General features: G+C 30.2%; 7 protein-coding genes and 1 long non-coding RNA gene across 27 annotated transcripts; 3 read left to right on the forward strand and 5 right to left on the reverse strand.

Annotated features, from left to right (window-relative positions):
• Positions 1-4,194: 4,194 nt before the first annotated feature.
• Positions 4,195-46,425, reverse strand: LOC107440147 (protein singed). 4 transcript variants are annotated; one of them, XM_016052983.4, is made up of 6 exons: positions 46,263-46,425; positions 25,143-25,585; positions 23,150-23,546; positions 9,338-9,494; positions 6,704-7,002; positions 4,195-5,639 (listed from the first exon to the last, which is right to left on the reverse strand). In XM_016052983.4, exons 2-6 carry the CDS (start codon positions 25,575-25,577, stop codon positions 5,434-5,436), a joined length of 1,494 nt encoding a protein of 497 aa, XP_015908469.1. In that variant the 5' UTR covers positions 25,578-25,585; positions 46,263-46,425; the 3' UTR covers positions 4,195-5,433. The 4 variants fall into 4 exon arrangements, with proteins under 4 accessions (XP_015908469.1, XP_015908468.1, XP_042899299.1 ...); XM_016052982.5 differs by lacking the exon at positions 46,263-46,425 and adding an exon at positions 35,918-36,059; XM_043043365.3 differs by lacking the exon at positions 46,263-46,425 and adding an exon at positions 32,714-32,866.
• A 17,105-nt stretch (positions 46,426-63,530) lies between these two features.
• On the reverse strand, positions 63,531-65,533 carry LOC107440146 (speckle-type POZ protein). The gene has a single exon (XM_016052981.4). The coding sequence runs from the start codon at positions 65,299-65,301 to the stop codon at positions 63,808-63,810; it is 1,494 nt and encodes a 497-aa protein (XP_015908467.1). The 5' UTR covers positions 65,302-65,533; the 3' UTR covers positions 63,531-63,807.
• Positions 65,534-72,356: 6,823 nt separating this feature from the next.
• On the reverse strand, positions 72,357-156,029 carry LOC107440144 (dynamin-1). 14 transcript variants are annotated; one of them, XM_087151974.1, is made up of 19 exons: positions 155,882-155,967; positions 151,150-151,279; positions 114,759-114,791; positions 107,820-107,870; positions 106,436-106,598; positions 104,726-104,802; positions 102,321-102,467; positions 99,853-100,056; positions 98,021-98,119; positions 96,989-97,097; positions 95,860-96,069; positions 94,399-94,534; positions 84,303-84,361; positions 82,413-82,551; positions 79,299-79,453; positions 77,398-77,536; positions 75,097-75,234; positions 74,500-74,556; positions 72,357-72,645 (listed from the first exon to the last, which is right to left on the reverse strand). In XM_087151974.1, exons 2-19 carry the CDS (start codon positions 151,265-151,267, stop codon positions 72,541-72,543), a joined length of 2,139 nt encoding a protein of 712 aa, XP_087008100.1. In that variant the 5' UTR covers positions 151,268-151,279; positions 155,882-155,967; the 3' UTR covers positions 72,357-72,540. The 14 variants fall into 14 exon arrangements, with proteins under 14 accessions (XP_087008100.1, XP_087008098.1, XP_087008103.1 ...); XM_087151972.1 differs by having other exon boundaries at positions 114,747-114,791; XM_087151977.1 differs by lacking the exon at positions 151,150-151,279 and adding an exon at positions 138,387-138,491 and having other exon boundaries at positions 114,747-114,791; positions 155,882-155,953.
• Positions 156,030-163,689: 7,660 nt separating this feature from the next.
• Positions 163,690-193,207, reverse strand: LOC107440142 (armadillo repeat-containing protein 8). Of its 4 annotated transcripts, none has more exons than XM_016052978.4 (17): positions 192,706-193,207; positions 188,749-188,822; positions 187,689-187,760; positions 183,577-183,719; positions 182,623-182,819; positions 181,273-181,353; positions 180,443-180,518; positions 179,070-179,160; positions 178,396-178,456; positions 176,571-176,813; positions 175,898-175,993; positions 173,044-173,295; positions 169,567-169,818; positions 166,975-167,166; positions 165,498-165,570; positions 164,376-164,469; positions 163,690-163,817 (listed from the first exon to the last, which is right to left on the reverse strand). In XM_016052978.4, exons 1-17 carry the CDS (start codon positions 192,733-192,735, stop codon positions 163,772-163,774), a joined length of 2,073 nt encoding a protein of 690 aa, XP_015908464.1. In that variant the 5' UTR covers positions 192,736-193,207; the 3' UTR covers positions 163,690-163,771. The 4 variants fall into 4 exon arrangements, with proteins under 4 accessions (XP_015908464.1, XP_015908465.1, XP_015908463.1 ...); XM_016052979.4 differs by having other exon boundaries at positions 169,576-169,818; positions 192,706-192,961; XM_016052977.4 differs by having other exon boundaries at positions 169,576-169,833; positions 192,706-192,957.
• Positions 193,208-201,832: 8,625 nt separating this feature from the next.
• LOC107440152 (uncharacterized) lies at positions 201,833-216,153 on the forward strand. Its single transcript, XM_087151983.1, has 4 exons — positions 201,833-202,205; positions 208,414-208,642; positions 211,196-211,306; positions 214,243-216,153. The coding sequence occupies exons 1-4, from the start codon at positions 201,981-201,983 to the stop codon at positions 214,482-214,484; spliced, it is 807 nt and encodes a 268-aa protein (XP_087008109.1). The 5' UTR covers positions 201,833-201,980; the 3' UTR covers positions 214,485-216,153.
• Positions 216,154-217,788: 1,635 nt separating this feature from the next.
• Positions 217,789-251,996, reverse strand: LOC122269575 (uncharacterized). Its single transcript, XM_087151984.1, has 3 exons — positions 251,785-251,996; positions 235,578-235,884; positions 217,789-218,353 (listed from the first exon to the last, which is right to left on the reverse strand). The coding sequence occupies exons 1-3, from the start codon at positions 251,840-251,842 to the stop codon at positions 218,185-218,187; spliced, it is 534 nt and encodes a 177-aa protein (XP_087008110.1). The 5' UTR covers positions 251,843-251,996; the 3' UTR covers positions 217,789-218,184.
• A 436-nt stretch (positions 251,997-252,432) lies between these two features.
• On the forward strand, positions 252,433-263,941 carry LOC147804104 (uncharacterized). Its single transcript, XR_015429256.1, has 3 exons — positions 252,433-252,730; positions 260,661-260,847; positions 263,355-263,941. It is a non-coding gene; the product is annotated as an uncharacterized LOC147804104 (long non-coding RNA).
• Positions 263,942-269,754: 5,813 nt separating this feature from the next.
• LOC110283241 (TD and POZ domain-containing protein 1-like) lies at positions 269,755-276,310 on the forward strand. The gene is made up of 2 exons (XM_021148082.4): positions 269,755-271,554; positions 276,085-276,310. The coding sequence occupies exon 1, from the start codon at positions 270,093-270,095 to the stop codon at positions 271,551-271,553; it is 1,461 nt and encodes a 486-aa protein (XP_021003741.3). The 5' UTR covers positions 269,755-270,092; the 3' UTR covers position 271,554; positions 276,085-276,310.
• Positions 276,311-288,358: the final 12,048 nt, after the last annotated feature.

A 288,358-nucleotide genomic window follows, 5' to 3' on the forward strand; every position in this document is an offset into this window, starting at 1 on the left:
ATTTTATTATTAGTAATATTTTTATGCTTAGATTATTTTAAATTTTAGTTGCTTATTTTGTAAAAATAATTTTTATCATATTCCATGTCTTTAAAAATTATTGATTCAAATTAAAAAATTATTAAATTTAAAACTAGTAATAATTATTTTATTATGCTCTTGATAACTCATTAAAAAGATATTTTTATTTGAAAATATTATGTATATTATTATTTACTTGATTTTTTTATTTGTTTGGAATCTCTTCTCAAAATAAATAAAATTTATAGAAATTTTAATATTCACTTAAACTTAGGAGAATGAAAATAAATAAAAAATACTTTTTATAATTTCTTGTATAATTTGAAATTAAAAATATGAACCATTTATACTAATTATAAAAATTCTATTTAATTTTTGTCTCTATTACCCTATAGATTATTAGCAACAAATAATGTTGTAAATTGCAGCTAAACTTTTAAAATTAACTATTTTAACCTATATTTCATTTTAAATTTACTTATAAATATCATTTAATTACTTGTACTAAGTTTTTTCTTTTTTAAATATAACATGCAAGTTCTATTAGAACATAAAGAATTATGTTTAACCAATTGCTCAGTTTCATTTACAAATCCAAACTGATAATAATATGCAACAAAAACTAGTTTAAATTTTTTACAATAGATTTTATTTTATAAAATTTTTTTTCCTTCTGAATCTTAGAAAATCTTGTTCTGCAGAGAAACGTGTCAGTGCTCAAAACATGTTAATTGCTTTTTAGGGAATTAACACGTTTCCTTACTATAGTTCTTTATACATAGTGTTCTGTTTATCTTGCATACGATTTTTCAAGTTTAAACAGAGCTGGTCTCTGTCTTATATTTGAAATTAAATGTACTCTTGAATATGATATTTTGCTTTGTCATTTATACATGGGTCATTTATCATAAGGTGTGGAAATAATTATGTTCGTATATTTATATTTGAAGCTTCAGTTAAAATATTTTTGATTATAATTGTAATCTATTTGTTTATTTTGTTGTTGCTTACAACACATTTGTTGTTTGTTCTTGTGAATGGAAAAACTTAATTTGCTTGAAGAATACTTAATCTGGTAAAAATCAACAAATTTCGATTGCTTTTTTTATTTTTAAGATCTACTATTCGTCATCGATGTTTGCTATTGACTTTTTCTTTACTTTTGAATCAAATTAAGTTTTTCTATTAACAAATATATTTTACTGCTTCAATTTCTTAGGATAGATTTATTGTTTGTTATAATATTTGGTGTTTAGTATGTGGCAATATTTCTTTTATTACTATTTCTTGCTAAACTCTCTACTCTTGTTTTAAGTCTAAATATGCAATTTGCTTTTGTCTTTTATTAGATAGTAACAGAACTTTTGATATGCACAGATCCCAACTTTTACGATTTTTGTTTAAGATTTCTCTTAGTAAAAGCATTGAAGTTGTTAGTAATTTTCTAATTTTTTTTCCAGGCTTTTTACACATGTGAGGGAAAATTTCCAAAGTCCTTATAAAAAAATTTTTTTTAAATTTTTTGTGTTGAAGTGGTAAAGGTTAAAGGTTTTGTGTTGAAGGGTTAAAGCAAGTTTTTTAATCCCAGAGTAACATATCAAAGCATAAAATTGGTTGCTACAAAAAAATATGGTTTGTGAAAATAGTAAAAGTTGGCGAGCATGGATAGGTTTACTTAGTCTCACATAAAACAATAAATTTATTTTAGAGCTGGACGATATATTATTAAATATCGATATTTTTTTATCATCAATATAAAAAAATCGTGAAAAAATTCTCACTATGTATTGCAAATACCATTTTTAACGATAAATATGAAATGCATGATTATTATAGGAAATGAAATTACCCTGAGATCATGATTAACAATGATAAATTCTAATACAAAAATAATATAGCAACTACTGACTGCAACAATTAATGATAATCACTGACTATGACAAATATGGAATGTGATATCGTAAAAATATCGCGATATATCGATTTTTCTAATGGTATATCGCTCAGAACTAGTTTTTTATCTTGCCAACATTAAATACCTTGAATTGCCAAATATATTTTAACTCTGCTGGTTTAAGCAATACGATTTTTTTAAAACCATGTTTCAATACAATTTGGGAGAAGAGTATGTAGCTTTATTTTTCCAATTAAAAACTCTGACCTCGATGGTGATATTTCAACTGCAATTCTGTATAGTGTACTATTTTATAGATTAATTTTAATTGAACAAATGTGCACAAATATGAGTGTTTGTAATAAATGTGAATATTGCTGTTGTGATATTGATATTTAAAAAATATAAACTAATAAAATTTTCTGTTCTTAATATAGGTGTTCTATATTCTAGAAACTTTTAACTATCTAAAAAGAAAGTTAAGAATCAGTTTAGACCTTTGAATTGACTCAAATGAGCAGCATAACACTGTTTTCCAAAAATATTAAAATATATATTATTGAAAATTTTTTTTATTTATTTATTATTATTTTTTTTTTGAAGAAAATTATGTGAAAACTGCAAAATAACTTAAGTTCAATAGCATGCTTTAAATAAAAGTTTCATTATTAAATTTAACTCAAGCTAACTAAGCAATTTTCAAATAAGTCAGTTTGGCATTATTGGGTTGTTACCCTACTACAGTAGGGAACCGATTATCCGGAACGATCGGGACCATCGCTATTCCGGATAACTGATTTTTCCGGTTTTCTGAATCGCTACAAAAAGCCGTTTTTTTATTGTTAAACCCAACTAAAAAAATTTTTTTTTGGGGGGGGGGGATAATCTTAAAAAGAAGAAAAAACGATGAAGTAATATACTAATGATTATTTCCAAAACGATGGTAAGGTGAATGTCTTTCAAAAAAGAAAGAAAAATCCTAAAATCTTATAAGGAAAAATTTTGTAAAAAAAAAAAATGGCGGGAAAATTTATCGAATTTCGTTACGGTTTTTTGGTTTTCCGGATAACGGGTTCTGACTGTACTTAACCACCTACAAAGATTGCAAATATTAAATTTTATCACTTTTTATTTTTATAAAAAAATATATGAATATTTCTAATAAACTATGCTAATTTGTTTGACATAATTAAAGGGAATATATAAAAAAAAGCAAGTTTTTAGTTAGTAGTCACCAAGTTGAATGTATTTGCCGAGTACCATTGATTTAAGTTATGTAGTATTACTACATGCAGGAAAAAATAAACTTTTAAAAGCTATTTTTCAAAACAATGTTTCGCATACTTATTAAAGGCATAGGATTGTCTAATATTATATATGAATTTTTTTTAATATTTAAATCAGATTTTATTGATTTTTTACATTTATTATTTAATGTTCTGATAAAATAAATAAAATACTCAAAATTATTTTAAAACACAACTAGAAAATATTTAATTTTAATTAAAATAGTTAATGCAATTATTAAAAATTAATTGCTGAGTAAATAAAATCATAGTTACTTTTATTCAAGCTATAATCCTTTGTAATTTGTAAAGACGGACTCAATTCGTCAGTTAGACAGCAAATGAAGAATAAATTATTTTGATTCAGAAAACATTAAAAAAAAATATATTCTTAATTACTCTTGGCATATAAATCTTTCTACAATAATTGATTTAAAATATTTATTTAATAAGTTTTAAAAGTACTTCAATCTTAATAAACGTAAAACTAAAGGGGTATAATTGAAATATGTTATGAAACAGAAAATTATTTTGTTTACAGCTAATGGAAAATTATTATAATTTAAAAGTTTCACAAAATTTTTATCCATGTTTAGTTTTTTTTAAAAAATTTATTATTAATTTTGAACATCAAAAAATAAATTATATATATTCTACCCTCATTATTTCTCTAGATAAAACCTGCAATATTAATGAAATCAGACTTTAAAAAAATATTTTCAGAATAAATCCATTTAAAAAAAAAAAAAAAAATTTAATTATATAAATCCCAATTTAAATCATGTTAATGAGACAATTTCTTTAGTTTTCAGCTGATTTATGTGTTTACCGAGTAACGTTAAGTTATCTGGATCTACAGCTTTATAGAAGAGTTACATTTTAGAATGTTATTTAACTTATTTATTAAAGAATAATAACAAAAAAAAAATCCATCTACAATTTTTTTTTCTACCTGAAAGCTCAAAGTTGCTGATATCAGAAAATGTCAACATAAGCCTATTAAAATTGATTTTATTGTTTTTTACATAATTGTAAGACAGAAATTATATTCCAAATGTGACAGGAGATTTGAATGTTACAACTAGTCTTCTGTCACATACCTACTAGATTATTATTTTTAAAATGGTATAAAATCTCACTTCATTACAAATCATGTACAAATTGACAAACTTGTAGCTGGATAGGTAGAAAATAACAAACACTGAAACACTTCTTAAAAAAAAATCATATTGTAAAAAACATATAAAAATTGGAAATACAAACAGCGAGATCAGATATTATGTATAAAACAGAATATTCAAAATTGAATTGTATTTAAAATGGAATGAGAAAAATCCTATTGTTACTTTATATATGTATATATATAATTAGAAAAAGTTATTGTTATGAATAACAAAAAAGCAATATAAAAAAATAAATAAAGGAATACTAAATTAGGCATTTTGACACTTCACTGTCAAGCGAATAACTTCCCCTAGTAGCACAAAATCCATTCATTATTGAACCATGACAGTTAAAATTTAGAGGTGCCAACTTTCCAAATTACCTATTATTGCCATAATCAGAAGTACAATAATGCATACAACATTAACAAACTTCAAATTAGCGCTATTTCAAGGTGCTACAACACAAATTAAATGCATGCATAATTCCAATTTTTTTTTTTGCTACTCAATTCTTGGTAGGTTATATTGTGCAATGAATTTAACTACAAATATAATAATAATTACAATTAATAAACGAATTACTCAAATTAATAATACAAAATTAATAACAATAAAAATAAAAAAAATTAATAATTACAAATATTATGCATGCATTTAATATTAAATAAAAAAAAGTAAGTTACTTTTCAAATATTCGCAGTAAACAACGAAAAATTCTCAAAAACCGTAATTTTTATTACTCGAACTCGAGGCCGTAATCTCGACGACGAAATCGTAATTATGGATGAATCTTAATAGTTGGCACTTCTGTTCAAATTCAACACCATAAGCAATATTCTATACAATGTTCTGTGCTACTTGGGTTAGACGCACGGTGCAAGGAACTAAATTTGATAAAACACCACCATGCTTTGCAATTGAAATAAAATTGCATAAGTATTTGATTGGCATTTGGATACAAAATGTTGGTGTATGCATCTTTGGGAAAGGAAGAAAATTGCCACTACACACACACACAGACACTGAATGAGCAAGACATTATTTTGTCCTCTCTCTGGGAGAAAAACTAATATTCCCATGTAGTTGCAGAACTGGGATCAGGGCCACCCACTTTAAATAAACCGTTCTTTTCGGCAACTAAGTAGTCTCCATCTTCCGTCTTGATGCACAGCTTAGACGGTTCCCTCAATTCGATGTAGAATCCTTGGGTATGTTCAGAGTCAACTGATATGGTGTTGTCGCTGTTTGCGTGCCAGTATTTGCCATTGTTTCCTGGAAAAATAACAAGTTAGTGTTTTTATCACTATATAGTACATAAAAAGTAGTTAAAAGGTAAATATGCAGGAACATTTGAGTCGTTAAAATACAAAACGCTTTTTAGAGAAAAATGTGTGAAATGGGGTAAATGTAATAACAACAAAGTATATTAAACAAGATTTTCTTTTAGAAAATGGCAATAATATAACCAGAATAGTTTCATATTGAGCACTGAAAAAATTTGATAGAGAGAGCGTTAGGGATAGAGGCAATTTGCTTGTTAAATCAGGATGCTTATTAAACTAAAGTTGGCCAAATTTATCAAAAATATAAGATACTTTACTTCATGTTATTAAGGCCAATCGCATTCGATGGCTGGGACACTTTTATAGATCTGAAGACCAAAACCCCGCAAAAAAGTAGCTTTAAAAAAAACAGAAGGTACAAGAAAAAGGGGTTGTCCACCGACGAGGTGGCTGGACGCAGTTGAAAAAGACCTAAAGATAATAGGAATAACTAACTGGAAGGCCATGGCATAGAATAGATCAAGATGGCAAAAACTTATTGGGACGGACTTGGCCTGTCATAGGCTGTAGTGCCGAAGAAGAAAAGACACTTTACAAATAATGGTTCCCTTTTCATGCTTTTTTAATTGATATTAAACGAATTTTCATATTAGTATTTACTTCAGTGTGAATATTTTTTTTTGGACATAGTCTACAAAACATTGGATTGCTTTGCTCCCAGTGTGCACGTCCATATTTTACCAGCATTAAGTTGAAATTTTGTCACTAGCCACAACCACGAAATCCGGGCAATCATTTTTAATACTATTTTTAAGTGTGTACCTTTACAAAAAACTTTATTCCATTCTCTCAAACAATATGTTAGGGCTCATTCATATCTTGTCAAAGTTATAATAATCCTGCATTTAGTTTCATATGTAATTATTTCAATCAAAGCTAAATTTTTTAAAAAAATATCGATTTTATAAGAGAGTGTTCTTTTACACTCTGAAATATCTAAATAACTATGACAATTATCTTGTTACTACATATAAGCAGAGAAAAAATAATTACCTTTGAAATAACATATTCCTTTTTCACCTCTTTCTATAAATATACTTTCGTATGTAGCTTTATTACATTCTAATTTGGGAGAGGCAGCACTTTTATATCCCACAAAGCCTTGTTCACACTTCAGAACTAGAGTTTGGCGATTAATCAAATAGAAATAAAACTTTTCCATATCTTCCACTTTGTCACTGTTGGCATACAAGTGGCCACTTTTCTTAGCAGCTACATATTTTCCATTGTTTGCTTTAAAGGCAAAATTTCCCTCTGGCAACCACTCCAATGTAAAATGTGCACTAGATGGCCTGTCAAGCAAAGAAAAAGTTGAAAAATAGTGGATTTTTTTCTTCATATTTTATAATTTTTTAACAATCAAAAACTTTATTAAATGAAAAATGATGTTTAAATGTGTATTCAAGAGCCAGTTTGATAGCTAATTAATTTTAAAATTATTAATTTTAGCATTGCCCACTTTTTCAGAAATTAGTGACTATAAGGTATATTTGGAATACCTATGCAGAATGCAGTAAATTATACATTTTTATCTCTTTCAGTTTTTTCAAAATCTTTAATGAATTTAAATTTTTGCTATGCTCTGCACTTTTTTTTCTTCTTTCGATAAATTCTTTCATATGAGCTTCAGAATGAAGAATAACTTATTAGTTGGTATTTATATCAAGAAAATAAATTCAAAGAATAGATGATTTACTTTCATGAAACCATTAAAAACTTTTTTTAATGAAAAATGATGTTCAAAAACACATTCAAGAGCCAGTTTCATAGCTAATTAATTTACAATTTTAACACTGAGTACTACTTTTGTACTATGTGTATACATAAAGTATTTCATTTTCTATGCATAAACTAAATGTATTACATCTTTCTAAGTAAAGTAGCACATATAATTCGTTAAGGGTATTAGTAAACTGTAACCTTAGGTAAAGTTTATTATACATTACATAATTAGTGTCTTGTCATGTTTTTTAAAGTCAAAATTTTTTTTCACATCCTGTTTCCACTGACATTTCAAGGGTTTAATCTCAGAGGTTAAAAAAACAGAAACAGAAAAATATTTGAAATAAAAAATGAGAAAAATGAACCAACACAGCAGTAAAGAAAACTATATGAAGGTAAAAATTGCTTAACCAAATATCTTGTTCATCATCTTGTAGGAACTGACTTATAACTAACAAGAGCTAACCTTAGCTACTGTTAGTAATAAGCCTGTCCTCAACTTACTTTCTTGGGGGGAGGATTGACTATTTTAAAAAGGCTGGACACAGGTTTTACGGCGCCGAGAATGAAATCTCTTGTGGGCCCTTCCTCATCTTACATTTATATTTTGAAGAGGCGTTAATCAAAATGGTAGTTTTTTGTCTTACATATGTGGAGTTTCTAAGCAATTTTTTATAACAATTACTTAAAATACACTAAATCTTTGAAAGGAATTTTAATCTGCCTTGTCTTCCTTACTTTAGTATGGCCATGATTTTTAAAGTTAAATATTGTTGTACCAAAGTTAAACTTAAAATATTACTTTACTCAAACACTTAATTGAATGAGTTTCAAATACACATTCATACTGTTGACAAATGTTAATAGTATCAATGTAATGATAACAGTACTGATGACAAATGTATGTGTATGTCCAAAATCCCATATAATATCCAATATCATGAATAGGCCACATTTTAGATAATTAAAATATCGTAAGAGCTATCACACCATTGACCAATAAAAATATAATAATGATTATAAAGATTTTGTCATTTGTAAAAAAGTTATTTTGATATAAGTTGAGAATGGTTAGTAAAATTTGATACCCATTACCAGAAATTTATTTGAAAGAAATTGACATTAAATACATTGAGGAACAAAATTTTGTAAATTACAATAACTTATTTAAATAAATTAAAAAAAATTATAATTGGAAAAATCAACAATGCTTCATACTAAGATTGCTTTTAAAATATATTAACAGTAAGCAAAGAAAAAAATTCATAAAAATGTTCTTTAATTTCTCCAAAAATGTCCATAAGTTTAAAAATAGATTTTATTAAAACAAAAGGCAGAAAAATTATAATTGGAAAAATCAACAATGCTTCATACTAAGATTGCTTTTAAAATATATTAACAGTAAGCAAAGAAAAAAATTCATAAAAATGTTCTTTAATTTCTCCAAAAATGTCCATAAGTTTAAAAATAGATTTTATTAAAACAAAAGTCAGAATCGGCTACATAACACCAATTGTAAATTGTATTAACAAAATATGAATTAGTAGATAAAATGATGGTGCTATAAAATCAAGACTTAAAAAATAATAATAATAATAATGGCCCTGTGGGGATTTATCATTAACCCTTTATGCACAAAGTGCAAAAACCACTAAAATGTTTTCTACACTCTGAGGACGATTGTTGTGTGGAATATCAATTTTGTACCAATTTCCACATTTAATAGATCAAGGCTTAAGCCATTAACTTATTATATTGTAAAAATACGTGGAGTCGATCTTTTCTAAGCGCACTTGATATTGGTTTTTAAAAAGGTTTGAATCCCACCATTAAAATAAATATAAAATAATTGGAAAATACTTTGGAATTATTTTGCATAACATTAATTGTAATAAATAATATTACCCTTTAGAGGCATTGGCTTGTATACCACCACTGCTATCCAGAGACCAATATTTGTCTTGCATTGTTCGAATATGCCAAGTTTTTGTCTTTTCATTGTACTCCAGTTGGAATGTTTCGTGGTCTGAGATTTCATCTTGATTGGCTGTCACGTCCACTCCTACAAAAAAGAATTATTTCTGAAATCTTGCTATATACATTTTAAGTACGCTTTAAATTAATAAATTTACAACCTTAAATAAATTTTCAATTGTTGTGAATAGTCGTCATCTGACAACATTCAAGTCTGCTACTTTAGGAAAAAATAAATGTGGAATACAGATCCAATCCGATCCACGAAGCAACCATCTCTATCACGTGACATCAAGGACACTTACTTCTACATTTACTCTTCCTTTACAGTTACACCATGTAGTTGGAATGACTGGCTCGAGAAGGACGCCAGCAGAAATTGTAGCTTACTTGCCTATTATTGTTAATATATATTTTTATTAAGTTTAACACGTCTTCTTTATTTTTGAGAAACCCTCACTTCACCCCCTTTATCCTACAAATGGGGGCTCGTCCACGGGAATGTGAATTGCGATTTGTGCAATAACTTTTCATTTTTCAACGATTATAGCCAACGAGTCAAGGTTGAGCTATTATAAACTATTTGAGCCGAGCAGGGCCAAAATTAATCCATTCTACAACGTCGATTACGTCGCGTAGGACGATAATCACTAAAAATTACTTCCTTACAAAAAAAAAAAATCTGAGCATTGCGTAACTAAACTTCGAAAATAAAAACTGTGGACTAAAAACTGTGACAACGAATCCATTTTCAAGTGCCGCGCAGGGTTGACTTGAATAAGAAACTACAACTGCTAGAAACGCTGTGAAGTTCCTGGAAACAACTAGATTTGCTGTGGAAATTGCCGGAAACAACTAGAATCGTCATCGAAGTTGCTGGAAAGTACTAGAATCACCATCGAAGCTGCTTGAAACTACTGAAACTACCGCCTATCGTCAACTGATACAGAGTTCATGCCTGAATTGTGAGTTACGCCAGTGTTACCGGATACCAAAAATTTTATCTGCAAAGAAACCTTTGAAGTAGGTGACTCTTTATTTTTTTTTCTTCTTTTTGTGAACTTCAAAATGTACAAATCAACAAAAACAGATCTAATAACATTAACCCAAGAACTAAATATTCCCACTCCTTCTAACGCTACAGTAACCGAACTAAAAACTATAATTGAAAATTCAGACGAATATAAAAAAGACCCGAACACAGTAAAGGAACTATTAGACGAAATTATAAACGCAAGGAAATTAATAGCTGACGAAGAATTAAAAATGCAACAACTTAATTTAGAACTAGAAAAAGTAAAATTAGCTAGAATAGAAAAAGAAATTCAACTTCAATCACTTAGTCAAAATGAGCAAAATATGAGTGTAAACAGCAGTTCTGATTTAAATAATCCGCATCAAGATTTAGAATCACTTATTAAAAGTATACGAACCTTAACAGTAACTGTTCCGAGAAATCCTGAAAATCTTAGCTTATTCTTTAATTCTTTGGAGCGAGCATTCAAAACCAAAAACGTAAAAGATGAACTTAAATCCGAAATCCTTATAGCAATTTTGCAAGAAAAAGCAAACAAAGCGCTTTTATACGTGGAAGAAGAGGAATTAAAAAATTACGAAAAACTTAAATCATTAATCTTAAGGGAAAACCAAATAACCCCTCAACAGTGTCTATTTAATTTTCGCCACCAAAGAAAAAATTTTGATGAATCACACATTCAATTTGCAACACGAATTCGTTCAACTTTTGAGTATTATTTACGCCTGAGAGAAGTAAATGACTTTAAAACATTATGTGACTTAATCATTTCGGATAAAATATATGAAACACTAGACAGAGACACATCCGCCCATATTGGCGTAAGACAGGCTAATGGTTGGTTCAAGCCTCTCGAATTAGCACAAGAATGCGATATTTACTATACGGCAAAAAGAAAATCGCAAAATGAACAACAGTCAACATTCAACCACACAGAAAATCAACATCGATATAGGAGCACTTTTTATTCTCCTAAAAACACTCATCAAGAAAAATATAGGGCAAACACTTTTAAACGAACAGATAAATTGCCAGACACTAGAAACTGCTACATTTGCGGTGCGAATTCACATTTCGCAAAAAATTGCAATATGAAGTTTAAAGAAACTCAAAACCAAACTAATCCTTCACAAATTAATGCAAATCAGATTAATCAAATCGAAAGTAAAAACTCTATCAACGAACAATGTGTAAATAATTTGGAATTTATTGAATTAAACGTTAATGAACGAAAAATTAATTGTTTAGTAGATTCGGGTTCACGCATTTGTGTTATAAATAGCAAATATGTAAATTTAAAAGATCGTATCCCAGAAAGTTCAATTGAATTAAAAAGTTGCTTCGGAGAGATAATTAAAGCGAAAACTTATTCTCTTACAATTTCACTCCCAAGTCAAAACATCATTAAACGTGAATTATGCATCCCGTTCGCAGTAACCGATAAACTTTGTATGAATTGCGTCATTATCCCTCAAGTAAAGGCTCTTCTTTTCGAGTGTCAAATTTCAGATTCGCCAGATGTTAAATTCAAAACAACTTCGAACACTTCGAATAAAAAAATAAATGATCAAAATGCTTATGCAGGAGATTTATTGCAAAAGGAAAATTCTCAATCTCAATGTTTACTTTTGAACAAGAAAAACGATCTGTGTTTAAATGATTCCTTGTCTTTTGATAATTCTTTATTATGTGACACTTTGCATGATGATAACAACTTTTTATTTGAATTTCATGATGATATTTTTAATTGTTTTCAATTGAATATAAATGATATAAATACTTCGCATTTAAATCATATCAAAAATGAGCATGTTAAACAGGGTGTATTTAATCTTATTCAAAACTATAAGCCTCAGAAAGTGAAAACAAGTAATTTAGAAATGAAAATAATCTTAACAGACGACACTCCTATTTATTGTAAACCTCGTCGATTACCATATGTTGAAAAACAAATAGTTGATTCCCAAATAAAGGAATGGTTATCAAAAGGTATTATTAAACCTAGTAATTCAGATTTTGCTTCCCCTATTGTTTTGTGTAAGAAGAAAAATGGTACTATGCGACTTTGCGTGGATTATCGTAAGTTAAACAAAAAGACAATTAAGGATAGATTCCCCCTTCCTGTCTTAGATGATATTTTAGATAGTATAAGCGAGGCAAAAATTCATTCTCTACTAGATCTTAAAAACGCATTTTTTCACTTACAAATAAATGAAGATAGTCAAAAATACACATCATTTGTCACCACCAATGGTCAGTATGAATTTACCAAAGTGCCTTTCGGTTTAGCTAATAGCCCAGCCGAATTTCAACGATTCATTAATCACATATTCAGAGATCTTATTAATGAAGGCATTATGGTAATATACATGGACGATATAGACGTAATAGCGAAGGATGAAATTGAAGGTCTAGAGCGTTTAACAAAAATCTTTAAGATAGCGTCAGAATATGGCTTGGAGATAAATTTCGAAAAATGTCAATTTCTAAAAACTAAAGTTAATTTTTTGGGACACATAATCGAAAACGGAACTATTACACCTTCAATGGAAAAAACGAAAGCAGTTACAAATTTCCCTGAACCTAAGAATATCAAGCAAATTCAGAGTTTCTTAGGCCTTACAAGTTATTTCCGTAAATTTATTCAAGGATATGCACATATTGCAAAACCATTAAGCGACTTATTGCGTAAAGACACTAATTTTATTTTTGGACCAGAACAAAAAATCGCTTTTCAAAAATTGAAAGAAAAATTATCAACAAACCCAGTTCTCAAATTGTTTAGACAGGGTGCTAGAACTGAATTGCATACAGATGCATCTAAACTTGGTTACGGAGCAATCCTATTGCAAGAGGGCGATGATGGAAAACTCCACCCAGTTCATTACATGAGTCGGAAAACCTCAGTACAGGAAGAAAAATATTCCAGTTACGAGTTAGAGGTCTTAGCTATCATAACAGCTTTACAGAAATTTCGCATTTATTTATTAGGACAAAAATTCAAAATTGTTACCGATTGTTCGGCATTCCAAAAAACAATGGAGAAAAAGGAAATTACTCCTAAAATTGCTCGTTGGGCATTATTTCTAGAAGAATTTGAATACGAAATAATTCATCGCTCAGGGACACACATGCGTCACGTTGATGCCTTAAGCCGTTATCCAATAATGATTATTGAAACCCCTGAAATAACACCTAAAATTTCAACAGCCCAAAAAGATGACGAATTTATATCAACAATTAAGGAATTAATTAACTGTGGTAAAAATGATAATTACTTTGTGAAAAATGATATTCTTTACAAAATTGTTAACGATAGAGATTTATTAGTGGTCCCTAAGACCATGCAAATAGAAATTGTAAAAAATGCTCATGAATTAGGTCATTATGGGGTAAACAAAACAGAAAATCTTGTTAGAGATAAATATTTTTTCCCAAACATCAGACAGTGCGTAGAAAATGTAATTAAAAGTTGTGTTAAGTGTATTTTAGTAAACAGGAAAAAGGGAAAAGCTGAGGGTTTATTAAATCCAATTCCAAAAGGTGAAACTCCATTAGACACATATCACATTGACTTTATCGGTCCAATGCCATCCACCAATAAAAACTACAACCATATTTTTTCTGTGGTAGATGCATTCACAAAATACGTATGGCTCTATCCTGTAAAATCTACATCATCATTCGATGCCATTCAGAAATTAAACCAACAACAAACAAATTTTGGAAATCCTAAAAGACTGATTAGCGATAAAGGTGCCGCGTTTACTTCTAAAGAATTTAGCGACTATTGTGCAAATGAAGACATTACTCATCTTACCATCACAACTGGAATCCCACGAGGAAACGGAATGATTGAAAGGATTCACGAGACACTCATTCCCATTTTAGCAAAACTATCCATAAACGATCCACAGAAATGGTATAAATACGTACCATTAGTACAAAGAACATTAAACTCTACTACATCTAGAAGTACCAAATACTCGCCATTCGAACTGCTCACTGGCATTAAAATGAAACAAAAACAAGATGACAAGCTTTTGGAAATATTGAAGGAAGAACATGAAAACACCATTATGTGTAACAGACAAGAAATTCGTGACAACGCTAAAGTCAACATTTACAAGATTCAAGAGGAAAACAAGCGAACATATGACAAAAAGCGGAAGAAAGCTCACAAGTATGAGAAAGGTGACGTCGTTGCCATTCAACGAACGCAGTTCGGTACAGGACTCAAGTTGAGACCAAAATTCTACGGACCTTATGAAGTTACTAAGGTGAACAACAACGATAGATACAATGTCAGAAAACTTGGAACTCACGATGGTCCTAATATGACTTCTACTGCTGCAGACCATATGAAGATCTGGGGAAATTGAGGAACCATATGGACTGAAAAAAAAAAAACTAATATTTTTTTTTTGTTTCTTATAGCCAATTGTTTTGAAATATTTGCTTTTGTACTGTTCTTTTTTTTCTTGTGTAATTTCAGAAAATGTCCTTGGAACAAACATGTCTATTGGTGAGAAAGTGGTCACCGCGGTCGGTGAAGAGCAGGACGGCCGTGTGGAATACAGATCCAATCCGATCCACGAAGCAACCATCTCTATCACGTGACATCAAGGACACTTACTTCTACATTTACTCTTCCTTTACAGTTACACCATGTAGTTGGAATGACTGGCTCGAGAAGGACGCCAGCAGAAATTGTAGCTTACTTGCCTATTATTGTTAATATATATTTTTATTAAGTTTAACACGTCTTCTTTATTTTTGAGAAACCCTCACTTCACCCCCTTTATCCTACATAAATAATTTGTGACTACCACTTTATTTTTTAATTATTACGTATATATATCTACTTTTGACGCTTTTATAAAAATATGATGTTTTAAACTGCTGTGCAATTGAAAAAACAACATAAGTGACAAAAAAATTGAGATTTTTATGCTAAGCTACAAATTTAAGAATAAAATTTAAAAAGAAAAAAAAAAACGTTTTATCAGACTTTTTTAAATTCTATTTTAGTGTTAGCATAAGAAGAGTTATTTAGCGAAATTTTATCGTTCGCATTAGAAAAAAAAGGAGAAAAGTTGTCAAGTCACTTTTCTCGGAATGAAGCATTTTTTGCAGACAGTATTGTCCTGACGACAAAATACTTTATATATAATAAGTTTGTTATAATTAAGTTATAAAGTTTAAGTATTTTAAATAAACCCCTAAATTTTTAAAAAGAAAAAAAAAAACTACAAGGTAAATTTTTTTTTATGTGAAAGATTTTCTCTTAAACAATTTACATTCCAAAAGTTTAGTTTTGGTACCTTAATTAATTAAATCCCTAAATTATTATTAAAAAACAATTTTTAATTAAATAGATATTCCTTAGAAAAAATTTTTTAAACATTAAAATGTCATATTCATATTAAAATAAGAAACATATAAAAAGTAAAAAAAAACTAATATCCTTAGGATAAAGATTTTATACGCTAAATTTAACTCTATGTTGCTTTTTTTTAAATATAAAATTTCTACTTTTAAATTATTTTTGGATTCCTAGAAAAAATTGGGAAATGAAATAAAGTAGAATTATTTTACAAATCTTAGTGAATAAGTTTGTAAACATTCACTTTTTAAACTAAAAATAAGTTCTTTGTTAATTTTAAATTATTCCTTTCATCCCAAATCGCATTACTCCGAGAAACTCAATTGTTGAAAGAGAAAACCGCAAAAGCAGTTTTCAAAGAACTGGGGTAGATGGCGAAAATGATTTCCTGAATAAAATGGCAAGAAAATGTTGCTGAAATGAAAGGAAATGCCTGTATACAGGATACAGGGAAATCGAGCAGAACGTCCTATGTTTCCTTCACAGATAGTTCCACTACTTTTATTTATTTCTGGAAACCTACAATAAACTTTTTCAGCATTTTTTTTTTTCTCAAAAGAAGATTCTTTTCAGCTCAAATATTAAATAAGAACTATTTTGATATTATTAACATTTCCTAAAATATAAAAAAAAGAAATTCTGAATAACCAGATAAGATTTATGGGGCCTTGGTGTGAACTGAAAACAGTAATTCAATTTTTTATACGATTTATTCAAAACTGCAACAGCTTGTATATTTTTGAGGAAAAATAAACAAAAATTAATAAATAAAATAAATAGGACGAGAGTTAAAATCGGTTATACTACGTCACACGTAAACTATATGTAAGTTGTTGCTAAAATAAAGTTTCTTAGGCTGAGTTCCACGATATAGGCATCAATATAAAGCTAGTTGTATGTTTTTCAATACATACGAAATTTAACATACAGGGTGTTCCGTAAACACAGCCCTTAGTATATATTTCTTAGAATTCTTGCCAAAAATTAAGTAAAAACAGTACACTCATTAGAGGTACCAAATTAATAATGAAGATAAGAAAAAACAGAAACACAATCGAACTCTGACGAATCAACACTAATTGAGGCAGGATGAAAACATCAAAACTTGTTTGATTGCCGTACGAAAGAGAAATGACTTAAAAGACGATTGTTAGAAACACTTCCCAGTTTTATAAGGCAATCACACTGGTTTTGATATTTTTCATTCTGCCTTTCTCAATAGTGATTCGAAAGACTTTAATACCAGTATTTTCTTTTTCAAGCTTACATATTAATCTGCGATTCCTAATTTGTCTACTTTTTACTTAATTTTTTGCAAGGAATCTAAAAATTATATTATTCGCTGTCATGTGTTTTCAGTTGTAGACAATACACTTCATGTTGTGGTACACTCTGTATTTTCTGTTATTAATTAAATTTTTTTATTGCATTTATAGTTTTTATTCGATTTAAAAAAGTATGTTTTTATTTAAGAACATTTATTTATTGAATCAAGAATGAATATCTGTCATGAAAAATTTTCTTTACTGTCACATATATTAAGAATTTTTTTTTTTTTAAATTTTTCTTTTTAAATTTTTTAGTGCCGTTTTCCTTTTAATACTATTATAAAATATGATACACGATTGATTTTCTTCAACTAATAGGGAAATTCCTGCCATAATTATCTCAACTTGCAAACCAATTTTTATGGTTACATAATTAAAGAACAAGTTTAAAGTTTAAATAAGGCACATAACACAATCGGTTAGGCAAGATTCCGTAACATTTTTTGTAAGCCATAGCTTATTAACCGAAAATATCGTCATCTTAAATTTCCTCTGAGAAAATGATTTTATGCGCGCCATTTTTTCATACATATTTTAAAAAAAAGAACATTAAAAATATTGTTAAAAAAATTAAAACGATCTTTATTTTTCCTAATTGGTTTCTGTTTCAAAATAAGCACAATAGGATAAATGATTTTTTGAATAACGAGGCCCTGGAATTCATAAAGTTACATTTGAAACATCAAGAAGCAAAATATCAATGTATCATAAAATTTGGATTACGATTTAGAAGTTCATTGCAGTTCAAATGTAGTCTGGTAAAACGCTTCTGGTTCCACCTTCAACCTCTTTAATGGTTGAGAAGCAGGGAGACAATATTCACTTCAACATGACAGGGTAACAGTTGTATAATGTTTATGAGCATATGCCAGATGGTGTATAAAACGCGAGGGATTTACTTAGTCGAGAGGCGTATGAAATGGGGTTAAATTCGAAAGAACAAGAAAAGTTTTATGTTAGTCACGGATTGTAGAATTCGAGCGTCTACTATAAGGTAGTTTACAAATGACATGTAATACTTTCTATTTCAATGGGAAAGACGTCTAAAAACGCACTGTTTAATAAAGAGAAAAATTATTAGTAATAAAAAGGTTTTAATTCTTGTTTTTAAAATAAATTGGAGAGAAAAAATTACTTAGTAAAGCTTAAGATAAAAATATTTTCATTCCCGAATTTCTATAAAAATGTAACATTTAAAGTGAAGGGATTTATTCTTTTTATAAATCTATTATAACTGTAAGAATCTATATTACATAAAACGCTAATACGTATGTATTAATAAAACCGATATTTCTTTTCCCGCGTTGGCAACTGTTTTCATTTTTTAATTGATAGGCTTCGGCGCGCAAGAGCACGTAGTGAGCATCATATGGCTAATCTATATTACATAAAATGCTAATACGTTTTAATTGATAGGCTTCGGCGCGCAAGAGCACGTAGTGAGCATCATATGTCTAATCGGGTGAATTCTCACCGAATTAACAAAAAAATTCTCACAAAATTATCTTCATCGAAGCCGATGCTTTACATCCGGCGTTCAGTACTATTTCATATTGTTTTACAACACATGGTTTTAGCCCTCTGGTGTGAAAGACTTTAAAACAAAACTTACAACAGTTACTTTTTTCAACAACTGAAATTTAGAATAGTGTGATTAAGAAAAATATGTGAACTGTTTGCAATTTCAAATTAATATTGAAATGCACAGGTTTAGAATTTTCTACAGTGAAAAGTTTTCGGAACTTCAGTGTTCAAAAAATTATACAAAAGCTAGACGTTAAGAACGTATCAATGAGCAATCCGAAATGAACTGCGAAAGCAGTTGCGGGGGTTGGCGAGCGCCAGCGAACAGGGGGCGAAGCCTCCTAGTTAGTTTATAAATCTGTAATTTTTTTTTTAAAACAAACGTGTAGAGTTTAGAATTGGTATTAGAAATTAGAAATATTATTAATAGTAAAATTTCTTAATAGGATAAAAGTTATAAATAATTTCATTTTCAAGTTTTTAAACATTCTAAAACTAATATAATTTATTTTTTAACTCTAAAAACTAACAGAGTAAACATAGAAACCCATTAAAAAAATTCTTCAGAAGCATATATACATATATATCTTCAGAATGAAATATCTGCAAGTGACGCAGTGTAGCTATCTCGATCCTGATTGGTTGTTGAAACGTGGCATTTGTTTACGTTAACAACTGGTTTTTCATTCTATTTCGAGTAAGCCAAGCTCGTCAAGTTTAAATTCTCTTCAGTGACAAATTCTATATTCTCTGACAACGATTTCAATTCTTTCACTATATATTTCTTACTTAACACAAAGACAAGCACGAGTACATGTAGAATTAATTAAGCATCGAAGTTGCCACGTATACCAAGGTTAACAATAAAATACATAAACAAATAATAAATCTAATCTAAGTAAAAGACGTATACACTAAAGAATTATATTTCAAAAAATTCGATGTGCGATACGGGGCTGTATTTAATTAACTTCTCGTTAATTAACATTCTAACTTAAGTGAAGAAACTTAGCTCAAAACGTGCCATTTTACTTATAAATGATCAGCTGGCGGTGACGTCATAGGTCACATGTGTGGGCATTCGCGATCTCCTAGAATTGCAAGTACTCTTGGAATTGGGTATAATATGAAAAAACACAACTACTTCGATTTAGTAGGAACAACATATGACGCAATGCTAAACGAATGGAATTTAGTTGTTGTTTATTTAGTTATTGTTATTAGTAGTTGTTGTTATTTGTTTTAGTTGTTGTTGTTTATTTATTTGTATTTAGTTTCAATAACTTTTCTTTATAATGCAATAAAATCTGGCGAGCAGCTATTTAAACGATCGAACACTTCGTTTGTTTATTTGTGGCTTGAAGTTAAGCTCGCAGAAAATGCCGTTCATGGGTTAAATTTAGTAGGAACAACACAACCTGTGACGTAGGCTATATTATACCCAATTAAAACTGATTCTGACTTATGAAAATTACATAAAAAGATTAAGATATATAAATAATTTCATTTTTAAATTTCTATATAAAACTTTTTTTTTCTAAGACTAATAACATAGATTTATGGTTTGTAAACTTATAAGAAATTTTTTTTCTTCAAACATACATATCTGTGTTGCGTTTAGAATTTGTTTTACATATAATTCCAATAAAATGCATAGATAATACTACATACATTTAAGGTTTAAGACTAGCGTTTTCATATCACATTTTTTTATTTTTCTTTTTACTCAATTCAAATGTAAACGAAAAAAAGGTGCGGAAAAAGGAAGAAAATTGTGGAACTTTAATTTCACCATTTTGAATAGAAAGGACATAAATTAAACGTGAGAAAAATTCTTTATATGCCAAAATAATATGCAAAAATTAGAATGTCAGTTTTGCGCATGGCTCATTCTGTTCTCGTTAAACTCCCGTTGCCAGGCTATGAAAGGATTAAAGAAAACGATCCATTTCGCGAACAGGATATTAAGATCTTCTCTGATAAGAGGTACAAATGAAAAAGAAAAAACGGAGATTATTGAGGATCATAAAAAGTGGCAGACGACATTTATTTACTTAAAGTATTTCAGAGCTGTTATAAATCCTTTCCTACCTGTCAAAAGACGTCACGGTTTTTTAATTTTAGCAATAATCTATCAATATCCTGATTCAAATATTGTAATGAGAGTAAAATCGTTTGCTTCACCTTGAAATTTACTTGCAGATCGTGTCAGATATGAACTGAAGTAATCTTTTCTCTGCTTCAACAAATTTGAAACGAAAACTTATTTTAAAACTGTAGTATTTTTGAACGTCATTAATAATCTTTATAATAATTATTGTAATTCAAGAATATTTAATCTTCGCGAAGAAATTAAAAACCAGGAATATGCAGCATATCGAATTAAACTTGCATTTTATAGTAAACTCGACATATGCGTTTTGTTTATGTATGCATTTTGTTTAAATCAAATATTTATTTTAAACACAATTAGGAGGGGGGTTATTACTAATGACCATTACTTATTATTTGTTACGTATTATTAATTTACTTACTTTTCGTATTAATGCCCTTATTACTGCTTTTAACATCTAAGAATATTCTGTGATATCAGAATATTCTGTGATAGCGGTGGGGCCAGGATATTAATTTTTGATATCAAGATGATATTTGAGCTTGCAGCAGCTGCAGCGTTCAGAAAGTTGTATAATGAATATGTACAGTGGGATTATTGATTGGTGCAAATTATCTTAGATTTTAATTTATCTATCTGAAAGTGTTTACGCAGAGCTCGCAATACGATTAAACACTTAATTTACTGTAAACCCACCCTTAGAGAGAAACTTGTGTTACACAAGACTACATGGAAATAGATCCTAAGTTTAAGTAACGAAACCGTGTTTCACTTACAAAAAAATTAAGCTTTATGTGTATCTTACAACTACAGAAAATGGCATGAAATATTTAATTTTACAACCGTTGTTGAACAGCCGGCCCAATTTTGAGACTTTTTTGGTGGAACTAACCCACATTTGCGTTACGTGGAGAGGAAAACCGCAAAACGGTTAGCCTGGAGGAAAGGGATTCCCTCGATTAGCCTGGAGTTAAGGGGACTCTAGCATGATCTTTCAATTTGTGCCAACCGTTTTGCCATGTAAAATTTTCCAAAAACATTTGCTACTAAAGGAAAGATTGTTTACATAGAGTTGGTATAGAAGGGTGCCCATATTTTTGCCCAAAACCTGCTCGTGGTAGCTTAAAAGATACATGATAAACCATTCATTTTGGTTAACTTGTTTCAGTTCCCGCCGTCGTTGAATAGCACCCAGATCTCCGACTTATTGCAAAAAAAAAAAAAAAAATCCCCTGACTTTTCCAGGTATTTCAGTAAAAATTCAATGTAAATCTAGGCCATATTTTAGCGATACCATACAAAACTTTATAGCAAAACTTTGATTTTTTTTTTTATTTGTAATGTCAAATATTCAGGGTACGTAGCCAAATCTCTCAACAAAAAATAAGCACTTTTTTAAGCACTCAAAAATTATTTTTAAGCGCTATATACATTAACAAAATGCAAAATAATTTTCAAAGAATTTACATGATCATGATAAAATAACTAGGTTCTGACAAAAAAAACTCTATTCTTGATTATATTAGCATTATAAAAATTATCAAGATTTTTTCGGTTCGATATCAGAGGGTGGAAAATGAAGCCTGAAATTGAGATTATCTTGCAAAACGCAGCAGAGCTGCACGTGAGAGTGCAAGAATCTCACCGAACCCAGCTCACTATATTCACATGCGGACTTGCAAGTATTTCAGTCATCATACATGTAAAATGATTGGAGCTTTCATACGCTATGGATCGTCGGTACGCCGAAATAGATAGTGATTGAATGAATTGTGAAAACTTTGAATAGAACAATGTGAAAAGTAAACTTTTCCATATGTGGCGAAAATCGACCTGGTAAAGAAGAAGAAAAAAATTTTTTTCGAGAAGGGAAAATTAAGCACTTTTTAAAAACACCCAATGAAAAAAGCACCTTTAAGGGCTTTTAAAAAACGAAAGAGGTAAGTAAGCACCTTTCAGCACTTTTTAAAAACGCAACGCACCATATTAAATTTTGTGAGCAAATGAGGAAGGAAAAATGGAAAAAATTTCCCTAAAATTTGGAATTTTTACAACAAATAATTGCAATTGATGTTAGAATTATTTAAATCGAATCTCAATAACTGGTTACAGTTATTGACAATTCTAAGGATAGTTATTTTCCAGGTTATGGTTGTAAGAATTTTCCAGCCTTATGATGGAAAAAAAATGCAACTTTCTCTGACTATCCCCTGACTTTTAAGAGTTAAAATAAAACCCCATGATCAATTCCAGGCTCTCCCTGACCAGCGGGTGGCCAGAAAGTATACACCCAGAAAATCAATCCCAATTTAATATTGAAGATGAAATTCAACTTCATCGAAAGAATAGTGCTTACCTTGTTTTACCGACACATGTTTGCCATTGAAACCAGCAAAGGCAGCTTGTGGAACGGAATCTTCTAGCGAAAACAACTCATCTTTGGTAACCGTCGACGATCGGGTCCTCAGCACAGCTTTACTTCCGATCGGGCTGACGTAACGACCCTGAGGATCTCTGAGTGCCAAATAACCACCGTGGAACTCTAATCCAAACAGACATTCACACTGCTCGGTAAGTTTCCCGTCAGCTTTTAGATAATGTCCGTTGCAGGCATGTATGGCATACCTTCCCTCTCGGAATTCCAGTGTGAAGAGGGCATCTTCACCCCATGGCGTGTTGGCATCAACCTGGATTTCGTCCTGTTCGGTCGAGAGTCTGGCATATCGACGACGTCCGATAGAACGGAGATTCACCTAAAAACAAAATTGAAGAAGGGAATAAGAAATGTAAGTCTTCAAAACTTATACAGTACAAAACCCGTTATCCGGAAATCAGAAAACCGGAAAACCAAAAAATCGGAACGAAATTCGATACATTTTCCCGCGATTTTTTTAAAAAGATGTTTTTTTCTTCATAAGATTTTAGGAATTTTCTTTCTTTTTTGAAAGATGCTTACCTTACCATCAGTTTAGAAATAATCATTAGTGTATTACTTCATCGTTTTTTCTTCTTTTTAAGATAATTTCCAAATATATATATTTTTTTTAGTTGGGTTTAACGATAAAAAAACGGCTTTTTGTAGCGATTCAGAAAACCGGAAAAATAAGTTATCCGGAATAGCGATGGTCCCTATCGTTCCGGATAATCGGTTCTCTACTGTACTTAATTTCATAATCGACACCGAAAAGCCGATCCATTTTTCTGTTTACCTTTATCTACATTCATCTCCATAGCCTTATAATTTTGAGCATAAAGCAGACGATAAGGCAACTGCTGGATCAAAAATTTAGCAAATTAGTCTTTGTGGAGGCTAGTTTCTTAGTAGAAGGCTACGTTTTTCGATGGATCTAATCTGCATTTACGTTACGTTCTGTTACATGGAGAGAAATACCACGAAAACCTCCCACGGTCAGCTATAGCATATAATCAAAGAATATTAACGCTTTAATGAAAAAAATATCGACTTTCTATTTAATTCTGTGAATATTAATCATGGGGTATAACTTAAAATCGCGTGAATACAGATCACGATGTGTAATTTTAAATCGTGTGAATACGAATCGCGATGTATGATTTTAAATGGTGTGATTACGAATCGTGATATGTAATTTTAAATTGCGTTCACCTCGGAAGGAAAAAAAAGCGTAAAGATGTTTTTTCGAAAAGTGGATTTTTTTTTATTAAATTGAAAAATGAAAGCAGAATTTTGACCTAAAAAAAATCATCTCATTTCAATTTAGTTATGACTCGCAGTCAGTTGTGTTATCTAGTTATTGGATTTTTGTTTCAAGTAAACTTTTGCATACATACTATTCTTACGTATTTGTCTTGTTTTTATTCTTCTGTATTTGTTTTATGTATTTTATATTGTATATTATGTATTATATTTTTTTTCTTGGACTTTGGAAAAACCTTATTTTGGACTTTTTGTCGTGCTCTCTCGATAGAAAAGGTTTTGCTTTTATGACTTCCGGAGCTGGTACCCCCTGAAGACGTCAGCTTCGGTTGTCCATTTTTATTTATCCATTTTTTCATATTTCAATATTTCTATCATCTCATCTTTGTAATAATTACATTATTTACGTAAGTGAAATCCTCGTGAAATTTTTACACGCAAAACAGTGTTCTAACAGAGAAAAAAATATGAGGGAACCTCATTAGAATAAGTAGGATATTTATTACGTAAAGAATGTAAACAAGTTAAGGAGCCTTTAAAGAAAAATAGGGGTCCGTGAAAAAAGTGAAATGATAACATTTGATATCATAATGGAGAAAGGGAAACTATAACGAAATATATGGACAGCCCCACACAACTAAAACTACTAATCAAATATATAAAATTGTCTTACCTGAGGTCTAGCCGCTAAATGGACAGTCCACAGTTCATTTTCTCCAGGAGCTTTTGCAGAACAAATAAGTTTATCGTCGCTGGCACCCAGAAAATATCCCCTCGTTATGTTGATCAGTGCCCATCGTCCATCCTCATTGACCACCACCCTGAACTTGGCATATTGCGTCAGTTCTTCAGAATCACACGTAACGTTACCGAACTGATCTACAGCTAGGTACTTTTTCAAATGGCTTTTCAGGCACACAGCCTCGTCTTCTGATTCGCCAGTGTAGGGTTCGAGACTCCAGAGCTGTTTCTTTTTTAAAGCAACCCCATTTGCGTTCACTTTACAGCCGAACGTTTCAGCTGTGAGGTACTTGTACCGGCTGTTCAGTAGACCGACAGTCCATTTCAGACCATTGCTATCCCCCGTGGTACCATTTGATATGGACATTGTAGTATCTGAAAAACAAAAACCTATACTGTAAAAAAAATTTAAGTGTTGAATTTTAAAATAGCACCAAAAATGGTGGCAATACAAAAGTAATGCCACGAATAACTCTTGGTTCTTGAAGTTTTATTATTATACCATGTACTGGTGATGTGTAAAACGCCAGGAATGTCTTTTTACACTATTTGGTGCAAAGAAGATGCCGCCATTTTAGTTACTTAGTTACATTAAAAATTATAATAGTAAGATATGACACACATAAGAATCAATAAAGTTATTTTTACGAACAACATTTAGTTCCAACGTTACATAGTTCCATACGCACACTAATTCTTAAGATGAAATCATCTTCTAAATGAAACAGACGCACTTCACTGAGAAAATACCAAGATGAGTTCAAACTAAGATTAACAGAACAGAAGCTAATTGAATTATACATTATAAAATCATTTAGTACATTTTACATTGATATAAAATGTAATTAACCTTAATGCACAACTAAAAATATGCAAACATATTTTGACGCTAACTTTTATATCTGCAGATGTACAGCAGCATAGAGGACAAACTGACGCCAACTCGTACTCAATTGTATGTAACTGACGATATCTAAAGTGCGCCAACATTGGTGATTTCGGAAATTAAAATAATTCACGTATGGTGTGAATGAATGATACTGGTGAGTCTAGTGTTAATTTGAGATAAAGATTTCCTTAACACAAAATTTTTAGGTTGTCCAACATTAAGTTCAGAGAGATATTATATCACAGTTTTTATAGTGTAGATGAGTCAACAAAAAGTCATTAGATGCCACAGAAACATGTTCAAAATCTGGTGAGAGAGGGGCGTGACTTAAAGCTGAAGTCATTTAGCGATTAATAACGTGTCGCTATGGCAACTGTTTGTTATGAAAACAATTCAGGATATAGTGAAGAAAGCAAGTTTTCTTTAAACCTGGAAAACAAAGTGGGGAGGAAAAGTTTGGAGATAAGGGAAATCACGTATTCTTGAGAAGTATATTCTATTTACTAAGAGAATATACGTCAAAGAATAAAAGAAACGAGGGAAGAAACCCTATAGACGAAACATTAGCTGTCAATGAATAGGAAAACCAGTGAACTGTAAATAAATTTTTAAAAAAAGTTTAAAACAAAAAAAAAATTGTGACACAACGTACTTGGAAAGAACAATCCTAATGTAGAATTTTTGTAGGAAGTCATAGAAAATTCTTGTAAGCGGAATCGGTTTCGTGTCAGCTGCTGTTATAAATTGTTCATTTAAGACTATAATTACTGTGTTTTTAATCATATTATAGTACATTTTAGATTGGAACTAGTAACTTATAAAAGAAAGATAATAATAACACAGGAATAAATTATTTTACGCGTCTTTAATTAAGATAAAAGAAAATGTTACTTTTTTAAATGGGGAAAAACTCATGCAAGAAGAGGCAAATAAATAAAAAAATTACCCTATGTCATATGACTATTTACACAGTATTAATAATTCACTAATTAAAATTTTAAAGTTAACGAATATTTGTTTATTTATTTTAGAAGCTCGGATTGAAGTCTCTCAGTTTTGAAGTCTGTGATTATAATCCTTATTCTAGCCTACACAAAGTTACGATTTTAAGTGATACATTTTGGGGGAATATTCTACGTTTAGCACTCCGGACACGTTTGACAACAACATAGTATTGCCTAGGATACATCACATTAAGACCTTAGAACTATTTATACATTATCTTTTTAGAAAGTATTATCACGTTCTACGAAATATCCTGCTTAACTCGAATGATGTGAAACTGGGATGCAATTAAAATGCTCCTTTTTTCTCGTTTCTTTAATACTCTAGTATAGATAAAGCTTCTATAAATATTCTTTTTGATTTGAATTAACGAAAAGATGGTTCAACTTAGCGGAAACACGGTTCCATTTAACACCTAATTAAATAATAGAAAAATTCAATTGTTCGATAATGTGTTTGAACTTGGTAGCAAATTTGCACGGTTTAAAGCTGTCCAAAATTCTTAATAGTGTGTTTTTACATTTCAAGAAAATCCTCAAATGGAAAGTAAAAGTAAGTTTCCCTAATTTATAAAAAAAAAAAAAAAAAAAGAACTCACACTTTTAGGAATATATTTATTGGCAACAAGTACAGCAATATTTCAGCTATTTTTTAACATAGCAACCACCAGAATTGAGACTTTGTCGTATCGTGGGATCAACTTTTGTATCCCTCTGTCATAGAACTCTGCCGCCTGTGAATGGAACCCGCGTGTGACAGACGTCTACCGTTACTGTGAAACACTGCGGAAACTGTGACGTGCCATTCAAAACAAGAGTCGTGGAATGCTTACTGCAGGCGTTGCGCTCCTCCATGACAATGCTTGTCCACATACGGCATGACGCACATCAGCTGTTTTGACGGAATTTGGCTGGCAGTTGTTTGATCATCCACTCTACAGCCCTGATATTGCTCCCAGCGATTTTCAAGTTTTCTTGCACCTCTAGAAATTCCTGTACTCCAGTAAACGTTTTGGCAACGACGAAGAGCTGAAGACGTCTGTCTGTCACACGCTGATTCCATTCACAGGCGGTAGAGTTCTATGACAGAGGGATACGATACGACAAAGTCTCAATTCTGGTGGTTGCTATGTTGAAACATAGCTGAAACATTGCTGTACTTGTTGCCAATAAATATATTCCTGAAAGTATGAGTTCCTTTTTTTTTATAAATTAGGGAAACTTACTTTCTGGATGCGCCTCGTATTTTAACGACTGCCACACAATCTAAGTTTCTCGAAGAAATATTGTTTAACCCAGCTTGAAAGGTGGGTAAACGCACCATTTTAATGAATTTTTTTTTATTAACACTCTCAAATATGTATAACATACGCGAGCACCGTTCAAGAATTTTTTTTTATCCTTCTCGCAGCCGCACTTTTCCCGCAATTGCATCATTGCATTTGACTTTCAAGCATGCTGGTATCAGGGATGTTTTCCGCTTTTTTTTCAAATTAATAATAATAGAAAAAAAATCAATTATTACGCTTTTTTCCAACCAAAGAAAACGCTATTACACTTCGCGATTCGTATTTTTCGCGATTTCAGATCGCACATAGTGTTATATATTTTCACGATTTTATATCAAATATCGCGTTACAAGACTAGTTACAAAAGTTAATCAATTGCTGGCGGAAAGTTTTTTATTTGAGATTTTGTGTTCGCAAAAACTTTTACATTTTTATCTCTGTGACATATATTTTCGCAAATTTTATTTTTCTGCTGTTGTGAAGGGTTCTGAAGACATCTATACAGTATACAGGGGTCTGTCCAGACATTTTGTGAAAGGTCCGTTTTTTGTAAAATTGTGAAAAAATTACTCGTAATTTGTGAATATAAAATAAACGTTAAGTCACATTCTTTCGACCAGGGTCCGCTTTTGTGAATTTGTGCAAATAGGGTCCGTTACAGCAAAAAAAAAAAAAAAAATACTTTTCAAGGAGTTTCTAAATTACAAAGATATACAAGATTATGCTCAATGCTGTAAAATTATAATTAAAAAAATTAAATTTTAAAAAATAAAAAGCAAATGCAGCTACTAAATAAGCGATGCAACATACAAATATTTGGTATTTAGCCTATACTGCTGAACGCAGAATATTAATTTCGGACGAATAAAGGAAGAAGCGTCTGCGGAAGACAAAATTTAGTTCGTTTACGTCTGTCTTTCTTCCCACCCCCTTCCTGAGAAGGGTTTATTCGATTAACAAAACAATAATGAAGATAAACAAATTTGTGAAGGGTCCGATTTAAAGATAAATTATTTTGTGAAGGGTCCGTTTTGTGAAGGGTCCGTTAACGGACCCAAATTTCTTCTAAACAGACCCCTGGTATATATATCGAATAAAAAAAATTCCTGCCAGACGATAGTGACAGATGCTCCACGATTTGAAAATCTTTTATTTAACTTTTCAACTCTAAAGGGCCCTCTATCATTTTAGGGTAAAGAATGAATGGTATAATTCAATATGTTGAGAGCACCAATGAGGAAGGAAGGAAAGAGACACGTGACTAAATTTACAATGAAGATTGAGACTTTCGATCTGCTAGGTGTTTGAAATATTTTTCTTAAGAGCACTTAACAACATTCAGCTGCCACAACCAATATAGTGTTCATAGAAAGCGACCACTTCAAAATTGACGGAGCACATAGTAAAAGAATTGCAATGAAAAATGGTGTTATTGACACTGAAAGTAAAATTCAGCAAACGAGTATTGAAAAGATTTCTATGCCACCCACAGCAAATTTCATTAAAAAAAAAATTTACTTCTCCTCAGTCTCAGTAGAGCCTCATGGGATATGTTTGGAAAGGTAGAAGATTTGCACACTTTAAAATTCAGTGCCTCCGTTAAACTTTTATTTATTCCCATATAATTCTTTTTACTTATCTGTATGATAAATTGAACTATAAACAGGAACGAGAAATATACATATTAATGATTCAACAAAAAAATTTAATAACTGTAAGCAACAGGATTTATCCGTATTTTTCTTCAGTTCGTTTAAATAAATGGTGCATTTCAAACATATAAATTTGCATAATATTTAACAATAGAGTAAATTTAAGGGGGAAAAAATAGAAATAAAAACATGAAAATGAAATCAAAATTTACTTAAGGTGATTAGAAAAATATACTCCTTGTTCTCTTTGACAATCGAAATCTTATAAAAAAAATTTAAAAAAAAATATTCATGTATTTTTATAGAATTAAAACAAGTAACCAAACTTCACAAATTGAAAATAATAAAAAAAAATAATAAATCATCACCCAATTGGGCTAAATAGACAATCACTTTGGAAAGGCATAAAAAATAAAAAAAAGAATCATATATTTAATAAGAGAGAAAACTGTATCAAATATTTTTTAACGTATTGGTCTAAAGTGATAATACAGAAATATAGTTTTCAAATCTCATCCCGCAAAAAAAAAAAAAGTTTTTTTTATGTAAATAGTCACCATTTTGATTCAATCTAAAAGTAAAGTTTACTTAGCTGAATTAGACAGAAAAGCTATGATTTAAAATCACTCTGGTTAAAGAAGCTAACTGTTGTTTGAATATATAAAAGCACAATTACATAAAAGAATAAAACATTAAAAAAAGGGGGGGGGGGTGATTCATTTTCATCAGTTAGTTGTCATTAAATTTCTTTCACAAATAATTTTATTAAACAAAAACGATTATTTGAAACCGTAAACATAAAACATACTGAAAATATAAATCACAAGATACTTTTTGAAACGATGAAAAATCGGATATGCAATTCCCTATTCGATAAGGACGTGCAGAAAATAAATTACTCCTTTAAGTCAGTAAAATCTACTATGCTTTTGGCGATCGCCAAACAGGATGCCATTTATATCTTAAACTAATCAATAAGCTAGGAATATCCATCACTACTAACAGTCCAATTAAAAGGCATTTGCAAAATGGCTTTCATTCTCTGTACAGGAGTTATAAGATATAAAAAAAAAAAAAAAATAAATACATAGCAACGTTAGTTCTTCTTAGTCGGAATGGCGTAGATGAAAAAATTTATTTCAGATTACAAGTTTGGCACCTAAAGGGCAAAGCGCCTACAGGTGAAATTTAGTACGTGCCGCTATGTAACTAGTGGCAAAATAATGAAAAATGTGTTATTTTGGAAGACCTTACGTCGAGCCGTCGCCAAACAAGCTATGATAATGTTCAAAGAATTTATATCTGTAGGGCTTCTATTTCTAACAAGCAATTATTTGGAAGTTACGGTAAAATGTCGGCTTATTATTTTTTTCTAATACATAGATAGATCATTCTCATCATGTAAAACTTTGACAAAACATTTTAACCAACATCCGGAACAGTAAAGGCATTGATTAAAAACCATGAAGCCTCTGCGAAGTAAATAATCGAATGAAAAGTAAAAAAAATCGTTTGCATTTATAATTGAAAAAGAATTATTTTTAAAAGTAACAGCTATGGTAAACCCTTTCGTATCAAATCTTCAATAGGTAAACCCTTTTGTATCAAATCTTTAATAATTATTTTAAAATTCTAGAAAAATTTAAATTTCTGGGAATTAAAAAAAAAATCTAGTTTTTGAAGTTAAAAACGTGATCTTCGCGCAGTCTTTATTAATAAATATTTTAATGCTTAGTTTTGTTACGTGCCCAAAAAATTAAATATTAATACAAAAATGGACTATAATTGAAGGCAGAATTACCTGGTGATCTTTGAATATAATGTCTGATTCTTGATTTTTTACTTAAAAATATGCAGTTATTAGACTTTTAAAAAAAATTCTCAGTTATTCTGTTTTTTCTTAAATAAACTCAGTTATCTAGTTCTGCCGCAGTTATCTAGCACATGCAGTAACCAAATTTCAATTTAAAAAAAAAAAAAAAACGTGTGGTTACCTTTGTATTAGCTCGTAAATGACTAAATTTTATATTAAAATAGCCCAATAACATTCTAGAACAATGATTATCCGTAGTAATTCACTTCGAAAATCTGAAATCTTTTATTCCTTTGAAGCGCCTGGAACACCGGTGTCCCTTTACATATATATTTTTTTTCTGATGCTTAATTACAATAAAATATATATTTTGGTAATTTTTAATTATAAAAAAGTCGAATAGTTACTAAAAAAATCTGTTACATTATCGAAAGTATATTTGAATTAAAATAATAAATAATAAGAAATTGTTTGATATATTTCTTTGAATCATGTTTAAAATATTTATCAATAATTCATTTCGTAAATTAAAGAAATTTCAATGATGAATAACTGTTCCATTTAGATTAGAATAACTGCAAATTAATTATTGACTGGAAGTTAGCCGTATTTGGAAGATTTTACCTTTAACGCAGAAAAAGACAACGATGTTTCATGCAAAATATTCATAACCATAAATTATTAAAGAGCTAACTAATATTTTTTACTTATTTTGACTTAAATTAATATAAAATAATAATAAAAAAGCATGAAAAATATGTTTAATAAAAATTCTACATCAAAGGTTAAAATTATTACTTACCTAATTCAATCATAGCTTAATGTGAATGAAAAAGAACGAGTAAAAATCATTTACCTTTACTTAAACCAACAAATGCTAACAACCACAAAATTAACCCAAAATAAGATGAAATATTCGAGTGAGCACACACAAATGATTTTCTCAAACAATTTTCTCACAATAAACCTAGGTTATATATATATAGGTTAACTATTAACCCAATCTATTCGAAAGTATCATCTTACGATTCCGGAATATGAGTTACAAGTCTACTGGAATGAATTAGTTCAAACAACCGGAAGTGAATAATCCGACATGAACAATCTCATAAATCCGGAAAGGTTAATCTCGAAAATCAGACATATAAATTCCTCAGAAACAAAGCTCTATAGTTGGTAGGTGAAATGTTCAACGCCAAAGTAGATTCTAAATCCGACTAATACTCAATTAAAATTTCATCTAATCCAAGGAAAGTATTAACATTATAATTAAACAATTGTCGATTTCTACTTTTTTCATACGTTTAAAGTAAAAGGCAATTTAAAATTACATAACAATCAAAGCAAAATTTTTAAAAAAAAAAATATATTTGTAGAAAATATTGAAACTGTGCAAAACATTTAAAATTAAAAATTAATTAATTACCTGAAGCTATAATTTAAATTATTCTTATAATATTCGTTCTAGTATTATTCTTGTTTGTTAAGAAAAACTATAAAATTATTACATAAGAAAAAAAGCAAAGTAGAAATACTTAAAATACGTTACTAGATGAACTTGAAAATATTTGAATATTTATTAATTATTCCAATTCAATATATAATGTTTCAAAACTATTGTAAAACAAATCAACATCAAAATTATTATAAAGATTTTTTTTTTCCAAATATATTTCAATACGTATTCTATTTTAAACAAAGCATTAAACTCGCATACACTTTATCGAGAATTCTACGGAATATGAATTTAAAACTTCGCAAACTATTAGCAAGCACAATTTTTAAAGTTGAATATAGAATATTGATGATTGATTATGATTATAAATATGACAAAAAATATTTTTCTACAATTTTACAAAAGCGAATTGAAAATATTTAGCGGGGATAATTGTGTTTTAGTACAGGAACAAAGTTTTATAAGCGATCTTGCAAATAAATAAAGAATACAAATTTAAATTAATATACACACATACTTCAATTAAAAAAACAATATTGGTAATACAAGGAGTGTGGATGATACAACAGTAATGGGGAATTTATTTTATATATTTTTGTTCCTATTTATATTTACAAAATTTATTTTTGATCTTATAATAAACTATAATAACATAATTTACGATAATCTGTTGGAAAAGATAAATTTCGCAAGTTTAAAACTATATTTACGAACGACATTTTGAACATTAATTTTTATTTTAAAGCTCGTACATTTAAAATGCATTTCTTTTATTACAATAACAACTATAAAACTTTATTTAAATATCAATCTCTATTAAAAGAAATAACAAAATTACACAAGAATAATAGAATGTATAAATCATGGGAATAATGCAGTTAAATAAATAATGCTAAGTAAAACTAAAATTAAAAACTCTAATAATATAAAACTCCCGATTCACATGCATCTAATAAATTAAATGGTATAACTGATATAATTTTTTAAGAGAAAAAAAATTTTCAATTTTCAAAAGGAATTTCTGGAAAAAACTAATAATCTATCTACGCGGTTTCACTACGAGTCAGGAAATAATCCTTGTAAAACTGCTTTCCTGCAAGCATAGAACTTAGGCAGTGAAGCAAATTCACACAGTAATTAAAGAACGTAAATTGATGCAGCTAATCAAAAGATTTCCTAAAAATTGATCGCGAATTGCTGAAATTTTTAAACGAATTCATCCAAAATAGGGTTAAACATTCATATAAATTGTTCGATTATAGAACTGAAATTTCAAAATCGGGATTTTAGTATAAAACTTTAGGACGATTCCTCAGTTTTGTCGGCCGCGTGACTCACAAAATTAATATATTTCAGACATAAATACAAAGTACGAATGCATAAAAATATTTTTTTTCACATTTCAAAAAAAATCTGAAATGAAATTTTAATTTCCAACTGTCCCTCCGCTGTGAAATCCCCTTTAATACGCATTAAGACAGCAAAATTTAAATAACACATCTATAATGCAATAAAAACTTAAAGGCAATTCCACGACACAAGGATAATAAAAATTATATTTTTATACAGGTGTTTTTAGGAACATGAATAAAATTATTTACATGAAAATACATAAAAATTATTTTATTTATATTCATTAAAAAAAAGTTCAAATTATTAAATCTAACTGCTCTCCAACCGTGGAATTAATCTTAAATAAGTTCGAAGATTGATAAAGTTAAAAATTTTATCCCTTATCGATATTTTAATAAAAACTTAAAATTCTGTGTCAGGGTCGCAATCAGGAATCGTAATTTTATACAAGTTTTTATTTATGAATATAACTATTTTTATGCATTCATTCTAAAATATTTACAAAAGCTTCTATTTATTTGACAATTGAGTATTTGGTACACTCGTAAAGTGAAGTGATTATCATGCGATTTAAATCAAATTTAATTGGATATGTGTAAGCGACGTCAAGCGTGATTGGCTTCTGGATCGACAAATACCACGATTTACCAACGATGACGTCACTTGCGGGTAGCCAATAATATTAATTCATTTCAGGCATCACGTGCGGGACAACACCGTTGAGCCTTACCTTAAACTATGCTAACTGTTCAACATCAGTGAGAGAAATATATAAAATTAAGCACGTCTTAAATTAGTAGTTTATGAGTTGATTACGTTAATTTGTAGTTACGGAGCAACAGAGGAACACTAATTTAAGTTTAACTAGGGATAAATCAAAATAACATAATTAAATGCAACTTCTGATTTATTAAGTTTTTGTAAGTTAAATAAAATAAAAATAATAAATGTTTAATACATAACGAATGCTTCAAGTTGTAAATAAAAAGTTTTATTTCTAATTGTTAAATCAAATAATTATACTCGCTTATTCATTCGCATATTTCAAAAGCAAAATTAACGAATGTGGATAGCGAATCTCGCTGGTTAGGTCAAAGCGACAAGAAATATCAAATACAAATATGAGCCAAGGTTTTGAAATAAAATTAATGAATAATCGTAGATAATGAGTGACAAAGTATCAGTTTAAATAAATCAACATTTAATTAATATTTCATTAACTATCCAACAAAAACAAGTAAATGTATCTACCTATTTTCATCAAAAGGCAATTACAGGATGGAGAATAAAACAAAATTATGAAAAATTTATTTAGAATGCCATGCGCACAGGTGTATCAGACAGGAAAAGCAATTAAGTTATGAAAAAGACAAACTCAACTCGAATGAATAAATGAGATGGGATCGTTCAACTCAACTCGCCTCGACGGAAGCATGGCCGACGTCCGTTCCGGAAACTGGCCTTTTTAGGAAATGCTACAAACACGAACACCGCGTCCCTTAAACTTCCAGAATATAATCCTTTTTAATCAAAGAAATTCGGCACAGTAACCTTAGATCAAAATAGAATTATCTTTGTAATCAATTATATACTTTATTTTTATGGAAATAAAATAGGTTGTCTACTGCTGATAAGCCATAAAAGGCAGAATCAAATGCGATTTTCTCCGCACCCAGTTTATGCTTATATGAACTGATTTGCTTTCTTCCCCTTTCAATTATAGTTTAAGAGCATAGTGAATGCTGTTTTTAAATGACATTTTAGAAAGAAAGAAAAAAGATTTCTTAGGAAAAGGTCTTATTTAAGTCTAAATATTTTGCAGACTTCATTGAAAAGCAACATCATTACTAACAACAATCGACGAGTAACTTAAGTCTTCTCTTGAAAGCAAATTAAAACATTTCAGTAAAAGCATATTCAATTATCTTTCAACAAAAAATACAAAATCAATATTAAAAGCTTTTTCTTTTTGTGCTCATTTTAGCATTTTCAAACTCTTAATTTAAAAAAAAAAAAAAAAAAAAAAAAACATGAAATATGCAATTTAAATTTAGAGGAACAAACGGAAAAGAACTTTAAGAACAAAAAAAAAAAAAAAAAAATTCGAATCAGCATTCTATTCAAATCGGCACGTTAATCATTTTAACATGTTTTGGGCAGAAAATCAGCCCCCTTCAAAAATCCACAGCACTATAAAAATGCAATGTCTTATTATTTTTATGTATTAATTTGAAAGAACAAAACTAGACTATAGCGTTAACAGCAGCAACTCTTCACCTATATTACGTTTTTCTTATATTTAAAAATTTAGACTACAACGGTTTACTTTTATAATGTATAATGAGAGATGATTTTGATTATACACAAATGTACTGCAATAAAAAAGATGAAGCTAAAAATTTTTTTTATTTTTGTAATTGAATGCAGACTTGGACATATAGTGTAAGATGAGTCACTCGTTAACATTAATACTTAAAAAGAAAATTAGAGCTCAATTCAAACATATAGCATCCTTATATACGTACACATGGGGTTAAATAATGACGAACAACTCAAAAGCAATTTATGACGCGACATTTTTTTTTATTTATATATCTCCAGCGACGATAGCCGTAACTAAACCGTTTCCTGGCATGTAAGTGAAAAATGAGAAAGATGACCCACTATGTGTTAGATGAGCACGCAAGTACTGAACTCACTTGCCAGCTCTAAATGAGACAGCAGGGGAAAAAAAATTCAGTGAAACAGCCGGCGTGTTAGGAAATATTTTTTTATTTCTGCTCGCATTTCACTTGCTTTCGTGAGGGGAGAACACGATTATATTTGACTTTCGTTGTTGTTCTTTAACACACAATAGAATTTCGAAGAAATCGTCTGCTGAGACTGTTTCAGAATGAATTTAGCGCATGTTCTAGGAAATAGGCTACACAATACTTCAGGGAGTGAGAATTTATGATGCATTAAGAATTATTTATCGATAGTGATTTACAGTTTAGAGTAGAGGTCATCAACCATTTGAACCGATTTTTTTTTTGGATCACAAGAATTTAAAAGAGCAGACGAGAATATATTTTTGGCAATTTGGGAAGGGCAGAAACAATTTCTATTTTAAATTTAAATATGCTTGATTTAAGAACCTCTAAAAAACTATTTAGTTTTATACAGTTAATTTCAAAATTATACATATTAAATTTATGATAACTGCTTACAAGTGATATTATTCCATTTCTCATTTATACACTCATGTGACCCAACTAGAACAATATTCACTGAGTAATGCATGACGATGCCAATTTGCCAATATATATTTTGAGAAAATAACCCTAAATATTTAGAATTTAAAAACTCTGAAAAATACAAGTCAGTATATCATTTATATGAAAATTAATATTTTTATTTAAGAACTTTGCTTTTCAATTTTTATGTAGTTAATTTTGATTAACTACGATTTGGTTAGATCATAGTTAATCAAAAAAGAAAGCATTTTGAAAAATATTAAATAAGCATTAAGATATTTCAATTATAGAATTGCATCGAAATTCAGCTGTTTCAAAATTCATATATTTGTTTTAAAAAAAATGTTTTTTAAATGTGTATTCAAACCTGTTAAAAACCATTAAAACAAAATGTAACTAATGTACATTTGAACAGTTTTAATCCCTTTTAAGAAGAATACCTCTGCAAAATTTTAATTTTTGATTGTCCTCTTCACAGCGTTGAAAGAAAAAGTTTGAGTAAATAATATTGAGCGTTCTATTTCTTTCTTCTTTTTTTTTTTTTAATAAGGAGAAAAAGTGCATTAAAAATATACTTTTAAAATTTTTGTCCCATAATAATTTAAAATTATATTATTTATCTCGATTATGATTAATAAAATATTCATTTTATTGTCTAGTCCAAGAGCACAAAAATTTTAATACAAAAAATTGTTAAAATGAAAAATAATTAGCAATTTATCCTTGATTTCAGAAAAAAAAAGACGCCTATCATCGATTAAAAAGCGTTTAGATTCCATACTTATGTTTTACAACTGTCGTTGAACAGCCGGGGCCCGATTCTGAGTTTACGACTATGTTAAATCCGTAGCCTTGTAATTTTGAACCCAACCCAGAAGACAAGGAAACTCCTGGATCAAGCATGTGGACAAAATAGCTTTCGTGGATGACTTTTAGATGGTACAACTAACTCGCATTTGCGTTACATGGAGAGGAAAACTTCCCACGGTTAACCAAACGGCAAGGGGATTCTAACCCATTGGAAGAGACCACCACTTAAGGATATTTTACGTTGGCACTGTGGTCGGTGCAAACCGGGAGATTAATTCGCATCAAACATCTACCGCTCGAATTCGAACGTGGATCCCCTCATTGGGGTGCGAATGCCCTACCTCCTGAGCTGAAGCGGCTTTAAATTCCATATTTAATAAAATTATATTAGAATCCTTGCTTAATTAAAGCCACAGAATATAGATGAGAGGTTTGAGGTTTCTGTAAATTTTTAATCCGATATTGTTTTATGATTATAAAAAAATTTGATCACGGATTGGGGTGATGCACATTTTATACTAAATTAAAAGAATTGCAGAAAAATTAAATTTCCGCAGGGGGCGTTAGATTTAGAATTGAAATAATACGGTAATTCGTTTAAAATTTTGATTATATAACTGTTTCTTAAATAAACAAGTCTACAGCTGAATTTTATTATTTTTTTTTAAAAATGAGTTTGAAAAACAAATATTTTTAAAATCAATCTGAAAATAAAAGAAGTTATATATCTTGCATAATATGAATTTTTTTTTTTTCTTTAAGCGTTTTCGTTATATTTTAGATGAATTGTGAGAAAATTTTAAAATGAATATTTGATTTATAGTAATTTGCAAGTTGGGAACTTTTCCTGAAGATAGAAGACAGAGAAAGAGAGGGAGCAAAAACATACAAGATAGGAAAAAAAAAAACTTTTTTCTCTAAGACTTTGATTTTCAGTTTTTTTTCTTCAATGCATTTGTTTTTTAAACTATTGACAGTAAGTTCGAAGAAAACGTCTGAGATTGTTTTCTCCCCCAACAAATTTGGCGCAAGTTCGCGAAAATAGACAACTTAAAATACAAAAGGGCTATATTTCTGGAATATTTATTGGAAAGAGTCACGGAAAATAAAATTTTATGCTTGTAAAGGTTGCTAACCTTGCTCATGCCTGTTCTTAGTCGTGTTTCAAATAGCGTAATTTATTTTTATACTACATACTGTTAAACAAAAGTAGAGTGATTAGTCTTAATAATTAATTTCAAACGTTTATTACCATCGAATAACAGCGAAATCCCGATATATATAGCAATATACTAAAAAAATGTATTATCGATAGGGATAAGTATGTAATTCAATAACATCGCGGTTAATATAGACAACAAAATATAGAGTGTGATAAAATCGCTGGTACTATCGATAACAATTGTTAAATACGATATGATATTATCGTGAATGTTGATGAATTTCCTTTTTTGACGAAAATATTGACCAATGATGTGAATTAGTTAAATTAAAGAAAATATTGTTAGTCATCGTTTCACTTTATATAGCAGTACGAAAATTTGACTTTGATAAGCACTTACTTTTTAGTTATAAAAATACAAAATTATTTGAATTTTTATAAGTAAAAAATATAAAATTAAATACAAAATTTGGCGATGAATTATTGAAATAAAGAGAAAAATATAAAAAAATGAGAATTTTTTAGAAATTTTCTTTATAAGATATATATTTCTTTTAAAGGAAATATTTTGCAAATTTACTTTCATTAAGATGTTTCTTTTAAGACTATCGTGCAATTAAGGAAGCAACGTAAGTGCAATTGTGTTTTTAGTGTAGCGCTTACGTTGTTTTTTTTTTTTTTTTCAATTGCTCGGCAGTGCAAGTGCCTGTTACTTTCGCCAAAAAGCTAGAAAAGGAATCTTTCATCACATCATTCCTAGACTTTTCCAAATATTAATTGAAGCTTTCCATATTAATCATATAAAACATAGAAATAATTTTTAAAAATCGGCGATTAGGGGTTTGTATGTTACTCGACCGAAGAGAGAAAAATCACGCATGCGCAAAGGTGAAAGTGATAGGGGGTGGACGACCTTGAGTATCGGGATGGTTCGTTGCTCCCTCTGTTCCCTCTTCGTCTCATCGATCCAACGGGGGTGATACATTCCTGGATGCTCGATGACCGCTTTTCTTTACCGGTCTCTCAAACGATTTTAAATAAAACTGAATAAATAATAATATAAAAAGATCTGGTAAAGGAGTAAGATAGACTAAAGGTTCCAAATTTTTTGCGGCTACGGAACCCTGAATAATCGAGCATCCTTTGGCGGGAACCCCAAGTATATAAATATGATTTATTGGTAGTCGTGGGCCAAAGAAACACTACTAATTATTTTGATGACATTTAACGCGAAGAATGGATACGTGGTGGTTCAGGGGATAGAACGTTCGACTCGAAATGAAGTGACCTGGGTTTGAATCCCAGCAATGGCTGGTCGATACAAATCTAGCATACGGCTAGCACGGACTACGGTGCTGACGTAAAATATCTTCAATAGTAAACGGATCATGGGTTAGAGCCTTCTTTGCCGTGAGGCTAAACGTGGAACGTTTTCCTCTCCATGTAACGCAAATGCGGGTTATTTCCATCAAAAAGTCCTCCACGGAGACAAATTTCTCCTATTACTTGATCCATGTGTTCTCTTGTCTTCTGGATTGGGTTTGAAATTACAAGGCTACAGAGTTGAACACTGGCAGTCGTAAACTCAAAATTCGGTCGGCTGTTCAACGACGGTTATAAAATATAAAAAACAATGGGAAGAAGGGTTTTTTTTTTCATTTCAATAAAACTTAGAAATAAAACCTATTATTGAGTATTGAGTACAGTTAAGTGCGGCGAGCTCTCTGCTTATCGCTTACAGCTCTGCGTTTAAAACCTATTATTTTAAAACAATTGAATTTGCAGGTTATTTGTTGCCTTTTGATGATTACTAAGTTTTGGCAAATCAAGAACTTGGAAAAATGATTTGTTCGGAGAATTATTAAACTCTTAAGATGGGATGTGCTGTAGAAATACGGTTTCTGTCCGCCTTGAAATTCGTTTTTTTCTCAGAATCAGCATTCGTGGACATAAATAGTTCTTTTCTTCCCTGTTGATCTTCGTTATTTAAAGATATTTACGATCTCCATTTTATAACGTTTTTTTCCTTCGAGGTTTTCTATAATTATGTTTACAGCAGAGTCAGAAAAATAACAAAGAAATAAAAACATGCTTGATTGTTAGGATAATTTTCTTCAAAGGAACTAAAACAAGAAAGCGATTTAAAAAGCAATTTCATAAAACTATAAAGAAATCCAAAATCGCTATGGCGCAGACGATACAAGCTAAAAGCTAATATCTGACGACATATATCTGTCTGATAAGTATGAAAATGGCAATCAACGATCTAAGATAACCATCAGTAGTTTCAGGTTTCTCAAAATCCAATTTCACATAGTTACTCAAATTACCTCATTAAGATTTATGGTGTAATTTGTATAGCCGCATTCTTTCAGCAAGCTCTTTCATAAGCCTTGGAATTACAAAAGAAAAAAAGAAAAGAATAAAAAGATTTTTCGAACGGAAGAATAAAGCTCTACTGTCCATAGAACGTCTCTTGAATTTTTCCGAAGCAATACAGGGCCGAACTAAGAAGGAGGGAAATCAACAAAGAAAATAATTTATAAAATAAATTTAATTGTTTTATATTTTTAGAATAAAAAAAATATGTCAAATTTCAGTCTTCTTTCCGGCAATATAAACGTTTTTTTTTTAACCGCTAAAACTAACTAAAATAACGCTTCAAACTCTATTTCTACATTTGCTCTTACATAAAACGCGTCAGGGTAGAGAGTAGAAAAATAGCAAATTCAATAAAAATCATAAATTTTTTATATATTATTTTCCTTTATTCGATTTACAAAATTTTATGAAATTTTTTTATTTTATTAATGATAGTTTTAATACATATTGTTTCTAAATTATTCATCAACGTATAAAAGTACATACAAACCTAACATTCAATAGTGGCATTTAAGAAATTTAGGAAAAGTATAACTTTTTTTTGACTTTTTGGTAAGTTTCCTTATTTATTTTTACTTTTGCAGTCATAAAGAAAGAAAAATTATAAAAATTAAGTCAAAATTTCGGAATTTACTAGTTCTGATGCTGTGTCCGATAAAGGGGGCTCAACCTTTTTTCGATTTTCAAATTTAACAAATATATAAAAATCTGTTTGATTTAGTTATTAGGTATGGAAAAAATGTAAAAATTAAGTAATCTCAAAAGTGCATTTTAATTGCCCTATTTTTTCGTAAATTTCAACTTAATATATCGGAATTTTCGCCTTCATCTGCAATACTAAATCGCGATTATATGAGATTTCGATATATACAAATATATATCGAATTTGGGCGGACACAAAAAAAGTCATCTCTCATCTCTAGTGTCCACTAAGAAATATATCAATCAGCATATTGCACTCTCTCTTTAAAAGAAAAAAAAAAACTTTTTTTATTCAAACAATCGGAGATGAGAGAGGTCGAAAACGACATATCAGGACGAGAAATATAAATTTTTTCCCCTTGAAAATATGTAAATAAATCTAATCAAAAGAGAAAAATAAATCATTGATAATTTAATTTGATTCTTAACTAGACTTCTCACATCTGTCAAATTTTATTTACTCCTGAAATGTTCTAGGAATTTTTTTCCGAACAATTTTATATTGACAGCCTAAAAGTCTACTCTCCAATTAGTACAGAATTTCAGTAGTTGCAGAAAATATTTCCCCGTAGTAGTTAATAATTAATATTAGAATTTTAATAAATGAGAATTAGGAATTTAGCATAGGTCATATAAAAAGGTCAAATTGGTAAATGGTCTTATTTTTAAGTTTTGACTACATGTCATGGTCGGTTGTATAAGTTGAACGATAATTTATTTTATCAAGGTGTCAGCTATTTAGAATTTAATGGAAAACTTTTTTTGACAACAGCTTCCTGTTAATGCATTATGCACAATAAAAGAAAATTATCTTTTAACGGTACATTTTCGAACATTAAAATAAATTGAAGTAAGTACATTTCTGTTTATGATTATAAATACATTCGGTGCAGTCATAATCATTACGCACGTAAATCCCAGTCACAATCCATTAAGAAAATATTGAAAGTAGAACAAGCTTCTTTGGCGTCCGGTAACCAAGGTCACGGCCAGCAGACGATTATCCGAATTTCACTTAAAAACCAGAAAGCGTAGAACAGCTGACGCATTTCCGCTACAGGAAATAAACGAAGTTTAATCTGCAGCCTTTAATATGTTGACCTGTCCGGTAAACTTGAAACTAACCTTTGCACCTTATCGCAGCCTGACAATTTTAGTCATATCAAGATGGAATCTATTGTTTGTCAAAGAGATAATGATGACATTCTCAGACGATCGTTTTCTTTTTCACAAGTTTTTAAAAGAATTGAATTAATTAAATACTCAAGGTTACTATTTAATAGAAGTTCAGGGAACTGTGGCATTCATATTTTACATAAAGAATATGCAAATTTGTCCCAAATAATTTTCTTTATCATTGCCTGAAAAAAGTGTTCCTTATTTTATTATATAACAAGAAAAATAAAAGCAAATTTTTTTAGTGGATCTTAGCGATTGTCGAATCTTTATATTTTAAACATTAATTTTTGAATAAATTATAATAATATAAAAGCAATGTCAACCACAACTGACAAATTATATATTCGACACATCAATATTTTGCAATGTGTGTAATATTTGAAAGCTTATTTTCATAAAATTTCTTAAAACAAATAATAATGCTGATTTCTTAAATTTAATATGATGACAACTATATTCTTGAGAAATTATAAGCACTCTTTCATACTGAAAAACCTAATTTGCGTCAATCACAAAATGAAATTCCTTTTAAGAAAATCAAGAGTTTTAAAGCATTTTATGAATGGAAATTAGGATAAGCATTAGATATCAATTGATTTTTTATCAATTGATTATTTACACACTTTTAATTATTTTATACTGATTTGAAACACTACTGAAGCTATTCTTGTACAAAGAAAAATCGTTAATAAAAATTAAAAATAACCAAAACACTTAAACAACAAAATTTAGATTTACAACTGTTAGAAAGCAATTAGAAACTGTTCCATTCAAATGTAATGTTAATTCACAGCAATGCTCTAAATACAAAATGATTTAACTATTTATAGTACAGTAATCTGAATTTTGAAGTTCTTTATATGAATATTTACGGAACGAATTGATTAGTGGAATATCTCGAAAAAAGCATACAATGAAATTGCCAAGATTTATAGATATATATATTAATTTTGGCACTTTTATATTTATATATTAAGCTAAAATTTTCAGGATGAATAAAAAATGGTCGAAGTTAAAATTTTAACTAAGATGATATCAGAAAACCATTGCCTTATTCTTAAATGATGAAGTATAAATATCTTTTCGGCAAAATAAATACATAAAATATCCACATTGATTGCAAATATTTGATGGCATATAAGAATTTAAACGCATAACTACTTACATAAAAATTCTGTAGATAAGCTGGATATTGCATCTAGCATTGTCAGAAATAAAACAAATAATTAAATAAAAAAATAGCAGAATGTAATAATGTATAACAGCACATCACTAAAATTCAGCGACCGGCAGTTGCTGTTGTGAGAATAAATAAAAAAAATCTACGTTCTAAAACTATTTGTAAGCAACAAAATATAAAAAATAACGATGAAAATACTACGATAGTAACGATAATGCATATAAAAAAAAACGTTAATTTATTTCCTGATAATGGTCACACTAAATATGATGTGAAAGGTAAATATTTCAAAATTAATCAACAAATATATATTGACTGATTTTAATTTATGAAATCGAATACATTTGAGTTTTTTCAAAGCTAATTCGATCACGTAAAATAATTAGAAAAACTAAATACTGCATCTAACTTCAAACTAAAATAAATACATACTTTAAAAATATAGGAAAAATGCCATCATAGTTAATTTTCTCTCCTTTGTTAAAAAAAAAAAAAGTGCTAAATATATTTTAAATTAATTAATATTTACAAATAAAGTAAAGATTTTGTGCATCGAAAAACTTTCTACAGATTGTTGGCAAATAAGTGGAAAATAATACACGTTTGACATAAAATATAAAGTTTGTCATTAAGCCTTAATTTTGAAGAAAAAAAAAACTTTAAAAATTTTAATAAACCAGATCACATAATTTTGTACACAAGGCACTTAAAGAATCTGTTGGGGGGTGGAGTTCCCGAACATTTTCATTCATTACGGGGGGAAAGTCCATACAATGGCGTCTGATTCACTATTTTCTGTTGGGGGTGAAGCCATTCCTCTATAAGGGGGATGTGTCGCCATAAGGGGTCTTCGAACTTGCACACTCCATGCTGATCAATTAGCAAACGAAATAAGTCTTCAAATTAGGAGAATTAGCAGACGAGAAAAATAGAAAAATTACTCACCGTTAACAGATGCGGGGTTATCCCAAGACTAATGTTTACAAGAGACCACAACAGACTAATAGTCTCCGATTGAATTCAACTCACAACAAACCTTGCTTGACGCTTTTCTCCTTCTGCCGGCTTGAAGGGTTGCCGATTCGAGCAAAGAACTAGACACAGACTCATTCGTTTTTCGCCAACAGGACGATCTTTTTTGGCTTGTGGCAATATAAACTGGTAATTTGGCTACAGATTGGCAGAATTTAGAGACGAGGCTTTTTTCATTTTTAAGCTAATAAATTTTTTATCTAGTTTCTCAATTTGGGTAACAAGCATATTTTTTATTCAAACAAATCAAAAATTTTAATTTGAAAACTATATAAATTTTTAAATTATTGAATAAATAAAAATAATTTGAAAATTATATTAATTTTTAAATTATTGTAAGATTCAATGTTAATTTAAGGATTAGAATATGTTATTAATTGTAATATTAAGTAGATTATTCTTAGATGTTATTAATGGTTATTCTTAGGTGTTTTTAAGAATAAATAACTGCCAAATGTAAATTAGTAAATAATTTTACTCTATTTTTAGGAAAGTTTACAATACAATAATTATGTCATGATATTAGAAACTGGATGAATTTTAAATGCTATGTAGGGCTTAGCATTTTTATCTCTTTCCCTTTATTTTATTTTTCAAAAATAATAATAATAATAATAATATATACATATGGAAACAGTCTGAGCAATTCTGTTATTAGGACTGCCATATTTATAGATTTTAAAAGCTCATTTTATAGATTTTAACTCAATTATAAAAAAATTAAGCTGTTCTAAAGTCTTAAAATCATTTTCACTTCCTCTAATTTTTAGTATCTTTCATTAATTAAAATTTTTTTTTTATTGACTAAAATCTGAGTGTTCTGGGCGTAACACTATGTGTTGCGTTTGTAACAGTCTGTTTCAAATTTCTTTTTTTTTTAAAAAATTAAATTTCTAAGAAATGGAATACGTGTAAATGACATCAAGACTTATTTTAATAAAAATTACTAGAATAGCTCAATTTTCTTTTTAACTGAGTTAGACATTTTTTTTAAAGTCTGAAAATAATAATTTAAATTTGTAAATGGTATGATTACCCATTTGTATATTTTGTCCGATAGGACACCAATTCAAAATTCATGGCCAAAATAATTTATTTTTTTGTTACCGACTGCTTTGAAATTCTTCTTCGGTGTTTATTGTATTTTTTTTTTTTTTTTTAACTTTTGAAAGTTTTTAAATTTATATGCTTTAAATTATGTATTTTCTAAATATCCTATACAATTATCATCTATGTATGATATATATACACAGTAAACACATTTTATAAATATTTTGGTTTAAATATTGTAATTTAAAATTAACTAGAAGATCCGTATCATATGTGAAATACGATAAACTCGGGGTCAATGGTTATTAATTCATTTATTCGTTAATCTCTATTTAGCTAATCCATATGATATAAGTGATTTGCATAAGTTATAACGAAACGCTTTAAAACATTAAGTATATTTAAGGGGTCAAGATAGGCTGGCTTATAGGGCGTTAAACACATGTCCAATAGATCTTAAATTCGATCCTCGCCGACCGAAGATTTCCCGTGTTGTAAATGGTGACTGTTGCATGTTTTATCTGTCGGGTCACAAAGTCCCCCATGTTCACATAACAAATCTTACCTCTGGAGGTACTGAATTAGAGATCGATCTTTCTCCGGTTCAGGCCAAAAGGACGATCTGTGGATAAATGAATGGATGTATGAATGGGTCCTCCCTATGAACGGGTAGTGACGTGTGTGTGGCTTAAATCGTATTCTTGGCCATAGGTGGCGTCATTGAAAAGCAAGAAACGCTTTCTCTGCCTTAAAAAAATTCGCTTGCTTTCACCCAGTAGGCTTGCTGGAATTGGCAATAGACATTAGAAACAACAAGTATATTTAATGACAATAAAGAATGATGTTAACGTTACAATGTCTGAATGGGATCTGAATATTAATTAATAATATATCATTGCACAGAGTGCCATCTGTGGGAACGAAAAATAAATATCATATGTCCTTACTGTTACAGGACAAATGGGTTAACCCTTTAATGCCCAACCACAAAAAGTGCTGTAAATACGAAAAACTGCTACAAGTACCTGAAAAAAGTACAAGTACATGATGATAAATGGATATTTCTTTCTGTTGCCTAGAGTTTAAACATATAACTTTGTCAATAGATCTTAAATACTTGTATTACTAATACAAATGGTACTCTTGTATGCTTCTACAAAATAAATCAAATTGAATACCATTTTTTTCTTCTTTGTAAATAAGAACCATCCTTTTAAAAAAGGAAGCTTTACACAAACGGGTTTAAACACAAAAGAAATAACTCTAACAAATTATCTTTAGTTATCGATATAAATCAATTTCTTCATAGATGTGTCATATCATTAGTTTCATTTTATTTTATTTTATAACCGTCGTTGAACAGCCGACCCAATTTTTATGTGTTTACGACTACTAATGTTCAACTCCGTAGCCTTGTAATTTTGACCCCAATCCAGAAGACAAGGGAACTCCTGTGTCGAGTATTGGAAGAAATTTGCCTTCGTGGAAGACGTTTTGATGGAGCTAACCCGCATTTGCGTTACATGATGAGGAAGACCACGAGAACCTCTCACGGTTAGCCTGACGGCAAGGGGTCTCTAGCCCATGATCCGTCTACCACTGAGGATATTTCACGTCAACACTGTGGTCGATGCAAGCCGGATTCGGAATTCGTTTCGACTAGGATTCGAACCCTTTTCGCCTCTTTGGAAGGCGAACGCTCTATCTCTTGAGCCATCACGGCTCAATCAGTTTCATTTGACAAAAAGACTTGAATTTTCATTTGGTATAACCTCAATTTACAACTCTGAGAAAGTTGTTGTAGGTCATTTACGTCGCACGAAAGTAGCACAATGGGCTATTGGCGACGGTTTGGGAAACATCCATGAGGATGATCCGAGGACATGCCATCACAATTTTGATCCTCTGCAGCGGGAATGGCACCCCCCGCCATCGGTAGTCCGACAACCTGCACGCGAAGTCGAGCTCTTTACGGTAGAACAGTTTAACGAGGACCAACACCGCACATCCTCGGTCCCCACTCAGAGTAATTCAAATGGTCACCCACCCGCACACTGACTACAGCCGGTGATGCTTGACTTCGGTGATCTGCTGGGAACCGTGTATCAGCCCACTGAGGGACTGAGATAGAGCGGGAAGATGAAGTGACCCAGATTCGAATCCTAGAGGTGGCTAGTAGATACGAATTCTGTTTCCGACTCGCTCCGACCAAAGTACAGACGTTAAATTTCCTCAGTAGTAGACAGTTCATAAATTAGAACCCCCATTAAGTTGAGCTCACCGTGGTAGGTCTTCGTAATTTTTTTCTCCATGCAACGCAAACGTGACTTCGTTCCATCATAAAAGTTCTCCGCGAAGGCTAGTTTGTCCCAATGCTGGATCCAGGATTTTCCTTATCTTCTGGGTTGGGTTCAAATTTACAAGGCTACGGGGTTGAACATTGGTAATCATAAACTCAGAATCAGGTCGGCTGTTCAATGCCGTTTATAAAATGAAATAAAAAAAAAAATAAAATTTTCAACTCAACACTGGTAAAATTTAGAAGAAAATTCTCTTTATTTAAGCAACCTTGCTACGCTTTATCAACTCCCCCGCTTTTCATCGAAGGGTCAACGATAATTGGGCAAATTACAAGAAATAAATAAATAAACTACGGAAATAAACTTCGGCCCAACACGGAGTTTGAACTTTAAATAGAACGCATGGTGAATGCAGACGAGCACGCTTTCCTCTTTGCACAATAAAACATTGGAAATGCGAAAAAATCCTCACAATTTTTTTTTAACACAGATTTCATCAAAGGGGGAAAATTGCAACGAATTTTTTTTTTTATCTCTGATCGTTTTTTTTAATAAATTTGTTTTATTCACAGCACACTGATTTGAAGATCACACTGTCTTAATTCAGCTTTCGTCCAAAGGGGGAAAATCCAACGAAAAAAATTTGATCTCAACTAATTTGTTTTTAATAAATTTGTTTTATTTACAGCACACTGATTTGAAGATCACACTGTTTCAACACAAAAATTCATCAAAGGGGGAAAATGTAACGAATTTTTTTTTTTATCTCGGCTCATTATTTTAAATAAATTTGTTTTTTTTTTCACATCACAGTGATTTGAAGATCACACTGTTTCAACACAAAAATTCATCAAAGGGGGGAAATTTAACGAAATTATTTTTTATCTCGGCTCATTTTTCTTAATAAATTTGTCTTTTTTCACATCACACTGATTTGAAGATCACACTGTTTCAACACAAAAATTCATCAAAGGGGGAAAATTGAACAAATTTTTTTTTTATCTCGGCTAATTTTTTTTAATAAATTTGTTTTTTTTTTCACATCACACTGATTTGAAGATCACACTGTTTCAACACAAAAATTCATCAAAGGGGTAAAAATGAAACGAAAAAAATTAATTTCAACTCATTTTCTTTAATAAATAAGTTTTATTCACCACTCACTATTTTGAACATCACACTGTCTTAATACAGCTTTCGTCCAAAGGGGGAAAATGCAACGAAAAAAATTTGATCTCAACTAATTTGTTTTTAATAAATTTGTTTTATTCACAGCACACTGATTTGAAGATCACACTGTTTCAACACAAAAATTCATCAAAGGGGGAAAATTTAACGAAATTTTTTTTTATCTCGGCTCATTATTTTAAATAATTTTTTTTTTTTTTTCACATCACAGTGATTTGAAGATCACACTGTTTCAACACAAAAATTCATCAAAGGGGGGAAATTTAACGAAATTATTTTTTATCTCGGCTCATTTTTCTTAATAAATTTGTCTTTTTTCACATCACACTGATTTGAAGATCACACTGTTTCAACACAAAAATTCATCAAAGGGGGAAAATTGAACAAATTTTTTTTTTATCTCGGCTCATTTTTTTTAATAAATTTGTTTTTTTTTTCGCATCACACTGTTTCAACACAAAAATTCATCAAAGGGGTAAAAATGAAACGAAGAAAATTGATTTCAACTCATTTTCTTTAATAAATAAGTTTTATTCACCACTCACTATTTTGAACATCACACTGTCTTAATACAGCTTTCGTCCAAAGGGGGAAAATGCAACGAAAAAAATTTGATCTCAACTAATTTGTTTTTAATAAATTTGTTTTATTCACATAACACTGATTTGAAGATCACACTGATTTGAAGATCACACTGTTTTAACACAAAATTCATAAAAGGGGAAAAAGTGAAACGAAAAAAATTTATCTCAACTCATTTTCTTTAATAAATAAGTTTTATTCACCACTCACTATTTTGAACATCACACTGTCTTAATACAGCTTTCGTCCAAAGGGGGAAAATGCAACGAAAAAAATTTGATCTCAACTAATTTGTTTTTAATAAATTTGTTTTATTCACATCACACTGATTTGAAGATCACACTGTTTCAACACAAAAATTCATCAAAGGGGGAAAATTTAACGAAATTTTTTTTTATCTCGGCTCATTATTTTAAATAAATTTGTTTTTTTTTCACATCACAGTGATTTAAAGCTCACACTGTTTCAACACAAAAATTCATCAAAGGGGGGAAATTTAACGAAATTATTTTTTATCTCGGCTCATTTTTCTTAATAAATTTGTCTTTTTTCACATCACACTGATTTGAAGATCACACTGTTTCAACACAAAAATTCATCAAAGGGGAAAAAGTGAAACGAAAAAAATTTATCTCAACTCATTTTCTTTAATAAATAAGTTTTATTCACCACTCACTATTTTGAACATCACACTGTCTTAATTCAGCTTTCGTCCAAAGGGGGGAAATGCAACGAAAAAAATTTGATCTCAACTAATTTGTTTTTAATAAATTTGTTTTATTCACAGCACACTGATTTGAAGATCACACTGTTTCAACACAAAAATTCATCAAAGGGGGAAAATGTAACGAAATTTTTTTTTATCTCGGCTCATTATTTTAAATAAATTTGTTTTTTTTTTTCACATCACAGTGATTTGAAGATCACACTGTTTCAACACAAAAATTCATCAAAGGGGGGAAATTTAACGAAATTATTTTTTATCTCGGCTCATTTTTCTTAATAAATTTGTCTTTTTTCACATCACACTGATTTGAAGATCACACTGTTTCAACACAAAAATTCATCAAAGGGGAAAAATTGAACAAATTTTTTTTTTATCTCGGCTCATTTTTTTTAATAAATTTGTTTTTTTTTCCACATCACACTGATTTGAAGATCACACTGTTTCAACACAAAAATTCATCAAAGGGGTAAAAATGAAACGAAAAAAATTGATTTCAACTCATTTTTTTAATAAATATGCTTTATTCACAACTCACTGTTTTGAACGTCACACTGTCTTAATACAGTTTTCGTCCAAAGGGGGAAAATGTAACGAAAAAAATTTGATCTCAACTCATTTTTTTAAATAAATTTATTTTATTCAAATCACGCTGATTTAAAGATCACACTGTTTTAACACAAAAATTCATCAAAGGTGAAACGAAAAAAATTAATCTCAACTCCTTTTCTTTAATAAATAAGTTTTATTCACCACTCACTATTTTGAACATCACACTGTCTTAATACAGCTTTCGTCCGAAGGGGGAAAATGCAACGAAAAAAATTTGATCTCAACTAATTTGTTTTTAATAAATTTGTTTTATTCACATCACACTGATTTGAAGATCACACTGTTTTAACACAAAATTCATAAAAGGGGAAAAAGTAAAACGAAAAAAAATTATCTCAACTCATTTTCTTTAATAAATAAGTTTTATTCACCACTCACTATTTTGAACATCACACTGTCTTAATACAGCTTTCGTCCAAAGGGGGAAAATGCAACGAAAAAAATTTGATCTCAACTAATTTGTTTTTAATAAATTTGTTTTATTCACATCACACTGATTTGAAGATCACACTGTTTTAACACAAAATTCATAAAAGGGGAAAAAGTGAAACGAAAAAAATTTATCTCAACTCATTTTCTTTAATAAATAAGTTTTATTCACCACTCACTATTTTGAACATCACACTGTCTTAATACAGCTTTCGTCCAAAGGGGGAAAATGCAACGAAAAAAATTTGATCTCAACTAATTTGTTTTTAATAAATTTGTTTTATTCACATCACACTGATTTGAAGATCACACTGTTTTAACACAAAATTCATAAAATGGGAAAAAGTGAAACGAAAAAAATTTATCTCAACTCATTTTCTTTAATAAATAAGTTTTATTCACCACTCACTATTTTGAACATCACACTGTCTTAATACAGCTTTCGTCCAAAGGGTAAAATGCAACGAAAGAAATTTGATTTCAACTAATTTGTTTTTAATAAGTTTGTTTTATTCACATCACACTGATTTGAAGATCACACTGTTTTAACACAAAATTCATAAAAGGGGAAAAAGTGAAACGAAAAAAATTAATCTCAACTCATTTTCTTTAATAAATATGTTTTATTCACCACTCACTGTTTTGAACATCACATTGGTTTAACACAGCTTTCGTCCTAAGGGGGGAAATGCAACGAAAAAAATTTGATTTCAACTAATTTGTTTTTAATAAGTTTGTTTTATTCACATCACACTGATTTGAAGATCACACTGTTTTAACACAAAATTCATAAAAGGGGAAAAAGTGAAACGAAAAAAATTAATCTCAACTCATTTTCTTTAATAAATATGTTTTATTCTCCACTCACTGTTTCGAACATCACATTGGTTTAACACAGCTTTCGTCCAAAGGGGGGAAATACAACGAAAAAAATTTGATATCAACTAATTTGTTTTTAGTAAATTTGTTTTATTCACAACACTCTGTTTCGAACATAACACTGTTTTAAAATAAATGTCATCAAAGGGGGGAAAATTCAATGAAAAAATATTGAATTTATCCTTCTTTGTTTTTTTAAATTAATTTGCTTTCAACAATTGGATTTTCCTTAACACTTTGTGGAGCAACACATTTTGATTGTAAATTTTAGACAGGTAATATAGTAACAAATCTGAAAATCGCGAATTTTAAGTATGTAACTTGAATTCTGTCTTTCTAAAGAAAGAAAAGAAGAAAGAAAAAAAAGAAGAAAAGGGGGATTGCTCAAAAATGGTGGACGTTTAGAATCAAATAGTTCTACATTTTCGGTAGTTTGTATTATATTCGGAATAAGTGTTGTCAGACTGGACACACTGTGCCGAAAAAGGTTAAAAAACATATTTTTTGCCTTTTTTTTTTAAACATTTTTTTTTCAGTTCCATCCAGGTCACGTTTTTCTACTTTTGACATCCGGAAGCGGCCGTACACGTGAATTGAATTAAAACTTTTGATCAATACCTATTTACGTTCTTTACTTTTATCAGGAATTTAAATGAATAATCAAAACAAGTTTTATAAAATACAAATTTCCTCAATTTTCTTTTCTGATGGTTCATGACGTGACCTCGAAAATTGCCCAGTTGGTATAGTGAATAAAACAACAGCGTGCTAATAAATTCAAATTGATTGATAAAAAAACAAGATAAAGAAAGGTGCTTTAATAGCACACTCAATATCTTATCTTAGATCCCTTTGAAGCTACAATTCCCAATTTTTTTTTCGGCTATGGAACACTAAATGATCAACCTTTTTTTGGGGGGAACACCGACTTTTTAAATTAGGTTCATTAGGAATCGTAAAGATAAAAACCAAAGAGGGATAATTAAATATTTTGAAGATAATGTGTATGTGGGGGAAGGATCTCTCAACAATGTCAACCTTCATCTATAAAATGGTACCTCAAGATTAAATCGAGAAACTGAAACTATATAAAACATCTAGGCACCTGAGGCCGCTTGCGGTCCTTTTCCCATTCATCTTGAGCTTGATCTTTGTGGTGTTTCGATGAGGCTGTAGAATGCAAATGAAGTAAAGGAGTATTCATGTGGATTATTGAGGTTCTGACTATGTAATTACATGCAGTAGGGTGATAAGACTATATTGTAAAAGTATGAACTTAATCTAAACTGATATGATGAAAATGAGGCTATGTGTATGCTATAGATGTCGGGAACATGATGCATCACTGTAATTGCATGCTGATATTGGTCTGATGTTCTTGTCTTTACTTAGATTTTCAAATAGGAATAATTCATTGAAATAAGCTGCAGAGCAATAAGGGGCTTTTTCGTAGAATTTGATATTTAATTTAGCTATATGTTTGTCTATTGTATCAATTTTGAGATCATGGTGCATTGTATCATTTCTTGCGAACCATCTGGCTTCTCTAACCCTTCTTAGTATTTTATTCTGGCAGACTATTAATTTAGAATGAATTGAGTTAGCATATCTTATGCACTAGTGATTCGATATTTAATAATCTTTGTGGTAGTTACGCCACAATACACCCTCATCAGATATTTATTTGGTATAGAATTCGATTAAAGTATACCATTAGTTTATTCAAAGCGGTTTTGTAAAAGACCGGGAGAGCTGCATTAAGCTCACCGGATTTAGAGCACTTGCGGGGAGAGCTGTATTAAGTTCACGGTTGTGTTTGTGGTCTCTCCTGTGTTGCTATTTGCAATCGAGTGTGTGCAGGTTTCTCATTATGTGTATATGAGACAGAGAAGCAACAGCGCGAGGAGGACAATAACAAATAGGAAGTCAACTGCTCTATGTGGACCATCCATTGATTTGGGTGTTACTTTTTTCAAAAAACATAGTTGATATCATGTCCGCTATAGTCATCAATCTGGGGAAATGAGTTTACGAACGATGCCATCCTTCGTCTGTTAAATAATACCTCTAATTTGATTAGAGTTAGCATGTATTATATACTACTCAATTGATGTTTAATAATTGTAGTGGTAGCTGCGCCGTAAATGTAAAGAAATAAAAAAAAAAAAATTCATCCTTTTATGAATAATAATCTCAAAATTATTTTTCTTTTTTTCAGGCAGGACAGTAATTCTAAAGAGGCGTCTAGCTCTGAATTTGATTTTTATATTTACATACAACGGAAATGAGTAAAATAAAATAAATTATTGTTTTCATTGGAACGAAAAAGAACTGTCATAAGCGTTGTGAAGGGCTATCACATTTATTTACTGTTCAATTCAGTTAGAGAAATTTTAATTGAAAAAAATCGGTTGGAAATTCTAAAGCAATTTTTAATAAATGTTATGTGCATTTTATAATTTATTCAATAAATTGCTATTAGGAAGGAAATATAGCACATTTTTTCTATTTTCTATTTCTTGTTTTTTTAAATAATGTCATCAAAATAAGGGAAATATTAAATAAATTACTGATTAGATAGAAATATAATAATATAATAACAGGTTTAAAAAATCAAATAAGTAGTTCTACATCATGGAACTCCCTACTAAGGAACTCTGGAGTTCCTCGGAACACTTCTTATGGGTTACCGCTTCAAAGATCATTTTATTTTATTTTACGAATTTATTTCTTGTTTTTGTTATATGAGAAAAATTGAATGAGGCGCCTTGCACGAGACCCGTCATGAATGATGTCAGGGATCACCCTTGGAGAGGAGTGATCCCTGACAGAGGAGAGGAGTGAAATTGTGCCAGTTTGTGACAAAGGGTAACGGGAAGTGGGAAACACTCATTTTTGGTTAAAATAAAAATATTTATTAGTATCATACTTAAAGTTATTAGTATTACTCTTCATCATAGCCCCCTCTCCTCCAAAAAATTTTTTATTGTATTAGGGGGACCGGAAAGTAATGTCGTTTCGGTGTATTTGATATCTGTTATCACGATTTCAATTTTTATCAATAATGTATTCACTAGCGTTGTTAGCAACAACCAGAGGCGGATCCAGAAATTTTTCCCCTGGGGGGGTCATAGACTCAGATTCCCCCCCCCCTACAATAAAATTTTTTTTATAAAAAATAAATTTTTTTTAAAATTTTTTTTTTGAAGAAAAAAAAACTGGGGTTTTTAATGCTATTCTTCTCATTTATTTTTTCCATAATGAACAATAGAACAATACATAAATAATTCAAGTATTCAAAATCTTTAAATAATAAATGTAATGCGTTTTTTAGAAACTTTGGCAAATCTGTCAATGATTTCTTCAACATCTAAATCAATTTCTCGATGAACATTTAATAATGCAAGTTCATTTAATCGTTCTTGATTTTGAGTTGCTCTAAGCCAAGTTTCGAAGAGTTGAAAAGGAACGTTTTGCTGTAGCTACACCAAAAAAAAAAAAAAAAAAAAACGACCTACCTAGAAAAATATGCCTCTTTAAATAATCTCTAAAATAATTTATTTCTTTTGTAAACTATTAAAAAAATTATTACTTTTATTTTTTTTTAAATATTTTTTTGGGGGGAGGGGGTCATGACCCCTGTGACCCCCCCCTCCCCGCTGGATCCACCACTCGCAGCAACCTTTCAATGCCGGATCGAAAATGAATCAAAATGGATAAAAAAAATGAATTGCTTTTTAAGACTAACAAATATTTAATGCGTCGAAACGACATTACTTTCCGGTCTCCCTAATAGTAAAGGCGGAAGCTGACTGAGACGGCCTTGGCCCGTTCTAGGATGTAGTACCGAAGAAGAAGATATATTTTTTTTCTTCTTAAGATCAATACACATGCCACTATTATTATAGTTATGTTCATATATGGCATTGGAACGCAACGTTAAAAGTTTTTAAAGAAATACGTAATAATAATTAAAATATGATGTCTTGTGTTGTGATTCTGAATTGCTAGTATATATCTTTATGTAATATAGCGTCAAATGAGGCAATGGGGGTTTGGAGTAAGATAAAGTGTAGCACTTTTATGACAAATTAGAAGAAGGGATCAAAAATATTGCGAAAAAATTGCAATATCGCTTACGACTTCGCATTCAACTGGGCCGTAACTAGAGAATATGGGGGTTCAAACATTACAGACACGAAAATATAGAACAATATGAAACATTTGTTTCTTTTCAAATGTTGTAAGAAACATAGCATACAAAGCAACGAAATAAAACAGAGTAAGACATTATGGCTGTTGCAATTATGATAGGAAGGAAAAGAATGGATTAAGAACCAAAAAACGGAAGGATCACCACCAAAACTTCCTTAGGTAATGGTGTCACCATATGAAAAATACAAATTGTCATTTAGAATAAGGATTCTAGAATTCATACTAATTGTTTTTTAATTTCAAAGAGTTAATATTTTTAAACCCATTATAATGTCTATTATAAGATGAGAGAAGAAATAACTTAAAGTTTATCAGCAAATATTTTTATACAGACATCAGTTATCGCAAATTTCTTTTAGAAGATATTAGGTTTCCTGCTTGATCAAATAGGTTCTTTGAAAGTCAAAGACAGTCCTTCTAACTAGATGCTGCTCCAGTTCTTGCAACTAAGGACATTACACATTCTCCCGTTTCTCTAACAGCATAAGAATGGCCACCTTCTTCACCAGACTTGAATGCTATGAATATTTTTATTTGATCCATCTTCGAAGTTATGCTAAGCCTAATAAGACTTTGGTTTCCTAAAAAAATAATTGCGCTGGAAATATAATCGGGAAATATATCTGGATAAAATATAAGTAAGCTGCTGTATATTACAGAAAATTTGGTTTCTCTGCATTAAGGTCAAAAGTAGTTTCTCTAAAGGTTAGTAAGTATGCTAAAAGTGATAATATTTTCTCGTTTATTTGAAATTTTGATTCGGAGATTGTTATAGTACACGGTACTTTCTAGTAGCTGGAATGAAAATTGGTGCAAAAATAAAGTGTAAGTAAGAACCGTTTTCTGAGGATTAAATATTGAATCAAATTTATATTAGATAGTAGTCAGAATTTTCAGAATTAGGGAGTGGGAGCAAAAAAAAAAAAATCTTGTAGTATTTGTTAAAGAAATTGACACATAAAAAAATATATTGGAAACGTAAGGAAAAAAAAAATAAAAAATTTTGCGATTTTATTTTTTGAATATGACAACATGTATGATTTAAAAATCCGAAATAGTGGTTCGAAAACGGAAAAATAACCCAAAATGCCAATTGGCATGTAATATAATGTAGAACTGTCTTTGTGGAAGTTATCGTAGAAAATGTTTTTCGATTCTGTAAATATTGGTATGGTACTCATAATTTTAAAACGGATATTATCTTTATTTGTGTTGTTCTGACTTCTTATTGGTCTTGAAAACTATTTAAAGTGGTAGCATATTTACGCTAATGCTATAGTGACACTTATAACTAACATTTGAGGCTCGAGGGAAATTTATTTACAAGTGGAAGTGAACTATAGCAAAACCAATATAGTTTCTATAAAACTTCTAGTCGGACTTAAAAGTAAGACAATTTCTCAAATTTACTTTTTACATATCTGTTTAAATTATTTATATGTGATGGTGAGCAAAATTCTTTTAACTCTGATTTATTAAAATATTGATTCTTCACTTTCGCTGCCAACTTGTACAGCCGATGAGAAATAATTTTCTTAGTGGTAGCAGCATTAGCGTTTTGGCGTATTAAATCCTGAAGTTTAAATTTTAAAAAGAAATAAAACAACCACGACGAATCAATAATTAAAAAAAAATATGTATATGAGATCTATAAGTTGGTTAGAGCCGCGATGGCTCAGGTGATACAGCTTTCGCCTTCCAATGAGGCAAACCGGGTCGAATCCCAGTCGATACGAATTCCGCACCCGGCGTGCATCGACCACAGTGCTGACGTAAAATATCCTCAGCGGTAGACGGATGATGGGTTAGAGTCCCCTTGCCGTTAGGCTAACTGTGAGAGATTTTCGTGGTTTTCCTAATCAAGCAAATGCGGGTTAGTTTAATCAAAAAGTCCTCCACGAAGGCAAATTTCTCCCAATACTCGATCCAGGAGTTCTCTTGTCTTCTGGATTGGGTTTAAAATTACAATGCTACGGAGTTAAACATTAGTAGCCGTAAACCCATAAAATTGGGTCGGCTGTTCAACGACGGTTATAAAATGAAATATAAAAGATATATTGGTTAGTTATGCTTATAGGTGTCCTAACAGTTTATTTTTAAAAAATTCTTCCAAACTAAAATGTTGTTTTAGTACCACTTTGTTAAATCTTTGTACAAGTCACACCAAGTACAATACTTTGTACATGATTGTACAAGTACTTTGCACAATCATGCACCAAGAACAATATTTCCTAAACTGAAATTTTGAAATCGTGGGAGGGTATGTAATGTAATAGGGAATTTTTTCTTCTAAATATCTGCTAGAGCGGTGGTGGTTCAGGGGATAGAGCACTCGCCTCCCAATGACGTGAACCGGGTCCGAATCACGGCAAGGTCTGGTTGATTCGAATTCTGCACCCAGCTTGCACCGACCACTGTACTGACGCAAAATATCCTCAGTGGTAGACGGATCATGGGTCAGAGTCCCCTTGCTATCAGACTAACCGTGGGAAGTTTTCCTCCTCACGTAACACAAGTGAGGGTTAGTTCCTTGAAAAAGTTCTCCACGAAGGCAAATTTCTCCCAATAGTTGATCCAGGAGTTTCCTTGTCTTTTGAATTGGGTTCAAAATTACAAGGAACAGTTGAACAAAATAAATATCTGCTTTTCACTCGCTAAGTTAAGCGGAACTTTTATAAGGATACATTTTCTTTAAAAAAAAATGTAATGGTGATCACAAAGATATTTAGATACTGACAGAAATCCTCTAAAATTCTTTTAGGCTCTTGGGAACCTTTTTAGACATTTCATTCCAAATACACTTATCAACATCCGACTTTTCATATCTCAATAATGAGAAAAGTACTGTTGTGAAAATAATAGTCATATACTAATATTTAAAACATTGATTATTTTCGTTTGTTAGCTGCCATTTAATTTTTTTAACAGAGTTCCTCTGATATTAGAAACTTTTTATAGTGGTAATAAAAATGAGATAAACCAAAATCATTTAATTGATTTTGACCAACGTTGCAAGTTATTTTGTTAAGAAAATACATTAATATGAAAGCTCAGTCCTACCATTAAACCTGCATGCTTTTCTTGCATTTGGTAGGGAATTTTTCTCAAATATTTAAAGTGATAAAAAATGTTTTACTTTAAAGTTTGAATTAAAATAATATTGATTACCACGAAAATTTAAATGTTTCTGTGGTGCATAAAAGGCCGAATAAGTGCGGTTTAATGCTTTAAAGTTCTGATGAAATTTTAAATGCATTTGCAGGCCTAGTTGTAATTTCACCATCACAAAAAATATCGTGAAGAGCAGAGCTCTCAAAGAACCTTAAAAAATATTCAGGTTTTAACCCACTCATCAAAACATTTTGAAGTTTTCTTAATTTCTCAACCACTTCAATTTAGATAATATTTTCCATGAATGTTTCAGACTTTTATACATCTAATAAGCTTCCAAATCCTGGTGGTAATCAAAAAGATTTAGCGACCCATTTTTAAAAAACAAGAAATATATATATTAGTACAAATTTTGCAACCACTTTAAATTTTTTGGTGCACCTTTGTGCGCCCTTGAAGTACTATAACTTCGGAATGGGCACCTTTGTACCAGGCATTTAAGCATTGAAATGGTGTCTAAAAATCGGAAATTCCTTCTAGCATTAATTTACCTTTATTACTACTGTTACATTTTTCTAAGACCCGTAGAAACCCTGAACAATAAAAAAAGAAAGAAAGAAAAACTCAATTTTAGTACCATTCTTGAAGTTTTGCACTACATCATCATTCATTCATGGGTAGGTTTCTAGCCCCATTTTCAGAGCTCTATCTCTAAACGACCATGGTAGAATTCCTACGTAATTTTGACCCTGGTGAAACGACATGGACATCACCTGAGCTGGTACCCACTTGTTCAACTTCCACACCACAACCAACAATCGACCACAATATTATATCATGTAAACAGCATAGGGGAAAATTAAATTAAGAAATTTTTCTACTCGTTTGTGGACAGTTGTAACATTTTTAACAATGGCCACTTTTTTTAAAAAATTTTAAACGATAGGACCATAGAGCTGAATTCATAAATAGAACCATAGAGCAGAATCAAAGTGATGTTTGATATGAACTTGATGTTTGATATGAATCATTTACATGTAATGTTGAGGAAAATAACTTTCTATTTACAAAACGAAGAATCGTACATTAAAACATAAACTTAGCTATCACTAGGATAAAATTTACTTAAAAGGGTAAAAAGTTGATATTAACAATGCAAAGCATTTCATTTGAAGTATTTTTCAAACTATGCTAAACATAACAAGATTAATTTCTAGAATTAAGAAAAAGTTTAAGAAATAAGTAAAAAAGGAAAGAAAGAGAAAGTAAATTCCAGAATATTATAAATTTTTCATAATAATTCCATATTTATTTTTTAAAAAAATAATAATTATAATGAAATTTGCATTTTAGACGAAAAAGTGGCCATCGGGTAGCAATAGGGAAATACACCCTTGTGCAAATTAATTGAAACAAACTTTTTTTTCGTGTTTTTTAAAGAAGATGATTTGGGGTTGTTTCGATTACAATGGGGTTGGACCTTTGCAGCCTATTGACGGTATGATGCGTTCTGAGCAGTACATTACTATTCTGGGTAAAAAAGTTGTTCCAGAGTTGAAGAAACGATACCCTGATGGAACAGGGATTTTTCAATAGGATTTAGCTCCTTGCCATACGTCCAAAATTGTCAAGAAATTCATGTCTGAGAATCAAATTGAGACATTGGAATAGCCAGGGAACTCTCCGGATATCAACCTAATTGAGAATCTCTGGGCCATATGCAAGAATCGCTGATTAAATATGTACTGTACAACTATAGAGAAGCTAATCACGGCGTTAAATCATATGTGGTACATGGACACAAATATTATAAATGACTATAAAAAATTAGTGGAATCCATGCCGAATCGTGTCCAAATGTTAATAAAGTGTCGTGGAGATCATATTATGTACTAAAAATTTTTGAGTTTGTGTAAATTTAAATAAAATAGCATTTTCTCTTAGTTTTCTGAATTTATTGAGTTTCTTCAATTAATTTGCACAAGGGTGTAGTTTTTAAATCGCCATTTTTGTGGGCGGTGGCTGTTATTAACTGTTTCCTTTTGTAAACAGGTATATATTGTTCTTTCAAGATAAAATCTAATAATAAAATAATAATTCAACCAATTTTTATTATTTTTGAATTTTTTTTTTACAACCACCGGAACTTTACAATCACTGAAAAAAGCTTAAAATTTAGCAGCTATGGCTTATGTACTCAAAAAAAAAAAAAAAAAAAAGAAATTTTCAAGTAAAAATGTACAAATATATACATAAATAATAAAATACAAAATTAGACTTATTCACGAATGTTGCACATGCATGCTGGGGAAAAATACAAATTACTAAGGAAGTTTTTACTAAAAACTTACTTCGATTAAAGAAAATTTTAATTAAAAATATTTCCTAGGATGCTACGAGTTTGAATTATTCGTTTTGAAAGATTATTTACAATTTTGCTAGCTAATGAAGGATTAACGTTAACGAATTCTTCCCATTCCTCAGTTGCTATTATTCGAGTAGCATTTTTAACGACGCATTCTTCAGCTTTTGATTTTAAATTTTCGGCATTGTGCAAGTCCGCAAATAAGAGAATTTCTAGAACTCTCTCTGACGACAATTTTCTGATCAAAAGCTTTTCGCACTCAACTTTTAATTTTTCCACGAAGTATTTCTCAGCAGCACTATACAGCTGAAAGGCAGATTCGCATTCCAAATCATCCAAAGTATCCGAATAAATAAACATTAACAGTCTATCCAATGTATTGGAGTCGATATCAGTTATGTGCACTACACCGTTTTTACTTTCGCACATGTCCTGTTCGAACATGGCTTGGAATACTGGTGATCGAGCTGATAAAACATTACGGTGTGCAGGGAATATTCCATCTCCAACACTTAGTTGAACATCAGTAAATTTTCTCTCCAAATACAAATGGCGCAAATCTTTTTTAAGATCTGCTGGAGTTGCATCCTGTTCTATTTCTTTGTCACGTGGCACTTGGTAAAGTTCCGTAATGCAAGACTCAGTCGTTCCATCAGAAATTGAAAGTTCTATTTGAAAAGTCAGCATACCATCGTTTTCATATAGCTTCCTGTCCTGAAGTAGCTTGCTTTTCGGCATCAGATTTAGAGTAACCTCGTTGGTAAACGTGTGTTCTACAGAAGTCTTGATAGCTTCTGTTGGTAATCCAACTCTATCTAACAGTGTCACCGAACATTTTAGAAAAAGGGGTTTCTTGTCACTTTTCCTCATCACCATAGTAACAAACCCATCTTCTTCTGTACGTCCGCTGAGATAGAACTCTATTTCGAACTTTAAACTTAAAGGAACATACACTCTTCTTCTATCATTTATATGACAGGAATCGAATTTTCGTATGTTCCATTGAAACAGGCACTTGTCAACAATGATCTCAGAAACTGCAATACACCTTGTGACGATGCTTTTTTTAGAGTTTTTAGCTTTTAATCGGCACTGAATGGTCAATGTATCGTTTGCTAAAAGCAATTCCCGTTCACTAAATAACCTTTCGAGGCTCATAAATTTGTTCGTTCCTTCGTTGTCTCCACGTTCCATGGGACGAGATCGAAAACGATCTTCAGCTACTCTAAACACTCCATTTGTGTCTACCAGTCCAATATCACCACTGACTTGAATGACTGTCGGGCCATCATCTTCTTCTGCTCTGAGCAAAAAACACGGAAATTCTCTTGATCGAAGTCCTTTCGGGTAGAATCTGAAGCGCCATTTTGTTCTATTCAGACTTTCTGCCAAAGTCCAAGGGCTGTACATAAATTCTCCACTTTTTAAGGAAATCGAGCTGAAGTTTTTTATATTCCATGTATAGACGAACTGATATGATTCAAGATCATCAACCATTGTGGCAATTTTAAATTAAAAAAGCAGATATTGAAAAAAAGAAGAATACTTTTAAATAATACGTGTACACAGATTAATTGAGACAAATATGTACATATTTCGCAACGTTTCAGAAGAAAATGTTTCATTTAGTCGTGTATCTTAAGTTTTCAAATGATATCAGATTTGTTGTGCATTTTCTAAGATGACGTTTTTTTGGTGATTAGATAAAAGCTTTTTCTATCAAGTTTCCTTTTTGAGATAAACCAATGTATACTGCACTTAGCTCTTTACACAGTTGTTTCATTTAAACCTTTAAACAAGGTTCAAGTGATTTATCTGCAATATTGATTTGATTTTAAAATTTTCAATACTATTAATTTTAATATCAAATTTACATTTATATTTTAATTTTATAATTAAATAAAAATTATTTTCTATACCGACTTGTCAATAAAATTTTGAGATAGAATATATTTAATTGAATTTTGATTGTTAATTAATATTTTCACTGTACTTCTCATGTTAGAGAAATACTAAATTTATATCAAATTTTTTCTTGAATAGAGCATAGTAAATTCTTTTTGAACGAAATGCATATGTTGCAGTTACAAAAATAAAAGAACCTTTTATCTTAACTACTTAATAAATAACGTAAATATAGCAAAGAAAAAATATTGCGAAGCAAAAAACAAATAAAATTTTATTTCTTAATTTAACGAAAAAGTCTCACTTTGTGAGAATAAACACAAGAAAGGACTTCAACTAAAAGGAAGGAAAAAAAATGTTCTACTAATTCTTCCAAAAAACAAAGAGAAATCGTGAATCACCAATACAATATGTCCTTTTTTAATTTTTTGCTTTTGCCAACCTGGTTAAAAATGACTCGTCAATCATCAACAGCAATTTAAATTATGTTCTTTGTTGAGAATAATCGTCTGCTACTATCTCAATCTTCAACAGCATAAAAGCTGATTCCCTCGAAGGAGTTTACTTGTAGGTATTAAGTGGTAGCTATCTTAGTGCTTTTTCTGTTTCATTCTTGGATTTACTAATTGATTTTTAAATACAAATAAATTAAATACAATATATATATATATATATATATATATATATATATATATATATATATATATATATATATATATATATATATATATATATATATATATATATATATATATATATATATATATATATATACAATATATATATATATATATATATGAAGGGCCAAGGCCATCCCAGTTTTCCTGACCTTGGGCTCTGAGGTGCAGACGCAAATGTACCGGTTGACTGGTCAGCCGAAAGCAGTCTCCAAGCATGGTATATTCATTTTAAATAAAATTTAAGAAGTTAAAAATATAGGGAAAAAAAGTAAGAAATATAGAGAAAGCGGAATTACTTGGAATTCTAATGTTCTAAAAACATGTATTTAAATACTATTTTCAATCAAATGAATAGAATAAAAGAATATGTAGTAATGTTCATTTATCCAAAAAACAAACTCGTTCAAAATTTGATAAAAAAAAACAACGGATACCCAACTAAGGTAATTATTTTCAATATAAAATCATTGAGTTAATTGTATGTTATTGTTGATAAATTTTTTAAAAACTTATTTATATTAAAACTAATTTATATTTTTACCATGTGTAAATATAATTCTGACATATCCACGGCTGAAAATCTGGGCAAAACGGGTTAATCATGTTTTTGTCTCTCTTCTTTCTTTTTTTTTTTTTTTTAATAAATGTTAATTCTAAAATTATTAAAATTTGATCATTAAATATCAACCCTATAAATTATAAACTTTAAATCATCCAGTATAATATTATTACCTTGCGCACATCATTTTCGGGCCAATCCTTGGTAACTAACAAATCAAACTTGCTTCACAGTACTGCAGTAAGAACGCAACGTAAAAAATCCTTCTACGCTTCTAACTCCGTTTGGGCTTCACTTTTCATATTTTGCAATCTGGAAATGTTGTTGTGGTTGTTGTTCATTTACGTCGCACTAAAGCTGCACAATGGACTATTGGCGACGGTTTGGGAAACATCCCTGAGGATGATTCGAAGACATGCCATCACAATTTTGATCCTCTGCAGAGGGGATGGCACCTCCGCTTCGGTAGTTCGACGACCTGTCGAGCACTTTGCCGTAAAATAGTTTAACGAGGACCAATACCGCACACTTTCGGTCCCTCCGCAGATTGATCCAAGTGGTCACCCACCCGCACACTGACCGCAGCCAGTGATGCTTGACTGCGGTGATCTGCTGGGAACGGTCGTTTAACGATCAGTCCACTGCGGGACGTCTGCAAATGTTATTACAAAAATATTTTAAATCATTCATGAAAGATTCCGGTACGAATAAGTTCATTTGAATTCGCAACTCGCTTTACAGATTTCGTTATGTTATGTATTTTCTTTACATTTTGTTTTCTGTTTTTTGCTTGATATATTTTTCCTTTAATGTGTTCTATTTTGGTTTCAATTTTTTTGAGTGTTCCTCACACCAGTTCCGGGCCCCCAATGATTAGAGGCCTCCTTAAAATGGATTTTTTGAAAATAAATTTTAAAAAATTTAGAAAAACAATGATTTTTTTTTTGATTTTTTGAAATCAATTTCAAATATATATTTAAATTTTTTCAAAATTTTATGATTATTTTTTGGTTCTAATTTAACAAAAGAAAGTAAAATTTAATTTATTATTATTTATTTTAATTTTAAATATGCTTTCCTAAATGAAAAGATGTATAAATACTTTTATATTTGAATAAATAAAAAATATACGAGAAAAACAGCTTAAACGAAGGGCCCCAAAAATTTGAATGGCCTAGGGCTCCGGGTATGCTCAATCTGGCCCTGCCTCACACTATTGTATTCATATATTTTGCTTTCACTATATCGATACAATATTAGAAAGCACTCCTTTTTGCTGATATAATCATATGAGCTGATGAGGAGATTATATCTTTTCATTATTTTGTTTCACGGTTTTTTAATATATATATTTTTTAATTTTTTAAAAAAAAATACTTTTTTAAATATTTTATTTTAATTATTTTTTTTCTCTTTTCATAAATCTTTATTATTTTACATGTTTTCTCAATATTTTTAACTCAATTTATGAGTTCTATATATTTGCAGCTTATGCGCGGCAAAAACACACCACACCCTCACACACATATATATGTGCAAGTGTATATATATATATATTGTAAAGCTAAATATGTAGGTAACAGAAATAAATATCTATTTGGTATGAACTAATATTAACTACCACTTTTTTCATTTCTTGAAAAATGGGAACCATCATTTTGAAAAAAAATTATTCTTCAACAAATAATGAAGCGAAGAATTTGTTACCGCTTTAAAAAATTAGAACTAATTAACCATGCAAAAAAAAAATTTTTTTTTGAATATAAAATATCTTAATCTAATCTTAGTACCAAATGCATAAAAAATCCGTGCAGAATAATGATTTCTAATTTTCTTCTTAGTTTCATGGGAGACTAAAAATTACAAAAAATTGTGGCTAATAAGAAAGCCAAAATCTATTAAACAAGATCAGCAATCTTTTTCCGTCATATTTCTTGCAATTTATTTGTGAAGATGATCTCTAAGAATGCTTTCGTTTGAAATGTGAATAATTTATACTGCATGTCATGGTGTTAGTAATGATTGAAGAATAATTCAAATGAATTGAGCTTCTATCACTTCTTACATTTTTAGTTGTCCGTGGAATCCCTTTTTTCAAGTGTACAATTGCCCACCAGCAGTTGCGAGTTTTGTAAAATATTGCTTTTTGTTACATTAAACCAAATCCATAATAACCAACTTCCACGGCCGTTGAGAAATAATTTTTTTAGTGGTAGCAACATCAGCGTAGATCTTGAAGTTTAAAGCTTTAAAATTTTTTTAAACTACCACGTCTAAGGTTCCTATATTATGATTTTTCGAAAAACTAAACTGTTAAGGCTCCTATACTCTAATTCAGGGGCTCCAACAACGTCCAATCAATAATTAAAAACAATAGGTAGATAAGATTTATTTGTTGAAGAATTATGCTTATAGCTGCCTTAACAGTTTAGTTTTTTCGAAAAATCTTCCAAACGTAATTATTGTTTTACTAAATATTCAATATCCTGATAATATCAGTTTTAAACAATAAAAATTAAAAACAAAATCTCGAAATGAACTCGGAACCTTTCATAATAGTAGGCGGTAAAAATTTTAAAATTATTTTCCTCTCAGTCGTGATCGTAAGATAAGAGAGAAAACTCATCCCAATGCTCCATTACGTGCTTTACTACTTCCTCACGCACCTCTCTAGCCATAACTTGAGTATCGTTTAATATACATATATGCTATTGCTCGAAAAAGGCAAGCTTTGTCACTAATAACTGGTATGAAATAATGGGGCAGCATGGTTATTTTCGAAAAGATCAAAAATAAATGTAAAAGATTACTTCGCAACTAAGTTTTTATTTCCGTAAAAACAAAAAACTATTTTAAATAAATGCTTAACGTATAATTAACTATTCAACACTACTTAAACTATCACTTGAGATTATTTAACAAAATGAATCTATAATTAATTGTTATATAATTGACGTATAATTAATTGTTTAAAACTACTTAAATTATTACTTAAGACAAACAAAAGATATTAAAATTTTAATTTTTTTTCATATTATAAATGTAATTGTTCTTTATTAAATTATTCATAATAATTACAATTTCTATCAATATAATTTGTATTTGTTTATTGTCTGCTCTTTTAACTAGCTTATAATTATGGCATTAATATAACAAGTTGAGGAATATTACACATAGTTCTTAGTCTAAATAATGTTTAAAGGAAAAGTTTGCCTCGAGTACAAGTATCGGAATAACTTCATAAAGTACTTAAAGAACATAAAAACAATGATAATTATTGCTGTTTTTACTTTTTATCTTTAGAAATACTAAAAATTATCGTCTGTATGGAGTATAATTATATGTCACTAGAAACTTTTTATAAGAACATGTAAGGATATTGAAAAGGTCATAAAGGAAAAATTATTCTCAAGCAGAATTTTAAAGTTGTTTTTAAATCTTTTACTGCTGATTACGGAAGTGCATTACATCGGGATGAGTTAACTTCGAAACATATTTAATTTGTGGGTAATTCACATAGTAAGATCAGAAGTTATTAAACCAGAATAACACATTTAATATATTTATAAACATGTTAATATATGTGTGTGTGCGTGAGAAACAGATAGATTCATTTTTATATATATATATATATATATATATATATATATATATATATATATATATATATATATATATATATACATATATATATATATATATATATATATATATATATATATATATATATATATATATATATATATATATATGGGTCATTCTCACAAAAACAGTAATTTTCAGTCAGCTTACGAAAAAAAAAAAATTCAGGGAAAGTGTCCCTCAGAAAAGCTAACAAAAGAATAAAAATAAAATTATCATTTTTTATTTATTTTAGGTAATTAAAATATACCAATATGTCATTCCCTTACTTGTCCCCACTGCTGATTTAAAAAAAGAAAAAAATTGTTTCTGAAATAAAAATTTTTTTTTTACAAATTCGTGTTTTTTATTTCAGAATACTGAAATATAGAATTCAGAAAATCAATTTTAAATTTAATTTCTGATAAAAATATTAACACAGCACTATTTTGAACTTTGTCCCCAGTGTTTCGCGTCATTCCCTCACAACAATGTTCTTATCACCTGCAATCTTCTTAGAATAAAAATATTTTAATAAAAACTTCAGAAGTTGACAGCTGGCATCATAGAACAAAATTGCAGTAGGTTTCCATCTTCAACTTAAAGAAGCCTTGCTGTGGAATAAATTTGAATGAATCAAACCAGGTAAAATGTTTTACATTTGTCATTCCCTCATGTCATTTTTTAGAGTAAAATAAAATACAACTTCATCGAGAAAGTGGATAATTATATGTTGCTTTCTTGTATGAATATAATTGTATGTGATTGACTTCAGAAATTAATTAGGCCTAACTGTTATTTTTAAATTTTATTGAATTCGTCATTCCCTCACTAGTGTATAAAGTGAGGGAATGACGCTGAAGTGAGGGAATGATTCAAGATGAGTATATTATTAAATTTTTTTTTGTTCAATCGTGCCAGCCAATTTTATTTCCCAAACCTGTAAAAACTATTAAATATATAAGAGTAAATTATAATAAATATCAGATATACTTAGTATGTTATCATTTTCAAAGTTTAGGTAGATGTAACTTAGATAAAAACATGTATTAAAATAAAATATCATTCCCTCACTATTAGTGTCATTCCCTCACATTTAAATAGCGAAAATAATTTATTTACTTATTAATTAATTTGAAAAATAAATGAAAAAATTAATAAATTAATTTATTAAATTAATTTATTTATTTATTAAATTAATTAATTAATTATTAAAAATTAATTAATTATAAATTAATTATTTAAAAAATTAATTAATTTAAATATTAAGTATATTTTATAGGATATATACTTTCTTTATAATGCCATTACATATTTCTATTAATATAAAAAGTTTCAGAGCTTTTTATTCACTTTACTTTTTCGGGATTTTATGAACTGAAAAATGACAGTTTTCGTGAGAATGACCCATATATATATATATATATATATATATATATATATATATATATATATATATATATATATATATATATATCCATTTTAAATTTTTAATTCACTTTTTCATTATTTCTTTGTATAAAACCTTCATTATCAATAAAACCAGTCTCTAATAAAAATCCCCCCCTAAAGAATATATTTATAAAACTATTTTCTACCTTATGGTTTATTTTTTAAAAAAATCAATTGCTTTAAATTAATGTTTTATCTTAAAAAAATCGCCGTTAATTTAAATAAATATTTACAAAAAAAAATCTAGTGATTAAAATCGCGAATATAATCATGATTTAAATCTTGCCAACCCTGTAAGTTGAACTTTGATTATTTTTGAGTAGCAGTCAAAGATAAACAGTTATGACACTTTATTGCTATTTTACAAAAGCACACAAACATTTAAGTACAAAAATACAAAATAGGCACACAGGGCGTATGAAAAAATTTATAAATGGTATCTTTGATTAGAATTAGAACTATAAACACACGCAGAAGAATGATTTAAGTGATGAAATATCCCCGGGAGGGGGAACTAGTTTAAAAGTCTTGTATAGCAACGAGTGCTTCTTGCAATATTCTGCAGGTAGTTTCAGTTTCTTCCTTCCAGCGGAAATCAGCTTCACAATCTTCAGTCAGATTACTCTGAAATTAAAAATTCAATTGTGATATCAAATAATACGACGCTAGACTAAATGTTAATACCACAGTAAAAATAGCTAAGAGTTTTCAATACTCAAACAATAAAAGAAAAGATCGATCAGGTGACTAATTTACAATCCAGTGACCTTTAACGACTGTTCTCTTTTTTTGGATATTTTTTCTCTTGGTTGTAGTTGGTTGTTGCCAAATATAAAGGTCGGTCGTTAAACGTTGTTGGATTGGAAAATCGCAACCTCCTGGGAAGCTGTTAAAAAGACGCTGCACCGCGGGAGGAACATTTCATTGCAAATTCAGTTTCCACAGCCATTTTTATTTTAAAATTTATAGAAATGTGAGTTCAGATAAACTTAAAAGTAAACCACAAAGTTTCGAACTCTGGAAAAATGTTTTTAAAATATCAAAAGAAAAGTTGTAGGTTTGCCAAATTTAATAGGATAACTTTACCACAGCATAATCCTATAATAATTTGCTTACATTATGGTGCTATTTTAAAAATTTTATTTCAGCATTTGAAAAATCATGGTTTAATGTAAGTTACAAGCATTAAGTCAATATTTTGAATTACTAATGTAGAGGAAAGAGAATTCACCATATAGGGTTTCTCTTGCTGTATAGCGTCCTCTTAAGTACACTTTTCGAAACAAATAGTAAACAGTTTCGCGATTTCGAGCGAAGCGTTGTAGTAGGTAGGGGGAAAGGAAACAAGAAATTTAAATATAGGACTCTTTTATGTTTGAAGGAACATTAAATATTACTGTCAGATTTTTATAAAAGTTTTTTTTATATTAAAAAGCAAAATAACAAGCATTACAAATAATGCTTGTTACGTATCTTTTTGAATCTTCTCTTAATCAAAAACGTAGTGACAAGATTTTTTTTTCTTTTAAATTTAATTCTGTGATAAATTAACATTTTTTTTTTGACTTATTAGGAATTATAGCAATAAAAAAAAAATTCTGGACCATCTGAAATTAAATTTTTTTCTTTTTCCGCTCATGCGATATTCAATTCAAGGAATTTAAATAAACCATGACATTCATTCCCTTTTTTATGCGTTTTAAAATTTACAAATGCAAATAATTTCGTCCAAGATGAGTGGTTTCAAAAAATTTAATGGTAGAATTTCTTCGAGAAAATTTCTGATACGCACATGCTAAATTATACTCTCAAAATACAAAAAAAAAAAAAAAAAAAAAAAACGAAATAAAAAAGAGCAACATATACGATTATTATGTATTTGAATAAATATTTTCTTGGGTGCAATTTGCACCGTTGGTATGTTAAACTTCACAGAAACGAAGAAATTAGGTTTTTTTTTTTGTTCTTAACGAAAGAAAAGTATTTTAAACCCATAAAGACCTGTTACGAAAATTGATCGCAAAAAACGACAACTAATATATTTAATTTAACTCCGAGGGTCACAAAAAAGGCTTAGTGGGCCGGAGCTGATAACCACTGATATATATATACAGGGTGTTCCAAAATTATCTTTACATCACCTGGCTTGAAATTGATTACAGACTGGAAGTGCTTAGGGCCACCAATGGTGCGCATGTTGAAGTGTACTAAACAAAACTTTATTAGTCGCAGTAATACATGCAAAAGACAGAATATAAATATCTTGTTTATTTTCGAAGTTATGAATTTTTGAAGTTGTAAAGAGAATTTTGGAACACCCTGTAGTATGTATATACTGTACGTTTTTGTTCAATTTGGACCAGGTTTCTGAAAATTTATATAAAGGTTGTAATTACAAAACTAAAATAGATATTAAGCGTGGAGATTAAATGCACCCTGCATGTTGTTTTAAAATACAGTTTAATTATGAATACTTACGAAATTAGAAGATTCTAAGAGTGTAGCCAATAGATCTTTTTTAATGAAATCCAATACCTAAAAAACAATGAAATAACCTAAATGCATTAAAATATAACACAGAATAATACGCCTCAAAACATTTATTTAAAAAAAATCGAGCTTAGAATGCCAAGAGTAGCAAGGTATTAAAAAAAAAAAAGCAATTTTGGGTAATTTCTTTTTAACTAATAATTTTTCAATACACAATGTACTACAGTAGGGAACCGAGTATCCGGAACGGTCGGGACCATCGCTATTCCGGATAACTAATTTTTCCGGTTTTCTGAATCGCTACAAAAAGCCTTTTTTTTTTTATTGTTAAACCCAACTAAAAAAAAAAAATTGGAAATAATCTTAAAAATAAGGAAAAACGATGAAGTAATACACTAATGATTATTTCCAAAATGATGGTAAGGTAAACATCTTTAAAAAAAAGAAAGAAAAATCGTAAAATCTTATGAGGAAAAAAAATTTTTTTTTAAAAAATGGCAAGAAAATTTATCGAATTTCGTTACGGTTTTTTGGTTTTCTGATTTCCGGATAACGGGTTCTGTACTATTTTATTACTACACTTACCTTTTTCACTAAAAAGAAGATTATGTATTTCATAGCAACGTCTCCCATTTGCTTCTGTACGGGTTCAAGATTTTTCATCAACAATGTAGAAGCATAGTGAACGTTCTTTTGATTACTTTCATTAGCTTTCAAGCCAGCCTATTTCAAAGGAAAAATAAAAACAAAATGTAGGTTTACTTCAGCGCTGGGCATCATTCACGAAAATTTTATTCATGACTAAATTTATTCAGAATAAATTTATTCTGAATGATTATTCATATGAAAATTTAGTCATTATTCATCATTCATTATGCAAATGTATAAAAATTTTTGAATAATGATTGATGAATAAACTCATTAGTCATGACTAATTTTTCTGAATAAAATTTTGAATAACCAGCAAAAAATGCAATCGATATGTCTTTGTCTATAACGAGATGCAAACCATCGTTTGCTCTTAAACGTCTTATTTTAGGACTTAAAACTATAAAACTAAGACAAGTAGGACTTTGCAAAATTAGGACTTTTGTTATTTTAACTTACACCAGCGTAACATACTTAGTTGTGCTAAAAACTAGGTTTATAACAGTTTAGTTACTTAAGTTCATTTTAAAATTTTGTTCTAAAATCTATAAAACGCAATTTTTTATAGTTTTTGAAAGCAAACGATAATATTATTTTAAATTTTTAAATAAAATTTTAACTTAAAAAATTAAACGCTTTTTTGTCATGTAACCATTTCTTAAAAGTATGCATTATGTTAGACAAAAGTAAATTTTCTCAAACATTATATAAATATACTTGAAAAGGATTAACGTTTTATTTGTAGTTGTCATAATCGTAGTCAATTAGAGTATTCCGTGCCCATTTTTGTTGACCAGTGAAATTATTCAGTTATTCTTGACTAATGAATAAAGGATACTGAATAATGAATGATTTATTCTTTATTCAAAATATTTCTGACTAATGAATAAATCTTTATTCATCATTCATTATTCGGATTTTGAATAATTATTCATCATTCTTTATTCATTATTCTGAATGACAAATGCCCATCTCTGGTTTACTTAGTATTTATATTTAATGGAAGTGTGAAACTTTCATCATTACAATAAGAAATATGCTTGAAACATTTAAGAATTTTTATTTGACAGAAATAATTTAATAATACTTCCTCTTTTTCACAGGAAAAAAAAGACCACTAAAAGTTCGCCAATTGGTAGTGGTCTTTTTCCGTAATCGGCAAGCGTATTTTCACAGAAACTGTTTTTTCTTAATTATCAGTACTGATACTCTAGAATTTATATTTTACCAAACGATAAAAAGAGATTTAGACATTTTATTACATTGCGAGCCGAAAGCTTCAATCGATTTTTGGTAAATAGTGTTTGAACAGTATCAAAAATATCAGAATGAGTAAAAACAATTGACATGAGTACATATTCTAAAAGACAGCTTTCAAAGATTTGTTCCAGACTAAAATACAGCAAGTGAACAAAAAAAATAAAAATAATCCAGAAACAGTGATATATAAAAGAGGAGTGTTTATTTGACAAAAGTTGTTAGAGCTCAATTAGGATATTTTACCCCATCCACCATTATCACCAAACCTCCAGTATTCAGATTTATATCTATTTCAAAAAATGCAAATTTCTCTTAGTAAAAAAAAAACGCTACTTTTTGTCGAGATACTCATGTAGAAAAGTGCTTCGTTGGAAACCCTAAGAGGTTCTGGTAAGACGAAATTTTCTATTCCTTTTCTAATCGTAGTAAACTAATGTAGAGATCAACGATGAGATTTAATAAATAAATCAAAAATATTGTTATATATATAAATATTGCAAAATAATATACGATTGCTGGTAAAAAATTTTCTATTTTGCTTGAAATTGGTACTTTTCTACTGTTTAAAAAAATACCACAAAAAGCGTAGAACTCCATATATTATTATACATGGATATATACATATATATCATACATGAGCAATATTCTTAACATAGTTGAAAGGAGAAAAAGAGAACTTAACTGTAAAATATTGCATCAGAAAACTATCGTTTGCTTATTTAAAATGTTATTATTATTTAGCATTATCATATCGTTTGCATTATTTTGAATCTTATATAGAATTCTAGTTAAAAGTAGATTTAATTTAGCCTTTGTTTTTTTTCTAATTTAGCTTCTGTTTTGTTTTTGAGGTGAGTTTACAAGGTAAGCTTTTCTTTAGAAACATAATAAATATTAAAATTTTTTTATAACAGATATCTCTTAACTGTTAAGCGAAAAGTTTTAACTTAGCTTTTAACAATACAAACTAATTAGTACCACTAAAGTTTCCGTGGAAGGCATAGTGGAGCCAGTTGCAACACCTTCTGTAATCTCAACTGTCACAGTTTCTTCTTCAGCTGCTCCTAAGTTCTCCCAAAGTTTGACTGGACCAGCAGGGGGAGCCACAGGATCACAACTAGATATAAACACAAGTTTATTTAGATATGAAAACATAGGGTATTCTGTAATTACCTCTCTTAATATTTATGTAAAGATGAGGATAAAAAATGTGCATATTAGGGCGTCGCAAACTAACATTTAAATAAGGGGAAAAAATGAAAACGCTATTTGAATTTAACGAATCACCATTGCAAAAAGCAGGATTAAAAACAACAAGACCTGTTAAATTATGCGAGGAAACGGAAGTTTACAGGCGATAATTAAAAACAGCTAGTTTGAACCGACATTTTAAAAGAACTTTATGTTTTTGTCTTCGTTCCTCGAAATGATTATGTCAGATAGCATTCATTTTTCTACGCTTTAGTATTGTTTTGCGACCCAAAATGCATTTGCTTTCATTTTTATTTTTACCAATTCTACAAATAGGACGAAAAAGAAAATCTAGGTACACTTTCTATACCAGATCAGCGGTTTTTCGATTGTGTTCCGTGGAATCCCAGGGTGCCATGGAAGATTTAAAGGGTTCCGAAAGTTAGAATTTTTTCTCTGTTGTTTTTAATACCACTTGCTAATATCAGCAAGCCAACTTGGTGAAATCAAGCAAAATTAAGGCAGAAGGTGTAGGTCTTGCAGAAGGTCTTGTATTTCAGTGGCGCCATCTATGAACAAGAATACGACTTCAGCCACATTCGCACGTCACAGCCCGTTTTTAAAGGGCGGATCTATTCATACATCCACAGATCGCAATTTTGACCTGAATCAGAGAATGATCAATCTCTAATTCGGTACCCCCTGAGTTACAGATTGGGAACTGGAGGACTTTATGACCCCATTGATTTAACGCGCACCAGTCAACATTTACCGCCAGGGGTCTGTTTAGAAGAAATTTGGGTCCGTAACGGACCCTTCACAAAATATCTTTTATAAAAACGGACCCTTCACAAAATATTTTAACTTAAAAACGGACATTTCACAAAATAATTTATCTTTTAATCGGACCCTTCACAAATTTGTTTATCTTCATTATTGTTTTGTTAATCGAATAAACCCTTCCCAGGAAGGGAGGGGGGAAGAAAGACAGATGTAAACCTAAATTTTGCCATCCGCGTACGCTTCCTCCTTTATTCGTCCGAAATGAATATTCTGTGTTCAACAGTACAGGCTAAATACCAAATATTTATATGTTGCATCGCTAATTTAGTAGCTGCAATTGCTGTTTATTTTTTAAAATTTAAATTTTTAAAATATAATTTTACAGTGTTGAGCATAATCTTGTATGTCTTTACAATTTAAAAACTCATTGAAAAAGTTTTTTTTGCAATAACGGACCCTATTTGCCCAAATTCACAAAAGCCGACCCTGGTTAAAAGAATGTGACTTAGCGTATATTTTATATTCACAAATTACGAGTCATTTTTTCACAATTTTACAAAAACCAATCCCTGACTGTACTGGGAGTCTTCAGCCGGCGGGGTCGAACTCTAGACCTTTTGGACATTGGCCCAACGCTCATGGGCTCAATTGGGAACCGTTGTTCTAAAAAATGACTATATAATTATAATTTTCTTTCATAAAATATTCTTTGTCCTTTTCGTTGTTTTTCGAGATCAATAAAAAACAGTAATGCTGGAAGTCGCTACGACTTTTGCACTTTGTTTAGATGTGGTATTTTTAATACTATTATTTTGTTTCTCATAAGTCACACACATGCCAGGTTTTTGTAATGAACTTATTTTTTTGTTGTTGATAAAGTTGGTATGAAATAAGAATGTACTTACACAGTGCTGTCAAAATCAGGATGGTTGTAGTTAATGAAGAACATGCTGGCATCTATGTGGGACAGAAGTCTTTCCTTACAGTTCTCCGCTTCCTTGTCAATGGAAGTTTTGATTTGGTACACCACTTCGTCTCGCAACGATGGGTATCGGTCCATCTGCGAATAAAAGTAATCCACGGCTTTTAAATATAGTTTTTATTGGTTTTGGATCAAAATTGCCAAGAAGTTTAAATCAGCAATTTAGGGCTGCCTAATTTATCCTACGCGAAGGAATTATTTATTAATGTTTCTAATTTTCGTAGCCCAAGTATCTGTTTTTGTAAATTTTTAAAATTGTATCGTCAAAATATTTAGTCTGTATGCATTGCAACCTTCGCATTCGAATTAAAAGAAAAATTTGAGTTTAAAATAAGATAGGTCGGTGCTTTATTTACGTCGCACTAGGAGTTGCACAATGAGCTATTGCCGACGGTCTGGGAAACAGCCCTGAGGATGAACTGAAGACATACCACCGCAATTTTGATCCTCTGCAGGGGGGGGGGGTGGCTCCCCTACTTTGGCAGCCCGACGACCTGCGCGCCAAGTCGAGCCCTTTACAGCAGAACAGTTTAACGAGAACCGATACCGCACACCGTAAAATAAGAATAAATACATTATGATTTTCCCATTTAAATAAATAATAAGTTCATTTAATACTGTTTGAAAAACAAAAAACTTTCCTCTCTTGATGCATGCATTATGCGATTAATGGCCTAATTTGGTTTGTTTCAAAGTATTTTGTGTAGTCTCAGTTTTAGGACCCAAATATCCCCAAAACAGTCTCCTCCGTTTCTCAACAAAAATGAATTTTTTGAAACAAGTCAAAAACAATTTGGCAGGAAATGTTTGATCCATATACTTAAAGTTTTGGAAAAAAGCAGAAATATAATATGAAATACCGAAATTTCGTAGGATTTTATCTATATATATATATTTCTCTTACACGGCGGCAAAAAAAAGCCTCATTACAACTCCCCGAATGGCAACGCTAGAAAATCGACCAATGATTGCCGCTATAAATGTCACATGCCAAAACTAGCTGAGGTGGCTCAACACATAGCGCTTTTAAAAACGGAAACTGAAATAACAATTCAGCTGCGGCAATCACATACTATTAAGCTAGGCAGAAGTGAGTAGTCTTTGTCGATAGATCTCTATTTTAGCATTTTGTCGAAAGCGCTTTTTTTCACGAAGTAATATATTACGAATTTATTTGACGATTTTTGATTTATATCACGAATTTATTTGTTTTATTATTGTTATTGGGAAAAATATACTTGAGGGTGCCCCTTGGCGAAATTGGCGACTTATGTTTGGCGCTATTCCTGTTTGCGCGGAACACCGTGGTAACAGGAATTGCGGCCAAAACATAATGATATTTCAATAAAACATTGAAAAATTTCAACAAAACATCGGCCAAAACTTGCAATGAACCCAATATAAGCAAAATATATAAACCCAATAAAAAGGATTTTGAATCGAAACAAAAATTAATGGAGTAGGCGCAGAAAGAAAAGGAAAAAAACAACCTACTTCTTCATTAAGCTTGAATATTCTCAGATTTAGGTGCACAGAATTATCTAATAACAGTTAGATACTGTCTAATTTTATCATGAATAGAATCTGTGTACCTCCACCGCCACATAAATTAGACGAAATACGAATTGATAATGGCGTCTGTAATACCGAACTAGCGGTGACATTTTTTTCTTAAATCCATTTTCATGACTGCCCACATACCTTCGATCTTATTGACCAGATTCAAAAGCAACGTTACCAGCCGGTATCCAAAGTAGAACTAACGGACCTCTGAAATTACATATACCGTTGAACATTTAAAAATAACGCTAAAATCTAAACCACTCAGAATCACGATTGGGTTTCAACATCGCCCAGCTTGGCGATCAATCGCGATCACAATTTGGCGAGAATCAAAAGGCTCCCTCAAATATAGTCTACCCTTGTTATTAGTTATTCATTGAAAAATGAGTCTCAGTCGTGCTGTTACGCTTTTGAAGTAGTATAATCAAAAGAAGCGTGCTCGAAGTTTAGAAGAGAGCATTGATGACATCTATGAAAGACGTAGTGGTGAAATAATGCGTAGACGACGTGCTGTCATTTTAATAGACTTAATTATAGCCAAAATTTTAACCTTTTTAAAGAGATATCAGTTTTAGAAATTTTATCTTAAGATTTTATACTATAGCACATTTCTAATAGGTTTAACGAATTACATGTCATTTATTTGAATTCAAATTTATTTTAATGACTTAGAATTTACTAAAAAGATTATTTCTTCTACAAAGATATTTTCTAAAAAGATTAATTTTTCTTTAAAAAAAAAAAGGTTGTTAAATGGATTTGAATGATTGTTTTGAATTCTTAGAATTTTGTGCATTTGCAATGTACCTAAGTTAGTAGCGAGAGAAGCGAGCTTGGTAAGAACCATATAAGATTGCGTAGCAATTTTCGGGTGTTGGCGAGCATCAGCGAGCAGCCCACTAGTTTGAAGAAATTATTTAGCACTCATTTGCGTTTTTTCAGGTAAATAAATTGTTTTTAATATCTTTATTTCAATCGCTAGTTTTTGATAATATATTTTTCATGATTAAAAATAAATTTAGGACCCCTAAAGTTCAGTGCTTTTTAACTTTAAATAAAAAAAAAAAAATTTAAAAAAAAAGAAAAAAAGAAGAGCCTGACAATAGGAGGGTCATTACTGAATAATTCGTGTTTATGACACGTTTTTCAAATAAAAACTTATTTACGTGCGTCAAACTATAAATTCTATTTTGTTGAATAGTACATTAAAGCTAGTTTTTCTGTATTCTGTTAAATCAAAACCGGTATACTATTTATGACACCATAAACAGTTATTTTAAATTGAAGGCACATTTGTACTTTTTCGGTATATATATTTATTTCTTCAGTCAAATCAGGGCTAATAGGAAATATTTCTTTAAATTGCGAAGCTGATTGTATCGAAATTGCTTTGATCCTCTCCATAATACTTGTAACAGTACACTTAACACATTACTCTTGGACACTATACTTAACACTTTAACAGTACACTTACAAACTTAGAGGCATCTGCAATAGCTGCCTTTAGTACTTCTCTAATACAAATAACAGATTCCTCCATGGGACCTTTGTACTGTTGCAACAAAATCCTGTTCAATGCATCCAAAGCTAGAGTAGGTATAGCAATGGCCGTTCTGAAATAACACACAATAAAATCAGATAACAACTTTTATACTAATTTTTAAATGTGTAATATGTTAAGAAAATGGGGAGTATAAATTTAAAAAAATACCATTCGGATTTGCTTAATATCTGTTTCAAAATAACACAGAATTAAATCGAAATTCGACTTTTATACCAATCTTAAGATATTTACAGGGGTCTGTTAAGAAGAAATTTGGGTCCGTCTTCACAAAATATCTTTTCATAAAACGGACCCTTCAAAGAATAATTTATCTTTTAATCGGACCCTTCACAAATTTGTTTATCTTCATTATTGTTTTGTTAATCGAATAAACCCTTCCCAGGGCAGAAAACAAGAAAGATGGATGTAAACGAATTAAGTTTTGTCTTCGGCAGACGATTCTTCCATTATTCGTCCGAAATGAATATTCTGAGCTCAGCAGTATAGGCTAAATACCAAATATTTGTATGTTGCATCTCTAATTCAGCAGCAGCAATTGCTGTTTATTTTTGAAAATTTAATTTTTTTATTATTATTTTACAGTGCCGAGCATAATCTTGTGTCTATTTACAATTTTAAAAACTCCTTGAAAAAGTTTTTTGCAAAAACCGGACCCTATTTGCACAAATTCATAAAAGCGGACCCTGGTTGAAAGAATTGAGTAATTTTTTCACAATTTCACGAAAACTGGACCTTTCACAAAATGACAGACCCCTGATTTATATTATATCCTGATTTATATTATATCCTGATTTATATTATATCCTGATTTATATTAGTAGTCGTAAGACTACTAATGTTCAACTCCGCAGCCTTGTAATTTTGAACTAACCCAGATCCCAGGGAACTTCTGGATCAGTACCCCCAGACGTATTGATTCGTTATGGGAACTTGGAGGACTTTGCGACTCAACAGATTTAACGTGCATCAGTCACCATTTACTACACGGGGAGTCTTCGACCGACGGGGATCGAACCCACGAACTCTTGGACATGGGGCCAGTGCCTTACCACCCAGTATGCTAAGATAAAGAAGTACATAGAACAAAATATGAATTTTAAATAGAGTACTTTATATGAATTTTAAATAGTATGCTAAGTTCATGACGTGCACTGCGCAAAATACGAACTTTAAATATTATTTTAAGATAATGAGTGCGCAAAATACAAATTTTTAATAGCATGTTTCATACAAATTTTAAATAGTATGATTTCTGCAAAATTTTAAATAGTATATTAAGATAATGAACTAAATTGCGTAAAATAAGCGGCAACACCTTACCATGTATTGATTTAAAACAGGGGTTTTAAACTTACATGAGGGAGGGGCGCAATTAAAAACACCAGTCAAATGGTGGGCCGCAACTTTTTAAAAAATTTGTATAGGACTCTTTTATGTTTGAAGGAATATTAAATATTACTGTCAGATTTTTATCAAGTAGTGCAAAACAAAAGTATTGAATTACAAATTAAAATAGGAAGTAGATTTTTACCAGCGAAAAATTTTGTTTTGCACCGTTGGTATGTTAAATTTCACAAAAACAAAGAAATTAGTTTTTTTTTTTTTTTTTTCTTTTTTTTTAACGAAAGAAAGGTATTTTAAACCCATATAGATTTTTAACGAAAATTGTCCGCAAAAAAATTACAACTAATATATTTTAGTTCGAGGGCCGGATATGGCCGGCGGGTCGCCAGTTGGTAACCACTGATTTAAAACATAATCTAAATATCGCATTTTAACATTGAGTGTTTTTAAACTTACCTGATACCCAGCATGTTGACGATGATCATCTGTGTACGAGTTTCATCAGGAACTAGCGTCTATAACAATAAGAATAAAACTCAAAATACAAATTGTTAAAATAAATATACGTAAACAAAACTAAATATGGAAATTCTACTAACTTAATCCTAGTATTGCTTATTTTGTAACTGTCACATTTACACTTAATGTAATGTGACAATTTAATTTCTAATTTTACTTAAGCCTTTAATTTTTCTTTAAACGTTATTCCTTTTTTTCAATTTAGCAATTTATTTTAACTTTCTTGGTGACCATTCTCATGGTCAATGCGGTCATCGCACTTCCTGTGGGGAAAGTCAAGTTTGTTTTACGCGTTTCTTTTTTTCTTCTTTTAATTTTAGGGGGCTAACTAACCAACTCTTTACTTTAAATTTCAAACTCTCCGCCTCTTTAATTTTAATGGGCCGTAATTTTTCTGGTCCTATACCAGTTAAGGAATTTTTTAAGTCACTTTTAGGAGGATTCTCTTTTTGTGCTTCCTTCTTGCTGGTTCCTTTTTTTTCCCTTGAGATGCGGACTTCGGTCCGTATCGAGGGGACAGTTTTTTATATTCTTTTTCTTAACCTTATTTTTCTTTAAAAGTTTAAATCTTTAATTGTAGTCAATTTCAATAAATCATACATCTACACATTATATCTTTTTTTTTAAGCATTAAAGACCCACTCAAATTAAGCTTTCCTTCTATAAATGTCTTTTCAATAGTTAAGTTTTTTTCAGCTCTCCTTTTTTTATGAATGACGCCTTTTTTTTTTAATTCTCTTATCACCCATTTCTTTCTTTTCAAAAAAGATTTCTTGTGTCACAAAAATTTAATGGAACATATTGTTTGTTTTTACGAAATAACGAAATAAGGTGTTTTACAATAATAATGTCTTACAAAATGCTTTACGAAAATAAATGTTCAGCTGAATGGAAAAATTGGTGTGATTTTCTTCAATCAATATGCTCTCATTGTTGTTACCCCTTTTTCCTCATGTATGTGGCGAGTACCTTTTTTTATTGTTAAGGGAATTTGTAAATTTTACATTGGAAACATCATCTTACTGTCTTAAATGTTAAGTCTGTATCTGGATATAGCATGTTATTTATCGTTTTTATCTTTAATCTTAAATTTATTTTAGTTTCGCCCCTTTTCCAAATTTGGTGATACCAAATCATCCAATTTGTTAAAACCTCACACTTTGTGACCCTTTGAACCTATTGGGTTATTGTTATCCCACATTAGCATTGTACTACCACTTTCCTTAACAATCATCCCTTAATTTAATTTAATTACCTTTTATACATTTCGGCCTTAATTTGTTTTATCATAACTTTTCAATCTTTACCTATTTATTATCATGACGATATCCAGTGATACATCCAACTATGCAACCCATCTATTTCAATAATAATACATAAATAACTTATCTAATACGCACCAAATAAAATATTTTAATTTAACTGTTACAGTAACGATATCGAAATCCAACAAATCACGATAGACGAAAGCGTGATCGAGAAAATAAAACACCTTTTAATTGCCTGAGGAAACAGGAAAAAGTAGAAAGGTGATTAATATACAGGTGATTAATACACGGGTGTTGGAATATTAACAGAATTTTAAGATCAAGAGTTACAAGATTGATTAAAAAATTGGTCGTGAAAATCGATTGAAATAATGCAAACAAAATAACCATTCAACAGGCATACGTAACACCATACTTAGATAAAATAAAAAATAAAATAATCTTTCTGCGAACACAAAATCTCAGTTAAAAAACTTTCTGCCAGCATTGATTAATTCTTCATAGTTTCTTAGATTCATTCTCCTTAGTTTCTTATTTTGTCGCCACCTCATTTTGGTAAAATTTGTTTAAAAAATAGCAGAGTTTTTTCAAAAATATTTAATTTTAAGAGAACTCTATATTGATTTATAACACAGGGATGATTTTAGTAAAAAATCAAAAAAGCTGAAGATAGAAACTCCAAAATGTTATGCGCAAAAACACTTTTTAAATGATTGAAAAATACTGAAATTTGAGTAACAGAAAAGTGGTTGTTAGGAAAAATTCATCCACAGTATGCTACCAACGTTTTAATAAAAATATCGATGCGAGATTTAATTAATTTATTTAAATTGTGTAAATAAGAATCTCAATGTGTAATTTTTAAAACACGCGAATACAAATCATGACATTAAATTTCAAAATCGTGAAAATACGAATCTCGATGTTAGATTTTTAAGTCGCGTTAATACGAATCTCGATATTTGATTTTAAAATCACAAGAACACGAATCTCGATATTTGATTTTAAAATCGAATGAATACAAATCTCGATGTTTCATTTTAAAATCGAGTGAGTAAGAATTCCGACGTATAATTCTTAAGTCACTATTACGAATCATAAAAGTGGATTTTAAATTGCGTGAATACGAAACTCGATACTTGATATAAAGCAGTGACGTCCAAATTACGAAAGTACGAGCTCTATCTGGGGGGCGGGGGAAAAAATGCGAAAAATCTTATTTTCTGTGCGTAAAAGCGGAGAAAATAGGAAGGGTTGAGCAACGTAGTTTGAATTTTCTGTTTGTCTTTGAAATTCGGAAATAATTATTGAAGTTATACTTCTTATGCGACTTCCAACAAGGCTGCGTTAAACGTTTACCGTTACATTTTTATTGGCCGGGAAATCACGTGATAGGATCCAGTTTTCCCTCATTCATTTCCATATTGTTTTGGTTCTCACTAGGGTAAACCAACCAGTGAAGGAACACTACCCAGTGAAGGAACATTTCATATATATTCATTAAAAATAAGAATTTGAAAGTTTTTCTTTAGATTGATTGGTAACAATAGCTTACTGCCAAACAATAGGAAGTCATCTAGCAATATTTTGGATTACCTGGTCAAATAGATTTCTCTGAAAAAATTTTTGAATTTGTTATTATCTCTGCAACACCTTGTTCCGTTGAAAAAATTATAAGGTGAGTGTTTGTACTTATATGTTTGAAGTGGAATTAATTGCATGTAGTAGTCTTATTTTTCTCACTGTGAAAAAGAGAATTCAAAATATAGTTATTGAAGTTACGTTTTATTTTTTTTAAAGCACCATAGCATAATCAAGTACTGAGATAAGGGGGTGTTTATTCACTGGATCACCAAACGATGAAAAACCAGTGAAGGAACAAGTGTTCCTTTACTGGGTTTTTCTCCCAGTTAATGAAAATAAAAGAAATTTTTTAATTTTCTTGTACTTTTAGTCATATTATACATCAAAATTTTGTTTAAAAGACAAAAACCAGCTTCTAACTAGTGAAGAAACAGGCATATTCCTACACTGGGAATACTTCCAGTGAATGAACAGTAATGTGTGATATATGATTTTACATGACTCTAGGATAAGTAATTCTGCTATATAGAGGACAACCGAAATTTTGTTAAAAATTGTATGAATAATTCCTGAAATAATTTCAGTTCAAAATGTTAATTTAATAGCTTAATTTATGAAAAAATTATAATTTATATTTATTAACGGGGTGTGTAGTTACATCAAATGTTAGGCAACTTAATAAACTATGTTTACAAATCGAAAACTAATTAAATATAATCATAAAAATAGAACATTTTTTCGCTGGCTTTTGCACCAAGAACTCCTAATAAGCTATCATTATAGGATAGCAACGTGATTATATAATTTATAGAAACTACTTTACAATGTTAGAATTTAGAAGTAAGTTCCTCAACAAAAAACAAAGTTAAACAGAAACGATACTCAATTTCTTCAGAAGCTTGAGAGGGAAATCCCTCAAGATATGTTGTAAATTTTTAACACAGCATTGACGGAAGAGTCTAATATCGAAAATGTCCAAGAGCCTGTACTTTTTCCAATATGGAAGAAGCACGTATTAAAAGAAGACCACTTGGTTAAGTCAAACTTAGGAACTGAAGCTAGTATTGATAATGAATGCATATTAGATATCGAATTTGAAATGAGTCCTCATGCTGATTCTCTTAGTTGAAAAAAGAAATGATTCTGTAAGTAAAATCAGTACTTCTAAAGATCCTCTAGATATAAGTCAACAAGAAATGGATTTGCCTCAAACTTCAAGACACCTTTCCCCCGTCTATTTTCGAGAAAGGCATTCTAGAAATGTTGCTGAAAAATCAGAAGAAGTTTGGAAGAGCCATTTACATTGGCCAAATATTGATGATAAAAAGAAAGGTCAAATAAGAAGAAAAGCGAATAAATTACCTTTTGCACTAACTTCAGAGAAATGGCAAAAATTTCAAGAGGCTGAAAGATCTAAAAAACATTAAAACAAGAGAACATGGAAAAGAAAAAGAAAGAAAAAATACTTAAAAAAGAAAAAAAGCTTCAAGAAATAAGAGGAAAAAGAGTAAACAAAAAGGTGATAAAATAATAATGATAATAAACAGCATCGGATGACACAATGATTTAGATTTGACTGTCAAATTATAAGAAAGAACGATTTTTTTAAATTTATTTTGTATTTAACATCACTTTAATTTCTAGTTCATGATTACAGAAAAAAGTTAGCATTTTACAAGTACTTGTATCTCATAATTTCACAAATAGTCTTGTTTTTAGTCTGACCTCTATTTAACAAAATCACTTAATACCAATAATAAGCTCGTTATATGGAAAATTCGTTAAATAGAAAATCACCTCTTAAAATACTTAAACAACACAAAACAGGTTTTAAATTCTTAAACACTAGACATAATTAAAATAGCAATTGATACACTTTTATCTTGTAAACTAGTATCTACTATTTATCATATAAATCTCAACCATAAAAGAAATCTGCATGGAAAGCAAGAATAGAGCAAAACATTATCCAGTGTTACACTATCATGCTATATACATTTTCAACTAAAAAAAGTCTAAATTTATGTATAAAAATATAGTTGCATTTATTATAAAAGTAATTTTAAACATACATTACCACTTGCGTTAAGTTAAATTGCTACGGATGAAATCCGTTAATTTGAAGTGAGTTTTTCGTTTGAAGTGCAAACAAAAAGGGAAAGGGAATTTACTGCTTTCTCTAAGATAATTTTTAGACAAAACAGTAATACATTTCATAAAGCAGTGGCTTCGAAAATTAATTTTATGTCATTTCCCCCATAAATTGCTTTAACAAGTTTAAAATGTTAAGAAATATTTTGGAAAATAGGGAAATTGGATCTCAATGAAAAGTTCGTTAAATAGAAAATTCACTTCGCTATATGGAAGTTATTTTACAAAAAAATTTCCAAAATGCTCTTGGTTCCTCGAAAAAATTCGTAAAATAGGAAAATTCGTAGAATGGAAGTTCGTTAAATAGATGTCCAACTGTATTTGTATGGCTAAAAAATTCATAAAGAGCATTAAAAAATAACCAAAATTAAGTGTTCCTTCACTGGGCAATTTTGTGTTCCTTCACTGGTAAGAGCTGTTCCTTCACTGGGTCTTCTTACTACTTGTTATTTGAACCTCCAAAACTTTAAAACAATATTATGTAAGTTCTCTGCAATTTTTTTGCATAATTTGCAATTAGTAACAAATATGTTGACACTGTCATTTAACTGAAATTACGAATTTTGAAATTAATATGATTTTTTAAAAGGCAAGCGAAGCTTAAGTGTTCCTTCACTGGTTAGTTTACCCTACCATACAAATAATAAAAGTCATAAAAGTATTGTTTTTCTATAAATATTTTTTTAGTTTGTTTTGATACACATATAATTTAATAGAGTAGTATTTTTTATTTTCAAATTTAGTGTATAACAATTGTAAAAAATGAGTGAAAACAATCCCACGGACAATGCGACGGATTTAAGGTTATGTCAAGGTACGTCTCTTGTGAATATCAATTGATTGTTAGGTTTTCTCTTCTGAAATTACATTATGACACATTCACATACATTATTAATACAAATACATTTTCCAGGGCGAGGCGATGAGGCAACCACAAGAACTTCCACTGGTTCAAGAGGTCCGCGAGGGAAAAATGCACAATATTACCGTTATTACAGAGCACGGAAGCGAGCGGAGCAGGAAAAAGAGTCGTTGAATAGAACTAGTGATCCTTCTATGACTGCTGATTCTTCTACAATTAACGTCGCAGGTTGCGAAGTTTAACTTCTTCCGCGCGGAGGGACTCCAAGCACTATTTTTTTTTCTATTTTAAAGACTAAATTTTCAGATAAAAGTGGAATATTTATAAAAAAAGAAACTTATAGAGAATAGAAGTTTTTGATAAAAAGGCTGAAATTCGAGAAACAAAAGCGGAAAACCGCTAAAACGCGGAAAAATCTCATCCCTATGAAATGTAATTTTAAATTGGTTTCGTATTGGTAGAAAAAAAAATAAAAATGTTAATTTTTTTCCCTCGGAAATTCGAAAAAGACAAACTCGTCTTTGGAGGGACAGATTTTTTTCTTTTTCAGTAACAGTAAAAAAATTTTAGATGGTGACAAATTTTCCGCAAACGGAGTTCGCGAGTTCCTGTTTATTATACGAGTCTGTCTAACACTTATCGGAGTCGGAAAGAAAGAAAAAGTAATTGCAGAATCGAACAAAACAAAAATAAATAACAGTAGAAAGCTGACTGTAGTGCAACATTTGCTAATGAATTAAGTAAAGGTGAGAAAAGTAAATTTGCTGATGCTCAAAAATGGCACTTCACGTTATAAGTCATCAGAATATGAAAAATTTGTTTGATTCGAGCAATAAGGAATTATTTAGAGCTTAAATATCGCATCGAAATTACTTGAATTAATTGTGAAGTAAGTGCTTTAATTAAATTAATCCGTGCACCTTTTACAAATATGTTAGAAATTGTTCACACGGATATTTGTGAACATAAAAAATATACTTTCAATCTGTAAGTCATGATGTTTCATTACTTTCATCGATAATTATTCCCGTTATTGTGCAGTTATATTTTTGAAAACAAAAGCTGATAAACTTGATGCATTTATAGAGACTAAAAATCTTTTGTAAAATAAAAAAACCTTAAAATAAGAGAATTGTGGGGAATTTGTTAATCATAACTGAAATTTTCTTAAAAGAAAATGGTACTGAGCTTAGATTAACGGTCCCATATAGCCCAGAATTTGCAGGGCTTGCTGAACGCACAAATCGAGTTCTTGCTGAAATGGTGCGTTGACGTTTACTTGAATCAAATTTAGCTCTAAATTTATGGGCAGAGACGATATATGCCGTAGAAAGAGATGCCCGACTAAAATACTTTACCGTTATTTATTAAACTCTCATTTATTTATTAAAACTCTTTACCGAGTTACGGTACAAAATTATTCCATAATTTTTGACGCCTCCATGCAGCAAAATGTTTGAAAAATCGACCCAGTCATACATTTTCTAATAATCACACAAAAAAATTCTTGTGGGTTATTTAGCAGATAATTTAGTATTTATTTTCCCAACCAGGAGTCTGTTTAGAAGAAATTTGGGTCGGTTAACGGACCCTTCACAAAATATCTTTTCATAAAAACGGACCCTTCACAAAATGATTTTTCTTTTAATCGGACCCTTCACAAATTTGCTTATCTTCATTATTGTTTTGTTAATTGGATAAACCCTTCCCAGGGCAGAAAACAAGAAAGATGGATGTAAACGAATTAAGTTTTGTCTTCGGCAGACGATTCTTTCATTATTCGTCCGAAATTAATATTCTGCGTTCAGCAGTATAGGCTAAATACCAAGTATTTGTATGTTGCATCTCTAATTTAGAAGCAGCAATTGTTGTTTATTTTTGAAAATTAAATTTTTTTATTATAATTTTACAGTGCCGAGCATAATCTTGTATCTATTTACAATTTAAAAACTCATTGAAAAAGTTTCTTTGCAATAAACGGACCCTATTTGCACAAATTCTTAAAAGCGGACGGACCTTTACGCAAGCGGTTGAAAGAATGTGAATAATTTTTATCACAATTTCACGAAAAACGGACCTTTCACAAAATGTCTGGACAGACCCCTGCCAACGATAATAGACTAATAAGTTCTAGAAGTGTAAAATTCTTAGAGGAGACCTCTCAAAACAATTGAGAAGGCCAATTATAAAATCAAAATCTGCTGAGAGAGAAAAATAAATCTCTTAAAGTGAAAGTAGAATTTCTGCAGCTGCACCCTCGACGAATGCTAATGACGACGGAACTTAAAACATATAAGTCGCAAGGAATCTCCAGACGATTTATTAACCAAAACAGAGACAGCGGGAGAAAAATGCACTCTCTTGAATCGCGTATTAATACAAAATAATTACAGATAAGAAAGATTTAATTGCTGTAACACTGATATATGCATAGAAAACGCTCTTATGAAGTTCTCAAGCTCCTTGGTATAATGCTATGTTAAAAACTGTTTTGAAAAACATACTTTTCGTGCGTCAATCGGCCACTTTCAGAAGAATGTATAGCAGGGATCTGTCCAGACATTAAGTGAAAGGTCCGTCTTTGTAAAATTGTGAAAAAATTACTCGTAATTTGTGAATATAAAATAAACGTTAAGTCACATTCTTTCAACCAGGGTCCGCTTTTGGGAATTTGCCCAAATAGGGTCCGTTATTGCAAAAAAAAACTTATTCAAGAAGTTTTTAAATTTAAAGGCATACAAGATTATGCTCAACACTGTAAAATTATAATTAAGAAAATTAAATTTTAAAAAATAACAACAATTGCTGCCCCTAAATTAGCGATGCGACATATAAATATTTGATATTTAGCCTATACTGCTGCGTTTTTAAGTTAAAATATTTTGTGAAGGGTCCGTTTTTATGAAAAGATATTTTGTGAAGGGTCCGTTTTTATGAAAAGATATTTTGTGAAGGGTCCGTTAACGGACCCAAATTTCTTCTAAACAGACACCTGTATAGGTAGTAGATTTGTGATTATTTATAAATATAATCGACATGGTACTTTTTTAAAAAAAACAAAAAAAAACAAAAAAACAAAACAAAGCTAAACTAGTATCGAAAGGGTTTAATAGAAAAACAGAGATAAATTATCAAGAAATCTTTACACATGTTGCTTGAATGGCATCAGTTAGAACTATGGCATGTCTGCTAAATTAGAATTAAAAATGTATGAGTTCGATTTTAACAAAAGGTGAATCAAATAACTGGATTTTTATGGAATGTCTTCACATTGAATTAATCATCAATTCTTGAGTTAATCGTAAATGAAAACTCGGGTAACAGCACAGCTAAGAAGCAGCTAGAATTCTAAATAATCTTAAAGAAGGAGATAAAGTTCTTTTTTTTTTTTTTTTTAAGAAATCCCAATGGTTTAAAGCTGACAGGTAGGTGCTGAAATAACAAATGAAATTATATTTTGATTAATTTTTGAGCATAACAATCAAATGTAGATCCCTGTTTATATTATATTAAGAATGAAAAAGGGTTAACACTTTTTAATGATCTATGTTGATAAAAAATTTTTTATGTCAGATGATATCCATAAAATTGACATAACAACGAAGTGAATATGTGGAATTAGTTAAATATTGCCTAGGAATTTATTTTCAAATGAATTATGGAGTTGAGTCAACAAACTTACACTAAGAAAATTTTAGATTGCTTCAGTATGACTGATGCTGAAACTACATCTTGTCCTACGGATGTTAATATCAGATTACAATAAGTCGAAAAATGTTGAGAATATGAGTACCCAAAAACATGGAGGCCGATATACTAATAAAGGCTTCAACATTTTATAAGCATTATGAATACTTAAAAATTGTTAGGTATTGAAGATATTAAATTGGTGTTTGGGTAAAAGCATTACAAATGTTTTTACACCTACACCATCAAATGAAAATTAGGAATTGTCAGCATGTAGATTGAGTCTCACACTGCGCGTGTCCGGAGGACGATGCATATGTAAAACTTGTTTGATTGTTAATTGCTTTTTGCCCTGTTAAATATTAACGTTATGTATATTTATTAAATAAAACTTATGTTTTGCTAAATTATATGATTTGCTCAGCATTTTGTTAGTAAGCATAAAAATAAAATATTAAAGGAATAAAATAGCCACACTCACCAGAGTTAAATTTTTTTTAACTTCCGTGTTCAGCTTGAACTGGATTTTAGCACCAGCTGTAAACTTTGATGTGTCTATCAGCTCTGAGTTACCCATAATTTGAGTATCAACGTCCTCGATAAAATTTTGAATCAGCCTGAAAAGTTAGATGTTTACAATCATTTCACAAAGATTTGAATCAGCCTGAAAAGTTAGAGGTTTACAATCATTTCACAAAGGTTATAACAATTGTTTGCGTCCAATAGGGTGCGCATAAAAAATATGGCAATGAATGTTCAAAGAAATTGCGAGGAATTGTACTCAACATGTAACTGTGGTGAAATACAATGAGCATTTGATTGAAATTAACGTTGAGATCCAAGCAGAATGATAATATTTGGCCAATCAAAAGACATCTTTTCGCTCATCAAATACAGCCAAAACTGAAGTCATTAATTCAGGAATTTTTTTCGAAATTCTTTTACCTGCCAATAATTTGAATGACTCTAGCGTAAATATCTCAACTCATACTTAGCAGAAAAGCACGAGCTCGAAAAAAAAAATATCCGACATAACTGGAACGCTTATGAAAAACAATCATTGCTGACAATATTTACTTTTAACACGCTCATGAAAGATGATCATGGCTCACATTGTCTTTTAACACGCTCATGAAAGATGATCATGGCTCACATTGTCTTTTAACACGCTCATCAAAGATGATCATATCTCACATTGTCTTTTAACACGCTCATGAAAGATGATCATGGCTCATATTCTCGTTTTTAACAAGCTCGTGAAAGATTATCATGGCTCACATTCTTGATTTTTAACACCCTCATGAAAGATGATCATGGCTCTCATTATTGACTTTTAACGCACCCATAAATGATAATCAGAGCTCATATTCTTAAATTTTAACTATTTTACATAAATTCCTTACACTAGGAAAAATGCGAGTTTTTCAGAGACTTATTATTGCCTGCAACTGAGAAATTAATATAACATTTCTGAAGCTTTATAAACTTAAACAATTAATGTCCCATGACAAATAAGGCGCTCGTATATCAACTTTTTCTTATTCGTACTATATTACATTTATTAGATTTATATCCAATTAAAAATGTAAAAAAAAAAAAAAATTTTTTTTTTCTTCTTTTCTTTTGTCTCATGTTTGAGGGAAAAAAGGGCAAAAAGCTTTGCAGACATAGACTTACACCATGAGCTTCAAAACATAAAATCTATACTTATTTGAATTTTTCATCAAAAATAGAATTTATCTAGATAACTAGAGATTTTTCCAAAAATGTTTTTCCTCAACAAAAAAATTCGATTGCATGAAGTTTTCCTTTAATAGTTCGCATTATTATGCCCATATATTTGGTTTGCACTATTTTTATTATTTATGAACCACGTATAATCTTTTACTTTGCTGCCTTTTGCGCCAAACTAAAAAAACAACCTAAACCATTGAGTACTTACTTGATAACATAGTATTGTTTTCCCAGTGTTCTTCCACCGCCAATGCTGTCTCCCATTCTAGTTTCGAAGTTTTTCAGCTCTTTTTGGTGTTCGGCAAGTTTCTGAGATACATCTGTCCTCACTTGGGGCAAGAACTGCTTTATATGTGCTCTCAGAGTTTTCTGTAGCATTTGAATGAGATAAGGAATGCCCATTTTATGTTTTAGATGCCTAAAATAAAGAAAAAATTAAAACACAAACGCTTAATAAAACAGCTTCCATTTTAATACACCTTTCTAAACAAAACATTAAGAACAATTAAACTCAAAATTAGTATGACACGTTTCTTTAGTTACATAAAAAAAACATACAATCAAAATTTTGCACATTTTTTTTTAAATTTTTTTTTTTTGCAGTAAACATAATCTTTGCACACAATCATAAAATTCGTTTATTTAATTATAATTCCATGCAAAATACAATTTTTAATAATTATTTTTCGATTACTTTATTTAAAAAAGTCAAACATTTTATTATTTGCGAATCACAGAAACATTTACGTTATTTTAAAGAAGGTAATTTTATGAGGAAAAATACAAAACTTAAACGAAATCGGTCGAATAGTTCCTCAGAAATCGAATTTTAAATATCTATGTTTCCTTTTTTCTCTTGCACACTGTACATGTATAAATACTCTGCACTATTCATTTTCTTGCGGCCTGTACATAAATATCGTATCTTCGCAAATCTGATATTGGTGTACATCATTCAGGACAATTTACATCATTTGTCACAGACAATGCTTCCAAAAGCATCAACAATTCGACTATAAACATATGCATTATGCTCACAATCGTTTGCAGGGTACGCAGTGTTTTTCTTTTAAATGCATCCATCTTAGCACGATTTTATCTGCACTTTAGATGCTCTCATGTGAAATGGTTTAGTTAGTTAGATGCGCGACGTGCGGTGCACTCTTACCGTAATTTATAACTCCGATGAGCAGCTTTGTTATCACTGTAAAAAAGGAAAAATTATTAATTTAAAATTATTAATTTTATTTTTGACGCCATTAAGCGTGTCTTCTTTTCACTAGGGCAAAAAGTTCATTTCGTTAGCAAAACTGAACTTGTTCAAAAACACTACTTACTTGTAAGCGGGATGGTTTTGGAAAAATTCTTTCTCCTTTTTAAGTATATACTCGAAGTCCTTTCCTTCTTCGATTTCCTTTTGATTTCTATTTACTACGCCGACATATCCTGCGAAATGGAATAAAAGAACTTAAACTTTAAAAAAAAAATCTACGGAGTAACTTAGTTTTTAAATAAGTATTAAAAAAAAAAATTTTTTTTTCGCAAATCATTTCTAGGGGTCTTTACTGATATTTTGTGAAATATTAAATATTTGTGAAAAATCTACTTAATTTCTTTATTATTTTAAATATTTTGTCAAAGATCCGTTTTTACTATAAAATAATTTTTGAAAAGTCCTTTAATGTACTCAAATTTCTTAAATTAAAACCCCTGTTACATTAAATATTAGTTAGTTATAATAACGTTCACATTTGCGTTTTTTAAACAAACAAATTAAATGAATTATTTTGCAATTACAAAACTGCAAACTTTCACGCAGTTAGCGTAAAATTTTATTTTTATGCTTGGCATAAATTATACTTGGTAGTAAAATTCATGCATTCTATTTCGTTCTTGATTTAAAAAATTAATTTAAAATGATCTTGACTACCACAACATATAAATGACTCGCACCGACCACAGTGCTGAAGAAAAATATCGTCAGTGGTTGGCTGGCTGATCACGAGTTAGAGTCGCCTTGCCGTCATACTAACCGTGGGAGTTTTCCGTGGTTTTCCATTCCATGTAGCGCAAATGTGGGTTAGTTACATCAAAATGTCCTACACGAAGGCAAATTTCTCCCAATACTGGATCTAGGAGTTTCCTTGTCTTCTGGATTGGGTTCAAAATTACAAGGCTACGGAATTGAATGTTGGATAAACCCTTTACAAAATAGAACTCAATTTTCACTTAACTATCATTTAAAAGAATCATCTTCAGTAAGTTTAATAGTTGGCAGGTAAGTAATTAGGATATAAATTTAAATTTTAAACAAGCGAAATTACTTTCATTACCATATACTCGCACTTTATAAATTTTAAATCACCCACCTTTCTGTAAATAAATTTTTCTATTTTCCAAAACATCTTTAAAATCTCCACCATCATCTAGTCTATCAAGTTTAGTTATAACTCCAATGGTTCTTTCTCCTAAAAATAAAATGAAGACATTTGTTTTAAACACTGACAAAAGAAAAAAAAAAAACAGTAAGAAAAAGCTTATGTATAATTAAATTAATCTTTTAAAATGCGCATTAATTTTTTTTTCTTTTCCAAAGTTCATTGGTAAATTTAAATTTTGTAGAATAGGCTTGTAAAAAGGGATTCCTTCTCCGGGAAACAATCACGGATACTTCTGTTGGAAGCAGTTCTCAAAATGAAATATAGATGACAGCACAAGTCATCATTATTTCATTTTGAGAACTACTTCAAACAGACAAAGAGAATTTTCAGAGTTGAGTTCAGATTTAATTGACTCCGGAACTACATAACTGATTTTAATGAAATGCGGTTAGAATCAACTGTAAGTTTCTTCTATAGTGGAAAAAACCCAACCCGGAAAAATAGTTTTTCAACACAAGTAGAAGAATCTCTTTTTCAAAATGAAATATAATTAAATTCAAAAATTTTTTTGAACAATTCATAACTGCAATATAGTTTAAAATATAGTATTAATTTTCAAGCTAGTATTTATTGTATAATTTTTAAATAAATAAATGCTAAAAAAGCAGTAATTGGAAGAAAAAAATAAATTGTACCTATTTCTTGAGAAATTAAAACAGTAATTCAATATTTTACGTACATGAGTAAAAATCTAATTTTTATATCTTGTATAATAAAATTTAATTTTAATAATCAGATAAAGAACTGTTAAAATATCATAATCAAATTCTATTAATGCTACTAAATTAACAAATTACATACACCAAACATCAAAACTACAAATCACATATTGAGTTCACAATTACAAGTGACATAATAATAAATAAACTTTACGATTCTGAATAAAATAAAAAATAAAAAAAATAAGAAGAAGAAAGCTGTCATCTTTTAAAAATGAAGAAGGTATGAAATATTTTTAACCGACTGGTGGTACTATATGAAAATCAATATATTTAAATTAAAGCTATGTTTACAATACTTATCGCTTTATATTACAAACAATTTTATTGGTCATTTTTAGTTTCTTCTATTTTGCTTTTTCTTGTTTCTTTTAGTGTCCTAGGAAGAAATAGGTTTCTTCTAGGTTCTTTCGGTTGACCCTGACTACTGAACATTTGTAGTAAATACCAGAAAGTAAGTAAAAGTATCGAGTATCTTTCCATACATCACTCGTAATAGAACGGTGCACAAAATGATAAAACAGACCACCCTGAATAACTTTTGATTTAATAATCTGATCTTCACGTTTCAGGAGTAAATCTTAAAAAGTTCGAGAGGGTGTTAAGTTACGAAATTAAACGCAAAAACGTATTTTCTTTGAATAACGTATTTCCTGACTAAACTATTTGGGCCATATTTCCAAGATTGCGGCTATCTCCTGTAGAAATCTGATTCCGTCAAAAATAATATGTTTATTCAGAGAAAGTACGTTTCTGATTTCGTATTTTAAATTATTATCATACATGCACTAATTAATTAGCACATTTCTAGTCCCACCTCAAACTATTAAGTTTGAGTCCTAAAACGTGAAAATCTCATCATTAGATCAAAAGTTATTTAGGGTGGTCTTTTTCTTTTATTTGGGTACTCTACGCCTCTTATTTACTCGTTAATCAACAATCCTTTAAAACGGGATCAATCGTTTAGACTAACCTTATATATTAAAGGTGGTCATTACAGAACACCCTATTATTTATGATTAGTTGTTAAAACAGGCTTACTTTTGGGATCCACTTCCCTAGCTATTTCAAGGGAATCACAAGTTAGGAAGTCTTGAGTTGCAGGAATGATGGCAAGAATGAGGGCTTCCTTGGGCTCAATATATTTCAGGACCATCTTGCGTACTTCCTGGATGTTACTAGTGGCATGCCCGTCTTGAACAATCCTGATCAAACCAGGCAAATCCACCACAGTCAACTTCAAAACTGACAAAGAAAAAATTTAACTAGTGTCATTCATACATATAAGTAAAAATATAATAGAAAATTAGATAGTTATGGCACCATATTTTCAAAATTTCAAGTTGATTTTTTATCCGTTTTAAAAGTATTCTTAGAATCTATTCCGTGGCCTCTGCTATGTAATAATTCATTTATTTAACTTTAGTTATATGTAAAATAAAGTAACAAGATTGAGATATTTATATGTAGGGAGTTACATTTATATGCCATGCTCGCTGACCCTCGAAACTGCTAACTCAGGTTCTTTGAAGATCGCTTCGTTTCTCGCATTTAATTTTAATCCTATTTAATACCCTAGATTTTAATACTTTAGCCCATCGTGATCGTATTCCGATGAAACTCAAAAGAAATCGGTAGACTGTAGCTTTCATACGACAAAAAATACAGGGGTTGGACAAAAATATGGAAATACCTTGTGAAATGCATGTTTGAAAAGAAAGATTGATTTTAATGAAATATATAGGTGGCGCTGGCGTTTTTGACTATTTACGCCACCTATACAACTTCGTAAATGTGCTAAACAGTTCAGTTGTTGTCGAAGTGCTGTTATGCGCGGTTGTCATTGCATTATGTCAGAGTTAATAGACTTCGAACGTGTGCAAATTGTTGGAGCACGTATGGTAGGTGCTTCCGTAAGCAAGGTAGCCGAGGTGTTTAGTGTTTCAAGAGGTACTGTATTGAAGATTTATTCCGCATATTTGAACAGCGGAAAAACATCATCTGCTAAATCACAGCGCGGACGAAAGAGTGTCCTGAGTGATCGTGACAGACGATCATTAAGGGCAATTGTGACGAAAAATAAGAAGACCACAGCTGCAAAAGTTACTGCTGAAATGAATGTTGTGTTACCGAACCCTGTGAGTACCAAAATAATTAGAAGGGAGCTTCATAAACAGGGAATTGCTGGCCGTGCTGCAATTGAGGAGCCACTCATCAGTGATGCTAATGCCCGTAACAGGAAAGGTGGTGTTTAAGTCATAAAGCCTGGACTATAGAGCAGTGGAAGCGAGTAATATGGCCTGACGAGTCTTCTTTCACATTGTTTCCCACTTCTGGCCGAGTTTACGTCTGGAGAACGCCATCTCAAGCCTATAATACACACTGCTTGTTGCCAAGAGTGAAACATGGCGGGGGTTCTGTTATGGTTTGAGCAGCCATATCGTGGTTCTCTGCTGGCCCCATGATAACTCTGTCAGGGCACATGACTGCCAAGACTTATGTGAAAATTTTGGCCGATCAAGTTCATCCCATGGTACAAACTTTGTTCCCCGATGGTGATGGTGTCCTCCAAGACGACAAAGCCCCAGTTCACACAGCTCACATTGTCCAGGACTGGTTTTCTGAGCACGAGGATGAGTTGTCCCATCTCCCCTGGCCCCCACAGTCACCAGACCTGAATAATATCGAACCTTTGTGGTCTACATTGGAACGGAAAGTGCGTTCTCGTTATCAACCGCCAACATCGTTATCTGAACTTGCCACCGTTTTGCAGGAAGAATGGTATAATATTCCCTTGGCAAACATACAGGAACTGTATTTATCCATTCCGAGAAGACAGCAAGCTGTTTTGGATGCCAACGGGTTTCCTACACCATATTAAGCAAAGAAACATGTTTTTTTGAAGGTGTTTCCATATTTTTGTCCAACCCCTGAAAGTAATAATAATAATAATTTTTTCATTTTATTTCAAAACTATTAGAGGGCTTAGCCCTCTGCTTGCTATCGTGTTTGAAAGTTAAAAGAATTGATACGCATTCGGGGTTTGGCATAACGAGCCTGTTTACTTTTGAACGGCTGCACCAATTATCATAATTGTTGTTGGTATAGTGAAGCTGTTTTTGTTACAAAATGAGATAAAACTGGAGTACTAGCGTTTCTATTTGAAAAACGGTACAAGATACAGTGTACGACAATCACTATTGAAAAAAGTTTACTGTTCGATAGACAGATAAAACTTGCTCTTTTGTTTCACCCATCAATTAAAATAGATTTTAATGTTTCCAAACCAGCCTTCTTCAATAGTGATTTATTATATTTCGATAGCATTTTTATTTCCGGGAATGTTAGCTTGTAGCCTCAATTGTGTGCATAATTCTTACTTTATTTTCGGGGAGGATTTAAAAAACATGAAAATGAATGCAGTTCCGACGAACTATCCTGTAATTTGTTAATAAAGGACGCCCTTTATAATTTTTAACAAAGGATAGCGAACCCATTGCAATACTTACCACGAGGCGAGTGTATATGCATGCTTATGGGATCGGAGGTGAATCCAGTAGGTCCCGGATGCCTACGAGTTTCTGTTTCTATCTCCTCTCTCACTTTTTTGAAATCAGTAAACCGGATTTCGGGCTTATGAGAAAACACCACATATTCTGAAAAATAACAAAGGAAAAATAAACACTTTTAGCACCAAAATTAGTAAAATATTTTCCAAATAGCAAAATGGGTGATTTTTCTACCATTTCAATAACATTCTCAGAGATCATTATCTATATCATCTATAAGTATATTTTATATAATTTATTATGTATTAAATATACTTTTAATAATTATATTAAAAGTATTTTAATATATAAATTATGATAATTATATATACATATACACTATCTGGCCATTAATGACCGGACACCCCTCATTTCGGATACATGAGGTGCTAGTATCAAGTCAGTAGGGCGTAGGGCCGCCACGCGCCTAAATCACAGCTTTAACCCTTCTAGGAAGGCTATCCCCTAGGTGTTGGTACACGGCGGCAGGTATTGCCCGCCATTCCTCCTGTAACATGGCGAAGAGTTGAGTGGTGGGTTTGGGGCATTGTGGTTTGGCCTTCAACCGGCGCTCCAACTCATCCCAGAGATGCTCAATTGGATTGATGTCGGGACTTTGGGATGGCCAGTCAAGCTCTTACACCTCCATTTCATCAAACCAGTCCGTGATGGCATGTGCTTTATGAATGGCAGCGTTATCGTGTTGAAACACAAACGGGCCATTACCGAACTGTTGCAACAGGGTGGGAAGCGCCGAATTGTCCAGGATGTCTCTATACCCTTCTGCGTTCAGGGTTCCACGCACTAACACCAAGGCTCCAAGGCCAAACCATGAGAAACAGGACCAAACCATAATTCCTCCACCGCCGAACTTCACAATGGGGACAATGCTATCCGGTAGGTTCCTTTTTCCGGGCATTCGCCAGGTCCACACTCGTCCATCAGAGTGCCACAACATGTAGCGTGACTCATCACTCCACATAACGCTTTTCCATTGCTCTTCTGTCCACTGGCGACGTGCTCTGCACCACTGAAATCGGTGGCGGGCGTTTCATGGAGAGATGTTTGGCTTATGTGCTGCTGCTCGTCCATGGAATCTTTGTGCAATCAGCTCCCGACGAATGGTACGTGCACTGGCAACACTGCCAGATGCAGCCTGGAAGTTGGTAGCGACATTGTCCAACGACATTTGTCGGTTTGCCTTCACTACACGTCGAAGAGATCGTGAATCCCTGTCAGACATTATTTTGGGCTTGCCGGGTCGGGACTGCGGTTTTTCACTCCGTCTCGTTCCCATTTCAATACGACGTCACCAACTGTTGACTGTGGTACCTGAAACTTGTCGGAGATGGCACGTATGGAATGACCAAATCGGTGGGCGCCTATGATCATGCCCCTTTCCGCCTCATTCAGCTCTCGTCGTCCACTCATTTTCACTGTTAACGCTCGTATGGCCGTCGCCTGCTTGCGAGTGGTCCTTCTCCCACCACAGGTTCCGTATTTATTCCACCAGGACGAGTCCACCTGCCGTTCAAGGGGTGTCCGGTCATTAATGGCTAGATAATGTATTTTTTTTTAAATTTCCAATGGCAAGGCAAAAAGGTACAAATGGGAAGATGACCCCATATAGAAGCAGGTGGTCCCTGCCCAATTTCTCTCCAGATTTACAAAGTGGACAAAAAGGCGTGGTAGAAAGGCCTATGCGGTATAAGTGAGCAGAAAGACAATCGTGGCCTGTATATAAGCGGAAGGCCGCAACTGCATCATGTCTTGGTTTGTCGGGAATTAAAGAAGAGCTTACATTTCTCCAACTTTTCAAAGCTGTGCTAGTCTGAAGGTCTCGCAATGAGTTGGTTTTACATAAATTATAATAATTATTAATTATATATAATTTATTTATTAAATTTTTATTTGCATGTAAAAATACACAACAAGATTGAGATATTTATATCTAGGGCACTATATTTACATACCCTGCTCGTTGACGCTCGTCAAATCTCGAAACTGCTTACCCATTTTTTTGCAGATCGCTTCAACAATACAATGGTTCATAAAATATAATTAGATGATGGAAAAACAAAACGCAATAAAATAACAATTTCACGTAACGGAATAAATCCGAATGTATTTTTCACAAAATATTTATTGTTGGCGGTATTAATCTTTCAGCTTAATTTTATTTAAATTTACATTATACACACGGTTTTTTAATATAAACAAAAATATATATACTTTTATTTTCCTTAAAAAAAACAAAGGTATCCTACTTTCTTGATCAAAGAGAAGAGAAAAAAAAGAGTGATGATAAAAATATTAAATATTTAAAAATGCAAATAATAAACTAAGAAAATTAAACGAAATGTTACCTTCATGTTGATTAGGTGTCATCTGTACGATGGTGGGTCTTCTGGTAACAGTATCAGTTCCCCGAGGTAAAAACTCCCTAAAACAAAATTACAATTTTCAATTTGTTGTAAAATTTATCTTTCAATTAAAAAGTCTATGATTAAAAATGCAATAACTACGAAATATTAATTAGCTCGTGTCTAATATAATATAAATCGGATATAAACAATTTACATACTACTAAAAAGAGAAAATTCCAAAGGATTTGTTTACCATTGCTTAGAAGGTGTTAGTTGCGTAAACAGCCGCTGAAGACTGCGGTTGCTTAAATGTTGTGGTAGTTTGAAAGTTTCTTAACGCATGCTATACATGTTCATTTTGTCCTCGTTCTCCTTACACGGAAAAGGTTACCCGATTCGCCTCAGTCTATTCCTTTGTTGCACGGAAAAGGTTACCCAATTCGTCTCAGTCTATTCCTTTGTTGCACGGAAAAAAGTTTACAAAATTCGTCTCAATTTATTCCTTTACTGCACGGAAAAGATTACCCAATTCGTCCCAGTCTATTTCTTTGTTGCACGGAAAAGGTTACCCGAACCAGTCTATTCCTTTATTGCTCGAAAAATGTTACCTGATTCGCCCCAGTCTATTTCTTAGTTGCATGGAAAAGGTCACCCAATTCGTTCCAGTCTACTGCTTTGTTGAACGGAAAAGGTCACCCAATTTGTCCTAATCTATTGCTTAGTTGCACGGAAAAGGTCATCCAATTCGTTCTAGTCTATCCTTTTGCTGCACGGAAAAGGTCACCCAATTCGTCTCAGTCTATTTCTTTGTTGCATGGAAAAGGTCACCCAATTCGTTCCAGTCTACTGCTTTGTTGAACGGAAAAGGTTACCCAATTTGTCCTAATCTATTGCTTAGTTGCACGGAAAAAGTCATCCAATTCGTTCCAGTCTATTCCTTTGCTGCACGGAAAAGGTTACCCAATTCGTCTCAGTCTATTTCTTTGTTGCATGGAAAAGGTCACCCAATTCGTTCCAGTCTACTGCTTTGTTGAACGGAAAAGGTTACCCAATTTGTCCTAATCTATCCCTTTGCTGCACGGAAAAGGGCACCCAATTCGTCTCAGTCTATTTCTTTGTTGCATGGAAAAGGTCACCCAATTCGTTCCAGTCTACTGCTTTGTTGAACGGAAAAGGTTACCCAATTTGTCCTAATCTATTGCTTAGTTGCACGAAAAAGGTCATCCAATTCGTTCTAGTCTATCCCTTTGCTGCACGGAAAAGGTCACCCAATTCGTCTCAGTCTATTTCTTTGTTGCATGGAAAAGGTCACCCAATTCGTTCCAGTCTACTGCTTTGTTGAACGGAAAAGGTTACCCAATTTGTCCTAATCTATTGCTTAGTTGCACGGAAAAAGTCATCCAATTCGTTCCAGTCTATTCCTTTGCTGCACGGAAAAGGTTACCCAATTCGTCTCAGTCTATTTCTTTGTTGCATGGAAAAGGTCACCCAATTCATCCTAGTCTATTGCTTTGCACGAAAAAAGTCACCCAGTTCGTCCCAGTTAATTCCTTTGTTGCACGGAAAAAGTCACCTAATTAGCCCCAATCTATTCCTTTCTTGTAAGGAAAAAGTCACCCAATTCGTTTGTTTATGCCCAGTTTATCCTTTATTAAATACAAGCTAATAAATTGAGTTTTTTCAATAACGCTGTATAAAATATCTACTAACCTTCCAACAAAACTTTCGAGGGTGCTGCTCTTCCCAGAGCTCTGACTTCCGACGACGACAATTTGTGGTAGAGACACATTGAGAGTGTGACCACTGGCCACAAGTTTGTTTTGAAGATCATTCACGACGTCTATCAGATCAACTCCTCCTTTTTGTCTCTTTCCTAAGAGAAGAAATTTAAAATTGTATTTTAATAATAATGCTCAACAGAGTTCTTTTTAATTTCTACGTGTATTTTTTGCGAGATAACTATTCTGTTACTCGATAAATTTATATTTTTAACAATACTATCGACACTTATTACTTTTAAACGTAAATTTTTTTTAAAAATAATATTAATTTCTTGTTAAAAGTATTTTTGTTGTCATAATTTCTGTTAACTTATAAATATTAATTAGTAAGCGTTTGGCTTAATAATAAGTAATAGTTTTTAAATAATTAAATAGTATTTATTTAGAACAAATGACAGAGATATGCTATAAAAGAGCTTGGCATTTACATGACCAACTTTAAAGAATATATTTTTAAGTGAAAATCTTAAGAAAAAATGGCAATTTAGATCGACTGAATCCATGATTAGAACATTAACCCATTAATCGCACAGGCAAAAAGTGCTCCATAAATGAAAAATACATGTATGAAAAAAAGTGGTAGTACATGTTTGTTTGTAATAAGTGAATATTACGTTCCGCTATTAAAGCTTTAATGAGCACTGACTCCAGATCTAAAGATAAATATTTAGATTTAGATCAAAATATTTCTCTTCGTTCTAAAATTCTAATATCTTTGTTCTAAAAAATGAATAATAAAAAAAAACTTGTGATGCCAATTTTTTTTCTCCTTTTTTTTGTAAAAAAGAACCGTCCTTTTAAACGAACGCTTCGCAAAAATGAGTTAAGATTCCATAAAGTCGCATTGCGTCCCAGGGTTAAAATTAGTCGAGAATGGACGGGCTGTGCCACTTAACCCTTTGACGCGGATGAGATACCGGTGTCCCTTATAAATATTATTTTTCTGGCGCTCTAATTACAAGTAAAAATATATTTAGGTATTTTTTAATTACAAAAAACAGTCTAATTACTAAAAAAATCTGCTAGATTGTCGCAACTATATTTGTACAAAAATATAATATCCAAAAAAAAAAAAAAAAAAAAGCAGTTCGAAAAATTTCCTTTTCATGAAATTTTGTACCTTTTGCTTATTTTGACCTAAATTAATACAAAATAATAAAGAAAAAGTATGAAATATATGTTTAAAAAAAGTTTTGAGTCTGAGGTTTAAAGTTAGTCCAGAAAAATCGTTTTTGTGCTCTTCAAGATTTAGAATTAGTCGTGAAATGGAGCATGGTGCCATTTAAAAGTTAAGATGAGTAAATAATTATTACCTTTAACTTTAACTTCTTCGCCATCGGTAATGGAAGCTTCTGTGTCTGAATCTGCAGAGGAAACAAATTAAACACGATTAAAAAAGAAGCAATAATAGAATTGAAAGGAATTCGAAAGAATTGCCAGTTGCAATTTGAAAATTAGAAGGATCACTGTACTTTACGTACGCACGTCAAAACTCTGCTGAAGTAACTATCTGAATTCGGTGTTTAAAAAAAACAACTTAAAATTCTGTGTTCTTTCGATTTAATACCGAAACGAGCGTACTTGCACAATTTATAGGGTGAGTTAAATCTAAATTCTAATGGATGAGAAAGCTTACACTAAGATCAGATGCATTTACTTTGTTTAAAAATTATTTTCTCCAATTTCGGCGCACATTATTTTTTCTATTGAATCAATATGAATTTTAAAAGGAAATATTTAAGGCAATACATTTTTTCAATTTGTAAAAACGTTTGAAAAAAAGTTTTTATTTATATTAAAATAATAAATAAAAACTTAATGCATATATGCAATACAAATTTGTTTACATTAATGAAAATTCTGAAAATGAACTTAATATTAAAGTATAAAATCCTGAAAGCACGTTATTCCTATTTATGCTTTTGATTGGAGCAACTATCTGACATAACAAGATTTAAAAAAAAAAAAACATTTTTTCTAAGTTTTTCATTTTTTCCTAATTTCAAAAATTATTAGAACATGATTTGACTGCTCAATATTTAATCTTAAGCATTTTTGCATATTTATTTTATAGCAGTTCTTTTAAGTTTTCATTTCGAAGTAAACCATAATTCCGGTTTAATTCATTTTATTCATTTTCGATTTATTTCATTTTATTCATATTTATGATTAGACTAGGCTAAAAAATGTTAAGCACGTGGACTAAAAATTTGACTGTATCACATAAAACTTAATTTAAGATTATTAATGATAAAACGATGAAAAATCTAAATTTATAGGTTATTGCGGTCACAGTTATCTTAATTACATTATTTATAAAGCCAGGGATCCACCGAAAGAAGGTTGATTCTGAACCCGTCCGTCTAATTTGAAAAAAATATGTTCTTTTTTTTATTCGAAAGATCGATAAAGCTTTTTTTAATAGATAAAGCATTAAAAACAACTTTGCCCGATCGATATCAGATATCGTAATGTTGTATCGGTTAAATTATTGTGAAATTCAATTACAACTTTTATTTTTAACTTTTTTTTATTTTCGTCTTATAGTTTATACAATTCAAAACTTGAACAAACTTTAAAATAGATAAAAAAATTATTAAAAAAAAAAAAACTGCCGAAAACTTTCTGGGTTTCCAAAATTCCGAATTCCTTACATCTACGGCATACCCTCCAACTGCAACGGAATTTCCGTAGTTTCAGAAATCTTCTTTCCTAGTGGTAGCAAATGTAATGTCTTAATATTTTATTAAATTTTAAAAAATAATTAAACCACCACTTCTTATGAATAGTTTAACCCACTGACGGTTCTGCATGTAAAAAGTAGTATTTTGACCTGTAGTTTTCTCTACGTAGCCAAACCATTTTTTCCATGTAATTATATAGAAAAATAGTGTATTGGGGAGAAACATCCCTCCAATTTTGGTTAAACAAACGCCATTTGGTCAAACAAATATATTAAAGGTCGGATCAAATGGCCATGTACTTAAGTTACGATAAAAGTTACATACAAGTTCTGTTTGTTTTAAAATCTTCCGCTTTAGTTCACTACCACTGAAAAAAATAATTTTCAAAAACCTCAAATGTTGGAGTGTATGTCTACTAGGCACGCTTTAAAATGCCTGGTATTTTTTATATTTCTAGTAACAACCAATGAAAAAAGAAGAAACATAGAAGCACAAAATCGATACGAATTCTAAATACTATACCAGGCTACGCTCTTTGTAATAATTTATTCAAGTGGTACCTAAGTTAAATGTTTTAATGTATTATTTTTAATTAATTTGAATTTATCTTCCACACCACAACATATAAATGATTTAAAAGTTCTTGTGCGACGCCACTTTGTTCTAGCTTTTTCGTGGTGAGGCTTTTAAAATGTTGGAAAAATTACCGAAAGTTCTGTAAGCTTTGGCTGTCAAATGCTTGTTACTCAACAAAATATTCTGCAAAAAGCTTGATAGTTGGCAGGTCTGATATAACAATAAAATTATTATATAAAAAAGCCAAATTACAATAAAAGCCAGAGTATGCAAATGAAGAAAAAAGGGAAAATATATGTTAAAGCATAATAAAGAGCATTCTATTTCGCTTCTGACTCTCTTTGCCCTAAGTAATTCTAAGGAAAATACCAACCTAATCTTCTACAGACTGGTACAGATGAATTCGGGTTTGCTTTTAGAGGTTTGAGATCGACGAATTTTTTTAATAAAAAAATACTTCATTCTCGTCTTTTTTTAAGCTCAAGCAACAAATTTTAAAAGAAATAAAAAGTTGCATTATAACTGTGACCAACTATAACCGAAAGAAAAATGTCCAAAAAAGAGAGCGAGTTGTTAAAGCCGCTGTATTGTAAATTAACGGCCCGGACGCGACTTTACACATTGTCGACTCCCGGGCACCTCCACTCGCCGCGGTTTTATTTGACAACTGTTTCCCCGCCTTATGTGGTAACCCTCACTGAGAGGCAACCCTACGCTCGCCTCAATACAGCACTCGCAAAAGTCATAAACGAATCTTCGCGCTCATGAATATTTTTAAAAGTTGCTTGTTGAATTAAGTTCAAATTTTATCCTCGTTTAAGACTAGAAAAATTCAAATAGCGAGAACAAAATACTTCGTCCTTCTATAAAAAAAAGAGGAAGAAAAATTTACATACACGCAATTATTTCAGTTAATTACATAAATATTTCAGTTCAAATAAATTTTCAAATAGAAACTATTCCTGTAAATTAAATAAAAATTTGGAGTAATGAAATATTTATATCTTCAGAATAATCAATTTCTTTTGAATACCTTAATTAATAAACAAAGTTTTAAAAAAATAATCCCCTATATAAATCATCACATTATTAAGTGTTCATATTTTTAAAGATAAAAGTATTAAAAAAATTTTTTTACGCAGTTTGAAAAATAATAATTTTTATTTCCTTCATTTTTACCTGGTTTTTTCAATTATTTCTATTTTAGAAAAAATATATATTCTTCAAAATGCTTACAATATCTTAAAAAAAATTGCGTATATTTTATACTGAACAGCTTTTGATTGACAATATTTTCTTCATAAGAGAGTCTTCAAAAAAATTTGAAAATATTTTTTATTAAATTTGTTGAAATATTTTCTGTAAAATGCGTGCTATTATGAAAACAAGGAGAAAAAATATTTATAGTAAAGCCGCGACATAAAGAAACAATTCTATGGCATATTCACTACTATTTTCGTATAGTTAATTTATTTTTTATAACATCAAATCATATTTATTAAAACTTAAAATTGTGGCTGCTTAACTTTTTTTAATGTTTCTTAAATTTGTCAGGAAAATTTCCGATATTTTCCATTTTTCTTGCTTCTATCACTATTATTTGTATATATCTGAAATTACTCATCTTCGTTTTTATTGTTTCCTAATTAATTTTATCATATATTTTGATATATATATTTAGCCTTTCATTCTATGCTTCATTAATTTCATAACTTATCCATCTTGTTACTTTTTATTTATAATTTTATAACAACTTTAGCTTATTAGATTCTGTAACTCAACAATTGGTCTATATATTTTATAATTTTTTTATTCAATTTTTGAGCTTCTAAATAAGATATGGAAAAAATACTATGAAAATTACTACATTTATTGTCAATCAAAAAAGAGACTTTTTTTTCCTCCTAATTACGAAAACACGTTTACTAACTTAAGGTAACGTAATTTAACACCATTCATCTATTTTAATAAGAACGATTCAGAGAAAAGCAGGAACAGAAAAAATGAGATGTGTATTTTAATTTATATTCTGCTTCAAAAATGAGACAAAAGAGACTCAGAAAACTTTTCTGTTATTATTTAATAGTATTCATTAGTCTTTAAAATTCCAAAAGAATTTTTTAGTTGCTCGAATCATATAATAGTCTCATTTGTAACAACTTGTTTTTTTTTAAATTTTTTTTTTTACACAATAGCTTTTATTGTATGTAATTTGCATTAAAAGTTCAAACATTTATTCTTAGATTTTCATGCATTCTGTGTGTCCGAAAACTGTATGACCTATTTTATTTTAACTGTCCCTTGCAGAATGGTAATAATTGTTTCTTATTTGGTAATAAAAATCTTACTTTTGCTGAGATAACTGATCGCAAGAGTTTTGTTTTATTATCATAACATCGATTAATTGTTTTAGAGAAAAGTGTAAGTCCTCAGCCTTTCAACCCAATTGCTTTAAAACGTCTTTCTTTATTTAAAGTAAATTGCTAAATTTAAAAATTGTTAAGATTCTCTTATTTGACTCAATATCTTGTCTTTAATGAATCAGAAATAAATAAACAGATTGCCCTTAAATTGTTGTACAGTTATGATATGAGAATGTCAAAGTTGATGGTTACTGTTTACATTATATTTTTATTTTACAAATCATAAAAAGTTTTCGTTAATCGAAATAGTGTTCCCCTCATAAATATACTTTAACTGCGACAAATTTTTAAGTCTTGACGACCAAAGCTGTGGAATTGGCTAATACGTATAAAGGAATTTATGGTTTGGGACATAACATTTACAAAAAAGTGGTAAATCTAAGTGCGATTGTTCGGACGCAAATATTATTGGCACTGCAAATGGGAATCATCACATCAAATTTAATCATAGATATCAGTGTCAGAGAAGTAGAAAAGAATAAGTTTAGGTATAAAGCTGACAGCAACAATTTCCTCATCATTACACGTATATAAAAAGAAAATGCTTTAAACTCATAAATTGTGTAGTTACTTAAATTAAAGGTTTTAAAAACTAAACAATTAGGTACAAAACCCTGCTGCATTATTGAATATTGCGTCCACATACTTGGTAAAGACACCATAAATTATTTGAAATAAATTTATAAAAATAATTAAAAAGCTATACCCTATACTCATATATCCTACACCCACAACAAAGCTTTATCCTAAAAAGGAAATAAAAAAGTAAGAAATAAATATGTGTTTCAGGAAGTCCGAATAAAAAGAGGATGATAATACACAAAATTTTTTAAAGCAGCTAAATTTATTCACCCCTCATGTTCACTCATGCGTTTTTTAAATCGTATGTTGCAAGTGAAACATGCGCGAATTAGTATTCGAAGATTTTCGCGAGAAAATTTGAAACCCGACTTGGCGAATGTAACATTGGCGAATTTCAAAATACGGTGCCAAAGAAGTGCCCGGGAGTCGACAATGTGTAAAGTCGCGGCCCGGACTAAACCCATCTAATCTCTACTGACCTACCCTGCTCTTTCTTGTACTCCGATTTCGGAACGTAATTTGGTAGCTGACAACGTTCTAAGTTCATAGATATACTGATGCCACCCTACACCACTAGGGCACTTGAGACTTACCTATTACGAACTGGTTGTTCGAGAGCATTAGATAGTTAATTTATTTTTGTCAAAATTATCTTAATTTTCTGTTTCTTTTATGTTTTTCTAATAATTATTATTAAAATATTGCACTCCTCAAATAGGCCAAGGTTTAGATGGCTTCATTTTTGTTTTTGTTTATTGATTTAATGACTGGCAAAGCGAGCCAATTTGAAAGACAAATGAGTAAATAACAATAAAACATCGATTTTGGTAGAATGTAATTTCTGACAATTATTACAAAACATAAAATTAAGATAATTCTGATAAGCAATTGTACCGGTTAAAATGAGCACAAACAGTCAAAACATAATGGAAAGCGCTCCTAGCGGCGTACAATGACATTACCGCTTATGAGTTAATGGGCGGTTTACGTTCCTGTGACCGTATTCTATAGTCGCTGTACAGAATAACCCTGTTTGATTTTGGAATTATTATTAAAACTGAAAGTTGAAATCGGAACACATTAAGGACTGCAGACTAATATTTATTTAGAAAAAAAAAAACGTTTTAAAAATTTTACAGATCATTGAGATAACTTGCATTCAATATGGGATTTAAACCTTCAAAACCAGTAGTTTGTTAGAATTTTTAATAATAGCCTTTGTTTTTTTCATCGTTTTTGTTTTATCAGACAAATAAACGGGTTTTGATGTTTTTAATTCTACTTTTACTGCTACTTCTACTTTTTCACGTTTTGAAAAGTTTTTTTTTTCTCACCTGAATATTAATATGATTTGTCATTGCTTTTTCTATCAGGGTGGACGGAAAATAATGTCATTTCGGCGCATATGATATTTGTTATCAAGATTTTATTTTTAATCAATAATGTACTCATCCTCGTTAGCAACAACCTTTCAATGCCGGATCGAAAAATGAATCGGAAAAAAAAAATGAATTGGTTTTTAACGCTAACGAATATTTAATGCACCGAAACGACATTACTTTCCGTTCCCCCTAATATTTTCCTTGTTTTGTCTACAGTTGTCTTTGTAATCCACCATTGGAAATTATAATAAAAAAATATTAATTTACTAACAGACATTTTTTACAATAATTTGAAGGAAAAAAAAAAGTTGATAACGGACTTTCATATGAACATTATATAAGAAGCTACTTTTGGATGGTACAAATAAAGTTCCCAGAAATGCTCATCTTGATCTTCAAAATTACCAAAATATAAAATCTTCCAAGGTTTTTAGAGAAAATAAGGATGAGCTTTTTAACAATTGTATAAATATATAGTTACATATATTAATCTGGAGAATTTAAATAACACATTAAAAGCGTTTCGGCAGCAACATTTGCACTTGAAACACAAAGCAAGCTCTAAGCTGAAAACGATTTCGAACAAAAATTACCTTCAGACATACCATTAACTTCCACTTTCACTGGTTTGCTAGTTCCTAAAATTAGAAAGAACAAAAGATATTGTATGCACATTTTTCCTCGGCCATATTTCTTTATTGAAATGGGGGAAAAATTAAAAACAACAAAAATGAAATAAAAATATCTGTAATGAAATATTAACCCTATATTTAACTTTTCGTTATGTTTAGACTTTAACTGTAATATCATTGAAAAAAATAGTTGATTTAGAAGCATTTAAAAGTACAAGAAGGAATTAAAAGGTTTCATAATTTTCTATTCATAAAAACTGATTTGAGGAATATCATTAAATAAGAAGTAAAGGTTACATGAAATAATGTCCGGACTGAGTGTAATGATAAAAATACCATGTAGGTCGGGCTCCTTTTTTTCCTTTTCTTCTATAATAATAATAATAAACGAATATTTTTCGAATCGGAACTTTAAAGCGAAATCAGTAATTACCTGTTACAATATATGTAAATGGTAAGAAACTATTTACAATTGAAAAAAACTAACATTCAGTTTTCTACATTGTGATAGAATTTGAAATATATGATAATGATGATGAAAAAGGTGATTAAGGTGGATGAGTAGGAGATAGAAAAAACTAGGGTTGAATATAGAATAAAAATTTACGTATTTAAATACGTTTATGATAGATACTAATACATCCTTCGTCTACAGGAGTTTGTGAAAAAGAAAAAAAACGGATCCTGCTGACAAAAATAGGGAGAAATAAAGAAGATAAAATAAATCAAAAGAAGAAAAAAACTATCCAGGATTAATAACGTTTATTTTTTACATTGTTTAATCAGGATAACGTTAAAAATACGCTCTTATCTACTCGAAATTCAGATTCTATGTAATTCATACAGAATTAGATATTTTCAATATTATAGGCAGTGCAAAGTAATTCAACGGTTATTTTAAGTGAAATTTGAGTCTGTTAACGGATAGTAAAATCGGCGGACCCTTCATAAAATTCTTTTTTTTTAGAAATAGTCTGCAATTCATGATTACAAAATTACAACTTTTTATAAGACTTTAATTTTCCTTAAATCAGTACGTTATTTTCAGATACTCATTTTATAGCGGCTTATTCATAGTTGTCGATTATGTAAAATCTAAGTTTTACTTCAAGTATAGAAATTTACAAGCGTAATTATTTTTACTTTCATAGGCGCTTAACCCTTTCGCGCCGACTGTCACAAATACGTGCCAGTATAAAACCGTATCAACCAGGGTAAAAAGATAAAACTGGTAATCAAAGTAATTCTGTAGCAGTTTATTTGTGAGCGGAGTTATACTTGCTTGAATTATTTAATTCACCATTATTTTGTTCAAAATAAAACTATTTAGTTATACTTTGAATTATCATTGATTATATATATGATTAAACTAGCAATAATTAAAGTAAAACCAAAGTAAGTCTGTCAAATTAGAAACGACTACTTTTAAGTTACCGTTTTTTATTAAATTACATCCTGATTCTGATTTCGTTCGAATGCGTTTGTGAATCACCCGTCCCCAAGGGGTTAAGAACACCTTTAACATGGTTCCAAAGTGCCTTAAACAATTTTAAAAAAGGTAACGAAAATGTGATAAACAGTAATAATTCAATACACTTGCGATGAACAATATGTGTAATTTATAAAAAAGAAATAGTGTATAAAAATATTTCCAAAAGAATTTTAACTAGCAAGATATTTTAACTTTAAAGAGACATCTGAAAGTAAGAAATAATTACTAGCATGACTGCTGACTTACTACCACTACTAACACTTTTATGGCTTCTAGTTAGAAGAATTTTTAAGACCATGCATAAGAAGAATTAAAAATCATCATTTCTCTGTATTTGAACATTACAATTAATATTTGCAGCGGCCGTGATGATTCAGGGAATAGAGAGCTCGTCTTCTAATGAGGTGCCCCTAGTTCGAATCCGAGCGTCGAGTGGTTGATACGAATTCCGCAGCCGGCACGCACTTACCACAATGCTGGCGAAACATATTCCATCATCCATAGTTCCATCAAAAAGTCCTCCACGAAGGTAAATAAATTTCTCCCTGTTCTTGATCTAGGAGTTCCCTTGTCTTCTGGATTCGGTTGAAAATTACAAGGCTGCGGAGTTGAACATTAGTAGTTGTAGACCCAAAATTGGGTCGGCTGTTCAACGACGGTGATAAAAAAAATTAATAATTGATAACTCTACTCATAAGAATACATTATATTGACCTGATAATTTCTTTTCTGTTTTGGCAGAAGCAGAAAAAATTAACAGACGCGATGGAAATAAATATCTGAGATGGAATGGTTTGACATATAACAGTATAAATTTTTTAATTTTATTTTTTTATTCTGCACTCAGCAGAGTCATTAGTTGGATAACTTTGTGTGCTTGAAGTTAAGTGAACCTCTATTTTCTTTGTTGTTGACGTATACCTGTTTAGGCAGAGAGCGGGCGCGATTGTTCTTGTCTTCCAGTGGCGCCATCTATGGCTAAGAATTCCCTCCATTTTCTGCCGTACAATATAAAAATCAACAAAAAATAAATAAAATTTTAAATTGAGATAGCAAAAAGTTTTTCTTTTTTCAAATATTCTTTTTTTAAATTTTTTTTTCTTCGTAGTTGTATTTTTTGCGTTCATAGTTTTAACTAATGTAAGAAAATAATTAGTCATTTTTCTCGAAATCTTAAGTTGATTTTTCAATTGCATTGTACTTTTAACTTCATATGTTTTGAAACACCCGTATATTTTCCAATACTTAAAAGAGTAAATTATAATGAATTAGGTTTTTAGAAACTTTAAGCAGGAGATAAAATGTTTCACTTTTTATAGTTATAATTAGAAAATGAATTGGGAGATACAAAGATTAAGCCAGAAAGCATTAGCCATCAAAGGATTGTAACAACAATGACTTTTATTTCTGGAAAAAGAAACCGATAGTTGTTCCCTGAAAGATTAGGAAATGACATCATGTCAATCTATTCAACGTTTAGTTGTTTCAAAGGTAAGCAACAGTAGAGATAAGTTTTAGATAAACTGTGATGAGTCATCATTAAAATATTTATTCTTGCAATACTTTGCATTGTAATGCGCTTTTTTTTGTAATGAAATTAATCTCGAAATTCCTAATAAAATAATTCGTGCAAACAATGGAGTTTATGTGGTAACGACGCGTTAAAACGTCTTCATTACTATCATATCCATCAAAAGTCGAGACATGCTACAACTTGCTATTTTAGTTATATTAAAGTTTAAATTAGACTTAAGTTGAAACAGACTCTTTGAAAGGTCCTATTTTTGTGAAAAATCAACTCATTATTTGTGAAAATAGGATGCTAATCGCCATAAGTTATTGTCTACCAATGTTAACAATTTACGAATCATTTTTCCGCCGAGTCTCAGTGATTCAGAAGATAGAGTTCTCGCCTAACAAAGAGGTTACCCAGGTACGAATCTCATTTTCGGGGTTTTCCTCCTCATGTAGCGCAAATGCAGGTTAGCTCCACAAAAAATCAGTTTTCTCCCGTATGCTTGATTCATGTGTCCACGGGTCTTCTGGATTGGGTTCAAAATTACAAGGCTACGGAATCGACTGTAGTCCTGAATTGAAAATTGGGTTGGTTGTTCAACATTAACCATAAGAAAAATAATCGCGAAAATTTCAACCAAATATCCGCTAAACGTAAAGCTTTTTGATTATCATTAAGTAGTTAAATTTACAAAAATGCAAAGAATATACCTAAGACTGGTGTGTCTGAAGGCCCCGGAAGTTGCAGGCTCATTTCCGTTGTGAGGGAAGAACTAGAAACATCAGCATTAACAAGCGAGAACAATTACAATATTTAATTGTATTTAGGACACATTTTCCTTATTTAGTGAAATCATCAGTGGATTTAGGACATTGAATTCCCGATGGAGACATCAATTTAAGTTAATTTGTCAGTACAACTAGTAATTATATCAATTATTCTAAAAAGAGTCAGGGTGATTCAAGGGATAGAGCTCTCGCCTCCCACTAAGATGACCCGGGTTCAAATCCCAGCGATGGTTGGTCGATACGAATTCCACACCCGGCTTGCATCGAACAGAGTGCTGTCATAAAATATTCTCAGTGGTAGACGAATCATGGGTTAAGAGTAACCAGACTAACCGTGGTAGGTTTTCTTCTCCATGTAATGCAAATGTGGGTGAGTTCCAAAGTCCTCCGCGAAGGCAAATTTTTTTCAATACTTGGTTCCAGGAGTTTCTTTGTCTTTTGGGTTGGGAGTTGAAAATTTGTAGTAATAGACTCAAAACTGGGACGGCTGTTCAATGACGGTAATAAAATTAAAATTATTATAAATCGAGCATCGGTGGTTCAGGGAAGAGAGCGCTCTCCTCTCTAATAAGGATAACCAGGTCCGAATCCTAGTGATGGCTATCCTTAATGGTTGACAGGCTACCCTTAATGGTATCCTTAATGGTTAGAATCCCTTTGCCATCGGGATAAACGTGGGGGGGGGGAGGATGTAACGCAAATGCGATTCAGTTCCTTTAAAAAAAGTCCTCTACGGAACTAGTTTGTCCAAATACTTCCTCTTTCGTCTTCTGAATTGGGTTTACAATTACAAGGTTACCAAGTTAAACATTAATGGTCGTTAACTTAAAATTGGGTCAGCTACTCAACACAGATTTTAATTATAATTATATTAATTATTTTAGAACGAAATTTAGGAATTAACTAAATTTTTTAGCTGTTGAAAACCTAAATACTATTTAATATCGATGATGAAGAAAAGTTTCTTTCAACAATCATCCGGTTCAAATTTAAACAGAAGAAGTTGATAACAAATAGTTAACAACGTAGAGCGAGTTTCCGTTGAGTGATAAGAGCATCAAGCTTTGTAAGTGAGTAATGATTCTGTAACAATATTATTTAACTGGGAGATAATAAAAACGAAATATTCTTTTTTTGACAGTGTTGCCATGATCGGAAAATTTTTTCATCGGAAAAATCTAATTTAATATAAATATATTTGGATTTAAAAATATCCTGGGAATGTTTTTATAATGCTCAAGTGGAAGCAAAATTTTAAAAAAAAATTTCAGTAGTCTTTGAAAAAATTTAGCGGGGGCTTTTTGTTTTGTCCAGGTCGTGACAAGCGATCAGTGATTTCAGTAGACTGTATCTGATTAACCCCTTGGGGACGGGTGATTCAGAAAAGCATTCGTACAAAATCAGAATCAAGTTGTAATTAAATAAAAAACGGTAACTTAAATGTAGTCGTTGCTAATTTGACAGACTAGCCTTGCTTTTACTTTAATTATTGTTAGTTTAATCATATATATATATATATATATATATATATATATATATATATATATATATATATATATATAATAAATGTTAGATCAAAGTACAACTGAATAGTTTTATTTTGAACAAAGTAATGTTGAATTAAATAAATCAAACAATTATAACTCCGCCCACAAGTAAACTGCTAAAGAATTACTTTGATTACCAGTTTTATCTTTTTAACCTGATTGATACGTCTTTATGCTGGCACGTATTTGAGATAGTCGGCGCAAAAGGGTTAATGAAACAATGAACTTTTCCAAGTTGGTAGTAAAGCAATTACCGAAAAACAATCTTACTCAAAAGTATATTTATATTTTGAAAAGATTGAAATTCTCTTTCGTAAAGAATATTGTGCTTTTTATAAATTTGTTGTAGATACTTATATGTAGTGGTGGTCAAACTCATTTATAACTATTATTAAAATTCAAAAAATTTAATAGAATAACATGAATTTTGCTACCACTTTAAATATAAAAATAAAATCTTCTGACAAAATCGGAAGAGTTTGCAGCTATGAATATAGAACTGTTAGACCTCATTTTAATTTAAAAATAACGACATTGTCAACTGATTATTATTACTTATCTTTTAATTTGCCGTAGTAGCTAAAATCATCAAAAATATTATACTCCTCCTACCAACATTTTATTTTTAACAGAACGCTGCGAAAACTGATTTTATTTTGTCGATTACTTTCTTTTTTGAATTGATTTCCTGGTTGATGAACTTGAACGCGTACCAGCAGCGGCGCCAGTTAAACCACAAGGGAAAATTACCGTTTAATAACCCAATACCAGAAATTTAAAAAATTAAATATCGATAGAATTTTTTTTTTTCGTACTCGAATAGCAGATGTCAGAAGACATGCTGTGCCGTCTGCAAATTTAATTGTCAATTTGTTATAATTAAAATTGTTTAATTAATTTGTTTTAATTGTTAATCATTGAAATTAACTTGCCTCTTAATTCTCAACTTTACCATAGGCCAACGTACAGGTACAGGACAAAAAAAAATGCGATCAATTCTATATTAACTCTAATCAATTCTATATTAACTCTATTAATTCTATATTACTTCTATGTAAACAATCTTTCTTTGAGCAGCAAATATTTTGGAAATTTTTACACGGCAAAATTGTTGGCACACTCTTAAAAATCATGCTTGTAGCATTTAGAAATAGTGTTATTTTTACCCCAGCAAAATTCGGATCGACCAAAATAAGGGAGCAAGTTAATAACTTCTTTCGGTTTTTAATAGTCCCAGCAATTTTAAAATCATTCTATAAAAAATTTATATAAGATTCGAATTATAATGATATTAAAAAGGGGAAAGATGCTTGTAACTTTTTACGTTCATTTAATTCGAAGCAAATTTTGCATGGTTAAAAAAGACACCATTTCTAAAAGCTTGAAGCATGATCTTTCAAATTTTTCCCTGTAAAATCTTTCAAAACATTTACTGCTAAAGGAAAGATTGTTTACATAGAATTCTGAAGTCTTATTATTTTGCTAGTAAATGTATACGATACTAATTTTTAACAATTACATTATAAGCCCATTCACAGGCGTTTACACACAAATGTTCAAATTAATTGCAACAAGCTGTGATATTAAATATTTCTAACGTTCTATGATATCAAACTAATTTTAATATTTATCATAGTTAACTTAGAAAGTCCCCCCCCCCTTAAAATCTATCCATAAAATATTTTTGCTACTACTTTTTTTTTGTCAATTCTAATTTTCTACAAATTCCGAGTTTATACGACTAAGTGCTATTGATGCACAACTTCTTCTGATTTAACCAGGCATTTTGCGTACATTCATTGGCCACAATTCTTACGGATTTCTTGACTAATTTTACGATTAAAATTTTCTATTCAACAAAGGGTAAAATCTCATACATTTTTCTAAAATAAATAATATTTTTGCAAAAATATCTCTTGGAAAATTACGGAGGGGGATGAAGTAAAAGTGAATGAAAAAGTCTATATTTAATAAGTGTAAGTAACACAATTTGTGGGCGACCCCTTTGGTTGAAGAAGAAGCTTTGAATTGTGCGCTGATCTATTGCAAAGTATTCGATAACATAAGCTTAGCAGTTTCATCATATGATTCATACTGACAGCAATAATCTTCTTAAACCTATGATTCATACTGACAGCAATAATCTTCTTAAACCATCATTATACTGTTTTGTTTATTAATTTGAATTTTTTCTTCAAAACTTATATTGAAAATATTTCATGGTTTAATTTCAAAAGAAAAATGAATACATTTTAAAGTTGATTCACTAAATTGCAAACGATTTATTCGGGATAAATGTTAATTTTTACATGTCTTTTCTTGGCATGCTGCCAAGGTCAAATAAATTTCTTAATTAAGGGTATTTTCCCTTTATGTTAAAATATAGGCAAACTTAAAGCTAACTAATTCATCAGAGTATAAAATTTAATTTTAAAATGCTTTAAAAATTACGGATGTAAATTAACCCAGAAAGAATTTAAGAAAGAATTAATTAATTAGAAAGGTGATTTTTAATAAAATGAAAAATCAATTATATAATACACTGCTTACTAGTAACGTAATATTTAAGTGCTTGTAACACTTAAATATTACGTTATTATTCTTACTTGAAAATACTATTTCTAAAAATTAAACAAAATTGAAAACATGCAATAAAAAAGACTAGCATTTTATTTATTTTTTTCAATTAGAAAAATTATCATTTGTATAATTTTTTAAAATAATATAACAATAAATTATTATTGTACATTTTGATCCAAATAAAATATTAAAAAAAACTTTTTTACAAAAAGCTTTAATGGAGTATTATATTATAATTATAAAAATACATACTTTTGATCAAATCTCAAGCATATGATAAATAAGTTCAAATAAAAAATTTAAATAAGGGTACAAACAACATGCATATCCCCTAAATCAGCATTAAAAAAAAATATATTGAAAGAAAATATCTATATATATATTTCTCTTACACGGCGACAAAAAAAAGCCTCATTACAACTCCCCGAATGGCAACGCTAGAAAATCGACCAATGATTGCCGCTAAAAATGTCACATGCCAAATCTAGCTGAAGTGGCTCAACATATAGCACTTTTAGAAACGGAAACTGAAATAACAATTAAGCTGTGGCAATCTCATATTATTAAGCTAAGCAGAAGTGAATAGTCTTTGTCGATAGATCTCTATTTTAGCATTTTGTCGAAAGCGCTTTTTTCCACGAATTTATTTGACGATTTTTGATTTAGATCACGAATTTATTTGTTTTATTATTGTTATTAGTTATTCATTGAAAAATGAGTCTCAGTCAAGGAGTCTTTATTTGAATCAAATTTATTTTAATGATATAGTATTTACTAAAAAGATGTAATTTTTTTAAAAAAAAGTTGTTATATGGATTTGAATGATTGTTTTGAATTCTTAGAATTTTGTGCATTTGCAATTTATCTAAGTTAGTAGCGAGCGAACCATATAAGATTGCGTAGCAATTTTCGGGGGTTGGCCAGCGTTAGCGAGCAGGGGGCGCAGCCCACTAGTTCCACAAAAAAATTTTATAGAGAAAAATGTGATATAACTAAATACAGGGGTTGAACAAAAATGTGGAAATACTTTAATGCTAACTGCATGCAAACATGCAGCAAATGTTTGGGAAGATTTTTCATGGCGAAACTGTAGGTACAATTTGAAAAATCATGCTTGAAGCTTTTAGAAATGCAGGGCTCTGTCCAGACATTTCGTGAAAGGCCCGTTTTTCGTGAAATTGTGAAAAAATTACTCACATTCTTTCAACCAGGGTCCGCTTTTATGAATTTGTGCAAATAGGGTCCGTTATTGCAAAAAAAAAAAAAAAAAAACTTTTTCAAGGAGTTTTTAAATTGTAAATACGTACAAGATTATGCTCACCACTGTAAAATTATAATTAAAAAAATTAAATTTTCAAAAATAAACAACAATTGCTGCTTCTAAATTAGAGGTGCAACATACAGATATTTGGTATTTAGCCTATACTGCTGAACGCAGAATATTCATTTCGGACGAATAATGGAAGAATCGTCTGCCGAAGACAAAACTTAATTCATTTACATCCATCTTTTTTGATTCCTGCCCTGGAAAGATTCGACTAACAAAATAATAATGAAGATAAACAAATTTGTGAAGGGTCCGATTGAAAGAAAAATCATTTTATGAAGGGTCCGTTTTTAAGTTAAAATATTTTGTGAAGGGTCCGTTTTTAAGTTAAAATATTTTGTGAAGGGTCCGTTTTGAAGTTAAAATATTTTGTGAAGGATCCGTTTTTATGAAAAGATATATTGTGAAAGATCCGTTAACGGACCCAAATTTCTTCTAAACAGACCCCTGGAAATGAGATAAATCAGATCTCTGGGCTACTGAAGTGGAGATTGATTCGTTCGGAAATAATTCTGTAGCCTGATCTGCCGCACCAACTATAATCGCCAAGTGCTAAATAGATTTTAAATTTGCATTAAAAAAAAAATTACATGTTATGCTAGCTTGGTGGTGGCTACGAGTTATACCTTTCTGTAATACTTTCTTTTTTTTTAATTCCTCACGGACGTTTCTCAAGGAAGTTTTCAAGATTTGGATGGATGAATGTACGTATGAATGGGTCCATCCTATAAACGGGCTGTGACGTGTGTGTGGATAAAATCATATTCTTGGCCATAGACGGTGCCAATAAAAAACAATAAATGCACCCTCTGGTTAAAAATTCGCTTGGTTTTTTACCAAGCAGGCTTGCTGGCATATAACATTAGAAACAAAAACGAAACGGAGCGACTTCATTTTAAAACTGAAATGATAGGCAACTCTAGAAAAATTAAACCATTACTTTTTACTTCACCAAAAAAAAAATCACGCTTTCGCAATATGAACGAATTAACAAAATAAATAAACTCACGACTATCAAGTTTCTCAATCGAAGTATCAGATCGGTTTTTCCTAGTGTTCAAGTCATTAATGTAGATGGAAATTTTTTAAACTTTCCCGCATGTAAAACATAACATCAAATAACATATCAAATTTTCAAATAAAACCTTTTCAGTGCAAAATAATAATTCGAATCATAATTATTTTGCATTGATAGCCATAATAAGTATTAATTTATACTAAACATATATATTGCATATATATGTTTAGTATAAATTAATGCTTTCCGTTGTTTCTAACACTAAACAATGATTTAACATCATTTTTAAAAATTCAATAAATAGTGATTAACAAAAAAAGTTATTTCCGCAGTTTTATACAAAAATAAAGAAATCAAGTAAAAGAATTCTATTCAAGTACCACTCTGAATTATGAAGTTTTTATATTAGTATATTTACCATTGATCAAATATCCAACATTCCCAGGCACCCAATTTTGGATTAATAAAGTAAGTAAGTAAATATCCAACATAAAAAAAAAATTCATTTATGTAACTTTTAAGTTTTAACATGTAGCATGCAAGCATCTTTTTTTGGAAAAAGAATTTATCACAGCTATTATAGATTAAAATTTAAAGTGGTAGGTAAGATTTCATAAAAGTTGGAGCAACTTGTCACTACAGCTGAATAAATCACTAACGTAAATCCACTAAAACTGCTTTTAATAGAAAAAGGTCTACGGGAATTTCCCGCTGTTTCATTCGTCTATTTCCATTAAAAAGTTCTCCAAAACAAGTAGAAAAATGGTAACAATATTTATGCAGACCTAAAACAACGAGAGCGAATTTTTAAAAATAAATTGAAAGCTTTAAACTTTGATCAACTACCACTTAGTTTCGTATTGGAATGCCAGGGCTTTCTTTGTTTCACAATAATTAGTTGTAATATAAATATTTTGTCCTTACATTCGTTTATTTACTTGGTTGAGTACAATAAATAATTGAAATTAATAATCCCAAAACATCATTTGCTTAAAAAAATTATTAACCCAAATTTAATTATTAATTAAAATTATAGCAATTATAATATTTTATAGCAATATTAATTATAATAATAAGTAATTACAATTAAATTAATTGCAAACATGGCAACAATAAGTAAAATAAAAACAATAAAATTTGCTTAACCATCAAACAGGAGGCATTATACCCAGCAAGTAATTACATGAGTAATTACAATTACATTAATTGCATACATAGCAACAATAAGTGCGATAAAACAATAAAATTTGTTTAACCATCTTAGAGGCGATATTAAATGTTTTTTACCTTTCCCATAATTTTTGAAGCTAATTAAATCTTTCTATTATCAAGTATACAATAATTATTATTATAATATTAAACACAAAAAATAACTCATTAGTTTCAATAACAAAGGTTAATTTAATATATAGAATTTTTTTTAATATTTCCATTGATTTTAATTAATGAAGTTTCTCATAAAAGCAGCTAATTAAAAATAGTTGCCTTAATAGTTTAAAAAGATACCGGTCAAAACATAAATTTAATAAAAGATGAAGAAAAAAATTTACCTGGCTTTTGAGCGCTTGCCATTATTTAACAATTGAGTTCCGCCAACTGTATAAAAACCTATCGTATAAAAACCTATAACGTATAAAAACCTACGTATAAAAACCTAGACGTATAAAAACCTATCCTTCAACTCCAACTAGCAGAATCATGTGATTCACGTGACTAACTAATCAGACAAACCGCAAATTTGTAGGGACTAATTAATGATAAAAAGTTTCACAGGAACTGATCTACAGCGCTTTTTACTACCAAGAAGAGATAAATGCCGTAGTTAAGTCGAAAGGTTTTATACATTTCTTTGACTTGGCGACGAAATTGTTTTATCGCCACGCTTATCAGACGATACTAAAATTTGTTTTCTTTTTCAAACGAATTAGCGGATTCGAAGGTAGTTGAAAGTGAAAGTGAAACTTATTCTCTGAAGTTGAAAAGTGAAGTGCATGTGTCTGAATGATATTATATTTTCCCGTAATATTCCTTTTTTTTTCAGAGCTGCTTTGAAGTCAATATTATTATTCTTTAAAAAAATATGATGAAGATATTTTTTTCTTCTCTCAACACCTGTTACTATTTCATGCCAGTTTGAGGAAAAATGTTTCGTTGATAGGACAAATTTTTTTCGTTTAACTGTTGTAACCTGTTTGATCATATATGACTCATACCATCACCTCCTATATTAAAAAGCCTGTATTTTATAAGTAGTCTGCGCAGACTATTTGAAAAAAATGAACCAGTTGTGCGCACGAGTCCAAATTTTATTTTTAAAGTAATTGAGTGAATTATATCACGTATATTTCAGAATTGAATCTGTAGCGGTTGACAGGTAAATGAGACAAAACAATGATATTCAAAAATTAAACAAAATTTTAGACATATATTTGCTACCACTTTCTTAATTTCACTAGATTTTCAAATTAGTGGCTCTATTGTTAACTGCTTTACATTCTTAGTGGTCAGATCAAACTACATATAAAAAACAGTGTGGAGGCTTTCAGTTATAAGAGGCGCCCACTCACGCACACTGAATAGTAGCTTTGAAAGACATAATTTATTTTACTATAGTGGGATGTGAAAGAATTGGTGCAATTTTGTGGTCTATTACGTAATAAAACTTGGAGAAATTAAGCTTATTTGAGGTCGTTTTTGATTACTAATACACAGTTTTTATTCCTTAATTTTACTAACTTGTGTTATTAATACGGATGCTATGGTTTTAATCTTTTTTTAATTTCTAATAATAATACTTTAAGCAAATTAGTTATATTTTTTGGAAAAAATTCGTAATAAAATGAAAGAATTACAAAAAGTATTAATAGAGTTTTGTTCTTTTCAAAATCACTTTTGAAAGCAGTTTGTTAAGTTTACATTCTAGGTTTCAGATTATCCTTTTGCTCGTTTCAAAATTTTTGTTCAAATTTAGGGAACTTAGTTTCTTGTTCATCCTAAAAAATTAATTTATTGTTGAGTAAGGGATTAATAATTTAAAAAAATGAATAATTTCCAACATAGCTACTAACTTTTCTTTTAAGTAAGGATTTTTTTCTGGAGTGAACAAAATGTGCAATTTATTGTATTTTTTTTTCATAATTAATATAGTTTAAAAAGGTTTTAATCATTACAGTATTTGAATTAGTGCATAATAAATACCTAAAGAATAATTTTTAAAATAATTATAAATGAATACATAAATATCTGATAATGCATAAATAATAAGTGTTATCGAAAAAAGAAAAAAAAAAACATTTTTGAACTTACGTTATTCTTTCACTACCACTTTAAATATTAAAAAAATTATTTTCGCATAAAATTTTGCAACTTATTTGAGTAAATTATGAGCAATAATTTTTAGCGGCAGCAGACGCTAGCTAATTTGAGGATGTCATGAACTGAATTATAAATAGAGGTATGATTATTATGAAATTTTTTTTTAAAATTATGGCTTTTTTTTATCAACATTTTATTTCCATCCAAAATTTGCTAAACCCCAAAAATAACCTAGAAAAATATCTTTTAAAATTTTCCTACCTGGGGCAGGTGGTAGAGATGAGAAAAATTGTTCATTATCACTTTCAACTGAAGTGTAACTATCGAATGGCCCAGTATGGGCCTCCTCAAAATCACTATCATCTGCGAGATTCATAGCTGACATATTCAAAATTCAATAGCCTGAAACTGCACAAAATAATTGTTTATCATCCCTTAGTAATTTAAGGAAATTTTAAGAAATGCGATCGTTTGCGTTACATGATTGGTAGACACCAGTGTAAACAGTAAGAAAAGTAGAACTTTTTTTTTAAAATACCAATTAAAGTGATTAATTTATTTTAGAACGGCTCAATAGTTTTAACTTACATTTTACTCATAAATGTAATGCCGAAACAATAATCTACGTATGAAAAATATATTTGAGCGAAAACAAGTAGATTTATCTATTCTGTTTTTTTTTTTTTTTTTTTTTTTTTTTTTAAGTGAAAAAAAAAGCACTATACTTTGAGTTTAGATCCAGTTATAATTATATTTGTATTGGATCGATCTTGTTTCTTGCAAAAGAAATCAAAACAATAAAACATTTAAAAAAAAAAAAAACGGTTCTTTTTAACCCTTTGGCGCAGATGGGATGCCGATGGCCTTTTATATGTTTTTTTCTGACGTTCTAATTACAACAAAAATATATTTTAGAATTTTTTAACTATAAAAAAAACATTCTAATAGTTACAAAAAAAAAACTTTTAGATTATCGGAATAATATTTACACTAAAATCCAAAAAAGAGTCGTTTGAATTTGTTTTGTTTTTTTATTCATATCCAAAAATTTATCAATAATTTATTTCATAAATTAATGAAATTTCAATGATAAATAACTTTTTCTTAGATCTAAATAACTGCAAAAAAATGTGAACTTGAAAAATTATTGTTCGGAAGTGATGTAGTCGGGTTTAGAAAATTTTAATGTTTAGAGCAGAAAAAGACACGCTTTATTTCTTAACCATAAATTATTAAAAAGCTGCATATTATATTTTTTCACTTATATAGACTTAGATCAATACAAAATAATGAAAAATATGTTCAATAAAAATTCTGCGGCAAAATTTAAAAAAGAGACTAGGCAAGAATGGGTTAAAATCATTTTTTAATAAATAAAACTAACTCACCATTTGCTGCCATATTTTTTCTTGTGCTATTTGCAATAATTCGAACTTGTTCTAATTTATAAAAACACTTTTATTCAATTATTTAGAGTAATAGTAAACTTTATGATTTAATATTCAATTAGTTAGCTTTTGGAATGTTTTTTTGCACCTTTATACGTACAAACAACATTAACGTATTAATTGTGCAACATGCAGGCAAAATTAAACTTATTTTAAATTGTTGTTTGGCTACCGCGTTAAAAAATCTGGGTGAATAAAATTTGATTGGTTGCTATGCACAAAGCTGCCAATCAAAAGCAAGTGAAACTTGAATCCGCGTAATAGCTAATAACCACAAAAAAGGAGTAACCCTAAAACCACAAAAGATATATCAAATCTTCTAAATTTATTTCCTTGAGAAACTTCTTAACATAAATCCATCTTTTTTCTGAATATCATTAAGAGGATTACAACTGAGCGATGTATTGTGAAATATCGATATTATTTAAACATCGTGAAAGCGATATTTTATATTTCAGTATATTGTGATTGCAATGTGTTATGATAAATTTCAAACTTATGATAATTATCGACAATTATAATATCGCGATTATTTTCAATAACTGTAAATATCGATTTGAATAATATCGAGAGTCTTATCAATTAATAGAATTATTGAATATGGTAATACTACGATCATTATCGACAGCAGTTAACATCGAATACAATAATATGGGAAGTATTATCCAAAACGGTATGTTCGTGAGTTAAGTCATTTTAATTTGAGCTAACCAAAATAATGATTAATGTAAAAATAATATAAATCAGTTTCTACTCCAAACCTAACTCTTAAGTGCTTACGTAATTTTCAAATGGGGCCCGTTATGAGAAAATGAAGTTTATCGTCACGTGAGTTGAAATCGAAAGTGAAACTTATTTAACTAAGTGCCAATTCAGATTAGACTGGCAATTTTAACCGGAGTGATTTGTCTCAATTACATCCGCTATTACTGAATCAAATCTTCCATATGAAATTAAAAATTACGTAAAACTGATTAAAACATTCTTATGTTAATTAAAGCGACTTATTTGTTTACTTTTGATACAAAACTATAATTTTTATTTATAGAACATTAAGATCTAATATCATACCTGCCAACTTTTACTCTTTCTGAGAATGGATTTTTCAAGTGGTAGAAAAACAATCACCGAAAAACAATCTTACTAAAAAAAAAGTTTTTTTTGGCTCTGTTAAAATGTGCTATCATAAAGATTAGTATGCTTTTGTATATTCGTCGTAATTATTTATATGTAGTGATGGTCAAACTCATTTATAATCATTATTAATTATTATAATTCAAAAAGTCTAATGACATGACATGAGTTTCGGCACCACTTTAAATACGAAATTAAAATCTTCCGGGGAAACCGGAAGAGTTGGCAGCTATGTAATATTTAGGGTGGCCACAACTGGAAAAATTTTAAAAAGTGGTGGTAAGTGTTGCACGAAGCTACTGAAAATTTTGATGGTTTTAATTCCACCTGAGCATTTCAGTCAGTCGGTTTTAAAAACTAAATATTATATAGTTCAGGACTGATATATTTCGACCAAGCAAATTTTTTTAACCCTTTATGGAATAGCAAATTTTAATTAAAAATTTTATTCAGGTGTGATATTAATAACTGCAACCTTAGACAAACATTCTATGCCTGTGTGAAGTATTTATCTATGCATTATCCCCCAGGATGGGGTTTTATCATATTCATCTCTAGGAAATGATGAAAATCGGGAGCGAAGCTTCAAGAAAAGTTAGAATAAGAGTTCCGTTATCACAGCAACTACTCCGGGTAAATACAGAAATATCACCAAAATCAATCCAGTTATCACAGAAAACGTAATTACAAACTAGAATTTGTAGATTTCAGTTAATTTTACCGACATTTTAAAACGTTCAACACGGCTTGACTGCAACTAAGTCACTTAGTTGCAGTCAACTTTTAGTCCTTTCGAGTATGATTTTCCCCACAGGTAGTAAAATGAAATTTAAATTACAATTTTAGGCAGAAAAATACGCTGTGTTTTGAAAAGGCTACTGTGAACAACTATTCAAGTATTACACAGAGATGCCAACTTGCTCCGGACAGAAAATATATATTTTAAAGTGGTAGTTTATCAATTGTGAATCTTGGTTTAATGAATTCAATTTACTAGATTTTTATCCACCACTATTTCTAAATAATTCAAAATCTTATATAATTTATCACTTTTCAGTATTCATGTTACGCTTAACCTTTTAAAAAGCAAGCAAAAATAGTCAAATATTTGCAAAATTTACTTTGTAGTTATTTACCGTTTTTTTTAATTATTTTGGCGCGTCCGGAGCAGTTGGCATCTCTGATTACATATTAATATATATATATGCTTAGTTTTTTCAAAAATAGTGGTGGTCAAAAAGATAATAAATGAAGTTTATAAATGCAAGGAATATATAGAAAGCATACATTTTCCTACCACTTTAAATATAGAAATAAAATTTTACCCAAATGCGTAAAAGTTGGCAGGTATGATATTTACATACCTGCCAACTTTTAATCCTTTCGAGGATGATTTACCCCAGTGGTAGGAAATGAAATTTTAATAACAATTTTAGGCAGAAACATGCGTTGTATTTTAAGGAAGCTTAAGCAGGCAACTATAACAGTATTACATCTTTATATATATATTTCGTCTGTTCGTGTGTATGTCACTGAACTCCTCCTAAACGGCTGGACTGATTTAAATGAAATATTCTGTGTACCTTCAGAAGGATTCGAGAATGGTTTAGATTCACAATGGAACATTCTGCCACAAACCGTTCCAGCGGTATCAGCGAAAATCGAAATGGAATTTTCTGATTGGTTAAAAGTTAGCCATTGTTTTAAATTTTGCTGTACACGAATCAGTTTTCAAATATCTTGAAGATAACAACAGTGATATTTTCTATCTTATAGCTCTATTCTTTTAGAAAAGTAAATTACATATATACTTTAATATTTAATCATAATTCGGTTCTTTATTTCAGGTGAGCACAAGCACGTAAAATCAACGAGAATAAGTTTCGTAATTATTGGTCGTATCACGGATTTAGTATTGTGAAAACTGTTTAATAAAAATCAAGGCAAAAGCAAATTTTATTCATCTTGCACGCTTTTAATAATTATTTATATTTAGTATGCAATTTTAGCTCAATTTAGTATGCAATTTTCATTGCTGGCAGTTGTCATTTGAAAACTATTAGATTGTTTATTATTACAAAGTTTGCGAATTCACATTCATTTTAATTATTTCATTTAAAAAATAGGAGTAGACTATATTTTAGGGTGTCCCTTGATTCTCACCAAGTTGTGATAGCGGTTGATCTCCAAGCTGGCCGATGTTTAATCCCAATCGTGATTCTGATTCGTTTAAATTTCAGCGTTATTTTTAAATGTTCAACGGTATATGTAATTTCAGAAGTCCGTTAGTTCTATGTTGGATACCGGCTGGTTAGGTTACTTTTGCTTCTGATCAATAGGATCGAAGGTATGTGGGCAGTCATAAAAAAAGGACTTCAGAAAAAAATGTCACCGCCATTCCGATACCACAGACGCCATTTTCAATTCGTATTTCGCCGAATTTATGTGGCGATGGAGGAACACAGATTCTATTCATGATAAATTTAGACAGTATCTAACTGCTATTAGAGAATTCTGTGCACCTAAAACTGAGGAAATTCAAGCTTAATGAATAAGTGAGATGTTTTTTTTTCCTTTTCTTTCTGTGCTTACTCCATTAATTTTTATTTCGATTCAAAATGCATTTTATTGGGTTTATTAATTTTGCTTACATTGGGTTCATTGCAATTTTATAAAGTTTTGGCCGATGTCTTGCTGAAATTTTCCAATGTATTATTAAAATATCATTATGCTTTGGCAGCCATTCCTGTTACCGCGGTGTTCCGCGCAAACAGGAATGGTGATAAACATAAGTTACCAATTTCGTCAAGGGGCACCCACAAGTATATTTTTACCAAAAATAGATTTTTGTTTTAAATTTTATCATTATATTTCTTATTTAATTCATTTCATTTTTATTGCTTTTTTATTACTTAAAATAAATACGTGAATTTTCGAATTAGCAAATTTGCGACCACTGTCAACTTCTACATTTCTTTTTGTTTGAAAGAAAATATTTGCAAAAATATGCCGCCTAAACGAATCGCTCTTAATCGATCAACATCTCAAGCACGCAAGAAGAGAACTAACCGTGTTTCAGAAAAATCGGAGCAACGGGAAGAAAGACTTGAAACTAATCGAGAACACAATGCTTTAGCCCGTTCCTTAGAAACGTCTGAGAAACAGGAAAGAAGACTGTTAACAAATCAACTACGCACTACTCAAGCCCGTTCGTCGGAAACATCAGAGCAACGGGATGCAAGAATAAAAATCAATCAAGAACGCACTTCGCTATTCAGACGCTGCCAATACTCTGATTTGAATCTCAGTGCATTTCACTATGATCCGACAACCAAATATAGTATTTCACCCAAGCGTCATCATCGGAAAAATGGATCAATTATGTATGTTTTGTAGTGCTCTCAAATTTAAGAATGAAACAGCTGGAATTTGCTGTTCTGGAGGCAAAGTGTAACTACCAGATTTAACGTCGCCAGCGAGCCATTATCAACGTTGTTATCGGGTCAAGCAAATCAATAGAAACTTTTCTTGGCGAATATAGGTCAGTACATTCGTGTTTCCAAATGACTTCATTCGGTGCTGCTACAAGTATCGGTGCGCATATGGACAGCTAGAGTTATTTATTACATTCACATGCAATCCTGCTTGAGCTAAAATTAAAGAGCTTTAGTAACTTAGGCAAACATCATCGGATCTTCATGATGCATTATCACACGTGAGTTAAAACAAATATTAAGCTCTAAACTTGGTTTTATTGCGAAAAGTCATGCTTTTAGAGAGACACGGTGTTTGATGCATTCTATTGAACAGCAGAAAAAGAGAATTGCCACATGATTTGGCTTATTGGAAAACTCACACCAGGACAAATTGGTCAGCTCATATCAGCAGAAATATTCATGACGCCATTGATCCAGAATTATTTCAGATCATCATCCAAAATATGTTTCATGGTCGGTGTGCATCACCATACATGTCTGTTTGAAAATGCACTAACGATATCCTAGAGAATTAACTGTTGAGACTATCACTGGTTTTTTCACCATTAAATAAAATTCTCTATTCAAATCATAATCACAAATCTTATTTACACACTTAAATACAAAATTTAAATTCAAACTGAAAGCGTTGCAACGCACGCAGGGTACAGCTAGTATTAATATAAATGCTTAATTTTTTAAAAAAAATAGTGGTGGTCAAAAAGATTATAAATTAATTTTATAAATGCAAAGAATCTATAGAAAGCACACATTTTACTACCACTTTAAATATAAAAATAAAATTTTACGCCAAATGCGTAAAAGTTGGCAGGTATGGATTTATGCACTGTCCGGAGCAAGTTGGCATCTCCGGCAGAGTTGCGGTTGTCTTAAAAGAAAGTGGCAGACTTATTAATTCTTTGTTGTTTAAAGAATAGTGGTTGCTAAACGCTTAAAAGCAATTAGTTTCACATTTCTAGTGGTTTGTTGAATTAGTGTTGCGAGACTGGCTGCACTGCATCGGAAACTGCTAAAGTGGTAGCTAAAGTTTGAAAAATATTAAGGCTTTGAGGTATTCATCCATGCTAAAAGATTATTTCATTACGTTTAGCGTGATGCGAAAACGTCAAAGCTAACTTAATAAAAATAATTGGATGTTCACTATATAAAATTTTAAGCAGTCTTGAGAAAAGTTCCTCACCACTCTTTAAATTTTTAAGGGTGTGGGTATCCGTATTTGGTGAGGTTTCCTAATAGGTACCATTAGTCTGAAGAGGTTAAATTTCTCTTAATTAAAAAGTCCGTTTTAGCAGATAAGAACAAGCAAAAAAAAAAAAAAAAAAAATTCTCTCTATCTTGCTCTACCACTTTCCTGCTTGCGGTCACCCTGCGTATATATATTGCATTAATATTACAGTAGCATACCCTCCAACTTATGAGGATTTTGAAAATACCAAAGTAGAAATTTTTAAAGCAAATGGATCTCTCATAACACTTTTATCAGAACTTAAGAATCTAGCCATATGGCCTGCACTTTTATAAGTAATAGTGGACAAGTTACGCTAAATTTTTTTTTTTTTAAATATTAAGACATTAATTTTGCTACCGTCTGAAAAGAAGATTTCTGAAACTACGGAAATTCCGTAGCAGTTGGAGGGTATGCAGTAGTCACTTTCCAGAACAATTAAAAGACCGGTAGAAAAAGATCGAAAAAAAAATAAAATGCTTTAACTAATTATTACGGAGCTGAGGACCATATATCTGATTCTTAAATAAACAAATAAAATGAAAAAGTCGTTCAAGGGATGAAATTCCCTTTATTCACAACTTAGTACTATTTTATAGAATTTCTCTGGTCTCACATTTCAAGAATAAACTCAACAGAATTTCAATGTATATTTAATTTAATAAAAAAATAAATAAATATAAAAAATTTTAAACTGCAACTATTACGTAAAATAAATTCAGGAAAATATCTGATACGAAATAAACTTCGCTATAACATTCTATAACACATAGTTAATAAATAAAAATAGCTAATTATTGCAGAGTTGCCAACTTACTACGCTTTTTGCAAAAATGTATTGCTAGTGTAGATAAGTTCCTTTATTCCAGCTCTTTCATGGTGAGATTTTTAAAATGTTGTCAAAATTACCCGAAATTGGGAAATTTTTAATTATTATTTATCTACCACTCTGTAAATTATTTTGTAAAAAGCGTCGTTCTTAGCATCCCAGTAAATGCAGTCGCTGTGGTAAGGGTATGATGCAATGTTAAGTGGTTCAACAATAAGGTGAATCTTAAAATATGCTAATTAATTAGTGTATACGGTATTTTAGGTAATGAAATCAGACGCAAAAACGTATTTTCTGTAAATAAACATTCTTTTAAAACATAAGAATAAGAAAGAGTTGCAGTAAGGAAGGCAAATGTGGTGCAAATAATTTTGTAAGGAGACGGGTTATCAACTTAGGGTTTGAGTTGTACGGGGCTGTTGCGTCATGTTAAAATACAATTCGGTGATATTTCCGTATCGTGATATGTCGCGCCAACTACAATCGCCAAGGTGCCAAATGGATTTTAAACTTGCAATTTAAAAAAAAAAAAAAAAAAAAAAAACTAGTAGATGTTTGCCCGGGGGTGGCTAAAAGTTATACCTTTCGAGTTGGTCCCTTTCTGTGATGTTTTTTTTTTTTTTTAGCTTCTCGCGGGCCTCTGCCCGGAAGTTTACATGAGTTGGCGATCATACTGCCACAGATCACGATACGGAAATCTCAGCAATTTTGCTGGGAGTACCTCGACTACAGTTAATTAAAAGTTTACTTTTATAATTATTATTATTAGTTAACTTTTAGATAACTGGTTTATTTAATAAGTTTGCTTATAATAATAAAATTATAATTAAGAAATCAATAAGTTATTTAAACTTATTAAAATTATTTAGGGAAGTATAAATAATTATATTAACAAAAATAATACTCAAATAAATATTTCGAAAATCAATTAAATTGAAATATATTGCAGTATTAATTGTTAAATTTTGAACGTTTTTGAGCCGATGTTAGTTTGAACTATTGAAAAGGAACTCGAAAAAATATGAAACTATTTAAAAAGTGAGATTTTACATAAGTATAAAACACAAATTTTTTGAGAGTGTAAAAAATGTATTTTGTCGCACAAATTCCAAAACCAAATTTATTTCACTAAATTTCAAATTTAAGTAGAAAGGTAATACAAATGAATTTAATTTATCATTTGTAATAGTTTCCGAAAGTATACATAATAAACACAACAGAATCTTTTTATAGTAAAATATTTAATGAATTTGCGTTCTATTTCTTCAATTTCTTATGTAATAATATAAAATGTAATTGTAAGTATATAATTGTATAAATAATTGCTATAAATATATAATATATTGTAAATACTTCTAATTTCAAATATAAAAGAAGCATTTATGTGCATAATTTGAATTATAATGAAATTCAATAAAAATTATAGTTATTTTAATAGTTTTTAATGAAATATCAATAAAACAATTATTTTAAAATTATATTTTTCATAATTTACCATTCAATTTGTTTAAAAAATGTTACGGCACACATTGTCATGCTTTAATATTTCTAGCATATTTTATTGTATCTGTCTAATCACTAGGGTTTGAAAATAAATAACACTTTTTCAGAATTTTTAAGATATTTATATTTGCTACTTCTTTTTCTTTTTTTTCGGTCACAAAACTAATTAGTCAGAATTTTTGTATTAATTTCAAGCGATTCATTTAAAAGAATTTGAAGTATTACTATTTAAATAAAGGTGTTAATTATCAAAATGCGTAAAAAATTTATCATTAAATATTGGCATCATTATTATGAGTTCAAAACATTTAATAAAAACTAGAAAACACTATATAATTAAATACAATTAATGTAATTAAAAAAGAAACTTTGAAACGCTTACCTTCAAATACCATGTTAATTTTTGCCCCAAATTGAACTTATGGCTTATGGTGTTCTGCTGATAATACCAATTTCCTTAGTTTAATTTCCTGAAATACTTTTCAACCTACGTAGGGAATAAAGTAGGATGTTTCGCAGAAATAAGTCATAGAGAATATAGGAGATAAATGAATTATATTATCCCTATTAGTCTTTTTTGTGATTAATACATAGAAGCAATTATAGAAGATATATTGCTTCTCAAATATATAATTCGTTTTAAAAAAAAGTAACGTATCATTTTTTTATATCTAATTTTTAATGGAACTTAAGTACGATGTATCATTTATATTTCCTTAATAAGAGTGGTATGACTTTTTAAGTTGTTTGATATTTATTGGAGTTGGAAGTAGTCAAGATTTGCAATAAAAAAAAAACTCTTATCACTGCATATAAATCTTACAAATGAGTACCGCATTTTATAGTGAACACAAGGTACTGAATAATATGCGAGGTGAAATTGACTTTTGATATACTTTATTAATCCTTTTAAAAATAGTGATAATGTTTTAAACTCAATTGTTTTCTGCAATTATTTTAGTTTTTATAAATTGAAAAATAAAAATATAAATGTATATAAGCAAGTATTCTTCCTTGCATTTCTTCGTAACAATGCAGATTTGGAGGAACATATTTATTTTAAACTGATAGTGCTTGTATAAAATACTTCGTTTTGCTAACATAACTACAAATTTTTTAAAACATATTTTATTTTACATTTTATAACCTTCGTTGAATAGCCGACCCAATTTTTGGGTTTACGACTACTAATGTTCAACTCCGTAGCCTTGTAATTTTCAACCCAATCCATAAAACAAGGGAACTCCTGTAGCGAGTACTGGGAGAAATTTGCCTTCGTGTAGGACTTTTTGATGGAACTAACCCGCATTTGCGTTACATGGACATACCCTCCAACTTATGAGGATTTTGAAAATAATTCTTTCTAGTGGTAGCGAACCAAAGTAGAATTTTTTAAAGCAAATGGATCTCTCATAAAACTTTTATCAGAACTTAAAAATCTAGCCCTATGGCCTGCACTTTTATAAGTAATAGTGGACAAATTACGCTAAAATTAATTTTTTTAAAATATTAAGACATTAATTTTGCTACCGTCTGAAAAGAAGATTTCTGAAACTACGAAAATTCCGTAGCAGTTGGAGGGTATGGAGAAGAAGACCAGCATGGAGAAGAAGACCACGAGAACCTACCACGGTTAGCCTGACGGCAAGGGGACTCTAACCCAAGATCCGTCTACCACTGAGGATATTTCACATCAGCACTGTGGTCGGTGCAAACCAGATTTGAAAGGCGAACGCTCTATCCCCCGAGCCTCTTTAAAACATATTTCGTGATTTTAAATATTAAAGAAAAATCCTGCACTAGAAAGAATAAATATCTTTCGTAAAAACATTATTTAAGTTCATATTAACACGTTCACGCCGGGGTGACCCACCGGTGGGTCACGCTAGATTGTCTCATCTTGGCAGCGCACCGGAGTAAAAACTGGTAACAATAAATTTCATTTTTTAGCTTTTTCCCGGGAAAAATAAAAATCCATAACTACCAATTGTTTTTAACGGATGCAATTCTTATATTGAATTGCTTCATCGCCTTGATGAATTTTCTTACAGTGTATTGTTATTGTTGAGAATAGATTGACTACTCCCGAATATTATCTAATATTGAAATAGTTCTTCTACCAGTATTTTCACTTTTCCCGGCGTGAACGTGTTAATCTTTAGCACTCTGAATTAATATTTTTAATTTACAATTTTGAGGCTATTTCCATACTCGTCAACTCTTCCAGCTTTCCCGGAAGATTTTATTTTTATATTGAATGTGGTGGCAAAATTTATATAGAATCACATTTTATTCTTCTTTAAATAAATACGGTTTAAAATGATTTCACCGTTACATTTGAATAATTTATAATCATATATAATGATAGGGTTGCTGGTTCTCTGATAGTGGTAAGCGATGTCGAGGCTTAAGACTCATCATGAGTGATGTCATGATATAATGAATGTCATGTGTCACGGATTAGATGCGGTGATGTCACTTTAAGGAAGAGTTTTTCGAAATGATGCCATGCGAAAACGCTGCCGATAACTGATGCTGATCATGCTCTACTGACGTTCTCTTCTCCCTTGCGATGCCGGTTATGCTGAATTGATGCTGATTATCCTGAACGTTACGAGGTGAGTGATACAGATTTTGATCTCGTCAGGTTCCTGAGTCGGGAGAGACAATACTGACAACTGGCCATTTTGATGTCTGGATTTTGAGCCCGCCATTTTGTTTTTTCAAGTCATGCCGTATCATAAAACAGCTCGTGGTGGAAAGGTCTCACTCTCCATTCGTAATTCACCGTCGCATTGCAAAGAATCCACGTCATTAGAAGAAATCATTGCTACCTGTGGGATATCAAAAAAATACTTTCCACCAGTTGAACACGAACATATTGACGATCTCGTAGAGTTTTACACTCAGTTTGATACAGAGGAGCTGATTGGTTTAGATAAATTACTTAGCAAACTGCTCATTCAAATAAGATCAAGTTACTCTGGAGACTATGAATACTCCTACTTCCTAAAACTGACAAATGCAGCTTATCACGTCAGGTGGAAGAGGAAAAACTTTCAAGCGGAAGAAAACAAGGAGATGAATAAAAACTCCATTCAACTCGAATCAATAATGACTGAAATTAATCCAAGCACTGAAGACATAACCATGGAAAATAAAGATGAAAACCTGAATACAACACCGAATACAGAAACAGACACGGACATCAATATTAACAATAGCACAGAACCACCTGCAAAGAAAAGAAAAAAGAAGAAGAAAAAGCAAAATGCAATCAAAACAATTGAAGATAATTCTACACTCATATCTGCAAACAGCTGTCCTTCTTCTAGCCAACATAATTCAACAGATGACGTCACTATCTTGCCGACAACAAAACCTAAGGAGGATACCGACAAAGTACGGGATCCGCCCAGCAAACCTGAAATAACACTGCAAGCCAGATATATTAAGGTTTTGGTCCGGGGCCTGCCTGTGGACTTTGATACAGATGCCATCAATACAGAATTACAGAAAAACAGTATTGAAACCTTTAAAATTGTGCAGTTTAAGAAAAGAATGGGAGAGGCCTGTCGGCTCCTTCCACTTTTTCTCATAATCCTAACATCAACGGCGAATCACCAAAGAATATTCGAAGTCAACAACATACAGCAGATCCCGATCAAAATCAAACGATTTCGAGGAGGTCGAGGACCTATACAATGTTACAACTGCCAAAATTATGGACATACACAAAGCCACTGCAATGCACCTGCAAGGTGTGTAAAATGTGCTGAAAACCACAGGTCACATGAATGCAACAAAGACAGAACTACACCTCCAAAATGCTGTAATTGTTACAAAAGTCACACAGCCAACTATACTGGGTGCGAGACCCGTCCCAGCAGAGGGAGCCCTCGAACAACATCATATTCGACGCCTAAACTTGCTCATCGATTAGTGTCATTAATCAAAGAATTACAGGAATTGCTCAAAAATGAAGAAGTGCTCCGTCTTCTGCAGGGGATCATCGGGGAAACATCTCAATCCCAGTGAGTTCTACTTTTATTTTCAAGACTCTCAAGTTAAATTCACTGAACTTTTCACATCAGACTTTTACTTAAGTTAAATTAAATAACATTAAGAATTATTTTCTGATAATATAACCAATTTATGCATACATATATATCAACTTTGCATGTTAAATTCTTTTGAAAATTCTATTGTATTTAATGAGCAATACTTCTCTGATAAAATATATTCACTGCATTTTCTCCAAATATGTTATTTCATCATGTATCAAGGTATGATTTATCTATATTCATCAATTATGCCTTTCATTTTTCAAAAATCAATTACTGTACATATCAAATCATGTTTTATCTTTATTTTTAAGTTAAGTCTACAATCAATATTTCTAGTGTTAAGTCAATTTGTCATATTAAATTTCATTGTTTTATTATTTCACAAGCAAACGGCTTAATTTTTTTTATGGTTACCACAATGTATTCGAATGAACTTCAATGTATGTCACAATTAAATATGTGCTAGTTAAAATATAGAAATTTAATTAGTGAAATATGTATCAATTTATGTTATTATTTATTTATGTCAACTTATGTATATATATGTCAAATTATGTTTATATTTATATATATCAACTTAGATTCGATGAATCAGATATTCAAATGTTATATTTACTCAAGCAAAGTGCTTGTTTTTCTATTAGCTACCACATCGACTGCTAAATTCAAAATGTTATTACTATAAATTTTCTGTAAATTTCTAGATGTATGGGATAGGGGCCGCTAAGTGGCCCAGGTGCCCAATTTTTGTAAATAAAGTAAGTAAAGTTCTCTGATAGTATTTTTAATTGTTCGCTAAATTTTTACGAAACACCAACATACAATCTCAATTTCATAGGCTTTACCATAATTGCCAACTTGTACGGAGTTGAGAAATACTTTTCTTAGTGGTAGCAACATTAGCGTTTTGGCGTATTAAGTCGTGTAATATAAATTTTTTTCTCTTTTTTTTATTTTTAAGAAAAGGAACTTTGAAACTACCACGACGATTAATTCATAAAACTATTTGAATGAGATTTTTTTTGTTTAGTAACACTTATCTGTGCAAGATGGTTCATCCGGAATACCAATATACATGCAGACCTCAAAATACCAACTCTATCACAGCATATATACAAGCTAAACGCAGATTTTTTCGATAAAGCCATAGAATGTAAAACAGCAAATTTTAATGAAATCTTTAAATTTGAAAATTATATCAAAGATAAAAACTACAGACCAATAGCTGCACATTTCACCTCCGACGCCTCATATCATAACTATCAAAACAAATAATTTCATCAACCATTCTGAAAATAACGTTTACTCATGCTGATACAATTCTGAACAACTCCAAAATCAAACAAACACAGTTTAGAGCAAGCTGCTCAATTTATTTTTGATTCCTTTTTAGTTATTCAAGCGAAGAGCTTGAAACATTCATAAAAGCAACTCCATTGCCTGCTTACCTCATTGCTCAACCAAAACTGTTCTAAAATTCCAGATGAATGGGATAGGGGCCGCTTCGCGGCCCAGGTGCCCAATAAGATCAAAACACTAGGACTAGGACTAGTAACGCTTATAGCCCGGCAACCGCCTTTTTCCTATCCGACGGAGTTTTGTTCCGTAAATTTTGTAAATAGCTGTAAATAATTTTGCGCATTTATTATGTATTTCTCCTTTTCTCTGAGGCTATGTGGCTACTGTGCACCTCAGATGCTCGGGGGTAGTACCTCGAAGGGAGGCGAGGCAGTCTGCCACAAAACCTCTTCTCTCTCTTAAACTTGTTTGTTCAATCTCACTACTTCATTTTAATTTTCTCTCAGTAAAAGATACTGAACCCCAACTTTCACCATTCATTTGCGCTTCGGCGATTTATTATTTATTTCCACTCAGATGAATTAGTTAGAGCCCCAAGCGGGGATGATGCTAAGATAACCATCACATATGAGTATGAGTATGAGAGTAACGCTTACAGATGCTAAGATGCCTGCTTGCCCCGGACAGCAAATAAATATTTTAAAGTGTTAGTTTATCAATTGTGATCCTTGGTTTAAAAAATTTAACTTAGTAGATTTTTATCCACCACTATTTCTAAATAAAACTAAATATATGCCTTGCACAAAAGCTGGCTATGAAGAAACACAGTTTGAAATTGGAGCATACAAATTCGAAGCCGTTGATAGCTTCACATATTTGGGGTCTAAGATTAACAACAAAAGCGACTCTACTCAAGAAATACACACGAGAATCACAATGGCCAATAAGTGTTTTTATGGTGTAAGAAAATATCTTAAGTCAAGCCTAATAAAAAGAAAAACAAAAGTGTTACTCTATAAATGTCTTATGCGATCAGTGCTTACATACGCATGTGAGACCTGGACAATGACCCGTGGAGATGAAAATATGATAGCTAGATTTGAGAGAAGAATACTGCGAAGCATTTTTGGTGGAATAAGTAAAAACGGTACCTGGTTTAGAAGATCAAACACGGAACTTTACAATGCATGTAAAGAACCTGGTGTCATTAAACTTATCAAAATTCAAAGGATTAAATGGGCAGGCCACATTATAAGAATGGAGGATAGCAAGACAACCAAAAAAATTTTCAGTGCCAGGCCAACAGGTACGAGAAAAAGAGGACGACCAAGCCTAAGATTTTTAGACTGCCTTGAAAAGGACCTACAAGTTTTAAAGATAATAAACTGGAGAACCTTGGCTAAGGGAAGAATGTCTTGGCATAGGCTTGTTGAGAAGGCCAAGGCCCATCTTGGGCTGTCATGCCAATGAGAAGAAGAAGAATTTCTAAATAATTCGTAGGCTTATATAATCCACCACTTAGTAGTTTTGACAGTGTGGCGTGGGTAATGTTGCTCGCCTCCGTGACTTTGGTTCACAGGTGCCCACTGGGTAACGTTAAATGAGTAACAATCCCGGCATCATCTTCATAGGCAAAGATTAAAATTCAGAAGAAAAAAAAAAGCAAAAATAGTCAAATAATTACAAAATTTAATTTCAAGTTATTCACCGTTTTTTTTTTTTTTTAAACATTATTTTGACGTGTCCGTAGCAGTTGGCATCGCTGTAGATGCCTTAATAGTCTTGTGTGTGGAAAATGCTTAAACACTTTTTTGAAAAGAGTAAAAGTCGGCAAGTATGTATTTCACATTGAATTGTAAGCACGCAGCGATAGCGTCCTTGCTTAATCCATTTACAAAGCTACCAATTCTACCGGAAGATTTTAATTTTAAAATGAAAATAAAGCTTTTGATTTTCAAATTTACCACGGTTTCGAAGAATAATTTTTGCAAATATGTAGAAAGGCAAATTTCCTCCGGATTGCAGATAAATATTTTCTAGCGATATCGATAGATATGTTTTAATGCATTATTTTTGGATTAGTAAATTCGATTCATGGAGTTTTTGCCAACTTCTCAGTTAATAAAAGGCTTATAAAAAACGCCACTCTCTTACAGTTATTTTGTGTTGACCCTCTTAGGGGGAGTCGGTAGGGCATATACTAATAATGCTAAAACTGACCTTGTCCGACGTACCTTTTCACAGCATCTAATAAAAGATATTGCTTCAGTTATTTTTTTTTTACATAGCCGACCAGGTGGCCGAGTGGTTAGCGTGCCTGACTGCGGAGCCGATGGTCGTGGGTTCGAATCATGCTCAGGGCATGGATGTTTATTTCTCTCTCTCTCTGTGTTCTATGTTCTTTCTCCTTTGTGTGTGATTGTGTGAATGTGACCCGCCCTATAAACGGATTTGTGGATGTGTGACGTGGGCGACGCTGCTCCACCTCCGTGGTTTCGCCACAGGTGCCCACTGGGTAACGAGAAGAGGGTAACAGTTCTGGCATTCCTGAGGCCAATGGGTCTACATCCCAAGTGCCCGCCATTAAAAAAAAAAAAAATACATGTTTACACTGTGATAACTTTTAATACATATCTTTGACAGAAATTTTTGTTAAAAATTTATGAACTGAGAACTTTTAATTTTTTAAAAAGCTTCATCATTTTTGAGCAAAAATCTTTCATCACTCAAAAAGTACTCTTGTTAAAGCTAAAGCAGTATCACAGTATGCAACTGATATAGTCTCAAACATTTCCAAAAAAATTCAAAGTGATATCATAAATTGTTTCTTTAGAAAAGGTACATTGAAAAAGGTCAGTTTTAGCATTATTGATACTACCCACTATTGATATATTACATTATTATTGATTATATACATTATATATTGATAATATATTGATTATATACATTATTGATATACCCTACCGACTCCCTTTAAAAAAAGTTGGCAAATTTACCCGAAAATCTGCACATTACAGTCCGTAGTTCTCTACCGCTTTTATATTATACTAGGAGGCTCCGCCCCTTGCTCGCTAACGCTCGCCAACCCCCGAGAATTGCTACGCAATCCTATGTGGTTCACGCCGTGAACCATGGCGAGCTGCGCTCGCTCGCCAATGAACACAATGTTCTAGCACAAAGACATGATATATTATCATCAAAGACATAGTATTTTATCATCAAAGACATAGTATGGTACTTATGTAGAAGAATTCTACCAATGTTCTTATTGGCTTTTAAAAAAGTATATTAGCTATTTAGATTGTACATAATGAAAAAATCAAAACATTAGCTAAATAAGAAACATATTAGCAAAATAAATTATCAAATATTGCTTCACTAATATTCTGCATTTTAAAGCGTGAAAATTCAATGCATAAATAAACGCGAAATATAAAAAAAATTCAATGCATTCAATACAAACACTTAAACGTTTTTTAGACGTTTAGGTAGCTCCCAGTAGAAAAATATCAATTCAACAGCGGCCTTTTAAAGCATTCTCACTTCAATTAATTAATTAATTCCTAATTGAGTTTAAATTAAATATTGTCATGTTTTTAGTGCATGAATCTGAATTGAACAACCTGATAATTCTCACTCTGGTTATTGTTATCTGGTTGCTCACTACGTGCTCTTGCGCGCCGAATCCAATCAATTAAAAATGAAAACTGTTGCCAGCGCGAGAAAAGAAATATCATCGGTTTTATTGATACATACATACATACATACGTACGTATTAGCGTTTTATATAATAAGATAGATAGATTTTGTAGGGTCCGGAGTTGTTGGTATATCACTCAGGGTATGCATTGCCAACTTCTGATCTTTCGAAAATGATATTCTCCAAGTGGTAGTAAAAGTAAAATTGAATCACAATTAAAGGAAGAACCATATTTTTTATTTATGTAAGAGCTTATAAACACACTAGAATATATGTTTAATTTATTTATGTAGTCATATTTAAAGTAAATTTAAACTAAATTTATAAATCCAAAATATAAATTTAAAAAAATGTTTGCTACCACTTTAAATATAAAATAAAGTTTTATAATAAAGCTTTTCGATGATTAATCGACGTTGTTGTGTATCTTATACATTTCGCATGAAAAAGATTCATTTTATTAGATGAGTCTTCTTGAATAATATTGAAAAAAAAAAAAGTCGCAGCACGAGTAGGTCATAATTACGATTTGCGGGAACAAAATATAACTGTCTGTAATAATGTATTAAAAATATAAACATTTATAATAAGATTAGAGACAAAGCACGGTGTCTTCTTAAAGCTAAAATGGTAGATAACAGAAAAAATATCGATTTGGTATCATTTAATATGTACTACCACATTTTCTTCACACACGTGTTTTTCATACGAAGACCACATTTTGTGACCGGACCTTAATGAGTGGACAGGGTATTTACAGGTCACGAAAATTTTCGTGACTTATAGTCCAAATTCGGCGATTTTCGTGAATTATTGACAGAACTAGTTTTTAAGATGCAATTTCTCAAACGAATCCAAAATTGTGTAATAGGATTAAGTTTTTAAAAAGAAATTGTAATTAACAGAACCTACTATAAGAGAGAGATATTTCTTTGAGATTCTCGTCAATGGGTTAAGGACACTGAAAAAAGTTAGAGAAAATCTAATTGGTCAATAATATCATAATAGTTTTTATCTGTCAAAAACAAAACATGCTGTTGCACCGTGGTATATTAATAATAGACAATTTCTAATTATGATCTTTTATTAAGGAAATGACGGTTTTTTAAAACTTAAGTATTAGGCTACTGTTAGAAAATACTCTTTGTACCTAGCAATAAAATTGGTTTTTGTATGAAAAACAGGGGTAGCAAATGTTTTATTTTTTCCCCATTGAATATACATTGGCGCACATAGACTTAAGTGTGCTCTCCTGCAAGATTCAGAAATGCTCCCTAGCTTAAACTTAAATCAAATTAAAAAAATTATTAAGAAAATAAAACACAATTTATCATCATGCACTTTGCACATTTGCTTGTTATGCTGATTGCGAAAGTGAAACTATTTTGTGAAGTTACTGATATCTGCATTTGAGGGAGTTTCTTTAAAACCAGGATGAGTGATTCACATTTAAAAAAAACTATGATTGAAAAATTATGATTTTATTTGATAATGATTTTCATCAGTTAAATTAACTTCTAAAAAGAATTGAATATTAAATCTAATCTATAAATAGAATTTATGCCTAACGTGCAGACATTAAAAAGATTGCCTACAGTGAATGAAATAATATTGATTTTAATTAGATTAGAAAATAATCACGTAGCTAATGTAACTTACGAGAGTGATAAATTCATCATGTAAACTGGCAACATATGGTCTATGTTTTGAATTGCAAAAAATCTCAATCCAAGGTTAAATCTTTCTCTTCGTCTAACGAGTACTTACTGAAAATCTAATGGATCTTTAACATACCGTGGTTTTTACAAAATCTCGTTTCACCCAAAAATTAACGAAAAATGACACAGCTTTATTGACACTATTTTAATGTAAGGTTTGACCCCTGTTCCATCTATAGCATAATTCTGTATGCGTGTTTGAGTTATCGAATTGTTGTGGTGCTCAAAAATAATTGTTAACTTTTTAAAAACATAAATTACATTTTATGATAAAAAAGAATATATATGTGACTATAATAATTTTGAGGGATACTGGACGCCCGCATATTACACTCTAATTTATACTCCATTTAAATACTTACAAAATAAAATATAGCCACCCCCCTAAATTTTATACGGTTTTGATGTTATTATTGAAATCGTTAAAGTAGAAGTAAGAATTTCCTTCTTCATACTTCCAAGCAAGGATTTATATAAAACATCCAGTGATACCAACTGCTCCGGACACGCCAAAATAATTTTTAAAAAAATCGGTAACTAACTATAAAGTAAATTTTGCAAATATTTGACGAATTTTGCTTGCTTTTTGAAAGGTATAGCATGACATAAGAACTATAGAGTGGTGAATTATATAAGCCTACGAATTATTTAGAAATAGTAGTGGATAAAAATCTACTAAACTTAATTTATTAAACCAAGAATCACAATCGATAAACTACCACTTTAAAATATATATTTGCTGTCCGGAGTAAGTTGGCATCTCTGTATTACTTAAGTTACTGTTATTTTGTAAGTGGGAAAAAGTAACCTAATTCTGCAAAATTTTGTTGTCTATTTCAAATACATTTCAGAAAGCAAAAGTATTGTGATCGGGGCTTCCTTAGCCGAGCGATTTTACTAATGTTACTTAGCAATGCACTGTTATTCAAAGGGTTTTTAATCCGTGCTTTGTAATTAGCTCACAAACCTACATATGTGTGTAACAATAAATAAAATATTCAACATTTGAAACATAATTGCAAGTAAATCTTAATTAAATTGTAATCAGTCTATAAACAGAGCTCCTTTCAATCTGCCAAAAACATCAATCAGAAGTTGATATAAATGTAAAAACGTAAAAACAATCTGCCAAAAACATCAATCAGAAGTCGATATGAATGTAAAAACGTAAAAACAATCTGCCGAAAACATCAATCAGAAGTCGATATAAATGTAAAAACGTAAAAACAATCTGCCAAAAGCATCAATCAGAAGTCGATATAAATGTAAAAACGTAAGAACAATCTGCCAAAAACATCAATCAAAAGTCGATATGAATGTAAAAACGTAAAAATAATCTGCTGAAAACACCATTTAGAAGTTGATAAAAACATAAAGTAGAAATATTTCAGTGGTTTCATAAATGTAACTAAACGTTGCAAGTAACTTCCCCGTTCGTTAAAAATGTTGGAAGACTTGATTAAAGTTTAAATTTCATAAAACGTTTCAAAAGGCAACAACTTTAAAATTTAATCAGCATTTTTAGCAATTATAGGCTAAGCTCGAAATACGGCCTCATAAGCTATTTTCCAGTCCAGAGGCTTCGACCAATACCCTTTGACTTGCTCTCCTGTTTGGTATTTTCTTAAAGAAATGAATTTAAAAAAAGCTTGACTCTAGACTCTTTTTTTTTTTTTTAAAATTTAAGTAACAAATTTTAAAAGAAATAAAGGCTTGCTTTATAATTTTAAAAAGTATATTATAATAAAAGTTATTGAAGTATTGCTGGAAACGTTTGATTCCTCATTTTAAAGGAGAGAATCAGTTAATTTGCAGATTAAGCTAGGTAATGTAGGCAATTATACTATCAGAGAAGTCAACTTGCTCCCAACAGCGGATAAGTAAATATTTTCGAATGGTATTTTTTCAATGAATGATTCTTAGTTTAGTTAGTTCGATTTATAGGGTTTTTGCTCCGCAATGCTCTTAAGTAGTTGAAAGCCTAATGTGATACGCCTCTTTGTTACAGTTACGCAACCCCACTGCCTGCTAACTTCAATGCCTAACCTAAAACAGTGCTAAAATTCCATGACGAATGGAATTTTAGCACTGTTTTAGGCTGTTTAGCACTGTTTAGAGGACACTTCACGGCCCAGGTGCCCAGAAAAAAAACAAAATACTTAGGACTAAGACAATTACGCCGTGTTAAGCATTTTGAAAAATTGGCAAATTTAATTGAAAATCTGAAATATTCTGTCTGCTGTTCTCGTTCTTTTAAATATTTTGTCGAATCCGGAGCAGTTGGCACCTCTTTACTATATAAAATCGGAGATGCATATACTATATTAATCGAATGTGATATTTTTTTCTACTATTGCATACCTGTTAATTTAGTCATTGGCTCAAAATATATTTCGTTATCGCTGTCTAATGAAGAAAATTCGTCTGGTGAGCTACTTAACAAGTGATCATGAGCAGCAATTAGTTCATTCGAAGCCATACTTTACTTTAGCTGAAATTATAAAGGTTATAAGGAATAGGATAAAAATTATGGAATTGAATAATAGGATGAAAATTATTAAATACGCGGAATAGAAATAAATAAGTATAAAATTATCATATTGCAAGTATACAATTATTACTGAACTGAACTTGTCATGCTAGATGGGCACCAGAGCCGCAAAGCGGCCCCTATCCCTTCCACCGTCAATTATTTAACATAGTGTAAGTACTTTATGGTCAGCAGGCAGTGTGGCAGCTATGAGAGGGATTCAAGAACCTTTCTTGAGTAAACAGAAATAATGAAAATAAAACATAGCAGTTTGCTTTAAACTATGTGTGGGAGACGCGATGGCTCAGGGGATAGAGAGTTTGCCTTCCAATGAGGTAAACTGGGTTCGAATCCTAGCGATGGCGGGTTGATACGAATTCCGCATCCGGCTTGCACCGACCACAGTGCTGACGTAAAATATCATCCGTAGTAGATGGATCATGCGTTAGAGTCCCCTTGCCGTGAGGCTAACCATGGGAGGTTTTCATGGCTCTCCTCTCCATGTAACGCAAATGCAGATTAGTTCCATCAAAAGGTCCAACTCGAAGGCGAATTTCTCCCAATACTTGATCCAGGAGTTCTTCTGGATTGGATTCAAAATTACAAAGCTACAGAGTTGAACATTAACTGTCGTAAACCCCAAAAAATTGGATCGGTTGGTTGGTAGGTTCAACGATGGTTATAAAATGTGTAAAAACTGAAATATTTAGTTTTATTTAAAATACATGTAAACATCCTGTTCCCGTAACAGCTTGTTGAGGGCCAAAAGGAGCCTTGAGTTTAAGGCTTCAAAACTTTAAAATCCACGGCACGATGTGGTTAGCATTGTGCACAGGTCTCTTTTACTTCCAGACATGCTGGTTCCCATCTTCTGAAACTGCGTGGGCTTCAAACCGTCTCAGGGGATCGAACTCCGGTTCGAGTTCGCTCTAATTCAGTAGTTACAATTTGTTATTTTTCAATTCGTTACAGGATGTTGTGACCACTGGACTAAAAGACACTTTTTCTCATTATTAAAAATATATAAGTACAGCGGGTAAACGATTACAAAAGGAATTATTTCAAATTTGCTATCATTGGATATTTTTTAAAATTGTTTTTAAAACTGTTGTTGTTGTTGATGTATGCCATTAAGGCAGAGTGGGAGCGATTGTTCTTGTTTTCCAGTTGCGCCATCTATGGCCAAGAATTCGACTTCTGCCACACCCATACGTCACACCCGTTTATAGGGTGGACCCATTCATCCACAGATCGTAATTTTGACCTGAATCAGAGAACGATCAATCCCCAATTCAGTACCCCCAGAGGTTTTGATTTGTTATGGAAACATGGAGAACTTTGAGACACGACAGATTTAACGTGCATCAGTCACCATTTACAACACGGGGAGACTTCGGCTGGCAGGGATCGAACCCACGAACACTTGGACATGGGCCCAGTGCCCTACCAACCAGGCTATCCCGGCTATCTTAAAACTTACGCCGTTATTTAAATTATTTATGTCTAGAAGTGATTTTTAATAATAAATTATTTATTGGGTTCTGGAATCATGTTAATGACTGGTAAGTCCAGAGATGCCAACTGCTCCGGACGCAACAAAGCAGTTAAAAAAACGGTAATTAACTACAAAGTAAATTTTGCAAATATATGACTATTTTCGCTTGCTTTTTAAAAGGTATGGCATGACATAAGTTTTATAAAGTGGTGAATAATATAAGCCTGCGAATTATTTAGAAATAGTGGTGGATAAAAATCTACTAAATTGAATTTATTAAATCAAGAATCACGATTGATAAACTACCACTTTAAAATATATATTTGCTGTCCGGAACAAGTTGGCATCTCTGTAAATCTTTAAGACTTACCAGTCTATACTTGATCTTTAACTGGTCTATATTTATCAGTCTATTCTTGATCTTTAACTTAAAGATTGGTCATGTTAAGATTGATTAAACCCGATCAATAAAATCCCCACAATTTGTTAATAACTTTTCTACCACTTTCTTCATAAAGTCGCTTTTGTCACTATTAAAAATATAGTACATGTCCAACGGAATAACGATTGAAATTTTTTATAGTTGTAGTGATATATCAATTAAATTTATGATTGTACGCAGGAATTATTTTAAATTTGCAAATACTGGATATTTTTAAAAATTACTCGCAGAACTTGCGTCTTTATTTAAATTATTTATGGCTAGCAGTGATCAATACCGACTTGCACTAATTTTATTAAACCAAGAATTTAAAAAAAAAATGCATTTTGTTACAACTTTAAGTATGTAAAGAAAATCTCTCAACAAAATCTGAAAATTCAGCATCTACGTACGGAATCATAATCCGAATACAATAAATTTTATTATTAATATTACTTGTTGAGACAGAAACCAATTTGAGTCTGCAAGTAACAGTTAATGATTTTATGAAGCCCTTCGAATACAATTTAGAAGTTTTCTAAATTCAGAGATGCCAACTGCTCCGGACACGCCTAATTAATTAAAAAAAAAAAAAAAACGGTAAATAATTACAAAGAAGTAAATTTTGCAATTATTTTACTATTTTTGCTTACTTTTTAAAAGGTATAGCATAACTAGTTGAATTCTCTCATTACTCATATGTGTTGGTTATCTTAGCATCAGCCCCGCTAGGGGCTCCAACTAATTCATCTGAGTGGAAATAAATAATAAATCGCCGAAGCGCAACTGAAAGGTGAAAGTTGGGGTTCAGTATCTTTTACTGAGAGAAAATTAAAATGAAGTAGTGAGATTGAACAAACAAGTTTGAGAGAGAGAGAAGAGGTTTTGTGGCAGACTGCCTCGCCTCCCTTCGAGGTATTACCCCCGAGCTTCACAGGACTAGTTTAATTATAGAGTGGTGAATTATGTAAGCCCACGAATTATTTAGAAATAGTGGTGGTTAAAAATCTACTAAATTGAATTTATTAAACCAAGAATCACATTTGATAAACTACAACTTTGAAATATATATTTGCTGTCCGGAGCAAGTTGGCATCTCTGTAAATTTACTAATATAAGGAATCGACCTCAAATTAACTACTCTGCGGAAACTAATAATTGGTGCACCGGAGTACCTGGCCAAAAAGGCCACCTCCGTAAATTATATGATTACAAACTGAATCAAAGGCCATTGATATTAAAATTATTTGGATTAGTAAACTTAATGTTAGACGTTCACGCCGGGGTGACCCACCGGTGGGTCACGCTAGATTTTCTCATCGAGCGGCGCACCGGAGTAAAAACTGGTAACAAATAAATTTCATTTTTTAGTTTTTTTCCGGGAATAATAAAAATCCATAACTACCAATTGTTTTTAACGGATGCAATTTTTATATTGAATTGCTTCTTCGCCCGTGATAAATTTCCTTACAGTGAATTGTTATTGTTGAGAATAAATTAACTCCTCCCTAATAATATCTAATATTGAAATAGTACTTCTACCAGTATTTTCTCTTTTTCGTACCAGTATTTTTACTTTTCCCGGCGCGAACGGGTTAAATAATATTGTGGAAGAGAAGATAGAACAGACAGGTGATAACATAAACAATGAAAATTTTTTTTTATTTATTATAAATAAATATTTATTAATTACTTACAATTATTGACAAATAAGCAGTTAGTGATTTGCATTGTTAGTAGTTATATTAGTAAATTGAATCAGAATGAGCTGTAGTAATTCCGCGAATGATTGGACCTTAACTACTCTATGATGACTGTTTTAATATTTACCTTTCATAACAAAATAAAAAAGTGGTAGCGAAATTATTTTATTTTCAACATTTAGTTGAGATAACGTATCAACCATAATATTGATTATTCATATCCACAATGGTATAATAAACGCTTAGGAAACCAGCGTCTTGGGTCAACTGAAAAACTGAGGGTTTCTAAAGTACATTAGAAAATTTATAGTCTTAATTAACCTCCATCGAACCTTCGAGTTTCAGTTAGAATCATTTGTAGGCTAGCTATGGTCGGAATGATTTATATCAAATTCATTAAACCAAGTATCAAATAGTAAAACATGCAGTTAGCAACTACTGAAGAAAAAATATTTTTTGACCAAACTTTGAGACAAATTCGAAAGAGTTTTATTGAGATTTAATTTTAATATTTTTTTACTAATTTAAAAAATTTATAATTGTTTGCAATTTCCATGCCACTCATTATAAACAGTTTTTAAAGTAAAATAAAACAAACAACTTCAAAAAAGTACAATAATGGACGCACTATAGTTTTGGTTCTATAAACAAGGACATTCCTCTTTTCTAAACATAAAAAATGCTTAGACACTAATGAAGAAATATTTGCGTTTTGACACTGAGGAAGGATCGTTATTAGAATCGAAACTATAGTATATCCATTTCTGTACCTTTATTTATGCTCAATTTACGTTTTTTTGCGTTTGTTCTATCATCATTTGAAGATTTTAAAGTATTTGTTTTACTTTTTATTACAATAAAATAATATTTGAACGCCGGTCAAAAAATATAACTAATATTATTAGAATATATATTAGTAAAATAAGATAAATGCAATTACATACCCGCAGAAGTTTTAGATTGTAAGCCGATAGTAAGTTTTGTTGATGATTTCGAAGAAAGCATTATTTTGTATTGAGATAGAAAAGTAGCATTAAAGATAAGAATATGCAGCTTTTGGCGAAGAGCGACTCTCATTTTTATAAATAATCTGCTTTCTTAGAAAGGAAAAAGGAGCGAGTTATCATGCGTTGATACTTAAAAACAAGGTGTATGTTTAACAGACGTTAAATTTTCTTCATTTTTATAATGCTCTACGATATAGTGTATTCGCTATATTTTTTCTTTTGAATTTGCTTTTTGAGAAAAGTTATATTTTTTAGTGTTGTAAATATTTATATTTTATTTTATAATCACTGTCGAACACCCGACCCAATTTTGGGTTTACGACTACTAATGTTCAACTCCGTAGCCTTGTAATTTTGAACCAAATCCAGAAGACAAGGGAACTCCTGGTTCAAATATTGAGAGAAATTTACCTTCGTGGAGGACTTTTTGATGAAACTAAACCGCATTTGCGTTACATGTTGAGGAAAATCACGAAAATCTCCCATGGTTAGTCTGACGGCAAAGGGACTCTAACCCATGATCCGTCTACAGCTGAGAGTATTTTACGTCAGCAATGTGGTCGGTGCAAGCCGGGTGCGGAGTTCGTATCGACCAGTGATCGCTGGGATTCGAACTCAGTTCGCCTCAATGGAAGGCGGACGCTCTATCCCTTGAGCCATCACGGTCTGTGCTTTTGTATTGAGTTGTTCGGAAAGTAATTTCGCTTTTTTTTTAAACGGGACTTTATTGCATTTTTCACTGTCAACTTCACATTTAAGACGTATATTCATTAAAATTTTTTAAAACTGATATAGAAAGGCTTACTCTTGCAAAAATTTGATTGATTCTATGCAGTAGTTTTTAGTTGGTGCGATGTGTATGATGTTTTGACAGTACGCCAGTGCCAAAACTGGATAACAAAATTTCGATCAAAATGCATGAGGATCCCCTATGCCAGTTTAGGCATAAGGTATCATGTTTTTAGCCTATGAAGAGACAATAAAGGCATTAATTGATGCAAACTGGCAAAATGGATGCTATTCGCGAGATCGCTCAGAGATAAAATCTGTTGAATTCGACAGTTCGTAATCATTTTTAACTCTTAGTTTTATACTCAAAGCTGGACTTATGGGTTTAGCATGTTTTTATGAAAAGAAATTTTTGCCGTCGCAATAGACGTTCGTGATTTGCTTCTTTAACGTCAAGAAAATTATTCATTTTTGATACGTATTATCACAGGAGACGAGAAATAGATTGTCTACAGTTTAGGTCTTTACAAAAATGAATAGACGGTAATACCTTTACTTTAAACAAAAAAGTAAAATAACACCTAGATCAGTTTTTTATGAATAAAGAGTAAACATTTATTTTAGGAATAATGCTACTGCAGAAAGAGTGGCAAAAGTTACTGGACCAAAATGGACTATATAAAATTCAAAGAAAATCATCTTTAAATTTCTTAACCGAAAAGGAAAAAAAAGAAACGAAATTATTTTCCGAGCAACCAAATATTATACTTAAGATTCGTACAGTGTAAATGTGCTTTCACAAAAAAATTAATTATCACCTTCTGTTACCCACCACTGTATCTTTGAAAATTCTTTTGTGTTGACTTCAGATTCAAATAAAAATATTTTTCTAAATAATATGTATTGTAGAAAATAAACTTTTTACTTGTGCAGAGCAATTGCTAACAATGAAAGACTAATGCTTCCGCAATATTGTACTACCTAACCCCTTGGGGACGGGAGATTCAGAAAAGCATTCGTACAAAATCAGAATCAAGTTGTAATTAAATAAAAAACGGTAACTTAAATGTAGTCGTTGCTAATTTGACAGACTTACTTTGCTTTTACTTTAATTATTGTTAGTTTAATCACATATATAATCAATGTTAATTCAAAGTATAACTAAATAGTTTTATTTTGAACAAAGTAATGGTGAATTAAATAAATCAAAAAATTATAACTCCGCCCACAAATAAACTGCTAAAGAAATACTTTGATTACCAGTTTTATCTTCTTACGCTGATTGATGCGGTTTTATGCTGTCACGTATTTGTGACAGTCGGCGCGAAAGGGCTAATTAAAAAAATGGATTAATAAATTTAATATTAAACTGTTTTGGTTTGAAAAATTCGTATTTTATTGCTAATGTATGCCGGATATTTACTATGAATAGTTTCTTCAAATATCAGTGCGCAAGAAATTACAAGGGTTGGACAAAATTATGGAAACCCTTCTATACAAACTGGATGTAAACATTCTTTCTAATTGCAGCAAATGTTTTGGCAGATTTTACATGGCAAATCTGTTGACACAGTTTGAAAAATCTTGCTTGACGATTTTAGAAATGATGTCCTTATTGTGCATTCAAAGTTTTCATCGACCAAAATGAGAGTAGGAAGTTGAAAAGTTTTTTCCCCTTCCTTCTTTAATACCATTGTAATTTAAAAAAGAAAAAAAAACATTCTATTATAAATGTTTATAGAACGATTTCAAAATCGCTGATATTAAAACTAGATTTTTTTTTTTAAAAAAAAAACTTCCTCTTCTCATTTTGGTTGATCCAAATTTTGCAAATGCAATGTTTGTAAATGACATCATTTCTAAAAGCTCCAAGCATAATATTGCGAATTGTGTCAACAGATTTAACTTGTAAAATCTTTAAAAAATTATATTGCTGCTAAAATAAAGATTGCTTACACAGTATAAAAGTGTTTCCATAAATTTGTCTAACCCCTGCTTATGCAATGAGAAAACTTAATAATTATGAAGCAACATCGTTTTAATAAATTTACAAACTTTTCACTAACATTCATATTTTTGTTAGCATTCAATATTTCACTAATTCAGTGAAATTCTAAAACCAAACATAACAGCATATAAAAAATTTCTAAAAAAAAAAAAAAAAATAGTCAGTGAGCTTATAAAGGTACTAGAAAAGCATTTAACTTCTCGCCTACACAAATTTGACTTTTTCAGTAGTCAACGTACAAGATAGACTGGTGGTCAAGTTACCAATGTTTTGCTCCTTTTTATCATAACGGGTGAATTCGGTCCTTGATAAAAACCCTTGTCAACTTGACAAGCTTCCCTGCATAAAGATTCCGCGATCAGTAATATTTCTCATGGTAGTTTACTTTTGATTTAAGTAAGAAACAATATTTATCCCGCAAGCTAGCAATAATAAGACAACATCCGAAGTAATTCTTGCTTATTTAATTCAGTAAATTAAATAGAATGTAAAATCATTTTAGCCTAAGTCAACATATGAAGGGATAGGAGCAAAGAGGCATTTTCAAATTGCTCAGGAGAATATTTTTAAGAGCGTATCTCTATAAAGACAATCAGATATTTTTGCGCTGTTATCTATTGGAAATCCCAGAAGCGTGTAAAGTGCCGATCTGGAAACGATAACGAAAAATTTTATATAAAAAAGGTCGCTTTCGGAAAAAGTGTGCTTTATCACTATAATTCCCGAAACCTTTCCATATCAATGAATTATACTTATTTTCAGTTCGCCTCATACCTAATTTGGAGATATTCGCATCTTCACGTACTTTAAGAACGAAGCAATTTTTCCGTTATGAAACAAAGATATGATATAAACGTATCAAAAAGATTTCAAATATTCTGATATGAATGTGAAACTAAAAACATTCCAGGAATTACGAATGACAATTATTTATTATGAAAGATAACACTTTTACCTGTCGCAGTTATAAATCCTCTATTGATAAATATTTTTAAGCTTTTTTAATCTATAACGGAAATTAACGGTTCAAAGTATTATCATAGCATTTTTTTTCCTAGATCAGGAGTTGCTGTTATACTAAACTTTTAAGGCTATGTCTTTTAGAAATTCAAAGTGGTGATAGACACCTGTGACTATCACAACTCGGGGACAGAGAGAGAAATGAAAAAAAAAAATTAGCTACTAGTCCTAGGACCAGTAACCATAAGATATTACAAGTCCGTTTACATGTCCTTATTTGATTTCTTTTTTTAAAAAAATAAAGTTTGAAAAGTGAATTTATCTGAAAAATTACAATGCAGAAAATGTGATATGTTCACAATCATAATTAAATATATTATTTCGTGACAAAAACGCAAGCCAAAACAAGTTACCATTTCTTTACATGGTCCCGAGTCAAATTTTAGTGGTCCAGGACCAACGGATGGTTGTCAATTTCAATCTGTACAACTAATAAAACTTAAAAGTATTGGAAAATATTTTACTCCATATCCTTATTTTAAGAGAAAATTAGCAAAAAAATTATAATCATTCGTTTCAGTAGACTACTTAAACACATTTTATTTCGAAAACGGTGTCTTGATACAAAACTTAACTCCGACCTCTGCCTTTGCAATATGATTTAGTGTATCTACTTCTAAGTCCAACGATGAATGCTGAGCATCTCCTCAACTGTTCAGTTCTCACAAAGAACTGTATCTACTACCGATACTGGGAGGCCAGAGACCTTTTGTTCAATTTAAATTCTTGATTTAATTTTTGTGTTTGATGTTTTGTATATTTCATCTCTTTCTGTATTTCTCTTTTCTTTTGATCTCTGTACGGCGTTAGGATAATGTCTGTATCGCCTGCTGCATTGGAAATAAAAAAAAAAAAACTTCTAAGTCCAATCGTGTTCAGCTTTTAATTTTAGAACCCATTAGGTGATAGTCACTTTCAAATTTATTAAGAGATACAGCTCCCTACAAAAGTCAAAGCCCATAGCCTTCTTAAAACTAAAGTGGTATTAAACAGAAAGAAATATATTCACTTGGAATAAACAAATAAAAATAAAACAATTTTTTTAGATAGGTTTTTCATATAAAGACTATTTTTTGTGGATGACCATTAATGGGCAAAGCCTGTTGTGTTGTATTGATCTTTTGAGGATATGGGAAAGGAAAATTTTGGGGAAGATTTTAGATGCAATTTGTGAGGATAAAAAAAAAAGATCAGAACGGATAGGTGTTGCCAGTATTAGAAATGTGATATTAGTATAAATTAAAAAAATTAGATGATCCAGAGAAACGGCATTAACCTAAAACTTCGCAAATTTCGAAGGATAATTTTCTGCATAATGCTATAATAAAGAGTTATAAAATAGTATTTAGGTTTCAAGTCAAAATTGTTCTAAAGTTAAAAAATTTAAGAGTATTTTTTTTTATTTTATTCGTACATTTATTTACAATGGAAAATTGATAGCTATATACTTATCCAGAACTTTTTATCTCAGTTTGAAATTTATTTTTATTTAATAAAAATTTATGACAGTATTTTTATTGATGCGTTAATTTCTCAGGCAATTATGGAAATTGACAAAAATATGATAAACTATTTTTTCATGTATGTATTTTCAACATTATTTCATAAGCAGAAATGATTACAAATTAAATAAAAAAAATGCACTTAATTTTTGAAAAAAGGCAATTAACTCAACAAAGATGTTAAAACTTTTATTAAAATTTTTTTAATAAAAAAAATGCAGGGTTGCGAGAAAGAAACGTTATTGCAAGAGGCAGAGGCTTAAAATTTGCATTAATTTTCAATTTCAGTATGAAACTGGAAGAAAATGGAGCTAAAAAAATACTGTATTACTAGCATACTAAAATATAGAAGAAAAAAAAACATAATAAAAAAGAGAGCGGTTTTTAATTTTTGATTATTAAATTTAAACATCAACTAACCATTTAACTCATAGACAGCAAATTGAAAAAAAGGCCTCATTTTATATATTTTCTAAAATTATGTCAAACAAATTAGTATAGCTTAAGCATAATACTGTCCAATTTTTATTAAATTTAAAACAGGAGATAAAATTTAATGCTTGAAATCTATGAAAATGGTAATGTGTTACAGCATAATCCCAACTTCGAAAAATTGACAAAAGTTAGAAGTCTATTCAGTGTCGGATTGGGAATATGGGGTTCAAAGTGGCATTTAAATAGGAAAAAAAAAACTTTTTTTAATTCTTCTAGAATATTAAAAACTTACTGATTTCGTTATTCACAACTTTGATGAACAAAGTTCATTAGAAATATTATTCTTTCTTTAACAATTTAAATATTTTACGTTTCATTTTTAAGAACTTACTTTTTCAATTGACTTGGTCAGTGTCAGATTTTAGAACATTGAATGTATTGAAACAAATTATAGAATTACTTTTGTTAGTCTATAACAGCAGCATCTGTAAAACAGATAACAAGAAATTTTTTACTTCAATTCATAAATACAAAATTCAAGAGTCATTATGCCTTGAAATAATTTTATTTAATATTTTAGAGATCTCTCTTGTTTGAAACAATTATTGGGAGGGTCCCCTGGGCTATAAAACTATTTGCACTAGGCTGAAATACCGTTCTAATAGAAAATTATATAGTGACTTGTTTTCAGTCGGATTCATAATAAAAAGTTCTATAAAATAATATAAATGAACAAAGATGAAGTCTTCTACTAATTTTTGTAGTACAATAAGCAACATGGACCTAACCCATTTCCAAAATCATTGCAAATTCTCAGTTTTGGAACTTAGTGTCTTTGGGCATATGCTGTTTGCAATTTTTGCAGCTTCTGATATAGTTATGGCATGAGTCTATTGTGCTGCAAATTACATTTATAACAGATATAATAACAGTATGAAATCAACTAATCCAAACTCAGAAAGTGTGCAAATAAAATCACAATCAGTACGACCAAGCAGTAATTTTGATTCTCTTCTACTTCCATCTAACACAGCAAGAGGTGTAATTCAGACTAGAGGGTATATTTTGTCTATAGCATACAATTTTTCATCAGACAACTCTGATTTTTTTATTTGTAATGTCAAATATTAGATTTTGTGAGCAAAGAAAAAATGAATGAGGATAGAAGCAGGGAAGTTTCACTAAAATGTAAAAAATGTTTTACAAATAATTGTAAAAAATGTTAGAATTATATAACTTAAATCTCAATTGATTGCTGTAACTCACAATTCTTGTTATTTTCCAGGTGTGATGTAAGTTTTCCAGGTCTTTTGAAAAAATAGCAATTTTTCCTGACAATTCCGAGTTTTCCCTGACCCCTGGGACCCCTGTTTTAAAATATAAGAAATGATAATTATTATTGTATTAATTTAATGTTTTACCAAAACCTTGTTGTCTACCTTGCATTTGCCTGAAAAATCCTAAATCTTAATGTTAAACAATATAATACAAAAATGTAAGAATAACATTTTAAACAAATGAACAAGAAAATAAGAATAAAATTTAAAGCAAACTAGATTTCAATAAATGTGTCATTATAAAAAGAACACTGATGACACTATTTTATTTTCTGTAAAAAAAAAAAACTTTAACATTTGACTTAAAACTAATAGGAGAAATATAATCGTTAAAAATTTACTTACGACAGATTTACATATTGTGAGCAAATTACGGAGAAGCAATATCACTGAGGAGCTACACAAAAAATTGTAATAGAAGGTGTGTCCAAGAAATAACGTACTCAAAATATCTTTCCACTTTCAATAGTTGTAAAGGTTGGTTATCCTATCCAATTCAATGTCTGTGTAATGAATGCTTAGTTTTCAAGGGTTAAACAAAGAATTTTCGAGGATTGAAAAAGAGTGAATTGATTCGTTATTACGTTTTCAGTGTCTCGTTCTCTTATGATCAATATTTCAATTAAAGTATTTTGATTAAAAAACTTATATATAAAAAAAATTTCTATTTTATTTTATACAATCAAATGACTAATGTTCTCAAATAAAAGGATATACACCATAACATTTTTTAATGAATCAAAAAAATCACAGGTATGATAATCATAGCACACAATAGATAAAACAGCTGTACAATTCAGGTTCCTGTTCCTGATGGAAATTGTTGTAATGCAGTTTTCACTCTAGGAAATAAAAAAATTAAAAAACTATAACAAAATGCATTAATAATATAAGGAATGAATAACTGCAAATTCGAGAAATGGAAATGAGATGAAATTAAGGTGAGTTCCATCGATCGATTAATAACATCACATGCCCCAAATTACAGATATTATTAGAGCAAATTCTTACATTTGTTTACTTTTATTTTTATTTTTATAAAACCTGTTTAAGTAAATGCGCAGTGCAGTAAATGCACCAGGGAGATGATTTACCAAATGCAATCAAATCATTTAATGTCATAGAATAAAATTTGCATTTATTTTTAAATTTAGAGAAAAACCTTATAGTTTACTTTGGTTAGACTGTGTTATCATCGACCTTATGCAAATTAGGATGGGTTTAAATAAACCTTATCCTCACAATGATATCATTTCAATTTCTTTGGAAAAAGTGTGTAGCGAGTCACTTAAAAGGTGTAATTCTCCTCTTGGGGAGCATAGGTGTGATATTTAGAATGCATGTTTTTCCAATAAATATCCCTTAGTTAAGTAATTAAAATAAAATTTAAAATAACTTACCGGTCAAATAGAGTTGTGTCACTAGTAACTAGCAATGATTGCAAAATTTGCTGTACTCCCAACTCTCTTAACTTTGACTGGCGTTCAGAAGCACCTAGAAAAAAAAATATGTATTAGAATTATATTAGAAAAAAATATAGTCTGCTGAGAAAAACTTATTCAAGAACTAAAAAAAAAAATTTATTCAAAAATAATAAAATAGTAGCATGAGATTTAAATCGAATAATAGTTTTTTAATAATACAGTACAGAACCCGTTATCCGGAAATCAGAAAACCGGAAAACCAAAAAACCGGAACGAAATTCGATAAATTTTCCCACCATTATATAAAAAAAAATTTTTTTTCCTTATAAAATTTTAGGATTTTTCGTTCTTTTTTGAAAGATGTTTACCTTACCATCATTTTGGAAATAATCATTAGTGTATTGCTCCATCGTTTTTTCTTCCTTTTAAGATTATTTCCAAAAAAAATTTGTTTTTTAGTTGTGTTTAACAATAAAAAAACGGCTTTTTGTAGCGATTCAGAAAACCGGGAAAATCAGTTATCCGGAATAGCGATGGTCCCGATCGTTCCGGATAATCGGTTCCCTACTGTACAATTAAGTAATTATTGCTATTACAAACTTAAAAACATTGAGAAAGACATAGTATTGAAAATCGTAATGTTTTCAACACTTTAGTTCAATTACTAACTGTGTTGGCAGTTTCTAATTAAATACATGTATTTACATTGAAAACAAGAAAAGAACAAATAAGAATACGATATTAAGTAAGCAATCAAAATAGGTAGTTGCTGATTGGAAATACTTTCTTTTAATCTTGTTAAGTTAGATTCACGTAACTTGATATAAGTACATAGTTCTTAATGTTTTAAGCCAAATCATGATTTAGTAAATATTCCTATATTATTTCTAATTTAAATTATCCTACTTCATTTTTGACCTCTTCTGATATATTTATATCTGATATTGGCATATTGCACAAATCTAGCTTCTTTAGGAATGGAAGATTTGAACAACTTCTATACTTTTTTTTCTTCTTGCATTACATGATATTATTTTATTTTTATATACCTGAAAGAGAAAATTGAAAAATATTTACAATATAATTCAAAACAATTACCTTCCTCTTCTTTCCACACCAAATTAGAAATACAGAAAGTGGCAGCAATTTGCAGTTTGACATTAGAATGAGTCTGAAAAAAATTATGTTAAGAATTATTGCTTTAATTATAATGAAAGGCATATGACAAAGAAAAATATGAGAGTAAGAATTTAGCTAGTTTTTAATCAAAGCTTTGTAGAAAGTCAAACAGTGCTTTCATAGAAAGTAAAATATTTGGCATCAAAATTTTTGCTCTTGATTCATTAATAAGTTTATTACTTAAATAAACCTCGTAACAGATCTTACTTTATAATGAATCAAAAATAAATTATAACCTTTAAATAAAAAAACAACAATTAAAATACCACTTTTAATTAGATGAACACAAAATAACATATTAAATAGTTAATACATGCACAATGTTTTGGAAGGAAAAAAAAAATTTTTTTTTGTTGGTAAAAAACTCAAAGAAACTGGTGGACTCTCAAAGAAATTATACACCTTGGTTGATAAATTTGATTTTTATTGTAGATCTTGAATTATTTTCATTACACTTTTGCTGCTGATCTTGTAATGGAGCAGAATGCTGCTCTCTGTTCAGAGATAACTGATAACGAAAGTAAACAAAGGCAATCAGCAATAGGTTTGGCTGATTTGTATTAAGATTATGACCACTAGAATTTATCTGGCTAGCAATCAACATGAAAAGAATTGGCAACTCAACGAGCAAATGATAAAAGGCGACAATGTTGGCAAAAAACCACGAACTTATAGGTTTACTTCCGTTATTACTTTTTCCTGAACAGAGAATAGTGACAATTACTTTGCTCACATGCAATCTAAACATTCTATCACAAAAGGCCTAAATATTACTTAATAAGAAGTATCATAATTATAATTTACTACCACTTTCCAATCATACTTGAATTTTTTACAAAAAGTTCCGAAGTTGCCTTATTACTTTTTGCTGAACAGAGAATAGTGACAATTACTTTGCTCCCATGTAATCTAAACATTCTATTACAAAAGGCCTAAATATTAATTAATAAGAAGTATCATAATCATAATTTACTACCACTTTCCAATCATACTTGAATTTTTTACAAAAAGTTCCGAAGTTGCCTTATTACTTTTTGCTGAACAGAGAATAGTGACAATTACTTTGCTCACATGTAATTTAAACATTCTATCACAAAAGGCCTAAATATTACTTAATAAGAAGCATCATAATCATAATTTACTACCACTTTCCAATCATACTTGAATTTTTTACAAAAAGTTTCGAAGTTGCCTTGCTGAGTTGAAGATGCCTTATTACTTTTTGCTGAACAGAGAATAGTGACAATTACTTTGCTCACATGTAATCTAAACACTCTATCACAAAAGGCCTAAATATTACTAAATATTACATAATCATAATTTACTACCACTTTCCAATCATACTTGAATTTTTTACAAAATGTTCTGAAGTTGCCTTGAACGAAAAATCACTTACCAAGTAAGATATCAGTTTCTTTAAGACATCATCATTTGACATGATAAAATTTTTGGCAAAATCTCCATCTGCAATATTGGCAAGAATACAAAGTGCTTGCTCCTTTACTTCTGCACTATGCTCACCTTCAAGTATAAGTACAATGGCCTGCATTACTTGTTTACCATGAAGTCCCATGATATGATCAATGTGCTAAAATAAAATATACTATAAATACACAACTACAATTTCTCATAACAAGGATTTTTTTCACATTAACAGTTATGCAAAAATCCATGTACTAATTTTGACTAAGAGTTAACTTTATAAGGTATTTAAACTTCGTATAAGCATAAATTCTTTTGGTATTGCAAAATAATAAACACAAGTTAATTTATTACCATTTTCTTAACCTCATAGAGCACAAGTTTCCACCGTAAAACTGACTAAAAATAAGAGCACGGAAAAACTGATAAAAATGCTTTTTTTTTTTTTTTTTTTTTTTTTTTTTTTTACAGAAAATAAATATATATAGGTGCAGTGTAAGTTATGTTCTGCAATTTCCAGTTGTGGGGGTAACTTGTGACAGGGGTTGGTATATAATAAAAAAATTACTGTACAAAGTTTAAACAATTTGATTACAGGTTTCTTTTAAATTTCAAAATATTAAAATCAAATTAAATCTCTGAAACTCGCTAATAAATTGGCAAATTCACTAGTAAATCAAAAGAATCTCGTGCTCATTTTTATTTTTACGTTTTATTATTATTTAACGAAATTTTACTACCTCCAGGTAAGCCAAACACATATGCATTGAATAATTAAAAATTTATTATTTCAAGAAACTAATCTTTCTTTTTCTTTCTATTGACTAAATTTTATTTCTTCAGGATCATTGTTCAACCATAATTTTACAGATTGAAGCTACATGTTTATCCATTATTTAAATTTTCTTCTACTCTTCAATTTTTTATTTTCCTTCTCATCATCATTGGTGCAACAGAACGGATGGGCTTATGCTGTCGCCACCCATTTCTCTGTGCTGCCAGAATTTCACTTTTTCAAAAATTTAATTCACGTTTTATTTAACTTTACTTTAGAAGTCTGATTTCTAAATTTTTGTTCAAAAATCATGCAAGATAGCATAAAACTTTATAGGAATTATTTTCTCTGATAAAACTGGACTATTAGCTGTTTTGAATAATTAATTAAAAATTAATCAGTATCAATCAGATAATAATTATTGGTCTATACCCTTAAGAAAGCTCTTCCTTGCTATTTTAAATTTGAGATTAAATTTCCTTGATGTTTTTATTGTCCCTAAAAAGCCTTTTGATAATAAAGTAAAATTTGACAACACTGTGTAGTTATAAGAATGAAAGCTTCACTTTATTAAAAGAAAAATTGCATGATAATTTTTAAGAGTCAGATTTTGTCACATAAATCAGGGGTAATTGTGACACAAAATATTTAATGTGCCAAAAACTAGATAAGAAGATATCAATTTAAATACTATTCATATTTAATATCATTTTAAGAACTATGATTTATAATTAAACTAACTACCAATAAAATAAACTTTTATTGTAACTAATTTAAGAAAAAACTTAGTTCTTATAAGAATCCCGATAAAGGATTTTAAAATCATGTGAATATTAATCGCAATATTGGATTTAAGAACACTAAAATACAAATTGCAATATTGGATTTTTGAAAAGTGGAAATATGAATCGCGATGCATGATTTTTAGATCTGGTGAATACAAATAGCGATCTTGGATTTTGAATTCTTGTGAATACGAATCGCAATATGGATTTCAAAAACATTTAAATACCAATTGCAAAGTTGGATTTTAAAACCACATGAATACAAATCGAGATGCGCCTTTTTAAAATTGTATGATTATAAGAGTTTTGATTCACAAAAATCTACAAATTCATGGTCCTAAGATACGTGGAATTCTGAAAAAAAAAAAAAAACACATGTCTGGCCCTTAGTTTCTAGACCTGCAAGGATGGTATAAAAAACTTGGAATTCTGGGGTACACCTGGGATACAATCACCCCTGAAAATTGTAAAGCAGAAAAACTGCCCTTTTAATAAATAATTCTGAATAATTTTTCTTCTGAATAGCTTTTAATAAATAATTTTGTAAATTTCATAAATCTGAAAACAGGCAAATGTGCAGTTATTACTTCAAAGTAATAACTGTACATTTGCCTGTTTTCAGATTTATAAAATTTACTTTAATTTTTTCTTGTTTAGAATGATCAAAGTTGATGCTGAAAAATTCTCGTAAAACAAATTAAGCAAAAACAAAGACATTAAAACTGACAAATAATGTATTACTAAACTACCTATCTGTAGAATTTCTTTTAGAACAACATCAGCTAGATTTTTTTCACGTTCATTAGATGAAAAGCACATATTTTATAGGTTTTAAGCAAAGTAAATAATTAATATCCAGCATCAGATTATTAGTAAAAATAAAAATGACAAAAATCATATTTAGAGTTTTTCCCTGATAAATAAACCAATTTAATACAAGTAACATGCATATTTAAAACAATATTATACCTTTGTAAAATGTTTAAAATAGGAGAATCATACATACACTACTTACAGGCTTGGTGGAGAGTAGATTCCTCAATAAACCTAGCGTCTTCATCAAAACGTCCACATCTGAGTCAGATAACAAGTTGAAGACATGGTCACTTCCAAGAGCCGTCAGAATCTGAGCTTTGATTTTGTGGTCCGCTTGAAAAGCCATATTCATGAGAGCCCACACTCCATTGAGCCTTAAGAGAGGATCGTCTCTACGGGTGAGGCCGCACAGAAGTTCCACTGCACCACATTCCAGGATTGGCTGAGTAGAAAACCACTGGAATGATTATCGAGATCCTTACATCTCTGTTGCCTCCACTTATGATATTGTAATACACAAAATGAATACATTAAGTGAACTTATGTTTGTGGAGGACAACAAAATTTGGTTGTTAAAGTGTTTTATTTCTTTGTGTGCAATTTATGTACAACAAAATTTGGTTGATAAAGTGTCTTCTCGTGTGCAGTTTATGATCGTGGAAGAAACAAAATGTTTTTGATTAAGTTTATTCTGTTTAGTTAATGTAATTCAATTAATGAACAGTAGGACCCAAATATAATGATCTTGCATTTCAAGATAGTTTGAATTTAACACATAAAATGGCATTTTTTGTTTGGTACTAAGCAATTAATGCATTAAAAGATTACTATTGTAGCGAATATTTCCACCCTGTTAAACCCAAGAATATGTATTCTTGGATTTAACAAGGAAAATAATTTTAGAAGCAAAATATAATCAGGGGCGATTGTGAAAGAAAGTTAAAAACCCTGAAAATTTTATGTGCACAAAATCGATATCAAAATATAAATTTATATACCACAGATGTTTCGCGATTTTAAATATCGCGATGTCGGATATTTAAAATCGTGACAAACGAATTTTAAACCATGTGAATACAAATCGCAACGTGCAACTTAAATGAGGTAAACGAAAATTGATGCTAAATATGCAAACCACATGAATAGTAATCGTGATATTAGCGAATTCCGGTGCTGTTTCAAATACTCAAAATGGTAAAAATCTGCCAAACTAAAAGAACCATGTGTACATAAGCGTCTCGTTAGCGGGAACCAATGGTCTTGAGAAACGCGATACTCCCATAAAAATCATATGTCTTGCTCCTAATTTTTAGACCCGGAAGGATAATACAAAAAAAAAAAAAAACGGAATTCTGGGATACCCCCGGAATATAATCACCCCTGTATAATATCAGAAATAGTGAAAAACCATTTAAAAAAATAACACATAGTACAAAATCCTTTAAAATTCTATCTAACGACCTTTAGATTTAGAAGACCACATAAATATTGCAAAATAATTTTTCATATCATTCATTCACCATTCTTTTCATTCCAATGAGGATATGGTCCCATAAAGGTAGAAGGCAAAGCAAATGAATATTGAAACTAAGAAAAAGAAATTATAATATCATTATAAACTAGTGATGTTAAATTCAAACTTTTCATTTCAGTGAGGATATGGAGCTATAAATGTTAAAAGAAAAAGCATATTATCAATATAAACTAGTGCTGTTATGTTCATACTCTTTATTCGAGTGAGGATATGGTCCCAGAAATGTTAAAAGCAGATGAAAAAGTAATTGAATATTGTAACTCGAAAAAAGAAATTATATTATTTAACAAACTAGTGCTGTTTTGTCACTATAAAATCCTGCACAATGAAAATGAAACAAAAATTTCTTTCATTTAATTTTCAGCAAAACATTCAAAGTTAAATAGATAAATAAGTTTTCACTTCTTAACAAAATTTATTTAGACACATTTTTTTTTTTTTTTTAACATAGAAAGTTTCTGTACTAATCTTGAATTTGTATTTAGTGAGTGGCTAGATTTAAAAAAACACTTTTTAAGTTTCACAAGTTTTCATTAAATATAGGTCCTACTGTATAATAGAATTTAAAAAAAATAAATTAATAAAACACAAGAGAAATTCGTGCTACTTCCATGTATGCAATATTCTAATTAAATATTTATACAGAATAGATAAAATTAAAAACACATTATTAGTTTTTAACTTAATTAATGAACTATTTTTTTCCCTTCCTATTTCCAATGCTTCATAAATTGGATTAGAAATATAAATAAAAATAATAAACTTCTTTCCCAATTGCTACAATGTAAGAAATAAATTTTAAAATCAAATCTGAAACTCTAATAAAAGACACTAGGGTGCTGTTAAAAGACAATAACTTTTAAATGGCTGTAGAAGTGTTACACATGATTTCTAAATAAAACATTCAAGTAAAAATATGATTAAATCTAAAAATTTTCACTTCATTTACCAAATCACTACTTAACCATAAATAATTTAATTATTTAACAGCGACAACTTTAAATTTATAAAAAAAAAGGACATTCACACTTTTCCTTATTAATAAAGAAGAGATGTTCATTATTTTCATTTTAGTGGGAAGATGATAATATAAACAAGTGTTAAAAGATTTATATTTTCTTTTCATTAACTTATATTTGAATTTAATAAATGAGTGCCGATTGTGGACAAAAAACTCTTAGTTGGGTTGCATTAACTGTATAGCAAGTTTAAAAATATTTTTAAAAAATATATTGTAGAAATATATATATATTTTATGTGTCATGAAAATGCTAACAGAGATGAAAAATAAGTTGCTTAATGAAGTAAATATTTTCGCAACAAATAAAAGCTACATATTTTCCTCTATAATTAACCCTTTGCTTACAATATATAGCATAGTGAAGTCTATCATTATGGTTCACTTATTGTACCAGCCTGAAAACAAAAGGTTAAAAAGTAAACCATTTTAATTAATTAAAAATAAGATGTCAATTGCCCCCCCCCCAAAAAAAAACAGACCATTATGAATATGTATTAATTTTTTTGCTTTAAAAACTCCTTTGTTGCTTGTGCATGTTTAAAATAAAAACATAACATTAGAAAAAAACTTTACATTAGAATTTGAATACAGTTCAAATTAGAATGACGAAATTAATTGAAAATTATTTTGAATGCTATAATTGCATCATTACTTACATTTTGGCATTTTATTTTATTTATCAGAATATTTAAGTAAAACAAAGATTTGAAAAAAAAAAAAAAGGTAAAATGAAACAAAATATCAGTACTGTTTTTAGAGGCTTTGAAAAAGGTTTTTTTAACATTATATTGATAATTTGCAGAAAAAAATATACAAAAGAAAAACATTCACTAAAATTTAAAAATATAAATATATCAATAAATTTAACAAAATAGTTTTTCTTGCTTATAATTTGATCAGATAACTTTTTTAATTCTAACATTCTAACATTTTTTAATTCTTAATTTTGCAATAAATGTAATTATATATTTGGCAATTGAAATATTTAGATACTACACAAACCATATCTTTCATTGCATCCCATTTAGAAATATACATTAGCTGAGATAGTTTTAACTGTAATAACATCTATAAATTTATTCAAATAAAATTAACAAAAAAAATGTACTTACCTCTTTGCTTGGGGAAAATTCTAGCAGTAGATTGCAGAGTGTGCTGGAGGCAACTGTTAAAATGTCATCATTGCCTGTTTGAAACAGTTTCATTAATGGCCTCCATACAGCGTGATCTTGGAAAGTAGTTCTTAATTGTTGCACAGATCTGGATAAACTATGTAAACATCTAACCGCAGCTAATCGAACACGTTGATTTGGGTCTGTGAAGGCGCTCACAACATTTTCCATGAGATTCTCAGTATCAATAATCTGAAAAACAGTTTTGCAATATGAATAAAGATGAAATTCTGCTATACTCAAAAATAAGCAGATTCTAGTAATTTACAATTAAGACTAAAAATTTATAAAAACAGTTAACAAAAGCACTGATTGTTAATCAATTCAGCATTCAGATTTATTCAGGGTTAACACTCAATTTCAGTAAAAAGAATTTCCCTGACTTTTTGCCAGGTAAATTTCAATGAAAATTGAGACCATCAGAAAACTTTGATTCCTTTATTCGTAATGTGAAATATTATACTTTCGGTGTAAAAAATATTATTAAATGAGGAAAGGAATATTTCAGTTTAACTAAAATTTGAAATATTTACAACAACTCATTGTAATAGATATTAGAATTATTTAACTCAAATCTTATTAATTGATTACTGTTACTGACAATTTTAAGACTGGTTATTTTCCAGGTATTATATAGGAATATTCCAGGTTTTTATAAAAAAAAATTGCAACTTTCCCTGACCATTCCTTGATTTTTGGAGTTAAAATAAAATTCCACAATTCAAGGCTTTCCCTGTTCTCCCTGACCCCTGGGAACCCTGTTATTGTATTCTCCATGACCTGTGGGAACCCTGTTATTGTATTCTCCCTGACCCATGGGAACCCTGTTATTGTATTCTCCCTGATCTGTGGGAATCCTGCTATTGTATTCTCCCTGACCCGTGGGAACCCTGTTATTGTAAAAGTTTAAATCATATAGCTTTATTAAGGAAATCTGATTTGTTAAAATGGGATGTAAACCTGTAACCATTTATTAATAAGCTGCTTTTTTACTAATTCATAAAACAATGTGAAAGATTACAAGAGGTTAGATAAATCAGTTTAAAAAGCAGAATAATTTAAACCTTTTTTAGAATACAATAAGTAAAATTTTTTTATCATTAATATTTTTTCCTGTATTTCATAAAATTTGAAAAATAAAATAATCTTAGATGTTAATGACATTGGTTAAATTAATAAATGTGGAGTTCATGTAAGTGTACCAATTGTCCCCTGATTTGCACTTAATTAACATATTATCTACAGAGGGACATGAAGTGGTGAGTTCATGTACAATTTTTATTCCTCCGATTCGCAATCTATCTACATAATATCTCAGCCTCAAAGAATAGTTATGGTAGGCTTGGATTTAAACAATGTTGCCGAATAATTTTTTTTTTAAAATTATTTATATTTCAATATTTTTGAAGTTCATGGTAATTGTTTCTTAAACACTGTATGGTCCACAATTTATTTTTAATGTTTAGTGACTATTCCAGAATATGATTGGGAATTTTTTAATTTGTAAATTAGTTACTAAATTGGTTAATAAAATTGGTAATAAAATATAGCCAAACTTTGGTGATTTGAAGTCAAGGAGACAAAAGGAAAGTTCAAAATATGCTTAAGTTTAAATTGCATTAATTCTCTCAAATAAGAAAGATAAAATAAAGTAAATAAATAACACAAAGGTTAAAGATTTAATGCATAAACTGTTCAAGAATACTGTTACTTTTTATTTTGCAAGAAATCAAATATTGTTACCACTTGAGAACATAATTGTCCCCAACTAGGTTGTCAGGTCCCCCCCCCCTTTTTTTTTTCCTTGTACTATTTCTTTGCTCAAAATGTTATCTAAGCTCTTCAAATATGCTTATGATGAAGGCAATTATCAAAAATTAATTGATTTTCAATACCAATTTAAGATTTTTTTACACTTCCTTAATCAGCAATACCTTTTCAGCTAATGATATTGGTTTATTAAGAGCTTTATCTTATTACAATGTTATAATTAAAAGATAGAAATTATACTTAATGTACAACCAAGGAAAAATTACAATAATATTGAATTGTTCACTATTTAAAAACTTTTCAACAAGCAGTGAAACAGATTCTCCAGCAGAAGAGATGCAACTAAGTTTTTTTAAAAAAATTTTTCCCAACAGTGACAGTCTTTGGGTAACTAATTAATAGTGAATGTAGAAGTAAGGGAATGTTGCTTTTGTTTTTCTTAGACAATATCTCAGGAATAAATTTTACTATCATCTTTAAAAGACAATAATCATATGAAAAGTTTATATTATTCAAAATAAAATTCAGTTATCCACGATTTTTAAACTGAATTCTAAGGATTGAGGAATTGAAAATTTGAATTTCTGATTAAACAAGTCTTTCTTTAAAAAAAAAAAAAACTCTATGAATTTGTTACATTAAAGTGCACTTAAAAATATATGAAAGAGGGCAGCATAAAATTGAAGTTGAATATAAAAAAAAGGGGCATGATAAAAAATTTATTATTAAACAAATGCTAGGCATGACTATTAGTCATTAGGCTTTCATAAAAAAATAAATATATAAATAAAGTACAAGTGCCATAATTTAGGACTTTCACCACAAAGTTCCTCAATAATTTTGTGACCTTATTATTAGTGAAGAGATTATAACTTACTGACACAAATAAAACAAACCAGCATTATCATAAAATTTGCTGAGAGCTATCGCTAATTCAGATAGAAATGTAAATAACAGAACAAAGGAAATAAACTTTGATGATAAATAAAGTCTTTGAAGCAGCAAAGATTTAAGCATTCAATACCTTTCTTCTAATGTCTTCATCATTGGCTGCTAATGATGCAAATGCTTTGAATGCGGCTTGCTTCATTTCCTGGGCCATTTTAACTTCTTGAACAACCTGAAATTATGAATATTATATTCATATTTAGCTTAGACTATGGGAAATAATTATTGATATGTGCTTGCAACATAAAAGTATTTCAACAATGTGAGAAACATATAAAAGAAAAAAAAAAAGGACTGGTTACAAAAAAAATTTAGCAACTTATTTTATCAAATTAATTTTATATACATACATAAACAGCTAAATTATAAAGTTTTTGTATTAAGTTTTCAAGCACTATAAGTTTTTTTTAAAAAAACTTTTATTATGTGTTGATTAACCTTTTTGAAGGTTGTGGTATACTTGCCATATTACATATAGCTTCATCACTTTCTAAATGTCAATGTGAAACTATGACCCCGCCTATAATTTGTGCAGCTATCTGCTGACAACTTCAGAAAATAGAGAAAAGAAATGAAGGACTTTATTTACATAAGTTAGTATTAACTTCATAAAATAAGTTTCAGCTTATTTAAAACTATTTTTGGTCACATATCAAAGCAACTTTTAAAAAATATTATTACAGTTAAAATTTCTCATGTGTATAAATAAGGCATATTTTTATTAAGCAATTAATAAAATAAACGGCTACCCTAGTTATTGTATCAGTTTTGGTTTCGTCATTAGCTGTATTATCTTCCCCATTCTCCGCATTTTGATTGGGCAACCGATACTTCAACAGTTCTGATAGTGTTGGTATCAGGTGGTCACTAATACTTGCGATTCTCTGTAACTCAGTGTCGACTTCAGTGAGATAAGCTAATGTTTCAGCCCCATCGACTCTTTCTTCGGGAGAAACATCTTTTTGACACATTCTTACTAAAGTTGGAAGGGCCTGGAACAGAAATAAATACAATATTACTAGCTAAATTAAACATATAAATTTACCATATTTTGAACAATACAGTTAACTCTTAATTATTCACAGAAATCAGTAATGGAATAATCAGTAATTCAGGAATGGAATCTGCCCTTTCTGGTATGTAACGTTTGTTTCTCTTAGGGGCCGTTCAAAAAGTACGTACATCCCGAAGGGGGGGGAGGGGATTTGCTATTATGTACGATTTTGTACGATAGGGAGGGGGGGAGGTATTATACAAAGTACGTACTTTATAAACATACACCAAATTTAAATTTGACTTTATCCTACACACTCCTTAAGTAAATATTTAATTTTATTTAAAACATAATTATTTTAATTTTTATGAAAAAGGGGGGGTAGACTAATAAAATGTACGTACTCTAAGGGGGGGGAGTAAGACCTTATGTACGGTAATGTACGAAGGGGGGGGAGGGGTTTAAAATTTCTCCATTTTTGTGTACGTACTTTTTGAACGGCCCCTTATTTGAGAGACAAAATTCTATAAATTAAGGACTATCTGATGCATAGAGCTCTAAAATGTTGTTCTACAACAATTACAAGAATGAATTAGCAATACATAATTAGGGTGACAGAGGATTCCTTAAAAACCTGGCAAAGATTGAGGACAGTAACATCATAAAAACATGCAAGCCACAAGCAAGTTTCACATCTAGTAGAATCCAATTTTTTCGCATCTAATTTGCTAAGTCCACATGTGCAATCTTTCAGATTATTGTAGTAAGTGATAATGCTTTGCTTCTACTCTGTGCTTTCATCTGCAAACATATTCGCATGAATATTATTCAGAATTATGGCATTGTTTTTCTTTTGCATCCATATAGCAAGTGTTTTGTTTCCATTTTTAAGAACAAGGAAGTGACTCTCTTGTTCAGGTGTACTATCTCAATAGCATAGTTATTTTCACACACACACACACAAAAAATTCATCTACAAGTTTAACAGAAATAATAAAAATGTCTGAAGTCCTGCTGTGGATTGAGTTTAGAAGTGGCTCCTTAAATTAAAGTGCTATATTTTCCTCAAGCGGATATCCAGTTTCATTCACAGCATTTTTTTGGAGGGAGGGGGGTTATATTAGTTGAAAACTAGCTCTCTAAGTCAGAGTAATGTGGCTTGCTCGTTAAGCGATAAATTTGTATTTTGAATTACATACATGGCAATAACTATTCACCAGCAATTATTTCTGATCCATGATTGTAACAAAAATAATTATTTATAATTAACATGACACAATTCAGGCGCAATAACAAATTTGTAATTTAATAAGAGCACAACTAGGCTTCTTCAGACATTGAATGATACTATATAATTTAATGGAAACTATAGTGTGATATTTGTTTAAGCAATGATGACCAAATTTCTGTTTTATAAATCATATTCACAATTTTAGTAGTTCTACAAAATCAAAATCAAGTAGAAAATTAAAAGTGAAAATTGTTTTTCAATCAATTTGAGACATGTTTTAAGTATGAATAAAAAACATGATTTTTAAGCATAATTAATTAAATTTGAAATATAAAGAAACAGTACATACTTTGTACACAATTCTAAAATCATCTGCAGGTATAGCTCCTGCTCTGCACATATATGTCATACTAGATAAAAAATTAAAAGAATTGAGTACCAAATTATTTTCTTAAATAAAGCATCAGTGTAATGAGAATTAAAATATGCACTTATAGCTAGAGTTATTTACTTTGGATTAGATGTTTAGAAATGTGATAATTATTGCATATAATATAAAAATTTTAGACAATCAATAAAAATAAAATCTTAACTAAAGCTCATTTTAAAGAAATATAATTAAATAAAAAAATATTAAAGAATATAAATTTTAAAAAAATCTAAAATAATTGTTTAATTTTATTATACTTTATAAGACACCATTGTAGGTAAAAAAGAAAATACTTAAAATAATGGGAGTTCACAAGCCTTAAGTAGCAAATACTAAATTTTTACTTATCTTCAGGGTAGGGGGGAGATAAATGAATAAAATAGATAAATGAATACTAAATATTTTGCAACTAATTTTAAAATTAAAGCTTTCATATGTTCAACTATTTTAAAAAAACCTGTGTAAAGAATTATTTCTGCTATATTTTTCGATCATAATAAATATGTATTTCTTGTTCCTTAATAGCAAACACTTTTAAGAGAATTTATCAATAAATTTCTTAACAATTTCAAAGAACAAAAATTTTCATTTACCATTTTGCAGCAGCTAGCTGCATTTCTGTTGTTTTATCCCTACTCATTAATCCTATTAAGATATCTGGTACAGATTTACCATTGTGACTTGCTGAAAAAAGAAGTATGATTTATTTTAAATTACATTATAATTTTACTGATAACACATATTACCTACACATATAACATACTAATCTATATATATGTGCCATTAATTTAGTCCATCAAAAGTAAAAGTATACCATGAATAAAAAATTTTTTACAAGCAATACTCTTCATAAAAAAAATTAGATGTAGTTCAAAAATTGTTCTGCAAGCAACTTAAGGTTATTATGGACATTTCTCAAGGATGATATAAATCTACAGTTTTAAGAAATACAACTTAGCTTTTGTAGAAACATAAATTAAGGCATAAATATAACATAAAGAAACCTATACAAAAATTTTTACTTCTAAGGCATTCAAAAATATTCCAAATACTATATTTTCCCTCCAATCACAACAAATATTATTTAAGAAGGCAAAACTCCCCAGTATACGGCTATATAACTTTACTAAACAGTTTAGTTTGCTGTTTTTTTCCCTAGTAAATGGTCTAAATCAAAAGAATTTTTAAGAATATTAGATATTTTTAACATATAATTAAGCATAAGGCTGCCAACATTTCAAAACTTAAACTAGAGCAAGTTTTATGGTAATGGTAAACTAAAGTTACACGATAATTTTCTTAAATGTGAAAAATGTATTTTTTAAAGTATGTTTTAAATATTTAATTAAATGAGCAAAACATCTTTGGTAAATTGTTCATTCTTATACGAAGTCTTTTGTCAATAATATTAATAAAATATCCATTCTTTAACCCTTTCGCAATGAGTTTTTTTTTTTTTTTACAACAGAACAATTTTGGTAGCATAAACTATGAGTAGGGCACACTAAAACTAAGATGCTATATTTTTAGGAAGATTTTAAACACTGATTTAGAACCAGGACATATATGTCCCATCAGTCCTGACAACTGGAACATATGTGTCCCAGTAGTTACAGTATTCTTAATTACATATTATTGCAGGTCAAAATTTTTGTCAGGGGCGATGCTACCTATTGGGGCAGCGCCCAAGTATAATGAACGCTCAAAATACTTTCTAGTTAAAAAGATATTCCATTACACATAAGTATCAGATTTCATGGGAGTGGAGGGCCAGTGAGAGTCTAGCTACATTATTGATTTCTGTACATTAATGTAAATAATATTTTAGTATATTAATATAAGTAAACCTTTAAATATAAGTGCAATAAATTAAATTACATTAAATAAAAGCATCCTGTATAAATGCACTCATTTTTTTGTAGGTAATTGATTATAAACAAATTTACATGTAACTATATAAACTTACATGTGGCAGCTAATTCAGACACTTTCTCATTTTGATAACTCATATGAGCTAGGCAACCTAGAGAAGGTATTTGTACCTAAAAATATACAAATATATATAAAATATAATGTATTATACATAAATAAAGCTAGATGACAATAAGGGCACAGAAAATTGTAAGAGTCTAATGTTTCTGCAGAATGTAGTTTTTATTTTTTCCCTTAAAATATTCCCCAAAATTATCGTGCCTTTTTTCAGTTACAATAACTTTATCAAAATATTTTAAGAAAGTACAGTTTGCATGGTGTTAAAATTTTTCAATTTAATTTCTTCTTTATCAAAGAAATTCTTGAATAAACTGGCTTATATGCTAAAAATAACAGAAATCAAAAATATATTGAAATAGTTATAATTCATAAAAGTCCCACTCCTAAAATTAAGGAATTCAAACTAATAAATAAACAAATTGATTTGTGCAAGACTTATAAATAAGACAACTGATTAATAAAGAAATTTATTTGTGTTAAGATTTAAAATAACAGATTTAACATGACAGGCAATCACTTTATTCTTTCCCTCCAGGAGAAAATATTTCCAAAGAAGAAAGCAGCACTTTTATCCCCCAATTCATTTTTCTTTCTTGTGATATTTTTTTTCTTCCCTGCAGAAATAATTTCTCATTCCAATATTTAAAAAAATAATTATAGTAATTAATAAATATTAAACTAAAAATTTTCCAAAGCCAGCCTAAATTTCCCTGAACCACGCTTGCTTGATCAGGCATATTCTGCCCATGGGATGACAAATAAAAAAAAGCATACAACATTTATAAAAATATAAAGTACACTTACTCTATAAACAGAATTACATAATAACGGAGGCAAGAGATCCAGTACTCCATTGGCACATAATAGATCTTGATGTTCAGGAGTCTACAAAATAAATATTAATAAATTTAAATAAAAATATTACCTATAACAATGAAGTAATAATAGGGCGAATAGTACATGACAAGAATCACTGCATTGGAATTCATATCCAACAATGCTAAATAAAATAGCAATAACAGAAAACATCCAACTTCTTAATTACAAATTATCATTATCAATGCATCTAACAACTTTTTAAGGATCCCTTCTCTAATTCAAAATAAATACAATATTCAAATTTAAAAATAAAGTACAGTTGAGAAGATTGCATTTTTACAAAAGATTGCATTTTTTGTTAACTACATAACTATCTTAGTTTCCTTCTTGACAATTAACTATTAGAATCAACATTCACTGCTATCAATGAGGTCAAAAGGTATTTCACTGCATATAATTTTCTTCTTGTAAAAACTAGTTACGATTTGGAAACTTGTTGTTCAAACATTCACGCATAGCTGCCAACGTGGATAGGAAAAAATCCAGTAGATTTTACGAAATAATATAAATTTCATGATAATTTTTGCATTATGTACTAAACATTTTACACATAGTGAACTTTAGGGTTTTTTATAGTCATCAAAACAGAAGAAAGGCAATATTTTCCAGTTATGATTGACATTAAACATACTTAAAATGTTATGTATTATGTTTACTCATAATTATGGTTATTAATAGGCATTTAATTAATCAAAGATAGATTTTAAAAAATTTTCATTAATTTAAAAAGAGAGATCTGAATAAAAATAAACTGAATATTTCAGAACAAAAAAAGTTTTTAACTGATTTCTATAAATGAGGTTTGGTTCATTAGTAACACATATTTAAATATTCAAGCAATAATCTGTATAAAAACTCTATTTAAAGAATTTTCTAAAATGTACAAAAACCAGGAGAATTTTAATTAAACCAGTAGACCAGGAGAAATTGGCTAAAACCAGCAGTCTACTGGAAAGTTTAGAAGAGTTAGCAGCTATGTTCCTGTCAGAGACATTTCTGTCTTTCATAAAATACAGAACTATTAATTCAGTCCACTATCTGTAGGCAAAAAGCAATCTACTCCAGTTATGTATTTTAAATCTTAATAGTTGTTCAAAATAAACAAAAAAGAGGTAAATATGCATATTAAATTGCGTTTTTATTGTTATTTCAACATTAAATATGCATATTTGCTTATAATGTCAAGCTCGCTATAATGACAATTTCCTCTGCTATAGTAAATTGTCATTACAACAGGATTTTACAGTTAAAAAGGAAGAAAAACAAATTACATACCTGGCACCCAGAACTCAGCATAGTCATGACACATTCCTGTACAGTAGTTGATTGTTGTTTACACATTGATACTAGATGAGGGATAAGAGTTGGATCTTCATATAACATATCAATAGTAGCATCATTACGTGAAAGCACAGTACGCAAACACCTCAAACATGCTTCAGTTAACTTCATGTTTGAACTTGTTGCCAAACCTAAGAAATATAGGTAAAGATATAGTGGTGAAATTTTTTTTAAATAACACACACAGTCCTTTTCACAAAAATTTTATGTTCTGAGAAATTTGAAAAATTAGACAAAGCAAAGTAATACATTCTTAAATAAAATTAGGATTATTAATTGACACTTGAAGATTTAACAAAATGCAAAAAGACATTTTTGATTCTTCGCAAAAGCATTAGCATTTTACCAAATTCTATTTAAAAAGAAAACTTTCATGTAAAAATGTGATTATAGTTCCATGACACTCCATTTTTAAACTTTGTTTAACAAGCAAATAATGAAATAAGTAAAAAAATATGAAACCTTTATTTTTACACTTTAAAAAAACTCTTGTTATTAAATGAAAGTTTAAAACTTATTTACAAATGAAAATGGTAAGTGAGCTAAAATTCATATTCCTTGCGGAATTTTTACAGGTTTTTTTTTTCCTTCTAAAGAGCTTTTGAACTCAGTTTAAAACATGTTTGAGATCCCTTAAAATAAATATTTACACAATCTGATCTTTAAAATTAACCTTTAAAAGCATGTTTTTTAAAACTGTTATAAGATTTTGATACATAAAATTCGTTTAAACAGTAACCTGTTAAAAAAATCACTGTCAAGTTAAAACCATTTTTAAAATATAAACAAACTTAAAATAATAATAATGAAACAAACAATAAAAAAATTACTTTTGAATACGCAAATTTTACCACTCATTTTTGGCAAATAATAACAATTTGTTATTACCTCTCAAGACAGCTCCAATAAGCCCAGACCCTAAAAGATCTTCTACATGTTTATCTGTTCCTTTAGCTAAACTTCCAAGCGTAACTGCTGTTTCTATCATTAGATCCTCACTGCTAACTTCATCAGTTAAAAATTGATAAAGTCTAAAAAAAAAAATAAAAAAAAAATGTAAATTTCACAGACTAATTGAAAGCAATATAAAACATCTAGGCAAAAATTTATCATGAAACCTAAAGTAATTCTTTCATTAGATACAGTCAATAAATAATGAGGCTATTTCCCACAATTAATTTGATGAAACTCAGTATTGTCTAAAAAAGATAGCTATTTATCCCATTTTGACACTAGTCACACAATGCAATGAGCAGTCGCAACTTTACTACTAAGTTTCAATATCCTCATACCATTTAAAATTTTTTTCTTCTTAAGTTCACTGAGGATATAGAAGCAGGGTTTGAAATTAACAATCATTTGTCATATTTTGCACTACAAAATTTCAGTTTCACAACCACAATTTTATACTTGGTCATAACTTTTGACACCCAACTTGAGTCAATAAATATCAATTTTATGATCATATAATTTCTTCAAAATTCCAAGAAATGACACCAATCATCCTCTCAGTAAATGCATAAAAAAAATCGAAGCAGTCATAATCTTTCTATATTCCATAAACAGGGTTGCCACAGAAAAAAATGAACAAAATAGTTGCTTATAGTAGCCTAAAGTTTGAAAATAGTTGCCTAAAATTATGAAAATAGTTGCCTAAATAAGAACAAAAATTTTAGTCATATTATTGAAAATTTTTTGTTCTTATTAGGCAAACCTTTATAAAAAATGAAGCAAAACTTTATAAAAAATTGCCAATATGGCGACATATTTCCAAAGATGAAAACTATCAAAATCAATGCTTTATCTTCATTTTTTGCAAATTTTTATGAGCCCAGATAATGAAGTGTCACAGTTATGTGTGACGATTTTTTTAAATTGTTTAATCCCTCTTAGTTTAATGTTGGTTGTCTTTTTTTTTTTCTAATTTAATCTTTATTTTACCCCAACTCTTTAATGAGAATAGGAATACTTTCTTCTCCTTTCAGTAACACATTTTTGTGTCATCCTTTTCACCTTTTGGTGACTCAAGGTTGAATTGACCCCGCTGTCCTTCTCAAGGCCGATTTCTCCCCTCGCATTTTACGACTTTACGTCACATTCTCCCATGGCATTTATTAACCTTCAGTTCGCACGTGGAGTGCTAAACCGCTTCGAACCAGATCCGGAAAATTCCCAGTATTGATGTAATCACTCCCTCCAAGTGTAACATCTTCCATTTAATACCTTTTTTGGTATCGTGTGTGTTTTAATCGCCCTGATTGGTTTTGCTGTACCCGTCCTGTGATGCCCTCGTCCAATCACAGCCGTCCTCTCTTCCTCCTACACAACTTGAATTTCCCGCGCTGAGGAGACGCCATTCTTTTCCTCTCTTGGTGCTCTGCTCGAAAGACAGTTGAATATGTGACTGTTTAGATTGTTTCTCAATTTTTTTCTTCGTCATCTTGATTTGAGCACTTTAGTGCAGCATGTCGTACCTTCATCTTTAGTAAATCCTAAGATTCCACAAACGCGAGGACGAACAGTTGTTGAGATGAGCAAAACGTTCTTTTTTTAAAAAATCTTTTTGAGAATAATTGCATGTTGCCGTGTTGACCGGTGACAGCGAAGGACTGGTAATTTTTTGTCTTATGTAATGTTATTGTCCGACATCTTGTCTATGTTGAGAGGAGTAGAAGAACAAATCTCCGCTGCTGACTACCTGCCTTAACGTAAACCGTTGTCCTCCGCTTTAATTGTTCTTATCAAAAATGGAATCTCCTGAATTGGAACCTCTCCTGTTTTGTTGGTGAACTTTATACTGCAATTTTTTTTGCTATCAAATTCGAAATCATCATGACACAAGCCGAGATCCTTCGTGTTGGGCTTTTGGATCAGTTGTGACGGCAAGGCTATAACCACCCCTGTCCAGTTGAACTCAAACTCTTTCCCCCCCTCTCCTTTTCTTTTCTACAACATGCCTCATCGGGAATGACTGTGAGGGGTGAGTAACGCATTTATTTATTTATTTTATTTGACCGGGTTTAGTCAGTGCTCTTCTTGTATGCTATGTCTATTATGGTTATGTCAATTTTTATTGATCCAAAGAGTATGGTTGTGTATTAGTTGTTCCTTTCACCTATCTATGTTAAATTCCCTTATAAAAAAAGAGATATTGAGCATGAACCTTCAGATTGGGTTACTTGTCGGTCATCACTAATGCTTTTATTTCGAAACCACTATCTATCCTTCGGGAAGCAATAATATTTTTCTTTTGATTACCCTGACTCAATTTGATATAGTCGAAATTTAACTCTGTTTCAATTATTGTTTTTGACTGAACACCCCTGTCTCATACATATTTATCTAAACACATATCAGGGCGTGTAGCCAAATTTTTCAACAAAAAATAAGCACTTTGAAAAATATCATAATTAGACCGGGTTAGCAAGTTTTTGACAATTGATGGTTTTATCCCGTTTTATTTACAGCCAAAGACGATGGCGCGTCACAAACGATAAAATAAACAAGAGAAATGAAATTTTCTATCACTAATGGAGAAAAAAAAATTTACAATGTTTAGTTGGTCCCTGTAATCAGCAAAAATTCTAGAGATTTTTGGATTCTATTACAGAGGGGGACGAATGAAATTTTTCGATTCTATTACAGAGGGCGGAAAGTGAAGTCTGAAATTGAGAATCTCTTGCCAAATGCAGCAGTGTTGCACATGAGAGTCAAGAATCCTTACCACTGAATTCGGCTCAGTATACGCAAGTGCGAACCAGCAAGCATTTCATCAAACATGTAAAACAAATGGTGCTTTCATACACTACAGACCGGCAGTTCGCAGAAATTGGGGCAGTTGGGGTAGAATTAATTGTGAGGACTATGTCTTTTTGCATAATTTGTGGCAAAAATCAACATTGTAAAAAAAATATCACATTTTGGAAAAGAGAAAATTAAGCACTTTTTAAAAACATCCACGGAAAAAAGCACCTTTAATGGCTTTTAAAAAACAAAAACTGAAAATAAGCACCTTTAAGCACTTTTTAAAAACGCTACGCACCCTGTATAAATATATAATATTCTTTTGTTTGGATCAATGAAATTGATGCATGGTACACTCTTTAAATTTTGTGGTAAAAATCCTTTGTTGGTACTTCAGTAAAAGAAGACCACTCTATGGTGATTTAGTGTAGTTATTATCTTTGCTACACACAAAATTAGAATAATTGTGATTCAGACCAATCTCTTCAGGACACACCATAAATTTTCATTTGTACACCATAAAACGAATACCAAAAATAATAATCATTCCGGTACATGTAGCATTGAAGTAAGTTTTTAAATACTAAAAAACTAGTTTACGTTTTGCGTCATTTTCAGAATAAGCATTGAGAGTGCTAAATTGGTTAAAATTGACTAAAGATAGGCTAAAATTGACCGAACAGTCATGACTAACTGTTGCAAACAGCAGCTAATATTGACCTAACAGCTGAAAATAGCATATTTTTTGCAAAAAAGCAATATTTGATGCTGCTACAGAACCTTTGAAAAACAAGTCTGAAAAAAATCATTGCAGTGAATTTCCAGGTAAATTTATATCTGGCAATCAAACATGGATAACAATTCTAAGCATGGACATTGCTTTAAAATTAACTTTTGCATGATCCCGTCTCCTAATCATTATTACACACTTATTTGCAAGCACAAGTATAATCCAAACACCACATTGTCAGTTATTATTGCCAATGTTGGGAAGGAGAAAAAATCTGGAAAAAAGGGTGCAGATGCATTACAAATCATAGCCAAGAATTTTTTATCAATAAAATCTACTTAACAAGATATCGTTTTAAGTATTGTTTAAAAAGCTTATTGATGTAAAAATGAAAACATTATAATAAATTTATAAGTCACAAAACATCAACCTAATAACCAACTAATAACAAAAAGAGTGAATATTTTAAAACATTGAATGAACTTAAATAGACATCTTACTAACTAAAAAATATAAATGCAATTACCTTGGTAAAACACCCATTTGAATGACGATACCTTTTTGTTTATTACTGCCAATAACAGTATTTTTAAGGTGTCTGAAAAGAAGGGGAAAAAATTAGAAGTAGGTAATATTGAAATTTTCATTGAACAGTTATCATTTTTAATTTATTTATGGCACAGAGGTAATTAATAAACATAAATATAGAGGTTAAGAATTATAAAAGGGTAGTTTTCCTTAAAATTCTAAAAACAGTTATCTTTGAGTAAACAACTTTCATAGTTGTGTGCAAAATAATGATAAAAATTATTTTTCTTTAAATAGCATGAGTTAAGGCTACATGCAAAAAGAGAAATTAGTATTCAGGGCTCTGAACTTTCAACCACCAACTAGATTTAACTGTTGAGACTATATTTTACAGGTTGCGGTTACTCCATATTTTTGATAGTCAAGAAAGCAGAATCATTTGAAGAAACAAAATGATTTAACATGGGGAAATACATTTTTGTGCTCAAGTTTGTTACTTAAAAAATTTTCAGCGGTTATTAGTTAACATATTAGATAATATATTACAGTTAGCCTCCCCTCTTAGAATGTGAAAATTCAGTCTTCAGAATAAAAAATTTTTAAGCACTCTATTTTTATTTTGTACAATGCAATCTCGGTAAAAATTGAAAAATAAGTATTTTATAAATGTCAACCATTTAAGTATGGAAGAACTTAATACAATCTTTCAAGTCCTAATTGAAGTCAATCATAGTAAATGCAGTATTAAATTAATCAAAACTAGTTCATTTGCTCAATTAAAAAAGCAAATTAAAAAAAATTAAATGGCTGTTTAGTTTTTTTTCTTCCCCCGCACAGTTAATAGAAAGGATTTCAAACAGTAATATTGCGACTTCTCAATGAAAATTAATGGGCTTACATTTCAAAAACAGCGACTTTCAGATTTTTTTAAAAAAAATAGCACTAATTTTTATTATGTCAAATAAGCTAGTTACACCACTTTAAAAGTGCATTTAAATTTTATACTTTTTTAATTAACTTCATTAGTATAAAAATTGAAATAACAAACAAAGATATACTTCAAAGCATCTAAACATGTCTGTGGATCAGGGCTAAACAGGCGGTCAATAAATTGCTGATTACTTTCAACATCCTAAAAAAATAATAAAAAACACACAATAAATATCACAATACAAAGTTCTAACATTTTCAACATTAAAATCTGCATAAAAAAAGACATGTCTAACAAAAGACATGACTAACTTCTTTGTGTTTGATAAATTCCAAAACTTAAATCGGGAAAAATATAGGAAAAATGAGGGAAAATATAGGGTAATAGGGAATTCTTTCAAAGAAGAGTCAGGAAACTAATGAAAAATCAGTAAATCTTTATCTCTTGAACAAAAACTTTCTTTAGAAATTTTTTTTTACTTTTAGAAACAAAAGCAATCTAAAAATTACAAAATCCCGGAATCTGCTTACTTTTCTAAGATAAAACTACATAAAAACATATCTTTTGCAGGTCTTTCTATTTTTTTGTTAATTATCTACGCTAGGAGTGAAAGTTTCAAAATCTTATGACACAAATTAAGACATTGGAACCCCCCCCTTCTTCTTAATTAGTTAAGTTCTTAAGAAACACAAATACAAAACTAAATTTTGATTAATACATCTAACAACATTGAATAAATCAATACAAAATTATTTCAGGAGAAAATGTTCATATATATACTCACTTACATTTTATTTAGATCTGAAAATTACATTTGTCTTTAGTTTAAAGTGACCACACGTCCCGATTTTGGCGGGACAGTCCCGCTTTTTGGTGGACTGTCCTGCGTCCCACCGATTTTTAAGAATGTACCGCTTTTTAGAAAATATCTGCATTTCTTATTTTAAATGTACTGTAAAAATATATTACATATTATTTATTAAGTATTATGGTAAATATAAAGAAATAAAAAATGCATTAAAAAAAAAACACATAAAATGCATGCAGAGTAAACTAAATTAGGCAATGTACCGAGTTAGATTTAATCGGTGGTGTTCGAACATTGTGTTACGTCTCCGCTTAATAAATGCAGACAGGGCGGTTTCTTGTTTTCAATTTGACGTTCGGTTTGACTCATTATTTGATTGACGAAGGTAGAGCAATAGTCGACACAACGTAACGGTCAATAAGGTAAAATTCAATACTCTTTTTCAGTCTTTATATGTAATTTTTTATTTATTTTTAGTATTTACCCACAGAATAAAAGATGAGTAAAAAAAGAGAATACAAATTTAAGGAAGAGCTAAGCAAAAAATTTCCATTTATTAAAAAAACCAAAGTAGACTATATGGTACGGTGTGATAAATGCAAATGCTGAATTTCAGTCTCACATGGTGGAAAAAACGATATTACTAAACATGTAGGGACAAAAAGGCACAAAAGATTTTTGAATAATGCCTTTACCTCGTCTAATATGGAACAGTTTCTTCGCAGTGCTAGATTTGGCAACACAGAAAAACAGCTAACATTAGCGGAAGGGCTATTTGCTTTCCACACCATAAACCACAATCAAAGTTTCAGATCAATGGATTGTACGTCACAAATGGTCAAAACATTATACGACAAAAAATTTGCATGTGCAAGGACAAAAACCGAAGCAATTATTTGTAATGCTTTTTCATCGTATTCGTTTTTAAGATTGCAGAAAGAATTAGAAAAATGAGCATTTATAACCATATATTCTGATGCTTCCAACCACAAAGATTTAAAGTTATTTCCCACAACTGCTAGATTTTTTGATCCAGAAACAGGAATTAAAATTAGAATATTAGATTTTGCTTCATTGCCGGGTGAAACCTCACAAATAATTTTTGATTCAATAAATACTATTTTAAAAAAGAATAATTTGAACAATAAAATTATTGCCTATTGTGCGGATAACACTAACGCAAATTTTGGTGGAAAAGCTAGAAGAGGCATCAATAACGTTTTTACGAAACTTAATGAACATATGAACCAAAAATTTATTGGAGTAGGTTTTGCAGCGCACATTCTGCATAATACTATTCAAACAGCATCTGACTTACTTCCAGTTAATGTTGAAAATATTAATGCAAAAATTTTTTCGTACTTTTATATATATACTGTGCGTGTTGAAAGTTTGAAGGATTTTCGTGAGAGCACAGAAATCGAATATAAAATAATTCTTGGTTACAGCAAAACACGATGGCTAGCTCTTTTACCAGCTGTAGAAAATATTTTAAAAATATATGAACCATTAAAATCATACTTTTTATCACAAGATAAATGTCTAAGAATATTGAAGCTCTTTTTTGAAAATGACACATCACAAATTTGGCTTCAGTTCATCCACAACCAAGCTACATTATTTTACAATGCTATGAAAATTATTGAAGGGGACAGAATTTAAATTACGGAAGTGTCAAAGGAAATCAATAATTTAAAAACAAAATTATGAGAAAGAATTGATAGTAACGATTACATTCCTTTAATTATTCGAAAAGACATCACTAGGTTGGAAGAACGAGGTGCCATTAAACGACCAGATTTTCTGAAACATGTCAAAAAATTTTATAATAACTGCTTGGAATATCTTGAAGAATGGACAGTTCAATTCAAAGATATTAAAAATTTTCATTGGGGGACATTAAAAAAAGGAGATTTTATGGGAATATGTGGAAAAATCTTTTGAATATATTAGTAGCCATTTTCCAAAAAATAAAATTTGAGAAAATGATCTTTTTGATGAGGTGCCATTGGTAAATAGATATGTTACAGATGAATAAATTAAATGTTGGTTGTCTGCAAATGGGGAAACAGACAAAAAATGGACAGGGTTATTCCTACATTTTAAACAGAATAATATTCCTTATCAAAATACTTTGAAAATTGCAGAATTCGCTCTCGCCCTTCCAGGAACAAATGCGGCAACAGAACGTGTTTTTTCTAGTATCAATAAAATATGGACAACTGAAAAAAAGCAGTTGAACATTAAAACTTTAAAATTGATATTAAGTGTAAAATATAATTTGACCAATTCATATGAAATATTTCACGACATTTAATTAAATGATTCCGAATCTATTGCAAAGTATTCACTCGGATCAAAAATATGACCATAAAAGAAAATCATAATTTCTTTCAAATAAAAAATTTAATTTGATTGAAAATCATGATGTTCAAATTATTATTTTTTACAAATATTTTTATAGTTACCAATAATTAATAATAAATACATTTTTGTACAAGTATATGAATGTATACAATAAAATATATAGTATAACTAAATTGTAATTCTCATTTCATCCCATTTGTCCCAATGAAAATGTGGTCACTTTACTTGTTAATTCTAAGCAAAAACCAAAACTAAAGTATTTCCAGGATTTGTTTTTTTAATTTTGAAAAAATATTAACTTCTAAAACTTATATCTTTCATAATAATTTAAAAGGAAAAATAAATAATAATGTGGTGGTGCAAAACCAACAACCAGCATCCGAACACACACAAAAATAAAAGAGAAAAATCCTTTTAAAAAAAATAATAATAATTGAATCACACATTTGAGTTATAGCTCTAGTTGCATAGATTCCATCGTAAATTTAAGTGATTTTTCAATCGAATTTTTGAGCCTTTATTGTCACATAGCATTTAAACATATTTATGCAGGCATATTATACAAGACTTCTGTATCTTCCAAATAATGGGCATAGTCTGACAACATTTCAGCAATGGCCCACGCGAGAAACTAATAAAAAAAATTGCAAGTTTAATATCTGTTTGGAGCATTAGCAAATTTAGATGGCACGGCAGATTATAATATGGAAATATCCCCATAAAATCAACAATCAAAAGGGCAACTTATTGTAAACCATTGCCTAAATCTGATATCATTAACAGTAAAATCAATTCCAATATATGAATAAATCTTAACAAGAAAAAGGCAATCCAACTTATATCCCCATTTTTTGTCTTAGAAACAAACATTAAGTTTAAAAAAATTACATAAAACAAACATATAATTACCATGTACGGGTCCATATTAACCATTTTCATGTTGGATAAAAAATGTTTTGTTTTCTGTCTAAATCAAATAATAACGAAGAATTCGTTGCTGATTTTAAAATCACTTATATCATGAATATAGAACGATCATACTTCAGTAGTTAAAATACTACACGAATATTTATTTATAAATCTTTTTTCATCGTGAAATCAACAACAAATCTACTAATAAATTGATTAGAATGACAGATATTTCGCTAGGATTCATAATGTGAATAAAAGAAGCATATTTACGAACGGCTGTTCTTTAGTATTTGAATAGGATATGTTTTTCAACCGTTTAAACCGAAGATGCAGTAACAAATTGCGTCTATTTTATTCCGTTTTTTCAGTTGTATGTTCTTATTTGCTTCAATCTTCACAGAGAACTTGTACTTAAAATAAACTCAAATAGTTTATTGATTATATTGCAAAAATTTTCAATATCTATGCCCTTGTTTTTTTCTAAAGTTTTACTTTCATTATGTGAACACCAACGAGTAACGCCAGGGTTGCCAGATTAGGGGTTTTCCCCCTAAATTTAGGGGGATTTTTTATTTTCAGTGGGTATTTTAGGGGAATTAGTTTTTAGGGGTTTGTTTTAGGGTTATTTAGGAATTTTACTAGTTTCATTTTGGTTACCTTCTAATATCAAATTCTATAACTGAATGTGTGAGATGGTAATATGAAAATCAATATGTTAAATCAAAACAAAAAGATTAAGATATAATTTTAGACCTTTACCCCTTTGTTGAATGTAGTAGGTTATTACTTAGCTCGATCAACCACTACGTTAGGAGAATTTGAATTCAAATTATTTAAAATTTTTAATGTGCATGGTTTAAAAATAATGCCAAAGGATGAAGAAAAAAAGAAGTACGTACTAAAGTACAAGAAAGATTGGGAACACGAAAAGCAGTTTAAAGGTTTAAGGGTAAAGGATTTTGCATCTACTTCTTCTATGTAAAAAATGTTTAACAGCGAAAACATATACAAATCAGAAAGTATTGACGAAAATATGTTGGATATTTTATCAAAAATTTAAGCATAATGTTAGAATTAAAATATTAAAAAAGACTATATCGTTGATAATAAAATATTTATGAAAAAATGTGCAAGTCAAAGAGTATTGACAAAAATATCTTAAATATTTTAGTAGAAATTAAAGATAATGTAACAATTGAAATGTAAAAAAGATTAATTTGTTGATAATAAAATATTAAAAAGTACTAAAGCAACGTTTTCTATACATTATTTAACTTTTGTACTATTTTTTAATACTTATACAATAAGTTAAAAATTTTGGGGTTTTTTAAAAATTTTTAGGGGATTTTACAACGCTATCTGGGGGTGAACGGTTATCAGCACCTGGCAACACTGACTAACGCTATCCTTTACGAAGGATAGCGTTGGTGTGGTAGCGTCAAGAAAGGGGGAGGGCGATCAATAATTTTTCAAAACTTAAAATCCTATTCAATCTCTTTTTTCTAAACCCCTAAAGAATTATTTTTTATTCAATAAGAAATTATTAATTTTAAATATTTTATGCATAGTTTAGCGAAATAATTCTATGATTAGCACTTTTAAGTTAGTAGTATCTTAAAAACCATTTAATGATTATTTTTTTTTTTAAAAAAAGGTTACATTTTAAACAAAACGATTTTAATGATATAAAAATTTAAATCAATTTTATAATTGTAGTTAATTGTTACTTAGTTTAATTGGGCATAAAATAAGATATTTTAATAATAAAGATTTTTTTCTCATCATAATAGTGTAATAACACTTTAGAAAAAGTAAAATATAGATAAAATTGACCTTAAATCTTAGCTAACTTAAAATTTAAAAAAAGAAAAAGAACGGGAGAAGACGTTGGCATGTATTTTAGCTTACGAATAATTTCCTTATATTTACTTTAAAATATAAATGTGCTGATATTAGAAAAAGAAGATATTTTTAATGGATTGAAGAAGACTTAAAAATTAACTTAGAAACCGAGAAAAATCGCCTTTTATGCAATCATTCTTTGAAACTTAATTGTACAGAGCGCAAAATAAAAAAGATAATACCTAAGATAACTTTTGTTCTGACAATCAGATTTTCACAGACTTGAAGATAGGAGAGATGTGGCTAACGTTAGACAATGGTCTAGCAGGCCGTGATTTAGATATCGGGGGGGATGTTAGACATAAAAATGTCAGGGCTCCACTGCCAATGTCTGATTTATCCATAGATATAAAGATCCCCTATATTAGTCCCAGGATTTATCACAAGGCCTGAGAGGCAAAGGCCTAGGGCCCCCGCATTTCCGCCCACTGTACTTATTGTTTGTTTACAAAATGATTTTAAATTGTACATAGCATGAGAAAAATTATGATAGATTAGTAAATTTGAGATTATATTTAGTTAAATTTTTGCACTTATAATTTTAATAGACAATTCTTATGCAAAAATAATAAAAAAAGAAAAAAAACTTTTGCGTAACTGTAAGGGGGCTCCCAGAGGCTCGGGGCTCTCAGGCCTTATGATGAATCAGATGCTGAAGAGTAGAAAAAATGGAATATTTCTTTTATTTAACTTTCAAAAATTTCCAACTAATTCTGGCGGAACGGCATAACAGTGTTAAACTTTCAAGTATACTAACAAGACTAAACACTAGTTTGTTAAGTAGCAAATTAAAAAACAATGTTTTAATGATGGAAAAATAGCTTTTTAATTTTAATTGCAAGTGCCTATTTTTATTCACCGTTTTTAACAATAGAAGACATTAAAAATATGTATGAATATTTTTTAATTACACAATTTAATAGTCAAGTTCGATTTTATTGCTATTTAATAACCAATAATGAGTATAGTTTAAGCGAACTAATGTCTCAACGGGGTTAGTGTATAGTTTGTCCAAAGTAAGAACTCACCTAGCTATTCGTGTGGACCCGTAGCGCTGACTATGGTAACAAGGAATAACTATTTCAAGTAGGGGCGTGGGTCACTGTTTAGGACAGGTTTTAGCTCGGATCAGCGAAGGAAAGGGAATCTTTGTGTTAGCCCTAGAGCAGTGTTTCCCAAACTTATGACTTTTGTGTACCCTTTCTAAATTTTTCGTTACCCTGTGTACCACTAATAAAAAAATTAATGTATTTTTACCGTAAAAAAGATTGCACAAAAGTTACAAATCACAACTGACTGTTGACATCAATTATTATTAACTGTTAATTCTGCGAAAAATAGCCAATAGAAAAATACGTAATCGTAAATTTTCATTATTAACTTTGTTTTTAAATAAAATTTCTTGACATTTTCGTTTGTCGTAAGAATTTAGCATAAGAAAGTGTTCCCCCGCTAAATTGTTCCCGTACCCCTGGGGGTATGCGTACCACACTTTGGGAAACACTGCCCTAGAATGAAGAGAATCTACCTTCTCTGAAATGCTCTATTCTTGTTTCCGTAGCAGCAGACGGCCTCAGACTTTGCTGCGGGGGGAGTTCGTACCATAGACAAACTATAAACGCATAGGTGGGAGACTATTATGGACCTGTCAATAGTAGCAGAGCGCCTTTCATTGGAAGTAAATTTATGTTACAACTCGCAATTTTTTTTTTCTTTGAATCTTTCGCAGCTAAAAAATTTTTTTCTTAAAATTTCAACCCAAAATTTGAGATTTAAATGTGAGTACACTTACGTTAACACTTACGTACCCTTAATGCATCTAGTTTAATGCCCAACCCTTCGCTATAAAAGTTTGGATTATTTTTATGAATATTATGATATTTTCATTTAAAGAGAAAATATTATGCAGTTAGAGAATTAAAAATTTCTGTTAAAAAAAGATGCTAAAAAATAATGTTATAAGATGTTTTTAAGTAGAGAGAAAGGATATATAGCGTCAATTTGGTAGAAAATACCCATTTTACACAAATATGTAAAGAACTTTTTACGGAATTATTATTATTATTTATTTTTAAAGAGTGCTTAGTCAAAAACATGTAAACGTCAGAGAATATATATCGCTAACGCATTGAAGGATAATTTGCAAATTCTTTATAATTTTCTTCAATGTAGAATTCATTTGAAACTAGTTTTAATTTAAAAAGTGAGAGTTTATTCACTTGAAAATATCTTAGATGTCAAAAAAGTAATTATGATTATTAATGACATGAGAAAAATAAACATGCACAATACTTAAGAATGAGAAATGATGTTTGTTTTATTTTTATAAATTTTTGCAATGCAGAAATCATTTAAAACTATTTTTAAATTAGAAAGTGAGAATCAATTACCCTTAGAGAAGAAAATACCCTTAGATGAAGAAAAGTAATTATTATTAATGACATAAGAAAAATAAACATGCACAATACTTAAAAATGAGAAAAGAGGTTTTTTTTTAAAAAAAATATATATTTTTGTAATGCAGAAATCATTTGAAACTCATTTCAGATTAAAAATCATTTGAAACTAGATCATTAGAAACTACATCAGATCATTTGAAACTAGTCTTATTTTAAAAAGTGAATGTCTATATTTTAGGAAATACTCATATACTATCTCAAAATTTACTTGCAGAACAGTTTTTTTTAAAAAAAAATATACCATTTTTATAGCATATATATCACAAACATCGGACATTTATTATAATCATAACTAATTACCAAAATTAATTAAGTATCATTGGCGATAATAATAGCATTGTGGAGTGGCGATTTGTAACGATTCCCCAAAAAGAATCAATAACTTTGCTTTATAGCACATTCCATTAACTCCATTAACTTTGCTTTACAGCACATTCAATTTCAATAACTCCAAATATCTGGTTACAAAATTTTAGGTTTCGAAATTTTAGTTTTAAAGTAGTTAAAAAAAATAGCATTAGAATATTCCTAATTAAACAAGAGTTGCAATTTTTAAAGTTTTTACAATACTTCATTTAACTCACACACGCTTCTCGGAAAACTGGAAAAAACATATACCCATGCTCATACCCTCCAACTTATGAGGATTTTGAAAATAATTCTTTCTCGTGGTAGCGAACCAAAATAGAAATTTTTAAAGCAAATGGATCTCTCATAAAACTTTTATCAGAACTTAAGAATCTAGCCATATGGCCTGCAGTTTTATAAGTAATAGTGGACAAGTTACGCTAAAATGAATTTTTTTTAAATATTAAGACATTAATTTTGCTACCGTCTGAAAAGAAGATTTCTGAAACTACGGAAATTCCGTAGCAGTTGGAGGGTATGCCCATGCTTGTTTTTTTCAGCAAAAATCTTTTAATGTAAACCTAAAAAAGGTTTGTTATGCGGTTTACGTGTAAACCTTCTAACCTTAAAACGAGATCAGTGATAATCTGCTCTATTCTGCACACATTGCCCTAATCCAAAACCTTGGAAAAAACAAGCTTCCATATAAAAACCTGAAAATCGAGGTTATCTTAGGGTTTTCAAGCGTGAAAAAATCCTTAAATAAAGCTAATCTCAAGGTGAAAATAATCTTAAATCTAGATAATTATAAGGTTTCTTTTCGCAACGTCTTGTATGCTCAGCTAAAATCCACCTTGTCATGAAATTTTAATGGACAATGCAATTTGATCTGATCGCTAGTGTGACGTCATTATGGACCTAAGAGACCATTTTTCCCAAGTGACAATGCTTTTTTGAAAAAAAGCTTAAAAAATTATTTTTTAATTCTTTTTGGATGAAAAGTTTGAAACTGCTAATTTTTTGCTTTATTGAAAAAAGGTTTTTAGTACATTTTCGTGACAATGAAAAAAAATTCTGACGCAATTTTTCCATAAGGTTACATGCTTTCTGGATATGTTATTAGCTATCGTCGCTTTTTGTACTTTAGTAGACTATTATGTTTAAATTTCCTTTATTATTAGTTAGCACTAGTCCACATATTTTTATTTTTCGTATTTTATATGTGACGATCGAATATAGTTATGCACAGATACAATTTGATTAATATTAAAGAACTATTTGTATCGAGTCAAGAATTTAAATTTTATTGTATACAATTATATTTAAATGATTACATTTCAATGTCGAATGAAGGAATAATTGACAAGACATAAATAGAAGAAAGAATTCTATTCTAAAAATTTGTAAATATATAAGTTATTTTAATAAGTAGTTATAATATGACTTTGTTGCCAATATTTTATTCAAGTTTCTTTCCTAGTAAATTAAGAATAAATTAGCAGACGACTTTCAAAAAAAATTTAAAAAAACATCGTTTTTTGCTTCCTTGAAAAAAAAAACTATTGACCATTAACTAAATCGTTTGCGTAAGTCAAGATCCTCGTAAGTAAACTACATTTACGTATTAATCACCCCATTTTATTTAGATATATATCTTCGTTCAAATTATTTTTAAAAAATAATAAATTTTTATTTTTCTCGGTTTTTATGTAATGAAAACAATCGAAGCTTTATATTTCTCGATAGAAAATAATACATAGAGGAATATGGCATAAAAAATGTATGCCTCATACAAATGTATGTCATTCAACATTTTTTCGACCCTTATTGAATTAAATAACCAAGAATAATAAATAATTATTAAAAATTATTTTTCACATGAAATTAAACTCACTCGTTGGGTAAACGAGTTTCAGAACTGGGTGCTCTTTTTTTTCTAAATTGTGCAATTAGTTTTAAAGATATGACTAAAGACACAAAAAGTGAAATTAAAACTATGTATATATAGATGAAGTAAAAGTACGTTTATGTGACTGAGTTAGTAACTTAATTAATAGTTTGCTCTAACTAATTATCATATTTGTAATCACTTCCTTTAAGCACTAAGGCTCACTTAGTACGCGAAAATCCGATCATTTGAACAAAAATTGTTCTTTTTTCCTTCTTTCTTTTGCTCTGTACTGCCATTTTCTTCAAATAGGTGCGTTTCATACTATAAGTGACTTTTTGTCTCCAAGCAAAAATAGCTTTAAACACATTAAAATCGGTAGCATTCAATAAAAAATTAAAAAGTAGTATCCAGTTTACTTTAAGCTAACAAACAAAAGTTTTAATTTAAAGCTAACAAAATATTTAATGTCTAGATTTCGCTTCATTTTAAACTTAACACCAATAGCAGTTTTAGAATTAAACATATTACAACTTTAATTGCTAAAATGTGGTAGTTAAAACATACCATTTTATCATAAAAGAATATCGTAATTCTTCTACTGTTATTTTATTTTTATTTTTTTTGTCCTAACGATGAAACTTACTGTGGACTTCGTATTAGAAATTTAAAAAAAAATGCTTCATTTTAATTTTTATGACAATCGCAGGAAGAAAAAAATCAGGACAATATTTTTCAAGTAAATCAGAAATTTTTTTGAACAGTAAATATATTTATCAGATTATCTTCAAAAAAGGCAAACTAAAAAAAAAGTATTATTGGTTCTACTTAACCTTTTACTAACAGCTGGTCTGATACAAATAAACCAAAATGGCAACCTTCACTACGCTTGGAGCCATAAACAAGGGTTAAGTGTAATAAAAGCAAGTATTATTGCTAAATAATCATAAACTATACTATTTTTAATTTCAGAATTATTTTTTTTAGAACAGAAAGTTTTAACAGCTTTCAGTATAATTTTATCAAGTACTGATTAACTCATAATAGTTTTAAACCAATGCAAGGGAATTTTTTTATAGAGTTTATTATTTTATGGAAAATTTTATACATAATTTTTTTTTTATCTTTCAGTAAAAAGTAACCATTATCAATTAATTAATATTCCTTCATACCGAAATATATTTAAAGTTTGAAATTGAGTTTAATATTTTTTTAATCAAATAACTTTAAAGTAGGGTTTAAATAATCTCTAAATGAAAACGCAGAGAACGGGCCACTTAACATTTTTGTAATTTTAGTGGATGATCCTTCAATTCATTATTTAAAAATTCATGATATGATTACTACTATATTGTAAATTGGAATCGAACATTTTTAAAATCACATGAAAAATACGAATCAATAATTGTGAAACTACAAAAGTTCATCCAACTACACAAAAAGATTTTTTTCTGCGTTTGCTTAAAATGATATATAAGCACAGGATCCTCTGAATTCATCAACACAAAAAATTGTTAAATATTTTTTTCTTCTCCTTAGAATAACTGTATTCCCAAAAAGGTTTAAACAATGAATTCGGTGGGTAAGGCTAAATGCCTGAACCCTTAATTTAAATATAGTCAGTCCCTAAATTTGAACCATCGAATTTCGCAAATTCTTCTAGCATTATTAATTAAATTAAAAACAATGTTGGATCAAAAATCCGATTTTTTTTTTTTTTATATTTCCGATCAATTTTTAAAAAAAATTCGCAGTTGTATTCTTAGAAAATGGGATGCTTCTAAATACACACAAAAATCAAGAATAGCAGAACAAAAAGCTAAAAATCAGGACAAAATATTTTTCATCAGAAATATCAGGACAACTACGAACCCTGGCATTGGAAAAGCTTCTTTTGGAAAATTTTAGTTTACACTTAGATTCTAGTTTCATAAGCTTGTTAAAATATTATAACTTTTTTTGTGTTCCTCTCCCTGAAAACTAAACGCATTCTACTAGCTTATGTCCTTATTAATTTTATTTTAAAGGAATCGTCTGCAGCATTTTTTAAATCAAGAATTAATTTAAATCACTACACTTTTTGCAAGGAGTTTTAACAGGACAATGAGACAATTTCCCCCCCCCTCCCCCACCAGAGTACGGTCTTGAGCTCAATAAATAAATTACTCTACTGTGTTGTTTAATAACGTAACGATAGCGATTAATAGCTGGGAACTTTTACATCTTCACAAAAAGAACAATACAAAACGTTTATTTAAATCTACATCTCTTTAAACCATCGATAATTTTAAAAGCTATTAAATCTCCATACTAGAAATAAAATCGCTTAATCTCTCTTTATTTTTAAGGAGAGAAAAAACAGGAAAAATCTTCCAATGAATAACAATTATTTCTCAATTTTCACTAAGCCAGAATATAAACCGGAGCTTCTAATAAACTCTTCGCCAGACTTCAATCGATTATTCTCTGTACCGACGAAAAACAAGCAGCGGTTTCCTCCAATACGCGTGGCAACGTACACTGCAGTCGGAGGGGGAGGATGGAGTGGAGGTGGGGGTAGTAGGTGACATGCGTACGCAGGACCGGTCGATCTCAGGGGAGAAAATACCACGTGACTCACTCCACACGTACTTCTAAGGACCGGCGCACACGTACAAAAGCGTACGTCTTTAGCAATGGATAGGAAAAGGCGAGCCGTTAAAAAAGAAATCTTTGACCCTTCTGATGATGATGGGGCCCGTGCCCCTAAACAGGCCGCAAGCCCCGCACAAGAGGCAACCAGAGCCCAAATAATAAGCTTAGAATCACAAATGAGTAAACTAAATAAGTTGAAAAATGATGGGAAAGTAGACGAAAAAGCAGACTTCCAAATACGATGTTTGGAGGAAGAATTGAAAAAGGTGACGTACTTTTTTTTTTGCTTTATATATTTCTCTCCTCTCTTTTGCATGGCACATTCTAGACTAGATTCGTGCATTGCGTATAGTGATGGGTTTGCAAATGAAGGAAGGAGTTTACATTGTTATTTCAGTTGCGTTCAACAAATAAGAGGAATTTAAAAATTACTTTTATACGTTTAGTGAGTGGTAATAAATTCTTCTACGAGCGTTCATTCTTTTTTATTTTTGGGTTGTTCTTTCCATTTTCCATTCTCTTTTATTTAACTTTTAAATGACAATAAAATTATGGTTAAATTATGTAACAGTAAATTTTTTTAGAAATGTACGAAAAATAGTATTAACTAAATTAGTATTAATTATATTATATAATTTTTAATTACAGTATCAGTATAATAGTATCATCTTTTTTTTTACATGTCTTCATTGAAAAAAATGTATAAAATGAATAATATACTTCGAAAGTAAAAAAAAATTCAGAAATATTAAAAAACCTCTAAACTGTTAGGTAAATTCACAAGCTTTAGTGCAAAATTTAATCATCCTTATTTTAAAATTTTAAAGGATAAGAGTTAAATTTTTTTTCTTCTCGAAATAATGTTTTAATTGTTGAACTGAAGTCCCCCCCCCCGCAAATCAAAATTTATAATGTATTTATGTTTATATGAATTTATCCTTAAATTTAAGAAAGCGTCTCTGTAAGTCTTTGAAATGAAGTCTTCAAGTTTAATATTTTTAGATAAATAAAAAGCTATCGATACAAGATTTATTTAACCCTCAACGCATCGTGGTCAGCGTTGTCCCCTTTCTTTTTTTTGGGGGGGAGGGGAGGAGACATGAAAACGCAAGAATTAGAATTTTTTTTCGAAATAATGTTTTAAGTGTAAAACTTTTTCCCCGCAAATCAAAATTTATATTGTATTTTTATTTGTATGAATGGGTTCTTAAATTTAAAAAAGCGCCATTCAAAGTCTTTGAAATAAAGTCTTTCAGTTTAATATTTTTAGATAAATAAAAAACTATTGATACAAGATTTTTGTTAACCCTCAACGGATGGCGGCCAACGTTGTTCCCTTTCTCTTTTTTTCCCGGGGGAGGGGACTCGTTATTCGGTACATTACTTATTTATTTATTTATTTTTTTGATTGCTGAAACTGAAATTGAATAAAATAAGCTCACCCATTCATTAAAAAAAAACAACATTAATTTAATTCATCAATATAAATTTTTCAACAAGTTCTAATCTATTTTTAAAATTTAAGAAATTCAGGCACATTTCGTCTGTTGCGAGAAGTTATAGGTTTTCTTTGCAGAAATTAATTTATATCATTACGAAATTAAATATTAATAAAAGTTATAAGTTATGATTACGAAATGGACCCAACAGGAAAAGGACAAGGCGATTTTTATGTCAAGGATCGTAATAATTGATGTACCGCGCGCAAAATAAAATAACGAACCACCCTGAATAATTTTTGATCTAATGATCGGATCTTCATGTTCTAGGACTCAATCTTAATGGTTTGAGGGGGTTATCTCAAATATGCTAATTAATTTGTGCAGACGATATCTTAAGTTACGAAATCAGACACAAAAACGTACTTTCTCTGAATAAACATAAGTTTTTTTTGACAGATTCGGATTTTAGACCCCCTAAATAGAGAGGGTAGCCGCAATCTGGGAAATATTAGAGAGCCTAGAGTAAAAGAGAGTGGACAAGGGAGAAACGATTCCTGATTGGTGGACAGAAAAACTTTACCGCCGGAGGCGAGAGTGGAAAATTCGCCGTTGGAATTACATGGAGTGAAAATTATCTGACTCAAAAAAATTATGTTCTGTATTAATAAATGCATGTAATAAGTTCATTACTTACTTTTTTTCAATAAGAAACTTCACAGTTACAGTAAATGTTAAAATTATGGCTGAAAATTTGGATAGTTGTTAGTTATTAGAATTTATCCTTATTATCACTTACTTGCGTGCAAATAAAGTTATGTTTATCTCATTGTAAAGAGAACAAGGTGATGAAATAACTAATGGTTAGATAAGAATAAATGTATTTACTTTTAATGCACATAATTTCTATCTAAATTACTTATAAATTTTAAGATTTGAGCATCTTCTTATCAAAACTTCAGAAGTGCAGAGTTTGGCGATATTACTTTGACATGTTGGCGCGTTACAATGTTCGCGTTACAAAGTAGCATTTGTTTACTTTTCGTTACCAACTGTATAAAATGCTAGTTTGTTTTAAATTTCAACTAATTATGGAAATTTTTGTTTACAATTTGTTGAAATAAACAATACCTTTTCAGGTGAATATGCGATAATTTTTTCCTGAAAAAGTAATAAATAATAATAAATTATATAATTTGTATTATTAATTATTATTTCTGAAATAAATGGCATAATCATTATTAATTTTTATATTTTATTTAAGGCATTTATTAAAAGCTGAAGTCTTTTCATTAGTCTTTTTTTTTTTTCATTGACGTTAATTTTTTAACAATTTCAGATGCTAGACAATGTTTCTTAAAAAATCTGTAATATCATGTGCTTTCCAATCTTAAAGTTTATATTATTGATACTTTAGTATATACTCTTAGAATAACAGAACCTTCAGAATAACACCAAATGAGCGAGTGGCGCCAATTTCGGTGTATCATCTGGCAACCCCTTTGGACAAAAATCTGACGGCAGCGCATGCGCTCTTGGATATTGTCATCACTCTTTTCAATACAGGCACTCTAGGAAATATGGACCCTATAGTTTGGTTAGGAGAGAGATCCAAAGTTTGGACCCCCTAGTGTTAATTTTATTTTTTGCTTATCTCGCCACATTTCAAAACTTTTTAAACAAATTGAAAAATCTTCGCACTCAATTATAAAATACGTTTATACAATGATAATCTTCGCTAATAAACTAATTAAATAAATTAATATCCATGCAAAAGAAATTTATAACTATTTACTATTTTTTATTATTTATAATATAAACAAATAAGAAAATTTTATTTAAATTATTCTCTTTTTTCATAGAATTATTTCGACTAGCATTTACAAAAAAACTGAATTTAAAATTTGAGTTTAGATTTATATCATCATCTTTTAAATGTTTTTGCTTAATAGGGTTATTTTTGCCGAATTTTTTTATTGTATTTTACTACTTATTGATTTATAAGAAAGTTGATACAAGGGTCTGGACGAGATCGGAGTTAGATATCGTCAGGTATTATTGAAAGTTTCAATTAAACTAATTTGTATTATTTTTACATTGGTCAATATTTTTGTTATCTAAACGAAATTTGTCGTCACTCGCGAAAATATCGTATTCGATAATTGGTGTTATCGATAATGTTTTATTTTATTTTGTAACCGGCATTGAACAGCCGATCCAATTCTGAGTTTACGACTATCAGTGTTCAATTCTTTAGCCTCGTAATTTTAAACCAATCCCAGAAGACACGGAAACTTCTGGATCAAGCATTGGGAGGAACTAACTCCCATTTGCGTTACGCGGAGAGGAAAACCTCCCTCGGTTAACCCGACGTCAAGGAGATTCTAACCCATAATTTGTCTGCCCCTGATATTGACATACGATAGGAGGATATTTTACTTCAGCGCTGTGGACGGTGCCGGGAGTAGAATTCGTATATCAACCAGCCTCCGCTGCCATTCGAACCTCGGTGACTCATTGAGAAGCGTATGCTTTATCCTCTTCTGATAATTATCTATTATAATATAATATCGATAGTGTTTTTATTTTATTTTATAACCGTCGTTGAACAACCGACCCAATTCCATGGGTTTACGACTACTAACGTTCAACTCCGTATCCTTGTAATTTTGAACCAATCCAGAAGACAAGGAAACTCCTGGATCAGTACCTCCAGAGGTATTGATTTGTTAGGGAAACATGGAGGACTTTGAGACTCGACAGATTTAACGTGCGTCAATCCCCATTTACTACACGGGGAGTCTTCGGCCGGCGAGGATCGAACCCACAACCTCTTGGACATGGGACTAGCGCCCTACCGACCAGGCTATCCCGGCCCCTCGATAGTGTTTGCGACTAATCGTATTCGATGTTTATCAATATCAAGTACAATCGCTATATTACCATGTCCTATAATTATCATTATCGTTTTAGATCGCAATCGTGTTCGCGATATACGGTCATCGATAATGAGCGAGATATTATCGTACATTTGTTTTAATCGTAAGAAATTGTATTCACGATATATTTCTAGGATACTTTTTTCAAATGTCGTTACCATGACGTCAAAATAGATTCTATATTTTACAGTAGATTAAAATATTCTTTAGTTCAGAAAAATTCCATTGAGATTTAAAAATTGGCGATTCATCGCGAGCAAATATGATAGCAAACAGAGGCTAGTCTGTATGATTGTTAGGAAATATTGAAAAAAACGATCGCAAGATTTTAATAAAAGTTAAACATTTTCACTAATACTTAGAAGTACAATTGTCTGAACTGAACTGTATAAATCAGCTGGGTACCTGAGGCCGTTTGCGGCCCTTTTCCCATTCCTCTTTAGCTTGAACTTTGTGTTGTTTCGATGAGGTAGGTGGTGGTATACAAATGAAGTAAAGGGTTATTCATGTGGATAGATGATCATTGAGTTCTGACTGTGTAGTTATATGCAGCTGGGTGATAAAAGCATAATGTAAAAAAAAAATAGTGCGTTGAGTCCCTCCGCGCGGAAGAAGTTAAACTTCGCAACCTGCGACGTTAATTGTAGAAGAATCAGCAGTCGTAGAAGGATCACTAGTTCTATTCAACGACTCTTTTTCCTGCTCCGCTCGCTTCCGTGCTCTGTAATCACGGTAATATTGTGCATTTTTCCCTCGTAAACCTCTTGAACCACTTGTGGTTGCCTCATCGTCTCGCCCTGGAAAATGTATTTGTATTAATAATGTGTGTGAATGTGTCATAATGTAATTTCAGAAGAGAAAACCTAACAATCAATTGATATTCGCAAGAGGCGTACCTTGACATAACCTTAAATCCGTCGCATTGTCCGTGGGATTGTTTTCACTCATTTTTTACAATTGTTATCCACTAAATTTGAAAATAAAAAATACTACCCTATTAAATTATCTGTGTATCAAAACAAACTAAAAAAATATTTATAGAAAAACAATACTTTTATTATTTTTATGCTAGTGAGAACCAAAACAATATGGAAATGAATGAGGGAAAACTGGATCCTACCACGTGATTTCCCGGCCAATAAAAATGTAGCGTTAAACGTTTAACGCAACCTTGTTGAAAGTCGCATAAGAAGTATCACCTCAAAAATATGAGAGATAACTTAAGCTGAGCTTGTATGGTGAAAATGAGGTTATGTGTATGGTATTGATTTCGGGAATATGATGAGCACAACTGTCTATCTATAGCATTTTTTTATACATATGTTTGAACTATTTAATCATAGCAGGGGTCTGTTACGAAGAAATTTGGGTCCGTTAACGGACCCTTCACAAAATATTTTAACTTAAAAACGGACCCTTCACAAAATAATTTATGTTTTAATCGGACCCTTCACAAATTTGTTTATCTTCATTATTGTTTTGTTGATCGAATAAACCCTTCCCAGGAAGGGGTGGGTGAAAGAAAGACAGATGTAAACGAACTAAATTTTGTTTTCGGCAGACGCTTCTTCCTTTATTCGTCCGAAATGAATATTCTGCCTTCAGCAGTATAGGCTAAATACCAAAAATTTGTATGTTGCATCGCTAATTTAGTAGCTGAATTTGCTGTTCATGTTTTAAAATGTAATCTTTTAAATTATAATTTTACAGTGTTGAGCATGATCTTGTATGTCTTTACAATTTAAAAACTCATTGAAAAAGTTTTTTTTTTTTTTGCAATAACGGACCCTATTTGCACAAATTCACAAAAACGGACCCTGGTTGAAAGAATGTGACTTAACTTTTATTTTATATTCACAAATTACGAGTAATTTTTTCACAGTTTTACAAAAACGGACCTTTCACAAAATGTCTGGACAGACCCCTGCATAGTGATAAACAGAGCAGTTCTTTTGGACAATATAGGCCTATACATTAAAACATAACAGTGGCTTTTATTGTCTTCCACCACAGTACGAGTTAGCACTTATAAAACTTTATCTGATTTTTTAAAAAAAAAAAATATTAATATGTTTGTGATTTTTTGATAATTTTAGGCTCAGTCAAAATTGAGAAGGCTCTTGAACGAGGCTGAGCGTCAAAGAAGACGAAGAGAGAGACTGAGGGGTGGAGGACTGATCAAAAACAATTCTCGTCATCAGTCCACAGATGACGGTGTCATGTCTGCTCTCAAGTCATGCAACAGATTTCAAGATTTTGTCAAAGAACTCAACTGTCTGGGATATAACCTCACTCCCAGTAATGAAAATGGAGAAATAGATCTAGGTATGGCTTGTGAAATATCCGTTGCTGACGAAACGTAATTGTTTGTTAAACACTAAGCTGGAGTAATGTATTATAAACTGACTACTACATTCAACTAAAGGGCTTGGAGTAATATAATGATAAGTCACATTTTCAAATAGTTCAGGAAGGCTACGAGTTTTGCTCCTGGCTCGCACGGATCACGGTGGTGACGTAAAATATCCTCAATGGTTGACAGATCCTGGGTTAGAATCTCTTTGCCATCGGAATAAACAGGGGAGGTTTTTGTGGTTTTCCTCCCGATACAACGCAAATCTTGGTTATTTCTATCTAAAAGCTCTCCATGAAGGCTAGTTTGTCTTAATGCCTGATCCAGGAATACCCTTTGTCTTCTGGGTCGGGTTCAAAATTATAAGACCTCGAAGTTGAACATTGATAGCCGTATATATTGAGAATTGAGTATTTGGAAACAATATTAGGAACACTTTAGTGTAAAAATGTCGCCTTTGTAAAACGACATCCTATTTCAGTGATGTGATTCTTCCGCGGATTCGCGGATTTCCGCTTTTTTTCAGATTTTTCCGTTTTTCTCGCTAATTTCAGCGGAAAATATTTTTTGTACAAATTAAAATATTTTATGAGGAATTTAATTTTCCGCAGAGCGAAAGTATTGAAGTCCTCATTCCACCCTCTGAAGTTTCTCTCTAACAGGGTTGCCACTCCACAGGGAGAACAGGGAAAACCTGGAAAATACAGGGAATTTAAAAATCACCTAAAATAACAGGGAAAATGCAGAGAATTATGATTTTTTCTTTACAAACTGGGAAAATACAGGGAATTTTGTTTCTTATTTTTGTCTTCTAAAAAATGGTGACCACTTAAAGTGTAATCTATGGGATATTCAACCATGATATTTCAGCTATACTAAACTATTTCATTTACTATAGCATTATTTAAGTATATTCAGCTGTTTTTCCAGCAATTAAAACTAATAAATATAGTTAGCCCAATATAGCTCACACAAGAGCACAGTAATTGTTGTTTCCTCTTAATATATAGTGCATAATATGTACAGGGAAAACACAGGGAATTTTTTTTCCAGATTTGAGTGGCAACTCTGTCTAAGTTCAATGTCGTGATTCGTTTTTGCGGTTGTAATATCAAACATCGATTTTCGTATTTATATGTGCTTTAAAAATTAGACATTGGGATTCGTATTCGCGCGATTTAAAAATTATGCATTGTGATTCGTATTTACGTGATCCAAAAATTACGCATCATGATTTGTATTTTCGCATTTTTAAATACTATATAGAGTTTCATATGTAACAATTATAAGATTTAAAAGCCTTATATCGGGATTCATATTCTCTAAATTTAAAATTATGCATGTGATTCATATTCATATATTCATACGATTTTAAAATTAATCATCGGGATTTATAATCACATGGCTTACAAGTTTAAAAATCGCACTTTTTTGTATATATATATATATATATATATATATATATATATATATATATATATATATATATATATATATATATATATATATATATATATATATATATATATATATATATATATATATATATATATATTCATTCTTGGATTTCCTCTTTTTTACTTTCTGACTACTCTCATCCCTGCTATTTATGAAATTTCCTGAAATCTATTAAACTATTAAATAAATAAATAATAAAATGAGTGATATTTTGTGACTTTTGATCATATTAGTTGAAGAGTAGACTGCTTATCTGCTTATATCGCTTTCGCTTTAAATAAACACTGTGCTTTGATTTTAGATTCAAATATATTTTTATAATTATTAATATTTTGTAATAAACTGAACTACAGCGGGTTTGACAAAATTATGGAACCATTTCTACACTAATTCTATGTAACTATCTCTCGTTAAGCAATCTTGGAAGATTTTACATGACAAAACTGTTGCCACTGTTTGAAACATCATGTTTGAAGCTTTTAGAAATGGTGTCACTTTGAGCCATGCAAAATTCGGATCGACCGAAATGAAACCAAGAATTAAATAACTTCTTCCTAACTTTAATACCAGCAATTTCTAAATTATTATTCAGAATTGTATTATTTGTATAAAAATGCTTTATTAATTGCAATGGTGTTGAAAAAAAAAAGCTTTTAACTTTCTTCGCTAATTTTGTTCGATCCAAATTTTGCATGGATAAACATAACACCATTACTGAGAAACATCAAGCATGATCTTTGAAATTATTCCAACAACGTTGCTAAGTAAAATGTTTCACAGCATTTGCTGCTTCACGAAAGGTTGTATAGAAGTATGGAAGTGTTTCTATAATTTTCTAAAACCCCTGTATCTTGTTTGTGCAAACTAAATTCGAATAATAAGACAACAATGCTTCCTTCCTTTTTTTGTAAAAAAGGATAACTTCTATTCAAAAAGACGCTTGGTTGATAAGCTAAGTTTGATTTTTATTGTATATAACTTTCGAAACATAGTCGTAAAATTATTATTAATAATCATAAAAACAATTATAAATAATTCCTAATTAAATTGAAGGTTAATATTTGCAGAAGAGAATCATCTGCCAGCAGTTGAAGTAGAGCTTATTGAAGGCGAAGAAGAATTCGCACCTCAGATTAAAACAGAATATTGTTCACCTTTGCCAGAAGTTTCTGTTGAGTGTAAGTAAAGAACTTTTATAACCTAACTTTATTTTTAATCGGTTCTCTAACCAATTTTTTCAGCTGAAAAAGAACTAGGAAAATCATATTTTCTAATTTAATTGTTGATGCCAACTATTAAAAAAAATACTATGCTTTTTGCAAAATATTTTATAGAGCTTTCAGAACTTTTGCTAATTTTGGCAACATTTTAAAAGCCTCATAGCGAGAGAGCAAAGTGGCGTTGCATATGAAATTTTAAATCAATTGTGTGGGTAGTGGTGTGGAAAATAAGTTCAAATGCATAAAAAAATAATACATTAAAACATAAATTTAGATACCACTAGAATACATTTTTCCAAAAAGCGTGGAAAGTTGGCAGCCCTGCATATATTAGATGGGGAAATTGAGATTTTAATTGAATGTCCACCAACGAATGTCCACCGAAGGCAGCCCTGTTGGAGCTGCCTTCGGTGGCAGGAGATGGGATTTAGACAATAATTCGAATTTTATTGTTGCTTCCGTCTTGATATATATAAGCTGTCAGTCCTAACTACTTGTAAAGCAATATAGGGCTAAATTATATTTAATTATTTAGAATGTATAGTTGCTAATGCAGAGGCGACTGTAAATGTATAAAGTGGAAAAAACTCACTTCACTTTTACTTATTTAAAGTATTCAACGTCTGTGACTTGCGTTTCAAGTCACTCATATTTAAAACAGAATTATACTTTGCATATTATATATCAATAGTGAACGGAAAATGTATGCTATAAAAAGTTTTTTGCATATTTTAATTTCTCTTAATAAAATTTATAATCTCAGCACTTTTTGTATTTTTAGTCGGCCGTGGCAAGCCTGGTAATGTGGTGTTTGACTAGAATCGAATGTTGCCCGAATCATAAAAAATAAACCTGTTAGCGCCCAGCTATATATTTAAAGGACAGCTTCTTTTCACAAAAACGTATACAGAAAGCTTCGAATTTGACAAAAGGTTTTAAAAATCATTATAGATATACAAACTAAAATTTGCAGGTTTTCGGTTAACTTAGCCAACTTTTTAAAAGGCTCAACACGGCTTAAATGTAACAAAGTGGTGTAACACATAAGTATTCGGATTATTTATATGAAGTAGTGAGTAAAAATCCTATAAATTGAATTAACTAAAACAAGAATCATACATTAAAAGACTACCACTCGAAAATATTCATTCGCTGTCTGGAACAAGTTGGCATTATGCATATTGGTCGGTCAATTCGTTTCCGTTTTGTCGTTTGTCTGAATTAAAAGATTCTAATCCACCGCAATTTATTAATTGTTTAGATTTCTATGTTTAGATAAAGAACAATAAAGAGCTGACACTTTTTGAAATGAAATGTGGGCTAACGATAGAAAATATCCACTTATTTTAATAACATATATTATGCCACTTTTTTCATAAAGGCACTTTTTGTATCACTTCTACATTAAAAGTCGGGATAAAATGGGTTAAGTTGAACTTTATATCTTTTTGCGGGTGAACTCGAAACAAAACTTTGTAAACGGCCAATTAAAACAAAATATATTCTTACAAGATTAAACAAATCGTGTAGGCATTTTCTACAAAGCTAGCGTTTTCTCGAGATTATAATTGTTTGCAATATTAACGAAAAACAGAGATATTCAAGGAAGTTGGCTAAAATATTATAGTCAATGTTCCCAAACAGTAAAAATCATTAGCTGAATAATTTTAGTAAAATTATTTATGCAGGGGATGCATAATAATGATAATAGCATACCCCAACTGCAACAAGAATTTTTACTGAGGTAGCAAAGATTACGCAGCGATATTTTAATTTAATAAATTGGATTTAAAAGAAATTTGATCATTGCAATCTAAAAATAGTTGGAGCACGTGCGTAAAACCACAATGCAAAAGGTGCTTTTAATATATATTAGATGTACCGTTTTTAGGTCGATTCGATATTTTCGTTACATGTTTGAATATATATGCATGCTCTTTTGCGCCATATGAACTAGTCTCTTTAATCTAAGCTAGAACTTTACCATTGACTTAAAGGTAAAGGATACTCAACCACTTTCTTTAATAAAATAATTTTTGCATTATTGTAAAATTAGAAGTGATCTTTCGCGGACAGAACTTTCTGGTAGACTTAGTAATTATTATCCCGCTTTTCTTATTAAATTTTTGGGAAAAAAAAAGAAACTACAAAAATTATCCCATTTTTTTTTTTAAAAATTCCGTTACAAAGAACTTAAACAAAACTCAACATTTTCTAACGTTGGGTAACCAGAACTACAAATCTACAAAAAGATTAAAAATCACTTGAAATCTAAAACTATTTGCAGTTTTTTCTACTTCGGAAAAAAAAACTGCATTAATCGTCCAATTTTTATAATCATCATTTATAATAATCATCCTGCAAGAAGTTAAAAAGGGCCAGAATTTTATATCGAAAATGTTTTAACCCTTTCAATACGGCGAAAAATCAGCAGGGGTGAAAGCGAGACGGAAAAGAGGAAAGGCTGACAGTGAAACATTTTCAGTTATAGCTAGTTTTGGGGAGGAGTTTACTTATTATTTTTTTAAATTTTTCAACAATATCTACTTTATCTTGGAAAAGAAGCAGTTTTATATATATGCCAGAATTATAAAAGAAATCTTGATAGTTACAGATATTTCATATTTTTCGAAAAAAAATGCTGGAATGAAATGTTTTACGTACCAGGTTTTTCTCTTTTCCGTCTTGCTATATAAGGGCTTTCACCCATGGACTGGGTCAGCACATGTCCCGTCCGGTGCGAAAGGGTTAAACGACACATCAAGCCATGGATATAGCTTTCTGCTGTCCATAAAAATCCGATTATTACATCAACAGTTATTAAGTTACATCAACAGTGTAACTTTATTTTGACGACTGTATACATTGGTATGTATTGTTTCTTTTTTCAACAGCTCTCAATGAAGACACGAAAGAACAAGAACCATGGCGTGGGGAATCTTATAGACAATGGTACGAGCGTCAGACAGAACTGCAGCAAAGATGGGAAGAGAATTTCATGAGGGAGCAAATGGAATTAACCAGATCTATGCTCGAATCCGTCACATCAACGTTCCTTCAAGGTGTTCAACAAATAGTAAACAATCTTCACTCCGGAAGACGATTTCCGCCATTGATTCCTGATCCGCCCATGTGAAATTTTTTTTGGTAAAATATTTAATTCTCATTGAGATTGAAAACATTTAAGTCAGGAATATTCAAAGCATGTTCTTTTTTGAATGAACATCGTGAGTACGAGTTTTATAAGCCTACAAAACTTGCACTTCATATATATTCGAGAAATTATCATCTTTTTTCCTAAAGAAAAGCATATGGAACATTTCTAATGCTTTCAGGATATAACCAACGAATTTCTTGAGAGAAAAAAAAAGCCACACCAACGTTTCTTCAATGTATTCAAAAGATATTGAGCAATCTTACATAAAAGAATATTTCATTTAATTCCTGATCTACCTATGAGAATTTTAAAGATCTCTCAATGTTATCAAAAACATTTAAATCAAGATTAATCAAAACATTTTTGAAGTGAAACTTCTAATGCGACTTCCAACAAGGTTGCATTAAACGTTTAACGCTACCATGGAGGGGGTATGAAAGCACTGTTGCGTTAAACGCTCAACGCTCCTGGGGAGGGGGAATAGAAAGAGACAGAGCGAGAGTGAATGCGTGGCATTCGAACGCATGCGCGTAGAAAATGATAATTGGGTATACTATCGCCTACGTCACAGGTTGTGTTATTCCTACTAAATTTACCCAGTGAACGGCATTTTCTGCGAGCCTGACTTCAAGCCACCAATAAACAAACGAAGTGTTCGATCTTTTAAGTAGCTGCTCGCCAGATTATACTGTAATATAAAGAAAAGTTCGTTTTGTAATAATTGATTTTGTTGTTTCATCTAAGTAAGTTAATGTTTTTAGTAAACATATTTAAAACTCAGTTTATTAATTAAATTAAAAGTTTTTTTTTTTCTCTTTTGACAGAATAAGACATCAAACCAATTAATCTTAACAGACAACATTCTATAGAATCCATATTTTTAAAAAAATCAATGTTTTCAAATCAAATTTAATTAACGCATGTAAAATATTAAACAACAACCACTATCTTCCATTCATTTAGCATTGCACGATAGTAAATGTTATTCCTACTAAAATTTTCGAAGTGGAGGTAGTTGTTTTTTTTTAATATTATACCCAATTAAAAGATGCGATCAAATGTGAATTGTAAGCAATGTTAATTAAGTTTGTCTTAAAAAAAACAATATGATTTCACTAAAAATCAATTTCTACCCCTTCCATTTTCATGTTACGAAGTTTCACTTCTTCCGCGCGGCGGGACTCCACGCACTATTTTTTTTTTTTTTTTTAATAATTATCACGAGCATATAATGGTAAGAGTTTCATAAACCTTCAAAACTTATACTTTTTATGCTTTCAAGATATAATAATCCGCGTTTTTCTTGAAGAAATGTCACATTAACGTTTCCTTAGTGTGTTCAACAGATATTGAGCAGTCTTCGAAATTTAAAATAGATTTGCTCCATGTATCTATGTAGCATCCAGCAATGTGGATTTTAATGATATCCAGTTCTTGTTATGTTTGAAAACAGAAAGTCACGAATATGCAAAAATTTTATTTTGAATGAATGAATATCACGAGTAAAGTCACGAGTTTTATAAACTTTCAAAACTCACTCAACTTATTGGTGTGTAATTCATTGAAGATTCCAAGTGAAGGAACTTTGAGAAATTCATACCTCACTGTGTATCAAGTTTCTGTGATAATAAATTAATATTTGCCATGATTTAAGTTCTTGTTATATTTTCTTTATTCAGTATGTTTAAATAATGTCAGTAAGTATGGAATGAGGCAAAAGGGTCAAAGCATTTGTTCAGTTATTTGCAATTTTTTTCTTCGTTTTTAAGAAATAATATGAATTTTTAATATTTTTGGTTGGAATTACTGTTTTCAATGTTGTTGTCGCTTGCCATTAAGGAAAGGAGGTGCGGTTCTTCTTGTTTTCTAGTGGCACCTGCTATAACCATGAATTCGACTTCTACCACACACATACGTCTCGACCCATTTATAAGGCTGGCTCATTCATACATCCATTCATTCACAGATCGTCCTGAACCAAAGAACGATCAAACTCCAATTCAGTCCCCCAAAGTTATGATTTGTTATGGGAACATGGAGGAATTTGTGATCCTACAGATTTAACGTTCACCTTTCGCCGTTTGCTACACTTCTTCCATATTTTCTGTAAAATTTCAAAGAAGAAAAAAGTAGCAGTGCAGAGATTTTATTCTTAAGATTTGATATGCAAAAACTAAGTAGTGCGATCCACTACACTTAATTTGGAATGTAAATATTTATATTTGGGTCTACAGTCAACGTGCTATGCTTTTTTCCAAGCTAAAGTAGTAGATAACAGAAAAAAATATCCACTTTTCTTCCCTGTAGGCGTTTTTTTTATACATAGACCACTTTTTCGTGTTTAGACATTAATGAGTTTAAAAAGTGACAGTACAAACTTGATTATATCAAGTGCATATTTCTCTATCTCTTACCTACCGCATTGCCGTTAAAAAAGGATATAAAAAAATACTGCATTGACTTCAGATCCAAATATTTTTATATATATTATCGCCGACCGGCCTGATTAGGGGGCAGGGAACTGCCCTTGCATCAGAAAGGTTCTGGGTTCGAATCCCGGACAAGGCATGGACATGGGTGTTTCTTTCTCTCTGTGTGTTCTATGTCCTTTCTCCTTTGTGTGTGTGAATGTAACCCGCCCTATAAACGGGTTTGTGGCTGAGTGAATGGTGTGGCAGAAGTCGAACTCTTGGCCATAGATGGCGCCACTGAAAAATAAGAACAATCGCACCCCCTCTGCCTAAACAGGCATACGACGAAAAAAATCCTAATATATATATATATATACATATATATATATATATATATATATATATATATATATATATATATATATATATATATATATATATATATATATATATATATGTGTGTGTGTGTGTGTGTGTGTAATCTATATTTTTAATATATTATGGCAGACAGAACTATGCTATTTCTGCAAAATAATTCCTAATGATTAAACATTTGTGTTATCACTTTTTTCTTCTTTCGGTTACCACAAATAGGTTGCCACAAATGGTTAAGGCTAAGTAACTCAAAATAAACAAAAATGGAGTTGACCCACAATTCATACAAAACTTTCATTTGGAGTTTTTTTTCTTTTTTTCCATGACTGAATTCTCACTGGAAAATCTAAATTAAAGAAAGAATGTTTTCCCATGGAATTTTTACAATTTGTGCGTAATAAAAAAATAGTAACAGAAAAGAGAGATGAATAAAAACATAAATACATTTATATCAGGACTATTATGCATTATTTCTATCAAAAAAGATATATCAAAAATCAGGCTCCAAAAAACTTTATTGAATTTGCTCTTCTCTTGCTTGCTTTGGCCTCACTTTTCATTACACAGTTGGTGACATTCATAAAATTTTGAAGAGAATACAAAAATAACTATATGTAATTTAATTTGAATCACTTTGGACAATAAATTTACATATTTATAATAGAAACAGGTGCTCAAAATAATTGAATTTTTCATTCTAACTTCATACATATAATATGATTGCTGTGACAATTGCACTTTACGATAATCTTTATTTGAAAAAAAAATGGGAAGCTAATTTAATTTTCGAATTTATTAACTTTGAATAAATTAAATGCTCTCATTCCAATAAATAACAGCGATATAAAGGTATACAAAATAGATCGTTTAATTTGAAGCACTTGTTATAACTTTTAAACAGAAAACTGCACAAGATGAGATTTGATAATTCCAGTTTGATTGCATTCGAACTCGTATTGAGGTTTGAAAATAGAGAACAATGCTTTTACTAAATCATCATCTGCATTTCCACAATAGATTCTGGTCTTTAGAACAAGGCATTCTCCTAATGCAGACATTAATCTAAAAGAAAAAAGAAAACTTTAAAGCAACTCATTTGATCTTTGTTTCTCAAATATTAAGCTTTTACACTCCGTTGTCACCTCTGAGTAGGCATCGAAAGTTAACATTCTAAAACTTTAACATTTTTATATCTTAATAATTAATATCCACATTATTTTATAAATTTTAAAAATTATCTATATTATATAAAACGCTAATACGTACGTATGTATGTATCAATAAAACCGATGATATTTCTTTTCTCGCGCTGGCAACAGTTTTCATTTTTAATTGATTGGATTCGGCGCGCAAGAGCACGTAGTGAGCAACCAGATAACAATAACCAGAGTGAGCATTATCAGGTTGTTCAATTCAGATTCATGCACTAAAAACATGACAATATTTAATTTAAACTCAATTAGGAATTGAAGTGAGAAGGCTTTAAAAGGCCGCTGTTGAATTGATATTTTTCTACTGGGAGCTACCTAAACGTCTAAAAAACGTTTAAGTGTTTGTATTGAATGCATTGAATTTTTTTCATATTTCGCGTTTATTTATGCATTGAATTTTCATGCTTTAAAATGCAGAATATTAGTGAAGCAATATTTGATAATTTATTTTGCTAATATGTTTCTTATTTAGCTAATGTTTTGATTTTTTCACCATGTACAATCTAAATAGCTAATATATTTTTTTAAAAGCCAATAAGAACATTGGTAGAATTCTTCTACATAAGTACAATACTGTGTCTTTGATGATAAAATACTATGTCTTTGATGATAATATATTATGTCTTTGTGCGAGAACATTGTGTTAATTGGCGAGCGAGCGCAGCGAGCCATGGTTCACGGCGTGAACCACATAGGATTGTGTAGCAATTCTCGGGGGTTGGCGAGCGTGAGCGAGCAGGGGCGGAGCCTCCTAGTTCAAAGATATTTTACTACTCAACGAGACAATGAAGTTTAAATAATTTAGTGTTTGCGATAGTTCAAACAGCATATTAACACGTTCACGCGGGGGTGACCCACCGGTGGGTCACGCTAGATTGTCTCATCTTGGCAGCGCACCGGAGTAAAAACTGGTGACAATAAATTTCATTTTTTAGCTTTTTCCCGGGAATAATAAAAATCCATAACTACCATTTGTTTTTAACGGATGCAATTTTTATATTGAATTGCTTCTTCGCCGTGATAAATAGATAAAATAGATTAACTCCTCCCGAATATCATCTAATATTGAAATAGTTCTTCGACCAGTATTATCTCTTTTCCCGTACCGGTATTTTCGCTTTTCCTGGCGTGAACGTGTTAATGTACTTGGAGTGCAAAAGGTTATTCATTGTTAACTCATTTAGGGCTGTCAACCTTAGAGTAGGAATAGGGACAATTACTCCTCTAAGCTGTCAAAAGCAAAGAAGCCAACTTGCTTCGCTTTGTAGAAAATGTTATTCTGATGGTAGCGAACTTTATGTTTTAGTGAATTAGTTTTGAAAATTTGATTGCAAGTTACTTCATTCACCGTTAAAAATAAAGAATTCGAAATCAATATAAAATTCAATTTTGCTCGTTATGAATCTGTAAACGATGGCAAAAATAGCTTACTTTCTGCTATTTGTAGTTTATAAAAGAACTTTTTCAGAAAGCGGAGTATCCCTGCATCTAATACGCTTTTTGCTAAATATTTCATTGAGTTGTAGACAATCAAAAACTAAAGCTCTCAGCTTTTGATTAATTTTGCCCACATTTTAAAATTATGTAGGTAGAAAGTGGCTTTTTGTATGTACTTTTGAATCATTCATTTGTAGAAGTGTGAATAAAACTTTAAACTCAAATTTACAAAACAAAAGATAATAATTTCATGTTGGTAGGTAAGTACTTGATTCACGTTGTACTAGAGGCCACTGGCGACTGCACAATAGGCCATTGGTGACGGCTCGGAAACATCCCTGAGGATGATCCGAAGACATGCCATCGCAAATTTGATCCTCTGCAAAGGGCGTGGCCCCTTGCTTTGGCAGCCCGACGACCTGCGAGCGAAGTCGAGCACTCTGCGGTGGAACAGTCTTAACGAGGACCGATACCGCATACCCTCGGTTTCTTTGTAGGCTGGTCGTAGCTAATGATGCTTAACTTCGGTGTTCTTCCGGGAACCGTGTCTTTGCGATCAGTCTTCTGCGGGACCCACATTTTCAGAGTTGCCACTGGCGACTATGTAAAAAGTGGTAACTAATAAAATTAAAAAATTTATTTTTTAATTTTTATTTTTAAAAAGAGCTTAAAATTAGCAACTTCTTCTAGATTATTGTTTACTGTTTACAGTGAACGTGATGAACGTTTTTGCTTTAACTATGAATAATTTGAAATGTAAGTCCTAGTGGCAGTTACGGCGCAATAATAAAATCGATAGTAAATAAAAAGAAATGAATTGAGTTTCTAGAACAATTAGAGTCGCCTTTGGCATCTCTATATTTCAAATGTAAAATCTGCAACAGCTAGTAGAAATTTTTCCACAAAGCGTAGAAAGTTAGCATCTCTGCACATTTCACACAACTGGTCGTTGGGAAAATTTTTGAAGTGAAACTTCTAATGCGACTTCCAACAACGTTGCGTTAAACGTTTAACGCTAGCATGGCAACGAGCCGCATATGATCCTTGCAGGAGATTTTAATGTGAATTTCTCGTTACCTGAAGCAGAAACATTAGGTAGGAATGATCTAACAACCAAAGGGGGAACTACCATTGATGCAGTTTTTGCAAGAAATATTGAAAATATAAAACTAAAACATTTCGTATCTTACTTTAGTTTTCATAATCCCGCTGTAAATGCTATAGATTTGGATATTTCTCCACTCGAAAATGATAATTAAAAGATGCTTCAATTGTGAATTGTAAGCAATGTTAATAAAGTTTGTCTTAAGGAATCAATATGATTTCACTAAAAATCAATTTCTACCCCTTCCTATTTTCATTTCCACATTACGAAGTTTCACTTCTTCCGCGCGGAGGGAATCCACGCACTATTTTTTTTTTCTTAGTGAAAGAAACATTTATGTAATAATATATTGCTCTTGATTTCATACATTTGAGGAGTTTGCGAATATTTTTTTTCCAGTGGTAATCAAGTAAACAGAAATAGTGAAAACAAATAGATTCTTTATTAAACTTTTATCATGGTGTAAGAATGTGATCTAATGGCTAATTGACCTTTTATATACCTCTTGTAAACTATATATATAACGCAATAAAGAGGCAGAAAAGAATAAAAGAAAAGAGAGATTAACGAAGAAGAGTATTAATGAGTTTTATTTACTGCTCATAAGCTGTAAACACATAGAACCCATAAAATAAGTTTCGAATACAAAGAAAACATGGAAAAAAATATATATAATCCAAGGTAACTAAAGAACAAATAAAACGTGCTTCTGTAATTCAGTAAGAGCGCGTCATAACTAATGGTAAAGTTGTTAGGAAAATATTTTAAATCATTTCTGAAAGTTGCTGTTAAATGAAACTACAAATGAATTCATATCTTGCCTTATGTATTACATTTTGTGGTTTTATTCTGTACTTTCTTGAATTTTTGTTTTCTGTTTTTTGCAACATATTAAGTCAAATTTAATATATCTAAAGTAGCTCTAAACGTCAATGTGGAGAAAAGTCTCAGTTTAGTAATAATAATAAGCGTTTGTCGTCTAATTTTACATATTTTAAAACTTACCCCAATGTTACGTTATCTGAGCTCATAAAAATTTGCAATAACTGAGAATAATGTAGTGATTTTGATAATTTTCGTCGAGATTGAAAAATGTCGCCAAATTGGCTAATTTTAAAAAAGTTTAACAACTTTTAAAACATTTAAGTTATTTGTACGTTCTTAAGCCACTATAATTCTTCACGCCAAGATGATGCATATATTTCCAAATCATCGCTTTGCTTCAAGTGTGGGCTACTTAAACTGTGTCAATTTTATTTTCATTGGCGACGTTATCTTCAAAAAAACTATGCTGCATCTGCAAAAAAGTTGTAAAACAAGCATCAATTTGTAATCAGCACACCAAGCCTGCATATCAGGGCGGGATAGCCTGGTCGGTAGGGCGCTGGGCCCAAGTCCAAGAGTTCGAATCCCGCCGGCTGAAGACGTAAGTTAGTGTAGTAAAGTGTAGAAGAAATGTAGTAAAGTAACTAATGCACGTTAAATCTGTCGAGTCGCAAAAGTCCTCCATGTTCCCATAACAAATCAATAGCTCTGGGGGTACTGGATTGGAGATCGATCGCTCTCTGATTCAGGTCAAAATTACGATCTGTGGATGAATGAATGAATGTATGAATGGATCCGCCCTATAAACGGGTGTGACGTATGGTGTGGCAGAAGTCGAATTCTTGGCCATAGATTGCGCCACTGGAAAACAAGAACAATCGCACCCCACCTGCCTAAAAAGGCATACATCAACACAGTGTCACCCATCCCCCCAAGCTCTTGGGCGCATTAATCCGCCCCCCCCAAAAAAAATTGCTAACTTCACCCTTCCATGTTAGCTTGTTCGAAACGGTGCTACTTTGCTTGCATTCTACTCATAATTAGGACTGGGCGATATTAGAAATTATATATCGTGATATATCGTCAGTTTTGCATCGCGATATAGCGATGTATCGCGATATAGTATTTTTGAATTTCATTTACTTTAAGGCACAGAAAGTCAGATTTCTATCAAGACTTAATACGCATATTGATTTAAATCAATTTATAAATTTGAAAATATATATGTTTTGCTAAAGAAAGATATTAAATAAATTGACTAAGATGTACAAATCTTACTTAAAATATTTATTGAAAAAATGTGTGTAGATACAGAATGAAATATTTGCACTTCTTTATCGTTTATAAGGTATAAGCAGTCTTAATTTAAGTTAACCCCTAAAACACCCTTAATGAAAAAAAATATTGTTATTAAACAAAAGCTGATTTTAAAATTTCAAAATATATTTTAATTAAAATAAAAGTTAGATTGACTAAAAGCCGAAGTTTAAAATTAAAAATGTTCGAATTTTAAACTAAAAAGTAAACATAAGATTTGTAATAATTTCTTAAAATTTTCGTTCTCTGAAAGATTTCTCAGTTTAAAAATAAAAAGGGAATTTTATAAAGATATCTAGCTGAAATTATTGAAAGAAAATTTAAAAAATTAAAAAAAAAGTTTGTTAAGAAATTCATTATACACTTAAAACAAAGTGTTAAAAATATTTTTTTTTTTTTAAAAGAAACTTTTTTTAACAAATCAATATTTGCTTGTACTATTATGCGTAAATAATTACAGAATTATTAAGTTCGATCGTAATGTTCAAATTCTTAATGAAGAAGTAAACACAAGTTTTGTTATATTTTCTAAAAATGATCACGCAAATAACAAAAGATTTCTTAGTTTAAAAATAAAAAAATAAATAAAAGTGAAATTTATCAATATATTTACCTAACAGCATAGGAACAAAAGTTTTGTCAGAAAATAAATAAAAAACTTACCTAATTAATGAAGAAACTTTTCTTTATAAATTCTTTTCAATAATAGATTGCGTTCAGAACAAGGTTACGACGGCGATCACGAAGTTAATCCCATTGAAAATAATCTACAAGAAACGATTTCAAATCGCGAAGGTGCGAAAACGAACATGTGATATAACGATATAAGGTCTCAAAAGTGATTCTGATTCTACCGCTCATCAGTCAAGGCCGTCTCAACATAACGAAACAATATCGTCTTCCACAGCGCGAGTTGGCATCGGAACGTAAGAGAAAGTCCTTGCGTGTATCGCTATATCGCTATATCGTTAAATCGTTTTCTTCACTCGACGGCTTAAATCAGATTTCTGATGCATCGCTTGGAATGAAAGTTGCTGTATCGGTTTGCCGATATAGGCGTTAAATCGATATGTCGCGATATATCGATTTATAGCCCAGTCCTACTCATAATACGACAAATGCAGACCTTGATCCTGATTGTGAATGCTGAAAAAATGTTTAAAGTAAAAATAAATAAATTAAAAAAGACGGCACAAAAAATAATTGAAAATGGGCTGACTGAAACTAATTACAATAAATGTACTGTTACACCTGTAGTCAAGTTATGTATGCCTGAAAATGGTCAGTTGCTTCTTTTATATATGTACTTAAAAAAAAATTCTCTCGTCTAAATTCCCCCCCCCCAAACTATTCGTTTTATTCAGTGTAAAAATCCCCCCCCCCCAAGCTTTAAGTGGGCGCATCATCGTGCACCCACCTTGCCCCCTGACGGGGGCCCCTGCATCAACAACAACAAGCCTGCATATCAAATAAGACTGCATGTGCACATATTTCTACCCGTAGAGGGGCAAAAACTAAATATGAAAATTATTATTTTATTGTAAAATCTTTTAAAGAGTGCGGAATTTTGAATTCTGTCGATGGGGTGAAAACTATTTTTTGTGGGACACAGCAGATGAGGATGAAGTGGAATTCATTGCGAAATTGGATTCCTGTGACGATTCTGATAACGTTATTGAATCTGTCGCAGATGATGTTTTAGAATCTTAAATTTGTAGCTTTATGGCATGCTTTAAAAATTTTCACTGTGTTATATTTTTTAAAATACCCTTGAATTAAGTATCCTAACTTTTCTTATTCTTAATTTTTTTTACTGAATGTAATTTAAAGTATTGTTTTAAGAAAACCTTAACAATGTCGATTCCGCGCCAGAGCTATACGAAATCCTTCCTAACAGTTTGTGCCAATAAAACAAATAATCTTTATTGTCATACTTTACTTTATTGTCTTCACTTTACTGTCATCCAACTTTATTACTTTATTGGTACTTTACTGTCATCCAACTACTTTACTTTACTTTATTGTCATCCAACTGTTTTTGCAGAAAATATATTTAACCCTATGTTTATTGACAGTAACCTAACGTTTATTGAACAACCTAACAGTAACCCAATGTTTATTGACAGTAACCTAACGTTTATTGAACAACCCAACAGTAACCCAATGTTTATTGACAGTAACCTAACGTTTATTGAACAACCTAACAGTAACCCAATGTTTATTGACAGTAACCTAACGTTTATTAAATAACCCAACAGTAACCCAATGTTTATTGACAGTAACCTAACGTTTATTGAACAACCTAACAGTAACCCAATGTTTATTGACAGTAACCTAACGTTTATTGAATAACCCAACAGTAACCCAATGTTTATTGACAGTAACCTAACGTTTATTGAATAACCCAACAGTTACCCAATGTTTATTGACAGTAACCTAACGTTTATTGAACAACCCAACAGTAACCCAATGTTTATTGACAGTAACCTAACGTTTATTGAACAACCAAACAGTAACCCAATGTTTATTGACAGTAACCTAACGTTTATTGAACAACCTAAGAGTAACCCAATGTTTATTGAAAGAAACTTATTGGTAACTTTAAAAACTAAATTGGTTGCTAAATTGAGAAAATTCAACTTTGTTTCATCTTTATCGATAACCACTTTTCAGTAATAGGTATTACGTAATCACCTGTACTCGACTAGCACTAAACGTGTTAATATGTCAAAAAATAACCTCTCAAAGCTGATTGAGATAGCTCTGAGGTAGATTTCTAACATCCTCCAAACAACCTCAAGTGTAAATAAAACAACTTCATGATCAATTTCTTGATTATTAACTTTTGAAGGTTGATTTTCATGGTTGTTTCTGCAGTCAACTTCAAATAAACCTCAAAACAACCTAAATGCCTGAAAAAAAACCTCAAATGTACCTCAAAAACACCTTAAAGTTTTGTATTGATGAAGGAAAATACAAAAATTTTTATGATGAATGCAAAATGAACTGTACAGTCCGCAAAAAAAAAAACGAATCACCCTGAATAACTTTCGTTCTAATGATCGGATTTTCACGAACTAAGTGTCAATCTTAATGGTTTCTGGGGGTGACCTCAAATATGCTTATTAATTAGTGCTAACTATTAATTAAGTTACGAAATCAGACACAAAAACGTACTTTCTCTGAATAAACATGCATTTTTTTTTACATATTTGGATTTCTTATCTTCTAAATATAGGGGGTAGCCGCAATCTGGGAAATGTGGTCCCCATAGTTTGGTCAGGAGAGCGATTCAAAGTTCGTACCCCTTAATGTTAATTTCGCTTTTTGCGTTTTCAGTCATATTTTCAAAATTAATGAAGCAATTCAAAAAAAATTGCACCCACTCATAAAACTCATTTACCCAAAGATAATTTCATGCAAAAAATAATTTTTAATTATTATTTATTATTTTTTATTATTTAATTAAAGTGAGGATGAAAAAATATTGAATTATAAGGTATGAATATTTTTATACCATATTAATCTACATATTTTTCAATTGAAAAATCTAAAGTTTCAACTGTTTTTATTTATTAGAAGCTGAGAAAAATTAAAATTAATTATTTTTAAAAAAATAATTTGGCGACAATAAAGAAATAACTAATTGGGGCGATTAATATTAAAATGTGATAAACTTGGGAGGAACTTGACTTCGCGCGCGTAGCGTGAAATTTCATTCATATTTTTTTCGCTAATAATCGTTTGCTAATCTTTTTATTTTTATTTCTTTCACACTATAAAATACGATGTTTCTTTTTTAGACATTTACTAATTTATTTGCAATTTAGTAAAGAATTTTGAATAAAAAATACTTTATTCAACAAATGCCTAGTTTTAAAAAAGCGTGCTTCTGATAGAATACACCAGATTGTGCTTATTTAATGTGATTATTTTTTATTTTTTTATTTTGTTTTTCAATAACTGATACAATTTTAATAATATACATACGTATGCATAGATTTGGAATAATATATTTATCAATTTCTTGAATATATATTTTATAAATATTAATAAAAATACGTAGTCAACATTTTTAAACATCTCTCACAACATCGCAAATTTCTCAACATCTTATAGGGTAAACTAAACAATGAAGGAACACTTAAGCTTAGCTTGCCTTTAAAAAAAATTCATAAAAATTTCAAAATTTGTAATTTTAGCTAAATGATGGTGTCGACATATTTGTTATTAAATGCAAATTATGTAAAAAAAAGTTAGATAACTTACATAATAATGTTTTATGCTTTTGGTGGTTTAAATAATAAGTAGTAAGATGACCAAGTGAAGGAACAGTTCTTACCAGTGCATAAACACTAAATTTTCCAGAGAATGAACACTTAATTTTGAGAATGTTTGATGCTCGTTAGGAATCCATAGGCCACACAAATGTCTAAAAACAAGATTTTTCTTGGAATTACGACATATAACCATAGTTAATGAGGAAAATATTACTGTTTTTACAGTCATGGAATGGAAAGTAAAATATGTTTGAATACATAATTTTAAAAAAATGTTTTTCATTTTTTTCTCACAGTTTAATAGTCCGTTCTAAATTATGAATGTTTATCATTGTGTAATCCGATGATGCTTTTATTATTATTATAATTCGATCATTTTTTTTGTTTACTCTTTTCCCCATATTTTTTAAGCTTTTTTTTAAAGCTTTTTAAGTAATTTTTTTCTCTTCGTCATGAGTAATTTATTTATTTTTCTTTTGATTTAACCTTCCTCCTTTTTCCAAATTTTTGGCCAATGTAAATGTATCTTCGAAATTTCTTTTGATTTTCCAGTTCCATTTCCAGAATTCCTCACTGGATAATAAATGAGAAAAAGGAGTTTCGAAGTTTGAGTAAAACCCATCTCTCATTGACTTATATCTAGTAGTTACTTATGAAACCAATTGTTTTTACAACTAACAATGCCTCAAGAGGACTTATCTCAAAATCAGTTTTCAAGATACTTTCATTATTAATGTTAGTTGTCTCAGCTTCAGAGCCGAAATTTGATTATACAATTGTTCTTTTTGAAATAAATTCTTCAATATTGAGAAAAGCACAGGCTATTGGATATTTGGGAGATTAAACTTTTCTGTCAATGTTCCTTTAAAAATTTGCAACATAACTTGTGAGATTTCCTTCTCAAGCTTCTGAAGAAATAGCGCATCGTTACTCTCGAAGCATGTGTTTTGTTGATAAGTTGTCTTGCTCATTAACTCTTGGTGTCTGTTTTGCATGCATTTGTTACAGTCAACGTTTTCTAAATCGAATGAAAAAATATCGCATTTCATAAAAGCATTTTAACTTCATCAGTTGATGCCTCAAATCTTATTTAAAAATGGATGTAAAATTTTCTAGACATATTGTTTTACAATTCTTTTGTTTTCAAGATCCAACGAGATTTCCAAGAATTACGTAGAAAACTAAACCAGAAAATTTGTTTTGAGGAACAAAACTTGCTCAGTTTCAAATTGATATGAGATTTATACCTATCCAGAAGAAGCAAAATATGGAATTTGATTGCATTTTTAATTAGCCATGGGTAGAAACATTTGCAATATACTTGTAAAATGTTGCTGCGGTCATCGTTTCATTTCATGAATAGCTTTTTCCAATGAAATATGCAGCAGGGACTGATTCTGTAATATCTCAACGAATTCTTCTGTAAGGAAAAACTACCAATGGAGGTACTTTTTCTTTCCTAGGTACTTTAGAATATAAATCCTTATAATTTTTAAACCCGCAGATTTTTCCCGTTTAAGGGCAGTATTCAACTCTTGTTTCATTCGCATTGTAAATACAATCACTTTATAATAGGATGCCAGGGCTACTTCCCTCCTAAAAATTCTTCTGAAGTTCTTAAAACCAGTATTTCGAATATTATTCTCTAAGGGAAGTTTTGCCTTTTGAAATTATCTTCGCATTGCACTAAGTTATCGGTGGATGTCACCTTAAAAAAACTTCACCCATTTTTCACCTAGATAATTGTCTTTAAATGGATTTTTCCTACCAGTTCCCGTTAGGACATTAAAGACGGCAATAAGATAATAATTTAGCTAATTATTGGCACAAAATCCTGCAAAGAAATTTTCCATTCCTGCTTTTATTATTATATTTAGTTGTTATATTTAGTTAATAAACATAATTTATTAAGGAGTCTAAGGTATGATGTAATAACTAATCACTACATTTATAAAGATAAATAATAAATTAATTATTATTATAATTCTTTAAATAAATTTAGCAATTAAATTTGCATATTTAAATGAAATTGTTATAGGAACTATTCATACAACATTTAACTGAATTTTAGGAGTCCTCTATGTCGCTGAACTACTAATTATCCATGTAAAATCATATTTCACACATACTATTCATTCACTGGGAAATCTATTCTCAGTGAAGGAACATGCCTGTTCCTTCACTGGTTAGAAGTTGTTTTTTTTTTTTTTTTTAACATAATTTTGATTTATAATATGACAAAAGGTACAAGAAAATTAAAATTTTTCTTTTATTTTCATTAACTTGAAAAAATCCCAGTAAAGGAACACTTGTTTATTCATTGGTTTTTCATCGTTCGGTAATCCAGTTAATAAACACCCCCTAATCTCAGTACTTGCTTATGTTATGATGCTTAAAATAAATAAAACATAACTTCAATGACCATATTTTGAATTCTTTTTATCACAATGAGAAGAAAAAGCATTATTATATGCAATTAATTGTAGTTTCAACGGATAACAACAAACACTGACCTTATAATTTTGTCAAAGAAACAAGGCGTTGAACACATACTAACAAATTCAAAACTTTTTCCAGCGAAGACTCAAAGACTAGGTAACTAAATGCATTGTTAGATGACTTCCTATTGTTAGGTAGTAAGCTACTGTTACCAATCAATCTAAATTGAAATGTTTAAAATCTTATTTCTAAGAAATATCTATGAAATGCTCCTTCATTTGTTGGTTTACCCTATATCATCCTAATCTTAAAAGAAATTTCCGGAAGTGTATCGCAGAACTATTTTACCAACTATTTAATTAAATTTTAACATTTTAAAATTCTTATTCTTTACCATTTTACGTTTATTATTTCTTCATTAATATACTAATAATTTTTTTGGAACTTTAATTTAGATTTTCTTTAATTTAGGTTTCCTTTTCAAATTATAGTCAAGTTTTTTTAAAAGAATTATTGTCTGCTAGCTAAGGATAAAACCTTGCTAAGAAATTAAAAACATTCAGCTGTTTAAAATTATTTAATGCAAAACAGCTGATTATTTACTTAGCATACTATTTTTTTTGAAAAAAGAATATAAATTATTGATTGTCTTTTTTTTTTTTGTTTCTTGTGACTTCAACTTAGATTATCTAAAATAGTGTTGATGTTTCATAAGTCACTACAAAGAGGATAAAGATACCGAACATAAAAAGCTGTGGAATACGTAGACAATTTTTTTAGTGTCTTAAAATATCTCAGTATCTTAAATGTCGTCCTACTATCTTAGTTGCGAAATTAAATTTTTAATTATCTGACCACGTGTGATTCACTAATTATATCATTATATCTTTTACTCTTTATGATACTAAGTAGATTTTTTTTTCTGATAATATACTAAACTATTTAGTTTAATTTTTAACTTTAGCATGATTTCCAAGATATTATTGTAGTATAATTTGTTATCAGGAAAATGCCTTATTCTGTTAAGCAGGAAATACTAAAAATTGAAATTTGTAAGGATTCCAAAGCTGTGCCAATTTTAGAGTCATCTGATTTTTAAAAAAAATGCTATAAAAAATACACAATTTTCGAACTTATTTTAATAAAAAAAATTTAAAAAAAAAACGTTGCAAGTAGGCTAACATACTTTTTACAGAAACTGTGAAAACTAATTTTTCCTATATTTCGTCAAAAGAGGATAAGAATGATATTGCTCCAAGGGACCTACTCAATAATTTCGCTATTTCCAGAATGAAATCTGTTTGATCGAAACTTATTATTCCTTGAAAATTAAAACGAGGGAAAAATTAACTTTTATTATTTATCTAAGCTTATTCCATTTGTTTAATGATAGCGGTATTAAGGTTAAGGATATGCGTCGGAAGCTCCGTTTATTATTATACTATAAGAGCATTAAATCATGTAGCTTGAATAATTTATTTTAAGTAAATTATTTAATAATTTTAAGCAAATAAGGGTGTAAAAATAAACTCGATCGAAATACTCCGAAAGTATACCCTGAAATATACGTAGAATAAACTTTGGAATCGATATATAAAAAATACCTTTTCAAACAACTTCGAGTAGGACGGAAACGCTAACTTGTTTAAAAAAGTTGTCCTTGTAACTATTTAATTTCGATTCCTGGTACTAGGGGACATTCCATTTTCACATTCGACTTTTGAAATTTCAATTGTAAACAGAATTTTTTTATGACCTTAAATTAAAATGTTAAGGCTTGCAGCAAAAAAAAATTTTTTTTTACTGCATTAATTTTTTTACAAAGTAGTGAATTATTATTTTTTCAATCTAAGAACCTGTGCCTATAAAATATGTAAAACTTATTTTAATATCGAGTGAAATAATTTAATATGTTGTGTAACTAAATGGATAATCCCAAGAAACTGAATCGAAAATATAAAAACTTCATTGATTTAAAAAAATAATAGATGATAATAAAAATAGACATGTTTTGAGCGTCCAATAATAAAAGTCACAAGTTATCCAAGCCTGACAAGTCTTGAGAATGGGCGATTACATTTGAAAACTCGAAACATGTCGACTTTTACTTCCCTCTTCATATGTTTTGAAGCCAGTTGAGTTTTTATCGTCAATTATACTGTTTTACATTTGGGTCTTGATCATTATTTTGATAAAGATTTTACACTAGTTAAAGTAAACATATGCATTTTAATATTTTATCAGGATTCATATGGTCTTTAAAAATGTAAGAACATCAATATTGTAAAAGTTATATTTAACTTAAAAAATAACATTTTGACACCAGATATTTTGAGTTAATGAAATTAAATATTTTATCTCTTAAGTTTTTGTGCCCCCATTTCAGTATCTTAAGGATCTTACGAGCTCTGTTTAAAAAAGAGATCGTCAGATATATATAAGAAAGCAAAAATAACCATAGTAGCAGTATTTGGTGGTAAATGTAGCTTATCGTAATTGAAGAATATGCTGTGCGACATTTTATGGTGAATTTGCGAACGTATAAGTTTCAGAATGTATCGAAACATGAGGATGCTATTTGCTAATCATCTTTATCCAAAGGAAACGATGTAACCTAAATATCTAGTAGAATGAAGCGATTTTTTAAGCAATGAATCCTACAATTTTCAACATATTATTTTAATATCTTATTTTTAAACATAACATATTTCAATCTTTTTAAAATGCCACTAAACATTCAGCAATTCCTTGAGTTATAGAAAAAAGAAATATCGTAAATTATAGAAAGCCTTGTGAATGTGCATTAGAATTATTATACAATCTACATTTTATTTTTCAAGCACTTTTTTTTTCTTCAAACTTTCTTGCCTAGAAGTCTCGATTAAAACTGTAAAAATGATTATCCCTAAAATTTTGTATATAGCTATAATAAGTTATGCTCATTTTATTTTAGTATAAAATCCTCGAATAAATATAGTAAAAACAGTGTAATCTAAATAATATCAGATAAAAAGTTCATGTATTTAAATTCTAAAAACTATCATAAATAATTTATAAATCGATTCAAATTTACTTTTCAAAGGAGATTAAAATAATATTTTTTTTGCTTTTTGGACAGAAATCCCCTAAAAAAATTGTTTATGGCCTGGAAACTTATTTTCTATTAACAATTTTCTATTAATAATGGATATTTTCTATTAACAATAAATTAAGCCCCTCCGAGCAATCACTGAACATTATTTCAATATTTTTACTATCAGAGTTTGGTTGCGTAGCAACCTAGTAAAATTAAGCACTCCTGTTTTGAATTAGTCAATGGGTTATCTTAAAATATTTATTTGCGCAGGCGACTTTCTTTGGCGGTTTTCTGGACTATCGCCAAATATATAAACCTTTATTGCGGCCCAATTTACCACCCAATTTTTTTAAAATTTTGTCTACCCCCACTAATTCAAGGGTCTAGATTCCAAATATGTAAAAAAAATTATATGTTTATTCAGAGAAAGTACGTTTTTGTGTCTGATTTCGTAACTTAATTAATAGTTAGCACTAATTAATTAACATATTTGAGGTTACCCCCAGGAACCATTAAGATTGACACTTAGTTCGTGAAAATCCGATCATTAGAACGAAAGTTATTCAGGGTGATTCGTTTTTTTTTTTGCGGACTGTACATAACATATTAAAAATCATTTTTGAAAGGCGTAAATTGATAGTTATTCAGATCTATTTCAGTTTTGTAATAGTCGATATTTCCACGATCAATGAATGTCCGACTTTTTTATCGGTGTATTGGTGATTTTCGTAAACTTTTGGAGGTTTGAAAAATTGACTTAAACAACGGGTTATAACTGTAACAATAAATAAATAAGTGAAAGTTGTGACACACCCATTAAACTCGAAGTTTTCCAGAATCTATGACTACTCTCTCAAAAATAAAACTTCAAACAAAACAAACAATTCAGCAATTATTGAGCTGTATTTCATTAATTTTGAGAATCCTTTCATAACAAAATCACGCGATTTGTGACAAAAATATTTCCGCATTTCGGAGCCTTATCGCTGTGTATTGTGAACTACACTATCGATAAGCCAAGAAGTTGGCCCTCGTAGCAGGAAGATCTCGGATTTGAATCCCGCTTCGAGTTTGTGTTCTTTCTGTTCTTGTGTTGTTTGGGCGACATAATATAATCCCCCTATATGTTGCCAACGATGAAGTGTTTATTAGAAAAAGTAAATACATTAATCACGGAAAATTTTTTTAGAAGAAAAATAAAATTACTGGATATTTCTTTGATTTTGACTCATTTCGTTTCCTTGTAGAAGTGACAATAGTTGTTTCGCCACTTCGACGAAATTTTTGCTCGCAGCATATACCAGAAGACAATTTCGTCGAAAACGAGGAAAGTTTCGTGAAATTTGCACATCCATTCTTTTATAGTATACTAGAATGGAAATGAAGATGGCCAGTCTTGTGCCATACCTATTTGCAATTGTTACCCAAAAGCAGGACAGGACGGCGAAATTCTTCAATTTTCGGAATAATTGTCTTAAATATTAAAATTTTATCAATAAATAGCTTTCCGTTGTAAATAATGATGCATAAGAGATTTAAGTCGTGGTGAAACAGAAGTACTGTGTGTTCGACTTTGTTTTTGTACAAAAAAACGTTATCAAAGGGTTGCATAAATGTTGTGACAAACATCTTCTGGAGATTAGAGCACACCATCAGGATTAAAACTGCATAGAAACTCATGCATGGAAATGTCATCATACCCTGCTAGGAACGTTTTCACTATTATGAACTTTTTCTTCATGTGGTTCTGAACAGGTCATGATAGTGGAAGCACATCTAGTCAAGTATGATTTTGTTTCCAGACATGGCTTTGATGGAATTTTAATTCTAATGACGTGCCCGAAATATTTATGCAACCCCCCTGTTTAACTTGTACATATCAACAAAAAATAGACTAAAAATGTCGTTTTAAAAGCAATTTATCTGTGAATTAAATCAATTGTAGAGGAATCATTTCAGAACAGTTTCAGATTTGGAATCCCTTCACCACAATCAAATATTTGTTCGCATGCAACAAAAAATTTGTTTCCCGGAAATATTTGCTTTTTGTTTTGCCAGGCAGAAGAACTGGCTCTTACAAAAATTTAAGGTGTTTTTGAGGTTTATTTGAGGCTGCTTTTAAGATATTAAGGTTGCTTTGAGATTTATTTGAAGTTGACTTCAAAAACAACTTTAAAAATCAATCTTCTTCAAAAGTTTGAAATCAAGGTGCATGAAGTTGTTTTATTCACAATTGATTTTGTTTTGAGGTTGGTAGAAATCTTCCTCAGTGCAATCAGCTTTGAGAGGTTATTTTTGCGGTGTATAAGTTATTTTTTTTTCTACACTTCAAGAAAATGAGTGTAAATATATTGTGTAAATAACCACATGATTTAAACTAAAAGTATTGGTCAGAATTATATCAGGTTGATTGTATTGGTGTAAATGAGGTTCATTGATGAGGTTACTTTTAGTGCAAAACATAACCTCATTTTCTGCCGCGGGTATGTTTTTTTTAAACCTGTTAACCATAAAACAACCTCAAAACTTATTTTTGTAAGGTGGTATTCAGCTAGTGTAATACATTAAATTTATTATTAGTTACCTGTATACTTACTCGCATTTGTAATCCTTAAATTCTTTGTTTGTGAAATCACCTTGAGATTTGGTTGTTTTTACGGAGATCTCCCTATAGCAGTCTTGAAATGGGAACGGGTGCAGCTGGTGGCATTGTACTAGAGGCCCGAAATCATCTTGCAGGCTCTCTAAGTCACTTGCAAGGCTCGGGAGATCGCTGCCTGTATCGCTGGTGTCATTACCGATACTGTAGAGATCGTCTCTAACACTGTTGATATCATCTTCAAAGCTGGTCTCAAAGGATGTATTACGATTATCGGATTTACTGTTGCTGCTTCCACTCGAGGCTAAGAAAGAAAAGAAAGAAGTATTCTACAAAACTTTATTAGCATAATATAGAAGCTAAGCTTTCCGAAAAATCAGTTCAACCTTGAATCATAAAATCACTATTGCCTCCATTGGAGGCTAATGAAAAAGATAAGAATCTCATGAAATTTTTTACAAAACTTTATTCGCATATTATAAATAACGACAGACAACTGGATTTTAGGGAAAACTATTGGAATTTCGATTGGCTTTAAAATTTTGTTCAGTGATAAAATGGCTAAAATTTTTTTTCTTTCAAACACCTCTATAAAAAGCGATTAAGATGCGAATACACATTTATCATTATACACATAGATGCAGTTGAAGTTTTTTTTAACCATTTTGCTATTCAATCGGCATTTTAATTGACGATAAATTCTATTTGGAGAAAAAATTAGAAAAAAATTGCTTGAAGCTATTAATAGAAGATTGAACCTTGTAACTTCATTAGGCAGAATTTGAAATTTTAATCATGAGCTATTTGGAAAAAGGTTCTTATTTTGATTGAGGATAAATTATATTGGCTGAAAAGGCCTATAAACTATATTTGAAAACAAAATCATGCTAAAGTTTACTAGTAGCGGTGTAGGGGTGAATGAATTTCGCATTGTCATAGGTACAAAGGTACCGTTGAAATTAAAGCTCTTAAGTGCATCGGAATGTGGTCAAAATTTGATTGACCATAAAATGACGATAAATTTTGCTACTAGAATTCAGGAAATGATTTAACTTTGTACGGTAATCAACCGTCAAATAAAAATATAAGCTCTCTAGATATTTTGAAAGTGGTTGGAATTTTGACTGAATAAAAATTTTTTTTTTTGCAAAAATCAACGATGAATCGAATTTTAAATGTCTGACTTTTTTGAAATTCAATGTCTCAGCAACTATTCTACCGATTTTGCTCAAATTTTGTATTTTATCACGTAAAATTATATTCTTTAAAATGATGCAAAAAAATTGTATACCTAACAATTCAGAACTTTTTCAACCTTTGTAAAATAAAATAATAAAAAATAACAATAAAAAAATAATAATAAATATTTGCTAAAATCACCTTTGCCAGATGGTTCATTAGAAACTCAAACATCCACAAAGACCTTAAAATCTCGACTCTCTCTCTCTCAGCATATTTACAAACTTGATGCACACATTTACGACAAAGCAATCAACTGCAATACAGCTAACTTCAACGAAATATTGAAAAGTTTAAAAAAGACAAAAACCTAAGACCTATAGCTGCACACTTCACCTCTGACGCCTCATACCAAAACTACCAACATAAAAAAAAAAAATCTCCAACTCTTACATCAATAGTTCGTAGCAATTGTTCAAAACATCAATAGATTGCAACCTCAACAGCCTCAACTACAATATCAGCCTTGAAATCCGAACATGCTACCTCATGTGGACAATAAATTCACAGCCATCTTCTGAATAACCTTAAAATCCGAGCCTGCTACCTCATGTTGACAAAAAATTCACAGCCATCTTTACTACAGCAAGTTGATTAGATTTCTTTTCACTTTTCTTTTCAGTTAAACAAGCAAGGTGCTTGCTCTACAATTATCAGTCACCCCAGAGAATTATGTTTTTTGTCTGTTTTTTCAGGTGTAAATGAAAATGATCAATGTATTGACAATAGATAAACCTCATTTATCATTTTTATCACAGAATTCAACCGATTTTTCTTCATTTCATGACTACTGTATTCAACATATTTTCAAAACTATTGTTTACCATGTTACCAGCTGCATAAATACTTGAAACTTTGAAAATAATCTTTTTTTTAATATAACAAATTCATGTCCGATGGCCCATTGACTTGAAAAAATATTCTATACATATGAAATTGACAGTGGGCGGGGGTACCCGACACTCCCCTAATTGATATAAGAAAGAAAAAACCCATTTAGTTTATAAAAAGGCAATTTTTCTTGGGTGGTAAATATATTTAACACTACCATGTATTACTTATCGACTTTTATTTTTCTTTATTTATAAAATAAATTTTATAAATGCAACAAACTTCAAAAAGAATGATGTATTTTATAACTTTTATACGTTTTTTTTAACTAACAAATGGTTACCAATTTTATTCAAACGCCCTTTAAGAAAGCTGAAGTTATTAACAAATAGAAACCTAAATTAAAAGGGGTAAAAAAGTGGTGGGAAGTATACTTCCCACGGCCTTCGAAAGGGTTAAATAAAGCCACATCGATTTTGTGACATAATGAAAGAAAATCAATATGAACCGAACATGAATATTAAAAAAGTCGGTATCCAAATATATTTTTACAAGGAGCAACTTACTTTTTGCTCATCATAGGAAAAGAAATCGAATAAGTAAAAAAAAAAAAGTGTCCTATTGAGATAAAGATTTATATATGACTTGAAATATGTAGTGTTGCTCACCATTTACCAAAACCTAAAGGATAGTAGAAGATACCTAAAAGTTAAGAAGTTTCCCACTAATTTCCTTTTGTACTATGTATTAATCAAGATATATCAAAAATATCACCGCATAATGGGGAATCATCCCCTTAAAAGTATGTTCGCTTGTACCATTTCATAAGATTTATAGTGGATGCATATTTTTTTTTAAATATATTTTTTGATTTACAATGATTTTGACCTCTACAGTATCTTTGTCATTCAGTTACAAAATCGGCCTTCTCAAAAACATACAATTTTCAATATAATCTTATTTGCCATAATGAGATAGGAATCAAAACTCGTTGGCTTATGGCTGTTTTCTGAAGCCTCTGTGGTTGCATGGAATGATGCCTTTTTTGATAATGATAGGATAATTTTCACAACTGTTGGCAGCAGTTACTCCTGACTGTTAAGTTCAGTCAATCTTAAGCCTTCTATTTTATTCTGAAAATGAAGCAAATCGTCAATATGAAGAAATACCACAGTTTTAAAAAGAAAAGCGTTTGTCGTCTAATTTATTAATATTTTGTCTTACTCCAATGTTTTATTTTATAACCGTCGTTGAACAGCCGACCCAATTTTGGTTTTACCACTACTAATGTTAAACCTTTATAATTTTGAACCCAATCCAGAAGACAAGGGAACTCTTGGATCAAGCAGTGGGAGAAATTTGCCTTCGTGAAGGACTTTCTGATGGATCTATCCTGCATTTGCGTTACATGGGGAGGAAAACCAAGAAAACCTCCCACGATTAGCCTGACAGCAAGAGGTCTCTAACTCGTGATCCGTCTACCACTGAGGATATTTCACGTCAGCACTGTGGTCGATGCAAGCCGGATGCGGAATTCGTATCGACTAACCATCGCCGGGATTCGAACCCGGTTCACCTTATTGGAAGGCGAACGCTCTATCCCCTGAGCCATCGCGGGTCTGACTCTTGGCCTCATAAAAAATGGCCAAAAATGGGAATAAGACATTTATTTCAATAGTTTTAATCTAAGTGGGAAAATATCGCCATATAGGCGATTTTTAGAAAAGTTTAATAACTTTTAATTTGTTCACTTTAATACCAATAAAATTTTTTACAGTCAGACAGCATATATAGTTTAAAACTATAGCTTTGCTTCAAGAGTAAGGCTATTAAATTTGACTTTTTTTATTTCATTTTCCTAGGTGAAAGAACTTCAAAAAAACATGTTTAAAGGTATTTGGACTGTGTGTACAAGAAGACAATGTTCAGGCGATTGGAGTAGATTATTACCCATTTGCAAAATGGATGTTGTTTTGGGTTTGATGGAGTGCGCACCGAATTTGGACGTCATCACACTTTTCAACTGTGTTCAAGAGTAATAGTAAACAGTGAGCATGCGTCGTCATTGCATACGTTGCTATGGCGACAGCTGCTGTTTGATAACTTTTTTAAAACTGTTTTATTCACTTTTAATTTCGTTATGCACTAAATTGGTGAGTTTATTTTTGAGATATGGGATCATAGTGATCCCATAAATACTTCTTGAGTTGTAAATAAAAGAGATTTTCATCATTTGAGCGATATTTTTGTTTTTACTGTTCCAATTAAGAATCAGAAATTCCATCCTACAGTTCAAACTAGATTGTTTACGATACTAATTCAGGTGAATATCACGAGTAAAGAGGGTCCCAAACAGATTGACACGGTCCCAAAGGTTAGAGTTGAAGCAAGAAAACAAATAAAAAACGAAGCCAAGGTCTAAACTTACCGAGGCTGAAAAAGCTAAAGCCCAAGAACGTAGACGGGAAAAAAAATTTGACAACAATAATTTTGCCAATGGATAACCTGTAATCGCCTTTCAGCGTTGAAAAAAAATTGTTTTTTTCACTAATTTTATTTCCTATTAATGTATTTTTGGAACGAATGTCTAATGAAGTTTTTAATCAGGTAAATTTTTAAATGCAGTTCGTTTCTTGCCATGTTCTCTCGATAATTTACCTATCAGACCTATTTGAATGTAAATAATGTTTATATTAATTTTATTACAAAATTTTAACCTGTAGACCGGCGATTGGGAAACACTGCTCTAGCTCGTATAAAGCATTCAAGTTAAGTCTTCTAACGTGAATTACAATTTGAAACATAAGTACTTTCTTTATTGGTTAAGTAAATAATGTTTTGCTTGGATTTTTTAAAACAGTTAGACCTCTATTTAACGAAGTCGCTAAATCCCGATAATAAGTTCGTTATATGGAAAATTCATTAAATAGAAAATCACCTTTTGAAATACTTAAATTTGAATTTGAAATAACTCTCATTTGAAAAAACCAGTTCTGCGAAAATAAAAAGCAATTGTGATACAGTTTTTTAATACTTAAAAAGTGATTCCAACGTAGTCTAATCTGAACTCATAAAAGTTGACCAGAGTTGAAAATTATGTATTGATTTTGATGATTTTAATCTAGGCGTAAAAATATCGCTAAATTGGAGATTTTTTATTTTAAAAAAAAGTTTAATAATTTAAAAAATATTTATGGTGTTTGTCAGTTCATTCTAAAGCCCAGATAATTCTTTACAGTGACGTGTTTTTTTTTTTTTTTTTTTTATAGTTTAAAATTATAGTTTTGTTTCAAAGTACTTAAACTGTTGCTTTTCTTAACGGAAAAATACACTGTGAAAAGCGAAATAACAGTGTCACGAATTAAAGATAGCTTCTGAGAAACAAGGAAAAAAATGAATTTCATGCGTGTCGATTATATTTATATTTCCGATTAGATCTCCACTTTAGATTCAGGATTAGACTCAATTGCATGTAGAGATTAATGGCAAAAAAGCTGGTAAACCAATGTTATTAAATAATTTATATAACTAGAATTCAAGTAGTCTTTATTTTATCAAAACATACTCTCCATTATTTAAGGTTAGTGCGAAAATATTTTTTCCAGTAGTAGAAAACTAGCGTAAAAATTTTTAAACATTAAGAATTTTTATAAAATTTTGAAGACTCTAAAGTGCATGGCCTTTTAATTTCTTTTTTTATATGCTTGCTTTAAATATTTTTAGGTAGTGGCTGAAAAAATCCTTTTAAATCTGATTTATTACATAAAATATAACAGCAAAAGTTTTGCCCTTTTGCTACCACTGAAAAAAACCATTTTCGGTAACAATATAATACCGTAGTAAGTGTAACGTATGTCAAAATAAGTTACTCTGGGGAACAATTTCGTTTTTTTTTTTTTTTTTTTTTTGATTTTTAACTGATCATAAATATTTTCGTTTTGCTAATTTCAAATCTGTGAACGGTCCAGGATTTTTTTAAATTGACTAGCGCCAATAATAAGTGTCCCCCTACTCTTCTTCCTACCACTCCCTATGTAGCAGAGAAGTGGAGACACTTAGTATTCACACGAGTGAATGCTTAAAAAATGATCAGTGTCGTATTTCCGAATTGCATAAGAACTGTATAGCTCATACGGAGATCATCATACAAATTTGAAATTCAGCGACGCAAAAATGTCTAAGATCTCGTCAAAAATCTCAGGCAACAGAAAAAAAAAGAGTTCTTCAGTGTAATAATCGCTTTTACCCATAGAAACAAAAGGTAAAATGAAACCATTAAAATAAATATTAAAAGAATTCCCGAGATCAGAAAAAGTTATCAATATTTGAACAGTAAGTTATACTACAGTAAAACTTGTGTAAGTTGACCACTTATAGTGCATTGTTTTAGTAGTCAACTTAGACAAGTGGTCAACTTATAGAGGGGGTGGATCATTCTTTACTTTTTCGTTTCCTATATCATGCTGCTATATATTTAAAATTTTTAATATAATACTTTTAAAAAACTTTCAATCGACCATTCGATGTTTCTCTTAGTTTTCTTTTTCTGTCATTACCACAGTTCTCCAAAATTAGTTTTTTTTTAAAAACAAATATAACTTTATTGGGAACAAAAACACATAAATACAAAGAATATATATTCGTCGTCAAGAGGAAAATCCTGTCCAGGCGACAAAGAAAAGTAATACAATAAATTTAAAATAGAAATTTAAAAAAAGAAAAAAAAAGGGGGGGTATTACAATCATAAACTATTTTGTTCATCATAAGACGTCATATATTGTTGAACACTGTAATAATAGAAAACAAAAAAAATGCATGAAACTATATAAAAAAAATAACAATAACAAAGGCAACATAAGAAATTCATTTGGATTGGCGCAAGACTGGTATAAAAAATCAAATGCTTCTTTTAAAGTAAAAAATAGAGATCTAAATCGTCAATGTTCATCCCAAATTGAAATAAAGCACGCTTAAACGAAGAATATATTTGGATGTTTTGCAACTGAAATGGTAATTTATTATATAATTTAGGTGCTAAGTAAAAAAACTTTTTTCGTGAAATTTCTTTTGTATTCTTTACTATATTGAACACTACAGTCTTAGAAATTCCGTAAATCTCGACCAATTTTCTCTGACTTTTTCCTTCTTCAATTAAGTTTAATATTTCATATTTTTTTTATCAATTGAAAGTTCAACTAGCTTTCTTTTTGGAGCCATTTTATTTTAAAGTTTTTCACAAACTTTCCCCCTTGCTTAAAAACTCCTCTTAAAATAAATAAAACTTGCTAAGAAAAATAAGTCATTTTAAACTACTCAGCAAATTTCAAAGGAAGAACCTCACACATGACTTCACTGAAAAGAATTAATTCAAGTAAAAGATCAAAGCATATTTCAGACCATTCATTTATTCAAATACACACTATTGCAATTGAAAGAGCAACTTTTCAACTAACACACCTGTGTAACAATTCTCAAAAGCTGACCCCCTACAGTTTCCCCATATGGTCAACTCGCAAAAGGGTTTAGATTAGCTTTTTACACTATTTCACCAAACAAGTGAAATTTTGACAAACATTGCAAAATGATAGAAAATTTTCTGAATTTTTTAGAATAGAATTTTATAATACTCCTAGACAAAATTGACTTATTTCAGTGGCCAACATACAAGATAAATAGGTGGTCAAGTTACAAAGGTTTTGATTCTTTATATTATACAGGAAAAATTCCGTTCTTGATAATTGAGGTCAACTTATGCAAGTGTCTAACTTACAAGGGTGGTCAACTTGGCAGGTTTCACTGTATTTATATTATCATAAGTAATAATTATTCAATAATTATTTACCTAATCAAGCTATAAATTTAAAAAATTTTATTGTTCAATAGATATTAATAAAAAGAGTAAATTGTAAAGTAATCCATGATAATGCAGTATGAAAATATTTACAATAACCAATAACTGTGAGCATTATTCATTAAAACAAGTTATATAATATAAATACTATTTACTAAAATGAAATGAAAACAGATAACAATAATGCATTTTTAACTAAGCCTTAATCACTATTAAATTAATTTTGTCGTACAAGCTAGTTGTGCGCTGATATTGAAAAATGTTTAACTCGTTCCAGAATAGAAAATTTTGATTGAAAATTTTAATTAGGCAGAGCATCAGCAAGCGCGACGACCTTAGACGCACATTCAAACAGAAGCGACAAAATTTAGCTCATTGCTGTTTAGAGAATAGTGGTTGCTAAGCGTTTAAAAGCAATTAGTTTTGCATTTCTAGTGGTTTGTAATGATTGTAGAATTAGTGTTGCCATACTGGCTACATGGTTCCGGAAAGGCTTAAATCAAGCTTTCATTTGAACGTTATAAAAGGATTCTACGAATTATTTTTTTTTAAATTTTTTTCCACAGATAAATTATTTTTTTAATTGGAACATTTTATTGGTAGAAAGGTGTAACTTTTAATATGTTTTTTTCTTCTTATTTAGTGATGGTATATAAGAAAAATGAAATTAAATCCAAAGGAAAAACGAAATTAAACCAAAAATCAAAGCATAAGTGGCAAGCTCCACTTTAAATATTTAGGAAAAATCTCTCGCCAAAAGCGGGATAAGTTGGAAAGCATGTTCATGGGTAAAAATAATCATTTTCAAGTCTCGATGACTTGACCATAGATCAAGCTTAAATTAAGTTCTTTGGAAATGTCATTAAGTTTAATTTAATAAAATTTTAACGTATTACAATGCAACGAATGTAATTCGTTAAAAAATAAATAACGAATGTAATTCATGCGCATAACTTTTATGTATTGTTATTTCTTGTAGGAGTTTAGCAAAATAGAACTAATTACAATTAACCAATTATTTGAAATCATAATTACAAGTAATCCTAACTTATGATTATGATTGTAAAAACAATTATGACTAATAATTACAATTATAATCATGTTTACATTTAATCTCAGTTACAATAATTGCTGTAATTGATCACTTTTAAATATTAATATATTGCCTCTCTAGAAATAAGGCATACATTCTTAATAATTAAAAAATTAAAAATAGTATATAATAAAATATAAATGTGTGTTTGCAGAACAATACTTCATCAGGGGACACACTGCCTGTAAACACACAGGAACCTTTTTGTTGTTAGTGGATTTAACCAAAACTAACAATGCCCCGAGGCCCCTTAATGAAAAGACGAGAAAAAAACTATTACCACAATTTAAAATCAACAATTAAATCAACAATTGAGTGAAACACCTTCTTAAAGCACAATATATAAATAATCTAATCAAAGTAACAGTTACTAAAAGTGGAAGTATTTAAAGGCAGTGTGTCCCCTGATGAAGTACTGTTCTGCAAACACACATTTGTATTTTATTATATATTATATTTTATTTTTTAATTATTAAGAATTTATGCCTTATTTCTAGTTTATATAATACAAATTTGGTTTCAGCTGCCTTCTGCGCTATTCCAATTTGAATTAATGAAGTAAAGGTTCAGTGTGTTTTTTTACCTCCTTCCTTCCTCAATGGCACGACAGCCCCGGGTGGGCCCTAGCCTTCTCAATCAACTTCCTCCAGGCCTGCCTCCGCCTGGCAGTTGTCTTCCAGTTTGAGACTTTTAAGACTGAAAAGTCTCTTTCCACGCAGTCGGCCCATCTCCGCTTTGGTCGACCTCTGGGCCTTGATCCGATGGGCTGAGCCGAAAAAATTATGTTTGTCGAACGCTCTCTGTTCATTCGAATGATGTGACCAGCCCATTTAATTCTTTGGATTTTTACATACTTGACAACATCAGGCTCTCTAAGGGCCCGATAGAGTTCCGAGTTTGAACGTCTGTACCAAGTACCATCAACTTGTTTGCCCCCAAAAATGGATCTTAGGATCCGACGTTCGAAGATTCCCAAGGAATTCTCATCTTTCTGTGTTGTTGTCCAAGTTTCTGAGGCATATGTTAGGATAGGTCTGATTAAGCATTTATAAATTAACAGTTTAGTATCTCTTTTTAGTAGGTTTGATTTTAAATATTTTTTTAATCCATAAAAACATTTACTTGCACTATTGATTCTTCTTTGTATTTCTGGTGCGATATTGCTATTAACGTTGACTTCAGAACCAAGATAAACAAAACTGTTTACTTTTTCACTTTTACCTCCTAGTTATCAATATTGACTTAGTAAATTGTATTGATTTCGTGATTGGATATATTGCCTCTCCAAGGGCGCCGGCAGAATAATATAAAAGGGGTGCAACCCTCTAACAAACTACCCCCCTCCCCAAATTTTTTTTTAAAAATATTCTGTTATTACATTTTGTTTTGTTATTACATGTACTTTCATCTGTTAATTTTTTTCAAGATACACTTCTTCATTGTTAACAAGATATTTTTAAAAAAAGTACGAATTTATGTGGTACGAAATGTGGAGGAATAGTGAAAATTCTTATGAATCCCTCGAATACATCGATTTAGTTATTAAGGTCACACCGTTTTATCTAGCTGTAGCGGAGGCAATCAAAATTGGCCTAACTCTTGGCCTCAGCTACTACTTGCACTATTGAGCGCACTTTTAGTACAATGCGACACACCAAAATATGGAATCGGTCTACAATGCCTCACGAGAGATTAAGTAGTTATGCTCAGTGTGCATAAGAAAAGAATCAAAGATAACTCAGAATTCATTGAACAAAAGCAGATTTGGACAGCTAACAAGACGATTACAAATCTTGCTTGATTAAAAATTTTTTTAATTGTTTCGTATCAATAATTACTTAATTATTTGTTTTCGAATAAAAATATTTTTAATAAATTTTTTTTTTATACTCTATAATTGTTTATAAATAAAGCCAGAGGGGTGCAATTGCACCCCCTTGCACCCCGCTGCCGGCGCCCTTGTGCCTCTCTGTAGTATATATAGTAGTAGTTGCTGTGTGGCATGTAATACTAATATAGCGCTTTGAGCTGTAAATTATTAACAAATTAAACAAAATTAGTATAAACCTTTACCATAATAAAATAAAAATAATTAATTATATGATGTATGAATTGATATAACTTTTTATGTTTCATCGGGGAATCATCTCAAACCCAGTGAGTTTTATTCTTATCTCAAGATTATCAAGATTCTCAAGTTAAATTCAGTGAACTTTTCACAGTAGACTTTTACTTATGTTACATTAAATTACATCAAATTTTATTTTCTGATAATATAGCCAATTTATGCATATATATTTATCAACTTATGCACGTTAAATTCTTTTCAAATTCTATTGTATTTAATGAACAATATTTCGCTTATATTTATATACATCAACAGATGTCAATTTAGAATCGATATTCAAATGTTATATTTACTATATTAATTTATGTCAACCTATGTATATATATTTCAAATTGTGTTTATATTTATATATGTCAATATGTGTCAATTTAGATGCTATAGTCAAATGTTATATCTACTATGTTTATCTATGTCAACCTATGTATATATATATTCCAAATTATGTTTATATTTATATGCTTATATTTATATGTGTAAATTTAGTTTCGATATTCAAATGTTTATTTACCCAAGCAAAGTGCTTGTAATTTTGTATTAGCAACCACATCGACTGCTAAATTCAAAATGTTATCACTTTAAACTTATGTAAATTTCTACATGTATGGGATAGGGGCCGCTGCGCGGCCCAGGTGCCCAATTTTTTATAAATAAAGTAAAAGTAAAACTTTTTATGTTGCCTGAGATTAATGTTGGAGCAAAAATATTCTAAAATATTTTCACTTGATAGCACCTATTAGAACGTTAGAATATAGCTCAAATAATATTAAGATTTACGCAGGTGTAATTAAAAAAAAACTATTCTATGTAACTATTTACATATTTACTCGAAATTTACAAAAATCTGTCAACGATAAAGGGAAGGTTATGTAAGCGATAGATAGTCCGGCAACTACTTTGCATGTGACTCAGTTATGATGACCCAAGCGAACAAATAATACGACTCTGTTTTCCAATTAGCGCATTCTACTTCTGTAATTTTATTTTGCATTTGCTTAACTGTTTGGATGTGATTGATCGATATTGTAATTAGAGCAGCGTCATCTGCGTAGAGAACGGTGAATTCATTTGGATTGTCATTATTAATAAGGAAATGAACAGTATGAGTATGTACAATAATGGACCGAGAATACTGCCTTGTGGCACACCAACTTTAATTTTCCTGTAATTAGAGTAGGTGTTATTGATCATGTTCTGAACTTTCAGTCTGTTAAGTAGGAATTGATTAAAAGTAGTAAATCATCAAGGATATCTTGCATGTGCAGCTTGACAATGAGTCCACAATGCCACACTCGATCGAACGCCTTGGCGATATCGAGCATGAGCATAAGGACCGTGTTATACTTGAACTTGACTTTACTACTGTTTTCCAATATATTAATTATTTGTTTCGTGGTAGAAAGATTTTTCCGAAAACCAAATTGCAGATTTGGGAGGATTTTTTAGATATTCATTAAGTCTTCGTGATATTTTTTGAAAGCATAGATAGCAGGCTGATCAGTCGGTAATTGTTTGGGTCAGATGCGCTTTTTCCCGGTTTCGGGAACAGGATAATATCCGATTTCTTCCATTTATCAGGGAGATACAAGTTGTTGAGTCCAATAATTTCGGACATCTCTTCTACTGTTGTCGGTTCAATAGTGCTCCTAGTCTCTCTGCTGATGATCTCATCATAAGTGTCATTTACGATTCTTGGCAGTTAGATTCATCATCGTTGCTAAAATGTACTTCCATAGGATTAGTAAAGACTTTGGTTTTCTCATTTTCAATATAAACAGTGCCGTTCGGCCCGTTTAGTGGGAGGTTATTTAAAGGTGTTCTTTTTAGGGCTCTGGTAATATTCAGTATAGTTATAGGTAATATTTAAGCTGTTTAGTTTCTTGTTCCAAAGTTCATTACTGTGTTTATTGCACATATCTTTAATATCTTTATTTTTGGGCTTGATTTTTTTTCAAGTCCGTGCTAAACTTTTGCTGGAATCTTTTCCTAATTTTGTTTTTCTTTTTAATGATGTCTCTAATATATTTTGGGAGATCTTGCATACAGGTGGGGAAAAAATTCTGTAGCTTCGGCAAGAGCTATTGAAAAAGAGTTTGTTAAATCTAAGATAGCCTTTATCGATGTTCGTCAATTGTTAAAGGATTATCATCAGTAGTCTTGGTCTTAGTCAGGTGTAGAATATTATGAAACAGAAGCCAAACTGCTTTCTTCCTGAAGTGATCATTTTCTTTCGTTTCTAGAATTGTCGTGATCCAAACGGGGAAGTGATCACTGTTGAGTTCGTTTAACGTTTCGATGGCAAAAGGTGATGAGAAATTAGTAATCATTATATCAAAAACTTCATATGGGACCAGAATGATGGGAGAAAGTAGGTTGCTCAGGGGAGTAAGCAGTTAAGCTGAATTTCTTGATAATATCATGCAGTTGTCTGCCTAATTTTTTGTCCTTTTCACGTCCCCAAATACTATTTTTAGCATTTAAATCGCCAAGAGTAATTGTGTCAAGGTTAGATGAAGAAAGATTTATGAAATAATCTTCATTAATATCATTTATAGGTGCAATATAAATAGAGACTATTTTAATATTTCTATTTTCCAGTTGGGTTGCTTCAGAAAGGTTCTGGGTTCGAATCCCGGGTAAAGCAAGGATGTCCTTCCATTCTCTGTACGATCCGTCTTTACTGTGGGACCAACATTGGCCCACCTAATATGGTGCTTCTAGAAAAGTGACCAACAAATCTGCTCTTCGAAGGCCTGCATGTCTTTGGTCATTCCCCAATAGCCGATCATTGGGAAAAAATTATAGTAGGATAGTAATAGGAGTCTCTTTCCTATTGCCATTTGTACTGATGCTGTAGATTAATGTTCTATATTTTTTGAGAATGAAGATTGCGCTCCCGCCGTCTTTACGAAGGATTCCATCGTATTTAAAATTGTTGTAATTAGGGATTTTCAATCTGTGACTTGGTTTGTCGTAAGTTTCTGTGACAGATCTTGATAGCACCTATCACATTCATAATGATTTTATTTAGTACTAACAAATAAAAGGTGGCTCTAACGTAATTTATTATTACCATTTATGCATACTCTTAATTAGCTTGAGAAAAAATTCTGGTGATAGCAATAGTGATGTTATACTTCTTTTGTTCGCAATTAGTTGTTACATTTGAGTACTTTTGTACTGGTTATTAATACTGATGATTGAATGATGTTTGTTTGAACATTTTTCAGAGATTTCAGGATGTTATGCTATTAATCAACAAATTTCATGTACTTACTAAGCATATTCCCTTCTTAAATCAAAGCCAAATTAATTTTTAAAAAATTAACAGCTCGCACGTTCTTAAGTCACTAATTAATTTATAAAGACTCGAGAAAAGTCGCCAGTCATTATATAAATGTAATGAATCGTGAATTCATTGGTGGTATAATTTTACTGGTTTCGATGTACTAAACTGTATTGAAGTTTATTTATGTATCCGCCTACTTGAAATGTAGCAACCAATTTTAGAAAAAAAATTTCCACATAAATGCAGCAATTAATTCTGGACAAAATTTTCCACCTAAATGTAGCAATTAATTCTGGATAAAATTTTCCACCTATATGTAATACATAATTCTGGACAAAATTTTCCACCTACATGTAGTAATTAATTCTGGATAAAATTTTCAACCTAAATGCAGCAATTGATTCTGGACAAAATTTTCCACCTAAATGTAGCAATTAATTCTGGATAAAATTTTCCACCTAAATGCAGCAACTAATTTTGGACAAAACTTTCCACCTATATGTAATAATTAATTCTGGATAAAATTTTCCACCTAAATGCAGCAACTAATTTTGAAAAATATTTGCACCTATATGTAATAATTAATTCTGGATAAAATTTTTCACCTAAATGCAGCAACTAATTTTGAAAAAAATTTTCCACCTATATGTAATACATAATTCTGGACAAAATTTTCCACCTATAAGTAGTAAGTAATTCTGGATAAAATTTTCCACCTAAATGCAGCAATTAATTCTGGACAAAATTTTCCACCTAAATGTAGCAATTAATTCTGGATAAAATTTTCCACCTAAATGCAGCAACTAATTTTGGACAAAATTTTCCACCTATACGTAGTAATTAATTCTGGATGAAATTTTCCACCTAAATGCAGCAACTAATTTTGGATAAAACTTTCCACCTACATGTAGTAATTAATTCTGGATAAAATTTTCCACCTAAATGTAGCAATTAATTCTGGATAAAATTTTCCACCTAAATGCAGCAACTAATTTTGGACAAAATTTTCCACCTATACGTAGTAATTAATTCTGGATAAAATTTTCCACCTAAATGCAGCAACTAATTTTGGACAAAATATTCCACCTATATGTAGTAATTAATTCTGGATAAAATTTTCCACCTAAATGCAGCAACTAATTTTGAAAAATTTTTTCCACCTATATGTAATATATAATTCTGGACAAAATTTTCCACCTATATGTAGTAATTAATTCTGGATAAAATTTTCCACCTAAATGCAGCAATTAATTCTGGATAAACTTTTCCACCTAAATGCAGCAACTAATTTTGAAAAAAATTTTCGGCCTGAATGTAGCAGGGACAAAATTTTCGACCTAAATATGGCAACTAATTTGGAACGGAGAGAGTAATATAATAAGTTAGAACTAAATAAATTCTGCTTACTATTATCTATAAATAAATAAACAGATAAATAAGAAGACAGTAAGAAATACGGTTATATTCTCAAGTCCTAATAAAGATGCATCAATGTTGTATTTGTTTCAGATGTATCTGCATTAGTTTACTACCACTGTAAAAACATTTTGCGAAAACCTCAAATGCTGGAAAGGACATGTTTATCTTGGCGAGGCAAAATATTTCTAAGTACTAAAATATAATTTTTTCAATATGAAGTGGTAAGTAATAGAAGAAAATATACACTAAAGTTAAGTGTAAATGTATCACCACTTTTGAGGTAGAAGCATTTTCAGACCACCGTGGTATAAGAATTCGAACGTATTTAAATTAAATATATTTAAAAATAAACATACCAAAGGTGATAAGATACAGAACAGCTACCACCACAGGAACTAAAATTTTTAAAATCATTTTAGAATGCGTAATCTTTATCCAAAAGAAACACAATATATCCTGATGGTTTTAAGAAAAATATTATCTTTTTTCACCAAGTTACCTGTGCAAAAGAATATTTACAGAATCGTGTTTTTCATTTCAACCAGGTGTTTCACAAATTTTATTGTACTTACGTGAGTATAAAACAAACACCTATATTCCAAAAAAACCCATAAACTGTTAACGAAATGATTCAATAGGTGTAAAGACACCTTAATATCCTTCTTAATGAAATTAACAAAGAATATAGAGGCTGCAAATGATACTAACATTTTTAAGAATCATCTAAAGTTGAAATTTTGAACAAAACTAAATTAACAAATTATTTTACATTATCGAAATTTCGAAAAACATAGTAGTAGTAAAGATTTTAATGCTCAGTCAATAGAGAAATATTTCATTCCACCTGAGAATTCTACCTGTTTTCTGATTGGTCGAAAAAAGCTTACAGTTAAATTTTTTTGGTTGTTATTTCCATGATTTTAATCTTACAGTGAGGTCTATTTTGCACCTGAAACAATTTATTAAAATAACATGTGCTCTTTGTATTTTTCTTTTAAATAAACGTGACGATGAAAGAAAAAAATTTTAGTTTACGAACGGCGTCATTGTACATCTGCTCAACATGAGTTTCATGCTGTTATTTGTTTCAAAATATTGGATGTGTTTAATTTCATTTAAATAAGAATTTCATCAATTTATCTAATCTACTTAAAATCAATAATCAGGGTTCGTACACTCCATGGAATAATAAAATGATAGCAGCAATGTAATTTGAAAGAAAGACACAAATTTCTTTGTATTAGCTTTCACTTTAACAGGTCTGCTAACTTTCAACGCTTTGGGGAAACACTCTTTTCAGTGGTAACTATGTTTAAGTTTTAATGTATAATTCTTTGTTTCGTAAATTTGATTTAAAATTAATTTTCATACCATTACAAGTAAATGATTCAAAAGCTCATGTGAAACGCCACTTTGTTCCTGTTCTCCCATGGTGAGTCTTTCAAAAGGTTGGCAATATAATCAAAAATTCTGAAACCTTTAGTTTTCAATTGTCTACCACTCTATAAAATGTTTTGAAAAAAAAACCGCAATTGTTTGCAGCTCTGCTTTAATGTTAAAAATTCAAATCCATAAATTTTTTATCTGGATATACACTGCTCAAAAAAATTAGGGGAGCCATGTGCTCCCCTAATAATTTTGAGCAGTGTAATTACTTGAAGTTATCAGAATATTGTGTTGGTTACAAACATTACATGATGCAATTATTATTACTTATTTTTCTTCCACGTTTTTAAATTTTTTAAGCATCGTAAGAAGCCTCTAATACATAAAATTTTTAGGCTTGAAAAAATTGAAAGCAATAGAATACATAATAGAATATAATAATGCATAAAATTTTTAGGTTTGAAAAATTGAGAGCAATAGAATACATGATAGAATACAATAATACATGAAATTTTCAGGTTTGAAAAATTGAGAGCAATAGAATTCATAATGAAATGCAATAATACATCAAATTTTTAGGTTTGAAGAAATTAAGAGCAATGGAACAATACATAAACACAATGCTGAAATTTTATAAAAAGGCGAAAAAGTGAAAGGAAAAAAATCCTTAAAAAATTACACAGATGGACAATTTTTTCTTTTTTTTCTGTTGCATGAGATTTTTGTACTCATCTTCTAAATTTTTGCGTTGTTGATTTCAAATCTGCACTAGGTTTCTCTCTATCAGCAATAATTTTTATACTATTTAATAATATAATCCCAACGAGAATTTTTTGAAAATTCACTCCAATGAATTCTAAGTGCCCTGTTTCTCTGCAATGTAGGGAAAGGTAGAAAGATACATGACATATAGTTTGTCTAAGATAGGTACTCTGCCAGACATTCGTCTGGAGCTGTGGCGGTGACTATGGTAACGAGGTATGATAATTTCAAGTAGGGATGCGGGATCCCTGTTTAGGACTGGTTTCGGCGAGAGAAGAGATGTCTTTCATCAAAGCTACCCTCCCTAAAATGGCCTCTTCTTGTTTCCATAGCACCAGACTGCCGCAGACTTAGAGGCGGTCAGAGTACCGGTCAGACAAACAGTAGTATATTTCAGTTTATCACCGGATACGTTAAGGTCATATGTTTTTTTAAGTGTTGTTTTCAAAGGAGCAGACAAATGTCTGCCTGAGGAATGACCTTTCGTCAACCAGGTATCTAAAGGGCAGATTTGTTGGCCACTTTTTCAGAGGCACCATATTAGGTGGGCCAACCAGTGCCGTAACTTCATCCCTCTGGGCCCTGGGGCAAACATTTTTGGCGGGGGGCCTTTCAAAAACTTTCAGTACTCCATCTCAAACCGCCATTTTAGCTATTTATGTATTATGTTCGAGAATATATTTATGAAAACAAGTTATTTGTACGCATATAAATTTGACTGCAAAACATTGTAAGTTTTAAACATGACAAAATGCAAAATTTCAGAGAAATAGACTAATCCTGAGAAATTAAATTTTAAAAAAGTCGTACTTATAAAACTCGATTTCTCAGGAACTAATGCACTATTCAACCAATTTTGCTCTAATTTGTATTTTCCATGTGGAATTCGATACTTTAAAATGATACAAAAAAAAACTGTATGCCTTACGATTCAAAAGTTTTCAGACTATTATTGTCCCAAAGAGGACTGATCGTTAAGACACGGTGTCTGCGTAGGGACCGAGAGTGTGCGGTATTGGTCCCCGTTAAACCCTTCTACGATAAAGTGCTCGACTTCGGATGCAGGTCACCGGGCGGGGGTGCCATCCCCTCTACAAAGGATCAAATCTCAAGGGATGTTTCCCAGACCGTCGCCAATAGCCTATTGTGCAGCACTAGTGCGACGTAAATGATCAACATCAGACTATTATTAATTAAAAAATAATAAATATTTACTAAAAGTTATTTTTTGCATGGAATTATCGTTAGATAACAGAATTTTATAATCGTGTGCAAAATTTTTTCAATTCCCTTAAAAAGCTCTCGATCTGCAGTGAAATCCAGAAAAATAAAATTAACATTTGGGGGTCCAAACTTTGGATAGCTCACCCGACCCAACTATTGCGACCATATTCCCCAGATTACAGCTACCTCCTATATTATGGGGGTTAGAAAATCGAATCTGTTGAACAAAAGTTATGTTTCTTCAGAGAAAGTATGTTTGTGTGTCTGATTACGTAACTTAAAATAAAATATCGTGCACTAATTAATTTGCATATTTGATGTCACACCTTCGAATTATTAAGATGGAGTCCTAGAACGTGAAGATCCGATCATTAAATCAAAAGTTATTCAGGGTGGTACTTTTTTGGTTCACTGTACGTAAATGTTACCAATTTACGACATCTCACCGAGGGAATTTGACTTGGGGGAAAATAGCTATTCATGTTGTCCACTCCTGTCCCCCATGTCCACAGTAGCCTCCTTTTCCTCTAAATATAATGCTAATCATAAAATATTAATTTTATAAACCTGTTAAATCCGGTTACTATATCGTTAGGAAGGTCTTTTCAAGACAAAACCATTTTAAAAATTAAAATTATTTTTTAGTTTCAAATCTAAAAGTTTTTGATCGCGTTATGGAAACTGAAGGAAATTGTAGACTTTTTTTTTTCTATCGGCACATGTACCCACATTTTAATTGAAAAAATATTCCTAATTGATCTACAGTCCTAATTGAAAAAATATTCAGAAATTGTTTCTCTATATACATCGATTAACAAAAACAAAGTTGCCTTACTCCAATATGGACAGGTCCCTAGAAAATCGTTCTTGAATATTTGGCCTATGTATTCATGACGCCATGTAATCGTATGTGACAAAATTATGACAAAGAGTAATAGTTTTTTTATGAAAGAGAAATGAGAAAAAGTCAAAGCATAATTAGCAAATGCTAATTTAAAAAAAAAATTCTTTTTAATGGTTTGTCTTGGAAACGAATTTTAATTGCTACGGATTTCTAAGCTGATATTCATAGCTTTTTTATTAAATTAAATGCGTTCTTTTATTTAATTAAATATGATTTTTTTTTATATAAAATAAAGATTGCGTTTCACTTTTTAATGAAAACAAAATTGTTAAAAACTCAAAAAATTCGAAGTTTCAATTTAAAAAATTTAAAGGTCTTAATAATTTGAAAAATATAAAATAAGAACAAAATCCATGCACACAATAAGCAGTAAAATTATCAATTAAAGTATTTACTATACAAATAAAATTTTATATACGAACATAAAAAAAAGCAATTTTTATGTTACCATTCTTATATAAGAATTAGAACAGTATATAAATATAAAATTTAAATGTATTAAATGAGTTAATGCAAACATTTACTTACCTCCTTATAAATAAATTTACATTTGGTTTTCTTGTTTTCCAAAGAAAATTTTTATTAAGAATGGGAATTATTGATATCATGATTTATGTTTGAAAAAAAGGAAGTTGCAAGTAATTTCAATAACTCTTAATTAAATTTAAATTTTAATTTCAAAAATTGAATAAAATAAAAGCTAACAGAAAATTTATATCTGAATTAAAAATGGTTAGTTTAAATGATGCAATTAAATGAGCTAAAAACTGGAATTTAACTGGAACGTTTTACGTTTGTCTCAGAAAAAATCCCTTGACAAAATGACCTAAGTAAATGTCAACAAGAGTCATCCCCTTGGATCCCTTAAAAGCTTACATCTGTTTTCCTAGAACATCTAGGTAATTGCCACAAAAGAGCCCAGGGTCATAAAAATGATTAAGGCAATTTAAAGAAGCAAAAGGTCATTTTCCCATGGTGTAAAAGGAGATGGCTATTTTTTGAGGAATCAGATAACTGTGGGTCAACTCTGTGGGTGGTATGAAGGTTTTAACACCTTCATACCACCCACAGTCAAAAGATTCTTTAAAATATATCTATTAGTCTCAGTGTAGGATGCATTTTTCAGGATGCAAAACAGTGGTACTTATTTTAGTTTTCTAAACACTTGTTATATTTTTTTATGATGTGCTCCTCTTCTCCTTTGGTGTTTTAGTATAGTTTAGTACTCCTTTCGTGTAGTCGTATTATGTAGAAAAAAATTGAAACAAAACCGAGGTATTTTTCTTGTGGGGGGGATTTCTACTTCAATTTGGAAAATAGCTAGTAAATTGGAAAAAAAGTAGTTTCTTTTTCTAAAATTCTCAATTCTATTTTACCTTATTGTAGCGAATGTCAAATTTTCAGAAGGGGTGGCGCACATTATCTTCCATCTCAATTAAATTTCAGAGGAAAATAAAGTTTTCGATTTGGAAAATAGCTTTCAAGTCGAAAATAAGAGTTAAATATATATTTTACTTGACTTTATTCCTGCGAATGTCTGAATTTCAGAGGGAGTGAAGTATATTCTTCGCCCCCTCACTTTAAATTGAGGGGAAAATAAAATTTTCTTTTTGGAAAATAGATTCAAAGTTTTTTTTTAGAAAAAAAAAGGAAAAAAAAATTACTATACTTTATTATTTCAAATGTCTAAATTCCAGAAGATACAAAACACATTTTAGTCCCCCTTACTTTATCTCAGAAGAAAATAAAGTTACTATAATCCCCTTACTATAATTTAAGAGGAAAATTACGTTTTCTATTTGGAAAATATCGTCAAAGTTATGAAATAAAACAATTTTCTTCTTCTAAAATTTCCTACTTTACTTGATTTTATTCTATTAATGTTAATGTCTAAATTTCAGAAGATGAGAAGCAAATTCCCCACCCCCTCACTTTTATTTCAGAAGAAAATAAAGTTTTCTGTTTGGAAAATAGATTCAAAGATGAAATTTTTTTTAGTTACCAATTTCTATTATTTTTTAGCACTTCGAAATTTCAAAAGGGGCGAAACACTATGTTCGCCCCCTCATTACTATTTCGGAAGAGTGAAAATTAGAAACTGGAAAATTGGAACATTAATCGCCCATAACAAAATAAAGTTTACTACTTGATGTTTAACTTTAAAGCTGAGAAAGAATAGCTTTTTTTTCTTCTCTAAAATTACCTATTTTAATGGACTTCGTCTTGGCGAATAACTAAATATCAGAAGAGGCAAAGCACATAAATGTTAGTGGAATATAAAGTTTTTTTATTTCAAAAATAGCTTCAAAATTGAAGAAAAAAAATTAAATTTCCGATTTTACTTTATTTTTGTGAGTGTCTGAATTTCAGGAAGGGCGAAACGCATCGTTTGCCCCATCACTTAAATTTTAGAAGGGCCCTCTGCCTCCCCCTGGTTGGCACGCCACTGGGTCTGACGCTAGATAGTAGAGGAAACAACTAAGTAAACCAGAAGTGCAATATACAGAAAGTGTTAACAATCAACTACATGCAGCTGTGGCCTTTCCCCTTCTCTGCAAAGCGTGTTTGTTCTTTTGAGAAAGGGAAATAATTCGCGAAAAGGTGTTTTACCGTTTTTTACCCTTTCCTTTATGTTATAGTAGGTACGTAATTACAAAAAAGAAAATTTTCAGCAACTCTATCTTAACACAATTTCTCTCCTACGTATATATAATTAGAGTACTGTATTTTGAAAAAACATGATGTGGTCTCTTTATGTGGGGCCCCCTTGACCGTCGGGGCCCCGGGGCGGTGCCCCGACTGCCCCGGCGTAGTTACGGCCCTGGGGCCAACGTTGCTCCCACGGTAAGGACAGATAGTACAGAGAATGAAATAACATCCATGCCTTTCCCGAGTTTCGAACCCAGAATCTTTCTGATGCAAGGCCAGTTCCCGGACACAGGTCGGTCTTCATTATATATACACATGCCTATATGTTCTTTTTAAACTTGTATACTCAGACAAAAAACAAACTAAACTATAAGTGTCATTTGAAAAAAAAAAGTATCTGTAGCCTTTTGAACTTAACTAGTTTCAGGTTTGAGATCCTCACGACTGAATTAAGATCAAGTACATATATAAATGCAACAGAACCTTTAATTCAATTATTATTATTTTTTTTGCTTATTCAATAATCTCTTCTGGATGATCGTTGTTCTAAATACTTAACATTTTACATCATTTCGTAGAGCTGGTTTGCTGTATATTTCTGCTGTTATGGTCTGAGGTGGGTCAGCTTCAACAATGATCTTTAGGACCTCGTTATTGACCTTTGTTTCTAGGTGAATAGTGGCTCATTTGTATGGTCAAAGTTACCCGTGCATGTAATTTACATGCCTGCTAATTACTACGATTTTCGCAAAATATTTTATAAAGTTCTTAGGATTTTGGGTAATTTTTGGCGGCATTTTAAAAGCCTTATCGCGAGAGAGCTGAAACAAAACAGCATTGCATATGAACTTTTAAATCGTTTATATAAAGTGGTGTGGAAAATAAATTTAAATGAATAAAAAAATAATACATTAAAACATAAACTTAGCTACCACTAAGTTAAATTTTTAAAAAAAGCGTTGAAAGTTGGCAGCCCAGAATTTGATTAACCAATTTGATACTGTCAGTTGCGTAGTAACACCAGAGCCAAATACATTATTAACGTATCGGTGATGTAGTTTCACCCAAGAGCTCGTGCGTATAGTGTGAATTTCCAGTCATTTCATTTTAAACAAATTTAGTTATTAAAAATTATTATCAATATTTTTCATAGCTTAAAATATTTTTTTCTAAATAAGCGTGATGTATAATTTTCAAACTAAACAAATAGAACATTAGACTAATAAGCTAAAGTCAAATATTAAGCTATTACATTTGGCGAAATTCCTCCAGCGTAATATTATTGCTCCAGGTCAACAATTCACTGAAATTAATTTCATACCTGCCAACTTTTACGTATTTGGCGTAAAATTTTATTTCTATATTTAAAGTGGTAGTAAAATGTATGCTTTCTAATGTATTCCTTGCATTTATAATCTTTTTTTTATCCACCACTATTTTTAAAAAAATTAAGCATATATAAAAATACGTAATACTGATGTTGAAGATTGCATAAGCTTGTACAAATAACAGTTTATTTTTCAGCCTATAATTGCAATTTATATTCCATTTGATTACCACTGGCGAAAACCATTCTTGAAAGGTTTAAAAGTTGGCAAGTAGGTAATTTTTTCTCGGTAAATAAGCAATTCAATATAAAAATTGTATGAGTTAAAAATAATTGGTTGTTATGGATTTTTATTATTCTCGAAAAAAAGCTAAAAAATGAAATTCATTTGTCACCAGTTTTTACTCTTTTCCGTCTTGATAAATATAGGCTTACAGCCCTGACTCCTCTGATATCCATACAACCATTAATATATAATCAGAATATGTCACTTAAACTAAAGAAGCTACTATATACAGCAATGATCCGCCCAATACTTACCTATGCCTCACCTGCCTGGACAACGATACCTCAACATCTACTGAAGAAATTAAACCAATGCCAAAACAAGATCCTTAGAAAAATAACCTGTGCAAGATGGTTCATCCGGAATACCAATATACATGCAGATCTCAAAATACCAACTCTATCACAGCATATATACAAGCTAAATGCAGATTTTTTCGATAAAGCCATAGAATGTAAAACAGCAAATTTTAATGAAATCTTTAAATTTGAAAATTATATCAAAGATAAAAACTACAGACCAATAGCTGCACATTTCACCTCCGACGCCTCATATCATAACTATCAAAACAAATAATTTCATCAACTTTTCTGAAAATAACGTTTACTCATGCTGATACAATTCTGAACAACTCCAAAATCAAACAAACACAGTTTAGAGCAAGCTGCTCAATTTATTTTTGATTCTTTTTTAGTTATTCAAGCAAAGAGCTTGAAACATTCATAAAAGCAACTCCATTGCCTGCTCACCTCATTGCTCAACCAAAACTGTTATAAAATTCCAGATGAATGGGATAGGGGCCGCTTCGCGGCCCAGGTGCCCAATAAAATCAGAACACTAGGACTAGGACTCCTCTGATATTAACCCTTTTGAAGGCCGTGGTAAGTATACTTACCACTTTTAATTTAGGTTTCCATTTTTTAAAACTTCAGCTTTCTTGAAGTGAGTTTGAATAAAATTGGTAACCATTTGTCACTTTTAAAAAACGTATAAAAGTTATAAAATACATAATTCCTTTTGAAGTTTGTAGTATTTACGGAATTTATTTTATAAATAAAGAAAAATAAAAGTCAGTAAGTTCCTAATAGGTCATGTTAAATATATTTACCACCAAAAAAATGGCATTTTTATAAATTAAATGAGCTTTTTTTTATATATATCAATTACTATTCTTAAAACAATTTCAATTCCGAAAATACTTTAATTTACTTTTACTAGAAATAAAGGGCTCGTTAAAGGGTTAAAAAATTACCATAATTAACAACATTCTACGGTACCAATCCTTTTCGGTGGGTCATACAAAAAACCTATTTCCATGGTATCTATGTAGAAGGTATCCTGAAACCGATTTCAGTACATTTAGAACCTATAAAATTATATGAGTTCATACCAGTAGTACCTATTACCAAAATTATTTAAGCATAATTGGAGAAAATAATATAGAGATTTTTATGGTTCTCCTTAACGAATAATTACCTTAATTTAACTCTTAATTAGCATAAACTTTTCTTTTTATTTCAATTTGTACCTATTACCAAAATCAGTTAAACATCATTGGTATCAATAACTATGCAACAAAGATTAAAGGATCTCATATACGATTAAGTATTTTTTTTTCTCGATTAGCATTACTCTTTAATAGAAAACTCATTTTTTTATTTCAACTTGTATTAACCCTTTCGCGCCGACTGTCACAAATACGTGCCAGCATAAAACCGTATCAACCAGGGTAAAAAGATAAAACTGGTAATCAAAGTAATTCTTTAGCAGTTTATTTGTGGGCGGAGTGACAGTTGTTTGATTTATTTAATTCACCATTACTTCGTTCAAAATAAAACTATTTAGTTATACTATGAACTAACATTGATTATATAGTTATATGATTAAACTAACAATAATTAAAGTTAAAGCAAATTCTGTCAAATTAGAAACGACTACATTTAAGTTACCGTTTTTTATTTAATTACGTCCTGATCCTGATTTTGTACGAATGCTTTTCTGAATCACCCGTCCCCAAGGGGTTAATTATCAATATTAATTAATTGTATTCTCGAAAATAATAAGTAATGACACTAATATTTTTATTATTGTTATTGATGTATTAATTTCAGCACTTATTTCGTTAACTGTAAAAAATTTCCGAACTATCGTTCGACTGGGGTTGGCCTGAACTGCGCAAAAATTTCGGGCTGTGCGTCAAAATTTCAACCCCCTTCAAGCAGTGACATCAATTATCGAACTCCAAAATTCGTCACGGGAAGGGTAGGAAAGCAGGAAGTACCAGAGAGAACCAGTCCCCCATCCCTCGTTGCAAAGAACATCGTCACGTGATTCCTGGACGACTTTTCCTCCAGTAAACCCTATCCCCAGTCTTTTACTATGGAGGTGGATTGATGAGCTGCGTTTTGCACTATAAAATTTTAAAAAAATGGTAGTATACTGCTGTGCATACGGGTGAGACGAAAAATTCATTCAAGGAGGACATTTCACATTTCACAAATAATATTTTTATACTTTTATATTCACTTACAAGCATTTATTTGCAATTTTTATGTTAGCATGTCAGGTTATGAAATGAATTTAATTGGTTTTTAACTAGCAAAATAGCTATTATTTTTTTTATATTTTTATTCAAATTAATAGATTATAATGTAATTAACATTTATAGGTATTTTCATTACAATTAAATTTCATATTGAGATAAATATTCTGATATTTTTACTCCTTTTTTGATGAGCAAGCGCATCGGATTTGGCGCATTTTTTTCACGCCAATGTTTACAAACAAATCGCATTTTATTTTCGCTCTATAACTTATAATGATGCGTTAAAATAATGTTTTTTTAATAATTCCAAGTGAATTTAATTATATATTTTAGTTGTACAGACTTAAAAAGATATAAAAGTACATTTCATGTAAAAAATAGTTTTTTGTGCCTGAAAGTCATAAAGGTTAAGCTAGCACAATTTAATGATCAACAGTCATAATAGCGACAATGTGGTTAGCATTGCGTACCGCCCGCCTTTACTTCATGAAAAAGCTGACCCATCGATCTGAACCTGAATTAATAATTCTTCTTTGTACTAATAGAAGACACACATTTTCTTTTAAATTACTTTGTTTTTAGTAACAATTTACGTAATTATTTAACTCAAATATAAACTTGTAAAATTTTTTATTCACACATATTCTGCATTTTAAAAATCAGATACTAAATGTGTAGTGTATTATGAGATTTTTTTTCAAATCATTTCAGTTAATAGTTTCAACTTCAATTTAATTTTGAAAAAAATTGTTGCGTAATTTTCAGCATGTTTCTTTATTATTTTATTTGTCTAATAATAATTTTAAAACCACCCAGTATTAATAGCTAACTGTTTATACGTAGATTTCCTAAAGATGAGATAAAACGAAAAGTATAGGAAGTAAATGTCCACAGAGAAGAATTCACAGCATCCAATAATAGTGTGTTATGCTCTAAGCATTTTACTGCGGATTCATTTGATAGAGAAAGATTCTTATCTTTTATGACCTTTTGAAAAAAATAAATAATTAATACATATAATCATTTGCAATTGTTTCTTTATATTTTACATACTTTCAAATGCATCTTCGATTCAAAAAATCATTATTTTTATTTCATTGTTTGGTAAAATCATGCTTAACTAATATGTTAATAGCTTTAAAAGCAAAGCAATTAAAGCAATGCAGCAATTAAAAGCAAATAATTAAATGTAGCGCACTTATTATAATGTATTTTTATTAGAAAACTTATTTCTTACAATCACGAATAAAATTGGGAAAGCATTTAAAATAAAATAAAAAAAGAGAGAAAAATCTTTAGGTACTCCTAAAAATATTCCTGTACGGCGCGACCGCCAGCTATAAATCTTCCGCCAAAAAGGTAACCCCCATCTTTGAACAAGTTTTCCGAGCCCAAACAATAGACTGGCTCTCTCTACCCTAATATCTCCTCTAAGATTTCAGAGTGAGTATTTGATTGAGAGTATATTAAATTCAAATTTCCATGATTAATGCAGAACGGATATACAAAATAAAAATGTTATAAATATTTTTAATAAAAGCTAGGATTAGGACACGAAGATATAAAAAAAAATACTCTCTGTATGGTCCTCAATAAAATTGTTATTCTCCTCTTTCTCCGTCTTCAAATCCCAAAAAGACTATTTTAAAATGTATCTGAATTTAAAAAGTTGGTTTTTAAAAATTAAAAATTTTATTTAAAAATATTTTTGAAGTACTTGTTGTAATTCTCTTTTATTATTTTCTTTATTAATTTTTATATTCAGTTTTTGTTAAACATGATCTATATAGATTTGTATATTCAACAAAAGACATTTTTTCATTTTTTTTAAATTTTGCCAAAAAGTAACATTTTTTGCTGTTTTTGAAAACGTCATTTTTTATATGCTTGTACGTAATCACCGATCTTAATACATTTTTAAAGGATTTTCCAAAAATGATGTTAATATTTACACCAATGGTAGGGCCGGGATAGCCTGGTCGGTAGGGCGCTGGGCCCATGTCCGAGAGTTCGTGGGTTCGTACCTCGCCGGCCGAAGATAAAGTGACTGATGCACGTTAAATCTGTCGAGTCGCAAAAGTCCTCCATGTTCCCATAACAAATCAATACCTCTAGGAGTACTGGATTGGAGATCGATCATTCTCTGATTCAGGTCAAAATTACGATCTGTGGATGAATGAATGGATGTGTGAATAGGTCCGCCCTATGAAAAACGGGCTGTGACGTGTGTGTGGTTGAAGTCGAATTCTTGGCCATAGGATGGAGCCACTGAAAAACAAGAAGCGCGCACTCTGCCTTAAATATGCTCGGTTTCACCGAGTGCCCATGTGGCAAGTGGCAATAGAAACAACAACAACACATAACATCAATGGTGACGGATCAGAAAATAAGCAGACAAGAACCAAAAATTCTTACATCCTTGCTGAGAGAGGCAGAACTGAAATTATCAAAACTAGTTAGATTGCTGGAAGAAACATCGAGTTATTTCGAAAATTATAGCCTTACAGTCTCTCTTTACCTTCCGGCAATCAAACGAGTTTTGACTTTAATTTCAGTACTACCTTTCACAGTAAAGTGTTTTTTTTTTGTTTTTAAAAAGGTTTTTGTTTCTTTCTCGCTTTAATACTTAGTCGTTCATATCGTTTTCTAAATTCATATAATTTTTATTAAGCCGCACTTCCGCCATGTTTATTCCGATGACAGAATTTTCGGCAGCATTGTTATTTATTTCAAGGTGTCTATTTTAAAAACTCCAAACTTAAAATAGATCAAAATAAGAGAGAAAAAAATAATACGAAAGAATTAAGCTAAATTCAGTTTTAATCATTCAACTCAGCACCGAAGTTTTAAATGACAGAAATGATTATTTGTTGTAGAAAAATGTATTTCTATCAAAATCTTCATTTTATAAGCTTGCTCTTGACTTGATGTCAAAAGTTATAAAAATGAATAAACAAAAAACAAATAATAAGAGTTGGAACCTGACATAAATTTAACATTTACATCGAAATCTTTAAAAATATAGACTCAAACGAGATGAGAAACGATTCCTTTTCGAACTATTATATCATACAAGGTAATTGTAATGCATCTTTTAGAAGTAGAGCTTCTTATAGTGCTGCACTTCCTATATTTCTTTGTTTAAATAGTACGGTTGATTTTTTTTATAAATACAGGTTATCGTTCATTTTGTTACGATTAGCATTGTAACAAAATATCCTTACATAAAATTATAATAGTTATATATTTCATAAAAAAAAAAATTCAATTTCGAAAGGAAAAGGAAATAATGAATGAGAAGCAGGTTTATTAAATAATATATATGTATTATTAAATTCCAAGCTAGATGCATAATTTACATTATCATCGATAATAAATAACTGTGATTTTGAATAGCATTAACCCTAAAAGAATAGCAGAAACAATAAAATTGTCAATAAAGCATTACAGCTACAACTAACAATATTATAAAGAAGTCTAATTGCTGCCATTATAATTTTCATTAATTATATATGTTACCCTCTTGTTACACTCAATTTGGGCTTTTGTTTTCATATTTTGTAATTTGGCAATCTTTCTGCGAAAACATTTTTAAATCATTCTTGAAAAATTTTCTGCCATGGTAAGTTGATCTGATTTTGCTACTCGCTTTATAGTCCCCTTTTTAATGTTTTTTTCTTTTTCTTTTATTTTATTTTCTGTTTTTACATGTTACTTATTTTTACTTTTTGTGATCTATTTTATTTGTTGTTATTTTTATAAAAAATTTCTTGAGTGCTCCTCACACTATTGTATTAATATATTTTGCTTCGGCTTTACTGATACAATATCAGAAAGCACACTGTTTTGCGGATATAATCGTGTGGACTGAAGAAAAGATTATGTCTTTTTTTTCCGGTTTTTTTAAATAAAATTTCACCTTTTTTTTTCTTTTTTTAACAACTGTTTGTTATTTTTTTACTTATTATTCCCCACCCCTTTTTTTTAATTTGTCTATTATTTTTCTTTGTTTTCTTTCTTCATTTTGTATATATATATATATATATATATATATATATATATATATATATATATATATATATAACATGTTCCATGTTTGATAATTTGGGGGGGGGGCTAAAAATGAAAAGTGGAAATAAGTTTTTATTCTCGTTAGATATAAAGATTTTTACTATGCGTAAAGAAACTAAGACAATACTTTAAAGGAAAATGTATAAAAATTATAAAAAGAAGTAGAAAACTAATAAGTAATATAAGCGCATTAAAAAATTAATATTTCCTTTAGTTTTAATTAGACACGGGACTTTTTTAATTATTAATTACCCACGGGTGTTTTTAAGTCACATGTCTATTTGCAATAGTTCCTTTTGTCCTAGAACCTGGAACATGTTATTTTTACTTGATTCTTTCTATCTCTATAACAGGTAATCATCGTTGATTGGTATTTTAGTATTATAAAGCTATGACGTAGACCAGTGTTTCCCAAACTTATGACTTTTGTGTACCCTTTCTAAATTTTTCGTAATGCTGTGTACCCTAATAAAAAAATTAATGCATTTTTTACTATAAAAAAATTGCACAAAAGTTCAAAATTACAACTGGCTTTTGAAAATACTAGTTATTAACTGTTAACTCAGCAAAAAATAGCCAATAGAAAAATACTCAATTGCAAATTTTCATGGAGAACTTTGTTTTTTAAAAAATTTTTTTGAAATGTTCTTATGATGTAAGATATTCGCATAAGAACGCGTACCCCTGCTAAACTGTTCGCGTACCCCTGGGGGTACGCGTACCACACTTTGGGAAACACTGACGTAGACGGATAAATTTACATAGTTGGCAGTAATTGTTTTAACAAGGCTTATTGTTATTTTCGATGAAAGGCTGTTAGTATATTTTTATTTTTTATTCTTTGATGCTAAAATCATTTTCATTCGTTTCTCTGCACATCTTTGGTAATCTAAAATAGTTTACGTTATCGAAATTATTATTTTGCAACAAAAACATGCTCATGATTAATAAACTCGTAAGGAAATTTACACCATTTAACGAGGCAATTTTCTACCAAATCATCCTCAAATAAAAAATAATTTTTTTTTTTTTGAAAATTTCAATCAGTTTTTAAAGTATTTAGATTTTTAGGTGAAAATCGGTAATTTCCCCAAAAATTTCGAATTTGTTTTTTTATTGTCTATATTTAAACTTTTCATTATACTCATTAGCTTTCTACATTTTTTTAAATTTTTGCTCTTCGACTTCAGAATCGAAGTTGTAGTTGTTTTCTCTCTTGTTAACAAGCAAAACAGAATATCAATTATACAATTAGTACAGTTTTTTTAGTACTTTAAATGCATTTTCAGAAAAACGTTGATTTTGAGAAATTTCTTTACGCTAACACACACTACAAAAAAGGTTTAATATAGAATTATATAAAAATTTGAATGTGGATTTTATTTAGTTTTATCTATGTTTTGAACTAAAAGCTAAGGTTAAAGTGCATTTTTTAAAATTTTTATCATGCTATAAGTAAGAATGTTTAAATTTTTCATTTAAAAAATCAATACTATACAATATAAATAAGTTGTTTTTTATTGCATATTTGAAATTTAAATTATTTGAGATAAAAGTTCAAAACACTGGTAATCATATTATTGAATATTTATGCGTTGTCACCGCATATTTTGATATTAATGCGTTATAATTTGTTAGGGAGATGTTGGCGCAACATAACAAATTTGAAATTCTTATACTCAAATTTGACCTTTTTTTTTTTAAGAAGTGATAAAATTTTTTAAAGTTTAATCAAGATTTATACTCTTAGGATACCTGCTTGCCGAAATTAAATTTAAAATTTTAATTAATGTTATTTTCCGGATAAATTGTGTCAAATCCAGCCAGATACCTTAAAAACTAAAATAATTCTCATCATCTTTGAAACATTACTTAAAATCGGAGTTATAACTTACTCGGAAAAAAGAAGAAGAAAAAAATAGATGCAAAACAATTTAATTTAAAACTTGTTTTCGGGAGGAATTCGGGAATTCTTAACCTGGAAAAACATAAACTTAATTTCTTTCCTGAAAAATAAATTGCAGCGTTAGAAAAATCTAGGGAAAAAGTAGGATTAAAGTTTTTCCTCTTCTTGGTACTACAGTCAATGATTTATATATTTTGTTAGTATTTATTATCATAAATGTTTATTTACAATTTTTTTTTTTTTTTTTTTTTTTTTTTTTGTTTCGTTATCTTTTTTTAGAGAACTGTTTTTGATACACTGTTTACCAAAATCTTTTTATTAAATTACATTTTAACTGCATTCAGCTTTTAAGTGACACTTAAGTCCTTCTATCCCTTTAAATGTTTTTTTTTTTTTGAATATCAGGAAGAAAAAAAATTTTTTTATACATTTTCTTATTTAACCCTTTAACTATGTACAGTACGCACAATGAAAAAAAAACCACCACGATTAACTTTCGATCTAATTATCGGATCTTTATGTTCTATGGCTCATTCTTAAAGCTTTGAGGGGGTGACCACAATTATGTTAATTAATTAACGCAGACGATTGCAGACGTTGCGAAATCAGACATAAAAACGTACTTTCTCTTGAAAAACAAATATTTTTTTCCCAACAGATTCACATTTCTGACACCAAAATATAAATGCAAGCTGGAAAATATGGTCCCAATCATTTGATCAGTAAAACCATCCAAAGTTTTAACCCCACAAAGTTTATTTTATTTTTTGTGTATTTCGCTGTTTCTCGAGAAGTTCTAAAGCGAATTTAAAAATTTTTGCTCCCAATTATAAAATTAATTGTTCCAAAGGTTCCCCGCGCAAAATATAATTTTTAGTAAATATTCACCATTATTATTATTATTTTTATATCAGTCAAAACAGTTTGAATTGTAAGGCGTATACTTTTTTACATCACTTAAAGAATATAATTTTACATGGCCGCAAAATTCAAAGTGCGAGTGAAATCGTTCGAATCAGAAGTCGGATTTCAACAAAATCGTATTTTAGAAAATCTATCTCTCAGGAACTGTTTGGAGCGAAAATTTCCAAACTCATGGTTTCAGAAAATAGAATTAAATAAAAATCTGTTTTGAGTTATTTTTTATGGATTAAAACATTTTTACACGAAGAAAAAACTTAATTTCAGACATTCCATAAAACTTTGTCCTTCATTGACCTTCACATCCCCTCCCACAACGAATTTCTAGAAGCACCCCTGGCGCGCTTTTGTTGTTGCCCCATAGACTTGTATGTAGAAAGGTAACTGCTCATATATCAATTGTACTTCTACAAGGAACGTGTACTCGACATTCTTTAGATAAAACTGCAGCTTTCATCCTGAGTCCTATATATTTCAAAATACTTTCAGAGCAGCAGAAGAAATCGTTACTTTAGCCTGTGCTTCTTAATCCATGTGGTTAGATTTTCCAAATTTTTCTTTTTTCAATAAGTTTTAACCCAACTGAAAATAGAAAGCAAATTTAATTTCCTAAAATGATACATTAATGAAGTTTGATAATCAAATTATTCATAAAAAGAAAGAAAATAAAAAAATATTCGAACATGTCTGCTACTGGAAAAGTTAAAAAAGCAAACGGATTTACTTTAACCTGGCATATTGAAGATTTTACTTTGTGGATGCTTAACAAGAAACAGAGGATTGAAAGTCCAGTGTTTCGAAACGAACAATTGCAGGACACGGACTGGATACTTGCGCTCTATCTACCTGGAGACGATGAAGAGGATATTATTTTGAATCTACACAGATGCAAAAAAGATGAAGTTGGCCCGTCTAGAGTAGATGTAAACGGAAAATTCTTCATAGCAAAAACTGATGGTTCGTATGTATTTCTGGATAAGATCGGTCATTTTTTTGAAGTGTATTCCGTATACGCGGAACCTTTTAACGTTTCTCAAAAAACTGTCTTGGAGGCTAATTTCCTGCATAAAGATATTCTGACTGTTGGTTTCCACTTTTTCATGAACAATGATTTTCCTATTGATTGCATTGGACGTTCAAAACTGTCTGCGATAAAATATTCCGTTTCTTTGCCACTGAAATTTCCTGATGGTGTTGAGGAAGAACTGACCATCACACCAATGTTTTATGTAATCCCAGATCTTCTAAGATTTCAAATTTATTTGTATTCTCGCAATTTTACCGAAGCTGTGTATCCGATTACCGTTAAAATTCCGATGTCCAATTTTCCTTCTAAAGTTTTCGTACAGTGTAACTTATCATTTTTATGCAACGAGGATTTAAAATTTGAGAAAAAAACAAAACACATAGTTGAACCAATTAAGGACTATGGAATGTCAGTTGAAGTTACCAGAGAGAATTTTTTTAAACATTCGATATTCGATGCCAATCGCATAAAATGTAAACTGATCGTCAGTGTGGGAGGCTACAGTTCCTATGTGGAGAAGATAATTTACAATCAAAATGTGCAAGATTCTTCAACAAGTAGATGTTTTGGTTTGAGCCATCTACAAAGTAACTTAATGCCATTGTATTGCGGAAAAGTTCTGTGCGATTTCAAAATTATTGTTTCTAACAAAGAATTCTCCGTCCACAAAATTGTTCTAGCAGCTGTATCACCAGTATTCCGAGAATTGTTTGAAAGTGGTATGATTGAATCAAAGAGCTCACAAATGAAGATTGAAGAATTTTCGGCTGAAACGGTTGAAAAAATGCTGGAATTTTCTTACAGTGGCAACGTCAAAGAATTAATGTGGGATATTACTTTGGAATTATACTCCATTGCTGACAAATACCAAATCCAAAAACTAAAAACGCTTTGTACTTCTTTTTTGGAATCTGCCTTAAGAGTTGAAACAGTACCCGATTTATTGATTCTTGCAGATTTGCATGGAGATATGTTTTTGAGCAAAGTAGTCGAAAACTTCATCTGTGGTAATTCCAAAGCTGTATTTCAATCGGAGGTGTGGAAACAATTTATGAAGAAAAATGTCCAAGTTGCTTGTGCAACAATGTACCGTATTTGCCAGTCGGTACTACAATGAAGTAAGTAAAAGCATCATAATTACTAGTACTACTTGTTTTTGCTACTGTTATATTTGTTATTCCAGAGGTGGTACAAAAACTATTTTGGAAGCATGGCATGAAATATACACGTCGTTCCACAATAACCACCCATATTATGAACTTTTTAAAATTTTAATAAAATATACGATCAAAAGCTATGCATATTTAAGGTGAATTTTGGGATTTTTGAAACAAAAGATTTTTGCGATTTTAGGACACCTATATATTAATGTAAAATATAAATTTATATGTGCAGCGTAGCTTAATTGGTATTTAATACTAGGTAAACCATCTTAATTATACTTGATTTCATTCCTGAACAGTTTAGGCATATGATTCAATATTCTGCAGTTGCTATAAAACTTGTTTTTTTTCCCCTTAAAAAATTTCTGGTGATCAGAAATAGTTTTAGCCTGGTGCTTTTTTGTTTTCCGCCTGTATTCTCTGAAAGACAAAATAATCTTCATTAAAAGAGAGAACAAAAATCAGGAGCATTTGCCAATTCACTATACGATTGAATTAAAATATATTGGCTTTTTGCTATTTTGTATTATTTTTCAGCTTATTTTTTTTCTTCGATATTTCAACACAGACAAAAAAAAAAAAGAATAGATGTATTAAGTTAAATTCGAGAACATTCTATCTATTAGACTAAACTATTTTTGAAATAGTAAATGATGTTCGAGCCCATTTCTTGTTTTATTTATTTTTTTGTACTTATTTTAATGCAAAAAAATTAAATAAATAAAAATTTTGCATATTTTCATACTAAATATCTATACTAAATAAACTTCTTGTATTATGTTTCCACTTTAGAATCACGCAATGTTTATAAAGAAAGGAAAAAGAGTTAAAAAATATTGTAAAGATTTATTAAAAGATAAGAAAAAAAAAAGAAACATCAGAAAAAAAAATTGTGAATGAATTTGCGTAAAATAATAATGCTAATTATTTCGCTTTTGTTACGCTGAATATGTTATCAAGCACGTGAAATGGAAAATAAATAAATAAACAGTTTTTTAATTGATACTCTTTTACATCACACTTATCCCTAACATCATCTTTAACACGCTCTTTTACCTCATGTGTTTTCCCTTTTGCTGAAGAACAAAATTATTTTCTTGTCTTTGACTACCACACCTGCTCGACCCCACCCTTTTTTTCATTTTGACAGTTTAGGTTAAAAGAAGTTTAGGACCTAAACTTATGACCATTGATGACTGTATGCTGATTACTAATGTGCATGCGACATTAGGTGCATGTGACATTAATGTGCATGTGACATTAGGGTGACAAATGAATGGTAAGGAAGGAAAAACCGTTTTCAAACTCAAGCACTCAACATGAGCAAACGGGAGATTAAAGTGCAATTTTTGACGATCAATCAAAAAGGCATAGAAAAAATAGCAAAAAGCGAATACATTTCAGTTTAATTGTTTAGTCAAATGGCAATGATGATTTTCCTCATTTTAGAAACGTTTTTTCTTCTTCTTAAATTTTGATTAATTACTCATTTGGTTGACTTTGTTTTAACTAGGATTTTAAAAGTACTCAGTAAGGGTGGTTATTACAGTTAATGAGATCGAGAATTTCGGTATTAAATTGTTATGTAGAAAGAAAAACGTATTTAAAAAGCTAAAAAAAAATGCCCCCAAAAAAACAAAATTCAAGTATCTCAAAAAATATCCCAAATGATCTTGAAATGCAAAGAATGCAAGAATCATCAAAATCCAGGCATTAATATATATTTTCCTTTCATTATAGCAAGAATGATTATTTTTGAAAAAAAACTATTTGTATTTTTTTTAAAAAAAAAAGGATTCAGTAAAGTGCTTGAAAATATTACAGGTATAAATATAACTGATATTCTTTTTTATTATTACCTTCTAAAATATTTTCTTGATTTTTTTTTTCTTTTTGAAGAAATGTAAATAATGCTAAACCCCTATCATTTCTTATTTTAACTTCTAGATAAAATTATTTTTAAACTTTAAAAAAAAGAACCTGAGCACCACTGCTCTCCAAGGATAAAATTCTTTCATTTTAAAGAATAAAAAAAAAAAATAATGAAGAAAGAAAAAAAATAAAGTGATCTGAACAGCATTTCATAATCATTTTAATTCAGTAAAATGAATTATTCATTCAGAGAAGCTGATCAATCAGGAAAACAATCTTATAGAATTAAATTATAATTCAGTTACTGTAAAATGGTCTTAGCAACAGTATAATGCAGTAGTTGCAGACAATTTGCGAATATTTTTTTTATCGCATTTGATGGCTTTGCACCAAATTTGTCTTTTTTCTCCTTTTGGAACACTAAAAAATAATTTATTTGGCGTGTTTAAAGTAGAACTATTGCACATGGTACAATACAACACTTGTTGTTTTTGCTTGGAGCCGTTTTTCAGAATTTATACTCGGCGCGGCATATGCTTTCACCATTTCACAACATGATGGAAGTCGTGGTTGTACTATACTATGACGTCATCAGAGCGGATGGGAAACCTAGGAGCGATTTAGGGGGCGGGGCTAATCGAGCGATTTTAACTATTAATAACAAAATAACTAGTTATCGCACCGGTCTGAAATTGGTGTCTATCTTTATAAAATGGCATGATGTTTCATTTTAAAACATAAAAAAAAAAGCATGCAGGTTCCTCATTTTCAAAGAATTTTGTATGATAATTTTTCAACTTTATTAATAAAAAGTATTTAAACTAAAAAAGACAGCATAACTTCGTATAGATTGAAACATTTTATGTAGCATAAGTAAGACATTACAGGCACAAATATAATAGGTTATGTGATATACATTATAGGTAATGGGACATAATAGTCAATATTTTTCTTCAATAAAAGCAAGTATGATAAATTTTAAAAAAATGTTTCAAAAATTTGTAAAACAAATAAACATATTGCATTAAAAAAAGAATTAATTTTTTTTTAAAACATTGCAGTTATGAATATGATTGCAATATTTAATGCAATGTATAATTTTTTTAAACAATTCAATATGATAATTACCAAACTTTAATAATAAAAAAGGATTTAAACTTTAAGAGAGATCGTAATTTCGTATAGATTAAAACACTTTATGTCGCATAAATAAGACATCACAAGGATAAATACCATAAGTTATGTGACATAATATTAAACATTTTTCTTTTTTTAGTATAATTTAACAATCCTTTTTCTTCAAAAATTTAAAAAAAAGCAAAACATCACGTAATAAAAAAATATATAATTAAAATTGTTTGAAAATAATGCAGATATGAATATGACTGAGATATATAATTTTCAAACAATTCAGTATAATAATTATTCAACTTTAACAATAAAAATGATTTAAACTAGAAGATGTAGCATAACTTAGACATTACAAGCACAAATATAATATGTTTTGGTGCATACAGTTGTTTCGATGCTATAAACACGTCTCAGTTTTATTTTAGTATTATTAGACCTTGACGCTTATGACAAATGCTTGTTAACAGCATTAAAACAGCTCTATGACTTCTAATATTTGTTTTCATTTTGTATGAAATTTTTTTCTCTCCATAAAACTTGAAAATATTTTTTATTTTTTTATTAGTGTATCGGTGTTGTCAAATTATGAATATTAATGTTATTAACAAACAAATTTTGAATCTGCCCTTGACATCAATAGGTAGGCTCTCAAGTCTTTTCTAAGCTTCGTATTTCTTTTTCTAAAATTTACAACTTTCTAAAAATTCTATGATTCGAGCCAAAAATGTCAAAATTTGGTGACTTTTTAAATGTATTGATCATTTATATATTTTAACTGCAATTTTTACTTTTCTAAAGCTTAACCTTTTAAGCAGAATTTTAATTAAACATATTTTACATATTTTTTATTATTATTTTGTATTAATTTAGATCAAAATACGTGCTGAATATTACAATATTTAGCATTTTAAAAATTAATGGTTAAGAAACAACTGCATGAGACATCTGTGTCTTTTTCCACGACAAAGGTAAAATCCTCCAAATTCGACTCACTTTTAAACACTAATTTATTCACCAGAGAAATTTAGGAAAAATATTGAGAAATATATTAAATATGGAAATAAAAATGTTTTATAGAACATAAAATATTTTAAACAATAAGTTTACGGGTAAAACTATTAACGTTATATACCTTTCATGATTTGGATAATCCTGTCGAAAATAGCCTTTTGTTACAAGAAATATTTCATAAAAATATTTAAACAAAAATTTTACGGATGGAAAGTTATTTATTTGTACTGGACGTGAATCAAAAGAATTGCACCGAAATAAAATATAAATAGAATTAGTTTTACACCAGAATAGAATAGAAAAATTATAAAAATATCAGGCAATGAACAAACAAAAACCCCTTAAAGAAAATTCAGAAGAGAAAGTTTTAAATTGTGTATTTCTGTATTACCGCAACAATATTAAAGATCATCAAGATTTTTTTTCTATTATCGATAGTAACTAAAAATTTGTTTTTATTTTTTGTTTCAGGCACTTTTGGCTCCTGGAAAGGAAATCAATTAGAATGCACTTCAATCATCTTGGAACTGAAAAAATATTAGATGTGTAATATTGACTTTAAAAATTATAAAATTTCATTTGAAGACTTTAAAATTTTGTTAGTTTCTTTATTTTGATATAACACTGACATTTGTAATGCATTGTATTAATATTATTCAAAACGCTAAAAATGTCAATAAACTATGAATGAAATTAATTGTTACAATATTGATTGCTTAATTGAAATTAAATTACTTGGGTATTCTTCAATATAAACTAGTAATATGAAAATAATTTTTAAAGTATCATGTTGACGCTCCTTATCCCATTATGATATTACAGGATAGTCTCATTACGAAAATTAGAAAAGCTCAGGAAGATAGTGTAACGATTTCGTTACCTGTTCAGATTGAACTAAAACTCTTATAAAAACAAACAAAACTTTTAATAAGTTTTTCTGGGTAAATTGTATATGTACAAGGTTGTATTACAATTACATACACCGTTATTTACAATTATCATCACTTCTACTGAACACAAAATTATATAATAAAAAGTTCTCAAATCGAGACGGCACAAGGTCCGCTCATGATGCTTCGTCTCACCAGACTGCCTGTCGTCGCCTCTGTTACAGAGTCCAGTCTTTCTCCTCTTTTTGCAGGTGCATCGAGTTCTTAGAATTTCGTGGGGAGACACCGGATGCCAGAGGGGAATGTACTCGGGGGTCAGCTGTCCAAGATGTTACAATAGTGAAATCCAAACAGAGCTTTTGAAAACTGAACCCTATGATGACTTTTTTCTTAAATCAGGCAAACTATATAAATTTGTTGATGGTTAAGAACTTCTACACTTATGTAAAAGACGTTCAGAAAATCATTAATTCTACTTTTCAACGAAGCATTAATACTACTCCTTTTCAACTGTTATTTGGTACGTACTGCTATTAAAACAAAACAAGATCTGAAAATTACAAATATGCTGAATGAGGAAATTCACGTCGTCTTCCTTAACAGCAGTGACGAGTTACGGAAACAAGCGAAACTACAAATACAGCAAGTCCAAGATGAGAACAAACGAACTTACAATCTTCAGCGAAAATTATCTGCATCTTTCAAAATTAACGATCTAGTGGCAATAAAGCGCACACAATTTGGACCAAGATTGAAACTGAAACCGAAATACATAGGACCTTATACGATAACAAAAATTAAACCTAATGATACTTTTCATGAAACTTATATACTCTAATGCATGGTACATAATAGTTTAAAGCTCAAATTTAAAATATTTTTATTTTTTCGAAGTATGCAATTTAAGCGAAGACTTCGATGTACAGTCCGCAAAAAAAAAAAGATATCACCCTGAATAACTTTCGTTCTAATGATCGGATTTTCACGAACTAAGTGTTAATCTTAATGGTTCCTGGGGGTGACCTCAAATATGCTAATTAATTAGTGCTAACTATTAATTAAGTTACGAAATCAGACACAAAAACGTACTTTCTCTGAATAAACATATATTTTTTCTTACATATTTGGATTCTTACCTTCAAAATATAGGAGGTAGCCGCAATCTGGGAAATATGGTCCCCATAGTTTGGTCAGGAGAGCGATCCAAAGTTCGTACCCCTTAATGTTAATTTCACTTTTTACGTTTTTAGTCATATTTTAAAAACTAATAAAGCAATTCGAAGAAAATTTCACCCAGTCATAAAACTCATTTACCCAAAGATAATTTCACGAAAAAAATAATTTTTAATAATTGTTAATTATTTTTTATTATTTAATTAAATTAAGGATGAAAAATTTTTGAATTATAAGGTATGAATTTTTTTATACCATATTAATTTACATATTTTTCAATTGAAAAATCTAAAGTTTCAACTGTTTTTATTTATTAGAAGCTGAGAAAAATTAAAATTAATTATTTTTAAAAAAATAATTTGGCGACATTGAAGAAATGATTAAATGGGGCGATTAATATTAAAATGTGATAAACTTGCGAGGAACTTGACTTCGCGCGCTTAGCATAAAATTTCATTCATATTTTTTTCGCTAATAATCGTTTGCTTATCTTTTCATTTTTATTTTTTTAAGCTATAAAATACGATGTTTGTTTTTTAGTCGTGTAAAATTCTATTTGCAATTTAGTAAAGAAATTTGAATAAAACATTTTATTGAATAAAATACATTTTATTCAGAGAATGTGGAGTTTTATAAAAGCATGCTTCTGATAGAATATGATTATACAACAGATTGTGCTTCTTTAATGTGATTATTTTTTATTTTTTAGTTTTTTTTTCTCAATAACTGATAAAATTTCAATAATATACATACGAATGAATAAATTTGGAATAAAATATTCATCATTTTCTTCAATATATATTTTATGAATATTAATAAAAATACGTAGTCAACATTTTTAAGCATCTCTCACAACATCGCAAATTTCTCAAAATCTTATAGGGTAAACTAACCAGTGAAGGAATATTTAAGCTTAGCTTGTCTTTAAAAAAAAATCATAAAAATTTCAAAATTTGTAATTTTAGCTAAATGACGTATTTGTTATTAAATGCATGTCGACATATTTGTTATTAAATGCAAATTATGTAAAAAAAATTTAGATAACTTACATAATATTGTTTTAAGCTTTCGGTGGTTTAAATAATAAGTAGTAAGATAACCAAGTGAAGGAACAGTTCTTAAATTGAATAAACACTAAATTTTCCAGTGAATGAACACTTAATTTTGAGAATGTTTGATGCTCGTTAGGAATCCTTAGGCCACACAGATATCTGTCGCCCTGTAGATGCCTGAATTGACGGCTGTTAACACAGGCGGGCATTAGGAAAAAAAATTCTTTTAAGTTTTCGTGCCCCCATTTCAGTATCTTAAGGGCCTTACGAGCTCTGTTTAAAAAGAGAGTATCATATCATATATATATATATATATATATATATATATATATATATATATATATATATATATATATATATATATATATATATATATATATATATATATATATATATATATATAAGAAAACAAAAATAATCATAGTAGCAGTATTTGGTGGTAAATGTAGCTTATCGTAATTGAAGAATATGCTGTGCGACATTTTATGGTGAATTTGCGAACGTAAGTTTCAGAATGTATCGAAACATGTGGATGCTATTTGCTAATCATCTTTATCCAAAGAAAACCATGTAACGTAAATATCTAGCAAAATGAAGCAATTTTTTAAACAATGAATCATACAATATGCAACATATTATTTCAATATCTTATTCTTAAACATAACATATTTCAATGTTTTTAAAATGCCACTAAACATTCAGCAATTCATTGAGTTATAGAAAAAAGAAATATCGTAAATTATAGAAAACCTTGTGAATGTGCATTAGAATTACTATACAATCTACATTTTATTTTTCAAGCACTTTTTTTTTCTTCAAACTTTCATGCCTAGAAGACTCGATTAAAGCTGTAAAAATCTCTATCCCTAAAATTTTGTATATAGCTATTATAAGTTACGTTAATTTGATTTTAGTATGAAATCCTCGAATAAACATAGCAAAAATAGCATAATCTAAATAATATCAGATAAAAAGTTCATGTATTTAAATTCTAAAAACTTATAAATCGATTCAAATTTTCTTTTCAAAGAAGATTAAAATAAATTTTTTTTTTGTTGTTGTTGCTTTTTGGACATAAATGAACTTAAAAATTGTCTATTGCCTAGAAACTTCGAGATGTTTTCTATTAACTATTAATTAAACCTCTCAGAGCAATCACAAAACATTATTTAAATTTTTTTACAGTCAGAAATTGGTTGCCTAGCAACCTAGTAAAATTAAGCGTTTCTCTTTTGAATCAGTCAACGGGTTATCTTAAAATATTTATTTGCGCAGGCGACTTTTTTTGGCGGTTTTCTGGACTATCGCCAAATATATAAACCTTTATTGCAACCCAATTCACGACCCAATTGTTTTCAAATTTTGTCTACCCCCCCTAATTCAAGTGTCTAGATTCCAAATATGTAAAAAAAAATAGATGTTTATTCAGAGAAAGTACGTTTTTGTGTCTGATTTCGTAACTTAATTAATAGTTAGCACTAATTAATTAGCATATTTGAGGTCACCCCCAGGAACCATTAAGATTGACACTTAGTTCGTGAAAATCGGATCATTAGAACGAAAGTTATTCAGGGTGATATCTTTTTTTTTTTGCGGACTGTACAACATACACACTTTACACAGCAAATCGGGGACCTTCAAGTCAAATGTTGCATAACATGCATTTTTACACAGTTACTCTGTTCCAAGTCATTTAGATTTTAAAACATTTTGTTATGAGATGTTTATACTTTGTGTTTTACATTTTATTTAAATGTTTTTGCAAAAAAAAAAAATATATATATATTTCGTGTTTAGATGCTCAATTGTTCTATGCCTTTTTGGTTCTAGAAATATGGCAACTCGAATGAAAATTAATAACCATATGGCAAAGTAGATTCTACTTTATAGCTTTTTAAAAAATTAAATTTTGTTAAAATTTAAAATACTTCCCTTTAACTCTGAAATACCAAACCTTTTTTCAATTTTCATTCTTCATTATTTCGCTTATGTTAACTCGGTCGCGTATTAAATTTGCTCTGAACTCGGTCGCGAATTAAATCTCATCCAGATTCAGATCACTAAAAATAAAATAAACTTTTTTGGGAAGTAAAGGCGTTTGGCGAGCAATGCAGACTACATTGCCAGTACCATTCCTATAAAATTGGAGTTCCTTGCGCATCACTAATATTTTGTTCTCGTGATTTCTGTTCTTTTTCTTCTTTTTTCAAATATTTGTTTATGCTTGCCATTTTTATAAATATTTAGTTAAGAAGTCTGCTTAATTTTTTGTTGATGAAACTTATAATATGTTCTTAACTAAAGTTGTTTTCATCTGCGAAGTAGCGAATGAAGATAGAGGAATGCTTAAAGTATCAAAATCAAGGAAACTCTTAAATATTCTCTTAATTTCTTTTTTGAAAGCTAAATATGTGAATGTAAACCTCTCAAAATATAAGATTTTTGTAAATCAGCAACCCAGGGGGTGCTGCAAACATATAGAACAGTTAAAATATTTCTAATAATAAGAACAATGAGCAAAAACTACTTATGCATTTATTCAAATGTGTATTTTTGTCATACACGCCGGCAACTGAGGATTTTAAAAATGCATTTTTAAAAAATACAGGAACAAAATTAATGCGAACAATCACAGTGCTATTCAAACTGAACTAAATGCTGTATGAGAGCCAAAAATTCTCAGATTAACTGAAAAAAAAAATTTTTTTTGGAATTCCTTTTTCAGTGATTAGTTATTAATTGTGTTATTTTTCTGCTCTGAACCAGTGTTAATCTCGAAACTAACAAACATATTTCCAACAACAGGTAGACAAATATATATACCGTCTGGTTAGTCATGAGAGCTTTCTTTTAAATACTATCGTACAGAATCCGCTTCAAAAACTTATTTTATAAGATCCCTTTTAAGAAGTAAATGTAAGCTTTAAAAGAAATGAAAATCAATGTTGAACGAGTGAAGCAGAAGTTAAAAAGCTAAATATAAATAAATGACATTTTCAGAGATATTTTCGAACTTTCTGAGAATTATTAAAAAACAATTTGAATAAATTCTGATTACTACATAACAAATTCAAAATCAGATATTTTAACAACGTGCATTCAGTTGGCTAACAAGGTATTTCGGGTGCATACTATTTAGAAAATTTCAGTAGATCTCATAATTAGCCAAATATACTTAGTAATTGGAAGCACTTAGCTTACTTTTTTATATCATGCTTGAGTTAGAACAATTTTGATTCCGATTTAGAAATTTAAGCATAAATCAGTAATAAATATTTATGATATATTCTTCCATAATGAATTTAAACCTAAAATTGAAATTTTTTATGGATGATCCAGTTATTTCAATTTATTTTAAAAACTACATTCAATAACGGCTGATTAAACGATTACATTATAATTTTTTAGCTTGATTAGAAGAATATTAGAGCGTTCTAGTTAGCTTTTAGTTATTATCTAAGTCGCACAACTGACTCAACTTAGTGAATTTATTTAAGGAATTAGTTATAAAAATATGTTCAAGAAAATTTGCGGCCGTCCAAATTCTTTCGAAGATTTTACATATAGTCTTTCTATTTACTTATTTTCAAATTGATTCAACTGATCGCTTATTCTTTGATTAGCTTAATCACAGATTCGCTCCCTTGCCGGTATGAGCCACTGTTCCCTGCCACTGATCTAGGTGGTTATGCCTATACTATCAGATCTGACCTATCAAGCAGTATTGGAGCAAAAAAGTTCACAAGTTACGTTAACTTGCGAACTTGTTTGCTCCAATATGTTTATAATGTTATTACAGAGATGCCAACTAATCCGGACATGCCAAAATAATTTAAAAAACGGTAAATAACTACAAAGTAAATTTTGCAAATAGTTGACGATATTTGCTTGCTTTTAAAAATGTAAAGCATGTAATAAGTACTATAAAGTGGTGAATTATATAAGCCTACGCATTGTTTAGAAGTAATGGTGGATTAAAATCTACTAAATCGAACTTATTAAACCAAGAATTACAATTAATAAACTACCACTTGAAAATATTTATTCGCTGTGTTTATGTTAGCTCTTTGCTCCAACAATAAATGATAAATCGGCCTGTCTAATTCAGGGGCTCTACCCTCTCCTATTCAGAAATACATTGATTCCGTCGCAGATTTATAGCCGTATTGCAAATTTACCGGTCCATCTAATCACTCATTCATTAATTCTTTTCCTATATTCCTAAATTATAGTAATTAGTTTATTTATTCTTATTGATCAATCACTTACTGAAGCAAAATGCCTCTTGTATATATATATATATATATATATATATATATATATATATATATATATATATATATATATATATATATATATATATATATATATATATATATATATATATATATATATATATATATATATATATATATATATATACACTACCGGTCAAAAGTTTAGACTCACTCTTGAATATTTAAAAATAGACAAATTATAATTAAAAATGACTTCTTTTAAACAGAAAATTACATTAAATCAACTTTATTTTGAGAAATGTAGGTACGCTTATATGGTAAGAACTATAATTTTATGCATAACTTATGAATTTTGCCCAATCTTGGATTCTTCGAAATATCCTCCTTTAGCCTTTATCACAGCAGCACATATTTTTGGCATTCTTTCTGTTAGTTTTTGTCACGGTTCTTGCTGATATCTGGTTCCAGCAACTAAGTAAAGATTCCCAAAGCTTGTTTTGATTGGTACATCTCATTTTTGTAACATTTCTATCAAGTTCATCCTACAATAACTCAATAGGATTAATATCAGGGGATTGAGGGAGCCAATACATGTATTTCAGTACTTTTTTCTTTTCTTTTGATGCAATGTAGTTTCTACACAATTTCGATGAATGTTTTGGATCGTTATCTTGCTGAAAAACAAATCCTTGACCAACGATTCTCTGTCCACATGGAAAAGCGTAACGCTGCAATATTCTGTGATAGTATTTTTTATCCATAATACCCTCAACAAGATCTCCAACTTTATCACCGGCAAAACATCCTCAAATCATGACTGAACCTCCACCATGCTCACAGTTGGTAGTAAACATTGACTTGTCATACGTTCACCAAATAAACGACCAACATACTGCCGTCGTTTGCTTCCAAGCAATTCAAATTTTGATCCGTTCGTAAACAAAACCTTTGACTACTGTTCTAAAGACCAGGTAACATGTTTTTTAGCCTATTGCAGTCGTTTTACTTTATTTTGTTTTTTCAAATAAGGTTTTCTAGCAGCTACACAACCTTTAAAACCATAGTCACGAAGTCGACGTTGTACAGTAGATACTGACACAATTTTCTGCCGAGTAGCATTCAATTCCTCACGGATTTCTGGTGCTGTTCGAGTCCGCTGCCGATTACTTTGAATGCGGAAAAACTTATCCTCACGCTTGGACGTTATTCTAGGTCACCCTGATCGCTGGCGGCTCTTATTTTGGCCAGTTTCTTTCTTCCTTTGCGAAGTTCTGACAACAGTGGTCTGAGGAACATTAGTGCAATAATAAGTGCAGGCCGGGATAGCCTGGTCGGTAGGGCGCTGGGCCCATATCCAAGAGGTCGTGGGTTCGATCCTCGCCGGCCGAAGACTCCCCGTGTAGTAAATGGTGACTGATGCACGTTAAATCTGTCGAGTCTCAAAGTCCTCCATGTTCCCACAACAAATCAATACCTCTGGGGGTACTGATCCAGGAGTTTCCTTGTCTTCTGGATTGGTTCAAAATTACAAGGCTACGGAGTTGAATATAAGTAGTCGTAAACCCATGAAATTGGGTCGGCTGTTCAACGACGGTTATAAAATAAAATAATAAGTGCAATAATAACTGCACGTGTTTATACACTTATTTCTCGTTTTTGACCCATATTTCTGTAATAAATTCTATAAAAAAGATTTTTTTTTTTAAATATATACCAGTTATTCTGGCAAATTAAGGCTATTACATCAATATTTAAAATTTGTCATGTACATGAACATAACTTATAACTAACCCCATGAAAGAAGATGAAAAGTAAATTGTTTATAAACTATTAATTAATAAAATTTTTTAACTGAATTACACTTGTTTTAGAATAGGTACTTACATGCACTTTCGTTCATTTCGTTATCAACTACAGAATAGATACAAAATGAAAAAATAATGAACAGTTTTAAAAGAAAACAGAGTTTTGAGATGTTTGTTTATGATTATGTTTAATAAATTGTATGTTTAAGTCAGAAACATTTAACTATTTTTGAAAATTTCGAATTAAATATAAGTGAGTCTAAACTTTTGACCGGTAGTATATATATATATATATATATATATATATATATATATATATATATATATATATATATATATATATATATATATATATATATATATATATATATATATATATATATATATATATATATATATTGGTATTTTTTAAAAATATAAAATACAGTCTAATAGTTACTAAAAAAATCAGTTAGCTTATCGGAATTACATTTCGATAAATTATAAAAACCGAAAAAGTAGCTAGACATTTTTTTTCCATTTATATTCAAAAATTTATTGATAATTGATTTTGCAAAGTTAAAAAAAAAATTCAACAATGGATAATTGTTTCACATAGATCTGTTTCTCTTAGACTTTAAATAAGTTCAAAATTGAAAATTATTGTTTGGAAGGAGAGCGGTGTTAGGAAGATGGTTAAATAGTTACAAATTATTGGAATGTAGGAAAATAATATTATTATATTTGAATATTTGCTTCCTAAGAACGTGAAGTAAGGCTTTAACGCTTCCTAAGTAAGGCTTTATACACGTTGTAAAGTTTGGCTTTATCTGTAAATTTCTGTGGGATTATTTGAAACGGTTTTTTTTTTTCCTTCTTTTTTTAGAAATTGCATATTATTTCAATTAAAAATGATTTTTATTCAAAATAATATGAAAATTTTAAAACTTTAGAAAATGTAAATAGAGAGACATAAATACTAATTCAGAGACAAAAATGCATTTTCTGCATTTCCTTGCATATAGTGGTAAAATATTTTTAATCAATTTGTAAGGGGCTATTTTTTATTTCGTTGTGAATAATTTTGATGCTTTTATAAATAAAATACGATAATTAAGACAAGATATAAATTAAATAAACTATAGGAGATTTTAAGAAATGATATAATTAAACCAACGTTTCCTTGCTTTGTTTCGTGTTGTCTCCTTTATAATTGCAATTTTTTTTTTATTTTAATTTCTTATATGCCTTAAAATTATGCATTTCTCTCACTGACTTATATAAACCTACTAAGTATAAATGAGGAGGTTATTTTCTTCTAAACTAGTTCTTTTTTTTATTCTAATCCGCTGTGAAAAAATAAAATAATTATGACTAGAAAAACATAAAAGGGTCGTTTAAAAACTAGCGTTGAAAGATTCTCGGATATTTAAAAGATCGCAGAAATTGTTGGGAAGTTTAGCGCTTAAAGAATTTTAATTATAAAAAAAATAATAAAAAATCCAAATATTCATAAATACTGGCATTTTTATTTATTTATTATTTTAAATGAGTCGAAGCATTAATCATTAACAATTATAAATTAAGAATAAACTAAGGGAAAATATTTACTGCTTGCATTTATGCCAAAAAGGTCACTGTCCTTTGTACTAAATATGGGGCTTGACCCTTCTCTTTGTCGGTTCATTTTTAAAAAAGAGGGACGTCTCTCCCCCACTACGCCTTGGGGCAAAAAAGGTTGGTGCTGAGTGCTGGCCTGCCCTAAATTGGTAATACCTGATTGCGCTAATGGTTTTCTAAAACATGGTGGACTGCGCTGCTGACATCTATCCCCTTTTAAGAAAGGTTGGTGGAAAGGTTGGTGGAACCCTTATGCCCATCTCGCCTACTTCATTCATGCAGTAAAACACAATTTCTGATAAAAGCATCGTCTCGCAATTTTGTTCGCCAGAAGTTAGTGTGCTGAGTGGGGAGGGGGAATTGTCAATAAGTTTTCTTCCATCTTTTAGTAATTTTCATTTAAAAATAATTTTTTAATAGGTTAGCAAATTTTAATACTTCGGTAATTTTAAAATACAAGCTATATTTAAACTATGAAAAAAAATTTCTAATTCATTTTAAGGTGACATATGGCTTTCAAAGTTTTGAAAATCGGTCAAAATTTTAATTGGACCTGCGCAATTGTTTCAAGAATATTGGTTAAAAAGTAAAAGTTCAGGGTGCAGGATCAAGTTTTAATAAAATTGAAAAAACCTTACTTTAATATTTAATAATTTGAATTTATTAAATATATTAAATAATTTGAATTTTAAACCAGTTTTAACCAATCTATCTTAACCAAACTTCTGTATATTATTTTTAAAAAAATATATGAACGTAAAATGTTTGAATTTTTACAGTTCTTGTACTGCATGTATCATGTTCTTGTCTTGTCTGATGACTACAGCTCTGACCAGAAGTCATGGTTGGTAATCATTTTGTTTTTTTTTACTCCCAAATCGTTTTGGAGCAGTTCTGAAATTTCGACATCGACAACAAAAAACAATTTTAAACCCCCTATTCTAAAAATAGTTTAAAATATTTTATTAGTCAGTTCGGGAGAGATGTTTGAAAAATTATTTTTTAAGCATTAGTTTCAGATTAGTCATTGTTATAACTGAAACTGCAGACGATTCTGTTTATGATTATATTGCACATTCTTTAATGCTTAATTATTACAACATTATTTTGTTTATAATAATGGCTTTAAAACGTGTTTCAATAGAGCTAAATGATTTAAAATCAACAACGGTAATTGAAATAAAAATAATATATGTTGAATAAAGCAAAATCAATAGAGAAAAGATACTTATTCATTAATAGAAGCCATAAGCAAATTGCTATGTATTATTGTCACCTATAATGCTTAATTAAATTTGGTAATTAGCTCTACTGGTACATGTTAATTGATGCTGTTTTCAATAGTTTTACTATGGTCTAAATCTAATAACATAAAAGTTATCGACGAGGGCTATAAATAAAGAAAAAATGTCTTTTAGTTTTATTTGATTTTGTAGTGTTGATTAGTCTATTGAAATGTTCGAACCCAACTCCGGATTTTCCCATAAACATGACTCCGATCAAATTAAAATTATCACTCAATTCTAGGGAAGAATTAATTGTTACGAAATCTTTTATAATTTTTTTGTAATATAACTTAATACTATTTAACTAATTTGAATGCTAATGTAAAAACCTCTATCTTTATTCTTTTTATCTACTAAGTTGATAGTTGAGCCAATCAGCAGATTATTATAAGCTTTACTTTATAGTTATATGCAATACGAATATGATCTTATATCGAGTTCTGCTGTCAATTCAAAAAATGAATAAAATATTGGAAACAATTTTTTTAAAGGCAGATTCTTTAATCACTTAATAAAAATCCTAATATGTCCTATGAAATAAAATAGTTTCGAAAAACAACTTTTCTAAAGTTTTGTTAGGAAAAGCAAAACTTAAAATACAGAGTGCAACTTTTTAGCTTAAGAGAGTCGAGTCGAGGTCTTAGCTAATTTTCCAAGTACATGTTTTTTTTTTTTTTTTTTTCAATATAATTTTTATCATGA

This window comes from Parasteatoda tepidariorum, chromosome 9 (genome assembly GCF_982258835.1).
Source record: "Parasteatoda tepidariorum strain Cologne lab strain chromosome 9, Ptep-v5.0, whole genome shotgun sequence".
Classification (NCBI taxonomy): domain Eukaryota; kingdom Metazoa; phylum Arthropoda; class Arachnida; order Araneae; family Theridiidae; genus Parasteatoda; species Parasteatoda tepidariorum.

Coding starts and splice junctions, on each gene's coding strand:
- LOC107440147 (XM_043043364.3), bottom strand. Junction 7,003..9,337: donor CAAGCCAATGCCTCTAAAGG/GTAATATTATTT, acceptor TTTGCTTGACAG/GCCATCTAGTGCACATTTTA. Junction 5,640..6,703: donor AGGAATATGTTATTTCAAAG/GTAATTATTTTT, acceptor TTATTTTTCCAG/GAAACAATGGCAAATACTGG.
- LOC107440146 (XM_016052981.4), bottom strand. CDS start 65,301: ATGGTTGATGATCTTGAATCATATCAGTTCGTCTATACATGGAATATA.
- LOC107440144 (XM_087151969.1), bottom strand. CDS start 156,014: ATGAGAGTCGCTCTTCGCCAAAAGCTGCATATTCTTATCTTTAATGCT. Junction 82,552..84,302: donor GTCAACATGCTGGGTATCAG/GTAAGTTTAAAA, acceptor GTGTTATTTCAG/AACGGCCATTGCTATACCTA. Junction 74,557..75,096: donor TCTTCTTTTTAGTGAAAAAG/GTAAGTGTAGTA, acceptor ATTGTTTTTTAG/GTATTGGATTTCATTAAAAA.
- LOC107440142 (XM_016052976.4), bottom strand. CDS start 192,735: ATGAAAATGGTTAATATGGACCCGTACATG. Junction 176,814..178,395: donor ATTTTAGAATTGTGTACAAA/GTATGTACTGTT, acceptor TTTCTGTTCCAG/GCCCTTCCAACTTTAGTAAG. Junction 164,470..165,497: donor GGTGTGGAAAGAAGAGGAAG/GTAATTGTTTTG, acceptor TTTTTTTTCTAG/GTGCTTCTGAACGCCAGTCA.
- LOC107440152 (XM_087151983.1), top strand. CDS start 201,981: ATGGATAGGAAAAGGCGAGCCGTTAAAAAAGAAATCTTTGACCCTTCT. Junction 202,206..208,413: donor TGGAGGAAGAATTGAAAAAG/GTGACGTACTTT, acceptor TGATAATTTTAG/GCTCAGTCAAAATTGAGAAG. Junction 208,643..211,195: donor AAATGGAGAAATAGATCTAG/GTATGGCTTGTG, acceptor TAATATTTGCAG/AAGAGAATCATCTGCCAGCA.
- LOC122269575 (XM_087151984.1), bottom strand. CDS start 251,842: ATGATTTTAAAAATTTTAGTTCCTGTGGTGGTAGCTGTTCTGTATCTT. Junction 235,885..251,784: donor TCTGTATCTTATCACCTTTG/GTATGTTTATTT, acceptor TTTCTTTCTTAG/CCTCGAGTGGAAGCAGCAAC. Junction 218,354..235,577: donor TTTAAGGATTACAAATGCGA/GTAAGTATACAG, acceptor TTTTTCTTTTAG/ATTAATGTCTGCATTAGGAG.
- LOC110283241 (XM_021148082.4), top strand. CDS start 270,093: ATGTCTGCTACTGGAAAAGTTAAAAAAGCAAACGGATTTACTTTAACC.